The sequence below is a fragment of the Pomacea canaliculata genome, linkage group LG4, assembly GCF_003073045.1.
Source record: "Pomacea canaliculata isolate SZHN2017 linkage group LG4, ASM307304v1, whole genome shotgun sequence".
Taxonomy (NCBI): Eukaryota; Metazoa; Mollusca; class Gastropoda; order Architaenioglossa; family Ampullariidae; genus Pomacea; species Pomacea canaliculata.
In genome coordinates this window covers 2,372,596-2,598,856 of record NC_037593.1, presented here as the reverse complement: position 1 = coordinate 2,598,856, position 226,261 = coordinate 2,372,596, and the positions used below count along the sequence as shown (strand labels likewise).

The 226,261-nt window shown below is 40.5% G+C and overlaps 15 protein-coding genes and 5 long non-coding RNA genes across 43 annotated transcripts; 6 read left to right on the top strand and 14 right to left on the bottom strand.

Annotated features, from left to right (window-relative positions):
- Positions 1-8,023: 8,023 nt before the first annotated feature.
- LOC112563194 (serine-aspartate repeat-containing protein F-like) lies at positions 8,024-39,458 on the bottom strand. Of its 10 annotated transcripts, none has more exons than XM_025236989.1 (15): positions 39,241-39,458; positions 33,027-33,153; positions 32,507-32,608; positions 29,016-29,767; positions 19,909-20,058; positions 18,434-18,769; positions 18,003-18,053; positions 17,466-17,616; positions 16,650-16,849; positions 14,982-15,825; positions 14,090-14,260; positions 13,100-13,302; positions 12,334-12,433; positions 12,129-12,203; positions 8,024-11,573 (listed from the first exon to the last, which is right to left on the bottom strand). In XM_025236989.1, the coding sequence occupies exons 4-15, from the start codon at positions 29,508-29,510 to the stop codon at positions 11,539-11,541; spliced, it is 2,811 nt and encodes a 936-aa protein (XP_025092774.1). In that variant the 5' UTR covers positions 29,511-29,767; positions 32,507-32,608; positions 33,027-33,153; positions 39,241-39,458; the 3' UTR covers positions 8,024-11,538. The 10 variants fall into 10 exon arrangements, with proteins under 10 accessions (XP_025092774.1, XP_025092766.1, XP_025092768.1 ...); XM_025236981.1 differs by having other exon boundaries at positions 19,897-20,058; positions 39,241-39,454; XM_025236983.1 differs by lacking the exon at positions 39,241-39,458 and adding an exon at positions 33,455-33,553 and having other exon boundaries at positions 19,897-20,058.
- LOC112563199 lies at positions 24,580-31,382 on the top strand. Its single transcript, XR_003098979.1, has 3 exons — positions 24,580-26,724; positions 26,998-27,900; positions 30,204-31,382. It is a non-coding gene; the product is annotated as an uncharacterized LOC112563199 (long non-coding RNA).
- Positions 39,459-44,647: 5,189 nt separating the features above from the next.
- On the top strand, positions 44,648-52,685 carry LOC112563195 (FACT complex subunit SSRP1-like). The gene is made up of 16 exons (XM_025236992.1): positions 44,648-44,783; positions 45,178-45,363; positions 45,897-46,002; positions 46,125-46,318; positions 47,471-47,565; positions 47,708-47,843; positions 48,132-48,235; positions 48,674-48,802; positions 48,970-49,191; positions 49,405-49,477; positions 49,929-50,061; positions 50,397-50,442; positions 50,890-51,070; positions 51,435-51,626; positions 51,882-52,115; positions 52,337-52,685. The coding sequence occupies exons 1-16, from the start codon at positions 44,730-44,732 to the stop codon at positions 52,424-52,426; spliced, it is 2,175 nt and encodes a 724-aa protein (XP_025092777.1). The 5' UTR covers positions 44,648-44,729; the 3' UTR covers positions 52,427-52,685.
- LOC112563197 (dimethylaniline monooxygenase [N-oxide-forming] 5-like) lies at positions 52,427-60,712 on the bottom strand. Its single transcript, XM_025236993.1, has 8 exons — positions 60,422-60,712; positions 60,036-60,249; positions 57,658-58,246; positions 56,753-56,808; positions 56,434-56,621; positions 55,930-56,282; positions 55,253-55,356; positions 52,427-54,839 (listed from the first exon to the last, which is right to left on the bottom strand). Exons 2-8 carry the CDS (start codon positions 60,240-60,242, stop codon positions 54,330-54,332), a joined length of 2,007 nt encoding a protein of 668 aa, XP_025092778.1. The 5' UTR covers positions 60,243-60,249; positions 60,422-60,712; the 3' UTR covers positions 52,427-54,329.
- A 3,082-nt stretch (positions 60,713-63,794) lies between these two features.
- Positions 63,795-66,858, bottom strand: LOC112561514. The gene is made up of 4 exons (XM_025234061.1): positions 66,787-66,858; positions 66,106-66,281; positions 65,490-65,729; positions 63,795-65,288 (listed from the first exon to the last, which is right to left on the bottom strand). The coding sequence occupies exons 2-4, from the start codon at positions 66,164-66,166 to the stop codon at positions 64,933-64,935; spliced, it is 657 nt and encodes a 218-aa protein (XP_025089846.1). The 5' UTR covers positions 66,167-66,281; positions 66,787-66,858; the 3' UTR covers positions 63,795-64,932.
- A 5,079-nt stretch (positions 66,859-71,937) lies between these two features.
- On the bottom strand, positions 71,938-75,466 carry LOC112561517. Of its 2 annotated transcripts, XM_025234067.1 has the most exons (5): positions 75,309-75,349; positions 74,875-74,953; positions 74,654-74,753; positions 74,333-74,569; positions 71,938-73,947 (listed from the first exon to the last, which is right to left on the bottom strand). In XM_025234067.1, the coding sequence occupies exons 3-5, from the start codon at positions 74,712-74,714 to the stop codon at positions 73,592-73,594; spliced, it is 654 nt and encodes a 217-aa protein (XP_025089852.1). In that variant the 5' UTR covers positions 74,715-74,753; positions 74,875-74,953; positions 75,309-75,349; the 3' UTR covers positions 71,938-73,591. The 2 variants fall into 2 exon arrangements, with proteins under 2 accessions (XP_025089852.1, XP_025089851.1); XM_025234066.1 differs by lacking the exon at positions 74,875-74,953 and having other exon boundaries at positions 75,309-75,466.
- Positions 75,467-77,672: 2,206 nt separating this feature from the next.
- LOC112561516 lies at positions 77,673-79,951 on the bottom strand. Its single transcript, XM_025234065.1, has 4 exons — positions 79,794-79,951; positions 79,074-79,173; positions 78,684-78,920; positions 77,673-78,210 (listed from the first exon to the last, which is right to left on the bottom strand). The coding sequence occupies exons 2-4, from the start codon at positions 79,132-79,134 to the stop codon at positions 77,855-77,857; spliced, it is 654 nt and encodes a 217-aa protein (XP_025089850.1). The 5' UTR covers positions 79,135-79,173; positions 79,794-79,951; the 3' UTR covers positions 77,673-77,854.
- Positions 79,952-82,504: 2,553 nt separating this feature from the next.
- On the bottom strand, positions 82,505-87,425 carry LOC112561515. 2 transcript variants are annotated; one of them, XM_025234064.1, is made up of 6 exons: positions 87,089-87,425; positions 85,811-86,070; positions 84,591-84,893; positions 84,171-84,282; positions 83,602-83,841; positions 82,505-83,334 (listed from the first exon to the last, which is right to left on the bottom strand). In XM_025234064.1, exons 4-6 carry the CDS (start codon positions 84,229-84,231, stop codon positions 82,979-82,981), a joined length of 657 nt encoding a protein of 218 aa, XP_025089849.1. In that variant the 5' UTR covers positions 84,232-84,282; positions 84,591-84,893; positions 85,811-86,070; positions 87,089-87,425; the 3' UTR covers positions 82,505-82,978. The 2 variants fall into 2 exon arrangements, with proteins under 2 accessions (XP_025089849.1, XP_025089847.1); XM_025234062.1 differs by having other exon boundaries at positions 84,171-84,288; positions 87,089-87,420.
- Positions 87,426-88,399: 974 nt separating this feature from the next.
- On the top strand, positions 88,400-90,870 carry LOC112561513. Of its 2 annotated transcripts, XM_025234060.1 has the most exons (5): positions 88,400-88,650; positions 88,796-88,883; positions 89,192-89,278; positions 89,785-90,027; positions 90,325-90,870. In XM_025234060.1, exons 3-5 carry the CDS (start codon positions 89,215-89,217, stop codon positions 90,705-90,707), a joined length of 690 nt encoding a protein of 229 aa, XP_025089845.1. In that variant the 5' UTR covers positions 88,400-88,650; positions 88,796-88,883; positions 89,192-89,214; the 3' UTR covers positions 90,708-90,870. The 2 variants fall into 2 exon arrangements, with proteins under 2 accessions (XP_025089845.1, XP_025089844.1); XM_025234059.1 differs by lacking the exon at positions 88,796-88,883 and having other exon boundaries at positions 88,404-88,650.
- A 1,461-nt stretch (positions 90,871-92,331) lies between these two features.
- LOC112561511 (DNA polymerase delta subunit 4-like) lies at positions 92,332-96,093 on the bottom strand. Its single transcript, XM_025234058.1, has 4 exons — positions 95,644-96,093; positions 94,896-94,997; positions 94,605-94,716; positions 92,332-93,897 (listed from the first exon to the last, which is right to left on the bottom strand). Exons 1-4 carry the CDS (start codon positions 95,732-95,734, stop codon positions 93,873-93,875), a joined length of 330 nt encoding a protein of 109 aa, XP_025089843.1. The 5' UTR covers positions 95,735-96,093; the 3' UTR covers positions 92,332-93,872.
- Positions 96,094-97,745: 1,652 nt separating this feature from the next.
- LOC112561719 (sulfotransferase 1C3-like) lies at positions 97,746-102,150 on the bottom strand. 2 transcript variants are annotated; one of them, XM_025234349.1, is made up of 7 exons: positions 101,995-102,150; positions 100,206-100,396; positions 99,830-99,980; positions 99,536-99,708; positions 99,045-99,148; positions 98,547-98,730; positions 97,746-98,179 (listed from the first exon to the last, which is right to left on the bottom strand). In XM_025234349.1, exons 2-7 carry the CDS (start codon positions 100,381-100,383, stop codon positions 98,070-98,072), a joined length of 900 nt encoding a protein of 299 aa, XP_025090134.1. In that variant the 5' UTR covers positions 100,384-100,396; positions 101,995-102,150; the 3' UTR covers positions 97,746-98,069. The 2 variants fall into 2 exon arrangements, with proteins under 2 accessions (XP_025090134.1, XP_025090133.1); XM_025234348.1 differs by lacking the exon at positions 101,995-102,150 and adding an exon at positions 101,027-101,183.
- Positions 102,151-109,864: 7,714 nt separating this feature from the next.
- On the bottom strand, positions 109,865-130,826 carry LOC112561725. Of its 4 annotated transcripts, none has more exons than XR_003098712.1 (4): positions 130,147-130,161; positions 128,227-128,246; positions 112,570-112,802; positions 109,865-110,668 (listed from the first exon to the last, which is right to left on the bottom strand). It is a non-coding gene; the product is annotated as an uncharacterized LOC112561725 (long non-coding RNA). The 4 variants fall into 4 exon arrangements; XR_003098711.1 differs by lacking the exons at positions 128,227-128,246; positions 130,147-130,161 and adding exons at positions 113,744-113,983; positions 114,630-114,644; XR_003098714.1 differs by lacking the exons at positions 128,227-128,246; positions 130,147-130,161 and adding an exon at positions 130,190-130,826.
- On the top strand, positions 128,555-131,611 carry LOC112561724. The gene is made up of 2 exons (XR_003098710.1): positions 128,555-128,717; positions 130,888-131,611. It is a non-coding gene; the product is annotated as an uncharacterized LOC112561724 (long non-coding RNA).
- A 143-nt stretch (positions 131,612-131,754) lies between these two features.
- LOC112561722 (sulfotransferase family cytosolic 1B member 1-like) lies at positions 131,755-137,314 on the bottom strand. The gene is made up of 6 exons (XM_025234356.1): positions 136,035-137,314; positions 135,454-135,647; positions 134,825-134,975; positions 134,266-134,438; positions 133,785-133,888; positions 131,755-133,335 (listed from the first exon to the last, which is right to left on the bottom strand). The coding sequence occupies exons 2-6, from the start codon at positions 135,632-135,634 to the stop codon at positions 133,144-133,146; spliced, it is 801 nt and encodes a 266-aa protein (XP_025090141.1). The 5' UTR covers positions 135,635-135,647; positions 136,035-137,314; the 3' UTR covers positions 131,755-133,143.
- Positions 137,315-144,434: 7,120 nt separating this feature from the next.
- LOC112561718 (sulfotransferase 1C3-like) lies at positions 144,435-150,296 on the bottom strand. Of its 6 annotated transcripts, XR_003098709.1 has the most exons (8): positions 149,446-149,840; positions 148,856-149,006; positions 148,521-148,693; positions 148,036-148,139; positions 147,492-147,675; positions 146,191-146,936; positions 145,772-145,840; positions 144,435-144,709 (listed from the first exon to the last, which is right to left on the bottom strand). XR_003098709.1 is itself a non-coding variant. In XM_025234346.1 (7 exons), the coding sequence occupies exons 2-7, from the start codon at positions 149,624-149,626 to the stop codon at positions 146,827-146,829; spliced, it is 903 nt and encodes a 300-aa protein (XP_025090131.1). In that variant the 5' UTR covers positions 149,627-149,632; positions 150,178-150,296; the 3' UTR covers positions 144,435-146,826. The 6 variants fall into 6 exon arrangements, 2 of the variants coding, with proteins under 2 accessions (XP_025090131.1, XP_025090130.1); XR_003098706.1 differs by having other exon boundaries at positions 145,724-146,936; XR_003098707.1 differs by having other exon boundaries at positions 144,435-145,840.
- A 1,272-nt stretch (positions 150,297-151,568) lies between these two features.
- Positions 151,569-155,897, bottom strand: LOC112561721 (sulfotransferase 1C3-like). 2 transcript variants are annotated; one of them, XM_025234355.1, is made up of 7 exons: positions 155,721-155,897; positions 153,966-154,171; positions 153,600-153,750; positions 153,292-153,464; positions 152,967-153,070; positions 152,446-152,629; positions 151,569-152,054 (listed from the first exon to the last, which is right to left on the bottom strand). In XM_025234355.1, exons 2-7 carry the CDS (start codon positions 154,141-154,143, stop codon positions 151,945-151,947), a joined length of 900 nt encoding a protein of 299 aa, XP_025090140.1. In that variant the 5' UTR covers positions 154,144-154,171; positions 155,721-155,897; the 3' UTR covers positions 151,569-151,944. The 2 variants fall into 2 exon arrangements, with proteins under 2 accessions (XP_025090140.1, XP_025090139.1); XM_025234354.1 differs by having other exon boundaries at positions 153,966-154,156; positions 155,721-155,896.
- Positions 155,898-157,153: 1,256 nt separating this feature from the next.
- LOC112561720 (sulfotransferase 1C3-like) lies at positions 157,154-162,507 on the bottom strand. Of its 2 annotated transcripts, none has more exons than XM_025234353.1 (7): positions 162,383-162,507; positions 160,015-160,205; positions 159,370-159,520; positions 158,765-158,937; positions 158,289-158,392; positions 157,781-157,964; positions 157,154-157,424 (listed from the first exon to the last, which is right to left on the bottom strand). In XM_025234353.1, exons 2-7 carry the CDS (start codon positions 160,190-160,192, stop codon positions 157,315-157,317), a joined length of 900 nt encoding a protein of 299 aa, XP_025090138.1. In that variant the 5' UTR covers positions 160,193-160,205; positions 162,383-162,507; the 3' UTR covers positions 157,154-157,314. The 2 variants fall into 2 exon arrangements, with proteins under 2 accessions (XP_025090138.1, XP_025090135.1); XM_025234350.1 differs by lacking the exon at positions 162,383-162,507 and adding an exon at positions 161,543-161,697.
- Positions 162,508-169,130: 6,623 nt separating this feature from the next.
- LOC112561726 lies at positions 169,131-171,964 on the top strand. Its single transcript, XR_003098715.1, has 2 exons — positions 169,131-169,533; positions 171,356-171,964. It is a non-coding gene; the product is annotated as an uncharacterized LOC112561726 (long non-coding RNA).
- A 2,376-nt stretch (positions 171,965-174,340) lies between these two features.
- LOC112561717 (sulfotransferase family cytosolic 1B member 1-like) lies at positions 174,341-178,724 on the top strand. The gene is made up of 7 exons (XM_025234344.1): positions 174,341-174,761; positions 175,153-175,346; positions 175,838-175,988; positions 176,937-177,109; positions 177,487-177,590; positions 177,915-178,098; positions 178,458-178,724. Exons 2-7 carry the CDS (start codon positions 175,166-175,168, stop codon positions 178,565-178,567), a joined length of 903 nt encoding a protein of 300 aa, XP_025090129.1. The 5' UTR covers positions 174,341-174,761; positions 175,153-175,165; the 3' UTR covers positions 178,568-178,724.
- A 3,051-nt stretch (positions 178,725-181,775) lies between these two features.
- On the bottom strand, positions 181,776-182,994 carry LOC112561727. Its single transcript, XR_003098716.1, has 2 exons — positions 182,856-182,994; positions 181,776-182,672 (listed from the first exon to the last, which is right to left on the bottom strand). It is a non-coding gene; the product is annotated as an uncharacterized LOC112561727 (long non-coding RNA).
- Positions 182,995-226,261: the final 43,267 nt, after the last annotated feature.

Below are 226,261 nucleotides of genomic sequence, written 5' to 3'. Positions count from 1 at the left end.
GCTCTTACAATGACAGTGAATATCATATAAATAATTATTATTGTTGTTGTTTATATTTGCCCCCAGTGGAGCATAATAATAATTATTACTGACAAAAATATTTCACATATGTGTGTGTTTCTGCTTTGCTCGATTACATGAAGATTGATAGTTGAGCACTTTGTCATTGTAGCAATTAAAGTGACTCTCCAAACAATATATATGTAATAGATTACTCGATCGTATGTGACTTTTTTTATTAACTGGGCATATGGATCATATTTTCGGCATGTATTGACGTATGATTTGACAAGCTGGGACTTGTACTTGGCTGTTCCCTGTCAGATAAAGACTAGAACTAGTCAGTCTTCAAGGGATCGACGTTGTCCCACAGAAGAGCTTTTGATCCTTGGCAAAGATAGCGAGCCTCTTGAACCCACTTTTTGAAACGTTTTGACCTCAAACCAGCAACCTCTCTTCTGCATAAAGAATGGGCCAACCGATGTGAGTCCTATAATTCTCCCCAGATCACTTTCTCGTCCGGGAATACTTCTATGTAAAAGAATTTGTTTACTGTGTATCGAACACTGGATCATTTGACTTGTTTTGGTTTTTTTCCCGTACCCGTATTTTCGAAATAATGTTTCCAAGTCGACCCTTCAGGATGCCATAAATGAGCAGAATGTTTAAGACAAACGGACCTCAAAGTCCTGCCAAAGAGCAATGGAAAATGTGCAGACGGGAAGACCGGACGCGGTTGTTTATAGACCTCCTCCCATATCCCTCTCATGAAGAGAGACAGCTGCTGTGAGTGAGACGCCGAATCATGGCAACAGAGTGACCAGTATATCAGTCCGGAAGGAATGAGGTTTTTGCAACGTCCAACAACTGGATCCAGTATTTCCCTGCACTCCTTGTTTACCATAATATAAATCATACCATATGTTTTCCATACCTTGTTGAATTGCGGTACTCCAAAACATCTATCATTCAGCTGTTCAAGTTGCCTTTTAATTCTTTATTTATTTATTTTTTCATGCCTGCTGAACAAGGCAGTCTTGTTGTAGCAGTACAGTAAGTTGGCGATAAAGGGGCTGAGTAAGGCTGGTGAGAGAATAGAAAGCAATAACTTCAATGCTAGTGGAATTATCTGTCCTTTTTGTTAATGTTTCTTTGTTTCGTTAAGTATCAGAATGAATCCTCTCTCTCTCTTTTTTTATATCTTCGGAACGTTTATGAACAGTAGTGGGGTCAAATAAAAGCAACAGGAAGCAGACGGGTGTAGGTATGTCTCAGAGAGACAGCTACACGTCCACAGCAGCCGGCCGGTGCGATGCTCTCAGCTTCACAAACACAAATAACCGGTTTCACCGCTGCTACCCCTGTATCGCGTGCCAACAGTTGCCTAAACAAAGTTGTAATGGAAGCAAGGTTCAGGTCAAACTGACCCAGCACCGAAATCAAATCTCGTTCGCTGCGCGCCCACACGAGAACAGTTCTCGACCCGACTTTCTGTCTGGAGCTACCATGCACACAGAGATGGATCTCATGTTTTATCCCACTTACCAGCCAACAACTCACTTACCAGCGAATAACTCACTTACCAGAGAATAACTCACTTACCAGCCGTTAAACGATTTTTCGGCTTTCCCGTCGAAATCATCTGCCAATAAGTCGGCCTTATTGCCTGGTAAATAATGGGCTTTGCGCGATCAGAGAGATTATTCTTATAGGTGGTCTGAACTTTAATTACCCTGATATCGACGTGGATCAAACCTTGAACCCAGAACACAGGAAGCTTCTAATTCACCGTTTTATTTTTAATTATTATCTGTTAAGATTCTGTAGTTCTGCTGGTATTAGCATATATACAAGCTGCAGGAGCGCAGATTTCTGTGCCTGCCATTTGATGTCTACCAAAGAGTGTTTTTAGTGATGGATGATGATGATGATGATGATGATGATGATGATGACGATTGTAATAATTATTATTATTTTGTAGAAGAAAACGGGCAATAAAACAGCACTTGGATTTGACCTTTCATGTCAGTCTGCATTCAGCTTTGGCCTCAACATTCAACGGGAAGGCCGGCATTTATTGCGGTAAAGCAAAATAATTTATTATTTGAGTCATCAGTAACATCTTATACATATACAATAAACACGAAAACAAAGAAGCTCATTTAATTAGTACAACATAAATCCAAGCATATAGTCTAAGGTGAATATAAGAATCCCTGCAAAATTTGGTGAGGGTCAGACTGCTGGAGAGGTGACTGAGATCTGACAGTTACATAACATTTCAACAAACTGTTGGGACGCTAATATTATAAACTGTTTGAGATGGAGAGTTATATCATTCATACATCGCCTGTGATGTTCAGTTAAACGGGTATCAGTGGTCTGACATTCCTGCAGTTTGAAATGTTCATTTGACTGGTCTGACATTCATGCAGTGTGTTCAGTGAGCAAACTGTCAAACAGGCTATGCAGGTTTGGCATTTATACCTTGTTTGGGATGATGAGTCAGCAGACTGTTGAAGCACTGTGCAGGTGTGCTCTATATACAGCATTCCAGGTGTTCAGACCGCTGCGTTTAATCCTAGTTGGCGCATGCAAAGGCCTCCAGCTGAACAAAACTATCGAGACTTTGTGACACAAAACGAGGTCAAGGCGAAGACAGGTGAGATAAGATAACGTTTTCGGTAAAAAAAAAAAAAAGTAATGGGAACTGAACGGGAAACTGCAGACTGTCGTGGTTTTATCTGATAAAGCCTTACAGACTAAACTGCTTCTCGTTCTATGTTGCCAGCAATCCTCGTATCAACATGTGTCAAAATCCTACATTCATGTTATTCAAGTCCAACAGTCAAAGGTCAACGTACACTTATCGTCTTTCATTTAGCAGCGGGTTCGGGTATAGATGGGAAAGCGGTTTGTAAAACAACACTACCCGTATTATCTTGAGTTAACACGAATCTGATCACGTGACATCACACTTCTACCGGTTGCTCTAGTCGCTCGTCCATGCTCGCGTTAATTACAAGGCGAACTCACGCTTAGGGATACTTGGCTTGATACCTGAGGAACACAATTAATGAACTTAACTTAGTCCATAGATTCTCAACCTTTGTCGCGTCTGTACCCACAAAGGGTGAAAGTATGCAGTGTTGTCCATAGGAATGGGAATCCCATGGGAATCCCATGGGAAACGTCCCATGGGATGGGATGGGATGGGACAGCACACATTTGTATTTCCCATGGTAGTCGATACTTGATATTGGAAAATAAATTTACTGTTATTTCATTCATCAAGGATTTAAATCTTTCCTCTGAATCATCTATTGTATGTGAAGTAGCAGGAATTATAGAACAAAAGCCGAAAAGTGGTTTTCAGTGTTGTCCATAGGATTGTTAATACCATGGGAATCCCATGGGAAACATCCCGTGGGATGGGCATAAATTGCCATGGGATGGGATGGGACAGGATAGAAAAATATGTCCCATGGACAACCCTGAAAGTATGTCCGCGGGTACCGCGCGCTCGCATCAGATCGCGCTTAAAAGTACTTAGTTTCATTTAAAAACAATATTTATGTCACTGTGTACCATTGCTTATAAAAAAAAGTACCCCTAGGGGTATGTGTACCACCGGTTGAGAACTGCCGACCTAGTCGACCTAGCTGTCGGAAATGGGTACCTGGTCCATAGAAGGTTGATGAAGGTAAAGCAGCGATCGAGGGAGAGGTGATGGGCGCTGCTCCCACTAAAATGTTGTCACCTAGAAAAGTGGGATCTCTGAAACTTCAGATCCACCAACCGACCGAAAAAAAAAAAAAGGAAGGCGACGACCTTTACCTTACTTCCATGACCCTGCCCCAGGATAGCTTAGCTGCTAACGCCTTATCAGCCCAGTCGACCTCTCCGACTGTTGGTCCCACCCAGCTGCAAGTGCCACGTGTCAGACAGGAGACGTTGGACCACTGTTCTTTTTCTTTATCAAGCTCCAGTGTCTAGAATGTTTAATTTACCACCATCACTTTGCACAAGAACTGCCTTTGATGCTTTCTGGAAAAACTTTCAATAGTTTTCCCCTTCTTCTACTCCTTGTGTGTGTGTGCTCGAGAAAGTCCCATTCTGTGTTGTGGGTGTGGGCACGTTTGTGCGTGAGATACTGTCAAGCTAACTGAACATGGCAGAGTCGTTGCACTTGCTGCCTGTAGAGAAATGCGATGCAGAAATTATTAATATTATTTAAGCGCGTGGTGATGATAATTTAATATACATCAAACTTTTCATCCTCCCACCCATCATGATAGGCACTGGAACAAGAAATTGCTACACGCTGTGAATATCTGCATCATCGATACACTTTGACATTCTCTAGAACACCACGACCTGGCATTACTGGACTGCTGGCAGATGAATTTTCTTTTTCTAGTTAACTAATAAAACGAGGCAGGTGTGTACAAAGCTTCCGGTTTAGTCACATTCATTAAGGCTCGCCGAGACTAACAGCGGAGAACTTCGCAAGGATAAGAGTTGGTCTCGGCAGACAGACAGCAGTCCACCTGTACACGTCCGTGATTACACTCTACCCAAAACCACGAAACTGTTGAGTTTGAAACCAAAATGTTGTGACAAAATCTGCGGCATCGTGAGGACAAAACCGTCATTCTCTGAAATGTGCGTTTATATATGTGACGACTCACGCGGTGTTTGACATGTCATTCAGTGGTGCTGTTTTCATGAAACCGTCTCACCTCTCTAAACATGAGTTGTGTGGATTTCCCACGCACACGAAGTAAAACAAAAAGTTTTTTTTATCAGCAGTTCCCAAGAAATCCACTTGACTGCCACAAATATAGTTTCAAAGTCCATAAATTGTATTGAATATGTACTTATAAAACATCTAATTTCTGAGGTAATATGGACACATATATATATATTACACTGGGGTCATGAACTTGCATTTCCCACGGTTATAATCCAAATACTTACGAAATACTTCAGAAAGCTGACAAGAGGAGATAATAGTGAAGACAGGAAAGATATCTTGATAATGGACCGAGAGCAAGTTCACTATAAAATACGGACTTCACACGCCTACGAAAACGTAGGGATGCAGGACCCAGTTTCTTCATTTGCTGCTATGGGGATTTAAAAGCCACGTGTTCTGAAACGGAAATACTTCGAATGAAACTTGTTAGGGCGGAATAAGATTTGAAAAAATACAACAAAAGCGGCTTTGACTCGTATTTGTGTCGAGTGTATCCCAGTTTCTCAACAGAACGCGGTGACCGCTGTTCTACTGATAAGGTTACAGCTACCTCGGTGACCTACCGACAGAGAGATGAGAAAGAGTATATTCTAACATTAGGCAAACTAGGCAGTTGTGTATGGTGCAGGTAAAGGGGCACGGTCTGCGTTTTACTTTTTAAAGTGAGGACCTTGTGTACATGACTAGTCGTGAGACTTGTAAATCACAGCTGCTTCAAGTCGGCTGTTAATTTTACGCTTGTAAAGGTACTGTCATTAAATCATGCTGACAGTCTTTATGGCGGACATGCCGATCCATTCACCCTACTGTTGGGTTCAGACACACGTTCCTACGAAAACGGCTACAATAATTCACACAAAACAGTAATAAATAATATCCTAAAATGTAAAATGTTTTATTGTTAGATATGTCTCAGGCACTATAAGATATGAGATTGATATAAACAGTGAGCACAGACTTAAGTAGATCATATAAGTCTGTGGTAGTGAAACTGACAGATGGAGGAGGGACTTCAAAGCTGTTTGACATAAAAAATGAAAACTTAGGTGTCTGTCGTCGTCATCTCTCACCTTTTCCAGGTATAGGGCAGAAACTCGCTATATTCACGCTCCAAAATAAGTCTTATACTCTGCGATCCATTTCTTCTTGTTTTCTGATAATAAATCTGCTTGAAAGAGGTACAAGAAGTGCACAGTTCGAAAAATCCGAGGGAGGAGATGATCGAGTGGCCGCTTATAGGAAGCTGCAGCTCGCTTTGGGCGGCGGGGTCAAACTCCATGCTGACATTGGTCCTTCGAATCAGTTGTTGTTTTTTTTTTTGGGGGGGGGGGGTACACGGCGGCCTCCCCCTCCCCCCACTGGAGATGGCCCAAGATTTTTCATTGAAAGCGAAGAGCGTTGTAAGAAAAAATATAATTCAGCTCAATTATATACACCTAGATATTTGCTACCATGCATTTATATATGTAAATATTGAATTAACGATAACCCAGCTTCGCTGCCATTTCTCAATAAAAGAGTGGTGTCCCTTGACCTGACAGTCAAGCGGGAACAAGTTCTCCGCTTTTTTAGTTTCCTCTTGGATTTGTTGTACTTTTGGTGCTTGTGTACCGATCTGCACTTTTTTCTGACGTCTTCGGCATTGCATTGTACTGTTTAATTGCCTGTGGCTTTTTATTTCTTCCTCTGCTAATATCAACTCTCTACAGTCTTTCGTCGCTAAGGTCATCACATTTTTTCATGTTGACAACTCTGGGGTTGACCTTACATCAGTGCCAGTCACGCGTTTCAACGTTGAAACGTTCCTTTGCTTATTATCTAGATAATTTCCTGTTTGATTGACATGTTTGATTATTGATACATTCTGCTCCAGTCCAATGACTGTATATCTGTCTCGTTGATATCTTCGTCTGTGAACTTCATCCGGCAGAGAAGCCACCTGGCATTTCCCATTAACTTTACAGAGCCACAGGAATTTTGTCTGGTGTTTGTAATGTAGGAGGAGCCCGGCTTTGACTGGAATGCCGCGCGCTATAAAAGCTCACACTATTATTATTTTTAAATGAGAATTTCGTGTATCTCGGCATACGTGATACCACTGAAGATTGTCGGGGTTTGATTTGTCAGCACAAAATGCAGAAGTAGAAGGCTTCCCAGGCCTAGATGAATCCCAAAGAACTCCTTTATTGTCCAGATTATTAAGATATTGTACCACGTCAGCAGTGTCACAGAATTTTATTGACCGTGCCAGTTCTGTAGCCAGAACAAATAAGTTTCTCTAAGTGGAAATTAAAAATTATCTGCAAGAAATATTTCTTGGGTTGGTCAACATAAATTATCCATCAAGCATCTGGCAGCTTCACTAAATCAGAAAGAATAAGACTGTTGAATATGGCTCAAACGTTGCCTGGGTACACACAATTCACCTGATACCCATTGAGCTATGCAAACAACTTTCATCGCAGCAAAGTGTGCAGTGCATCTACCGCAATATCATATATTTGACTGTCTGGACAGTGTTTATTTCTTCAATTTATCCTGTGTCCCGACAGTTCCAATAAAACCTGCTCCGTTCTGTTTTCACTTCTGTTTGAACAGCCATCCTATTACAAAATCTCGCAGCTTTCATACTTAGCATACTGCAAATAAACTCAAGAGGAGTTGATTTAACTTGCATTTACATCAAATGTTATTGGATTTTAGGTGATGTGTATAAAGCTGAAAGTGTAAAACTGCCATGAGAGATTTATGCACTGAAAAGAATATGTTTATGAGTGTGTGATGGGTACATGTACACTTGATTGGTTAATGATAATGAAAAAATATGTAATTAACATAATAATGCTATTATAGAGTTATATTATTGTATAGTCTTGTAAACAGCAACGTGTCAAGTTTAATTCATAAAACTATCTCACATTCACATGCAGCAACACATTTGTACATTCCCCTTCTGCAACAAACCACACACAGAATTACACAATTGTCAGCTTGGCAACTTTCTCAGCCACTCTGAGAAAGCATTCTATACTCTATCGGCTGCTTAACAAAAACTGGCCAAAGCTTTTCATGTTGATGTAAGGGTTGACAAGCAGCCTCTCACTTAATGAACTTAATCCAGAAGCATCATTCCTATGGGCGCAGTTATATTTCTGGGAGTTAAAATGTTGTGCAAGCTTTGGATGAAAAATGTATGAGCCACCTCTATCCTTGCAGTCCCTACATCTTTGACTCATTCTCTGACACACACGTACACACATCCCCAAGTAGTCAAGCAAATATTTATTTTCAATAACCCTGCTGGCCAAATAGTGATATTAATCTCACCTACATATTCAAACATGAAATCATGCATAGAAAATGCTTTAATTCTGAGAGCAGCAGCAGTGACATTTGAATGAAGTTACTCCATTCAGCAAGATGCTTGATGTTCAGCCAGCATTAACAATGTCGCATCTGCTGCACGTGTTAACAGTTCGTAAGTACTTCAGCCTGTCAGCAAACTACTTCCTCAACTATTTTCTTGCCTTATCTTATTGCCAATACCAACATTAAGATGCTACATCCCCTCTTATGTTTCCAGACAAATGAAACAAGAAATTGTACAAATGCACTTTTTTTTTTAAAGGAAGGCCGTGAGCCAGTATTTTTGCAGCTAAGGATATCCCAGAGGTCATATTTGATAAAACTGATTTAGTTAACTTCATGTTATGGTCCACAAATATGATGGAATAATTTGGTAATGACAAAATTAGCAATCACCACCATGCAGATCATTGCTGATGATCAGTGAAACAGTTGAACAAATATTACTTCCTATTTTCTCACAGACTGTTGATAACCAGAACATCAGTGGGTTAGGTGTGCAGCATGTCACTACAGACACTAGGTACTAAAGGCAGCAGTCAGTTGAATGCTTTGAATTAGCCATTCAGTGAGTGCCTGATGAATTAGGCACCTGGTCACAGATTTCACGTGTATGAGCTGGGATGTTAATGAGGTTGAATGGATGAAAAAGACATATTACAAAGTTGACCTAATCAAGGTATTGCAATAAAACTAGGTCATAATAGGTACATCAAGTTTTACAAAGGTGAAACTTTCCATTTATATTTGCAGCAGCAATTGTCTTTATAAAAAATATATTCATACAGCAAAATATGTAATAAATAGTATATAACTGGAATAGGGATCAGACCATTAATAACAGTTTGAGACGAAGCCTGATACTGTAATAAATATCTGAGCTGCAGAAAAATGTGAGCAATGCAGAAATAATCATACTATAATGAGACACATGATATAAACACAGCATCATAATACTTCTACAACATCTGTAGTATTTCATATAATTTGCAACTGTCTGCAAGAAAGGAATTTTTTAATGATGTAAATTTGTTATGATACAGGATCATAATTATGATGTCTTAATATGCATGAAGACCTGCTGCAGGAATACCAAGATGGTGAATGGAAAAAGTGAAAACCTGAGTTCTAGATATGTTAGAGGTAAAAGATACTATATGTAGAATAAAAAGGTTGACATACCATGAAAAATACTTTAATTTTTAGTTACCAAAGTCTGCAATAATAAGGTACTGTTGTTAAAAACCGACGACAATAAACATGAAATCTACTATTTAAGCCACAAAGAACTACTGAGAGAGCATAAAGACATGACTGAATTAGCCTGCAAACTTTAGCTTCCTGTATTTTACAGCAGATTAGCAAAGAAGTGTACCGACATGTTGCGCATACATCCCATTTTCACATGGAATGGTGACATAGGACCATTTCTGAAACAGTTGTCACTTTAAAGTGCGCACATGGCATGTCAAAATGCTAGCACTACACAAAACCTCTCTCATACCATGAACCTCAGTCTGAGAAGGCAAACTGCTATGTTCACACACATAGTGTATGCTGCATACTCATCATATCAACATAATACTAACATATTGCACAAAGCAAATTTTACTGACTTCTTTTAAAGTGTGCTGCAAGCAGATTTTACATTAACCTGCAAAAAGAGTCTAACATCTTGAATGATGCTCAGACTGAGCGATAACTACTAACTAAAACGATAAAGCATTTTGTTGAATTTGAGAGACAAAGACAACAGTTAAGTGAACAGTGAATGATACAACCAATGAAGATGTGAATTAAGAAGACTGACATATGAGGCAAACACACCGGGCATCCCAGTATGATGTGAAAATTCAACTCTTGAATCACATGTTGGAAATGTTCATGCAACACGTTAATGACATGAGACACCAGTAACATGTTAATGATGCTAGATAGCGGTAACATGTTAATGACACTAGACAGCAGCAACATGTTAATGACACTAGATAGCAGTAACATGCTAAATGATGCTAGATATACCAGCAATACCTTAATGACACTAGATAACAGAAACAGTCAAGTTAATGACGAAAGGCATACTAAGAACAGCTGTATAAAACTCCTCAGTCTCTCCAACATATTCTACATAGCACAAGTGTCCTCCTTGGAACTTGGAAGACTAAAATGCAAAAAGAAAATCTTAAAAAGCAAGAAACGGATTATATGAGTCTGAATGATAAATAAGAGTCCAATCATGACACCAAAATTAATATATTTTACATAGCTAATGCAAAAGCATCATCAAACCAATTTACTGGTGCTTGTTGAAAAACAAATCTTTGGCTGTTGAAAAATTCGCCTATCATACAGACTCTAAAATAGACATGTACACACCTGCACATGTATCGGTTTGCAAAATGCCTGCTGTTTACAAACCATGCAGTTTTCAGTGGTCCACTGAAAATATCCACAAACAAATTAATTAAAGACGAGGAATGATTAAGTATGTATGAATGCATAGATTTAAAAACGTGTACATGTATTCATGTTTGCTCCCATGCATGCACACACATACACACTCCTTGTTTGGTGCAGTTAAATTCATCTGTAACCAACTGAGAGACTAAAGAATGTCTGCATAGACAGGTAGCTTTAACCATAAGAAAGAATTTTAAAAGTTTGTCTCATAGCTGAAGGGCACACTTGTAAGAAGACTGTCACATTAACAAAAACTATAAAAGGAAAAAGAAGAAGAATAACGATGATTGTCATAGCAGTTACCTCAGACTGCATGGTTTTTTTTTTGATCTGTCAGTCTGGACATCTTTGCATTTTTATATTGGTAGAGCCAGTGTGCTAATAAAAGGAACTGGACTTCAGCAAATCACAAAAGTCTTTGGCCTTGGAGGTTTCATGGTGTAGGTCAGAATGGGATTATCACCTTTAATTTAGCAAGTTAAATGGGCATTATGTTTTGACAATATTTAAGCAATAAGCTTATTAAATAGCCCATGATTTACGTGATAAAGAGAAAACAGACTAACACACCAACTGGTCAAGTTACCAGTCTAAACATTTAAGATCCAGCCTGCAACGCAATCCACCATTACAAACAATATTTTAAAAAGATGTAATATTTTATGTTTCAATCAAGATGGATTGCTACTTTCATGATGACCAATAATGATGATCAGCCTGGGTAAATTAACAGACGTGTTTCATGTCATCCAGGATGCATTTTTCCTTTCATGTTAAACTTTATCACCAGTTTGAGCACATTTAATGGAGTCTGAAAGTTATTGCTGATGCCTGGTTAGCAAGCTAATTCGGCTTAGTAAGCAGGTGTCACACCAGAGGTATGATCTGATCCCACAATCCTCTCTGTCTTGGGGACAAACAGCTACTCACTGTGTTTCCAGGTTGCCCAAATATTACTGCTGTGGCTCTGCGTCCAGCAGGCCGGATTCTTAAAAAGAACAGAGAGCTTTCTTAAAAAAGCAATCATGATTTTCAGTTCACTAACAATCACATTTTAATACAATCCTTTTAGCTAGTAAAGAACAAAGCATCTGAATCATAAAAGGCTGTCAGACATGACATTAATCTTGAACTTGATTTATAAAAGTCTTTCATTGTCAAAAAAGTAGACTGCACCTGGATGTTCTCTCCTTTTCTCTGTTAAATGTGTAAATTTGATATTTTTTAAAAAAAAGTTTGAGCTGATGGCTGATTCAAGAAAGGCATATAAAAAAGAAAACTTGTTGGTCTTCTTTTCCTAAGTTGAAAACCAGTTGTTTTCTATTTCTAGTACAGCCTGTGACTAACTGAATTTATGATGTACCACCATCCTGTAATAGCTTGGTCAAAGCTGACGTATATGAGGATTACCTGCTGAGTTATTGTAAGAGTTTGGAAAAATATTAAAATATTAAAATATATCAAAATATTAAATCTTAACTATTTTGTTTATTACTCTATGATGGCAAACAAAGGTAAAGCACACAAAGAAATTTCAACATACTTAATAATCTGGCTCGCCTCTCCTCAGCTTGTTTGGCCCATTCTGGTTCTACATTTCCACTGCTCCCATCACCCTCTGTAGCAAAGATGAAGACAGGCAATGGATTTTCAGCACCAGTTATGTTAGCCTTACTATCATATCACCATCCATTCACACAAAACGAGTTACAGACTGGATGAATTCTGTTTAAGTTGAAGACACTGACCTTTAATGCTGGGTCCAGACCGCTTCTTGAGCTGCAGCTGTTGTCTCCACTGAGGTATTTCTGGCTGGGATTCTGATGGTGGAGATGCTCCAGGAAAAGTCTGTAGCCAAAGCAGTTTATGACCAAAGATTAAGGTCAGTCTTTCTCCCTGACTGAGATATTCTGTCTACATTCAATGTAAGGAATGGACTAAGGATAGTAAGTGGTCTGATATTTAAAAGTTAGCGAAATGCAAAGGTAAAGAGTCCCACACGACATAAGGAAGATAGAGCCCAGCTCTCTCCTTTTGCTGCCTTTACCTCCCCTGATAAAACAGATACCTATTTCTGCTAAGTATCTGCTAGATGGATTGGGGGAAGTAATCTAGCCACAGGCCCAAGCGGGTCACAAACATTCTGCTCCACAGTTAAGCACACTTACCACCAGGTTATGGAGCCTTCCTTAAAAGGAAAAATACAACAACTAAAAAAATTCAGCTGTGATTGAATTGCAAGGGTTGATAAAACACCACTGATCTCCAGGTTTTGTTGATCCAGGCTGTCAAAAATTATATTTTCTGTAAAGGCTTACCACAGGGAAATGAGGATGTAATCCATGCATTGAAAAGTAGGCAACAGGGTCATCTCCTACAAATGGACTGGAGAAAAAAAAAAAAATTTTAAGTGAAAAAAAAGAAAAGGATATAAGAAAGCTCGTAGGGTGAAACTAAGAAGTGTGGATGGGACACCCATGTGTGAAATACTAGGAAAGGTTAACAAGCATTTACCGTAGCTCCCCGTTGTTTCTTTTTCTCTGCCAGCTCAAGTTTCCATTTTGGTGTTTCATATGCTCTCATGAGTTGTTTGCTAGGTATATTTGCTGTTACGTCTCCCCTGCTGGAAACTGCCACACCTGTTCCAAATGCTCCTGAGGTGGGTTTCTTCTGCTGTTGTACAGTCTTCATCCAACTTGGTACATACTGATTTCTCCCTGTCATGACAATAATAATATTCAGAGAATTTATTCAGCAGTGTATCCCCCAACCAAAGACAGGCACACTGCACTGTAAGTAACAAATATAAATACACTACACTGATTTAATACTTTTAACAAGTGAAAGTGGCTACATCACATCTCTCTCTTCCTCACTTATTCTCTTTCTGTCACACACACAGCAAGCACATAATACAAACCATCACCTAAAACCCACAGTACAGTAGTTAATGAATTAAGCTAGTTTAAGCTAGATGTATTTTGAAACAGGTAAGTTTTTTGCCTTGTTTTAAATTTCGGACAGAATTAAAGTGATGCAGATTAGATGGATGTGAATTTAACTGTCAAGGGACAGTATTTAAAAAGGCCCACTCACTGAAGCACTTAGTGCATTTCTTTAGGATGCCCTGCATGTGATGGTCAGAGAAAGAGCAGTGCTATCTAAGGGGTGCTTTCGTGAAAAAAACGAAGGTTTTCAAACAAAAAGTTACAGAATTTTAATGATAGTTTGAACTTAGCACACACTCAAAAAATACACTGACTAGCATACATATTTCTTCAATTAGTGGGAGAATATTTTCAGTGTCCTTTTTTTTTTTTTTAAAGACTATACTTGATTTCAAGGGTTTGCAATTGCACACATTGCCATAAATGTTTGGGCAAGATGCTTTATTTTTTATTTCGAAGAAGTCAACATTACATACAGTATAGCATGTTTCTAACTAAATCTTAGAAAGGTAGAAGAAAATCTGGTTTTACAAAGGAAAATAAAAAAGTGTGTTACTGGTAGATATGACAGGGGAGTCACTGGTCGGGCCTGACATTTGAGGAGTAGTTTTGGGTTCCTCCTTGTTATCCACATTTGTTATTGCACATTTCTTGCTCTTTTTCAGTGCATCTCTCGGTAATGGAAACAAGTTGTCATCCTCACCATTTCTTCCATTTTCATGTCTGTCTGAAAAAGAAATTTTTCATGGTCATAAAAAGGTCAGAATCAACGTACAATAGCTACGTCCTTGGAAATGGAGAAATAGTAAAAAATTTTAATGAAGGTCCAGGGAAACACACCACAGATAAGTATGTGTCATTTTCACAATGATGCTCTGCTGCAAAGGGAAGGCAACCTTTGGCTAAGCAAGACAAGGCAAATTTAAGAAAGAAGGAACTTTGAATGGATATACAGTCGGACCTCGATAAGTAGAACTGAAAGGGACTTGAAAAAACATTCGACTTACGGAGTTTTCAAGTTAGGGAAAATGGCGTAATAGGCGCAGGTATTTGGCTGGGAACTAACAATTAATTCAATATAGGGAGATTTTAAGGCTTTTATTTTTTAAACAAGGGAAGCACATTATTTGCATATATCTTGGTATATTCTCTTCTTTCTTTCCCTCCTCTTTTTTTCCCGTTTGGTTCTGAGAAAATCAGTGGCTCCATCAATCAACTTTAGTCATCATGACCTTTGACATGATAGTATCAAGCAGTAAATACCCCAGATGTACCTCAGTTGTTGATCAGCTGACAAATTAAGATGTTAACAGAGGAAAGGTTATATTCACATTTCTCATTTCTTTCACAAAAAAACCCTACCTATATGGCAAATTATACGGTCTATTGAGAGCAATCAAACAAGAGCATCTGCTTTTGAAAGATTATTATCCACTTATTTGCCTCACCTGTTTCAATCTTTTTTTCTATACCCAGTTTGCTTTTCTCTGTTACTGCTTTTAGCCAGCTGGGCTTCTCTGGTTCTTGTTCCTGCATCATCTTGTTGCTGAGTTCTTCCTGTGAGATTTGGAGTTCAGAGCTACTGCTGTCATTTCCAGTCTCATTTCTGTGCTTGGCAGTGTTTACAAACTTAGACAGACCTGAATAATCACCACTTCCTTCCTGGCGCACCTTCATTTCTGCCAGCCACAAGGGTTTCTTCACCGTTGGTACTACAAACGGGCTAGAGGTAATCAGCCCAGTCTCCACAATCTTATTGTCTGCATCCAAAACTGTGTTGGAACTGCAACGTGGACGAAAGGCTATTGGTGTATATGCACTGCTTGTAATACTTCCTTTACGTGGAGGGGTGCTTACCTCCGGAGCCATGTCCACAGAACTTGTGCTGTCTCCTCTGCTGAGCCTGTAACTGCTGTCCATGGAGCTGGTGCTGTTGGTGCGACCAAGTTTTGCATCAAAACCCAAGCTCCCTACACTTTCCAGATGGGTGGTCTCTCCACCAGTGATGGAGCTCGCACCATCTATCCTTCTGTGATCACAACTGTCTATTTTTTTGGATGCCACCGAAGTCAGATGACCATTGGATGTTGCATTACTTGCTGTCTGTCCCACCCCATCGCAAGGAGTCACACCAACACCACCTGACTCAGAGCTGGAATATCGGGAGGAAACATGAAGATTCTGTGAATCTTTCTGGACCTTGGTTGTTTGCTTTGGCAAGGTGGCTGGAGGATGAAATTTTCCATGCAAATCCGTGTCCTCATCCGACTTTCTCTTTTCCTGGTTAAACAGCTAAAAAAGTAAGAAAAAAGGTATCAATCTCTGAGTTTATTGTCTACTGTTTCTGCAGGTGTAGTTTATTTCAAGTCATTGAGAATCAAATCATAGTCAAAGCATAAGCATGGCTAAACAGTGTCTTTCATTTTTTTGTAATAACCTTCATCCAGAGCACTAAACACAACTTCATCTGCTTACTACATGGTTGAGCAGGAAATTGTTTTTTTTAAATTAATAGGTTTAATTTTTTTAAAGATACTATCTGCCAAAATCAGAGCAAAAACATATTATTGTTCATGAGATACAAGCCTTTGATTATCTGAGTATTCAAGTAGGTTTTGGAAAGAGGCCAAAACCTAATTACCTGCAACATCATCAAACTAGGCTCACTGATTGGACATTGTCTCATTAGCATGTCTCCAGGATTCAGTACATAATGAGAATCTAAGTCAACCCATACTTGAATTTCTCTCTCAAAGTCACAATTTATTTACTTAAATGACAGGACTATCTTAGCTGTTCACTAACTGTGAGCATAATGTTATGTTTGACTCAGGATAGCCTTTAAATAGCAACAGGACATAATGATATATATGCTGAAAGTTTTAGAGGGACCCTGATTATATTTAAGTTTTTTTAAAAAAACTAGTGACTGATGATACTTCAAAAGAGGCTGGTGACACATGAAAAACATATGGTTCTATTTTAATATCATATGTATCTAGTTTTATCTCCAGTCCTCAATATTTTCAAGAAGAATCTGAGTAAGGAAGACTCTTCAGCTGCACCTGCTGTGATCATAATTGTGGAATGGACAGCATAACAAGTGGAGGGGTTACCTTGGACTTGCTCAGGTCTTGAAGGCCAGGCATTATCAGCGTAGGCTTGATCAGAAATCCTGACAATCTGAACTTGCTTGTTTCCAGCTGTGTGTCTGCTGCTGGTGATGATGTAGTCTGTGCATCATCGCCTGGTGTCTGCTGATCACCAAACACTTCATCCACACCAGAGCCTGATTCTGTGCTATGAGAGGCAGATTCTGGAAAAAATCCCATCCACGTACTCAAACAATAGCTGAGGTGATCGGTGCTAATGTGAGTACTAATATATAATGTGGAAAAGATATGTGGCAGGTGGTAAAAGCAGGAAACAGGATGTACCATGCATGCATATTAGTTTACACATAAATTAGTTTTTAAACATGCATTATTTTTTTGTGGCTCTATGCTCTACTGGGAGTGAATTAATTGGAAGAAGAAGAAGAATGCATTATTTTAGATATAAAAATTAGTTTATACACCTATGTTATTTTTTTACACACATACATTACTTTATAAACACACATCAGTTTGTACACATTAGTTTACACACACACATATTACTTTATAAACACACATATTAGTTTATACACAATCATATATGCATGCATGTTAGTTCTTACATACTGATGCATTTTAGTTTATATGCACATATGCATGCATATCACATACATTCTTGTGTTTATTAGTTTATACACACACAACATATTTGCAGTCACATAGAAACACAAACATACATATGCTGACATATGCAAACTTGTACCTGTACTGAAACACCCATGAATGCCTGCATATACACACATATACACCCTCTTTCTGTCATAGACACCTGCCTACCTTCTGTGTCTTTGGAAATAGCTTCTGGAGAATCAGTTGCAGTTTTGATGAAGCTGCCTCTTGAGGGTCTTTTCCTTCTGGCTATAGATCCCTTTTTGCTGAGGGTCCTCTTCTGCTTGCTGTGGTCAAGATTCAGGTGAGAAGAATCAAGCTGTTCATCAAAAAGGGACAAAAAAGTAAAAAAAAATATTTACTTCTATAAGTATATTCCAGTCAAACACATTATATGGAGCCCTTAATAATGAAGCAAACACAGTATGGAACAATCTTAATCAGGCAAAAGAAATTTTACAATGTTAAGATATATTCTGAAGTACCACAGGTAGGTTTAACTTGTAAAAATGAGTCTGATCAGTTCACCAATTTCAAAGTCAGATATATATATATTCTACTTTTTGATTTAATTAAAGATGGAAAAAAATCACAAAAATTTTTTTTCAGGAAAGTGACCTCTTGGATTACCTGAGAATATACTGTTAGATTGGAGCTATTTTCTATTCTTAAAGAAAATTACAATTTGCACAGATCTGCTCTCACCTCAAGCACAGCAAAATCCATATCAGTATCATTTGCAGATTTTTCGTTTTCCTGCATAAGCAGACATTAGTGGTAAATATTAGCAATAACAAACAATGCTAAAGTGAACAACAATGACTCAACAATACAAAATTACTTCAGTTCTGTCTCTGTTAAATGAAGCTTTCATAACAGACACCATGCAGTGAAGAAAAAAAAATCACATTTTCAAAGATTAGCTTTCTTTCAAGAGTTTTGTCTTTAAGGGTCTGTCAAAATCCTTCCAACTGCATTAGAAATCATGACAAGACTGTGCATATGCAATAAAGTCAATGTAGGTGACAACCATTACCACTAACACCATTACTGAGCAACGTATTATTAAACAAAAGGGCAAACATTGCAGATTCAAGAATGTTAATCATGACTGACACCAAAAAGCTCAATTGCACCTTATCTGGCTCGGAGATGCTGCTGCCGGGCTGTAAGTTTGTTTCGTGATCCTCTCTCTTGTTTCTTAGCAACACTTTCTCACTATCTGCGTCTTTCTGACTTACAGTCTCTTCAAAGTCTGCTAAATCAACTGTAATATCTGGAGAGGCCTCCTTTTGTGAAAGTAGCCTCCCTTTACCATCTCTGTCTGCATCAAGCAGATCATTCAATGTGGTGTTTGAATCATCCATGGTGTTCTCAGATGCATCACTGGTGTTTACTGGCATCTTGTCAAATGTGTCATCTACAAATTCATCCAGATCCTCATCAGTGGATGGCCTGCTACTGACTGGAGACTGCAATTTCAAAATTTAGATAACAAGACATGCTGGGAGTACTCAGCATTCAGAAAATACTCTCTAAAACTGAAGATAGAGGCTTTCATTTATTTAACTGAAGCTAAAGAGACAATGATTTGTTATGTTTGTAATGAAGTGTTTTTATGAATGTATTCACTCAATGTATCACTGTATGGACTCAGGAGGTTATTAGAACAAGCCAGCATTATTTTCTGTACAGTGAAGAACATGTGAAAATGAATCCTGATCACTCAATGCTCCATGAAATTTACTGGTATTGCTCAGCTGAGATTAACATGTAGGTTTCTACTCAGGGAACCACTTGTCTGGTATTTCTCAGGCAATGACTGTAGCATCTAGACCAGTGTTTTACCAGTCTCTAAATCAAGGAAGCTAGTTGAAAGCTAAATGGCTTTCCAAAACAGTCTGAAGTCCTTTCCGATATTGCATGTGGCAAAGTATGTCAGTTTTATATCTACAGCCCACTATTCATGAAATAACGCACACAGTAGTAATCCTAAATGAAATGCCAAATTTTAGTTTTTGTTATTTAATTATATAAAAAAATGATAGGATGTGACTTAAAATAAAAGGAGATAAAACAATGATATGAAATGCAACATGGGATTAGAATGAAGTCCTAAATTCCCTGCACCCTCATAAGCCCTCAAACACGGAAACAAAAGAAAACCATTCGTAAACTAAAGCTGAGGATTATGGAAACCTATAACTGCTGCAAAGGTTAGGGAATTGAGAACACATCTAAAAATAAATATCACTAGCCTGGTCTCTGAGAATATATCTGCTTTTAAAAGAATGTACATTTTTCTATGAATTTTCCAGTTGATGCATTAAAAAGAATTTTTTTTCTGCCAAAAGCCCTCATGCCAAAAAAAAAAAAAATGATGGAGCAACTAAGTGGTTTTATTTAATAGCTTAAATTATTGGTGATAATTTTACAGCTTTTGTTATATGATCTACACTATAAATCATCATCTACCATCCATCCTGATAAATAATTTATGGGATATTGTCACCCAGTCCACAATTTTTACACTAATGAATATTAAGAGCCATTAACAACAAAAAATGGTATGCTATAAGCCATTGCCAATTAATCTTACTGTTAATTTCACCATATTTTCCATGTCTCCTGGCAAATCCCAAATATCTGGGGACAGTGGAGACTGGTTTGTTTTCTCTGAGTCTTCAGTTGTTCTTGAGTCTACAGTCCACTCATTGCAAGAGAGAAGCACCAAATCTTCTGAAGACACTGTCTTGTTCAGCTGTTAAAAAAAAAAGGAACATTTAAAATCTGAAGCTTCAGTGAGTAAAAGTAAGTTGAATAAACACCGTCATAGATTCCTATCTCAAAATCTCACCTGTCAAATGCTGGTAGGAGGGTAAGTTCATTAACTTCAATTCCTTGAATATATGCTTAGAACTACAACAAATATTTTACAATTCTGTTATATGCAGCACTATGACTTTTAGACTAGTGTGTTGGGGAAGGAACATTGCAAAGTAGTACAGACACAAATTAAACAAGAACACTAAAAAAAAATCAGAACAGGAGTTTATAGTAGAAACAGAATGATATAGAGACAATGTATGACAAACTTTTGCTCAACAAACTGACTATAATTTTAGCCCACTATTCACACCCACTCCAAAAGGAATTAGACATTAAAAGCCATAAACAAAAGTGGTAAGTTTAGATTTCCTAGAACTAGAACCAGACATTATTTGCATTCATTTATTCTGGCTGCAATTTAGATATAGGACCAACTCATACACAGAATACAAATACACGCATGAATGTAGATGGCCATACTGCTTGCTCCCATTCATGAGTGTCTGATTTTTTGGTTTACTTTTTGATGTCATACTTGTTGATTGTGGCCATATGATGCATACAGATTTGTATTGCTGTGAGAGAGCCTAAGAACGCTAGTATAAATTATTACAAATGAAGAACTCGAACTGCAAGGTGTTTTTATGTATTTTTTAATAGTTGGTGATTATTTGATGTAAAGAGATGTTCTAATGTTTCTGTCAGCAAACAAAATAACTTCCTGAAAAGGATTAGTAAATACGTATTGTATTGCTTTCCAGTGTGTGACCCAGTCTAGTCTCATTCCTGTTTCCTCTCTATCAGTTTGCAGTGTCAACAAGAACTAACATGTTTGTGCATTTTTTGGAATTGTGCGGCAGTTAAGATTACTTCTAAACATACACTAATTTGGGATTTGTGCAGGTGCTTACTGTCTGGGTCACTCAAAGTCTACACATATTGGTGAAAGGTGTTTGTTTGGAACGGAGGCCTCTAGCATTTTTTGGTAACTCTGCATGGCCTCTTACTTTTATCATCATGCTTTCCCAGTTGATAAAAGTTGGGTGGGACAATTAAATATGTGAACAGTGCAAACAGTGTTTCAGTGCATGTTAATATTGTTTTCTTTATTCTCATGCAGGATGATGAATGGGTGGGAAATGCTGAAGCAGGGTCACAACAGAGACATCTTTCAGCCTGTGCTGTGTACAAGGGTCAGCAGTGAAATATTTGTTGCTATACAAAAAACCTCCACAAAACATTCTGAGCATATAATGTAAATTATGCCAGCTGCCGGCTCAAGTGTTGGTGTTTGCAAGCAACAGAAGTAATGATGATCCTGCTCCTCTGCCACTCCTGCCCACAACAAGGCAGGAGAGTTACCAGAGATGCCTTGCTACTTGCTCTCTTCCCTAGTGTATGCATGTTTTATGCGCATATGCTTCATGTGCATTGTGCTATATACATTTTATATGTGCATGTTTTACACGTGCAGACTATATGCATGTTTTATGTATATGTATTTCCACATTTTCTATTGCTTGATTTATTTCTGATTGTGCCTATGTTTCCATGTTTTATGTGCATGTTTATGGGTGTACAAGTGCATATGTCCTGTTTATGTGTCCCTATCCTACAAGTGTGTGTTCAGACATGTGCTTATAGACCAAGCTTTTATAAAAATGTGTTAACTGTCCCAGAACAAGTTGCAGTGTAGCATCATTATGGGAAGTGAAGAAGCCGCCAAAAATTCAAGCCTTTCATATCTCTTATCTCTTGTCCTATCAACTGTATGTCATTTACTGGCTCCTGACAGTTCAACTAATTATACTAATTATACACCCATTCCGAAAGGTCTAGTACATCACACCCTGACAGTTCAACTAATTATACATTCATTTTAAAAGGTCTAGTACATCATATGCAATTTTTTTAACCTTTGCTGTGCAGCACACTTTCGGTAAAAAGCATTAAACCAGTGCAAAAAGAAGAGTTGTTTAATTTATGTTTTAATACCTACAAAAGCATTATTGTCAAAACTGTGATGCATTTTATATTTCCTAAAGTAACAAAGAGCTTTTTGCCTTAAACTATCAATACCAGAAAGCACTGATAATTCTAGTTAACATCAAAGCCTTTTTTTTGCAAAAACTAACAGATGTTTGCTCAGCATTGTTAATATGAACTAGATTATGCTACATATGCTATTTTAAGTACAGTCTGCTATGTACTTTTGTGGATGGGTGCGGGGTGCTGGTGGAGGATTGGAGTGTGTTTCATGATGTGTGGATGGAAAAGGTGGAGGGAACCGACTTTACTAGCATATCTGATAAAAGCATCAGGTCTTTAACAGAGACCCCTAGTACCCTGACTGTGAAAGCTGCAGTTTGAATATGTTCAGCACCGGCCAATATGAGAATATGGATATTGGCTGCACTGTTTTGAGCAGTAGTAAAAGTAGACCCCTAAGTGCTTCAGTGATCAATAATGCATTAATGAGACCTAACATTTGCTTGGTACTGGTAGCAAAGGTACATGTACCCTCTCCCGTTCTCCCCTTTTCGTCTCCAGAGGGAAATTACAGCAGAGCTTTGTTTCATGTACCTCTATACACCTCCCTATTATACACACGTATATACAAAAAGTATGCATACATATTATTTGCCCCCCTTCCCCACACATGCACCAGATCCTCCACACACAAACAGCAAACACAAAAATTCTCTCATCTCCCTCCCCCTGCCTTATGTGTGCACACATTCACACAATCTCTTTCACACACACACGTGCAAGTGTACATATAGTCTCTTTCTCTAACTCCAGCGTAGGTGTGCCCTTACATGTACACACACATACTCTCTCATTCACATACACATGCACACATGAATGTATGCAGGGACACAATGCAATCAGCCCTGTTTACACAGAAATAAGTTGCATAATTATGCATAAAGCCCCCTACAAAAATCACAACACAGGCTGGGGAATGAGGGTGAGTAGTTTTTTTTTTTAACGATGTCTTTCAAATCCTGCTTGTCCAAATAAAAAGATGATTCCATGAAGTAATCGTTGCATACGTACCCACACCAGGCATCAACTGATGATTTATCGAAGATGAGAACCACTAACTTTGCGATAAAGGTTAACCCTCGAGTGATCGTTTAACAAGGGTCATACACATACACGGGTGCAAAAGCAGTTCCATGTCGCACTTCGCTCAGCTTGTTGTTAATGTCTTTAAAATCCAAGTGTTGCTCCATTTTCGTTCCAGGCCAGAAGAACGTACACGTCCTCTTCCCCTTGCTGTTAGTCTCTTTTTTTACAAAAATTTTATTGTTGCTCTCGCAGACTGGCACAGCAGCCCCGCTAAATCGGCGCTAACACTGGTTACAACCCTCGCCGACTCTGCTCTTGTTAGATTCTTAGCTTGACTCACATTTTCTTCCACCATCAATAAACATGCTTTTGAAGTTTTGGAGAAAATACTGTCAAAAACTAAAATGTAACTTTTTCCTTTAGTCACACCCCAGATTATCCTTCTTTCAGTGTCCGGAGGGTGAAATACACAAGGCGCGTGCTGCTGAGGATGCGGGCGAGGAAGGTTATCGTGAAACTGACACGGTGACTACGTCGTCGTTGGATGTCAAAGAGACGGCGGGAACCAGGCACGGAAGAGACCAGCAGGGTCTGGCTATACAGACCTAACTGGCACAACAGCTTTTTTTCGGGCGTAATTAATCACGTGCTAATTGAGGCTACTTTTGGCGCAGTGGTGTTGCTCCTGTTACATGGTTGTGGGTGGAGGAACGTGCGATGTACACCACCGCTTTGTCGAACGCGCGAGTTTGCATGCGTGTGTGTGTATGGATGGATGAAAGCACGTGCATGTTTACGTGTGTGTGTGTTAGAGAGGAAGAAAGAAAAAAGAATCAGAGGCAATGTGAATCTGAAACTTTCTGCAAGGCGAAAACACACACACACATCTCTGTATGAAAGATCGACTTCCTTTCACCCCCGCCACCCTCCTGACCTTTCCCCTCACTCCGTTTCCTACACACCCATCTGCAGACCTCTTAGACTCAGCACCGCCGTCCTGACACAGTTTCTTGCATACGTCTGATGAGTTGTGGAGGCTGGGAGGGTAGGGGGTTGCGAGTGAACAAATTCCTCTCGTCTGCACGCAGTCGCAAGAGCTGAAAATCAGACGCTCCACTCACCCTACTCGGCGACCATGGCAGTTTGAAGTGTGCGGCACGAAGCCCTGGCGGCCGACACTCGGGGGCCATACGGAGTCGAAGTTAATGCAGGCTGTATGTACACTGTCTGTTGACAGCAGCTACAAGAGCAACGAATCTCACTCTCGTCCAATAATGTCATCGACCTTCGGCCCCAATGCATCTACGGGCTACCGCAGCGATGTTATTGCGTTTATACACTCTCTAATGGAAAGTGCAGCTCTGTCACTTTGAAAGAGAATAACATGGTGAGGGCGGGGGTATCCCTAGGAGAGTGAAAGAGAAACAGAAAGACAGGAGACACGAGAGAGATAGGAGACAAGAGAAATGAAGAGAGGGTGGGGGGATGAATTTATTCTTGCTAAAGGATCTGCACATTTCGAAACCTGGATGTAACCTTCAGACATGTTCAGAATCTTTGTACCGCGGTGACCTGGATGACCAATCTCTCTCATCCTCGGTAGGAGACGTCATATGGCGGCATCCGTGGCGCTGATGAGGGTCTGGCTTACGACAAACGGATATGGTCCCTGGTCTTAGCACGAGCTACCGCAAAGGTAGCTATGGACCGAAAATCCGAAAATAAAGTGGGATCAACCCGACACACAGATAGTCCCTAGCATCCAGCTATCGCGCCATTGGATGAGGACACACTGGAGCTATCGCATTTCTTAGCCAAGCTCAGTAAAGAACTGAAAACAGGAAAGGAAGAGGCTAAAGGTGAGATAAACAAAGCAAGTTAAATAAAAGTTGCGGAAACAGCAAATCTGAGACAATACCTCATGTAATTTCGTTCTATTACCATGCAGTAGACTGTTATCAACAACGTTGGTGACAATGACCGAGCAGTCCGAGCTAACTGGCGCTGAACAATGAATGAACATGATCTGTTAAGGGCGTTATTTCGACACTCCCCGATTCTCTTCCTCCCCCTTTTCTTTGGCGGGCCAGTGAACCATGACTGTGGCCGAGGTTGTCTGGATGCGCGTGACAGGAAAGAGGAGCGGGCGGTGGGTTGGGGAAAGTGAGGGGCTGCTGACCTGTCGCCTTTTGTCATACAAACTTCGGCAGGTGGACGGAAATGAAAGCACGTGACCAAGAAAGAATCGCATCACCAAACACCGCATCACCTGTCCCTTGACCCTCTCCATCTTCGGGTTATAGCTTCGCCGAAATGTGCTAACAGTTTTTTTTTCCGGTGAAGAATTTCTCTTAACTCTTGGTCAGAAGGCTAACAGATTTAAATTGTAACTACTCCTTTTGCTCGTATTAGTCGAACCGTGTGAAACAGCGTTAACAGGAATCTTGTAGGAAGTTACAGGGATTTCTAGCCATGCGTCTTTGTCCACAAACTTAGCACATTAAGGCCTAGTTACAACAGCATGAGCAATTAATTTTTTAACAAGTACGAAAATTCGTAGCAAAATCAGTCTTGGATGTCACGGCACTTGTTTAAACCAAAGATCATGCGATCCAAGATTGTACACTCCTTCAAAACTCGCCTGGATTCAATGACGTCTTGTCCGTTGTAATCGCCCGTTATTTTCACTTTCCAGGGGTGAACTATGCTGACACTCATGCCCAAATGGGATCTTAATTCGACAAACCTTTCTGCCGGTTTAAATGATTATCCAACCCGCTATACACTGAACTGATATATCTCCTTAGTAAGCATAGTATAGCAACTTGACTGAGCCGACACTGCCAACAGACATAGGGCAAAGTGCAAACCTGTTTCCATACTCGTCGAATGTTACCACACCAACCTCGGCACTGTCAAAACAAAACAAACAACCCCCCCCCCAAAAAAAACAAAACAACAACAACCCAAAACAAAACAAAACATAAAAACAACGACGTAGTAACTAGAACAAGAGAGAGGAAAACAAACTTTTGGTTGGTCAGGGCAAAACAAAGTCGACGGGGAGGGAAGGGGAGCCAAAGACTGGGTCGACTTATGCCGACGTCCATGGTGTGTAAGTCTGAGAATTGTGGACCAAACTCGAGAACACCTTGCACTGCGGGTCGTACGTGACAAAGTCTGGCGTGGAGAAGCCAGTCAAGCCGTCAGCCCTATTGAATCTGTTGACTTCACAAGTGTTTACATTCTCATCCCTCCTAGGTGTCCTTTGTACGAGGCGGGGCCAAGAAAAGAAAGTGGTTGGGTGGAGCAAGGTCACAATATTTCAAGGTGTACCGGTGAATGTTAACATAAAGTAAACTGATAATTTCGTAATCCAACAGACGTATTTCTAAATCTTTCTTTTTTCAGTCCTATACTGAATCTGATGTTACTGGATAAACAGATATTGTGCTGGAGTCGAAAACTCCGGTACAGGACTGTAAATGCACGCGAAACCCAAAAGGAAATCAAGAATTCACAGGTAAACTCGATCTCTACTTATTGCCTGTAAGTTTTCATGTAGGACATGACACATATATAATAACAAAATGGGACGAAAAGTAAGGTTTAGAAAGTGAATGAGCTAACCTTGTCCTGAGAACGAATCAGCTAATTCTTTGCAAAACGTTTATCAGTAAACACGATGCATTGGTGCGATGTGCTTATACCTACCCATTAAAACTGATTTGATAACAGTTGACACAGTGACGTGGCTGTGGTGCTAAATATTCGATTGATGTCACCGTTATTTCAGATGGCTAGCTACAAACTTACAGCTCCACGTAACACATGTTACTAGTGTCCACCTGTTTAGCAGAGCTCTTTACACTTACCTGACTACGGTGACATTTTCTCGTAATCCACCTGAATGGCAATCCGGCAGCGAGACATACGAGGGCCTGGCACACTGGCTGACATTCCCTGTATAGTGTAGGTGTGAGTACATCTGGGACCCTCACCTCACCAGGAACCCAATCTCCACTTGGGCCTGGCACATAGTAGCGATCCCCCCGCTCTGCTCTGCCTCCCCTCCTAAGGTCTCACTGCTTGGTCCTATTCAAAGTCAGCTGGTGGAAAACAACGAAGGTAAGGCCGTCCTCCACCCCCAAGCGCCCTGCTATCCTTTTCTCAGTTTACCAAAAGTGAAATGGCAATACTAGGAAGAAATTAAGGTGTAGAAGAATCGCCACTGCTACCCCTGCACTTGACTGAGTAGTTCTTGTATTTCTCACATTATGCTTCCCAACGCGCATGCATGAGTGCGGACACCCGCATTCAAGAGGACAGCTAGGCAACATTCCATTAGCAGCATTGATTATATCATCAAAATCGTGACAGAAAATACATGTCAAAGGAGATCAATAAATCCTCAAACAGGAACTGACAAGTTTTAACAGCTTATAGTTGGCGTACATTCGGATACAGAAAAAAAAATTTAACCCTAAAATCCAAACCGCCGCTTTAATGCAAACCGATACACATTCATAACCACCGTCACAGAATAAGGCGACACTAGGTCAGGTATTTTTGTGAGCACTTGAAGTGAGTATTTTTTGGTGGCGAAAATGTGTCTCTCAGTGACATGCAGGCCAGACGAAAAGAAGGGACAGGTGTCTGGTGTACCCGGGCACGGCGCTGTGAAGGAGGCCCGGTCTTGGTCAGTGAATTTTTTTCCTTCTTCTTTTCTTTTTCAGGAAATGTTGACAGAGCGTTCCTCAGTTTGGGGATTTTTTTCCCTAAGGTATACTACAGGTTTGATCCTTTACCGCCGCTTTTCCTCATTTAGTAACAACTCACGAGTAAGCAACTTTATATGTTAAGTAGTGACGTAGATCCTTGTACATTTGTCCTAATGTTTGCAGTCTGTTATGTTACTGAATGAAAGTAGATATTGCCAATCGAATTGAAAAACATATTATTATAAACTGGGAAAATAATTTATGATTACAAGGGGCCCGGAGAGGTCGTCTGCTGTGGTGACATGATGGTACTTGAACAAATTCACGGCCCAATATTCCTGCACAGAAACTAGGTCTGCACACTTAATACTATAGATTTTTGACTGGTTTGCTTCAGCACACATACTAGACCTTCCGGATCACTGGCAACTTTACTTGTTGTATAGGTTCCAAGATTTCATATTTTCATGAGTTAAGGGCTTTATTCCTAATTATTTATGCTAGGGATCAAATGCAGCACGGCCTGGACTTTGTGCCATTTGTAGTATCTCCCCTGTTCACCAGTATTTGTAGTATTTTGTACCATTTTTGCTGTGTCATCCATGTGGAATATTATGTCACAAATCATAAGAGCTCTCATCAGCTGAAGTTCTTGAAGTAAGTATTGTTGGTTCACTCTCACCATTCTCAACTCATGAATGCACATGTACATGCCCCATTCTCTCTCTCTCCCACACACACAAAACCGTACTGAGCACTGGAGGGCCTGGTAAGAAGCATGTGATAAAGAATTTCCCATTACATGTACCGACAGACAAGACATAAGCACAAACTATCATGATGCACTGACTTCATCCACTCACAGAATTTCTTAATAAAACAATCAATTACTAATAAGCTTATCCTTCCATGATAAAATCTTAGGCTCCCTCAAAAATGTAACTGTATAAAAGAATTTAACTGCTTAAAAACAGGAAAATAAATATTCCTTTCTTGGTATATGCAGTATGTGTTCTTTCATACTGAAATGTTACTCGAGTAGCATTTTTTTAAGAATCAAGTGTAAAAGAAGTATGGAAATGAAACAAGTTACCTGTACATCACTGGTAGAAATCTCAGGTGTATCTAAAAAATCTTGGAAACGGTCACGGACCCTTGCATGAGGCAGTAAGGTAGTGTTGAGATCTGCCTTGCTATCAGCAGTGTGTTCCATTGTGTCAGATATCTCAGTGGAGATGGGGTTTGAACTGATGAAGGTGATGCATTCTGCAATGCCAGATGTCTCATTAGCAATGGCATTCGAGATTCTCTCAGTGTTCATCTCTTCGGTGTCAGCACAGCTTGATGTTTCTATGCCTAATAGGTCCTCATTTTCAATAGAAAATGAAGTCATCGAAAGTGTTGAAGAGTCCCTGTCACCAAAGTCTTCGAAAATGTCCAGCATATCTTCTCGAGTTGACAACAATGTCTCAATGCCATTGGTTGTTGTGACGGTGTCATTTGTTTCCATGGTGACAGATGGTACTGTGCCATTTAGAGTATCGATATCATACTCAGAAGAATTGCAAAAAGGTTCAAAAGAATCCATGCTTTGAATGAAGAAGATTGTGTATGGCTGTAAATATATCGCAAAATTTTAATATGAAGATTGTGGTGGAAGATTACAAGCAATAAAAAGGCCAGAGTTAATGGACTAGATGGAGTAGCATATTAGATGGTCACAATGTTTCTAGAGGACTCCAGACAAAGTTTGGAATGTCTCAATGGCTGCACTGCCTGGAAGATGACCTCAATGCTAGCTGGTGCCCAAGATGGACCTCCGCACTCTGAACTTTAGCTGTATAACTGAAATCACACAAAAATAATGAAGTAAGAGCTAGCTCCATAATAGTGAAATCATTCTTCCTTACTTCTTCCTCTTTTCTCTATGTGTTTGTGCATTCTTGAAAGTGAATACATAATTGTTTGAATACATAGATGTGTTTCTCAAAGTTAACAATAGCAATCATATATTATTTTAAATATAATAATAGTTCTTGAGAAAGAAAACTATAAGAGCTAGGGTAAAGCACATGGACCTGATAACAGGTCTAAGAGTTTACATATATCATGCTTTAGGTGCCTCATCTTCTACACATTAATCACATTTTCTCATCTGTTTAATTTCAATCCCCCTCCTAATAAAAACTAAAAATGAACTGCTTAAGAGCCCACACAAAGCTAATGCCCCACCATCACCTATTTTGCACCTTTGTATTAAGAATGTTATTGTTGTTTGCAGCATGTTTCAGACCATCACAATCCAATGAAATGGCAGAAAACTGTTTCATTCAGAACGCTGGAATGAATCAAGCTGACATACTCCAGATTACAAGTAACTGACTCCGTCATGTGGTGCCACATGTGACTGACTGCCTAACAGAGGTGTGTCAATGGATTAACTGCCCCACAAAGTACACATATCAAGTAGCTTCCTCCCAAAGTACATGTCAAGTAAGTGACTGATTCACAAAGAAATTGTCAAATAACTGTCCCATAGTGCCAGAAATGTTTCATCTAGATTATAATTCAACTAAGTAGAGCCCACTCAATAGTCAAGCTATAAAACTGACAACTGGTATAAACACTGTTTGCTTGCAAGAGTAGCAGGGTAAATATACAACCACTAGGAGATCACTGTACTTGTACTTGCTCCTTCTATTGATCTTAAGTTCCTTAGCAAACTATAGTAAAACAAATTTTTTAAAAAGTTAACACAGACCCAGCTGTAGATTTTCCCCTCAGATATTTATAGCTAAGGGCTTATTACTTTGGGAAAGTGTGATACTGGTCAAAGTCCAAATAAAAGAAATAAATAAGAGTGAGATAAAACAGATCAATATCATCACTTGCAAACATCCTTATTGTTGATAAGTATATATATATTTGCTTTCTGGATAGACCAAGTACAGAAGAGGCAAAATCTTTTTTCTTAAAAAATTCCCAAATCATTTGCTAAGCATAAATGCATGTGATTTAACATCTAAGGGCGTACATACACCAGGTAACTTGTAACAATGCCTTTTGGACCACTTTATTTGAAGCCTGCTCTTATTACCTGCCATGGTTCTCCTGGATGTAAAGACTGAGGTCTTGCTTCATAGAAAGTGAAAGTGAGCATAATATAGTACGTAAGTGAAAATAGAATAGGTTCTTGTGTGCTGGAAATAACTGACCGATTCTGAGATAGACTTTTACCTACAATCACGCTTCACACGCACTTAGACACTGATCGAGTGTGACGCCAATTGACCACCACTGTCACCTGACCTGTATGTTTTGAAACCTGAATTTCGTGACAGTCTTGGACTTAAACTGTCGAGGCGGAGATCGTCCCACAGAGGGGCGTATCCATGCGGTTATCAGTTAGAACTGTCGGTTGCATCAAACAATGCAAAGCTTCGATCGAGCAGTTAAGAAAAAAAAAAAAAACCAGCAAGATTTTTGAAAATAATATCAAACAAGAAACATTTTCAATGCAAGCTGAGGTCTAGACACATGAAAAGGTCTCAGTCTTACGGTTTGCTCATCACAGGTGACGAAGGTGAAGGTGACGTGGGGAAGACCTGTAAAACACCAACAACGACAATGCTCGACGACAGGTGGCATGTGTCGGCGTCGCCATATCTTGGCTTCTGTCGACGTCACTTTCATGACGAAGACAGACACCCAACCACTGCGTTCACGTACGCACGCACACACGCACTGCCATATGCCGCGCCTGCGTTCGGGGCACCTGGCCTCCTCAGGTCACGTGACAAGCCCAAATCGATACCTGGCCGGTGAGGTGGGAGGAGACGAGCAGCAGACGCGAGAAACGGGGCGTGACCTTTGTGACGCAGGCAGTAAACAACGAGGGGTTGCCTCGGTGCATGCGATCAAGGTGTAGCGTGAAGCTGACGCCAAACAGTGGGACGTGCGCAAATTATGGCGGGGGATGGGGCAGGGGAGAGAGAGACTGTCAGAGGGGGGAGAGGAACGGTCAACTGACACACTCAAATTTCTAAACAGCGCCATTTAGACAGCGTAAACATACTGATTGCAGCTGCAGCTGTGACCTCAGCTTGGAGGCACAGCGCTGACAATGTGTTTGTGTGTAGTGGGTAGAGAGTGGTAGGAAGGAAAAAGGGTCGTGAACTGTCAACATAGATGTCTGCAACAAAGCTGACATCGCCTAGGTGACAAAAGACGAGGCCTATATAGTCGCGTCTATCAAGAGTACCGACCATCTGTTACAGTACGCTTGCTGTTTAATACTGGCCACAGCTTTAAACTACATCAGCCCTTTAAAAAAGCATTAGCATTACGACAGACTGACATCTCTCTAGCATTTCCTACAAGAGAAATTCGCGCGCACACACACACGAGTTTTGTCACTTTGATATCTGCTCCTGTTGCCTACCATGATTTCATGTGCATCATCTGGACACTCACCGGGACTTTTAAGATTTGAAAGATGACACTGGTAAGATCTCTATCCCCCATCTACCTCACTACCTGTAAAAGCCAGGAAGAACAGTTTCGCAGCAGTTACAAATATCTTACATCATTGTTCCTAATAGGCAGCTACAGCATTGCCAGATCCTCCATCTCGAAGGAAACTCGAGGCAACAGCCAAAGGCTGGAAGCAGCCGCTGGTAATCAAAGCTAAATGACAGTGAGATCACAGGTAAATGGTAATCGCCTAACATAATCATCGATTACAGGTAAAATACATTATATGTAGAGTTAACGGTACAAGTTACAAACTGTTTTTATAACTAGTTTTAAAACTAGACGTGGGAGAAGGTTAAAATCACATCATTTACACCCACTGCATCGAGTGTGCATTTACACCATCGTCTAATGGTTTATCAGTGAACATGCCGATCAAACGATCAGATGTAGTTATATCCCTGATCAGCTTATCTATTACACTGGACACTCCCATCACGCATCGCCTCATCTCCCGCCAGTCTGCTCTAGCGCAAGGACGAACAAACGAGCAAAACAAAAAACAAATTTTCGCAAAAGTAGGTGATTAATGTTGTCAAATAATGGCAGAGAAATGATCTAAACAACATACCGGAATGTACACGCATTAAGTATGTGTATGACGGCCTCCGGTGCTGGATTCTGCGCATTGTTGCAGTCCTCGCCGAGGGAAGAATCCAAGTTGCCATAATGCCGTGTGTAAATATCTCTTTTTGGCCCTTGCACAGGGAGAAATTGATGTTGTTAATTACATATAGAACTCCATGTGCGTCTGTTTTAAAACAAGGCCGAACTTTGATGGTTGCGATGACAGCCTTCAAAGGAGGATGCGGCCTTGGAAGTAATCCGACACTTGCGCCGCCTACCCACGGCGATCACACTTTCCCTCTACACAAATGAGCGCTTGTCCAACATAACTCTAATGCATGTATTTAAGAATATATATTTTTACATAAATTTCCGTGCTTGTGTTACTTCGTGTGGTGTGTCATCATAACAAGCTCTTAATAAGTACCTCACCTTGTGCAATCCACTTTGCAATCCTGGCGGGGTGAGTGGAGACGATGAAATTCGAGCGAACGCCGCGCATGCAAGCTGAACTGTTTTAGACGATCGTGCCTTCAGTCATTAAATGATGTGTAGGAAATTAGCAAGATTACTTCCTGGTAACTGAAACCCTCAGATGTAAGGGTCTGGGTGTCCCAGAGGCAAAGCCAGTCCTGTGAGTCTTTGATCTAGCCATCTCGTCATGTCGGAAGCTGTGACTTCCTTCTTAATGTCAACATACATATGGCGTCTTTGCCCGTTATGTTTACATCGGTAGAGAACGGAACTAACTCGACTGTTACATTTACACGGTAACGTGCTATAGTCCTTTGTCTCTGTAGATAATGTAACAAACTCACTTCTTTTGCTTATAATGGGACACCCCTCGCCCGTTATAATGTGTCTTCGACAGCTATTACGTCATCGCCCGTTATGTGTGTGATATGACGCCCTCGTGTATTGTGTTTATATTGTAACGTCCTGTCTTGCTATTACACCATTGCCCGTTATGTTTGTAGATGGCGATCTCACCCGCAGTAGTTGAAGACAACGTTACGTCCGTTAATTGAGCACATAACGTGGCGTCCCGTTGTTTTTGGTGCATCTAGTTGTACATCACCAATGATCTCTTGCTAGATAAACATGCCGTTAATAGATGTAACAGAAAGTTAATTACAGGTGATACGTGTCTCGCAGATAATATAACCAGATGGTTGGTTGCAGGGCCGCCGAGAGCCAGCATGGGCCTCGGTAGACGATCTTTGCGGGCCCCGTGTAATTGTAATCGTCAATTATTTTACCAGTATACAATAACATGTTTACAGTTCGATTGGAAATATCTACATTTCATTCAGGGTTAGTAAGATTGCAAACATCATGACTAATGCACTAGGACAGTGGTTCTTAACCGGGGTTCGATCGAACCCTAGGGGTTCGATGAGTCGGTCTCAGGGGTTCGGCGGAGCCTCCGCCATGGAGGTCAAGACACACCCGCAATTCGTGATGACACTAAAGAAGGGTTCGGTGAATGTGCATATGAAGCTTGTGGGTTCGGCACCTCAAAAAAGGTTAAGAACCACTGCACTAGGATCTGTATCACCACTTGAGCATATAAAATTGTTTACACGTGTGGTTAGTAAATGGAAAAGTGACATTGAAGGATCAAAGTTGTAGTACCCCGCTCCATAGGTTAAAAAAAAATCTCCAGAGTGAGGACTTAACCCTAACCCTGACGTCAACCTTCCTATCCTTTAAAAGAAAAAAGAAGGGAACAAATCCACTGACCAAGGCCGGACCCCCTTCACAGCTGCGGGCCCGGATACACCATAAATACAAGCCCAGACCTACCTATCCTCCTTTATGTCAGCATTACGTTTGTAATATGGAAAAAAATGAAGCACTAATGGGTCGAAGAATGGGTTAGCTATCAATACCTAAAAAACTTCCACTAATGTGGAGATATCTGGGACAGGTGATCGACTCCATACACTTTTACACAATTTGGCTCTTACATGACTTTCCATTGCGTTCTGGTTGGATTTTATTAGCACTGCCTAACGTCTGATTTAACTTTCAAAATTACAGTATTGCTTAGCGCAGTTTGATTGGATCGTTAGTCTCAGCCATTTATTCTCTCTCTATATAAAGAAACTATTTTTTTTTTAGAAAATATTTACCTTTCAATGCATTCTTTGCGCATTTCCTTTGCATTGTTTTCGAGGATCACTTGAAGTAATCTTTGCTTTTTTCTCTGATCCATGTCACGAAGGTCGGCATTTTTCTTCCTTTCACGAAGAAGTGCTTGATGCGATTTTTGCTCTTCTGATCTTTAATTTTCACGGTTTTTTTTTTTTTTAATTTGGAAGTTTCATTGGCAGATTTACAGTACTATCATCTGCCGTTTGTGAAAAATTCGTTTCCAGATGAAACACAAAGAGCGCATGCCAAGAAAGACCGAGTTGAAGTGCAGTATGTATCCATGTATAGGTAAAAATCTATTATTAAATTTGCGCTCAGTTGAAAAGTTCACACCGAAATTATGGGCAAGCCCGTAAAGGAAGTGTCAACTGCCTCCTACCTATCGTCATAAATAGATGGTTAATGACTCTTTTACGAAACGTGTAAATCTCGTCTATCTAGTGTTGCTAGCTTTTACTTTGTCTGCTTGTGTCGTAGTGCCAATTTTTCAATTCCCTCTCACTCGACCAGCTGATTTTTCCTGCTTGTAGTCCTGGGGCCGTCTGCAGGGTCCGATAGAGCCTTTCGTGCTGACAGCTGTCGCAGCGATGAGCTGGTATGCAGGGACACTCCAACTGGCTTCATTAATCATCCGCAGTATGTCGTTTGAGCTTATGAATAGATACATCAGGAAACAAGCTGCACAGATTTGTATGGATAAAGACTGCTGATTAAATCTCCACGAAACAACAAATTGTCCTGCACCAAACTTAGGATGTTACCACGTGTCCGAATGTCTGAAACCAAAGCTATCTTCTACAGCACCAACACAAATGCGTGTATGTACTCATAAACCATACTTTTACAAAAAAGTTCTTGCAAGGGTAATGTGGGGCAATTAAAAATGATTTTGGTTGTTAAGTCGTGGATCAGGTTACAATTATAAACATAGGCACTATATTCTTATCTGTCGTCTGCAGGAACAAATCATTTTTCAATGACTTGTTCTAATGCTTCAAAAAGTTTGGTTTGGTTTTGTCGAACCAGACCTTCATATCACCCTTGACACGCAAGCTGATGAAAAACATGCAGTATAAATGTAATTTTTAAAAAACCAATCGAGGTTGAAGGTGATGACAGCTGGAAGCTCGATCGTTGATGGGGACTGTAGATGGCAGGAAGTGTGAGAAAATGTCGTCCATCGTCAGTGTGAAAAGCTTGGCATTGGGGTTTAGCCAGCAAAGATCTGACAGGGCGATGAAAGACTGGCAGGCTGACTCATGTTGGACGGGAACTTTTACAAGGGACATAATTCCGTCGTTGACGAAACTTTGGCAAGACAACTGACAGTTCCCCATCAATAACAGCCTCGTAATCAGTTTTGTGCGAACTGCTTTGAGTGCGATCCTATTTTTAGCATTTGATCGCACGATTTCGGTTATGACAACACAAAACGATGATATCATACTCTAGATTCAGATCGTCCCGTAAATGGTTTCTTCCTTGGTTTTTCTTTTGGATCAGCCGTAGGGGAGCAATCTGATGAAGCGCAGCTGAGGTGAACTCACACCGTCGGGTCCGGTAATCTACTCGATTTAGAATGTCCCCTAGTGAACAGCCCGTTCACTCCACGTTTGTCGCACGGCCTTTCCTCTTTTTACCAACGCATCGGCGACCCTCAGCGTAGCCTTAAAGTACCACCTTTCGGACGACATGACCGAATAATTTCATATTTTCACGCTTAACATTCGTGATCAGTGGCTCCTGTGGACCTATTAGTCCTCTGACTAGGTTGCGGGTGGATTCGTTTGTCATTTGCTCCCTGTAGAAGATCCAGAGGAGCTTCCTGAAGCACTTTATTTCGAACGCAGAGATCCGCTGTTGTTCTATTAAAAGCATATACATCTTGCAGCCGTACAGTATGACCGGGAGAGATATAGAGTCTAAAAACGAAAAAAAAACCCCAACAAAACAACAACAACAACAACAACCCCCCAAAAAAACACCCAACAAAAACAAAACAAAAAAAACAAAAAACAAAAAAAACAAAAACAAAAAAAAACCAAAAGACAAAACAAAACAAAAAACGGACGCTTTTACTATCCCAAATTTTGTTCAGTCTCCTCATCGCCGCTGTTGCCACCATGATTCTTCGAAAAACATCCTCCGCACTGTTACCGTCACTGGTAATGGTCGCGCCCAAATATTTGAAGGACTGATACCATAGTACACAATATTAGGTGACGGGTTAACTAAAGACATAGCTACTTGTGAAGATGAAAGGGATCTTGGAGTAATATTTAACAGATCATTGATCTCTGATCATCATATCCAGAATGCCAATAATATTCTTAAACTACTCACCACTACACACCTGAAAACATACCTGCTTGCAGACGATTTTTTCCTAGTTCACTACTAAAACGAGGCTGGTGTATACAAAACTTCCGGTTTAGTCACATTCATTGTTTAGGTTCGCCGAGAGTAACAACGGAGAACTTCGCCTTCGCATGAGGCTAAGCGTTGGTCTCGAAGACAGACAGCAGTCTACCTATACAGTCCGTGATCAAACGGAGAAAACTAATTTAAGAAAATATTTTAAGTAGTCATTGGAAAAACTTAGTTTAGTGCTCGTATTCATGGGTTAGACAATTTACCATGGGTAAAATTGCCTTAATTCATCAGGGTTAAGTTAATCAGACAGACACTTTCCAGAGAAATAAGCGTTAACTGGGAAGGTGAAGCTAGACAACAAAAATGTTGATTTGCTTTTATTCGGAAACAAAGTGACCCATGGGGAAAACAAACTGAAGGCGCGATTGATCTAAACCAGTCTCGGAAGAAAATTAAACCAAAGGAAAACATGACGACTGAGAAACTTAGTTTCGGTTTTATAGCGTATGTAGCCTCAGAACATAAAATCGGCAAAAACACCACTTACTAAACAATTATTAAACATTACACAGATATAATGATACTTGCCCAATTTATTTACATGGTCTCGAAAAAATCGTCTTCGTTGATTTGATCAACGCAATCTCATTTCACCAGACAAGATCTATTTATCAGCAGAGGCCCCAACGGATAAACTATCCACTGAGAGGGCGGTTTGTATCTGTCTAGCCAGCGGCCATGAACACAGGGTTTCAGCCACTACTTAGGTAGCAATCGGTAACTTGGATAGGGTAACAATCTGGCTAAACACAGATCTCGTCTCATCAACTCCATCGTTTATCTGTTGCTCTTTTTCTCAAAGAAATAAAGATTATGGATGAGAGAGAAGAGCTAAGAACACTTCAAGTGCTCTTCGAGAAAAATGACGAGGAAACGCATGAATAATAAATTGAAAGGTAAATAATTTATTTTTGCTGAAAAAAGCCAATCAAAACGCGCTGAGCAATAGTTCAGTACTGTTGCTTTTTTGAGAATTGAGAGTACCTAAACGAAGTTGCGTAGTTCTAATAAAAAAAAACAAAAAAACAAAAAAAACAAAACAAAAAAAAAACAAAATAAAAAAAAACAAAAAACAAAACCCTTTCAATAAAAACCTTTCAGAACGGTTTACACATATCTTACGAAAGTCATGTAACAATTAAACTGTTTATTGGTTACAGCTGCTGATGTGGTGACGATGATGACGAGGAAGGGTATATGGAAGTGATGACGGCGCGAAATTTATATTGTATGACTATCAACTCACTATATTAGAAGAAAAGCATCGAATAAGAAGATAATGATAATGATTTGTGTATCCCCAAATCTACAAACATAGGGAGCTTGGGCAAATGATGAAACATAGCAGTCAAAAAAAAAAAAAAAAAAACCAGTTGTATAAAATCTATAAAGTAATTAACCGTGAATTAAAAGTCACCCTGAAAAAAACTCGAGCATGTACTGACGTCCGTAGTCATTCGATTTATCCCCTCTGCCTTTACACACATAGTTAAAAAACTTTATTGTGGGTGACAACTTCTCGCAGACACTTAAGCTGACAAGTGACGGACGCCGTTGTACTAGACATACAGCAATCGATGGTGTGACGCAGCGATCAAAAGCATTCAATCATCTTCACAAGTACTCACACACGAGCTTCTTCTCCGATGAAACCCTCTCGCCTGCGCTAGCCAGCCATCCGCACATCGATTCTTGGTGGCCGATCAACCGCCTCCATTCTTCCCACGGGTTGTTGTCGTCTGCGTTGATCGTGGGCAACAACTCTATGACAAGCTGTCCCCGCCCTGCTAGTAGCGGCCCTTGGCAAGCCAGCGAGACAGGGCTGGAAATGTAGGGCAAAGACAATGTATCCACTCGCCTATGGAGAGAAAGAAAAAAAAAGGAAGGCGAGAGCGGTTAAGAGCATTTGAACACGACAGCGAGCAAACCTTGCAACTGCGTCTCAGATCCTTGTGCACAAAATAAGACAACATACCAGTAGCAAAGCTCTGTCTCACCACTCTCAGTTTTTCCTGGGTCTGGGTGGCTTTGCGGCAATGACAATATGAGGGAAGGAGGGATAATAGAGGATGGGGTTGGGAACACTACTATCAGCACTCCATCAGCACCATAAATTGCAAAAACAACAACCAGCCGACGGTGACAAAGCACTCTCTAGCCTGGGAACAACGAAATCAGGGCTACATAATAACTGAAGGGAGGAAGGAGGTGGAGAACTACCCCGACAGCAGACAATCGAGAAGATAGCAGATAATTAGGAACTACCCCAAAAGCAATCAATGCCAGGAAAATTTGGGTCTTGTAGTGACCCTCCACATAACATTTAAAAATATTTGTTTTCCTACTGTGAATTCATAGATAAAGTGTAAGGGGATGAGTCCCACTGCCGATAGCTATGGTGAACTGTGAAAGGTTCACAGTATCTAACACATGGTATGGGGAAGACAAAGCACTACCCTCTTCCGCTGCCTATCTTCCTTCGCAAACCGCCTAGCCAAGCAGGGGGAAGCTACCCCAGTAACAGACCCTAATTTCCCCAACACACACCCACCAACACACACATATATCCTTTGTTTTTTCTCCCACCAGTACCTTTCATTGACTTGACCTTCTACAATAACCTTTTAACGGGTATTTCCATATAATACTGAACTCCTGATGATTCTTGTTGAGTTTTCTTTCTGTTTTCATTTACTTTCTTGTTCCTGGATACTCATTTGATTAAAAAAAATCAAAATTGTGACATCAAACACCGCAGGAACAAAACTGACAAAACTATGCTGCATCATATACTGCACCATATTATCCATATACACTCACTGCACCATATATAGCATCACTGCGGCAGGGAGATGAGTGAGACACTGGAGGTGTATTTCTAGCTCGCTTGACACATTGTAGGATGCATGTGCATGTAATGTGTACATGGTGCAGACCTTCGCGCACATGCAGATAGAAAGGAATATGCATCAGGGATAACAGCGTGTCTCCCTTGCAGCTCTCATGTTTGCATTAGCCTTTATGTATGCGAGTGTGTCACATGCAAATATAACGCTTGCAAGTAACTAACTAAGACAAATGAACCAAGTCAATGACAGTGCCAACTCAGTTTCATTATGCACTCATCTGAAATGGTTTTGTCCGTCAACAAGGATTCGGAAAACGTAGTGTTGTCCCAGAAATGTACACATTGGATAGGGTTTTGTGAAATTAGAACTTTCCACTCAAGATATTACACGAGACTGTAAAATGTGTTTTACATGTAACACATATATATAATACTATACAAATATTTCGAACAGTATTTCCTGGCGAGATACAATATTTAGTCAGAAACTGTATCAAAACGTTCAGGTCATCGTACGTTGAGTGTTGTTTCAGGATCTGCTGACTGCATTCTATACACGCAGATGCACAAACCTGTTTTCTTCATCTGGATTTTCTGGTAACTCATAAAATGGGCAGTCATGCATTTCTTGTTGTAAACAATCTGTGTAAAGTAAGGAGCCTGCTAGGTCACCATGGGTGCAGGAGGGGAGACAGCAGTCGGCAGGCACTACACGTACGTACATAACGGGCCTAAATGAGAGCATTCCGTGCATGGAAAGATAAATTCTAGATATTAATATTCATCAGGACGGCCTTCTGACATTTCTCAGCCTGTTTTTGTCTCATTAAAACAAAAATTTGTTAGATGAAGCTGTAACCATAGACTAAAATTGTGCTTGCGGTCTACAGTGACTGCTTTACTTTTGGTATATCATGAGTCGATAATGTCGGCACCATTAGTAGACCCAGATCCGATTATAGAGAAGGAACAATACTGCATTAGCTATTTGCCAACCACCGAAGGGTTTGGTGAATAATTCTGTCAAAACAATACACAGCAAGGTATGTATACATCACTGGTGTGTATTTGAATTTGTGACAAATGCTGCTTCACATATTTAAGGATCACTGTCATTTTGGCTAAAAAAATTTTCTTTGATATAGTCTGAACTGAAGACATTTCTAATGGGTCTGGCCAAAGAGCTCGGATCAGGCAGAGTTAGTCAGATGAAAACTGGGCAAATCAGGAAGTCATAGTTAATCAGCTTACAGAGGAACACGAGGAAGGACAACATCGGAGGAATAATGTTTCAGGTGCTTACTAAACTGAGTCCTTCCTATTGCAGTTCCTGTTTGCGACTGCAAAAATATGTCATAAACACGCAGACCCCATGCGCGACATGTTGTGATGGTGAGATACGTCAGTCACAGACGGTCGGTTAAAATGTACTGTACAGCTTTAATACAATATAATTTATATGTACTATACAGTGTTAATGCAGTACATTTGTATTTATCCCAGAGGGCAGTTCGGAAGAATTAAAAAAAAAACCACACACACATCACAACATCAACAATCAGCAAATGTCATCGCACATTCATACCCTTCACATACAGTCTCAGTTCATACCTCCATACACATTTTTAAAACCTCCACATAATCCCAATCTATTTACATGCGCCAGTGTTCCGAAGCTGTACGACCCAAACAGCAAAGGACATCTTCAACTTGTTGATCCTACACATACTCACAAAGAATCGGCTGGCCCGATGGGAGTTGACGGAGCTCTCGACAGGAAAAGTCTGTCATCAAACAACAACAACAACAACAACAACAACAACAACAACAACAACAACAACAACAACAACAACAACAACAACACAACAACACATGCATGCATGTAACAGACTAACATCCAGACAAACACAGCTGACAAACCGATGGACAGGTAGGCAAACTTACACACAGGCAAGCAAAGAAGTAGGGAAGAGATGGAGTTAACAACCTACACTTTCGAAATGCTGATTTTTTTGGCCATTAAAAGTGGTCTCGACACACAGAGTGGTATAGACAAAGGGAGAGAATGATGTATTAAGCAGGTGGATCCAGCTTCCCGTTGTGCAGACAGACGGTGGGCCGATGGGCTGTTAGAGCACGAACTTGTATTACTGGACTGCTGGCAGACGATTTTTTCCCCAGTAAACTATTAAAACGAGGCATGCTACTACAAAGCTTCCGGTTTAGTCACATTCATTGCTTAGGCTCGCCGAGACAAACAGCGGAGAACTTCACAAGAAGCTAGGCATTGGTCTTGGCAGACAAACAGCAATCCACCTATACACATCCATGGTTAGAGCGGGTGTCCTATTGTATGCTGTCCGGACAGCAAAATGGGGTTTCGGCTGTTAAACGGGCGTGGCACGCTGGCAGAATCACGAGTAAAGTTGCTCCAGATTGTTCACCTGTGAGGCGATCTCGCCGTCTATCTGCTCCGCAAGCTGATGACTAACATTCCAGGGCCAACTTGTATGCGGCACAAATTTTCCCCAGCAAATGTTTTCTCTTCCTGGCCTGTTCCCTTTTTCCGCTTTATTGTAAGTTGCAATGATCGTGGCTGCCTCACCCAGTGTCTGATTTGTTACCTCAGAGGAGGTACATTATACACTTAAATTGTTTGACCAACCACGAATACTCAGAAACTATATCTGAGTGTCGAAGAGAACATTCAGCAAAAAAACATATTGTGTCCCTGTCTGTTTTCTTATACCGAGGATTGCATATCTTTCGTCTTTGAATTCAGATCATGCTGGCAACTCTGTTTTTAGCCTTTGGCCACTTCCTGTTTGATCGACAAATCCAGGTGTGATTAAGAAAGCCCCACTCCCCACTAATATAATATTTCTCGTACGGTCGTACCTCTTCGTCATAAAATATCACCGGAATATGTTTTTGTGAAAATTTTTGCTTTCTTTCCAGTGATTTTCGCTGAGCTTTCGTGTTGCCCTTTAAAACACTCCTCTTCATCTCGATCCTTCTTATCTTCCCCAACCCTACATCTAAAAAGCTATCGTGGCATATTATGATAAAAACAGCCAATTTTCTCTTTGTCGTCAGCAACGTGCAGCGCCGTTGTTATTGTATATTTTACGACCAAAGCCCGAAATTGGCCAATGTGGAAAGTGTCCCCCCAAAACGGGAAATAATGTTGCTGTAAATTGATCAGCCCAGCCAATGTCCCATCTTTTCTTGATTTGGGGGTTTGGAGGGCCAATTTGCAAAATGGCATGGGGCGATTGGACAAAATCGGAATAAAATTTCATTAACAGATTTTGGTAGGTCTGTATAATTTCATACTTTATATTGAGTATTAATTATAAATCATCAAACTAAGTTTTTACATTTAAGCTTATAATAGTAAATTATCGATCTTGGTCATCACAACAAGATGAACTTTTGTCATTTCGCATTACACAACAGCTTTTTAAATGTGTTTGCTTCACTGCAGTGATTTGTTGCGTTTTTAATAACACAATATTATTGTATTGAGCGTAGCCTTGGCTGCCGGTCAGTGATTGAGAAGAGCTATAGGCGACGGTTTGTAGGAATTAGTTTTTTTCCGTGCCTATACGGATTCCAGATCGAGTCAGTGAGCAGTTTATCACGCCGCGACCTTCGTATCAACATATCTGGTATAAGGATATATGAGCGCATCAAACTTTGGCCAGGGCTTTTCCCTCTCTTTGCGAAATGACCGGCCATTTCGGGAACTAGCCAAACTTCGGGCTTTGGCCGTGACATATATATATCTCTCTCGTATTTCTGTCTAATGAATGCGCTTACTTCTTCTCCATTTCGCAGATTTATCAATAATAGAAGGAGCACAGAAAAAAGGGTCATCGCAAATGTATTGATGAATACTAACCAATTGACAGTTTGTTTAAAAGTGATTTAAATATCGTGCAGGAATTTAGAATCATTTTATACGCAGCTCTTTTTCGCGCCACAATTACTCGCGCGTTTCTTCTGGGCCTCGTAAGGAGTGCAACAAATCACTTTCTTAAATCAGCATTTTTAATTTGAGGCTCCCTCATATGTATAATATTATTTTTAAAAAGCTCAAGTTTTATCTTTTGCAATGTTAATTAACTAACTAATATTAAATTTTTCTAATTAAATATTTATCAATGAAATGCCTATTTTGACAGACGTTTACGGTACCGGATATCCTTTCGAGACTAAAGCGAAGCACTACTCTGGAGGTTTCCTGTTCAGTTTTGCGAAGGCAAGATGAGTGACTTTCAGGAATACCCAGATGTACTGCAAGAAGTCCGCGGTGCCTTGGTAAGACGACTTTTTATGGAACTTAAAGAAGACAAGCAGTAATTTTTTTCTCTCACAGTGACACATGTGCTTTTATAGTAGTAGTTTTACTCGTAGCAGTAGCCATTCGTGACGGCGTAATATACCCTATCATTTACTTCGGCCATCAGGGGTTGTAGTCTTGAGAGGAATGGTATGATACATGCTTCGTGCTGTTATAAAGTATAATGTACATTTTTTTCAGATAAGATATGTCTATATAATGGTACACTATAATTGTGTATGTTAAGCCGTCTCCAAAAAAAAAAAAGAATAGAAGGTGAGGTTTGTCTCATTTTCATAATATTATTGTACGATGATAAATATGAGCACTAATATCTTTATATAATAAGGGTTTTATTTCTGCTGGCCACAGAACCCTGGAAGACTAAAACTGCAAAGGAACAGTGTCATCTTTAAAAACAACAAGACTGGTAAAGTGGATCAGTTTCAGAGTTCAGATGTCGACAAAGCCCAGTGGCTGAAACGTGCAAGAGGCAACTGCCTTAAACTTGTCCTTAATAATGGCGGTGTTCACCGATATGATGGATTCAAGGAGACTGTAAGCATATTAAGATTGTAAGCCTTTTGTTTTTGATGTAATCTACGATTAAGAAAGAACAGCACAAATGCTTAACTGGAGGTGCTTGAGTGAGAATTATGGAAATCAGATGTTTTGGTATGATCCCATGATCTGATAGAACAGAGAGGAGTTAAGCTAATCAAATTTAACAAAAGATAATGGGGCATGGATTTTTGTGCCAATAATGAACACTAATGTACAGGGTTACATGGAAATTTTTGCTTTTTTAATGCTGGTTAAATATCCTGATGCTTTCTAAAGTACCGTGACTCTTATCCAGTTGGAGTTGAAAATGATATCTAGTGTGACCCTAATGCAGGTAGTATCTGTGAAGTCAATTGGAAATTGTTTTCTTTGGCACAAGTGCACTGTCCTATATGTATTACTGCCATGTGAACAAAAGTAGCACTTGTAGTAGGCAACAAATGTTGATGCACTTTTTTTTCAAAGCCAGATATTTTATTGTGACCTCATAGTATGTTGGTGTCTTCATTTTCTTTACTTTGTTTCAGGATTATGACAGGCTGAATAAGTTTCTGTCAGACTTTTATGAACTAGAACTGGAGAAGGTGGACATGTCTTTAAAGGGATGGAACTGGGGTCTTGTCAAGTTTGAAGGTAACTTTTCGTTAAATGGTTATTTGGAGCAGGCTTTTGTAAATTACCCTGGTAGGTAGCTGTCATGTGGGAAGCATGAGTAAAAGGTAAAAGGCAACATTGTTTTACTTTTTTCTTTGCAGGGAACGCTTTAAACTTTGAAGTAGACCAGCATGTGGCATTTGAGGTGCCTCTAACCAATGTGTCACATTCCACGACCAGCAAGAATGAGGTAACTCTAGAATTTCACCAGAATGATGATGCAGCTGTCCACCTGACTGAGTTACGCTTCCATGTTCCCTCAGATCCGAGCAACCCTGACAACGATCCTGTACAAGTAAGATTTTTTTTTTGGCATCTTGCTTATGCAAATAGTTTCTGCTAGAAAATCTTTCAAAGCAAATAGTTTCTGCTAGAAAATCTTTCATTCAGGTTCATGTTCTATGGCAACATCCAACCAGCATTTAGCAGTTTCTCAATACTGTGAACAAATCAGAAAAGGGGATTGAGCATTTATGCATGGTTTAGCTGATAGCATTCTTTCACTGTGAGTATTTATGTTAGCTTTATTGGCATGGATAAAGAGCAATTGAAATAAAAAAGAAGCAATATTTTTTTTATTTGTTGCTTTATTTATTTTTTGATGATTTGGCAATCATTCTATAGTGAAATTTAAAGGCAGTAGGCAAAACATTGCTCACCACATTTCTCTGTTTCTACAAGGATTTGTTGCTGTTATAAAAACTTGCAACAAATTTTTGTGGCTATTTTATTAACATGTATCTTGCATTAGTGCTAATTTTCACACTCATAAGGTTCTTTCCACCAGCTGTTATTTCGTAATCAATTTCTGATGCCATTGTGCATCTTTTTTGTTACTTTTCACCAAGCCTGGCAAAGATATTTGAGCTTACACTGCAAGTGATTGTTTTGCTCGTCACAATAATGCCTGTATGCCTTAACTGCAATTTACACCCACAGTGTAATATTAGGATCTAGCTGATGTCAACCATATTACATTGAGTTTGGTGCCAGCACCAAGTTTTTTCTTTCTGTTGCTTACAATCACAATTTTCATTCTGAGTTTTACATTTGGGAAAGCAGATAATACTAACTTTTTGATGCCAATTTAAATATTTACTCTTGCAACAGATTATAACACAATAGTGATCTTTTCAACCTCTTCATATTTGTATGTCTCGCTAAAGGCATGTTAACTCCAAATCCTTTTTATCAGTATATTTTTTTTCTTATGTCTCCTTTGTTCTCTGCAAATAGTGAAAAATCCATTGTCTTGAAAAAGTAGGTATATCAGGTTTATCTACTTGGGTCTAGTTATCTACTACCTTCACTGTAATATGTATTTGAAATTAATTTTGTTTTCATTGAAAGGTGTTCACTTGATTAGAAGTTTGCTTAAAACACGAAGAAACTACAGTCCTCTGCTGTGCATGATTTGTTTTTAGCATTATTTATAAACATGTTTCAGGAATTCTACAGGAAGGTTATGAACAATGCAGATATTATTCAAGCTGTTGGTGATGCTATTTGCACTTTGAGTGAAGTTCAGTGTCTTACACCCAGGTGAGAACCTTACACTTACCAAGCATGTAGGCACAGAAAGTTAACTTGCTTGTGTGAAATGGTCTGTTTTTATGTGTAACATTTTAGACCTCATGTTACGAAGATTGTGTATTTTAAATTTACAAATGTCTTTGTGTTTCAGAGGAAGATACGACATCAAACTCTATCCCACATTTCTACAACTTCATGGAAAAACCTTTGACTACAAGATTCCTTACACCACCATTCTGCGTCTCTTTCTCCTGCCGCACAAAGATGGCCGTCAGACATTTTTTGTGGTTAGTTTCTCTTGGATGGTTGTGTAGCTGCCTGCATAACAGATACTGAGTACTATTTAATATTTGTTTAGGGTTAACTGAAAAATAAAGTTTTCACATCCTTGTAAAATGACCTCAAGTAAAAAGAGAAAGTATAGGATTGTGTATCATGCTTTTTATCACACTCAGAAGAAATGTGATGCCTCATTATTTTCTTTGCTGATTAAGGCCGAGACTTGAATAAAAATTTTGGATTGGTGCAAATTATGAATTGCACAACACAATGAAAGATTTGTTTATCTGTTAAAGGTCAGTTTAGACCCTCCTATCAAACAAGGGCAGACGCGCTATCATTTTCTCATTCTGCTTTTTAACAAAGAAGATGAGATGACCATTGAAATGGGGCTGTCTGAGTAAGTTTCTCATTTGCAGGTGTCAGTTACTTATCATTTTCCTGTGCAATTGCTTAGAACTTTGTAAGACTAGAGATTTTTTTTTTTAAGAGCCTATTAAATGAAAATTTAGAACCGGTTAGTTTTGAAGTTGGTTGTAGAATGTTTAAAATTCAATGGTTCTGGAGCTCAGCATTGTGCGCTGTAAAGCCCAATAAAATGGCTGCAAAAGAATTCTGTTACTATCATTTACATCTTATGCTGGCAGATTTTTGGAGAAGTTTTTCATAACATCTAATAGAACAATAATTCTAGGCACACTTTCAGGTATACTGTGGTGTGGATATGTTCTTTTAATAATCTTTAAAGAAAACAATTTTAATGTTTGGATATTTTATTGCTTGACAAGTGATGCACGGCTTTTCTGATCCCACATTTGCTAAATTTTATGTTTTGAAGGGAGGACTTAGCTAAAAAATATGACGATAAGCTGCAGAAGGAGATGAGTGGTCCTGAGTATGAGCTTGTCAGTCGTGTCTTCAAAGTCATCACGGGTCGAAAGATTACTGTGCCAGGATCGTTTACAGGGTGAGTTTCCCTTTTTCCCCCTTTCTTAAGTTTTACATGTTGCTGGTTTTGCTTTGATTTTTTTTGTCTCTTCATCTCAAAATTTTAACTTGGTCTTTTAGGCCTCTCAGCCACCAGGTGTTCTCTTCCCAGAATTTCCGTAATTTCCTTATTCTTTTCTTTTCCAGGCATTCTGGTACTCAGGCAATCGGCTGTTCATATAAAGCAGCAACAGGTTTGCTATATCCACTGGAGAGAGGCTTCATTTTTGTTCACAAGCCTCCTATACACATTCGGTTTGATGAAGTGTCATCGGTCAACTTTGGTCGCAGTGCTGGAAATACCAGATCCTTTGACTTTGATGTGGAAACAAAGTCTGGCAATGTTTACAACTTCGTAGGCATAGAAAAGTAAGCAATTGTGGATGAGTGCAAAAATGTGTAATATTTTGTCCACCCATTACATTACATACGTTAAAAGTTGTGAAAAATCTTTGCCAGAAAAAAAGATTTAAAGGATTAGAGTGCTAATTTTTTTTAAATTTTGGGAAAGGGTACTACAGCAGCCACTAGAAATATAAATAAGCAAAGGTGATATTCAGAACATTTACATATTTTTTTCAGGGATGAGTATGGCAAACTGTATGACTTTGTTTCAAACAAAAAGCTCCGAGTGAAAAATATTGGAGGAAGCATTGTGAGTAATTTATTTTGTTACGCTTCTTTTCATACACTAATTTTATTTTAATGTCAGAGTTTAACACAGACATTGAAGTGGTTAGTGGTGCAGTGACTAAAGCACTTGATACCATGACAGTGAGAATCAGTTGGTGTGGGTTAGTATCTCATTTCTGAATGTAACACCATTTGACTGGGCTGACAGTTAATGGTTTTCTTTGGATGCTGAGGTTTCTTCCACTCTTTGTGTGTCTGTGAGAGAGATATTTTTCAGATATTTCAAATCCTGAAACTTCTTCATCCATGGATTTTGGAGTTCAAGATAGTGTTGGAATAACAAGTTTAATCAGGAACACTTAATCTGGATTAACAACTTCCCATCCCAACCTCCAAAAATGAAAAAATTCATTTTGACTCTTTGCATGACATTAGGACTTGAGAATGCTGTGTTATATTTTTGTGTTGTGCAGGACAAACAGGCTGTAGCTTATGAAGAAATGTCAGGCAGTGATGAAGAGGCTGGTGATCATGATGCTTACCTGGAACACATGAAGGCTGAAGGCAAACAGAGAGATGAAGAAGATGATGATGATGACAGCTCAGGTATTTCAAAAAGAAATATTATTTTTAATGTGACACTGATGTTCTTTAGTGTGTAGAACATGCTAATATGAAATGCTGCTTTTACTAATAGTCTGGTTTCAAGTGTTTAAGTCTTACATTGGTGGACAACTTTAAAGTATATTGAATATTTGAGAACTCTACTAAACATGTTGATTTGTAGCTTTTATGGGGAAAGTTGTACCATTTATTTTCCTGCCAGTAGATTTGAAATGCAGACAATTTAAAGAGTACTTTCCTTGAAATAGAAACATTTGGAAAGAATGTATATAGAAGTAGGCAAATAAAGGTGTAAAAGAGAAAGTGTGTTTTTGCAGATGAGTCCTTCAATCCTGGTGACAGTGGCAGTGAGGTTGCCGAAGAGTGAGTAAACTATATTTTTTTCCCTTGAATTCATCAGTACATGTTTAGATGCATTTTATCATCTAAAGTGCAGAACTAGAATATGTAGATGTTCAAATTAGCAACTCTTTGCATATTTAGCGGTTGTCCTGTGGCATCATGGTTAAGCACTTGTCATCTGTACAGAAAGGCTGAGATGTTTGGAGTTTAGGCTTTGTCTTGGGTCTGCTGTTTACGTGACTGGCTGCTTTGCTTGGCTACTGGCATGATCGTAAAACTCCAGTTTTGCCCACACCCAGCCCACCTCAAAAAGACACTGTGAAGCTTGCAGCTGTGAAATCAAGCCCTCATTTGTGAATTTAAAAGCTAGCCATGTTATGTATATCAAGAAGTTAAAGCAATGTCCATTGGTCCATAAAATTATCCTCATAAATTTAATCTTTATGTGAATGTGGACTTCTTGTTTAGGTATGACAGTAATCCTCCAACAACATCATCGGATGACTCTGACTCTGACTATTCTGGGGAGTCAGGGTCTGGAGAGGTAGACTCAGAGGCAGAAGATAGGAGAGCTGAAAGAGAAGAACGTGAACGCAAAAAGAAGGAGAAGAAAGAAAAGGAAAAGAAAAACAAGTCGGCAAAGACTGTGGTCAGTTGCCCAGACTTCATTTTTATCTTTTTGTTGGGAATTTTTCCTTTTTTTTATTTTTTAGATTTACAATGGTTTCTCTAATGTTTCTCCCCTCTATTTGTATTTTATTTGGAGATATTTTTCAAAGTAAAGGAACTCACCTCCTTTTTAAGTGCAGATAAAATAGTGGTGTAATGTAACGTTTGTCACAAACTACTTGTTTTATATGCATTTGAATGTGCTTGTGCTTTAGAGCCAAATTTTTCGAAGAGCAAAGAATTATGCAAGTAGAATTGTAAAAAATTGAGCATGGTGTTGGGCATCAGTCTCGGTCTTTTTAGTATGATGCATTTTAAGAAATATTCACATTAATATTTTGCAGCCTGAAGGACCCCAGAAACGCAGGACCAAAAAGGGAGGTAAAGATCCCAATATGCCCAAGAGGCCACAGTCAGCATACTTCATATGGCTGAATGAGAATCGTGACAGAATCAAGAAGGAAAATCCAGGCATATCAATTACAGAGGTTTCAAAGATAGCTGGAGAGCTTTGGAAAGAACTAAGTGACAAATCGGTGAGCAGTTTCTCTCTGTCTCCTCTTTCCCCTTTTCCTTTAGGTTAAAACTGTCGACTTCATGTCTATTGCAGATAACATAATTTGCCTCAATTGTTGAACATTTTATAGGCTTTTAGTGCAATAAAATTTACTCTGTACATTTTTTTGTGTTTTATTCAGTGGAGTTATTCTAATTAATACAGACTTAAAACTTAGATATAATTTCCCTGGGAAGGATTGGGTCAAAGCACCTTGCCTGTTTGTTCCATGTAGGAATGGGAGCAGAAAGCTAAGAAAGCAAAGGCAGAATATGAGGAGGCCATGGCTGAGTACAGACAGAATGCTGGCGGCGATCCCAGCACTGCCAAGTCCAAAAGTCCCAAGAAAGCTCCAGCTCGAAAATCAGATGGTGGCAGCGGCGTAGGTGATTTCAAATCAAAGGAGTTCATTTCCTCAGAAGAATCCAGTTCCGATTCAGACAAGCCTTTGAAAAAGAAGACCAAGAAGGTAAAATTTGTTGCTTGTATATAAAGAAGTAGGGGAGACATTAAGTCTTGCAGATAATTGTTAATTTTTTCTTTTTATTTAGCTAGAACCTGTTATTGTCAGCAAAGTGTATCTGGGTTGTTGCAACATTTTAAAAAAGCTGTAAGTGTTGATGTCATTGTTGTGTTTATTTTTAAAATTTCTTATAGGTACGAGCTCATCTTCTCTCTTTGTTTTGTCAGGAGGCAGAAGAAGAGAAGGCAGCCTCATCAGCATTATCCAGTGAGGAGGAAGAGGAAGAAGCCTCAGAAGGAGGTTCTGATGCAGATTAGGGAGGTGTAGGGCTTACTATCAGGGAACACTACTTACAGTTCAACAACTGTTTAGAGAGATCTCCAAACACTGCAAACATTTCAATGACTGTGTAGAGAGATCTTCCCAAGACTAAGCTTATTGTACAGTGACTGTGTGGAATGATTTGGGACAACTTACATGCGGTTGTTGCAATTTTTGTGCAACTTACATGTTGTACAGTGGAGAAGAAGCAGGTAAGATGTGGCAGTCTTCAAAAATTAAAAGACGTTGCTGGTTGTGCTGCCTTTCACTTTTTTTTTGGATCATGCAAATGCTGAAGACAACCCAGCAGTCTCCAAGATTCTAACTTAGTAACCAGTTTTCTGGCTGTGCAGACTGCAGGAGAGAATTTTAAGTGCATCGGGAATAGCGCAAAAGAGCGTTCTGTGATTGTTGCTGTCTCGATGAAAGTATGAAGACTGACAACAAAGACATTCTGTTAATTTATTGTTGATGGTTGAAATTTCTGTATTTAATCCGGTCGGTATGCTTCTGAAAACCGGAGAAAAGTCGCTGTTAGCTTCCCCATGTCAATAGGTCGGACAAGATGTTGAGGTGCCTGTGGGCTCCTCATTTACGCCACACCTATCAGGAATATTAAAAACGTTTAACTTGGTAACGCGCAAGTCTTTGGGGAGGCTGGTGGTGGGAGATAAAATGTTTATTCCTCATGGTTTGGAGAGGCCTTTCTACACTTGATAGTGCTGAGGAAGAACACGGCGTATACTGATTTATCAAATTACCTATGTATTTGTCGCATGCATGGGTTCACTTTGTAATGCAATTCCTACACGGACGCCGGCTCTCACCAGAGCAACACACACACACACGTGCATACGCGTTCTTTCAACACACAACGATCGCCTGAGGCTGTCCACATCATGTTATAAAGTTGCTCAGGATTTTATGAAATAGAACACAGATAAGTATATTCATACAAAAATGTCTCAACACAGTTCTTTAGGGAAGATGGTGAAAACCATCTAAGATAATCGTATTACCATATGTTAACTTATCTATTATTTACTTATCAATGTCTCAGTTCATAGTTTACAATAGTTCCCAGTGTTCTAGTCGTCGATGTATCAGTTCCTAACCACGTGTCAGTACTGACTCACCAACACCTCCCTAAGCTTTCAGTACCTCTTCAAAATATCAGTTGCTTGTAACCATACAGTTCGGCGTCTGACTAGCGCAGTGTTATGAATAGTTATTCCGGGCTGAGTACTTTTCCAACCTCGTTCCCGCCGAAAATTCTACGGCTGAACAGTGTTCACCTAATACTCCGTATCACAGTTAACCCTTTTCCCCCTGAAATTCTCATTCATTCTCAATTGCATATCTACTTTTGCACTTCATAAGTAGCGAAGGGGTTAAACTAACCTAAAAACAGGCAAGGACTGGTCCGTGACAAACGGGAGGGACCATGAAGAAGCTGGAGCAAAACTTCCGTCTCCACTCCCACCCAGCGCCATTATTCTCACAGAGTATACACTCCCACCCACCCACAAAGATGAAGCCAGATATATTTTATTCACCCAAAAAAAAAAAAAAAAAAATTAGCTTTTTTATTCGTCCGACGTACATGTTTTATGCTGGAGTAGGCAACGCGACACAAGGGAGACAAGAATTTGGCTTTAAGTAGAATGTAAAATCTTCGATTGTTTCCCCTTATTCTCACATCCCGTTTGTCGCTGATGGATGCACATCTTTTGGATTATATCTGGGCGTAGTTAACGCTTTTATATTTACAACCTGATGATATGTGCATACACTTTTGACCTATCTAGAATGAAACCACCAGCGAAATTTAACTCTGTTGGAATTTTGAGGAAAGTTGCAGGTCACAGACTCTGAGTTCATGACATCACCTGACGAGTTTCAGTTTGATGCCATCCACCACAGCGACGCGACAACGCAGAGAGAAAGCAGCAGGAGAGATGCTGGTAGTCGGGACATCTTCAGCAGATCGCAGAGCCACCCCGCGGCAAACTTCAAAGGCGAAGATTCCGAAACCAAGTGGGGACGTAGTTTAGGAGAGCCACTCTCCTTGGCGGTTGTCATGACGTTATTAACGTCATCATGCGGAGGGACGGCCTCACCCCGTCGCCTTTTGCTGCTGCTGTGAAGCTGGTTGCTGTTGTCGCTACTGGAATCGTCACTTCGAGCTTGAACTTGTGGGTGGCGGCGAAAGGTGCGGGTCATGGTGCCCTTGATGAAGCTCGCAGCGTGCTGCCAGGTGTGCGGACCTTGCAGGCGGTACTGCGCCGGCAGGCAAGGACCCAGGTAGCACTTGATGGCCAGTTCTGGGTCAGTGAAGAACAAGCATCCTATGTTGGGCTTGACTCCTAGGTGCAATGCTACCTGGTCCATGTAGTCGATCCAGAAGGTCTGGAGACGAAGTGGGGAAAACTTTATGACTGCAACCGATGTAGTGCATAACGTTGATTCTCTCCCGTCCCCACCCATCCCGGATATCCTGAGCTAGTACAGGTGTGAGGCAGTGAAAACGAAAGAGACTGGAATAAAAAGGATTAAAAATAGAAAAGAGAACAGACGAAAGAAAAAGGAGATCGAATGAACGAAAGAAAAAGCAAGACACCACCCAGTTGATTAATCCATTCTTCCTGCCTTAACACTTCACAATCACATACCCACTTCAGACGCACACACTCTCCAAACACACTTGCAGAGTGGAACCACTCCTTTTATTCGACCATCACGGTTTGTGCAAAGGCTGGCGCTCTGAAGGGCACTGACATTTGACATCGCTTCGAGCTACTTCCGCTTTGTGACCACCTCACCTGTAAGGTGTGTCTGCGCGACTGGTAGTACTTGGTGTCCATGTCCTTCTGCTTCTTCGCTACGTCTTCCTCCATTTTTTCTCTGGGTGGCAGTTGGACTCGACCTGCCAGATGCTCACAAGATAGATCACAATGCATATCTGCATGATGACTAACTTTGAAAGAAACCGGTTCAATTTGGTTGAGCTTAGTAATTAAACTAGATTAATTAAACCTTTGTTGGTGACCTTTATGATATGCGTTAGCTTTCAAACTTCAAATGTGTGTAAAGAAATGGTCAACTAACTGGAAAACGATTTTGTATGAAATGTCCCCAACCCATGCGTTGTCTAAATCGAAAATTTTTTAAAAGAATTATTTCTTGAAGGTTTCGGTTAAAGGAGCTTGTGATACAAAAGAAATACTGTCACTAATGAGGATGTAAGTAATGCATTTCCCCTGTAAATATCGTAACAGTTCAACAATCGAAAACAAAGTACACAACTATAAAAATACACAAAGTGCACACACATTGCACCCAAGCAAAACACAGATAAAAAAAAATATCAAAATACTATTGCTAAGTATATTTATGTGGCACACCTTCGGTTCTTCGACAGTTTTCGAATCACGTGGGTCAAAATCTCTCTCTCTCTCTCTCGCACACACACGCGTACGCACCTGCCACACCGGCTTACCGAGCATCACACGGACGAACCAGCGGCTCTGTATCTCAGAGATGGGCATCACTGCCCCGATCGCCTGCACCAAGCCGATGACAGCCAGCGTTGGGTGTGGAAGATGAGGAGGAAAGACATACAGGTACAGGTCCACCTGGTTCTGCTCTATTCGGATCACTTCCGGGTCGATAAAATCTAACCGGTAGTCGTATCCGGTGGCCATAATAATAGCATCGACCACTTCCGTCGTGCCGTCTTGGAACTGAACAGATTGAGGATGGATCTGAGCCACGTCGGGACGAACCTGCACTCTCCCATTCATCAGGTGAAATGGAATCTCGTCGTTAATGGTCGGGTGTGCACCCAGCAATCTGTCAGAAAGTTCATTTAATAATTAAAAAACTTGAAGCAGTGAAAAGTTTCCGAAATTTCAAACTTTTCTAGAGCAAAGAAAAAAATATAAACATGAGCAGACAAACAGACAAACGCACAAGTGGTTAAAGTGTGTATCTGGACACCCACCCGTGTCTGGGCTTCAGGCCCAGAAGTTGATGGTCCATGCGCAGGTTGGCTTGTTTCTCCACGCACCACTCCAAGAACCTGGCGGGTAGGCTGAAGACGGCCCGACTGTTGGCCAGCATGTCGGCGGGTATTCCCCACAAGGCAGTGCGCGGGACGATCCAGGAGCCCCTACGAGTGCTCAAGAACACCTTGTGTGAACAGAAAAGTAAATGCAGGTGAAATCCTTTCAACCTGGGTGCCGACAACCGTTTGGCCAATGGAGAGATAATGTCGAAAGAGGCAGCACACCAGAAACACTGCTCACGCACAATCTCGTTACCTTTTGGGCAGTTTTGGCCAGGTCAGAGGCAATGTCGACTGCAGAGTTGCCAATTCCTAAGACACAGACACAAAAGATAGTTTCAGCATATTATCCCGAACATTTCTATTACCGCCATAAACTTTGACATAAAGACAAGACAAATAATTTGCTTGCTTGACCATTATTTTGCACTTTATGTAAGTCTAGAACGCGGTCCGACTAACTGATCCACAGAGGCACAAATGAAGGACAATACGGTGAGGGTTGACTGTACTGGGTTCAGATCTCGTCTCGGACACGCTGTTCTTTCTCTGCATGTGGCGTCTGTACAGGGCTGGCTGTCTTGCCGTGCAAAAGATCTTCACTTCAAAAAGACTCAAAAACTGCAAACTTCAAATGCAGAAGAGCATTATTTGTTTATATTTGTGGAGGGACTTTTATAATGACCTGAACCTACTATTTTGAGAATGAGTGCACTCAGGATGATCTTTATCAATAACAGGAGACATAACACGGGAAGAAATGGTATACGTGAGACTTTCTTGTACTGACTTCTTCTTCTTCTTCTTCGTCGTTCACTCAACATGCGAGTGTCAGTGCGTTGTGCTGCCGTTAAGCGCCCGATGGCCCAGCACATCCGTCTTCGGCGTCAGTTTTCTTTTCCGAGTGTCTTTCTCGTAGAGAGACTTGCCGTCCAAGGCTAACGACCATCCTCTTGCCGGGTGCAACATTTTAGTCTGGCCTCTACCCTGACAGACCTGTTCGGCTTGGTTGGACCTGCCAGGAGCACAAGGCTCCCGCCGACATAGCTCTGTGGGTCGACGAGGCACACAAGCCACCACACCACTACAAGGTAAGTTGCACCAATTGGTGGTGGCTTGTACTGACTGAAACCATTCTCTAAAGTAACCGAGTTCACTCACCAACAACGAGCACCCGTTGACCCTGGAAGTGCTCGGGGACCTTGTACTCCTGAGAGTGCAAGATACGACCCCGGAAGACTTCTGCGCCGGGAAAAGAAGGCAAATAAGGAACAGTATGATGCCCCGTGCATATCATGACCCCATCGAAGTCCTCTATCATCACTCGGCAAAACCGTGGTAACGAAAAGTCCTCGTCCTTAATTCCTACTAGTCTCCCTGTTAGTCCCGGACGCTCCTCCCTCTGGTCGTTCCCTTTATTTTCTCTTTCTCGCTCGCCTGAGACATCGCTGGCCTCGAGATCATCGCGACCTGATTCTGTGTCGTGACCCTCGACCTTCTGGACCTTCTGGACATTGCGGCATTTCATGACGCAGTCACTGCTTTCATGCTGGATGTATGTCACAGTCCACCGACCCGACACCACGTGGTCGTCGCTCTTTCGCACGTGCCGCACCTCGGTATTGAAGCGGATGTGACGCAGGAGGTCAAAGCGCTCCGCGTACAAACGGAAGTAAAGGAGCATCTTGTCGTGGGTTAGGAACTGCGGCAGATCGTCCGGCACGGGGAAGTCGCTGAACGCTAGCATCTCCTGCAACACGTGCGTGAGTCAGATGACCAACAACAACAAAATGTCAGCATACACACAGAAAAAAAAAGGCAAACATTGAACACTTAGTGAACATTAATCTTGACGATATCTGAATAAATTTTCAAAACTAAATGTAAAAATTAAGTTTTAGTATATTTTCGTAATTTATTTAAATTTAGTATTGACACACGTTCAACGACATTTTCTACTTTGTGATCACGTTATTTTAGCTCGTCACAGCTCGGCAGCAACACGTCACAGCTCTAGTTTCGCCCGTCACAGCTCTGCTCCACTGCCTCACAGCTCGGCAGCAACACGTCACAGCTCTAGTCTAGCGCGTCACAGCTCTGGAGCCCGAATGAGGCTATTACATTTAAACCAGTGACTTATTTTAATATTTATTTGTCGTTTGGCAGTGCCGTGTGCAAACCAAAAGCTCAGGGCGTGCGTACGCGCGTGACGTACATGAAAGTGGACTTTGTGACATTTCTACGGACTTCGGGATTCAGCTTTACTGACATGGATCAGCTTTATTCTTTCAACTTTATTGACATGGCTACGAGCCGGTTTGAATCGAGGTGTGAGGAGAAACAGTCGTGTTTACAGTTGCCGGCATCGTCGAAGTAACGATTTTGCACCGTGAGCAGCGAGAACAAAGCGAGATGATGAAAGCAAAGCATGGCCGAGCCCGCTGAGTGCGTGTAGGAGATGAACAGTCTGCCTGCATCTGTCTCGTCCACCTCTGAAAACATCTGTCGGCTGCTGTTATCGTCCTCACCTGTCCTCACCAATGCGGGGAGGTGGACAGGAGGGGTGGAGCAGTTTTTGAAAATAGAAGTTTTTGTTTATTTAACCTTTAGATATATAGTATAGTGGTCGAGTGACGAACGTGTGCATAAGCAGCAGACTGTTAACGAGCTCAGCCAGAACCCAATGTAACAATTGTAATTGTAGTTTAAAACAGTGATGTACCAGCGCTTCTTTGTGGCTGAATGTACTTATTAGTACTTATATGATATATGAACTGACATGTCTTCATGCTAAAAAATAGTTCTCTTTCTTTGATGAAGTGTATGCGTGTGCACAATTAAAAAAAATATATATATAGGTAGTCTGACAAACACATCTTGCAAGAGTAAAAAAGTTCACACTTGTAAGACTTGCCTCCAAGTGTTATTGTTATTGTCTGATGATGCAACACCCAACCTTCTCGCTCCTGTTCTCCAAGCCTGGTAATGCTCGAGCTGACTCTGCAAGCGGAGTGAGTCTTGTGTGTTTCCACTGATTGTCATACCCACAATGCAATATTAGTGTCTACTTGACTGACTGTGGGTTATTTATCTCAAATCACGATGCAAAAGGTCGACCGCAGACTGCTGCGAGAATACGAGAGAATCTCCCATCGCAACGTATATAACGGCAATAGTGCTCTAATAATAAATGATGATGAAGTTTGTAATTAATATAAAGCCTCCAGATACACATACAGTTCAGAAATATAAACACGATATATTAACTTACATCACAACGACCTCCAAATTAAACACAGTTTGATGAACATTTGCTCGCGAAAAATTGTTTTAAAAATGTCTGACAGCTGTTACTGTCGTTGTGACGCCACCAAACAGTAGTACACGAGACCTGAGGCATGAACTCACGTGTATATATATATATCCTGAGATGTTTGTGCCATTAATCTAGGATTAGGATGCCTAAAAGGTCGATACTAGGTTTAACGAAAGGTGAGTGTGCCAAGCAAGCCAGCAGTACAAGTTCAGAACTGACTCACCTTGCAGGTGTTGATGACGAGGCTGCGGTAGATGCCGGCCGTGTTAGAAGGTGAAGGGTCATCTGAGTAACGCCACAAACCCCCGATGTCCAAAGTCTTCTCGAAACAAACTGGGATTTGACTCTCTTCCAGGCAGGCCTTGATCGCCGTCAGACCACTGCAGCCCGCGCCTATGACAAGAATTTTCTTCGCCGGATTGGAAGCCATCTTCAGTCTGAAGAAGAAGCGAACTGAATTTTAAAACGTTACAAGAAGATTCCCACAAGATTCCCCTCCCCACGAAATGCTCTCATAAATACTCTTTGTTCTCAGCAAGACGTTTTTGTGGATTAAAATGATGTGATCAACGATGAATGAGATGTGAGAGAAAAAGAAAGTTATCCAACCTCGTTTTCAAAATAGTTTTTCCGGCAAGGACACTGCAAAATGGAGTCAGTCCAGTCGGCTTTTATCCTTAGTTTGAAGAAAATATTTAGAGCGCTGCTGTCGAGGACACCTGAAAGGCGCTGTAGGTGTCAGGTGAACCTTGTCCAGGATCCAGAAACACTGTGGTCGGTGTGAGGGTGCAGAAAGTCTGGGGACAGACTGAGATGTATCTGTCACGTGACCACAGAGGGGAGGGAAGTGGGGAGTGAAGTGTGCAGATTGATCACCAGCTTTGCGGAAGGAGGACAAAGAGCTTTATCCCCCTTCCCTCTGACCGCTTGGGTGGCTTGAAACACAGACGTAGTTTGACCTATGACCTCTGACACTCGCTGACCCATCCGGCATTTGTACTCTTGCGTACTGAGCTGCGATTGGTCAAAGCTAGTCTCCATCCACTGCACACGAGTGGTAAAACAAACATTGGAGTTGAATGATTGACCTCAATCTTGACGGCGCAACACGGCCGTTAAAAGTACAGTTATTTAATAAATGTAGCTATGGCATCATTGCGCTGCTTCCTGGTGGCAAGCTCCTACAAATATTTATCTCTAGCGGCCTGTGTGACCAAATCTTATTTAAAGATAATACCCTTTGTCGGTATATATAAATAGGGGAGGTAAAGTTTGTGTGTAAAAGTTTTAACGTTTGTGATTATGTACCGTTTGGCATGGTCGGTATGGCTCTACAGGTGTGAATGGAAATGTATTGTCCATAATTTGTTAAAAAAGCCAGAGTTAGTCTCCTGTCGTTGGGTGTTATAAACCCATCTTGTTTGCTGCCAGATCTTCCAACAACACCTCTCAGGATTCAGGTGCACATTCGTCACAACTGGGGGGAAGTTCCGCTGCGTCACACCGGTATCGAACCGGGTTCAAACGAAGGCTATCACACACAAGGCTATCACCTCGCTGATAATTTATCTAAAGAGGGATACGATGTGTGCTTCTTAGTAATAGCGAAGAAAACACTGAGCTTTTTATGAATAAGATCCACTTTACAGATTACTGCAACAATATGCCCAACTATTATCCATGGATGGCACGCGCGAGAACTCTTTATCTGCTTCTATAATCTCGGAATTTATTATCAGCGCCGAAGTCGTGAGTGCCTCCTGCTTGTTGCTGCCGCGGCGGTGATGGAGATAGCGATGATGAAATGTAGGCGGTGGTTGCAGTCACTGGTGTCGAAGCACCTGCATATTTGCGGACGAGCCCACTGTTGAATGATTGTCTCCCTTGCCGACCAGTCAGCTATGTTAACATGATTTACTTGTCTCCCCTGCTGACGAGTCCTGTCGCTTGCCAGGCGCGGCTTTGCTGGGTGATGGGCCTTTGAGAGACATTAGTCTGTTGCTGCTACCACTGATTATTCTCAAAGCAGTCTTGCTTTTGTGTCAGATGGTGAACGTCCTTCTTTTTATGTTGCTATGCAACCAGTTGGGAGAGGATGTTAGAGTGGAGGGAAGGGGTGGGCAGCTAGGCAAGGGTTACCGTATGATACTGCTACTGATGATAGCATTTACATAGCGCATCTCCCTACCAGTAGCAAGCTAAGTGCTCGTTGACATATACAAATGGTGGGTTTATTAAGTTTTGTGAAAAATAGTATTATGCTGGAAAGAAGATCACTGTAGAACCTAGCTATAACTGTTTAGGAGTTACATTCACATCTACACTAAAGTGGGTCAAATGTACTGATAATATCTGGAAAGGCATTAAAAGTTTTTGCAGGAGTCAAGAAAATGTATTTTAGATTAAATAACCTTCTAACGGATATAATCTTTATAAAATATTTGATACAAAAGTATAACTTATTCTAATGTATGGAGCTGAGATTTGGGGATGGAACCAATACAATGATATTGAGAAAGTTCACAAAAACTGTAAACTTATTTTAAATGTTGAAAGTGATGTTAAAAAGAATATAGCCTGGGGTGAATGTGGAAGGTTTCCTCTTGTATCTGACTCGTTTATAAGAATTATTCAATACCTGCTGTTACCTGAACTCAGGTACCAAAATAATGTTATAATATATTATATCTATATCTAGATATTATATCTACATGATAAGCCAGGTAGATGAAACTGGACCTATCAGAATTTTACTATGTAGTAATGGGGCTTTGGCTATGTATGGGAATGTCAGACAGGTGATAATTTTCCCATGTCAATCTGCAGGTGCTTGAACTTGGCTTTGTCACAGAATATCATTAGCAGACCCCTGAAATCCCAGGAGGCTTTGCGAGAATTTTCTGGAGGCTTGTCTACCCACTGGAAGCCGTTAGCAGGAGTTACAGATCCTTGCATACATTAAAAGTTACTAACAAACAGCAGCGCGTTTGGTGTAAACATTTTGCATATCCTTACTTTCATATTGAGCTGTCACTGATAGGATTAGTTGGCAGCTAGATATTGTTGAGATGTGGACTGTTAGCAGAACGTGGTGGGTGCAGGGTGAGGCTGATGTAGTAGCACCAGCACCAGCATCACCACCATCACCACCACCAGCACCACCACCAGGGATTTGTACAGCACGAACAAGAAAACGAAAAATAAAATTACTGAGGAATCCCTCCCCGACCCCCCTTCTCGCCAGGTATGCATAGCCACACGAGTACATCCGGGTATACCGCATGACATGCCTGATGGAAGTGGTCGACCGGATCAGACAACCCACAACGACTGTCAAGTGCCCCTCCCCCCACATTATGACTAGCAAAGATGTACCTTAGTGACCTCCCTTGAGTCACTTAATTGCCCCTGCCAGCTATTTCTCTTTTTACGAGGCGCCATCAAACACTGAAGTTAACCGCTGTTCTGGTGACCGCATCGCCCTCACAAAGAAGATATTTCCAACGAGTGTTGCCGATGTCAAAATGTTTAGGCATCCCCTACCCCCCTCTCTCTGCTCCAGACATCATCCTACATTGGTGTCCTGACAGTGCTGCTAGTGTCAACAACCAGTAGGTGGTGTCTCGGCAAGGCTTTGAGTACAAATTGTTTGTCAGTAAACAAGTGTAGTAAAAAGCAACGGATAATGTTTGTAAAAGTGACCTGATGGCCTGGATTTTCTCTGTCAGTGCTTTTTATAAGTGAGTGCAAGAAAACAGCTGACTACTGGTGTACCCGAAAATCCTCACAGTTGTTTACCAGACCTAGTGTCAGACCTGTCACTCGTGCATTCTGTGTCTCTGCCCGTAAACACACACCCAGCTTTAATATCATTTGTGTAGATACTTGTTCATATACTTATAGTGTAAGAAGTATTTCGTTTAAACATTTCTACCATTTCATATTTAGAAACAGAAATCGTCATTACAAAGACATGGATTGATAAAAAGAGCATTTAATTTTATACAAAGTAAATAATGAATTTACAATAAAGTGTAGAGAGTGACATTTCATCAACAGTATATTTCTGTTATACTTTTAGTTTAATAATACTTTCTTAGATATAAGTACTTTTATTGCTTTACTTGAGTTGTCAGGTAAAATAAAAATAAAAACTTATTCTTAAAAATGCAAATAAAATTATCTGCTGTACATCAGCGTAGAAAACGTGTGCTAGCATGATCGAATCCTATGACATAATATAAATATATTTATAGATATATATGTATATGCATAAATGCTAAAGCAATTTTGTAGAGTTTGTGAAGATTTTACCTCCCGCCCTGATTTTTCAGTAACAATTTAAAACTACTAACCATATCTTGGAAAGTCATGTCAAACAAGTACAGATTGGAGGGTCAAACTGTATTAACATGCTATTATTAAATAAGGGAAAAGGCTTTCGGCAAGAAATAAATGAAATTATGAAGCAATAAACCTGTAAAGATCGCAAGTATTTTCTAGTAGCTGACATAGCAAAGCAACAATTCAAACACATTCTTCTAACAGATATGCGTGTTGCGTGAAGATATACAAGAAAAATAACAACTCACTTCCCTAGAAAAATCCTCGTACTTACCATGTATCCCACCGGCTGATTATTATTTGTACATAATTACAAATTATATGACACTTTTCATGCCATCATGGACATATATCTCTGCTACACTACTTATAGACAAATTTTCATGTTAATATCTAGAAAAAAATCAAAGCACAAATTCTTTTTAACTATCAACATCAAAAAGAACAGATAGTGTGAACTCTCGTGTTGACGGAGGTACAAAAGCTTTATGGTCTGTTGTGTTTTCAGTTTATTGGTTAGTAAAGGTCAAAGACTTGCAAAATAAATAAATAAAAATGAAGGAAAGAAAAAAATAACTAAATAAGAAATTTATTGTAAGTTTCTTGCTGACTAAACATTTTATCGGGGTTCAGGGTGTCAAATAACTGGCCAATGCCTGACACCCGACAAAGTCGCGAGAGGCTAAGAACTGGTCTCCCCAAACTACCAACAGTCCAGAGATGTAGGTCTGTGATTGCATTGCATTCCAACCTGTAGTATCTTAGAATTGCTGAACTTAAACAGGAACCCAGCCAATGGACACCTTGCAGAGACCGACACCATTGCGATTTGGCCTGCCCGTGACCACCCGGTTGAGGGCCACGTAGATGTCATAGTTCACTGGCCCCGTGGCGTCGGCTTGGCCGTTGAGGGCAAACATCTTGAAAGAGTTTACGAGCAGGTAGTCGTGGCCGTTGTCAGCAGCAGCCAGCTCGTCCATGATGTCCACCTTGACTTGCTGGGTGATGAAGTTGTCTCGCTTGCATAACAGTCCGTAGCTCACACCTGGTCCGATGTCTTTGCCGTAGAAGAAGATGGTGCGACCGATACTGTGTACCTCGGCATCGTTGGACTGATCAATGTAGTCCCCAGCTGGAATAATAATAATAATAATAATAATAATAATAATAATAATAATAATAATAATAATAATAATAATAATAATAATAATAATAATAATAATAATAATAATAGGATACAATTGTCTACGTGTATTCCGTTTCTCTGCCCGTTAACACACACAGTTTTCTCTCTCTCTCTGATAGATGAGGAAGAGGGGAGATAACGACTCACCATAGCCATCATTACTGATGGAGTCACCGATGTTGAAAGTGAAGCCCGAAGGGTCGGTATCAAAAGTCATGTTAATCTGCACGTGTCTGCGCGTGCTGTTGTCAAAGGTTATCTTCAGTAGACCTCTCAGGTCACATGCGGAGTTGCAAGGATTTTCCGGGGGGATGACCATCCACTGGAAGCCGTTGGCAGGAGTTACAGACCCTTGCACACTTCCTGACCGCAGGTCAACTGACATTTCTGTAATGATGATAATAACAATACTAATAATGTTAATGCTAATACAACAACTCGTAAGCATAAGTTTTTGACTGAAACATTTTGCTGTATAAGTACATTTATAGCGAACAACTGATGTGAAAGAGGATGTAGCTATTGGCTTGTAGGAACCAATGGATTCCTTTGGCACATCAGCCACATTGCATCCTCGTGTCAGTGCTGTCACTTGTCGGATCACGTGACATGAGTCCGTTAGAAATGTAAGGTAGTACACAGCACTCATAACTGCTTAAGCTTCAGCTTAACACAAATATAATGAGGAAAAGCAATAATGTGTAATGCTGTAATGCTGTAATGCTGTAATGTAGGAGAAGAAGAGGCACAGACTGTGACTTACGCTGGCCGGCGATGACAGTCACACCCCACAGCCACACAACCAACATCGCCAGGGACTTCATCTCTCACTTCTACCACCGTCTGCACACACGGATGCGACTGCTGGTGCTGCTGGTGCTGGTGACAATGGACAGACGCACTCGCTGGTAGGATACACAAGGTCTTCTTGGTTTGTGTCTATGCCAGGTGAAAGCAAAATGAAATGTTCTGTGCACACGCGCATCAAAACAAAAAATGTTTATTACATGTTTATTGTTAGCTCGAGATGTGTGTTCGTACACATTTACCTTCTCTGACAAAGTCTTAAAAGACTAGTTAAGCTCAAACACAAAATTAGCATAACAACTTCTGGCATGTTAACGGATAAGATCAATACCCTTACTTTGTCAATCTTTACCTAAATTTTCTAAGAAAAGGACAAATGAACTGTATCAGCTTTTAATAACTGATATTATTGAAGGCCACAGAAAATACTAATTAGGTCTTCTTCAATTAACGTTAGTTGACAACGAATCCGACTACAAAATCTCGATTGTCGGGGCCTGTTAAGATGATACCTATAGATGAAAATGAAAGGTGTGTGTGTGTGTGTGGAACAATTTAGAAATAAATTAATGTTTTGATTATGGAGTTTTTAAACAGGAAATGTCATTAAGGATTCACTCACCTTCTAAATATTTACCTGTGTGCGGAGTCCCCGAGCTTTCCCGAGGAATCTGCGTCTTGACTGGTGTCGGAGTTGCCTGTGACTGAGGTGAAAGCCAGGGCTTCTCCTCTTTATACACAAACTTCCTTCTCACGGAAAGTGGAAATAAACATGCGCAGTTTCAAACAAAAGTAGACATGGTTGGGCGCTTGTTTACTTTACCCAAGAGTGAGAAGTATTCTAAAGGTGTTGTGGTTGACAATCGACGATTTTTTTTTTTAAATTGTTGACCGTGGGTGTCGCGGTGCTTTCCCGGCGTCAACACACGCACGAATAAACGAACGAACGAACCAACCAACCAACAAACAAACACACACATAGGCTTGAAAAGAAGCACTTTGTAATCTTTATTGGAAGTTTATACTCAAGAAATGCAGATGACAACATGTGTCTGTAGGTGCTGTCTTAACTGGAGAACCACGTGACGGTGAGGCTGCACAGGCCGGTACCCTGGCGATCTTGTCTAGCCGTGATCACACGGTTCATACCAAGATAAACATCTTTGTTGACTGGACCTTCCAAGTCCGGCTGACCATTGAGAGCGAACAGCTTGGGAGTGTTCATCAGCAAAAAACTGTTGCCGCTGTCAGCAGATGCAAATTCGTCGGCAATGTCCATGATGACGCTGGTGGTGAGGAAGTTTGGCCGTGAGTACAGGAGACCGAAACTAATGTCTGGTGATCGGTCCCTTCCGTAAAAGTAGATGGTTTTGCCGATGGAGTGGACCTCTGCGTCGTTGGCCTGAGTCCCGTCGTCACCGGCTGCCACAGAAAGAGCATTAGAAATGAGGTCGTAAGAGAGGAGGATAGAGACCGAAAGAGAGAAAGAAGGAAAGAAAGAAAGAAAAAAAAGACAAACTCACCGAAGCCATCATTGGTCTCCGAGTCCCCAATGTGAAACGTAGCGCCAGTGGGGTTATTGGTCAAGGTCATTTGAATATGCGCGCGCACTCGCTGAGGGCCGAAGGTGAGCTTGAGGACGCCCCTGCCATTGCACTGAGTGTTGAAAGGGAGAAGAGAGGGCCGAGCGATCCACTGGAAGCCGTTAGCGGGGGTCACTGACCCCGTCACCACTCCAGTCCTCAAGTTCACGCTCACCTCTGTGAACACAAAAAAGAATGAACGCGTGTGTATGTGTGTATGTATGTGTAAGTGTGTGTGTATGTGTATGTATATTATGTGTGTATGTATCTGTGTATTTGTGTGTTTGTGTATATGTGTTCATATGTATGTGTTCATATGTGTGTGTATGAGTATGCTATGCAAGTGTATGTATGCAGACAGAAAGGGAGGTAACTTACGCTGTCCAAAGGTGAGGGCGAACCCACACACACATAGCATGAACCCTGCCAGTGAAATCTTTTCCGCCTGGTAACAGTCAACACCTGTGAACTGCTTCTGAAGAAAGAAGAAAATGACAGACTTGTTGACCTCGTAATTATATTTCAGTATTTATTATTTCATCAGATCTTATCATCTATAAGACATCAATCGAACATTCTCTATTCACGATCACGTGACGGCATTTCTTGCTCGGTGTACAGGGACACAAGCCTGTGACTGATGTATAAGAGGCTGTCAAAGGTTTGGTGGTGCGCGAGATTTGTTGCTGTTGTTGTTGTTGTTGTTGTTGTAATGAGTGAGCAAACCTTAGTGCCAGATACGGTTTTCCCAAGTCCCGTGGATAAAAGCCACAGCAATAACCACAGAGTTCAGCGACTTTTATGAGTGTCTGAAGTGTCTATAACTGACGTCTGCTACGAGAACAAGCAATTTGACCAAATAAAGGACTTGTACAGCTACTTGAGGGTCACAATCACGGGTCACGTGATCTGCAAACTACTTGCGCGGCCATGGCAAAATGAAAGATGGCAGGAAAAAAATCTTTGTTATCTTAATCTTGAGTGAGTGCTTCATTTGAAGTTAGGTTTCTTTTTTTTACGACACTAGATCTTTATTAGTAATATTGCTTAAAATATGAATTTAAGTACCAAGTGACAAGTGAACATCAAAAGCAACAGGAAGTCAAGGGAGGCTACTTTTCAGCGGACACAACCCATTATTTTTCACTGATGTAGCTAGAAGATGATATGAAGAAACTACAATTTCTCACAGAAAATACCAAAACAACCTATGCAGAAACCTTGACAACTAAAGCGCAAGTTAATACTTTGAGAAATTAAACCCCGGGTATCTATTACTCACTTTGTCTGCCAGACTCTTGAAGGTGGTGTTGTCCAGTAAACTGCCGCCTTGTGTACAGTTGTCTCCAGGTAATGCGACATCATACACCTACCCCTTTTTATAGCATCTTTTTCTTTGTGGTCCTGGAGGGGTGTGGCAATGTGGGATGCACCCAGACCAATCCTGTGGATCCAGGCAGGTCCGGTGCGACAGAAGCAGCCAATCAAATGGAAGCAAAGCATGGCCAAGCTTGCTGAGGGCGTGAAGGAGATGAACAGTCTGCTTGCATCTGTCTCTTCCACCTCTGAAAACATCTGTCGGTTGCTATTATCTTCCTCACCAATGAGATGTGGAGCAGTTTTTGAAAATAGAAGTTTTTGTTTATTTAACCTTTAGATATATAGTATAATGGTAGAGTGTATACTACTACTGAGCTCAGCCCTAACCCCAAAATAACAATTGTAATTGTAGTTTTAATTAAACAGTGATTTACCAGCATTTCTTTGTGGCTGCATAATATATTTTAGTGCTTAAATGATATATAGACTGACAATTCTTCATGCTAAAAAAAGTGTTCTCTCTCTCTCTCTCTCTGAGATGCAGTTTGTATGCGTGCGTAATTAAAAAAATCATATTTTATGTGTAGATAGATGGTCTGGCAAACACATCACAGTGAAATTTCATGGCATTAGACCAAACTATATTCTGTACATTTTTGTTACTTCTGCAAGGATTTGTTCATGTAATAAGACTAATGTTCAGTGCAACAAGCATTTTCCCAAAGAAAAGGTTCAAAGATCTATGACAATATATCAGATGATGACGATGAACTGAACTGCTTTCAAAAAGGAGTGATTTAAGCTTTAATAGACATTTCTTAAAATAAATAAAATCCATACAATTAAATATAAATGGTTCCAGGTTAGATGTTATCGAGCTTATGGTATTAACTACAACTTTTAAAAAAAGATGGACATTTTAATAACTTTTACTTTTGTAACTAAGAAAAAGAAAGCACCAAACACATGTTTGAAATATAATTATGTTCATGAATTTTAGAAGATATTAGAATAGAGAATGATGAAAACTATAAACATATAAATGATTTTGAATTTACTACAACACATTTAATATTGGACAGAGTGAAAATACCCTCACAGATAAATTAATGGTTTAGGGTAAATAATAATCATAATAATCATAGGAAAGTTTGATATAATTATATAAATCCAGAATTAGTACAAACACTTTATATATACATGTTTATGTACAAGAATTTTATATAATAATATGAGGTCTGCAAAAAAGTAATCACATGATTGTAGGTCACTGACCCTAAAATTCAGAATATAATGAGAAAAAAAAAAAAGAAAGGTACAAGCACATTATATACATTGTAAAGTGGCATAAAAATTTAAAGGGTTATAAGCAGAAGGGAACTACAAGAGAAACTGCATTTAAATTTCAGTAAGAATTTCTAAAGGCAGGAAATTTCTGGAAATACTGATTTCAAAACTAATCCCAATATGTGGGAACTGTAAAGATGTCTATGAACGGTCGTGCTAATTCCTTTCTACAGTGTTAACCAGCTGATTAAAGGACTAGACACTGCATAAACACCACCACCCCTTGAAAGAGCTGTTGCCCCGTGGATGACAATGTGTGTGAGGTGACATAAGCTAACATAGAATTTTTATCGTGAAACTCTACTTTTCAGAGAAACTACTAGAGAAGAATATATTTGCAACTGATTCCTGGTGCTGATCAACAGCAGCAAATAATTCGAGGTCTAGTCTTTTGAATCAACGTTGTGATTTATTATGTCACCCAAGTCAGCAATTGTATACAAATATTAGGTTTCGTGTCCACAGTCGCTGTCCCGGGTACACCATCCCTCCCCGATCCCCCTCTCGCCAGACAGCATAAAGGTCGACAACCATAGGATGAGTACATCCGGGTATACCACATGAGATGACTGATGGAAGTGGTCGAATGGATCAGATAACAAGCAACGACTGTCAAGTGCCCCTCCCTCCTACATCATGACTAGCAAAGATGTACCTTAGTCACCTCCCTTGAGTCACTTAATTGCCCTTGCCAGCTATTTCTCTTTTTATGATGCGCCATCAAACACAACTCTTCCAATGATTGCTGCCGATGTCAAAATGTTTAAGTATCCCCTACCATCCCACTCTCTCTGCTCCAGACAGCATCCTACATTGGTGTCATTACAGTGCTGCTAGTGTCAACAACCAGTAGGTGGTATCTCTCAAGGCTTTGAGTACAAATTGTTTGTCAGTAAACAAGTGTAGTTAAAAGATAATGTTCGCAGAAGTGACCTGAAGGCCTGGATTTTCTCTGTCAGTGCTTTTTATAGATGAGTGCAAGAAAACAGCTGACTACTGGTGTACTGGAAAATCCTCACAATTATTTACCAGACCTAGTGATAACGGAATGCCATTTCCTATTTAATAAAGCTAATTGTAATTTAACTTATAATTCAGTTTGAAAAAGATGTCAGCCTTTTAACAATATTTGCTGCAAGTATTTTTGGTTAGGCAAACATTCAAACAAACATACACATACACACAGCATCATGAGACATGGATGGCTGCCACCTGCCGGCTGTAAATCTCAAACCTCCATGTAACTACTTGTGTATCTCAGATGATATTGTGTACTGCTGACCTGGTGCTGTGCTCAGTGATGAAGTAGTGAGCAGTTAGTGAACATGTTGAAAGCATGTGAATGACACCAGGTGGCAGCAGCACTCAAGACTCTTCATGCTCAGTTTACAGTTTGTTGTACCTGGCTGACCATGGTCTGCACTAAGTAATTTTCATAAACATTCTGCTCTGCTCTCAACATTGAACACAAACTACTACACTGCACACTGTGACATAAGGCAAGTGTTGGCCTTATTCCGAAAATGTAAAAGTCCGTAAAAGTTTTAGTTCAGTTTTAATTAAATATACTTGGGCGGGAGCCTACATAAAAATGTCTCTTGTGCGTGGTCTGACTGCAGAGTTTATTGAATGCCACCACTCATAATACCCACAAACCAATAACACCACACACAAGCTTTAATGTCACTTGTATAGATACTTGTTCATAAACGTATAATGTAAGAATTATTTCCTGTTAAACATTTCTACCATTTCATATTTAGAAACAGAAGCCGTCATTACAAAGACATGGATTAATAAAAAGAGCATTTAATTTTATACAGAGTAAATAATGAATTTACAATAAAATGTAGTGAGTGACATTTCAGCAACAATATATTACCCTTATACTTTCTTTGATAGAAGTACTATCTACTACTTTTATTGTTTTACTTTGGTTACTAGATACATTTAATGTTAAAGACCTATTCTTAGAAGAAGAAGTAAAATTATCTGCTGAACATCAGCGCACAAAACCTGTCCATGCATGATCTAGTCCTATGACATATATATATATATATGTAAATACCAATGCAATTTTGTAGAGTTTGTGAAGATTTTACATCTAACCCTAATTTTTCAGTAACAATTTAAAACTACTAACCATATCTTGGAAAGTCATGTCTAACAAGTACAGATTGATGAAAACCAATCGTGGTGCCGAGGGTCAAACTGTATTAACATGCTAGTACATGTATTAAATGAGTGAACTGGCTTTCGGCAAGAAATAAATAAAACTACGGAGCAATACATCTGTACGATGATACTTTAGCAAGTATTTTCTAGTAGCTGACATAACAAAACAACAATTCAAACACATTCTTCTAACAGATATGCGTGTTGCATGAAGATATACAAGAACCATAACAACGCACTTCCCTACAAAAATCCTCGTACTTATCATGTATCCCACAAGCTGATTATTATTTGTACATAATTACAAATTATATGACACTTTTCATGCCATCATGGACATACATCTCTGCTACACTACTTATGGACAAATTTTCATGTTAATATCTAGAAAAGGTCAAAACAAGAATTCCATTTTAACTATCAACTTTAAAAAGAACAGATGATGCGAACTCTCGTATTGACGGAGGTACAAAAGCTTTATGGTCTGTTGTCTTTTCTGTTTATTGGTTAGTCGAGGTCGAAGCCTTTTGCAAAATAAATAAATAAAAATGAAGGAAAATAAATCACTAAACAGCAAATTTATTGTAAGTCTTTTGTTGATTAAACATTTTATCGGGGTACCGGGTGTCAAATATCTACAATGCCTGACACCCTACAGGTCGCAAGCAGGAGATGTCACTGAGGATTCACTCACCTTCTAAATATTTGCCTGTGTGTGGAGTCTCCGAGCTTTCCCGAGGAATTTGTCTTGACTGGTGTCGGAGTTGCCTGTGACTGAGCTGAAAGCCAGGGCTTCTCCTCTTTATACACAAACTTACTTCTCACGGAAAATGGAAATAAACATGCGCAGTTTCAAACAAAAGTATTTTTTTTTATTAGAAAATTATACTCAATAAAGGCAGATGATAACAAAGAAAGCAAATATTAAGCAAATAGATGTACTGAAGCGAAAAAAGAGAAGAATGAATTGAAGAAAAAAACAACAACAAACAAACAGGTGTGTCTGTAGCTGCTGTCTTAACTGGAGAACCACGTGACGGTGATGCTGCACAGGCCGGTACCCTGGCGACTTTGTCTACCCGTGATCACTTGGTTCATAGCCACATAAACATCTTTGTTAACTGGACCTTCGAAGTCCGGCTGACCATTGAGAGCGAACAGCTTTGGAGAGTCGATCAGCAAATTACTGTTTCCGTTGTCAGCAGCTGCCCACTCGTCTTTGATGTCCATGATGACGTTGGTGGTGAGGAAGTTTGCTCGTGAGTACAGGAGACCGTAGCTAACGCCTGGGGATCGGTCCCTTCCGTAAAAGTAGATGGTTTTGTCGATGGAATGGACCTCTGCGTCGTTGGCCTGAGTCCCATAGTCACCGGCTACCATAGAGCAAGAAGAATAATATTAGAGAAGAGGTCACTGGGCCTGAGGGGTCGTTGTCGCAACATACTGGCACGATGCACTACCTCTAGGTTGTGTGAGTGAACCATGTTGTCCAGGTGCACTGACAGAAGGAACTAGAGGAACACGCTCTTGTCAACAACAGGCCAGAGTAAATGTCTATTCACGAGATGAAAATCATTAAATAAAGGAAAACGAATATATACTCAGCTCTACTTATATTCTGTATATCCATAATACGGGCTAATTTTGGTCAGATGGAGAGAAGAAATAAACCCTACCCATAAGGAATGACATTGACAAGCACACACGCTCGCAAATAAGCGAAAGAGAGACAGAAAAGAGACAGAACGAGAAACTCACCGTAGCCATCATTGGTCGCCGAGTCCCCAATGTGAAACGTAGCGCCCCTAGGGTTATTGGTCAAGGTCATTTGAATATGCGCGCGCACTCGCTGAGGGTTGAAGGTGAGTTTGAGGACGCCCCTGCCATTGCACTGAGTGTTGCCAGGGAAACCAGAGGGCCGAGCGATCCACTGGAAGCCGTTATCGGAGGTCACTGACCCTGTCACCGCTCCAGTCCTCAAGTTCACGCTCACCTCTGTGTACACAAAACAGAGTATGTATGTATGTATTGCATGTAGGTAGGTGTGTATGTATGTAGGGAGAAAGGGAGGTAACTTACGCTGTCCAAAGGTGAGGGCGAACCCACACACACATAGCATGAACCCTGTCAGTGACATCATTCTTTCCGCTTGGTAACAGTGAACACCTGTGAACTGCGTCTGAAGAAAGAATAAAATCACAGACTTGTTGATCTCATAATTATATTTCAGAATTTATTATTTCATCAGACTTCTGTGAGTATCTGAAGTCTCTATAACTGACGTCTGCTACCAGACTTACTTCTTACAGTTAGTTGAGGGTCACAATCACGGGTCACGTGATCTGCAAACTACTTGTGAGGCCATGGCAAAATGAAAGACTGCATGAAAAAAAAAATCTTCGTTATCTTAATCTTAACTGAGTGCTTAATTTCAGTTTAGGTTTTTTTATGACACCAGATCTTTATTAGTTGAATTTTTTAATCTGGACTTTGAGAATAAAGCGGCAAGTGAACGTCAAAGGCAACAAGTCAAGGGAGGCTACTTTTCAACGGACATAACTTGCGGTCTGAGTTAGAGAAGACAGCCCATTATTTTTCATTAATGTAGCTTGAAGATGACATGAAGAAAATACAATTCCTTACAGAAAATACCAAAAAATCCCTGCAGAATTCTTGACAACTAAAGGAGAAGTTAATACTTTGCAAAATTAAACCCCGGGTATTTATTACTCACTTTGTCTGCCAGACTCGTGAAGGTGGTCTTGTCCAGTAAACTGCCGCCTTGTGTACAGTTGCCTCCAGATAATGCGAGATAATAACTACCTCTTTTTATAGCATCTTTTTCTTGCTATTCTCGGATGAGTCTCCAGACCACTCTTGTGGATCCAGGCAGGTCCGGGTTCGACAGAATCATCCAATCAAATTGCGCGGATCTAATTGGATGCCCGAGACTCTGACAAGGAAGAAAGGCAATGGGTGAGGAATGTTAATGTTATCACTTACGACACTATTTACACAGTCTATAATTTATCACAACACAGTGTAAGCTGTTCTTGTCCTTGACCGACAAACTTGTGAAAACAGATAAACAGGAAGGACTGCAGGCTCTGTATGTGCGATCTGTAAAAGAGTTCAAGAAATCGCTGGGAGAGAGAGAAGACTTCAGCTTCCAGAGAAGGAAGAAACGCTGTTCATCCTTCTTCACGACAGCTTGAGTGTTCGGATCCCAGCGAAGTCTTCTATCGAAGATTGTGCCCAGGTACTTAATTTCCCCCTTGATAAAGTGCCCTTGACAAGTTCTCATTGCTGCCTGTCAACCAAATAGTGAATGACCCATGACACCAGATGATGGTCAAGGATAAACTCGTCAAGGAGTCTTCTAGCTAGGATATGTGGCTGAATAGTGTTGAGCAAGTGTTAAAGATCAGCTGAAGGGCTCTAAAGCCTTAATATTCATCTCAGGCAATGACAGTGCTGCTCTACCTCATGCTCGTAATGCTCGTTTCCAGACATCACTTCTCTGTGAAAGTTACAAATGTTCTCAGTTCTCTTCCTCCAGCGGCCTTAATATCGTTGGTCATGAAAGTATTGGAGAGAAATAAAAAAACAATGATTCTAAAAGCCACCAACAAATGGTTTGACCCCTTGCAGTTTGCATAACAGTCCAAATGAAGTGTTAATTATGCTAAGATGTTCATCCTCCATACTCTGATCTTAGTCCCTGCCAAGATGTTACCTGTACCAACCTGAGACTGTTTTAGTCCCTGGCCTGATGGATAGTAGTGCGGATCTTTCTATGAACCTGTTTCTTGTCATGGGCAGAAACCGTAACAAACAGATTTTTTATATTCAGAACTGCTTTAAAGCCCTTGGTCACCAAGGTTTGTTATTAGGGTAAAGAACAAACTCACACAGGTCTAATTTATTACTTATTATGCCATATCTAAGTTCAATACTTAATTTTATATGTATTCTTCAATCTTCAAAAAGGTATTACAGGAGGTATATTTTTTCATTTGCATACATAAGTATAATGTTTGGCTAACAAGATAATTAAGCTTGTCACTAATAAAGCTTCATTATTGTTCATGGAAACATGAGGTCGATGCTTTAAATGATCGGCACTAGACCAGCCTCCACAGAGGACGGTGGCCGTGCACAGGTACCACTGTATTATCAAAGTATCTCATCTTTGAATTTCGTAAAAAGTTATTTAACTTATCATTGTGCTATGCCCTTTATTCTTGTTTGACATCAGAGCATAATTACTGAAGTCTTAAGCCACACAGTTATTTAGCAGCTCTAGTTATTATTCCTAAACTTGGTTTTTTTTTTTTTTTTAAAAGATATTTCTTTTATTTTTTTCTCTTTTATTTTGCTTTTTGTATTTAGTTACATGTGTGTGTGTGTGGTTGTGTATGTGGACATGAACGCACACACGAATAAATGCACTTCTCTGACTTTTTTTTCGGATAGGAATGTCCCCTTCCCAGTCTACCAGTCTATGGCACTTGGCTGTTGTAATGAGTTTATTATAATTTAATACACAGCCAGCGCATTTTTCACACAAGAACCACACTTCACTATCAGTGATGTATGTGTCTCCGGTATGTGTCTCTCCCGATGCATTCTTTGCATTTTAACAGAACTTTAAGTTTGTTGTTGACTAAACATTTTATCGGGGTTCAGGGTGTCAAATATCTACAATGCCTGACACCCTACAGGTCGCAAGCAGGAGATGTCGCTGAGGATTCACTCACCTTCTAAATATTTGCCAGTGTGTCTCCGAGCTTTCCCGAGGAATCTGCGTCTTGACTGGTGTCGGAGCCTGTGACTGATGTCAAAAGTAAGGGCTTCTCCTCTTTATACACAAACTTCTTTCTCGAGGAAAATGGAAATAAACATGCGCAGTTTTAAACAGAAGTAGACATGGTTGTGCGCTTGTTTACTTTAACCAAGAGTGAGAAGTACTGTAAAAGTGTTGTGGTTCGCAATCGACGATTTATTTATTTTTTATTTTTTGTAACTTGTTGGTGTCGCGGTGCTTTCACGGCGTCAACGCACAGACGCACGAACGAACGAACACGTAGACTTGAAAGGAATCACTTTGTAAGCTTTATTGGAAAATTATACTCAAGAAAGGCAGACGATAAAAAAAAGAAAGCAAATATTAAGCAAGTAGATGTACTGAAATGAAAAAAAGAGAAGAATGAACTGAAGAGAGAGAGAGAGAGAAAAAAACAAACAAACAAACAAACACGTGTGTCTGTCGGTGCTGTCTTAGCTGGAGAACCACGTGATGATCATCTTGCACAGGCCGGTACCCAGGCGATCTTGTCTACCCGTGATCACTTGGTTCATAGCCACATAAACATCTTTGTTGACTGGACCTTCGAAGTCCGACTGACCATTGAGAGCGAACAGCCTTGGAGAGTTGATCAGCAAAAAACTGTTGCCGCTGTCAGCAGATGCCAACTCGTCTTTGATGTCCACGATGACGTTGGTGGTGAGGAAGTTTGCTCGTGAGTACAGGAGACCGTAGCTAACGCCTGGTGATTGGTCCCTTCCGTAAAAGTAGATGGTTTTGTCGATGGAGTGGACCTCTGCGTCGTTGGCCTGAGTCCCGTAGTCACCGGCTGCCACAGAAAGAGGTCATTGCATTAGAAATGAGGTCACTGTGCCTAAGGGGTCATTGTCGCAACATACTGGGACGAAGCACTACCTCTAGGTTGTGTGAGTGAACCATGTTGTCCAGGTGCACTGACAGAAGGAACTAGAGGAAGACAGTCTTGTCAACTCCAGGCCAAAGTAAATTTATATTCACGGAATCAAAATCGAATAAACTTTACAGTTTATATTTTTTTTACACTTTTTGTTCAGATAAACAAATTGTTGATTGTTGAGTAAAATATTTAATGTTATAATTTGTATATCTATAATACAGACTAATGTTGGTCAGATGGCGAGAAGAAACAAAGCCTCCTCAGTAGGAATGACGCTGACAAGCACTTACACACGCTCGAAAATAGGCGTAAGAGAGACAGAGAGAAGAGTGAAAGAAAGAGGGAAAGAAAGAGAGAAAGAAATAGAGAAAGAACGAGAAACTCACCGTAGCCATCATTGGTCGCCGAGTCCCCAATGTGAAACGTAGCGCCCGTGGGGTTATTGGTCAAGGTCATCTGAATATGCGCGCGCACTCGCTGAGGGCCGAAGGTGAGCTTGAGGACGCCCCTGCCATTGCACTGAGTGTTGCCAGGGACAACAGGGGGCTGAGAGATCCACTGGAAGCCGTTAGCGGCGGTCACGGACCCCGTCACCACTCCAGTCTTCAAGTTCACGCTCACCTCTGTGAACACAAAAAACGAATGTATGTGTATGTATGTATTTGTAAGTGTGTATGTGTGTGTTTATGTGAGTGTATATGTATGTATGTGTCTCTGTGTGTGTATGAGTATGCTATGCAAGTGTATGTATGCAGACAGAAAGGGAGGTAACTTACGCTGTCCAAAGGTGAGGGCGAACCCACACACACATAGCATGAACCCTGCCTGTGACATCATTCTTTGCACCTGGTAACAGTCAACACCTGTGAACTGCCTCTGAAGAAAGAAGAAAATCACAGACTTGTTGATCTCGTAATTATATTTCAGAATTTATTATTTCATCAGACTTCTGCGACTTCTGTGTGTCTGAAGTCATTATAACTGAAGTGTGCTACGAGAAAAAGCGTACTCCTTACAGTTAGTTGAGGGTCACAATCACGGGTCACGTGATCTGCAAACTACTTGCGCGGCCATGGCAAAATGAAAGGCGGCAGGAAAAAAAGTCTTCGTTATCTTAATCTTGACTGAATGCTTCATTCAGTTTATATTTTTTTACGACACCAGATAGGTATCAGTAATATTAGTAATATTATATATTAAATCTGAATTTTGAGAACCAAGTGACAAGTGAACATCAAAAGCAACAGGAAGTCAAGGGAGGCTACTGTTCAGCGGACATAACTCGCGGTCAGAGTTCGAGAAGACAACCCATTATTTTTCATTGATATAGCTTGAAGACGACACAAAGAAACTACAATTTCTCATAGAAAATACCAAAACAACCACTGACGAAAAGTTGACAACTAAAACGCAAGTTAATACTTTGAGAAAATAAACCCAGTCCTTAAAAAAAATTAAACCCAGAAATTAAGAAATTAAACCCAGTCATTACTCACTTTGTCTGCCAGACTCTTGAAGGTGGTCTTGTCCAGTAAACTGCCGCCTTGTGTACAGTTGTCTGCAGGTAATGCGACATCATACACCTACACCTTTTTATAGATTCTTTTTCGTTGTATTTTCGGAGGGGTGTGGCAATGTGGGATGCACCCCAGACCACTCCTGTGGATCCAGGCAGGTCCGGGTGTGACAGAAACATCCAATCAAATTCCGTGGATCTGCTTGACTGCCCGAGACTGACAATGAAGAAAGGTAATGGGTGGGGAATGTTAATGTTAACATCCGCGACACTATTTCCACAGTCTATCATAATATTTATCTGTGACATTTTCTGTAGGTGATGGCTCACTGATAATGTATTTTCTTACTCATGCATGAAGCTTCTCCCCCGTAAAGTGTGTTCAGTTACCAGTATGTAAAACCACTTTAGTGACCTAAAAGTCGGAAATATTAAAATCAAATCCTGCAGCGATTATTTTGACAATATTCTTTATGTTAGTGATTTCGTTTCTTATTTTCAGTCTAGAAATTCTTGCCCATAGGACGAGTAAGTATTGTTTAACAATTGTCTGTGTTTGACTAAACTGTAAAACTGTAACATACTACTTCCAAGCTTGCATTACTGCATAAGTGCTTATCAGAGAATAAAAATATTTCTTTCAGAGTTCCCGAAAAGAGTAGAGGGAGAGGTAGTAAAAAAAATATTTAAAAAAATGGGGAAATAGAGAGGTAAGAGGAGATAGAACTAGTGAAGACATCCCAGCTTCCACTACTTGTGCCCATAGTAACAGTTCAATGTATGGCTTACATACGATACGATACGATAAGCTAAGCTAAGCTAAGATAAGATAAGCTAAGCTAAGCTAAGATAAGATCAGAAGTGTCTGCCTGTTATACAAAGTCTAAAGACCTCTGTCCCACTGACTGGAGCAGGTGGATACAACACAATGTAAGCTGTTCTTGTCCTTCACTTACAAACTTATAAAAACAGATAAACAAGAAAGACTGCAGGCTCTGTATGTGCGATCGGTAAAACATTTGAAGAAATCGCTGGGAGACAGAAAGGGACTTCAGCTTCCAGAGAAGGAAGAAAAGCTGTTCATCCTTCTTCACGACAGCTTGAGTGTTCGGATCCCAGCGAAGTCTTCTATCGAAGATTGTGCCCAGGTACTTAAAAGTAGGGACAATTTCCACCTCCTTACCATGGATGCCATGGGGGTTAATGGAGAAGTACGACAGAGACAAACTCTTTGATCTTACTTACATTTAGTTCTAAGAGATTGTCATCACTCCAGGGAATAAATTCCTCCAAAGCTACACCACGGGTATCTACTGGACCGTTAAGAGGAGAGAGCAGTGCAGTGTCATCAGAGAATTTTATGAGATATCTCCCCTCATGGTTACTGCGGCAGCTGTTGGTATACATAATAAATAGAAGTGGGATAAAACAGCCCTGGGGTGAGCCGGTGCACATTGTGATAAAGTGCCATTGTACTCATTGCTGCCTGTCAACCAAAAAGTGAATGATCCATGACACCAGATGATGGTCAAAGATAAACTCGTCAAGGAGTCTTCTAGCTCGGAAATGTGGCTGAATGGTGTTGAAAGTAAGTGAGAAGTCAGCAACCAACAGTGGAGCAAGGGCTTGTGGATTCTCCAGGTTTTTGAACAAAGTATGGAGGATGAACAGCTTAGCCTCATTAACTCTTCATTTGGACTGTTATGCAAACTGCAAGGGGTCAAACCATTTGTTGGTGGCTTTCAGAATCAATGATTTTTATTTCTCTCCAATACTTTCATGACCAACGATATTAAGGCCGCTGGATGAAGAGAACTGAGAACATCTGTAACTTTCACAGAGAAGTGATGTCTGGAAACGAGCATTACGAGCAAGAGGTAGAGCAGCGCTGCCAATGCCTGAGATGAATATTTTGGCTTGTAGAGCCCTTCAGCTGCCTTTTGTAATGAGTTCATTATAATTAACTACACAATCAGCACATTTTTCACACTTCACTATCAGTGATGTAGCTGACAGTCGAACTTCCGGTATTATATCCCAAAGCCTTCTTTGCATTTCAACAGAAGCATTAGAAAGAAAAAGGAGAAACAGTCGTAGAGGAAGTCTGTAGCCATTGGTCCAACGGGCAGCCAGTCAAGACGAGTGTCAGGGTCATTAGCAACAGGATGTACATATCGTGGGAAAAAACTGTTTGTTTGTGAGGCAGTACACAAATAATAAAATATTTACTGCGTGACAACCTTGTGAATATTTATTAACATGTATCCTGCTACTGAGCTAATTTTAACTCTCTATCCACTAAATGTCATTTCGTAATCAATGGTTGATGTTGCAACACGCATCTTGTCCACTATTTTATTTATTATTGATGTGTACTGCGCATGCGCTGAATAACTGAGGAGTTAGCCTTTTTGAGAAGACCAGTTGATACAGGTTATCAGGCTAGTTTAAGGTGCTTTCACACTGTTGTGAACATGGCCTGTGTGTCCTGCAGGGGGCAGCAGAGTTGTGAACACATGTACTTGATGAATTACTCAGGACATCAGACATCTGTTTACAGGGCTGGCTGCCTTTGTAGTGATGTAGCCTTAGTTGATGGGGTGATACACGTGTACCTCGTGTATATATATACATAAATGATTGATCGACTCCATGGCGGACTTATTTCTCCACAAACAGAATACGACAGTAGTAATTTCAAAACTTTTTTTATTTTTACGAATAGACATTTAAACAACCGTACAACTTAGAAAACAAAAGTTAAATTCATTCATTCAATAAAAGTAACTTCACGCACTTACAGATTTACAAAGAAGCAATAGTAGTATTCACTATTCAGCTGTACTCAAGTGCTGGTCTGATTAAGTATGGAAGGTTTTTGGCGAAGACTAAATGAAAAACCGGGGCAATGCATTTGTGTCGATGACCTTTAGCAAGTATTCTCTAGCAGTTGACATGATAAAGTAACAAGTCTATTCAACTCTTTTCCCAAACAGATTTACAAGCAAAGCAACAACTCTCTTCCCTAGAGCACCCCCAGAACCCCGGGTGTGTATCCGACTGTCTCATTGTTACTTATACACCTCTAGTGTAGAAATACTGTAAATTCTTTTGTTTGCATTGCATTCTAAGTGATATCCAAGCGACATCTCACAGCTTTTGAACTTAGGTAGAAGCCCAGCCAATGGACACCTTGCAGAGACCATTGCCATAGCGATCTGGCCTCCCCGTGACCACCCGGTTGAGGGCCAGGTAGATGTCATCGTTCACTGGCCCCGTGGCGTCGGCTTGGCCGTTGAGGGCAAACATCTTGAAAGAGTTTACGAGCAGGTAGTCGTGGCCGTTGTGAGCAGCAGCCAGCTCGTCCATGATGTCCACCTTGACTTGTTGTGTGATGAAGTTGTCTCGCTGGTATAACAGTCCATAGCTGAGATATGGTCTGATCTCCTTGCCGTAGAAGAGGATGGTGCGACCGAGACTGTGAACCTCGGCATCGTTAGACTGATCAGCGTAGTCGCCAGCTGGTGGGTAAAAAATAAGTTATTTATTGTTAGAATAAACAACTGTTGCAATGGGCTTTTCCCTTTGTGTTAGACAGGGTGAGAAAATACAATAATACAGGGGACACATAACACCTGAAGCAGACAGCAAGAGTAAAATTAGCATACAACAAAAGTTATTAAAACTGTCTTTCAGATATGGAAAATCGTTCGTGTAATAGGATTTTCACACACGCACACACGCACAAAGACGAAAATGAGAAAGAGAAGGGCAACAGCAAGACTCACCATAGCCATCGTTACTAATGGAGTCACCGATGTTGAAAGTGAAGCCCGAAGGGTCGGTATCAAAAGTCATGTTAATCTGCAAGTGTTTGCGCGTGCTGTTGTCAAAGGTTATCTTCAGTAGACCTCTCAGGTCACATTCATCGTTACAAGGATTTTCTGGAGGCTTGTTTACCCACTGGAAGCCTTCAGAGGACGTTACTGACCCTTGCACACTTCCTGACCGCAGGTCAACTGACATTTCTATAATAATAATAATAATAATAATAATAATAATAATAATAATAATAATAATAATAATAATAATAATAATAATAATACAAGAGCTGGTTACCTGTGAATAAACATAGGTGAGTATGCTAATATACATAAATTTCATGTTTGCTGTTATAGAGAAAAAATAAAAATAAAAAGTATTTGCCGCTATTTGAGTTGGTCCGCCATGGCACAGGTACAGGATTGCAAATGAGGTCCAGTATTTAATTTACCTTTGGAACTTGAGGAAAAAGCACACAATCTCTAATACTGTAATGTGAGAAAGACATTCCTGTCAGGCACAGACTGGGACTTACTCTGGCCGGCGATGACAGTCGCACCCCACAGCCACAGAACCAACATCGCCAGGGACTTCATCTCTCACTTCCGCCACCGTCTGGACACACGTGCTGCACCCTGATCTCCAAACTGTTGCTGGTCACAAAGTAAACACCAGCTAACGGGTACGATCTAGAAAACACTTTTCATGGTTTGAATATAATGACAAATCAAAGAAAATTAAATGTTCGGTACACAATCAAGACACGGGTACACCGTCTCCAGACTGAAGATTGTAAAGGTTGCTTGCAGATATATCTCATGATATCTGACTAGACTATAATGGCGTGTGCTGCTCGGGAGCTAAAGCATTTGATGCCAAGTGAAAAACATGTATTTAGTTATACAACAATCTAAAATGCAGTTCTATGTTTTTGTTTGTTGGTGTGTACACTCACCTTCTCAAGATTTGCCGATGCTTCGTCTCTAAACCGTTTCGATGAGTCCGTGTCTCCACTGGTGTCAGAGCTGGTCTCTGGGATGAACTGAAATGTCAAGATCATCCCACTTTTATACCATCTGGACCAGACACCTCAACAACAGAAAGATGCCCACGGTTGGTCAGTGGGTGGATCACGTGTCTTGGGGCAGTAGTGAGAGAAATGTACTTGCCATAAACTGTGTTTGACAGTCGATGATTTCACTTTCTGAGAACCTGGATATTGTGGGTGTCGTGGTGCACAGCCGTTTGTTGCCCTCACCTGCCGCTCAACCCGGACAAACACCCAATCAAAAGAAACTTAAAAAGCATAGTATGATCTAATTTTTTTTAAATGCGAAATAACTATTTCTAGAGGAAAGTTATAAAAGTAAACAGTAAAAACTCGGAAAATAGAATGGATAAACACCGATCCCTTGCCCATTCCAGTCATGTCAGGCCCCACTCGACTTCTTTTTCCTCGCGTTTTCTTTCCCTTCTTTACAGATGAAATTCAAAACAAACATCATAAGGACAGCTCAGCAACAGGCCAAAGCAAGAATGACAAAGGTAAACAGGGATCTCACAGGTTCTTCCAACAACTGGATGTATTGCATTCAAAAGGAGCGTTTGTTGTCCACCCAACGGTAAGCAGGTGATCGAGGTTAGGAACAAAGGAAGTATCGGGAACAAGGTCAAGGTTCCATAAAATAAATAACTTGAGAAGGTTAATGTACTTGCGAGGTCAACAATGTCTAAGTCTCCTTCTACCACTTGAAAACTTGGTAAACACTTCATCCTGTCATCGTGAGTTGTGCTTGTGACATTGATGATCTATATCCGCCTCCCTCTCCCTCTCTCACAAAGTAGAACAGGACACTCTCAGACTCAATAATATAGTAAACAATAATAATAAATATTTATCAGAAATACAGACGACAAGCAAGTTAGTGAACGTAGATAAGTCCTCGAGCAACAGTTAAGAGGGGAAGACAATAACTAAGACATGAGACAAACAAGGAGATCGAAAATATGAAAATCAGGAATCATCGGGTGAACCCTAAAACTCAGTTTACATTTCACAGTGGCCAGATCGCATGACATACTCATGGAAGCAGACACACACAAGAACAAATGTGAAAGAACAGCAGCATGCAAGGAAAGTTTGAGCGATGAAAGAGAGCATCACTCACAACTCACCAGTAACCTGAAACTTCAGCACTGAATCCTGCTGTTGGTCCAAATGTGCAGATGAACTGACTAGCAGGATATAGGAAGCTTCTTGGATTAACAATATGTCAAATTCAGTTCGGTGCACAGTCAAGATACGTGTAGATTAAGCTCTAACTGCCTTATCATCTCTTTATCTCATTAGACATCGTCGCTGATGACTCACTTCCCTTGAGGTGATGTTCGTGAAGAACACTGCTATTCTCCTCCCAAACACCAGGTGCAAACACCTGCAAACGAAAGAACAGAGGTCGAGGACTAAAACCTGTAACTGTATATGCTTTAAAGTTAAGAAGACATTTTGGTTGTGATTTTGGTCCACAGGGCCTAGAGCTGGGAATTTGGAATCTTTGTGTTTTAAAAGTTGTTTACTTGTAAGTGAGATTTATCATTATCTATGTTATGAGGATGTAGTAGCATGTTTAGTTCTGACCACATGCAGTAAAAGTTTAACAACGAAACTAAAAGAAGTATTGTCAGTATTACACCAGGACTACTTTCAATACAATTAGGGGAAACCCACTGGCAGATAGTTGTTGTCTGTGGAATGAAGGAACACGTTCCAGTGCCTGTGTGTATTGATACAGTGAGCTGAGCCCTGACACAAGAAGTGGAGAAAATGAGGCTCAAGAAGAGACCAAGGAGACACCAAAGAGACAATAAAACAACAAACATGATGCATAAACACCATTGCCCTCCATTTCACACTGTGGGGCTGGCTTAAGGTTACGAGCATCAAGACCTGTATCAAAAACTAGTTTTTGGAACAACATCAAGGGCCAGAAACAGTATTTTGTTTATTTCCAAGCAATATTGATGTCTCAGGAATTTTTTCTGAGACAACACACAAGCTCACTCAACACACACACACAAACATGCACATATACATACACATCCACAGGAACATTCAACACGCGCTCAGTCTCTCGCATACAAACATAGATACTCATTTCTATCTCTTTCTCACAAAAACACAAACAAGAAACTCACTCAACACACACCCAGTCTCAAACACAGAGACTCTTCTCACTTTCTCACACACACTCACACTCTGCCTTGTCATCCTCACCAACCTGTAGTTGAACCGGGAAGGGACCAACACAATGGAATATCCAGTCCAGACTAAGGACAGACAATACAGAGATTATAACACGTGGGGGAAAATGGCGCAAGTAAACACCAAAGCGACGAGAACACATTAAACGAATTTTTAAAGACTCGAATTTCATCCCCACTGTACAAACTCACTGAGGGTTACGAACTCAGACAAGCATGGACACGAACATGGACACTTCGTCTGTCAGTCCCTCCAGGAACAGGCGCTGACGACCAGTTAAGACTCTCCTCCCTCCATGTTTTCAAGGGACGCCGTTGCTATCCTCCCATAGATTGGCGGGAAAGTCAATGGCAGAAATCCAGTCTGGCAAAGCCAGGTACCCCGGGTAATATGATCAAAGTATAAAGACTATAATTATTGTAGAACCCAAGCTTGCCTCTCAAGCTATGAACACTGCTGTTGTCTTATCACTTCTGCTACTGTCTGTATCTCTAAATCTCTGCCAGATGCGATTCTTTAAATGCATACTAGTTGGTGTTCAAACATCTGAACTAACCCTGGAAATACTGAGTGATTGAGCATGCCCACCTACTGTCTAACAAACCCATCACAAGAAAGACAACCCGTCACTACTCTCTAATCACGATTCACGCCCTTGCACTCTAAAGTGTCCTCCTGTCACTATCTATTAGTCTTTGCAACATCTGTGCCACTCCAGCTAAACTTATTCTGTCTCCTTTTCTCTCTTCCCTAGAACAAGGCGAGCAAACTATCTACCTTATGAAGTAAGATACTAACACGAAAACATTTTGCTATTTCCTTTCATTCTTACAACTAACAATAAAATACTAAAATACTCGCCGCTTATCAAGATTTTAGTCGAGAGCAATTCAGCGATGTCTATAGCTTTCTTGTGTTTTGCGAGAGCATAGCCACTGGATATTCGTTGTCTGATGTTTGTCCGCCACTCGCACTCTCAGTCGTCGTCAGTCGGTGAACTGGTCGTCATGGTGTCATCTGTGTTTGCACCTGCACAGGTGTGAATCTGCCTAACGGTCATATACCAGACTTAATACACAGTTTTTAGTTCATCTGGAAATTTAGAGAAAACAATATCGATATAAGCTGCAGAAAAGTGTGGGTAGAATTCAACGTTTGACAAATTAACCAGAGCGCATGCGCAAAGGAAAACTTCCTTGGCTGATGATCTCTGCGGCAGCGATGGGACATGGTGGGTAACGGGACCTGTGTGAGCAGTCTAGTAGATGTTGTGGACACATACAGAGAGAGAGAGAGGAGGGATGGAGAGCCTCCGGTACACTGTACACTCCAACTGGCGACATCTGCAACATTGAGAAGGACCATCACCTTTCACCAGCAAATCAACTGTCTACAAGAGACTGACAGAGTGATGGCACCTGCCACGAGAACCGTTGAAGTTCACGACCTTTCACTGGCGTCATCGGTCACAGCAGTGCAAAGGAAGACCTCGTCGATTTTTCGCCCAACGGCCCTGGCATCTACATCAAGCAGCATTTTTTTCTGTCCCGAAAGAAGCTAGTGTACAGTTTCTTACATCGACAAAACTCAGCCCCCAGCCCCCAGCCCCCACTCCACACACACACACAGAGGTCGTCCACAGGCACGCAGACTGGTCACTTTGTCACAGACTTTGCCAAAGTCCGGCTTCATTAGGTAACAACGACCCTGTACAAAGTTTTCCCCCAAAGGGCAGGTGAATTCTCTGTGAAAGGTAAGCACTACATGTCTTATATCTCCCTAGTGGCTTTGATACCTTTTGTTTGTTTTCGGTTTGTCGGTTTGATATAAAAACATTATTATTGGTAATCAAGACATCCAGCCTTCCGCAAGAAAATCTTTTTGCTCTCTGTGGGCAGGGTGGTGGCGAGAGGATTATGGAAATGGATCAGACTGAAAATTTTAGGGGAAGCTGTTAATTTATTTTACTTTAAAAATACAGTGAAGGTAGAATTTTACACCTCAATGTTTGTGCGATCTTAGTTTTAATTATTATCAACTATTATCAGCATTATTTTTATTTAATTATTATTAATAATTATTAATAACTTGAATGAACCTCTCACATGAAGAAAATAATCACAAAAGACCCTCAGTAGTTTTCTAGACAAACACATCTTCCACCTCTGCTGTTATAATTTCTTTTTATATCAGTAAACATCGTTGCACACTATGTAAATAATTTTTGACATATTACTAAACATCATTTCACACCATGGTGATGGTTTCTTAGTGTCACATACCTCTGGTCATAGGTAAACCGAGGAAAGAAGGGGAAATGACATCTTCAATTGTTGCCGCGGTCCTGCTTTTCCTTGGCTATCTTGTGATGAACAGTCAAAGTAAGTCAAACAAACTATTCTTTGAGGGCTCCTGAACAACTGAACGCTTGTTCCTCGGTCACATCCTTCAGGCATCTGGCTTCAGGTCTTGATGAATAAAGATTTTATCAGGAATAAGGTGTTAGGATGCTCCGTGAATAAAAATGGTTGTTTTTGCTGTTAAAATATAAAATATTTCCATCGCTTTTTTAAAGCGTATTTAACTACACCAAGCCTCCACAAACATATTTGTAAAGGTTTTGTATTCGCAGGTTTTAAATAAAAATAAAAGTCGACCTTTTTATTGTTTCGTCAGAAAAATAATTTTTGACAGTTTGCAGAGGAATTTACAAGTCGACTAAACATTTTTAGTGGAAGATAACACGTTGACAAAAAGGAAAAAAACCAACAAACCAGTAGAAAGAAAGAACGAATTATAAGCACAAAAGAGGTTAGCAAATCTAGATGAATGAATAAACAGTAAGATAGAGAATAGATAGACTCTGACTCTGTTTCCTTCTCCCCAGCGTTGCTAATAGACCTGCAGACAGGTAACATCACAGGTGTGGTGTCCAATGAGACTGGCATGGAGTGGATCAGAAAGCCCCTCAGCACCTCCTGCATCCGACACAAGTGCAACCTCCGCGGGGTCATCAAGCTGACCCTGAACAACAGCACGCGCAGCATGGTCAAGATCGACATGAAGCTGGCTATGTACGCTCGCGGCTGGACTTTCCACATCGGCGACTCCATCTCCAACAAGGGTTTTGGTAAGGACCTCTTTGCTTGTCAACCCCTTCAAACGCCCTCGTCTGCCGTCGATTTGATGTTTGGCGACTGTCTCTTTAGGTAAACTTGAGATTTCAGATCTTTTGCTGCGAGAAAAAGACTTCATCTCGTGGGTTCAACATTTTCTACCCGGGGTATTTAGGGAGTAATGTAGACTTCTACGTTCCAACGAGCCCTGTCTTGAGTGGGTGGGTATGGGTAGGGGAATGCGAAGAGGTGAGTTAGCACTGATTAACACTTTCTTAATCCTCTTATAATTATAGCTTCAATTTCTTCAGGTGGCGACGACAGCGACCAGTCCAACGACGCCGAACTGCACACCGTCAACGACACCTTCTACATCTATGCGAAGGAAGACAAGGACAAGTTGGAGGAGGGCATGGATGAAGATAGTGATGAGACCCACGAGCGGCTGCACATGGAACCCAAGTATGTGAAATCTGATGTCATCGTTAAAATCAGCGACGAATTTGTCTCCATCGACAACAACCACAAGCTGGTCCTCTTGCAGTCTCCCAAGCTGTTCGCCTTGAAGGGTCAGCCCGACTTCCAGGGGCTGGTCAACTATGACGTGTACTTGGGCTTGAACAAGGCGGTGGGCAGGGCTGACCGAGTCGGGGAGGGGCTGTGTAAGGTCAACATCACCTTTCTCTCCCAATAATTTTGGCGGTTGCAGTGATGCATCATTGAGTCAGGAAAACACAGCAAAACGTGTTCACACGACACCCAGAAGTTGAAAATTTGTCTAGAGACTCGGGATTTCTATACAAGATAGTAAGAACCATTCAGGAATAAAGCTTTGAAGGAATGTTAATTACAATGAAGGAAGGATCTTAGTTATTTTATGCATGAAAGGATACATGACATGTTTTGACATAAATGGTTCATTGATGTATGTAGTTTCACTTTATGAATGTTGACTGCAAGCATTTTGTGTCTCCTCTTTTCTGTTATGCCTTCCGTATTAAAAATATGATATCAAGCTTAAAAAAAAAAAGGAATTAGCAACATCAACAAGAACAAAGCAAAAGATAGAACTTCTCTAGAACATTTAAATAAGAAAAGATAATTAGCAACAATTAATTACTTAAACTTATTGCAGAATGTAGACAATTATTGAAGCTTGCTGTGCAAAAAACCTCATTGTAAAAATGAAACAACAGTAACAACTATCCGCACACGTTTAAAACAGTTGACCGAGAAAGAGAGAGAAGATTGATATCGAGTTAAACTTAATTTCTATTGACTTTTTTAAAAACACAGAACCAACAGGTTTTATTGTAGGTTTCAATCTAAAGGTGACTAGGATTGAAAAATGTCTGACACATCGCCGAGGGATTTTCTTTTTTTTTTTAAAGCGAGGACCTGCTGGAAACAGCTGACAACTCAATCCTCATCGCCTATCGATGTGTACCTCAGCAGGGAGACATTAAAACCTGTTGTTTGTTGTGTGGGACAGTAAGACAGAAAGACATAACAAAACATTGAAAGCAAAAAGAGAAAAGAGAGAGGGAGACAAAAGGGTAAAAAAATGGAGGAAAACGAGAGAATGCTATCTGGCCCTGTGGCTTGAACTTTCCCGTCGTTCAAGTAAACAAGTCTTAGAACTTGGAAAGTCCATTATTAACATAGTGTTTAAATATTTGATTGTTCCTAAATAATTAGTAAATAACAGCATTAAAAGATTCTGCACTATGAAAACAACCAAAACACATACTATAACAACCACTATGGAACAAGTACTTCATAAAATGATGTGTGGGAGTGGAGACTCCATAAAGTGGATGGTTTGATGGGTGTGTCAAAGCACAGTTGAGTGGGTGTATTGATATATATTTGTGTGGAGTCATGCATGTGAAAAACACACCATGCGCAAACCAGTGACAACATTGCCAGGCAGGAACGTGACTTGAACCCTCAGGGGAACAGGAGAGTTGCGAGACCGAAACAGACTTGGAAAAGAGCAGTAGAGAGTGAGGCAAAGGACATCGAAACCACATGGGCCCTACTGAGGGGGCTGCCCTATACCAGATCCGCTGGCGAGGTGTTGTTGCGGCCCTATGCTCCTCAAAGGAGCAACAAGGAATAAACTAACTACAACTATGCATGTGAAAGAAGCGAAAAGCCAGAGAGAAAAGTCAAACAGGTCAAACAATTGATGATGATGATGCACTCACTCCCAACACATACCAAGTCTTCCCTAGTACAGATGTACAAGATGCAGTATAAGAAAGCTAATGCTGATATTCTGGCACACTTGGTGCTGTTAAACTTCAACACAAAACATTTATTAGAAATTTTATTAAAACCAACACAGCTTGCCTTTAAACATTTTATTAGGAAAGCAAAACGCTCTAAAAACATTTGTAGTAAAACCACTCCAATTTATAATTTAGAGAGATTTTTCATTTCATAAAACATTATGCTTTGTATTTAAAACAGTGTTTCTCAAGTGTGGTGTTTAAAATATAACAAGTATGCAAAAATAATCATGCAAATCACAAGTTTTCCCTGATTATTATGAGAGGTGCAACTTTATGGATTTAAAGTTGCGTATTTTGTCCCAGACTTAAAATTGAGCATGTTTCTCAAAAATCTTGCAATAGCCTGGTTCTAGACTGTCCAGATACTAGAATATGTACAAATGAGATATGTAAGATACTAGAATATGAACACATAAGATGCATACAAGTGGCCAACTACATTTCATGTGATTTTTCTCTTTCGCTATCATCACTTGTTACTTGCTTTGTCTGTTGACAATTATCGTCAGGACTATCTCATTATACATGTGTAAAGAAACTGCATCTTTAGATTAGTATTCCAATGAGACAAGGAAAAATTACAAACAATAGAAAACATATTGAAGTGTATGAATGAGACAAAACTTCACAAAAATATTACATGTCATAAGTATAGCTACAAAGCCATCAATGGTTTTGGTATTCATTCAACCAGAAAACATCAAAAGTTAAATCAAAAAGGAAACTTTGTACCTAAGAATAGACTTCAAATAGTAATATTTAAAATTATATTAAATGATACATAGAAGATGGGAGATTTTCCCACCAGAGGCACCCAAATTGCACACTCAAATATAATAATAAATAAGGATTGGAGTGTAAAGATTTAACAAATAAAGTGTAAAGTGTCAACATTCTGTGACATATGTGAAATTATATATTAATTTTTAAAAAGCTCAAGTATTTAACCTGATCTGGATTTAACCTGCGTTTTATAAAAGCAGCACACTTAGAAAAAATAACATTAAAACCTTTGGATCTTAATAACATTTATGATATCAATATATAATTAAAAATGTAATTGATATTTTAGTTTGAATAAAACTAAAAATTAACTGATTTGTAAGTTCTGGATATGTTTCAGTCATGGACATTAAGAATGTTAATATTCCCTTCCCCCCACCTACACATCCCAAAAAATGAAAACAGTTTACATGCATCTATTATTCTAAAGGAATAAACGTGCACTTTATGGTAAAAATATTTTTAAAAAACCAACAGAGAAAATGTCTAAGAAACGTTATATAGCTCCCTTTTTTGATGCATGTATAATACAGGTGAAATGTATTGTAATGATATGTATTTTTCTTCTTATTCCATTTTCACCCCCAATGGAGAATCGGGCCGCAACTACACCATGCCATTGGATCTGGTTCTGGGCGTCCCTTTCCAGTTGGGATCATGTCACGTTACAGCTTAATTTGCCATTCATATGTTAATTTTTTTTCTTGCAAGAAAACCTTTCTAGAAAGAACATTTTCTGAAAGTGATTCTGCTCAGGTAGGAAGATTTGACACAGTGGCTCAAATGTTGTAGTCCTTCCACAAACTGGAAAATGATGAGAGAGAGCAGTTTATAATTTAGTTCTAATGCAGAAGGTCAAGCATTAAACAATAAGATCCTGAATTCCACTATTTCACATGATTTACAGAGAACTAAAAAAAGACTTATCAGTACCAGCCTTTATAATAAACTGTAAGAAGACCCAAAATAATGAGCTCCAATCTTCAAAAGACTTAAAATGATGATGGCAGAACCTAGGACTTTCTATAAACTGTGCAATAGGTTTAAATGACATTATGTTAGCAAGTATTGAACAAAAAGATGCCATTGCCAGCAGTCAGAGTGACGATAATAGTGTTTATAATATAGTGTTTTGTATTAAGGTATCCTGTATTATTGTTTCATTTTTATTTATTGAGGACATATTATTCATTTTTCAGTGAAATTAATAGGTATTTTAAAAGCATAACAATACATATAATAAATGCAAGTAAACAAAACTCTACTAAACTAAGTATCATTATGTTGATTTTACAGTTTTCCATAATAGAACCTTCTCCCTCCCAAACAAGAATTCAGGGGGAGTAAATACCTGTTCTAAAATAACAAAAGATTGTCTGCCCTTACTATGCAGACATCAGGTTTTTGATTTTGGAAATGTCCTAAATATCTTTTTCTTCACTGAGCCCACACATTTATTCTCTCTGTTTAATTAAGAATGTGATTAGTAAATAACAAATTCTAAAACAGACCTTTGTAAATATGTGTCATTATCTGGATGCCTTAGCAGAATGTCCAGAACCTCTTGTGGGGGACTAAGCCCATGTTTCTCAGCTCTTTCCCACCGTTCCTTTCTGGTAATTCCTGTAAGAAAATTTTTTACAATTATATTTCCAGTCAAAAAGGCAAGATAACATCATTAAAAACAAAACAAAACCTTTCCTACAGGGACATCATTTCTAACAATGGTCTTTGTTGCAGGTTTTATTTTCAATTTGTTAACTGAAAATTTAAGTGTGAATAATAATAATAATGATGGCTACCTATACAAGGTCCAAACTCTAAACGGAGATCAAACTGTTTGAGCACTTCCAAATCTGGATCTTTGTGCTGCTGTTCTTCTGTGCTGGTGCTAGGTATTGGGTCTGGAAGAAAAAATGTAATAGAAAAAATATAAAATATTTTGAAAACATTAATAAATGCTCACCAAATATCAAATAATAGCCTCCGTTGCCATCTTAGCAACTGAACTCCCTGAACTGCTTTCAACACCAATTACCAAACTACATGAAGGAAAATTAGACGAGGCCTCTAGAGATACTTCCCAATTCTAGGACCCTTGTATCTGTTTTCAACACCACGTGTACATATTTAAATTCCACTCTCCTTTAATATATTACATTATGTTTATTACTACTCATCCTTTAAAAGTACTTAATTACTTAAATTTATTAGCTTTTTCTTTCCCCGTAATGGGCGAGGGCTAAATAGAAAAAATTGTTTTTGCTTAGTTTACCTCTTGTTAGTAAAAAAATTGTCATTGTCAAAGTGCAGAAACAATTCAAAAGGCCACCTCTATCGTCAGTTTTGTCTAATATTTCGTTTTAAAATACTTAATAACAATGAAAAGTTTACCTAGAACATTTCTTTTAAAAGAAATTACAAAAATCACTTGAATTCTCATAGAGGACAAAGATGTTTTCCCCTGTCAGCAAATATATATCGTTGTGTGTGTGTGAGAGAGAGAGAGTGAGAAAGCGAGCTTAAACTACAATTATAAATTATTTTTACCCTTTCGACTGGATGTAGAAGTTGAAGCCGAGATGAAGTTGTTATGGCGCTTTTTCACTTCCTTAAAGCTATCTGTAATTCGAACTGCCATGTCTGCCCCGTAATTTCATAACACGGTGAAAGGACGTTAGCTGTAGATCACAGCGTCCTCACGCAAGCTAAGCGAAGCCGGGAATCTCCGAACCATGTCATCACCAAAGACAAGTCTATTTGTGACATCTGACAGCTGCGTGTTGAGACATGTCCATCGATCCCTGACTCAGCATTCTTGCGCCGTATGTTACATGACCTACATTGTGTTTACTTATGTTTAATCTTTGAAATGTAAGAAGACAAGTGTCTAATTGTCTAAAATATAGAATATAGAAATATAGAAATCATTTGTAACACATCGCTTTTTCTCTCACACCACGAACTATAAATACACGTCCATGGTGACACTGAAACTAACTAAAGCTAGACAACTGATCCGAATAAGAACAGAAGCTAATTGAGAATATGTGCTGTTTACCGCCAACATCTTGCAGACAATTATTACCTGCGCAGCGTACGACGGTTGCTATCAATCAATATACTCACAAGCACAGATCGATGGACTCAGAAAATGCTTGAACGAAGAGAGGGGAAGGAGAACCACGAGAGTGCTTATATCGTTCCCGCGCATATTGCTGAATAATTGAAATAACAGCTTTGATTGCTCATTGTACCACCATGCAGTGCCATCTGCTCGAGACGGACCGAGTTAGACTTTTGTTAACGAGTAAGGAGACTTTTGGAAACCAATAAAAGCAGTATATATATATATAGTTTATTATTTCTAAGCATGTACTTTTAAATAATATAGACTATTGTGAAAATGGTCTACTGTAGCTCTGCCGAAATTCATCCATTCTTGCTGTTCTGTGTTTTTCTTGTGTTGAGCCCAGTGTTCTGTTATTTTATCTAAACAATGCTATGTACCTTAAGCAAATACCCCAGTATAATTTCATCAACCGCCTTACCCCGACCTAATTTTTTAGTAAAATTTTGTACGATATATAGAATGCCACCATTTAAATGGATTAATGTCGCAATTATATTTATGTCCCTTCTTTTCTTGTACGTACGTGTGTCTTTCAGAATTATAATCATGTACGTATGTGTGTAGTAAACAAGACGAGCTTTTGTATATAGTCTATCATGGCTAGAAAAGGCAAGATACTTGTTACTTGCAAATCTGAGTACATTCTTAAGATGTGAGTGGAGGAGATCTGCATGATGTGTCTTTGAACTAGTTAATTGTTGCACGATGAAAATGATGAATAAAGTGGACAACAACTCCACTTTCATGGTTGGCTGGCAAAGGTCTTCCATCCAGAGGTGACTCCACACTCTGAGATAAGGGAACCGGAGACCCCCCCCCCCGACCGTGACACCTTGAGATGTTTTTTACAGATGTGGAAGAGGGAGGATAAAGAAAAACTTCGACGCCGAGCATCCAGAAACGAGATCTGAACCCTGAGCTTCCCACTGTAGAGGTGGCAAACGAGGGTTTTAACCACTACACCGCCGGCCGTCTTTGCTCGACCCGTTAAATTGTGTGCATTCGTCCCGTTCATTTGCAGGTCCTACAAAACTATATACTGTTTTTAACATACTGAAGTTTACTGGTGTCACACTTAAAAATTCAGTCTGCTATCATCACTATTATCAGACAGGGCTGTGTGGCTGTTTTCTTGTTATATGTATCTATTTTTAAACAATAAATATTAATAATAAAAGATAATTCCCCTGTTAAGGTAGTCAGTTTCCGATTCCATGACTTATTGCTCTTGTTGTTTATGTTATGTGTAATAATGTGTAGCAACACCAAAAAATTAATGCTTTCAATCACACGATCTCTGGTTTCATCTCCGCTTGTATAGATGACTATGGAATCCTCTGTTTAGACACGATGAACCACTTACAGCTTACTGTCAATATAGTCACAAGATTTTTGAGGCATTTTCCTTACTTGTTAACATGCATTGTCAACCCTCCCACAAACTACCAACAACAATGTTTATAACTGACCTTTATAAACTCAATTAAAACCATGCATAGAGAAATCAAAGTTCAAACGATCAATGTTAGAAAATGTTTTTATTCCTGGACTTTGTTCTACAGAAAATTAAAACTTTCCTAAAAAAGTCAACCTTCCAGTCCTTTGCGCGGAGACACCGATGCGATGAACACAGGTGACGATGTTTACAGCCTGGACAGGTCTACATCCATGTTTACATGAAGTGTTCCAACATCTTCAGTCAGGCTACACACCATTCATGGCTGATAAAGCTGCAGCTGTCCTTCGTTACGAACACAGTTCATAAGACAAAGGATCACTTCACTGCGGCTGGCTGCGTGTTCTGAGGCTGCTGTAGAGAAGCTGCGGTGGAGCGGGATGCGAATCACACGTATCTGAAGGTCAGCTGACTGCCAGCCATACGTTTCTCGTACAGCGCGTCGAAAGCCTCGTTCTGGGCCACAGTGAACCAGTTCTTCCAGTCCCCGACCTCGCCTGGCACGAAAAACCAACAAACAATTTCATCATTCCAAATTCTACATTTCTAACGAACTGATAACTGTGACATGATCACGTGATCCAGTAACATAGCTAGCGCAAGATATCAGCTACCTTAGCTATCTTTCGGACATGTGCTATGTCTGACATGAACATTGTTGATCGAGTTCTATCCATAAATGAGCGCATTTTCTTTGAACATAATTTTTAAAAATTAAAAAAATGTTTACTGTAAAATACGATATACATAAAAAATACACAGATCCCCGTTGCATGTGCACGCTACAAAGGTAGAAATCTGTGGGCCTCGAGTCCACTTCTTGAATTCAGCCATAAACATTATTGGTTCATCATCACTAAGCACCTTTCCTGTAGAAGCCTGGTGCATTTTCCTTCCATATTTTCCCCTTCATTTCACTCGGCATCTGCGCATCTTTGACCGCCTTCATGTTAGTGAACTTGCAAGCTTCCGCGATGCGCTCACACAGTTCTCTGCCCCTGTTGAGACCCAGGAACTTGTCCAACTTCTCTATCTGCCCCACGGGGTCCTTCAACCGAACCATGCAACTTACATAGCTTTTCAGAAAGAATTACTAGAACACTTATACTTTAAATTTTAATCAATTCATTTAATACTTCTCAGAGAAGTAAAATAGTTTTGTAGAGTATAAATTATTGTTCTTAGATATAAAGAAACCTATATGTAATGTATGTTGCAAGATCCTATTTGTGGATTTCTTCATCAGAGGTATGTTGACTTAAGTAAACAAAGGGTTTCGCGTGTGAACCCTGACGACTATACACAATCAGAAGATACTGCAAGTTGCTAGTATACAACAGAAGTTAACCCTTAGACTCTCACCAGCTTGAGGTCTTCAAACGACGAGATGATGAAGTTGAGTTCTTTGTCAGCTGACAACTTCGCCTCCCAGTCCAGCACGTAGTCGAACCAGTCCCCGTAATAGTCTGCAAGAATGCGAAATAAAACGCGAAAGACAATTAACTAATTATACAATCAAGATGATAATTCAAATAACCCAGTATTTGTTTTATAATAACAAGTATCAAAGCAGCATTAAACCAACTTGCAACAGTCAGTGGCGGCGACCCACAATTTTATGGCCGACATAAAACAGCAATTTCTCTTTCCTTTCTGAAAGTTCTACTTGTATTCTTTATCTGATAATTAGCTTCCCCCGCACAACAAGCTTTAGAAATAATTTTAGAATGTGACCCCAGAGGGTCAATTTAATGTCGCTAGACTCAAAGCTACGACTTGGAGTTCTTTCTCTTACATAAAGCATGTACAGTAAACAAAGATCGGTCAGCAAGTGAGTGATGAGTAGTACTCACATCCCATGTCCATCATGGTTTCGAAATATTGGTTCCAGCTGGCATCATAGGCGAGAACTCCAGTGTGGCCATGCACATGGTTGTAAAAGGAAACCCACGTGTCCTTAGGGTTACGGGTCAAGTACACGACCTTGACTTTCTTCTCCCACACTTGTAGAGGAAGATGATGGTAGCTGAGCAACAGGAAACAGGTTTGGACTTAAGTTACAAAATTACAGAGTGACTTATGGTATTTGGGAGTTCTATACATGTATTTGTAGAAAATTAAAATGGGTAACACTCGAGTAGACTTACCGGAAATGAGTAAAAAGTACACGGGGATGGTCAGGGGGCAGTAACTCGTCCTTAGGAGAAAAGTCCAGGAACTCTTTAGCTTCCGGTTTACGGACGAACTCCGGCGATCCGGCGAGTAACATGTGCAAGATCTCGTGGTGCCAGTGAGATCCTGCGAGACGCAAACAGGAACGTGATAAAGTGTGACGTCACTGGAGTTCACGAACTTTGCACTCACTCGATTTTCGTTCTAACTTCTGGCTTTCTTAGTCTCTCTTGAAGTACGTGGTCTGTCGAGTTCAGTGAAATGTCAGTAGACTGCCGGCTTTCAGTAAAATCTTTCTTCTGTTCGTTCAAAGATTAATCTGTGGTGAAGACAGGAGAAGGCGACACCTACCTGTCTTGGGAAAACCCGTCAGGATGACGTCATCTGGTCGGAGTTCCAGGTGACGCAGTTCTTTGATGTGTTGCCGGTAATCTTTGATCATAGGGAAGGGAGGAAACCAAATGTCGCCTCCATTTCCAAACCTCATGGCATTGCCGAACTTGTCCTTCAGCTCCAGGTAAGCAGGCATGTTTACTGTTTATCTGCAATATGGCGAACTCACTTCTCAGGCAGATGAGAATAAATATGCACAGAGCACGTGCGAACACATCTGACACTAAAAATAACTCAGTAACCTCATCTTTGTCCTCACCATGCCATGCAAGATTATCTGTTTAGGTTGTTACAGTGTTCGTATTTTAAGTACACATTGGGGTCATTCAGATACTACTGCCATTTCGCACTTATTTACTTCCTGAGTGTTTATAAGGTTAAAAGATTTAAATACACAGTTTGTAACTTCGCAGCTTCTTTTAGCTGGTACTGGAGTGCATCTGCACTTGATAGCAACGGGGCTCTCCCTCTTTCACACACACTCTCACACACTCTCTCGCCCTCTCTCTTTCTCACACACACACACATGGTCTTTCTCTCCAAACGACATTTAGAAAAGCCACAGACCGTCGACCTAGCGGTTAGACTGACCCACATCCACCTGATGGTGGAGCATATTGGTACATAGCTCTCTAATACATGATGTCTGCTGCTTGCATAAATGTTTCTTCTCATCTCTCTTTCTGGTTGCCTGCATGTCAAGGGGCAAGCACCTTTATAGACTGCCACCACACATTTGAACACGTACAGCCTTAATGTACCTTGTAAACAAAACTCACTTTTTGTGGGAGCCTCCTGCAGCAAAAGACATCTAGCGGTTGGTCCGGGGTGCGGGCACACAGTGAGTGGACTACCCTGTACCCTCCCACTTCCCGATGTGTGCTGACCTCATTCACAGGGCAACACGTGCTCTCCCCCATCCCCCATCCCTTCCAACTTCCCCTCCAGCCTCGCCCAGATGAATGGGCCACTGAGCTACATTCATAGTTATATTCTTCCTAAGGACATGCAGTGCTAACTCCGAGCTCTTAACCTTGTTTGTTCCCCGATATGACAGCAGACTGCAGGAACCAACACAGCTCTCCAGACGGTTGACAGTCGGATGGTAAATAAATATCTGTATACACACTGTTGTACACTCTGTACACAGTATACACACTGTTGTACACTCAGTATACACACTGTTGTACACTCAGTATACACACTGTTGTACACTCTGTACACTGTATACACACTGTTGTACACTCTGTACACAGCACACACGGCACGGGAAGGTGTTATCTTTTAAAAAGTTATCGGGGTTAGAACTGATTTCTCTCTTCGTCTGTCACCTCTTGTCAGTCCGTGCGGACAAAGCTCAGTAGGGTCGAGAGAAATGCCCTTCCACACATTAGTGCATGGAGATAATTGTCAGAATGTAGGTCACACGTGAGTTACATATCTTGTCTCGTATTTTTTCCACATCATATTTTTCCTACAGCTTTAACCTTTTCTTTTTTGCCATGTCATGAAATGTCCTGCTGACACGGCATTAAACAGCCAAGCAGCCAGCGAACCAGCCAAACCACCCCTCTCTCAACTAATGTTTTTCATACCACTTTGCAGAGCAAACTATCATGGAATATTATCTGGTAAAATACATATGCATAGTACCATAGCTAGCTATACCTAGTTTGTGTCACATCAGTCGAAAGGTCAATGTCTGTCACTTTAGATGAAGGAAATAACGACAATAACAACGACTCACTTTGCTGTTGGCAGCCGATGGACAGATGTACCCCTCTACCTTCACTTCGTGTACCCGTGAACAGACCAGCAGCTTGCCCCCAAGTCCTGTGTAAACTTGGTTATCTGGACCACCTACCCTGTCCTCATGACTGGCAAAAGTAGAGAGTCGCTTGTATTTGTACTCCACCCGAGTCTCCCTTCATGCAATAGTTTGGACAAGTTGAATCATCATTGGGGGATCTTTGTAAGGCAATGACAGGGCAATTGCTCTTTTCTTCCCTTGCAAATATTAGTAAGCACTTTTTAAAAGTCTCCCAGGTGTTTGCTTTTTTACCACCTCAATACTTTCCATCCTAGTTACATAAAAGTGTTTTTGTTTTTACTGTTTACCTACTTTCCTAAAGGGTACATGGCATTCCGATTATATCTTGTGTCGATGTTTCATGAAGAAATATTGAATGTGTTGTAGCCGGTTTATTACTAAGATGAAAGAAAGCCCAACAACAACAACAGGGCAGGTCTGTTGTAAGTATAGTACAGTTGGCAGCAGTGTATACTAAGTGTAACTGATGATGAATTAATGGCGGACAAGTAACATACCTTCTAACAAAAACATCAACTATGAAAGTCACAAAAATGAAATATTTGGCCAGAAAAGTCCCCTTTTCTGAGCACCAATACTAAAAATGATTTATTTTTTGGATTGCATGACATTTTAAAAGGAGTCTTCATTGACTAATTTCTCCCATGATATTTACTCTGCCTCGCAATTATCCGCTCGTTAAAACAATGAAGTACAGAAGCAAGAGGACCGTTCAGTGGACAGAAGAATGTCGGTCACTGGCTGGCGGCCAGGGTTCCTACATCCCTGGAATTCCTGTTTGTCAAGGTTTGACAGACTTCCTTCAGCACTATAGGACATTCTGTCATGTGAGTCACTAATGAATGTGAGCTTGCTCCAGAGATTAATAGTCACGATTATTATTTTTGTCTCACCGACTGAACTGCAGCCGACAGCAGACGACAAGACCGGCAACGATTATATCAGATTGTCACTTATATAAAAATATGCCTGAGATAATAAAGATAACATATGTCTATCTTATTTTGAAGTCGAACTGTATTTCAGTCCTAAGCATTTTCTTGCCCAGGGGTGGCATTACGCATGTGTGAACTATTCACCTGCACCGGGCCGCCATAACCCAGAGGCCGCCACACCAATATATATATATTAAATATGAAACAGAAAACTAAAATAATGACACAGCTGACGGCAATGTGGCCGAAAATCATCCCGTTTCTTGTTAGTAAGTTTGCTGTATTTACTAATGTTGCTAGAGTCGGAGCAGTAAGCTGTATGTACAGGACTGTGTATACAACATATGTAGTATTATATATTAAAATATTATGGGCCGCCACTTGCTTTGATTGACATTGGCGGGCAAAAGGGGCCACCGATTTTTTTTTCTGCCCAGGACCGCCCCTGCCTTGTGTATAAAAATAAATAAAACTGTTAGTATGATTTATATTTGAAGTGTGCATAATTCGTATAATACATCATATTTTAAATTGTATGCAAGCTTATTATTAGCAACATCATACAAACTACACCACCCTGTTAAGACACCCAGCTAATGGGGTCACTCTACTGCAGATGTTCTCCTTTTCTTTATCTCTCAACGTTCTACTTTTTGACCTGAGTCCTTCTCCCTCAACGTTCTACTTTTTCACACGAGCAGTCCTTCTCTCTCAACATTCTACTTTCTGACCGCCTTTGTCTTCAAAAGGTGTGGAGCCTGTAAAAAACCAATCGAGGTGAAGGATGTGTTCGTTTGTATCCGTGTCTGGAGAATCTGTATCACATGAAGGTTAAACTTACTCTCGTTCTCTTCATCTCTCTCATTTTCATTGACATCGCATCAAAGTTCTTACTACTTTAACCCTTTGTTGTCTTAATAACGCCTGCTGTTGTGACACAGTATTTACTGACTGACATTCAATCAACCAATAAGCAATCACACATTTCTCACACACAAATACTGGAAACGACTGGAAAATCTACTTTGTAAGAAATCACGCTTTCTCATTAGCCATGAATGATTAGTGTCAGTCTGTCAGTCAGCCTGTCTGTCTGTCATTCGTCGGTCGGTCAGTCAGTCCATTTACTGCGAAGTCCAATCTGGTTGACAGCCAAACCTTCTGTCTGCACTTAGCTGTACCCACGACAAGGTGACAGATGTTTCAGGCCTGTGCAAACATCTATCTCTAGGTCAGCTGCACTACATTCCACTCACGGCTTTCAGAGGTTAAAATATTTCTACATCCGCTGACGATTCCCCCACATTACTCCACCCCACTTCACCCCGGCACATCGCACTCGCCCTCTGCTGCAATATTGCCAAAGCACAGTAGTCGTCTTCTTAACAGTTTTTTTCCCTCGAACTTTAAGGCCATGTTTGTTGTTTCTATGAGGAAGCCTGATGTAATACTGTGGTAGATGTTAAATCCACACTCTCTCATGCTGTGAGCGTGTCTCGCGATGCTTAGTGTAAACAAGTAGATGCTTAGTGTAAACAAGTGCAGTCTTTCAAAGGTGAGGTCACATAAGGAACACTGGTGGTGTTTGTAGTTGAGTATTTCTATAACGAGACTTCGAGAGACGGTTATTCACCCAGATGTTTGAAAATGGTATCTCACACTGAGTTACTCCCAAACATCAGAGGCCAGATATACAATGTAAAATATATATTGTGCTGCCCAGGAGGTTAGTGCGATGGGTGGAAGGTCTTCTCCAACCTGTTGCTGGAAATTTTCTGCAATAGAAGACATGCGAACCTAATTTATCAGGGGAGGTAAAGAGTAAAGAACTTGCTTAGACCTTGATACGATAAACCACTTTACGTTTCTGTCATTATGGTCACTGGGCCGTGACACTCTGTACCGGTTTTTACCCATACACCCTCTACACACACACCCTCTACACACACACACCCTCTACACACATACTCTACACACACACCCTCTACACACACGTCATACCTTCTACACACACACCGATAGAAGTTTACAAAAGCTAAATGTTTGTCACCTTTGAATAAATTTAGTCTTTTCATACGATACACTTTTACGACAAAGTTGATCTTTTAGCCTATTTCAGTAAGGAACAATGCATTTAGATAAAAGAAATACAGTGGAACCTCGGTTAGCGAACGCCTCGGATAGCGAATTTTTCGGTTAACGAACAAAAATTTCGCTAAAAATTTGTCTCGGATAGCGAACAAAATTTCGGATAACGAACAAAAATTTCGTTAAAAATTTGTCTCGGATAGCGAACAAAATTTCGGATAACGAACAGCCACGTGAACCACACGTGACCGACCAGCATGTCATCATTCGCGCTCGAGACAGTTACGATCAGTCGTTCCTTACCTGTGCGCATCCTTCTTATTTAGTGATTGTTGTGCTTTATTTTAATAAGATAATCCTCAATCATGGCTCCAAAGAAGATTAAGAGCAATTAATAGTAGTGAGGTAATGACAAGGACGCGGCCAACAAATGAATTGAAAAAGGAAATGATTTCAAAGTATGAAGGTGGCATGCGTCTGTCGGATATGTGATGTCGTATTACCGAAGAGTTTTACAAAAAAAGGCAGAAGAAGCAGACACTGGACAAGTTTTTTCCTTTAACCTCAAAGCTACAGAAAAGGGAAGTCTCCCCCGATTTTATAATGTCACGTGTGCTCATGGAGGGGGAATCCAAGCAGTAATTCCACTCCTTCCTCCCCACACCTGCTTCCACCCACGCCGTCAAAACGGCAAGTTTTCTGATGTTTAAATGCTTTCGTTAATGTTTTTATGTTTATTTAACTCCATTTATATCGCATTATAGCTGTTCTCATTAAAACAAATACCTATTATAGCCTGTAACTTTCAAATAGCGAGTCAACAGGGGCTGGGAACCAATTAAATCTATTTCCTTTATTTCTTATGGAAAAAATTGTTTCGGATAACGAACATTTCGGTTAACGAACAGCTTTCCAGAACGGATTAAGTTCGTTAACCGAGGTTCCACTGTATTCTCATTGTTGTCCGCAAAGTTGTTTCCCTTATCTCCGCAATATCCGTAAGAGTGACGCCCCTTGTGTTGTAGCCTACTTCCTAAATCTAGCCATTGGATTCAGCTTCGCTCAATCACTGACTGGAAAACTCACTGTCGTCACCCAACCCTAGACATGTTGAGCCTTTACAGTGCACACACCTTCAGGTTACAAGGCTACTGACTGATAAAAGAATTACTAACATCATACAAGACATACATCATCTATTCAGGATCATTTTTTTCGCCATTCGATCTCTCAGCACCATTTCGGCAATGAAGCCAGACAATTTTAATTCCTTTAGACTACAAAATGTTTTCAGCCAGGCGTTCTGGGGTCACATCTGTTCGCTGCAGACCAGGTCAGATGAAAGGCAAAGGAAGAAGAGGACGACTTCGATTGATGGTGGAGGGGAGGTAAACATTGCAGAACCGCCGACAGCAGCGGTTATGTCCCTTTCTTCTCTTACAGAGTATATACCATGTGGCACTGCGTCAAAATTGTCACAGAGATTTTTTTTAGGGTCCGGGGTAACTCATAATAAGTAAAACATACATACTAATGTTGCAGAACAACACGTGTACTCAGATACACAAAAACTAACAGTTTGCGCCGTTTGTACAGAAGAATAATAACTGCTAAAGTGTTTAACCACCTTTGTACAAAAAAATAAATAAATAAATAAAAAAAATTAATAAATAAAGGTGTGGATTTGCATGTTGCCTAAAATCCGTAAACATCGACTCACACTTCTTTATTTATAAGATTCGTAACTATTTTGAAAAATTTAAAATCTTTAGTTTAACCTGTAACCGGCAAAGAGATCGGCTGACAGCATAAGCTTGGCTCCTGTCTTTTGCTCTAACGCATGGATGTCATGAATTGTGTAATGAATTAGTGTAATCAATGAGACTGTTTAAAATATCATTTCAGTGACTACCTAACGTTTATATGGATGTTCTAAAAAATTGCTCTCACATCTCCAACATGTTTGACACCATGTGTACAGCTACAATATGTCAGCCACACACACTTGTACACACGCTTCATGTACACTGTACACGTGTCACTTTAATGGTGTCCATGACAACATCTGATGTCACTGAAAACAGGCGAAAACACAAGTGACAATATCAGACGCCAGTCACTGGTATCTGTAGGTCAGCTGACTGCCGGCCATACGTTTCTCGTACAGCGCGTCGAAAGCCTCGTTCTGGGCCACAGTGACCCAGTTCCTCCAGTCCCCGACCTCGCCTATAACAGAAAAAGTCATTCTTGCAGGCATAGGTCCTTCTATTTCTGAAAGTTTTCAAAGAAAAATATCTTTATATAAATTCCGAAACGCCAATATAAATGCGGTTATCACGCATGCGCACGCCAAGTGGGCGGACCTGTAGCCTCGCCTCAAGTATTGAGAATAATTAAACATTCGCAATGCGTTTTTCTGACAAACTAATGTCTGCGCACTATGTTGTTATGTTCCTTAACTGTACTGTGTGTGTGTCTGTGTGTGTGTGTTTTAAGGTTTATAGCGTTTGAAGTGTGTAGCTGGTCATGAACTGAACCGGGTCTTCTAGTCCCCGATCTCGCCTGACTGAACAAAATTAATATTATCACTTCAATATTTTTTTAAAGTCAGCCCCATCAACTCTATTTCTCAAACAAGGAATACTCAGCAAGGCGACAGTTACTCGTGCTTTTAGCGGTTTATTAGGTAATTAGGGCTTACTGGTAATTGACATTACGTCAGAGTAATGAGAGGTGAGTGCAATGTGTTTGAGTAAACACTCACAACTACTGTCTACGTAAATAATGAATCTGTTTCTGTTTGTCAGTTTGTCAGTCAGTTGAACGGCGAGCCACTCACGTCATCAATTCTGTCTGAAGTCAGTGAATGTTGACATGACTGTCATGACACACAGGTATGTAGGTAGCAGCAGACGCAGGAACTTATTTTAAACGTGTCCACCCAGACAGTCTTAACAACAACAACAACAACAACAACAACAACAACAACAACAACAACAACAACAACAACAACAACAACAACAACGTCATCAACATAATGTAACGGCTCGCAGGCTTGTGTGAGACTCACTCACCGAGTGCACTTTAAGAGGAGAGAGCGAGGGCGTCGCGACATTTTCCGAGGAAGTAAAACCGACATTGTGTGTAGTGTGTGTGGAGGCTGTAGGGTGGAGGGAGCTTGACAAGGTGTTTGATATGTAACAACCTATGTTGATATGTTGATATGAAACAACCAGTCCTGTCTACTTTACCACACATAACACACACATAATATCTGGTGAGATCCTGTATTACAGCGGCCTTGACACGATGAACTGTATTGTCAGACACTTCAGTTCACCCTGGGGTCACACAAGGTGATATCGTGTGACAAAACAAGACCTAGTGACCACCAAACACAACTTGTCAACACAAACACGTGATCACGTAGACCTGACTACAAGAAGGTGCACGCGCCTCGGGGTCATGAACGTGAGGAATTCATTCGTTTACTTATTCATCCACTGACTGCCAGCATTTCACGAGCGTCTGCCGATACTAGTCGTTGAGGGCAACATCTGGATTTGCCTGCTTGGGATTCCTTCCTGTGACAAAGACACTAAAATGTAACAAACGCATCTTAATTTGTAAAATACTAACAGTTAAACTTCATCCAGCGACCTCTTTGTCCTTCCTGTGGTCTTGTCTTTCACGGCTTCCATTATGTGTGTATTATGTATGGTCAAGTAGACAGGTCGGCAGGTACGAGAATATATTACCTGTCCCTCTCAATACTCACAGAAAGGACTAAGACTGTTCCACTGATTAGACAAATGAGTTTTATTTTTACAAATATCACACAGATACATCTTGTCCATTCATACAGGTCATTTCGTTGTTGTCGGCATGCCGCTCAACTAGCTGAGTGACGAACAGAAACATTTATTATTTACGTAGACAGTAGTTGTATGTGTTTACTCAAACACATTGCACTCACCTCTCATTAGTCTGAAGTAATGTCAATTACCAGTAAGCACTAATTACCTAATAAACCGCTAAAAGCACGAGAAACTGTCACTTTGCTGAGTATTCCTTGTTTGTTTTCGAGGGAGGAAGAGAGTCTGTTTGTATATATATATATGCAAGTACGTGAGAGAGAGGGGAGTGAGCAAGTGTGTGTGAGAGAGAGGGACTATTTGCGTGTGTGACTTGTCGAGTTGCTTGTTGCATTCTTGCCTCTAATTGTAATTGCTATATTTTCTTCTTGTTGTCAATTTTATTTTAAAATATAGTTATATAGATATTAGATGCAATTCTTGTTGTTCGTTGTCTCTTCTTCTCTTCTGTTGTTATTGTTGTTGTTATTATTTTGTTTTACAATTTACGTGGCACTAGGGTATATGCAGAAGTGTTCGCATGTGCGGTAACAACGTTTGCGGAATATATGTTGAATTCTTGAGTTAAATGCAATTTTTGTTTATCAAAAGGTATGAAACTTTCACATGGCATCATCTCAGTTTATTTTCCCTAGCCTTGCATGGTGCACACGATGCATACTGGGATGTGGCAAAGTTGATAGAGTTGAGATTTAAAAAATATTGAAGTGATAATATTAATTTTGTTCTGTCAGGTGAGATCGGGGACTAGAAGAACCGGTTCAGTTCATGACCAGCTACAAACTTCAAACGCTATAAAGCTTAAAACACACACAGACACACACACATACACACACACATACACACACAGAGTACAGCTAAGGAACATAACAACATAGTGCGCAGACATTAGTTTGTCAGAAAAACGCATTCCCAATGTTTAATTATTCTCAATACTTGAAGCGAGGCTACAGGTCCGCCCACTTGGCGTGCGCATGCGTGATAACCGCATTTTTATTGGCGTTTCGGAATTTTTATAAACATATTTATCTTTGACAACATTGAGAAATACAAGGACCTATGCCTGGAAGAATCATTTTTTTCTGTTGCAGGCGAGGTCGGAGACTGGAGGAACTGGGTCAATGTGGCCCAGAACGAGGCTCTTTGCCGGTTACAGGTTAAACTAAAGATTTAAAGTTTTCAGAATAGTACATGTGTCTCTTGTTATCAGCCTCACAGCAGCCAAACACAAAGTTTGTCCCTCGTCTGCTGTTGTCTGTGGACTGACAGTGCAGCCAGTACTTGAACTACAGGAAGGTTTATCATCAGAAGACAGGCTGATACTAAACTACAAGCACTAGGTGAGAGTTGTGTCAGCTCTGGTTAGAGTTTGTCTGTACAGGAGACAAAGCTTTAGTACAAGTCTCTTCAAGTCATCTGTCAGGCCGCATGTTTGTAGGAGCAAAAGAAGGAGAAGACAAGTTTGTAGTAAGTGATGATTGTAGCTTGTCTTTGTAGCGGTGAGTGGTTAGGCAGAAGCAGTGATGTGGGTCGTCCATCGTTGAGCAGCTTACATGACAGGGTGTGGCTCATCGGGTGCAAGACGTCTACCAAAGCCACCGCCACCGCCTAACCCACTGTGACCTACCAAACGAGTCGTAGTTTGATCAGAGGCTCTCTTGTGAGGCTTGTGTAGAACTTCTTCTTCTATTGCTAAAACACAGAGAAATGAGATATTGTATTACTGGTCCGCGACATTCCTGCCTCCCGAACATAAAACCTGTTACACGGTATTTTTTATATCTCAGCTGCCTTCAGTTTTAAGTTTTCCACAAAATCAAATACAGTGATACCTCGGTTCTCGAACATAATTCGTTCCGGGAGGACGGTCGAGAACCAAATTGTTCGAGAACCGAAGCAATGAAACCCAAAGGAAATAATGGAAACTGGATTAATTCGTTCCAAGCCCCAGAAAATGCCTATTTACTGGCCTAATTTGTATATAATATGTAGAAAAACATGAGTCTCAACAAGAAATAAGAAATAAAAGTGTATTTATTAAAACAAACAAACAAAAAAAACAAAACAAAATGTACTGTACAGTACAATAAATTGTGTTTCATTTACTGTACCTGTACCAAACTTTATGGCAGGAGGGAATGAATGTGGAGGGAGGAGGGAAGGGTTATTGTCACTGATGACGCAAGCAAGGCGCGCTGGGCCGAATGAACGCCATTCGGCTCAACTCGGCTCATCTCGGACGTTCGGATGTTCGAGTTCCAAATATTTGTTCGAATTCCAAGACAAAATTTTCTCGAATTTCCTGGTCGAATACCGATTTGGTCGAAAGTCAAGGCGTTCGAGAACCGAGGTATCACTGTAGTGAAATTGTCTCCTTTTCTAACGATTTCTCACAGTTTTCGTCTTTTTGCCCTTGTCCTCTGGATCAAAGTTCAGCATCTGTTATTCGAATACTTTGAAAGTCATCCTTTCCTCTGTTTGGTTTGTGACTCCGTGTTTTCAGATTATTATAAGAGAATTAAGGACTGCAAGGGCTTGCTGAATTTATAGGAGTATGGGTTGGGAACATTAGATGGGAAAGGGTTAACTGTGACACAAACTGTTTTTTGCACTTTGTTCAGCAGCAGATGTTTTGCGGGAACGAGGTTGATCATTTACACAGGTCGGGAATAGGGAAGAAAGAAGACGGGCCTGAGTCACAACATGTATGTACTGAAATGATATGGGGACAGGCTTGTCTAATGCCATGCAAATTGTTTCGTCTTTCGTGTGTGTAAGTGTGTGTTTAAGTGTTAGTATATGTGTTTGGTCGTTCGTCTAAACTTTAACGGAAAACATTTGTTATTTCTTGCTATCTTTATGTGCGCAATCTCGCAAGCAAATCACAGTGAAATTGTAAGGCAATAGGCTAACCATCGCTCTTCTGTTTGTAAAACGATTCGTTCCTTATTACTCATTGAGGAGCATAAGGCGGCATCAACACCTCGCCAGCGGACCCGGTATAGGGCTGCCCGATTCAGATGGATCCCTCTTCCTTTGCCTCGCTCTTTACTGTTCTTTCCTAAGTCTGCTTCGGTCTCCCAACTGTCCTCTTCCCCTGAGGGTTCCAGTCACGTGCCTGCCTGGCAATGGTGTCAGCTGGTTAGTGCAGGGTGTGTCCTGTCCAGTCGCATTTGTGCTTTTTGATGTCTTGGCTAGTGGCATTCTGGTTGTTTCTCTTCCAAAGGCTGCTGTTGGAGATCTTTTTGTGCCATCTCATTCCCGGGATATGGTGTAGGCATCGGTTTGTAAAGGTCTGGAACTTGTTCTTGATGGTGTTTGTCACTCTCCAGTTTTCACAACCATACAGTAGGACTGCCTTCACATTGGAGTTGAAGATGCGGGTTTTACTGTTGAAGGACAATGCTAGGGAGTTCCACATTGTCCGTAGGCTGTTCGAAGCATGCCTGACCTTGTTGATGCGGCTTTCTAATGATGTAAATATTTGGAATTTGGAACTGGCCTATACTATATGATTTTCATTTTTGTCTTTTTTCTAAATTGGTCATAAGTAATGACTTGTGTTTATTATATATCGGGATAAAATAACTTACCATCAGGCTCTGCATCACAAGAACTCATCTCTACACACAGGATGAGTAGAGCTGCTGCCAGGATCATCAGCTGACGCATGGTGACAAGTGTTTAGAGTTGCAATAAGGCTACAGGCTGAGACGATTGGCGGATAGCTTATGTCATAAACATCGTCCTCAGTCCTGTTATAGCCAGTCTTTAGCACGCCCCCTGGCAACGGCCAGTTGAGGTTGTTTTTGTTGTCCTTGTTCACCTTCAGAAAAGTTTTTAGTTTTTGCAGAAACAGATCACACATAATACAAGGGGTGGAGTCTATAATGTGTCAGTAACTTCCTTTTACGGTATTCTGACCTGTCCTTGGTGTGATCGACATGTGTAGAAATATCAGTGTTATTATATGTCTAATATTAAGCAGAGAGTGAACAGAAATCATAAGTATCTAACAACAATTTTATTTATCAGTGCACCCAACAGTATGACAAGTAATAAAAGGTTCAGTGTAAGGACAACAATGAACCAGTCAGCAATCGTCCAGAATGGATGTCCAAGGTAGGAGGTGTTTGTAAAGCGACAAGTCCAGAGTTCACCTCAGCGACCTCATGCAGCAAACACATAACTTCCGTTTCATTGTTTGTTTTGTCACTTTAGTTAAAAATATCCTTTCCACTGAACTTTGATAAAAGTATTCTGTTGGTCTCAAATGTGTAAAATCATCAATTCACAGTTTTAATTCGTTACAAATATTAAGTAAAAAACAAGGGAATACACCTGACAAATGTTTCTTTAAACACTAATATACGATTGTTGAATCACCTGACATTACTACCTATCATCAGATAAATGTATGAAAGTTAAAGATGACGACAAAGAAAAAACAACTTATTCTAAGGATTGACACAACATTAGTAAAACGCGCCACACTCGAGAAACCACACATACAAACATTCCCTAACTCACACACAAATATCCCCTACATCACACACAAGCATTCCCTCACTCACAGTCACATGCTCACTCCCATCTCTCCCACGTACTTACATGTATATATATATGTACAAAAAGACTCTCATCCTCCCTCAATAACAAAAACGGAATACAGTCCAATCTCGCTACTATGCCACTCTCGGTATTAAACCCTTTTGCTCGGTCCCGACAAAATTCAATGCAAAATAAAATTACTATGCCACCACTTACTCTCGCTACTAGTCCAACTGGCGGGTCGTTCACGATGGAGGAGATTGCGAAGGAGATGCTGTGCAGTGAGGAGCCGGTGGAAAACGAAGAGGACGAGATCGAGGAAGCCCAGCGCGCTTGGAGCAGCGTCCGGAAGTTCGTACAACAGAGAAGTGGGACCGGTGCGTGCCATCGACTAGACCTGTGGTTGTCAAAGTGTGGTCCGCGGTGGTCCGTGGACATAGGTCAGGTGGTCCGCGGCTGCAGTCGTCGTAAGTCAGCAAAGTGATGTTTTCAGTGATGAATTTCTCGCATTAATATTTTAATTACAAAGAGCGATGTAATTTTATGTCAACTTATTACTATACTACTGTCACAAAAGGACATTTAGTTCTGAATTGTAATGAAACAAATTCGGCAATTAAATTTGAAATTCATAGTACAAAGTGATTTTTAGGCCGTGGTGGTCCGCCATATCTTTTACTTAAGTCAAGTGGTCCGCGGTCCGAAATACTTTGAGAATTACTGGACTAGACAACGAGATGTATGTTACGAGATCCGCCGAAGCAACAGGCGCCAGCCGACGATTCTTGAGAGCTTTGGAGTGACGAATAACTTGAGCAAATAAAGCCGTTTGTACGAACCCTCGCTACTATGCCACCTACCGGGACCGAGTAAAAGTGGCATAGTAGCGAGATTTGACTGTATTCAGCAAGGCGACAGTTACTCGTAGTTTTAGCGGTTTATTAGGTAATGAGGGCTTACTGGTAATTGACATTAATTCAGACTAATGAGAGGTGAGTGCAATGTGTTTGAGTAAACACTTACAACTACTGTCTAAGTAAATAATGAATCTGTTTCTGTTTGTCAGTCGGTTCGTCAGTCAGTTGAACGGCGAGCAACTCACATCATCAATTCTGTCTGAAGTCAGTGAATGTTGACATCACTGTCATAACTGTCATGACTCACAGGTATGTAGATAGCAGCAGAGTCAGGAACTTATTTTACACGTGTCCACCCAGACCGTCTTAACAACAACAACAACAACAATAACAAGACATGTAGGTATGGACAAGATGTACCTGTGAGACAGTTTAAAAATAAAGCTCATTAGTCTAATCAGTGAACAGTCTTAGGAAGCTCGTCTTCCGCCTTTCTACAAAGGCTCAACATGTTTGAGGTGTTTGTATGAGTTACCGTGAGTTACACATAATGAAACGACTCGCAGGCTTGTGTGAGACTCACTCACCGAGTGCACTTTAAGAGGAGAGAGCGAGGGCGTCGCGAGTTTTTCCGAGAAAATAAAACCGACATTGTGTGTAGTGTGTGTGGAGGCTGTAGGGTGGAGGGAGCATGAAAAAAAAATTGTTTGATATGTAACAACCAATGTTAAGGTGACCAGACGTCCCGCTTTTGACCTCGTGTCCCGCCTGAATATCGAGCGGGCTTCCCAATGTCCCGCTTTCTGGAAGTCCATCAAATGTCCCGGTTGTCTTTAAAAATCTGAATACCGTACACTGATACGCCCCCCCTTCCCTACTTTTTTCGGCTTTTTTTGTCGGTGACGACACCATCTTCTGCACGTGTCCCGCTTTCGCTCCCGAAACGTCTGGTCACCTTAACCAATGTTGATATGTTGATAATAACAACCAATCCTTTACCATACATAACACACACGTAATGTCTGTTAGAACCTGTACTACAGCGGCCTTGACACCATGAACTGTATTGTCAGAGACTTCAGTTCACTCGGGGGTCACACAAGGTGATATCGTGTGACAAAACAAGACCTCGTGACCACCAAACACAACTTGTCAACACAGACACGTGAACACGTAGACCTGACTACAAGAAGGTGCACGCGCCTCGGGGTCATGGACGTGAGGAATTCATTCGTTTACTTCTTGTCTAAAGATGTTGACACTTTGTGAAAAGGCGGAAGACTAGCTGTCCCAGGCCTGACGAGAGGGGGTGACAGGGGGGTCTGGTGTACCCGGGCCCGCGGCTGTCAAGGGGGCCCGGCCTTGGTCAGTGGATTTTTTTTCTTCTTCTCCTTTTCTTTTTCTTTTAAAGAAAGGTCTAAGGACAGAACACCCAAGCATTACACATGCAGAAGTTGAGTTTTAAGTCTGTAGAATACAATTTCGGGGTGCTGGGGCCTGTCGTGAGAAGTGTAGTCAGCGGGTATCATATTCTCGCTGGACAAGCCAAGAGGTGACGGGCGCTGGACATTAAAGATTTTATCGTGTGTGAACCGCCCTGAAGAACGTTGGTGCCATGAGATTGCTGGCTACAGGTGCCACTACGGGGAAGGGTGGGGTGGAGGAGGGGGCGGGCCCTGCAAGCAAATCGGAATTAACAGTGGAGATCAGGCCCCGTATGCATGAAAATCGACTGAGGATAATTCCAAGTAGCTGCTAGTCCCGGAAAGCTACTCGGGACCTACTCCCGAATACGGTCTCTCCGAGTTCCGCATGCACGAAGCGCTACTCGCCCTCAACTAGCTCTCCGCCACTGGCTGCGGGAAAACCCGGTGGCTGTCAGTGGAGGTGAAGGAGGCTAACTACTTCCTATCGTCACCTCGTTCTTTCCTTACATCGAACTGTTGTCTCTGAGGTCCCACCTACTTAATTAGCAAGTCATTGTCTAAATGTTAGGTATTTGACCCTATTGTAGTCGAGTCAAGTGACTCAGAGTGTGAGGCAGCGATCTCTCACCTTGTGTGTTTGCACTAGCGGAGACAAAAAAAGTAAGAAAATAAACAAAGGGGCTGGTGAAAAGGATTTGTCAGAGAGTAGACGGGTTTGCGATGACAACTACCAAAGGGAGTTGTATCTTGTGACTACATTACATGTGCAAAAGTTTAAAATGTTCAAGAAATAAACATATGGGCAAGGCAAGGCATTCCGACATTGCTTGTAGAGATCTCCCTCAAGCATCGTGTTTTATTTGGTAATCACAGTCACAGTCATAACCTAAAAAAAAAATTCATGAGGAGTCAACATGCAAAAGGTGGATACCTGCATGTGGGTTGGCACTAGAACTGCCCTGAGTGACAAATGAATTAAAGAGCCTTGAGCCTTGAAATGTAAATATTGACAATATATATATAGCATGTGTTCAGTCTAAGGTTGTGTTTAATTCGTTACATTATTACACAGATAATCAAGATGATGTATAATTTAACAGTTGAAAGCAAGTGACTGTTTAGTATGCACACATCGATAGAGGAGTTCATTGCATTTACAAAGTGTCTACACACATGCTAAACACACAGAGTGGCATTTAGAGAGGGCAACATTGTAGTTTATGTTGAAAACTGCTTTAAACATTGGCTGAACATGGTGATTCTAACACACAAAATATAATGCCATTGACCAATGACAAGCATTATTAATAATAGAGGTTAACTTTAAGTCTGCTAAGTTACAAAGCAAGTGCTCAGTTACAAAACAAAGTGGTTCATCGTAAAAGAATGCATGACTTGATACAAAAAATTCCTAGTTTCCTACATCTATTCTAGGACCATACCCTTCACACTCACACACCTTTCACTTAGTATTCAGCAGTTGAAATGATAAGGGAAATGATTTTTTTTTAATATATTTTTATTGCTTTTGCACTTTTGGAATAGCATCGGGTTTGCCTGCAGAGACATTTTCAGATATTGAGTAAATGACAATTTCCTGACAAGTTACTAATTGCAACAAAAACCCAAATTCCTCTGCTCCACACAGATGACCTTATAACTAACATGGGCAATAGTGTTCAAACTCTTCCTATCATGGACAGACAAGCACAGCATTTGTCATGTATAACCAGTGCTTGTATTTGTGGGGATTTGATTTTATAACCTTTTATTTTAAGAATTCTTGAAGACATATTTTTGTGTAATCTAGCACTGCTTGGTTCATTCCTTACATCTTCACCCATGCACTTAGTTCATGTTTTTCAGTGTCATCAGTTTGTGAAGCTTATGATTTAAGAATCTTTATTTTTTTCACCCTTTCAAGGGTATTGAGATATTCAAAATATACATATATTCACACGCATTGCTATATATTTTATATGCAATATCCCTCACACACACACACACATTCACTGGTCAGTTTGTAACAGTTAATACATTAAAAGCTAATTTTTTGCCTCACTCACTTGTTCTTTCCTTCTTCTAGCAATCTAGCCCTATAATGCAAATTGCATCACTGCATGTGTAATCAAATAAATCAAAGTACACATGTAAACAAGCAAAAAGTTTTGGAGGGAATTTTTCTGCCCCTCCATTTCATTCTTACCTAAACACAGATATATACACATACATTCTTACTTATATCTGCATACATATATAAAATCCCCCCTTACACACATACTCACTGATGCTTATATCTACACAAGCCACATGCACACACACACATATATATATATAAACCTCCCCCGACACACACACCTACTCATATCAGTATATAATGCACACACATTTGCTTAAGCATACATGTGTAACCTCCACCCACCCACACAGCCTTATATCTGCTTATATACATAGATGTAAACCCCCCTCAAGCACATACACTCATCTCTGCTTTTATATATATACATGTAACCTCCCTAACACACATACTCATATCTGCACATATATATTTATCTAATACCTCCTGACACACACACCTACTTACTCATACGTGCATATATATATATTTAAAAATAATCCTCCTACACACAGTCTCATATCTGCTTATGAATATATACGTAAACATCCACACGCACACATCTGCTTATATATATTACCCCCAACACACACACATACTCATGTCTGCCTATATACATGCCTACATATGTATATAATTCACAGACACATTTATCTGTATATGCATAAAATATCCCCCAACACACTCCCCCTACTCACTCATATTAGCATATATAAATATAATCCCCCTCCACTCATACACACTTGTATCTGCTTATGTATGCAGGTTTAGCCTCACCCCATACAGCCTCATATCTGCTTAGATATATATATACCACCCACACACACCTATACTCACTCATATCTGCATATACATAATCCAACTACACACACACAAACAGCCTCATATTTGCTTATTTATAACCCCAGCACACACAATCTTATATCTGCTTTTATATATATATATCTGCATATATAAAATACCCCCTGACACACACCCCCCTACGCACTCATATTTGCATATATATATATAATCCCGCCCTCCCTCATATATATATATACCTCCCAACACACACATCTCTGCTTATTATATATAAATCTCCCCACATACATATATTTGCTTATAGATATACCACCCACATCCACACACGCATATACTCATATTTACTGATATATATGTAAACCTCCCCCCTCCACACACTTATTCTCTTAATTCTTCTAGATTACTGTCCTAACTTAGCTCATCTAATAAGGGTCTGTTTATTTGTTGATTAGAGTTGAATAGATAATGAAATTACAAAGTATGTAGAGCCTTTCATTTCTAGGGTTTCATTTTGTCTACATGTTTCTTGTATACATGTACTGCACTGTAGGTTTGTTTTGCAATCCTTCATGTGTGGTGCATTCAGCAAACATTTACAAGCGCCTTACAAATTCAAGTATTAATATTATGTATAAGTTTACTTTATTTTCCATTGGAGTTTGAAATCAAGTTGCTGTCGATAAATCCAACTACTTTTGAAAATTCACAGGCCCGATCTGTCTGCATGTCTTTGTCTTTTCCGCACAACCTTGATCCGGCAATGAAATTTTGTTAGGTGCTCGCCGATGCAAACTATCGGTGATTCTCGCCACAGTACGAATAACAGTCGATTTGTCTACATCAGTGAATTCTCCACACACTTCTTGAAAGTTTGATGTGGCAAAATATCGTCAGTCATGAGCACTTGTAGCAAACACGTTAGTGTGCCTTGCCGACTGGTGACAGCGATCTCGCATGCCACTTCAGCGGTCAGCGCTAGAATGTTCTCTTGTCTAAAATAAAGTTTGCAAAACAGTTTTTAATTCACCCAACACTTCAAACGGGTGCGATCTGTCACCAAACACCCGATTTCGTCTGGACAATCAACGTTGTTGCTAGTAAACACAGTGAAAGCCGCCATTTTTCCGCCCGAATAGCGAGTTACACAGCCCCGGGGCCGCCGATAACTTTATACGCGAGAAGCCAGACCGGACAGCTTCTCCGGGCTCTCGTGCATACGAATTTTTCGCTCCTATCCACCCGGATGAGCGTTATTACCGATTAGACCCCTTCTCCGGTCTACATGCATACGGGGCCCCGTATGCATATAGCCCGGAGAAGGGGTCTAATCGGTAATAGAGCTCATCCGGGCGGAAAAATGGCGGCCTTCACTGTGTTTACTAGCAACAACGTCGATTGTCCAGACGAAATCGTGTGTTTGGTGACAGATCGCAACCGTTTGAAGTGTTGCATGAATTAAAAACTGTATTGCAAACTTCATTTTAGTCGAGAGAACATTCTAGCGCTGACCGCTGAAGTGGCATAAGAGATCGCTGTCACCAGTCGGCAAGGTACACTAACATCGTCACTACAAATGCTCATGACTGACGATATTTTGCCATATTAAACTATCAAGAAGTGTGTGGAGAATTCACTGATGTAGACAAATCGACTGTTATTAGTACTGTGGCGAGAGTCACCGATGGTTTGCATCGGCGAGCACCTAACGGAATTTCATTACCGGATCAAGGTTGTGCTGAAAAGACAAAGATATGCAGACACATCGGGCTTGTGAATTTTCAAAAGTAGTTGGATTTATCAACAGCAACTTGATTTCGGACTCCACTGGAAAATAAAGTAAACTTATACATAATATTAATACTTGAATTTGTAAGGCGCTTGTAAATGTTTGCTGAATGCACCACACATGAAGTATTGCAAAACAAACCTACAGTACAAAACATGTAAACAAGAAACATGTAGACAAAATGAATCCCTAGAAATGAAAGGCTCTACATACTTTGTAATTTCATTATCTATTCAACTCTACAAAAATTTGCTGACCAATGTAGAAATAATTTATCACTTTAATTTACTCACAATCTCAATGTCTAAAAGTTCCATTCTTTACTGACATCAACAAATAAACAGACCCTTATTAGATGAGCTAAGTTTGTTTACTTAGGACGGTAAACTAGAAGAAATAAGAGAATATGTATGTGTGTGTGGAGGTGGGAGGTTTACATATATATACATAAGTAAATATGAGTATATGCGTGTGTGGATGTGGGTAGTATATCTATAAGCAAATATATGTATGTGGGGAGATTGACATCTATAAGCAGAGATGTGTGTGTTGGTGGGTATTAAATATATATGGATATGAGTGTGTTGGGTGGTGGTGGGAGTACATGTGTATATAAGAAGATACAAGTGTGCATGAGGGAGGGGGATTTTATATAAACATGCAAATATGAGTGAGTAAGGGTGTGTGTCAGGGGGTATTTTATATATGCAGATATATGTGGGGGGGATTACATATATATATATAAAAGCGGATATAAGACTGTGTGTACCGGGGGTGGGGGAGGTTATAAATAAGCAAATATGAGGCTGTTTGTGTGTGTGTAGTTGGATTATATATATATGAGTGAGTAGGTGTGTGTTGGTGGTATATACATATAAGCAGATATGAGGCTGTGTGGGGTGGTGGGGGGTTAAATTTGTATTCATAAGCAGATACAAGTGTGCATGAGTGGAGAGGAATTATATTTATATATGCAAATATGAGTGAGTAGGGGGAGTGTGTCGGGGGATATTTTATGCATATGCAGATGGGGGGATATATATATATAAGCAGATGTGTGCATGTGTATGTTTGTGTATATATACATAAGCAGATATGAGACTGTGTGTAGGAGGATTATTTTTAAATATATATATATATGCACATATGAGTAAGTAGGTGTGTGTATATGTCAGGAGCAGATATGAGTATGTGTGTAAGGTAGGTTACATATATATATAAAGGCAGAGATGAGAGTATGTGCATGGGGGGGTTACATATTTGTATATAAGCAGATATATGGCTGTGTGTGGATGGGTGGGGGTTACACATGTGTGCATAAGCAGATGTGTGTGAGTGTGTGAGGGGAGATTTTATATATATATACTGATATGAGTAGGTGTGTGTGTCGGGGGGGGGGGGGAGTTTATATATATATATGTGTGCATGTGGCTTGTGTAAGCATCAATAAGCATCTATGAGTATGTGTGTAAGGGGGGATTTTATATATGTATGCAGATATAAGTAAGAATGTATGTGTATATATATGTGTTAGGTAAGGATGACAGAGGGCCAGAAACATCCCCTCCAAAACGTTTTGTTTGTTTACATGTGTTTATATACTTTGATTTATTTGATTACACATGCAGTGATGCGATTTGCATTAAAGGGCTAGAAGAAGGAAAGAACAAGTGAGTGAGGCAAAAAATTAGCTTTTAATGTATTAACTGTTACAAACTGACCAGTGAATGTGTGTGTGTGTGTGAGGGAGATTGCATATGTCTGTATTAAATGTCATGTCTGTATGGGTATGTGAGCAAAGACAAATTTCTGTCCTCCTGGGCAGACAATAAAGTCTGTTTTGATTTTGATTTGATTTGATATAAGATATATAGTAATGCGTGTGAATGTATGTATATTTTGAATATCTCAATACCCTTGAAAGGGGGAAAAAAAATTAAGATTCTGGAAGCATAAGCTTCACAAACTGATGACACTCTGAAAAACATGAACTAAGTGCATTGGTGAAGATCGATGTAAGGAATGAACCAAGTAGTGCTACATTACACAAAATATTTCTTCAAGAATTCTTAAAGTAGTTATAAAATGAAATCCCCACAAATACAAGCACTGGTTAAACATGACAAATGCTGTGCTTGTCTGCCCATGATAGGAACAGCTTGAACAAAATTGCCCATGTTAGTTATAAGATCATTGGTGTCAAGCAGAAGAATTTGGGTTTTTGTTGCTATTAGTAAATTGTCAGGAAATTGGCATTTGAACATGTCGCTGCAGGAGAACTTGTATTAAATTCAGGCAAACCTAATGCTATTCCAAAAGTGCAGAAGCAATAAATATATATGTACACAAAATCATTTCCTTTATCATTTCAACTGATGAATACTAAGTGAAAGGTGTGTGAGTGTGAAGGGTATGGTCCTAGAATAGATGTAGGAAACTAGGAATTTTTTGTATCAAGCCATTCATTCTTTTATGATGTACCACTTTGTTTTGTAACTGAGCACTTGCTTTGTAACTTAGCAGACTTAAAGTTAACCTCTGGTATTTCTAATGCTTGTCACTGGTCAATGACATTATATTTTGTGTGTTGGAATCACCATGTTCAGCCAATGTATAAAGCAGTTTTCAACATAAACTACAATGTTGCCCTCTCTAAATGCCACTCTGTGTGTTTAGCATGTGTGTAGACACTTTGTAAATGCAATGAACTCCTCCATCGATGTGTGCATACTAAACAGTCACTTGCTTTCAACTGTTAAATTATACATCATCTGGGTTATCAGTGTAATAATGTAATTAAACACAACCTTTGACTGAACACAGGCTATATATTGTCAATATTTACATTTCAAGGCTCAAGGCTCTTCATTTGTCTTTGCATTCTGGGCACTTCTAATGCCAACCCACATGCAGGTATTCACCTTTTGCATGTTGACGCCTCATGAATTTTTTTAGGCTGTGACTGTGACTACCAAATAAAACAGGATGCTTGATGGAGATCGATCTCTACAAGCAATGTCGGAACGCTGAAGTTAGCCTTGCCCACATGTTTATTTCTTAAACATTTTAAACTTTTGCACATGTAATGTAGTCACAAGATACAACTCCCTTTGGTGGTTGACATCGCATACCCGTCTGCTCTCTGACAAATCCTTTCGCCAGCCCCTTTGTTTATTTCCGTACTTTCTTTGTCTTCGCTAGTAACCACGCAAACACCATGGTGAGAGATCGCTGCCTCACACTCACAGTTACTTGACTCGACTACAATAGGGTCAAATACCTAACATTTAGACAATGACTTGCTAATTAAGTAGGTGGGACCTCAGAGACGACAGCTCGATGTAAGGAAAGAACGAGGTGACGATAGGAAGTAGTTAGCCTCCTTCACCTCCACTGACGGCCATCGGGTTTTCCCCGCAGCCAGTGGCGGAGAGCTAGTTGAGGGCGAGTAGCGCTTCGTGCATGCGGAACTCGGAGAGACCGTAATCGGGAGTAGGTCCCGAGTAGCTTTCCGGGACTAGCAGCTAATTGGAGTTATCCTCAGTCGATTTTCATGCATACGGGGCCAGGTATGTTACTGATGTGTGGCCACTCTGTGAACCGACATGGTGGGGCCCGCCCCTGGCGCTGCAGCCTGTAAGCGAGAGACATCAAGGCTGCTTTTTTTCGTAGTTACTAAGCAACACTGAGACTTTTTTTAACAGTATCTCTATCACCAAACAAACAACTACATTAGTCTACACAGTAGATCCTTGATACAATGAGACTATTTTATCCTGTAATACTATCGCAGCCAGCAAAATAGAACACATTATTGCAAAACATTTTAAAAACTGCCGTCCCGCAAATACGAGGCTTATAAATTGATCACGGTGGTGTCGCGGGAAGTTTGGAGCTGGAGGAGGATGATAAAGAGGAGGCTAGCATGAGAAAGGTAATTTAAGTGTAGAGACAGTGTTCGCACGGTGGGTGGATGGCCCGGATAGAGGTAGGGAGGAGAGTTATGTCACCGGAAAGGGGAGGACTCTGACTACTGTAACTAAAGGTGTGGGACGATCGCACGACCTCCGGCGATGTACCAGCATCGCCCTGTAACAACACATCGGCCTCCGACCTTCTTTTGCTCTTTGCCGACAAAGCCCCCGGTAAAAAGGAGATACTATCTACCCACCATCCGTCCCCCAAAGCCACCTCGGAATCTTTCTTATTGTGCGCTAGTTGTCTTCAAGGAAGCTGTCATATATGATGCTGTATACAGTCAAATCTCCCTACTATGCCACTTACCGGGACCGAGCAAAAGTGGCATAGTAGCGAGGGTTGGTAAAAACGGCTTTATTTGCTCAAGTTACTTGTCAGTCCTATGCTCTCAAGAATCGTCGGCTGGCGCTCGCTGTCTCTTCTCATTCTCCCCCTCACCTCTTCATCCTCCACCCCTCCCAACCACATCCGCGCACCTGCATCCTGTCGCTAGTCGACCCCCTCCAGCTCTCCCTCTGTCACGTGGCTGTCACCCGGCCAGCGACCACCCGACCCCCACATTGCCAGCCTCCACCCTACCTGTGTGCGTGCTATGTTCCATCCCCCCTAACTGCCATGTCGCACACTACCTGTTACGAAATTGAGTATTCTTAGTTTGACGGGGCCTTGGCGGAAGTGGCGATGTCAAGGTCAGGGCGTACTGCGTCTTAATTTTTTATATATTTTTAAATATTTTTTTTAATTTTGTATTTTTAGCATTTTAGAAGGGATCTATAAAAAGCTGGGGTAGACCTAGGTGGTCGTTATTCGATTTTTCTGAGTTTTTAGTAGTACTCTGTGTTAGTAGCCTGTGTGGCAGTCCGCTGATTATGTGGTTATAACGTTGAGTTGTTGAACATTGAAATAATACTGAGAAATATAATCAAATATTACAGTGTGAGCCGCTGTATACGTGTTCTATCCTCTGTTCAACGGATGACTGAAGTGACTATGTACAGGAAAGTGTGACACCGCAGATTTTTAGATCTTTAAACAGCCAAGTTACTGCTACAGTCGTAACACTACCATACAGTATAATAATCGAGTTTATTGGCAAATAGCATTTGACAAGGCAGGAACATCAGTGTCAATGAGAGTGACTAACGTCTCAAAAGGACTGACAATAATGAAGTTTGTGAGAAAAGCTCATAAAGTTTGTAGTCAGCAGGTAAAATGACAATATTAGTACAGTATAACTTTGTTCTAGGAACTATTACGATTCAGCTAAAATATGCTAAACATTTCTATTTTTCTGTCATTTTTACAAAACCTTCTAATCTCCTTAAATATTAAAAGTATTAACACTTACTAGCTAACTAGTCTTTAAAACAGTTGCTTTGTCTTCTAAAACTGAGCAGGTATTTTAACGGCTAGTGACTGATGGGAGTTGAAGTCGACCGAATTTATGCTTCGTAAAAAGTTGGATGAATTCAAAATTTCTGCTTTAAAGAGTCTGAAGGCGACAGTTCAGATATGTGTTTACGTGTAACAGCATGCGTGTGTGTGTAGTTATTGTGTGTGTGTGCGCGCGCGCGCGTGCGGTTTTGCTAAAGGAATAATATAGGAAGGGACTTTCGATAGGTGCTGCGTGTTTGTTATGTAAGTTGATAAAAATGATAACTGATGTGCTCTGCTGTTCGTCGCAGCAAACACTTTTTTAATGAGGTTATTAACGACACTCGATGAAGACTTGTTTAGGCATTTACTTCTTCGGTTCTTCCTCTTTCCATGTAGAAGTATAAATCACTTACACAGAGAACATTTCCTTGCACGTCAGTGAGCTTAGTACAAACTCGCAGCACTTAGAACAAAAGGCTATGTGATACCTCTAGCAGTTGTTCTAATCTGTCGAGGTTTTGACATCGCTGCTGACGTAACAGTCCTTACTAAAGGGGGGGGGGTCTGTGGAGCGGGGGTGCTACAAGTCTGATCCTTTAACATCATTTGTCCTCATTTACTAACCACTCGCATGTAAACAACTTTATGTTCAAGTAGTGATGTAGATCCTAGTGCACTTGTCCTGATGTTTGCAGTCTATATTTCGTTACTGAAGGAAGTGTAGATATTGAGATTCGAATTGTAAACATACATTATATACTGGGAAAATAATTGACGATTACAAGTACAAGGGGCCCGGAGAGGTCGTCTGTCCCGGGGCCCAGGCTGGCTCTCGGCGGCCCTGCTGAGAGGGGGTAAACTAGACAGGATTGGTTGTTACACATCAAACAATTTTTTTGAAGCTCCCTCCAACCTACATCCTCCACACACACACACTAGATACAGTGTTGGTTTTACTTTCTCGGAAAATCTCCCTCTCACCTCTTAAAGTTCACTCGTGAGTGAGTCTCACACAAGCCTGCGAGTCGTTTCATTATGTGTAACTCACTGTAACTCATACAAACACCTCAAACATGTTGAGCCTTTGTAGAAAGGCGGAAGACTAGCTTCCTGAGACTGTTCCACTGATTAGACTAATGAGCTTTATTTTAAAACTGTCTCACATGTACATCTTGTCCATACATACAGGTGTTGTTGTTGTTGTTGTTGTTGTTGTTACGACGGTCTGGGTAGACACGTGTAAAATAAGTTCATGACTCTAGTACTAACTACATACCTGTGTGTCATGACAGTCATGTCAACATTCACTGACTGCAGACAGAATTGATTACCTTAGTTACACGCCGACTGTCCCCTTGCTGTGTACAGTGTTCCCTCGCTACTTCGCGGTTTGTTTGAGTGAAGTATCGATCGATGCTTCCGCGCTGGGAATTATCGTTCTACAAAATACCATAGATACTTCAACAGGAAAAAGAGGAAATATTTAGCTATATTAGTATTTCTATCAAAATATCATGGTAATGTTGTAGATAGTCAGACGAAAGAAATAATTGTGTAACAGAAATCCATTGCTATACGTAAGCGACGAGCCATGATAGCTATCTCCCATCTCGCAGCCAGTTCGCATCAGTTTTTTGGGTTTCTCTGAGTACAGTAATATTTTTTTACACTTAAGTGTTATTGTACTGTATTAATACCATGATTAATATATTACTTTACACTAACATGATATTGTTTTACATCTATATATTATTATTGCATGTCCCTAATTCGCGGAAATTCGTTTATCGCGGCTGATCATAGCACCTATCCCCCGCGATAAACGAGGAAACACTGTATTCATTTTTTGTTATTGAGGGAAAATGAGAGTCTGTTTGTATCTATATATATATACATGCAACTACGGGAGAGAGAGGGGAGTGAGCGAGTGTGTGAGTTAAGCAATGTTTGTGTGTGTGGTTTCTCGAGTGTGGAGCGTTTTACTAATGTTGTGTTAATCCTTAGAATAAGTTGTTTTTTTCTTTGTCGTCACCTGTAACTTTCACACATCTATCTGATGATAGGTGGTAATGTCAGGTGATTTAACAATCTTCTATTAGTGTTTAAAGAAACTTCTATCAAGCGTATTCTCTTGTTTCTTGATTAATATTTGTAACGAATTATCAAAGGTAAGTGTAAAGGGTACTTGTGTCAAAAGTGACAAACAATGAAGCTGAACTCTTGTTATGTGTTTGCTGCATGAGGTCGCTGAGGTGAACTCTGGACTTGTCGCTTTACAAACACCTCCTACCTTGGACCTGCTTTCTGGACGATTGCTGACTGGTTCATTGTTGTCCTTACACTGAACCTTTCATTACTTGTCATACTGTTGGGTGCACTGAAAAATAAAATTTTTTTTAGATACTTTCGATTTCTGTTCACTCTCTGCTTAATACAAGACATAATACACTGATATTTCTAGACATGTCGATCACACCAAGGACAGGTGAGAATACCGTAAAAGGAAGTTACTGACACATTATGGACTCCACCCCCTGTTAGTTGAGGCCGAGAGGCCAGTGGGAGAAATGTTGTGTGTAGTCTGATTCTGTAAAAAAATAGAAGCTTTTCTGAAGGTGAACAAGGACAACAAAAACAACCTCACGTGGCTGTAGCCAATGGGCGTGCTAAAGACTGGCTATAACAGGACTGAGGACGATGTGTATGACAGAAGATATCCGCCAATCGTCTCAGCCTGTAGCCTTATTACAACTCTAAACACTTGTCACCATGCGTCAGCTGATGATCCTGGCAGCAGCTCTACTCATCCTGTGTGTAGAGATGAGTTCTTGTGATGCAGAGCCTGATGGTAAGTTGTTTTATCCCAATGTATGATAAACACAAGTCAGTATTTATGTCCAATTTAGAAAAAAGACAAAAATAAGAATAGTATAGCGCATTTTCCCATATGGAGGCCAGTTCCTAATTTGAATTGTTGACATCATTAAAAAGCAACACCAACAATGCCAGGCTTGCCTTCAACAGCCTTCGGACCATCTGGAACTCCCGAGCATTGTCCTTCAGCAGTAAGACCCACATCTTCAACACCAATGTGAATTCAGTCCTACTGTATGGTTGTGAAACCTTAAGAGTGACAAACACCATCAACAACAAGCTGCAGACCTTTACCAACCGATGCCTAATTCATATTCTGGAAAGAAGATGGCCTGAAAAGTTCTCCAACAGCAGCCTTTGGAAGAGAACCAAACAGAATGCCACTAGCCAAGACCTCACAAAGCGCAAATGGGGCTGGACAGGACACACCCTGTGCAAACCAGCTGACACCATTGCCAGGCAGGCACGTGACTGGAAACCCCAGGGGAAGTGGAGATTTGGGAGACCGAAAAAGACTTGGAAAAGAACAGTAGAGAGCGAGGCAAAGGATGTGGGAACCACCTGGACCCACCTGAGGGGCTGCCCTATACCGGGTCCGCTGGTGAAGTTGTGTTGCGGCCCTATGCTCCTGCATTAGTAACAAGGACTAAACTATTACACAATTAATGCTGTTTTGGTACAGGAAGGAATTGTTGTAGAAACAGAAACGTGCACAGTGATGGTTAGCCTATTGCCTTGAAATTTCACACTGACATGCTTGCGTGATTCCACATAGAGAGAGCAAGAAATAACAAATACTTTGCGTTTAACATTTTTTGTGTGAAACACACTGAAATAATCCTTGTATTTATTAAAAGTACATATACTTATATAATTTAGTTATAGTTGTGATGGTCAGTAAACACGCTGCTCACATTACTGTGCATGTTTGGTTGAAATAAGGGGAAACGCCGCCCCACCCTTCTGTCTCGTGCTCCTCACTCGGGGAGACAAGTGTTGATGGTAGCAGGCGACCACCAGCCCACAGGTAACGGTGACAGTCAGACACAGGCAGACCGGCATGCTTCGCTTTCATCGGTTTACTTTGTTTCCTCTACTCATTATCTACACTTACTAAACAGCAGGAAACCGTGAAAGTGGCTAAGGACTTCTCTTTGATGTCAATGGCTCTTTCTCCATGTCACGACGCCGCCGGTGCCTATAGTTTCTCGCTCTCTCCAACTCACCAGCGGGTCGGACAATTGCGAGTTCTTTCACTCAGAAAAAAAAGATTCGCCTGTTCGATCGAGTCTGCCCTTGTTTACTAAACAAAAACTCAAAAGAAAAAATCCTGACTAAAAAAAAAATACAGTCACTAACACGCTGGTTTCTTCTTTGACTATCACACTCAATCTTTTACTCACTCGCGAGGCACATTGTCTTGGCAAAGGCTCTCTTCCAACTCACTCCGTCTTCTATCCGCTCTTTTAACCTCCTTCTTCTTCCAAAAAAAATGTCCTCTCACGTCCTTCTGCTTCTATATCCCCTCTCAACGATCCTCTCTCTTACCTCACTATTTCTTTTGACGTCACTCTACGTCATTTTTCACGTTCCATTTAGACAACGTACATCATTCGCACGCTTTCATCTACACACGCGCCCAGTCCTAGCACTCTGACTAGATCCATGACACTCCATGTTAATGAAGGTGAAATGGTGAAGCTCGTACAGACGCACACAGTGAGAGCAGACTACGGTCCAAACCTCACATAATATTTATATTTACACTTATCTCCCGACTAGAGCTCCCCAGTAAGAAACCTGCTAAATGCTGATTGGATGTTGCTATAGGTAACCGACTTTGTCAAAATAAACTCACTGAGTGTCACAGCACGGGTGGCTTGACATTTTGATGTTTATAGCCGATGGGACGGAATCCAAAGAATTAAAATGCCAGATGCTGAACTTTGATCCAGAGGACAAGGGCAAAAAACACGAAAACTGAGAATTGGTAAGAAAATGAGACAATTCCACTATGGGATTTTGTGGAAAACTTTAAACTGAAAGGAGTTGAGATATAAACATTAATGTGCAAGAATATTTAAGTTCGGGAGGCAGGAATGTCACGGACCAGTAATACAATATCTCATTTCTCTGTGTTTTAGCAATACAAGAAGAACAAGTTCTACACAAGCCTCACAAGAGAGCCTCTTATACCACTACCACTCGTTTCGGCGTTGCTTTGATCGGTTTGATTGGTAGACGTCTTGCACCCGATGAGCCACACCCCGTCATGTAAGCTGCTCAACGATGGACGACCCACATCACTGCTTCTGCCTAACCACTCACCGCTACAAAGACAAGCTACAATCATCACTTACTACAAACTTGTCTACTCCTTCTTTTGCTCCTACAAACATGCGGCCTGGCAGATGACTTGAAGAGACTTGTACTAAAGCTTTGTCTCCTGTAAAGACAAACTATAACCAGAGCTGACACAACTCTCACCTAGTGCTTGTAGTTTAGTATCAGCCTGTCTTCTGATGATAAACCTTCCTGTAGTTCAAGTACTGGCTGCACTGTCAGTCCACAGGTAACAGCAGACGAGGGACAAACTTTGTGTTTGGCTGCTGTGAGGCTGATAACAAGAGACACATGTACTGGCATTGACACTCACCATAATAATGGAAATAATATTCGTAAAAACAGACAAAATTCATGCAATAAAAATATTCTGAGGGAGGGAGGGTGAAACTGGTTTGCAAGATAAGTATAGTAAATATAGTTGTCCCCGCCCCCCCCCCTTATCTATTGATAGTTTGCAAAAATAATTCTAGCTGAAATCATACTGTAGTTTTGTCTACTTTGAAAATAAAGTCTTAGATGCACTTCCAGTATTATTATCATGATTTTGGCTGTTGATAATTGTGGAGCCAGCAAGTGATGTCGTCTTCTGTTCCACATCTTTGTTCATCTTCGTTGTCTTCATCTCGTTCTTTCTCAGTGCTGACTGTTACAGTGTTCATCCGGCAAGTCACAACTTTCTCATTTCATCTTACCTTCAGTCTTGAAGCACACCCATCTCGGCATTTTATTCCGTTTGTTTTGAATGAAAGTGTCGGACACGCGAGCTAGCTTTTCCTTTGCGAGGTCAAAGGTTGTCTGCTTGGCAACCATGTGCGGCAATTGGCGCATGCGTACAACAAGTCAGTGCGAAAAGCAATGTTCGAATAAAATAGTTGATCCCGAGGCCTTCCCTTCTCTACATGTCGCGCATCGGCGTACACCTCATTGTTGTAAGCACAGTAGTAAGTCTGAGGTTGTGACTGTGGGTGAATAAAAGAATCTATAAGGGAGAAAACTACTGCATCCTTTAGGAATTGTTCTACTATGGATTACTTCCCTCTGACAGTTGAAAGTAGGCGAAGGTTCAGTTGATCAAGCGCCATGTTAAAGTCGGTTGCCGGTTACTCGATTCAACATCGATTTGTACTCAAAAGAACAAACAATAAGAGGAAAACAGTAAGTAATATTTATATTTTAAGTATATTTCAAGAAAATATTTATTTGTTTGGTACTTTTTGTTTAAACAGATATTGTGTAAATATTTTTTTTCTTCATTTCTTTCTACATAGATCTGTGAATTCTTTTTCTCATACAGTTACAACCTTTCAATGTTCTTACTACTTTAACCCTTTGTTGTCTTAATAACGCCTGAGGTGGTGACACAGTATTTACTGACTGACATTCAATCAAGCAATCACACATTTCTCACACAGAAATAGTGAAAACAACTGGAAAATCTAATTTTTTTTAAAAATCACGCTTTCTCATTAGCAATGAACAAAAAGAATTACATCTAATATCTATATAACTATATTTTAAAATAAAATTGACAACAAGAAGAAAATAGAGCAATTACAAATAGAAGCAAGAATGCAACAAGCAGTTAAAAGAAACATATAATACAAATAAAGAGGTTGAACAAGAAAGCAGAAAAATCGCTTGAGAACAAAGCAACTTAATTTGTTATAAAATGTTGATTTCTCAATTCTGAAATAAAGACCTGTGTTCTGTCCACGTGGTGTCTTTGTGTGGTGGATATTCACTTCCCCTGGTGTCACCAGAGTATACTCGCCCATGAACATATAATTCTAGCATTGCATTTACCTACGTCTGTCAGTTATTAGAATTAAAGTCAATACACTTTGCTGTTATTATAATAAACGATTGTCACAATCTCCAATATAGTTGTGTAAAATTCTAATGACTACCCGTTACCATATTAACTTGCCAACAACTTTGGGGTGAACCTCATGATTGACTTGTGTTCGCCTTTAAGAGAGAGGCGTGCACAGTTATCTGCCCATGATTATTAGTTGTTTACATGTCACTCGTGACGGCGCTGTCGTATTTTCATACTACCTACCTTTCCTGTAGAAGTCTGGCGCGTTGTCATTCCATAATTTTCTTTCCATCTCACTTGGCGTTTGTGCATCTTTGACCGCCTTCATGTTAGAGAACTTGCAAGCTTCCGCGATGCGCTCACACAGTTCTCTGCCCCTGTTGAGACCCAGGAACTTGTCCAGCTTCTGTATCTGTCCCACGGGGTCCTGCAACCAATCAATCAGTTAACTACAACATTACAATCAGGAACATAACATTCAATAATTCAAAGTTTAGATTTTATTTGGTCATTCATTACCAACCCCAGCAGCCTCTATCCTTGTACAATACATTCCCTGTTATACATTATACATTATTCACTATACATTATACATAAACATTATACATTCTAATAGTAGAAATGGCCGAAAAGTAATGTTTAAATTGAATGATAAGTGTACTTTCTGAAGACTTCTTCTGAGATATTTGTGCTAAAATTACTCGTAAATATCGTGTGGACCTCAAGCCTTCTGTATACTAAAGTAGACAACCCCAAAAGGCCCCTCACCAGCTTGAAGTCTTCAAACGAAGTGTGGACCATGAAGACTGTATACAATCAGGAGAAGGTAACTACGAGTTGATACAAGACGATTGAAGTTAACCCTCAGACTCTCACCAGCTTGAGGTCTTCAAAGGGAGAGATGATGTAGTTGAGTTCTTTGTCAGCTGACAGCTTAGCCTCCCAGTCCAACACGTAGTCAAACCAGTCGCCGTACCAGACTGTGCAGGAAAGCCAACAGTTAATAAGTGGAAAGCGATGTAAACTCACAAAGTGGAAGTTAAATACATTCAAAATTAATAATATAAATTATTCAAGGAATTGAATGAGATAAATAGTCACGTAGCAGATTACTGCGAGTAATCCGGACATTTTAATCCCCAGAATAATGTTTCTAGACTTATGGTCATTTCTTCACGTGAGCCAACTTTGTCATGTCGGAATTTTAGTGATTCCTTTGTCGTGGGTCGTGAGTGGTACCTTCGTCAACGATCTTTACTGGTACCTTCGTCATGTCCAATCTTTAGAGATAGTTTTGTCATGTCGGATCTGTAAGCGGTACAAAGATAAATACTAGCGACTGATGAGCAGCACTCACATCCCATGTCCATCATGACTTCAAAGAACTGATTCCAGGGACCATCGTAGTTGCAGAGACCCGAGTGTCCATGCAGGTGGTTGTAGAGAGACACCCACGTGTCCTTAGGGTTACGGGTCAAGTACACAACCTTGACTTTCTTCTCCCACACTTGTAGAGGAAGATGATGGTAGCTGGGCAACAGAGAAACTTTCTTTAAGACCTTAGAACAAAATTTAATTTTATACATACTCTTACAGTAGCAACATGTAGAGAGAAATACAAGGTTTTTACCACTGGTTGTTTTGACATGTTCTTTAGTGTCTTACCAAATAGTACAGATATCTCGTCTAAACCTTGGTACTGGCTTTCATTAGGGAACCGTGTTTAATAAGACAGATTACAACAAACAAGACATTTGAGTGCTGTAAATTCTGTGCACGAAAAGAACATCCAATAATGGTTGTGGTGTGACCGGCAGAGTTTCCCAGTCAAAGACGTAAAAAAGAACGACACGTGGTGTCAAAGACAGGAACTACGGGGTAAGAGCAATAGAACTGAAACAGTTAAGTAAAATTACCGGAAATGAGTGGCAAGTATTCGTGGATTATCAGGGGGCAATAACTCTTTCTTTGTTGAAAAGTCCAAGAACTCTCTGTTCTCGGCTTTGGTGACGAACTCCGGTGATCCTGCCCGCAGCATGTGCAAGATCTCGTGGTGCCAGTGAAATCCTGCGAGATTGACACAGACATTACAGTAAAATGTGTCAGTACTACCGATAAGTACCTGGGTGCTGTATGCGATAACCTGTCTTTATTGAGTTGTGAGTTATTTTGATTTAATAAAAATAGTCATCTGCCTTCCAGTCGTGAGTTAAAACAGTTATCAGTTGACACCTCGTTAAAAGTCATAATAATCATAACAGAAGTTTATTTATAGAGTGACTATCTCACCATGAATAGTCTAATAAATTCATTTACTACCATTCAAGTCATAGTTTCTCTCTCACACACCCATTGTGGAGGAAACCAGAGTTTTAGGAGAAAAACCATTGACGGTTATCTGTGTAAGCAGGTGTCACAAACAGGTAACTCGAAGCCAGAATACCAACACACGACACCCGATTCTGACTGTCGTGTTTAGTAACTCTGCCACCAGCCACCCGAGATGATATTTGTACAGCGAACATGTGACAAGAACACACTTCACCTGTTTTGGGGAAACCCGTTACGAGGATGTCATCTGGACGGAGCTCCACCTGACGGATGTCTTTGACGTGTTGTCGATAATCTTGTGCGAAGGGAAAGGGAGGGTACCAGATATCTCCTCCATTTGCAAACCTCAGATCATTGCCAAAATTGTCCTTCAGCTCCAGGTAAGCTGCAGGCATGACGTATGTCTACCTGCAGAGAGAAAAGTAGTCCCGGAGGCCGGCGAACCATCACAGAGAACGTGCGAACTCACATGAATATTTTCTGAGTATTGCTACACCAGCTTTTCATTCATCGAAGTAATGTCACTTTAAAACGGCTTCTCTTCTAAGACTGTTTGAAACTACAGCCACCGCAATCTTTAGTATCTTGTTACTCTTATTATCTTCAATAGCATCACCCAAGCCGGCCGACAGCTAATCTGTCAGTGAACTTTGTAGGTTATCAACCCCAGTGTATAGCTCCTGCCACCTTAGAGACACTTGTCATGACAAATCCTTGACAGTCTGCAGTAAGCGGCAGATCGACAACATGGAGTCCACACTAACAAACACTCTCACAAACAACACTCTCACTTACCTCCAGCCAGCAACAACAACAACAAACATGTGTTATGGGGTGGGCCTGGTGTACGAGTGCACGGATGTCTCTGTGTTGTCACCAACATCAACATCTACTCAGTGTGAGCTCGCTCGTGCCGTCATACGTTGTCACGGACCAGTCCGTGCCTCCAGTGTGTGTTTTTTTTTTTTGTTGGAGCGTGTGACAGTGCTCGGTTGAGGTGTAATTCCCGTGCCTCACGTGGCTCACGTGGCTAGGAGTGAGTAGTGTTCACCGCGCGTTCTGGCGGGTGAACTGTTTTTGAGCATTCCCAACGCCACCGCCTAGACGGTCGGTTGTACTGAATGTCTGGATTATAGAACCGGGGAATCTGAGAATTTAAGTTCCTTGCCTAGACAAGGTAACAGATTAAATATTTGTTAAAGTTTAAATATAAGTAGAATTTCTAAATTAATCACGTGGTGACTTAATTTCTAACAGTAAAGATATTTTTGTAACGTTATGGAATTATCTGATAGATGTAAGTTGTAAATTCATTAGATTAAATAAACCCCCGAGTTACAGGAACTTCGAGAGGGGACCCACTAAAGTGGACAAGGTTTTCAAGAGAAGACCCTAACAGCGGCAAGGTCCAAGAGCCTTCCTATGCCTACTCCATTTTGAGTCTGACGTCCAGAGCGGAGTGCAGTCCGTCGACGTCTTGGAGTGATATTCCGGGACCCAGTGTTCGGAATTCGTAGCAGCTTGGAGTGTGTTTATCGTGATATTCCGGGACCCAGTGTTCGGAATTCGTAGCAGCTTGGAGTGTTTATTGTGATATTCCGGGACCCAGTGTTCGGAATACGTAGCAGCGTGGAGTGTGTATTTCTGGTGTGGCATTGTGTGAGCGCCAGATACGGATATCCTGGAGGAATACGTAGCAGCTTGGAGTGTGTATTAGTGTGTTGCGGGAGTGTGTCGGTGTACCTGCACGCTCACCGTGGACGGACTGAGTGTTCCTGACGCCGAGATACGTCGGACATTTTGATGCTTACTGAAGTGACTCTGGCAGACGGTAACGTAAGTGTATTCATATTCTTTATCAGGGAGACCCTTTGTACTCTGGACCAGGTTCCAGATTGGTGCTCCGACCTCCATTATCGGACTGATTAGTTACCAATGTATTATAGATGTGTTGACGAGTGAGAGGTAGAGTTGTGTATTTTATGTTTGTGTGTATATTAAACAGACGTCCCAACCTGGAAGTGATCTCGTGTCGTTTTTCGTAAAGAATGCGCAAGTCCGACGTAAGGTCGTGACATACTTACTCAGCCACCTACTCACCAAGTGAAAGGGTCAGAGGTCGAGAAGCAGCACGCCCCTAGCGACAAGCTCAGTGACTATCACCTGGCAGACGACATTGGGGTCAAAGGACTTGAGAGGTGCAACATTTTTCTAATTATAGAGAGACATGAGAGTGGTACATCTTGTCAAGGTCTCAGCAAGTTGAGGATCTGGAACTTCCGCCAGTTGACTGCGCATGCCAGTGACGGTCTTCAGGCTAAATACCGGTTTATTTACTTTATACTATATTTCATTTACTTTATTTACTTCATACTTCTACTTTCTTTCTCATTTTACTTAATTTTAATTATCAAGTATCATCGCACTCACTAGACCCCGGTTTTCAAACTTTTCCGATAACTAACCGATAATCGGTTCGCTACGAAGGTACAGAGCCGCGCGAAGATAATTCACTACGAAGCACCGAGAAAATGTTCACCGGTGTTTTAAAAAAAATTCTATGTGGTAAACTACAAGAAAGACAAATATATGTGATACACCGTTTAAAAGAGCATTTTCAAAACATTTGTTTGGTGTTAATTTCAAGAATTATAGTTTCTAATTTCTTGTAGTAAGCTCACATCAAAGATAGTAACGGTGTGGGGCAGATTTCACAAGTCGGGCCTCAGATGTAAAGTAAGAAATTAAGAAATAATTTTTTTTTTACATAATACATACAAACATAAAGTACCGAACAAGATAATTTTTTAATAGAATATGCATTAGAATTTAAATATTACTTACTGTTTTCTCCTCATTTTCTGTTGTTTATGTACAAATCTACGTAAATCGAGTGACCCTCAACGAATGTCAAGATGGCGCTCAAGTAAACAAACCTTCGTGTGGTTATAAGACTGTTTAAGACGAAAAAAGTACCTGATAGGTTGATTTTTTTCAGTCTCTAAAGGGAAGCAACCGAAAGAGGAACGTATTCTAGAGGTTCCTGTGTTTTCTCCCTTATATTTTCGTTCATTTACGCACAATTCAATTCAATTCAATGGAACTTTATTATCTCACTAGGAGAAATTATATGACGTGGTATGACAACTGGCAATAGAGGTTTTTGGTTCTAGGAACAGGACAAATGATGGATTTTTCCAGATATTCGGTACAGTACTCACTTGTACAGACCAAGAGAACAACTGAGTAATAACACCAGACAGCTGAGTCGCACAGTTTTTCAACACTCTTCCACAAATACCATCAGGGCCACATGCGTTCCTCACATTCACCAGTCTAAAAAGGGATAAAACAGCGTTTTCCTTAATCACAAAGTCATCCAATTCGCTCCCATGCTGCTCCTCCCCTACTCTTTCCTCTAGTGCAGAAATCACATTAAATAACTCCTCCCCACCATCATCCCTCTCAAAGCGACAATAAAATGCATTCAGTTTGTTTGCATAATCTACTCAGTAGGCAGGAATAAGACGTACAGCGTTGTGATCGGACTGACCGATTTGAGGGAGCTGGATGGATTTGAATGCATTGGAATGTTGCCGTAGCAACGATCGGGGTCACCATCAAGACGGGTATTACAAGTTACATATTGTTTGAAAGCAGGCAGAGCAGATCGTACAACCCCAGTTATTAAAATCACCAAGTACAAAGTTAGGAGCATCTGGGCGAAGTGACTGTAGCGATCGGACAACTTCGGCGATCTCCGTGGCGGCGCGTGACAATGTCGCTGTCGGGTGCCCATACACAACAGTGATACACACCAGTCCAAACTCACGTGGCAGATACTTGGGCGTGAGAAATATGTCGATTGAGCGTCTGGATATCAGTCGCCATGTTGACCCGGTGTGCCAGCAACAACACCAACTCTGAATGCACAGAAAACAACTGCCACCACCACCAAACCGTCCAGCAGCAAGACAGCACGCATCCTGAATCTTTCATAAAACTTCCAAAACGAAAAACAGTCCCTCCAACAGGGCTGAAACAGGTGAACAAACGTAAAAACTATGCCAGCTGAACACACGCGTCTGAGTCGCCCCGTGTGAAGCGCCCCTTTTGTGACGTATACGGTGGTTATTAATTATAGGAAGTATGGACGGATGGACTGAAAGGGTAAGAATTGCCAATAACCTGGTGTTGGATATACACAGGTCAGAAGCACAGAATGAAGTGGCACAGGTTACAAATTTAAACAGTACACTGGTTACAGAAGTCCGCCGCATTCATGTTACGTCACGCCGTTTGATCGGATTCTTGGATCCGACGCAGAGCACAAGATCTAAACTTTTGACTTCATCTGTCATGTTTAGTCCACAAATGATGACTACATATGTTTATACCTACTTGTATACTCAAGGAATGATGGAGAATGAAGAAAGCACAGCAGACAGTTTGTTGAGCTGACACGTGATTGTACTGACTGCAGTTTGCTTCTCCGGCATGCGATGTGATGTCACAGGAGTAAAACATATTACAGAATTCATAAATTCGTCTTTGTATGTATTTCTTTCTCTAATTCCATTCATCTTTTGGTGCTAAGCCTCTTCTCTTAGACAACTGCTTTTGCAGAAGTAACTTGTGTTGAGACAAAGGTGCTTTGAGGTTTTAGAGAAACAAGAAAAGTCTTTCACAAAAAGTCGAACTGACGAAATGACAAACCTTCGTTGTCTACACTGGCTTCCCATCCATTGTGGCCTCCAGTACCAACTGTCCGTGCTGTGTTTTAATTTCTTGGCTGACACCTACACTGATTATTTCTCTCAACTGCTCTTTCCTTACATCCCAGCTACACAACTCTGCTCCTCGTCTCATGATCGTCTTCTTTCTCTTCCTGTCATCACAACATCACATGGCCACAGGATGTTTAGTTATTGTGCAGAGTAACAATGGAACTCTCTCCCTGTCCGTACCCGCCACCTACCCCACTACTGAATCCTTTAATCGTGAACTGAACACACACCTCTTCCGTTAACACGACTCATAACAACCTATCCCATAATGCTCTTACTTTGTCACACCTTTCCTTTTGTAATATCATATTACTCTCAGCTCTTGTTCTTGTTATTTGGTTTATCTTTGTGTTTTCTGTATTTGATTTTACACTTCGTTAGTACAATTGTTTATTCTTTTATAATTCACATTTTATTTGTTTGTGTTCCTGTTCCTTGTATGCTGTCCATGTCTCGTTATTGTTCTTATGCGCTAAGAGCATGGTCCTCAGGAGTGTCAGTATGTGCTTTACACATTTAGCAATGATTATTTTTTTTATGTTTGACTTTTGAAACGAACGTCAGCTGTATGCGTTTCAGTGGAAAGTAGGGGTTGAGGTGTAAATAATGACAGTAAAGGGAAGACAGACAGACTTCTAACCACCACACGACTTACATGTCTTTCCTTTCTTTCCTTCTCTCTCTCAAGTTTTGCATCACCACCTCTCAAAACTGAGAGTGATATCTATGACTAACTTGTCAGATTATGTCTGCATAATGACAAGAGACAATAGACAGTAGACAGTAGACAATAGACAATAGAATTACAGACACACACACTGACAAACGCACACGTCAGTAAAGTACAAACACCATTTCTGCATAGAAGTCGAAGTTTATTTTTAAAAGCTTTAGCGAAAGACACAAGACTCCACCCCCTGTTTGTTGAGGCCGAGAGGCCAGTGGAAGAAATGTTGTGTGTAGTCTGTTTCTGACAGAAGTAGTCGATTTTCTGAAGGTAAACAAGGACAACAAAAACAACCGTTGCCAGGGGGCGTGCTAAAGACTGGCTATAAAAGGACTGAGGACGATGTGTATGACAGAAGGTATCAGCCAATCGTCTCAGCCTGTAGCCTTATTGCAACTCTAAACACTTGTCACCATGCGTCAGCTGATGATCCTGGCAGCAGCTCTACTCATCCTGTGTGTAGAGATGAGTTCTTGTGATGCAGAGCCTGATGGTAAGTTATTTTATCCGAGTGTATGATAAACACAAGTCAGTATTTATGCCCAATTTACAAAAAAAAAAAAAAGAGAAATATATAGCGCATACTCCCATACGGAGGACAGTTCCTAATTTAAATTGTTGGCATCATCAAAAAGCTGCATCAACAAGACCAGGCATGCTTTCAACAGCCTACGGACCATCTGGAACTCCCGAGCATTGTCCTTCAGTAGTAAGACCCACATCTTCAACTCCAATGTGAAATCAGTCCTACTGTATGGTTGTGAAACCTGGAGAGTGACAAGTGATTCTGTGTGTGGTTTCTCGAGTGAGGAGCGTTTTACTACTGCGTCGATCCTTAGAATAAGGACGTGCAAACCACCAGGAACCAACTGAGGGGTTTCCCTACACCTAAGCCTGCTAAATGTTGATTGGATGTTGCTATAGGTAACCGACGTTGACAAAATAAACTGACTGAGTGTCACAGCACGGGTGGATTCACAACCGATATTTATAGCCAATGGGACGGCATCCAAAGAATTAGAATAGCAGATGCTGAACTTTGATCAAGAGGACAAACACAAAAAGACGAAAACCGTGAAAGTTCGCAAGAAAAGGAGACACTTGCACTATTTGATTTTGTGGAAAACTTAAAACCTAAATCAGTTGAGATAAAAAAAAATTACTGCGCAAGAATATTTAAGCACGGGAAGCAGGAATGTCACAGACCAGTAATACAATATCTCATTTCTCTGTGTTTTAGCAATACAAGATATTGTACACAAGCCTCACAAGAGAGCCTCTGATCGCACTCAGACTCGTTTCGGTGGCGGTGGGATTCCTTGGGTAGACGTCTTGCACCCGATGAGTCACACCCTGTCATGTGAGCTGCTCAACGTTGAAAATTTAAAATCTTTAATTTAATCTGTAACCGGCAAAGAGATCGGCTGACAGCATAAGTTTGTCTTCTGTCTTTTGCTCTAACGCATGGATGTAATGAATTGTGTAATGAATTAGTGTAATCAATGAGACTGTTTAAAATATCATTTCAGTGACTACCCAAAGTCTACATGGATGTTTTAGAAAATTGCTCTCACATCTCCAACATGTTTGACATCATGTGTACAGCTACAATATGTCAGCCACACACTTGTACACACGCTTCATGTTCACTGGTACACGTGTCATTTTACTGGTGTCCATGACAACATCTGATGTCACTGACAACAGACGAAAACACAAGTGACAATATCAGACACCAGTCACTGGTATCTGTAGGTCAGCTGACTGCCGGCCATACGTTTCTCATACAGCGCGTCGAAAGCCTCGTTCTGGGCCACAGTGACCCAGTTCTTCCAGTCCCCGACCTCGCCTACAACAGAAAAAAATAATTTTTTCCAGGCATAGGTCCTTCTATTTCTCAATGTTGTCAAAGAAAAATATGTTTATAGAAATTCCGAAACGCTAATAAAAATGCGGTTATCACGCATGCGCACGCCAAATGGGCGGACCTGTAGCCTCGCTTCAACTACTGACAATAATTAAACATTCGCAATGCGTTTTTCTGACAAACTAATGTCTGCGCACTATGTTGTTATGTTCCTTAACTGTACTGTGTGTGTGTCTGTGTGTGTGTGTGTTTAAGGTTTATAGCGTTTGAAGTGTGTCGCTGGTTATTAACTGAACCGGGTCTTCTAGTCCCCGATCTCGCCTGACTGAACAAAATTAATATTATCACTTCAATATTTTTAACGTCGGCCCCATCAACTCTATTTCTCAAACAAGGAATACTCAGCAAGGCGACAGTTACTCGTACTTTTAGCGGTTTATTAGGTAATTAGAGCTTACTGGTAATTGACATTACGTCAGAGTAATGAGAGGTGAGTGCAATGTGTTTGAGTAAACACTCACAACTACTGTCTACGTAAATAATGAATATGTTTCTGTTTGTCAGTGTGTTCGTCAGTGAGTTAGTTCAACGGCGAGCCACTCACGTCATCCATTCTGTCTGAAGTCAGTGAATGTTGACATGACTGTCATGACACACAGGTATGTAGATAGCAGCAGAGTCAGGAACTTATTTTACACGTGTCCGCCCAGACAGTCTTAACAACAACAACAACAACAACAACAACAACAACAACAACAACAACAACAACAACAACAAAAAAACAACAACAACAACAGCAACAGCAGCAACAGCAACAGCAACAACACATCGTCATCATCATCATCATCATCAACATAATATAACGACTCGCAGGCTTGTGTGAGACTCACTCCCCGAGTGAACTTTAAGAGGAGAGAGCGAGGGCGTCGCGACATTTTCCGAGAAAATAAAACCGACATTGTGTCTAGCCTGTGTGGAGGCTGTAGGGTGGAGGGAGCTTGAAAAACAAGTCGTTTGATATGTAACAACCAATCCTGTCTAGCTTACCATACATAACACACACATAATGTCTGGTGAGAACCTGTATTACAGCGGCCTTGACACGATGAACTGTATTGTCAGAGACTTCAGTTCACTCACACAAGGTGATATCGTGTGACAAAACAAGACCTCGTGACCACCAAACACAACTTGTCAACACAGACACGTGAACACGTAGACCTGACTACAAGACGGTGCACGCGCCTCAGGGTCATGGACTCGAGGAATTCATTCGTTTACTTCTTGTCTAAAGTTGTTGACCCTTTGTGAAAAGGCGGAAGACTAGCTTCTTAAGGCTGTCCACTAATTAGACTAATGAGGTTTGTTTTTAAAACTATCTCACAGGTACATCTGGTCCATACATACAGATAATTTTGTTGTTGTTGTTGTTGTTCTTGTTGTTGTTGTTTACTTACTTAAGAACCGACTGACGAACAGAAACAGATTCATTATTTACGTAGACAGTACTTGTAAGTGTTTACTCAAAGACATTGCACTCACTTCTTATTAGTCTGAAGTAAAGACAATTACCACTAAGCCCTCATTACCTATTACAAAGCCACTAAAAGCAAGTGTAACTGTCGCCTTGCTGAGTATTTCTTGTTTGTTATTGAGGGAGGAAGAGAGTCTGTTTGTACATATACATACATACAAGTACGTGAGAGAAAGGGGATAAGATAAGATAAAACTTTATTTGTCCTAGAGGGCAATTCTGGTGCAACTCGAACAAAAAAAAATGCAATTCATACACAATTGCACGCACAAAACTATTCATGTCTCATTCACAACAATCAAATGTCGCACGGCTGAAACAACAAAAGACAGCCGCAGTCTGTTTGTCCTGCATGCAGACACACAACATCGGCGGCCGGACGGGAGTCTGACAAGTTCTGTCGACAGAGCATGCCTGTCATCACCAAGAATGGCAGACACCTTCAGAAGAGTCCGTCTATTGTACAGAGTCTGAAGATAACTCTGAGTTGATCAGATGACTTTGGAGCAGGTGGACACCACACGATGTAGGCTGCTCTTGTCCTTCACCGACAAACTGTTGTAGAAACAAATAAACGAGGACAGTATGCTATGTGCGATCTGTAGAAAAGCTGAAGAAATTGGTGGGAGACAGAGAAGACTTCAGCTTACGGAGAAGGAAGAGAAGCTGTTGAGCCTTATATTTTAAGTATATTTCAAGAAAATATATGTTTTTTATATCTTTTCTACATAACTCAAACTTATTGAATTCTTTTTTTTATCCAGTTACAACCTTTCAAAGCTCTTACTACTTTAACCCTTTGTTGCCTTAATAACGCCTGCTGTGGTGACACAGTATTTACTGACTGACATTCAATCAAGCAATAAGCAATCACACATTTCTCACACACAAATACTGGAAACGACTGAAAATTCTACTTTTTAAGAAATCACGCTTTCTCATTAGCCATGAATGATTGGTGTCAGTCTGTCAGTCAGCCTGTCTGTCTGTCATTCGTCGGTCGGTCAGTCAGTCCATTTACTGCGAAGTCCAATCTGGTTGACAGCCAAACCTTCTGTCTGCACTTAGCTGTACCCACGACAAGGTGACAGATGTTTCAGGCCTGTGCAAACATCTATCTCTAGGTCAGCTGCACTACATTCCACTCACGGCTTTCAGAGGTTAAAATATTTCTACATCCGCTGACTATTCCCCCACATTACTCCACCCCACTTCACCCCGGCACATCGCACTCGCCCTGTGGTGCAGTTGTCGTCTTCTTCGCAGTTTCTTCCCTTGAATTTTAAGCTCAATGTTTGTTGTGTTTATGAGGAAGCCTGTAGTAATACTGTGGTAGATGTTACAGCATCCACACTCTCTCATGCTGTGAGCGTGTCTTGCGATGTTTAGTGTAAACAATTTGCTGTTTAGTGTAAACAAGTGGATGTTTAGTATAAACAAGTAAGTGTTTAGTGTAAACAAGTGCAGTCTTTCAAAGGTGAGGTCACGATACTGACTGTGGCTGATGGTGTTTGTATTTCAATAACGAGAGACGGTTATTCACACAGATTTTTGAAAATGGTATCTTACACTGATTTTTACTAAAACATCAGAGGCCAGATATACAATGTAAATTACATATTGTGCTGCCCCTGGAGGTTAGTGCGATGGGCGGAAGGTCTTCTCAGACCTGTTGCTGGAAATTTTCTGCAATAGAAGACATGCGAACCTAATTTATCAGGGGAGGTAAAGAGTAAAGGACTTGCTTAGACCTTTGATACGATAAACCACTTTACGTTTCTGTCATTATTGTCACTGGGCCATGACACTCTATACCGGCTTTTACACACACACACCCTCTATACACACCAACCCTCTATACAACACCCTCTACACACACCGATAAAAGTTTACAAAAACTCAATGTTTGTCACCTTTGAACAAAGTCTTTTCATACGACACTGACACATTTTTACGACAATCTTGATCTTTTAGCCTATTTCAGTAAGCAGGAATGCGTTTAAATAATAATAATAAAAAAAATTCTCATTGCCTACCACAAAGTTTTCTCCCTTCTCCCTGCGATATCCGTAAGAGTGTCTTGTAGCTTACTTCCTACATCCTCTGGATTCAGCTTCGCTCAGTCACTGACTGGAAAACTCCCTGTCATCACCCAACCCTACACATGTTGAGCCTTTTCAGAGCACACACCTTCAGGTTACAAGGCTACTGACTGATAAAAGGATTATTTACATTTTACATCTATTCACGGTCATTATTTTCGCCATTCCATCTGTCAGAACCATTTCGGCTATGAACCCAGACAATTTTAATTCCTTTAGACTACAAAATGTTTTATCCCGGCGATCTGGGATCACATTTGTTCGCTGCAGACCAGGTCAGATGAAAGGGAAAGGAAGAAGAGGGCGACTCCGATTGATGGTGGAGGGGAGGTAAACATAGAGAACTGCAGACAGCTGTGGTTTTGTCCCTTTCTTCTCTTACACGGTATATACCCTGTGGCACTGCGTCAATATTGTCACAGAGATATTTTGAGGTCCGGGGTGACACACAATAAGTAACACATACAGAAAAATGTTCCAGAACAAAACGTGTACTCAGATGGTGTCCATGACAACATCTGATGTCACTGGAAACAGGCTTGGCACATAAGTGACAATATCAGACACTCGTCACTGGTATCTGTAGGTCAGCTGACTGCCGGCAATACGTTTCTCGTACATCTCGTCGAAAGCCTCGTTCTGGGCCACAGTGAACCAGTTCTTCCAGTCCCCGACCTCGCCTACAACAGAAAAAAAATTCTTCCAGACATAGGGCTTGTCATTTCTCAATGTATTCAAAGAAAAATATGTTTATATAAATCCCGAAACGCCAATAAACAAAGAACTTTGAGAACAAAGCAACTGTAACCCTGTCCAAACAACTTGTTTAATTTGTTATAAAATGCGGATTTCTGCATTCTGAAATAAAGACCTGTGTTCTGTCCACGTGGTGTCTTTGTATGGTAGATATTCGCTTTCCCTGGTGTCATCAGAGTATACTCGCCCCATTAGCGTATAATTCTAGCATTGCATTTACCTACGTCTGTCAGTTATTATAATTCAAGTCAATGCACTTTGCTGTTATTACAATAAACGATTGTCAGAGTTTTCAATGTTGTTGTGTGAAAATCTAATGACTGTCCGTTATCATATTAACTTGCCAACAACTTTGGGATGAACTTCATGATTGACTTGGGTTCGCCTTTAAGAGTGAGGCGTGCACAGTTATCTGCCCATGATTATTAGTTGTTTACATGTCACTCGTGACGGCGCTGTCGTGTTTTCATACAACCTACCTTTCCTGTAGAAGCCTGGTGCGTTTTGCTTCCATATTTTTCTTTCCATCTCACTCGGCGTTTGCGCATCTTTGACCGCCTTCATGTTAGAGAACTTGCAAGCCTCCGCGATGCGCTCACACAGTTCTCTGCCCCTGTTGAGACCCAGGAACTTGTCCAGGTTCTGTATCTGTCCCACGGGGTCCTTCAACCAATCAATCAGTTAACTACAACATCATAATCAGGAACATAACATTCAATAATTCAAATTTTAAGTTTTATTTGGTCATTCATTACCAACCCCTGCAGCCTCGATCCTTGTACAATACACTCCCTATTATACATTATACATTATACATTATACATTATACATTATACATTATACATTATACATTATACATTATACATTCTAATAGTAGAAATGGCCGAAAAATTATGTAGAAGTTGAATGCTAAGTGTACTTTCTGAAGACTTCTTCTGAGATATTTGTGCTAAAATTACTTGTAAATATCGTGTGGACCTCAAGCCTTCTGTATACTAAAGTAGACCCCACAAGGCCCCTCACCAGCTTGAGATCCTCAAATGATGAGATGATGTAGTTGAGTTCTTTGTCAGCTGCCAGCCTAGCCTCCCAGTCCAGCACGTAGTCAAACCAGTCCCCGTAGTAGACTGCATCATAGCAACATAGACAATTTATATAGCACCATATAGTCTACAGGCGGACTCGTGAGAATTTACAAAGAGCACACGAGAAATGAAGTTAATGGATTTTAAGCTTCAGTGCCTATAGCTTTTACATATTGGAAGGGAATAACGTTTACCTGAGCTTAATAATATAAATTCTCTCGCTATCACCTGTTCAGGTATTGACACAGTGCGGGAAGCTTCCCTAGCTATTTGTTGATCATAGAAAGAAGCTAAATCCCTGTTTGACACCAAGTATCTTAAGACAGATGTGGACAAGAACCTGTCACAGCACTGAGCTGTAAGGATGAGTCATAAAGTGGCAGACACAGAGAAAAGTACAAACGGCTCATGAGCAGTACTCACATCCCGTGTCCATCATGACTTCCAAAAAGTGGTTCCATGTGCCATCGTAGTTGGAGAACCCCGCGCTACCATGGAAATGGTTGTAAAATGAGACCCACGTGTCCTTGGGGCTTCGGGTCAAGTATACAACCTTGACCTTTTTCTCCCACACTTGCAGAGGAAGATGATTATAGCTAGGCAATATATAGAAGGTATGGACAGATTTGAACGAGTTGAATCGAGTGATTTCATATCTTTGTGATTCCTACAGTTGCAGCAACAAACCACGGACATTAGATGAAATCGAAGGTAAAAAAACAAACAAGCAAAAAAAAAAAAAAAACAGCCAAACTTACCGGAAGTGAGTAAATAGCACACGTGGTCGATCAGAGGGCAGTAACTCCTTCTCAGGAAAGAAGTCTAGAAATTCTTTGTACTCGAGTTTCAAAATGTACTCCGCCGATCCGGCCAAAAGCATGTGCAAAATCTCGTGGTGCCAGTGAGATCCTGCGAGACAAAGATGTATGTTCTACTCGTGTGAGTACGGTTAAATGTAAACTGAACAAACTATGAGTAACATGTGAACAAAAACAATTCCTTTCACACCTTTATTGAATTTCTTGATGGTGTGTGTGTGTGTGTGCGCTAGACATTGCGTTAGGTCTGTAAACTATTTCATAATGTAAACAGGTCCTTTACAACTGTAAATGAAGAGAAGTGTCCACGAGAGGAATAGATGAAACTAGTTTCTCGACTGTAGTGATCTTTGCCTTACGTTCCACGACGCAGCCCCGCTACAGTTTGGTAATTTTGCAATAACGAGTGGTTGTTAGTTCGAGTTAATGGAAACACCAAATACCTGTTTGCAAGTAGAGTCTAGCCAGACATCATCAGGTCATCTGGTGAAAGAAGGGAACAGGTATAACTGAGACAAGGACACACCTACCTGTCTTAGGAAACCCCTCCATGAGAACATCATCTGGACGGAGCTCCAAGTGACGAACCTCTGTGATGTGTTGACGATGATCTTGGATTAAGGGGAAAGGAGGATACCAGTTATCTCCTCCAATTCCAAACCTCATGACATTGCCGAACTTGTCCTTCAGCTCTAGGTGAGCTCCAGACATGATTTACTAGCAAAAAGAAATGTAAATAGATATCTGGCAGACCAGACTCAACACACATACAACATGCAACTGCACTGGTGAGACGCTCGCAGGAGAGTGACTCCCCTTTGCTAGATAAACCTTTGCTGTCATCAAAGCCATTTCAGTTACATTTGTTCCTATTGTTTTAGTCCGTGGTTAAATTATTCATACATATTTAAAACTTGAGCTAGAAATAGAGTAGGGCGAGGTTTGGATGAGAGTTTTCTGATTTCAAGGTGTATGTCGTGACGTGCATAGCAATATGTCACGTGGGTCGTGAGCCTTCATAATGTGAAGCTGTTCCTCATTTCACTCTTGTGGTCCGTGGAATACTCGGTGACTAATTACAGACAACCGACACAGAATTTCTTACAAAATAGGACAGAAATTCTCGGGCACGGAGCAGGTCAAATGACAAGGTACACTGTATGCATATAATATAAAATATGAATATAAATATAAATAATTTATCTAATATATAAATATAAATACAACTCCTAGATTTCTGTCATAGTCCACATCATAAATACCTTGAAAGCAAACTGTTATTCTTTCTGTTCCCTCCTGTTATAAGGCCGTGAAACCCACGGACATGTAGAGGTGGACTGCCTTCTGTCTGCCGAGACCAACGCTTAGTTTCTCGTCGAACAATTGCCAAATCTCGCTGTTTCTCGTCAAACAATTGCTACATCTCGCTGTTTTTCGTCGACGCGTTCAAATCTCGGGGTTTCTCGTAATGATTTTCGCGAATTTCTGAGGTTTTTTGTCTTGTCTCTGTGCACAGTACACCGAGATATTTGTTATATTTACAAACATCGAACATACTTTATGCATTCTCAGAGAAGAAAGGTTTAAAATAAATTTTTAATGTCTTAATAATTTCCAAACTAATTTATCATTTAAATAGTGGTTTTTATAATTCTTATCATTGAGGTGGCATTGATAGCCTGGTGGTTAGTTTACTTGACTGTTAATATAAACATGTTATTCGACACTTATGGCTGCGGTGGGTGTGACAGTTGCTGACGGTGCTGATTGATGGACAGGTCATGACCTCGTGTGGTCTACATCTTCTGAGCTGTCTATCCCTGACCTTAATTCCAAGGATAGCAAATATTAAAAAGTGTATCTGTTACACGTATGTTACAGAAGTATGAGTCTTTCTTTCTTTAGTAAAAGAATAAAGAATAAAAGACTTAATAACATTTGGGCAATAATTTTAATACCAAGGTGAAGGACACCCAAATATTGAAACTAATTTGTCACGAGAACAAACTGTGATTTCTGTGGTTATTGTATCTGTATCACAAAAATGTTACATTGCAAGACTCGTACAGTTTACATTGTGTCCCATCAACAAGTTTAAGCATTTTCGGAAAATGAGGATGATTGGAATTGTGTTTTGTGTTCTCTATACATAGTTCAAACTATAGCTTTACCCACGTATAGACAAAGCTATGGATAAATCCCTTCATCCGTGTTTTTTTTTATAATTTAGACAAGAACAAATGTGTATATTTGTTTCTTATTTTTGTACCTCAGTCGATATAGTCGTGTGGTTTATGTAGTTCAGGGCCGGATGAGAAAGGAATTTTCGTGTTAATGTTAATGATTGCAAGCTTTTCGAAGCACACTGACCTCTAACACAGGGCAACCCGTTCCCTCATCCCCATCCCCTTGTACACCCACAGAGCTCCTCCCCTCTCCTCCAATTCCCGCTAAAGGGGTCAGGCCACAGAGCAACATTCATACCCTTTTGTTCCACACCTAACCGTTCACTGTTCACATGTCACAAGCCTTTGGCGGCCTTTATCTTGCTTCTGTCACTCTCAAACTTCGCACTATCGTCACAATGGTCATCACTACCAGAGTTCACTGACTTGTATTAACTCAATTAAAACCAAGAAACAGAGAAAAGAACTTGATGATCAAAATTACATTTTTTTTTATTCCAGGACTTGTTCAACTGAAAATAAAAGCTCTGTACAAAGAAAAATGTCAGCCATGACGAAACATGTTTTTTTCAGTCCTTTGCTTGTAGGCACCTTGGTGATGAGCAGGCGACTGTCGACAACCTGGACAGTTCTACAGTTGTAGACATGAAATGTTCTCACATTTTCTGTGATGTTGAAGACAGTTGATGATGAGAACACGTGACATCACTTCACTGATGAGAACACGTGACATCACTTCACTGATGAGAACATGTGACATCACTTGACTGATGAGAACACGTGACATCACTGTAGCCTCGTTGTGAGGCCGCTGTAGACAGACTGTGGTTGAGTGGAGGCCAGTCACTGGTATCTGTAGGTCAGCTGACTGCCGGCCATACGTTTCTCGTACAGCGCGTCGAAAGCCTCGTTCTGGGCCACAGTGAACCAGTTCTTCCAGTCCCCGACCTCGCCTACAACGGGAAAAATATTCATTGGATTTTTTTCTTTTGCGTCAATTTCCTTAACTCTGCTAAACATTACAGAAACCTTTATGAGCAAGTCACAGCTGTCTGTCAATCTGTCTATTTATTAGAATAAACAAATTACAGCTGTCTTACATTTCGTTTGAGCATGCTCAAGGCCAACATGAGCATTCTTGATCAAATTCACACATTTCCTTTTAACTTCAATTAATCCTACAAACAAAAAATTTCCAGCAAAATGACTAATATTAAATTCTTCAATACAAAATCCACAAATCCCTGTTGAACACCTGTACCCACTACACAGGTAGAAATGTGTGGGTCTGGAGTCTAGTATTTGCTTTAAAACAAACATCGTTTGGTCATCATTACTAAGCACCTTTCCTGTAGAAGCCTGGCGCGTTTTCCTTCCACAATCTTGCTTTCAGTTCACTCGGCATCTGCGCTTCTTTGACCACCTTTATGTTAGAGAACTTGCAAGCCTCCGCGATGCGCTCACACAGTTCTCTGCCCCTGTTGAATCCCAGGAACTTGTCCAACTTCTCTATCTGCCCCACGGGGTCCTTCAACCAAACCATGCAACTTACTTCGCTTTAAGAAAGAATTACAAAATCACGTATACTTTAAATTTTAACTAATTCAATTAATACCTTTCAAAGCAGAAACTTATGTTTGTATAGTATATTGTTTTTAAATACTAAAAAGCTGTGAAATGACACAATAAATCATTGTTGAAGAGTTTGTGATGTATGAGATCCTATTTGTTAATTAAGAAACATTATTAGAGGTATGTTGAGTTAGCAAAGTATTTCACATGTGGACCATGAAGACTGTATACAATCAGGAGAAGGTAACTACGAGTTGCTAAAAGACGATTGCAGTTAACCCTCAGACTCTCACCAGCTTGAGGTCTTCAAATGACGAGATGATGAAATTGAGTTTTTTGTCAGCTGACAACTTAGCCTCCCAGTCCAGCACGAAGTCAAACCAGTCGCCGTACCAGACTGTGCAGGAAAGGGAGATAATAAGCGGAAATCTAGCGCTGTGACCACTCTAACCACTCTAACCACTCTAACCACTCTAACTCTTGCGTAGCAGACAATTCAAATAAATTGTCTATAACATAAGAGATGAAATGTAATATCGCCATAGACGGAAATATAGGAGTTCTTTCTCTTGCAGTAAGCAAAGATCGGTAAGCAAGTGAATGATGAGTAGGACTCACATCCCATGTCCATCATGAGTTCGAAAAACTGGTTCCAAGTGCCATCATAGCCGAGGATTCCTCTGTGACCATGAGCGTGATTGTACATGGAAACCCACGTGTCCTTAGGGTTACGGGTCAAGTGCACAATCTTGACTTTCTTCTCCCACACTTGTAGAGGAAGATGATGGTAGCTGAGCAACAGGAAACAGGTTTTGTCTGAAGTTGCAAAATTTAAGAGTGACTTGTGGTATTTGGAAGTTTAAAATTTGTAGAAAATTAAAACAGAGGACAAAAACTTGGAATGACTGTTAGCCGAGTAGACTCACCGTAAATGAGTGAAAAGTACACGAGGACGGTCTGCAGGCAGTAATTCGTTCTGAGGAGAAAAGTCCAGGAACTCTTCAGCATATGATTTGTGGACAAACTCCGGCGAACCGGCAAGAAGCATGTGCAAGATCTCGCGGTGCCAGTGGTAGCCTGCGAGACGCAACCAACAACTTGGTAAAGGGAGACGTGAGTGAGCGATGGGCACAATGGAGGAAGAAATGAGAGGGAAGTATGAAGGTGGGTGTGTGTCTCTCAGTACTGTGTCGACTTCATGGAACTGTCAACACATTGCCGTCTTTGAGTCAACTCATTCCGCTATTCGTGCAAAGATAAGTTGTGGCACAGACATGAGGGGCGACACCTACCTGACTTGGGAAAACCCGTCAGGATGACGTCATCGTAATGGAGTTCCAGGTTACGCAGGTCTTTGATGTGTTGCCGGAAATCCTTGATCGTAGAGAAGGGAGGAAGCCAAATGTCGCCTCCATGACCAAACCAAATGTCATTGCCGAACTTGTCTTTCAGCTCCAGGTAAGCAGACATGTTTACTCTTTATCTGCAAAATGACAGACTACTTTCTAAATATGCATAAAGCATGCGCAAACATCCGACACTAAATTAATTGTCACTTCATCTTCGCTCTCATCCATGCCATATAGGCTTTAGTATGTTCTTTTCTCATTATTACAGTTGGCAAACTCTTTCCTTGCTTTGTATTTGTCAAACTGAATTTTAAGTTTAAGAATTGCAATAAGTTTTCAAATAAAAAATTAATTTGTGAATTTGCTGGTTACAAAAGTGCTAAAATAAAAATTTATTGAGATGCAGTATATTAGTTATTACAGTAAAATGTATATTGTCTGGCAAGGATCTCTGTGGTTCTCTCGGCAAGTTCTGGGCATTCCAACTTGGGCGAGTTGCTGTGAGGTAGTCCTGTGACAATTCTCTCACTTTCTAACAAGGTGTACAATTTTGGTATTGAGTTTAGTACATCAATATGTAAGCAGTATTTTCTATTTTTTAAGTAGCGTGATTTGTTTTATGACTGGATATCCAATGCCGGCCATTGCTGTAGTTAGTCGCTGCTTCACTTTAACGTTTCATTCCAACGTGTGACAGTAGATGATCTAAAAATAGCCAGTGTCATTAACTAGGAGAGAATATAATGTCTAATTTGATTAACGAACCTGGCGACCTTTGATACCAAGGTACACTAAAATCGAATGTGAACAATTTGAATAGCGATTTGTGCACACGGGTATCACTTAGAAAATACTGCCTTCCGGCTCTTGTTTACTACTTGCGTGTGGCACAAAGGGTTAAAAGAAAAAACTCCTCTCTACACGTAGTTGGCGGTCGTGTGAAGGTGTCCTAATATTGTAGTGTCGTACAGCATCGCGATATGCTAAAATGAATAAAAAAACAAGGGAAAAAACTCTTGGTAATCCATGATTTCGTGTAGCATGGATTACTTCCCCTTAACCGCTGAAAACGTCAACCAGTCAGGTACTATGTCATGTGTGAAAGTAGTCAAGTTCTAGTCGACCAGGTGTCCTTTTACATTAGTTGGGTGTTACTCAATTCGACATGGATATGTTCTCAAACAAATGCGAATTACAAGAAAATAGTAAGTAATATATAAAGCATAATGTTTATTCTAATAAAGTATATGTGTTTTGGCACTATATGTCTGCAGATAAGGTAGAAATAATTTTTAGAGAACTTTCGCACTATTGACCCACTTTCCCGGTTTTCTCTCTGTCCCGTACAGCTACAAACTTTCATTTTGATTTAGTAGACGAAAACAAAACCTCTAATTCTTAAAAGTCACACCACGCAAATGTTGAAAAATGCTTTTTAAAACGGTGTAAACAGTTGGTTGTCTTTATTAGAGATTATTGGTTGTAAATATTCAAAAACATCCGATTGCAGTGAAAGAGGCTGACAGCCTCTGTAGTTGGTTCTTAGAGTACATCTGCACCCGTCAACATCGGCTCCCTTTCTCATATACACAGTCACACACACACACTCTAAAACACTCTAATACACACACGCACGCACACATTTGAACACTGAATTATTTACAATGATCGACAATGTATCTTATAACCGAAACTCACTGTTTGTCGGAGCTGCCAACAGCAAGCAGGTCGAGCTGGCTCAGCGACACACTTACTGACCTACAGCACACACCACAGTTTGTGTCTGCTGACGTCATTCATAGGGCGACACGTGATCTCCCTCGTCACACTCTCCTCTCCAGCCTCCCCAGGATAATTACCCGCTACCTTATACCTGCGATCAACAAGCGAATGGCGCACTTTGCTGGCGGATAATTAATTAACGGATGGGTTTTGGAGGCTGACATTTTGTTTGTTTACTCGCCGATTGAACTTTAGCCGCCAGCAGACGACAAAACCAACGACGATTAGTCCACAGTTGTGGTTCTTATCATATCATCACTGATGTCAAAGCTGTACTTAAGATAATAGAGATAACAGGAAGGACATCAACGTTTTTGTTAGTTTGAAGTCTAAGCGTGTTTCAGTCCTAAATATTTGTTTGTGCAATAAATAAAAATAAATAAAGAGAGAAACATTTTATATTTTAATTTTGGTTATGTACTCCATATCCTATTTTAAAATATATGTAAAATTATTATTAGTATCATCATATGAAGTATCTAACCCTTAAAAACATACAGTAAATATTGTCAATCTTCTGCAGATTTTTCCCTTTTCCTCATCTCCCAAATTTTGACTTTTTCATCTGAGTCCTTCTCTCTCTTTCTCTCAACATTGTGGTATTCTCGTTTCTGTCTCAAGGAAGGAGGAGTGCACCATATCTTCTTCTTCTTCTTCGTCGATCACTCAAATGGACACGCCTGCCTCCTGCACAAATGATGCTGTGCGCCGCAGGTCCTCCAGGCTGCCGTGTAGCTTCCTCAATACTGGCGTCTCATCAGTCCAAATGCGGTGCCTGAGTTCTTCGTGCATGGGACATTCTTGCAGTAGATGTGCTGTTGTCTGACTGCCTGTCTGGCACGGGCACTGGTCTGTCTGGCCGATTCGGAGCTTGGTGTAAAGGTGGTAATTGAGACGGTTGTGGCCTGTCCTCAGCCTGAAAATAATGACCTGCTCAGCTCTTGTAAGCAGGTAGTATGGGTCGTTTCGGTTGAAACGTGGGTGCTGCTGCAGCCACTTGTTGTGCTGTTTGGCCTTGATGATGGATTTGACTTCGCTGTAGGTGGTGGACCTGTCTTGCTGCTCTTTTTTGGATCCTTCCTTGGCAAGAGTGTGCACCATATAACCCCCCAAAAAATAATCTAGGTCTAGGACATGTTCGTTTCTAACTTCGTCTGGAGAACTTTTATCTCGCTCTCCTCTCTTCTCTCATTCCTGTTACGGTCGCCTTGTAATCACTGTTCTTATCTAGTTAACCCTTTCTCTCTGTAATAACGCCTTTGACACGGTGCTGACTGACTGTCCACAGTTAATAAACAGGCAATCGCTCGAGCACACACAGAAATACTGGAAACGAATGAAAAATGATGTAGAATTTACATTTTATTTTTTAAAGAAACACGCGACATATGGGATAAAGGCTGGCTGGCTGGCTGGCTGGCTGGCTGCTGGCTGGCTGGCTGGCACTAAAAAAAAATAGCTTAATTTGATTCGAAGTCAAACCAGGTGACAGCCATATAATAGACACTCGTCACTGGTATCTGTAGGTCAGCTGACTGCCGGCCATACGTTTCTCGTACAGCGCGTCGAAAGCCTCGTTCTGGGCCACAGTGAACCAGTTCTTCCAGTCCCCGACCTCGCCTACAACGGAAAAACAAAAAAGTCATTCCTCAAGGCATAGGTCTTATTTATGAATGTTTTCAAAGCGATATTAGTATATATTTCAATGTTTTCAAAGCGATTTATATATATTTTTATATAGATATATTCCGAAACGTTAAGGTGTATTAGGAGGTCAATGGGCGTGCTTGTACCTCTCTCCAAGTAATGAGAATGTTTACAAATGTACACTGCATTTTCGACAAAATAATGACACCAGACTATGTTGTTGACTGGCTTCTTGACATTTGAAATGTTTAGCTTTGGAAAGAGCGATGGGTGGATGCGTGTATGATCGTGCGGTGCTCTTTAATCTCAGTCATCTTGATACTCAGCACCTTTCCTGTAGAAGCCTGGCGCGTTTTCTTTCCAAATCTTTGCTTTCATCTCACTCGGCATCTGCGCATCCTTGACCACCTTCATGTTAGTGAACTTGCAAGCTTCCGCGATGCGCTCACACAGTTCTCTGCCCCTGTTGAATCCCAAGAACTTGTCCAGCTTCTCTATTTGTCCTACAGGGTCCTAAAAGCATATTCATCTGCTCAGGTCACTAGAAAGGACAAACACTAGAATTTCTCCCTAACTTCATAATCATTTCGTACCACCACGGCCAGTCAAAGTTCAACGTACATTATGTCGTCTTTGCAGCGTTTGAATTCTAGAAGAAAAGTCTGTAAAATTTTGAACCTTTGAAGTGAAGTAATTTACGAAATTCTTATGTAAAACTCTTTAATTAAAATTTTCAAAATTTGTTAAAATATCTTTATATATCTTATTGTTGATGTAAAAGGAAAGAATTACTAAAAGTTTCTGTCAAACGACAAGAGTTAACCCTCAGACTCTCACCAGCGTGAGGTCTTCAAAGGGAGAGATGATGTAGTCGAGTTCTTTGTCAGCTGACAGCTTAGCCTCCCAGTCCAACACGTAGTCAAACCAGTCGCCGTACCAGACTGTGCAGGAAAGCCAACAGTTAATAAGTGGAAAGCGATGTAAACTCACAAAGTGGAAGTTAAATACATTCAAAATTAATAATATAAATTATTAAAAGAATTGCATGAGATAAATAGTCACGAAGCAGATTACTGCGAGTAATCCGGACATTTTGATCACCAGAATAATGTTTCTAGACTTATGGTCATTTCTTCACGTGGGACAACTTTGTCATGTCGGAATGTTAGTGATTCCTTTGTCGTGGGTCGTGAGCGGTTCCTTTGTCATGGATTTTTGCCGGTACCTTTGTCATGTCCAATCTTTAGAGATAGTTTTGTCATGTCGGATGTGGGAACAAAGATAAATACTAGCGACTGTTGAGCAGCACTCACATCCCATGTCCATCATGACTTCAAAGAACTGATTCAAGGGACCATCGTAGGTGCAGATACCCGTGTGTTCATGCGCGTGGTTGTAGAAAGACACCCACGTGTCCTTAGGGTTTCGGGTCAAGTACACGACCTTGACTTTCTTCTCCCACACTTGTAGAGGAAGATGATGGTAGCTGGGCAACAGAGAAACTTTCTGACAGACCTTGCAACGTGCTTTAGTGTCATACCTACTCTTACAGTAGCAACAACTAGAGAGAAATACAAGGTTTTTTACCACTGTTGTTTTGACATGGTCTTTAGTGTCTTACCAAATAGTACAGATATCTCGTCTAAACCTTGGTACTGGCTTTCATTAGGGAACCGTGTTTAATAAGAAAGATTACAACAAACAAGACATTTGAGTGCTGTAAATTCTGTGCACGAAAAGAACATCCAATAATGGTTGTGGTGCGACAGGCAGAGTTTCCCAGTCAAAGACGTAAAAAAGAACGACACGTGGTGTCAAAGACAGGAACTACGTGGTGTGAAAGACAGGAACTACGTGGTGTGAAAGATAGGAACTACGTGGTAAGAGCAATAGAAAGGAAACAGTTAAGTAAAATTACCGGAAATGAGTGGTAAGTATTCGTGGATTATCAGGGGGCAATAACTCTTTCTTTGTTGAAAAGTCCAAGAACTCTCTGGTCTCGGGTTTGGTGACGAACTCCGGTGATCCGTCCCGCAGCATGTGCAAGATCTCGTGGTGCCAGTGAAATCCTGCGAGATGGACACAGACATTACAGTAAAATGTGTCAGTACTACCGATAAGTACCCTGGGTGCTGTATGTGATAACCTATCTTTATTGAGTTGTGAGTTATTTTGATTTAATAAAAAGAGTCATCTGCCTTCCAGTCCTGAGTTAAAGCAGTTATCAGTCTACACCTCGTCAAAAGTAATAATAATCATAACAGAAGTTTATTTATACAGTGCCTAATCCCACCAAGAAGGCGTTTATCAGTGAGCCTCAAATAGTCTAACAAATTCATTTACTACCATTCAAGTCATAGTTTCTCTCTCACACACCCATTGTGGAGGAAACCAGAGTACTAGGAGAAACAAATTGACGGTTATCTGTGTAAGCAGGTGTCACAAACAGGTAACTCGAAGCCAGAATACCAACCCGCGACACCCGATTCTGACTCCGCGTCTCCGCCACCAGCCACCCGAGATGATATTTGTTCAGTGAACATGTGACAAGAACACACTTCACCTGTTTTGGGGAAACCCGTTATGAGGATGTCATCTGGACGGAGCTCCACCTGACGGATGTCTTTGACGTGTTGTCGATAATCTTGTGCGAAGGGAAAGGGAGGGTACCAGATATCTCCTCCATTTCCAAACCTCAGATCATTGCCAAACTTGTCTTTCAGCTCCAGGTATGCAGACATGTTTACTGTTTATCTGCAATATGGCGAACTCACTTCTCAGGCAGATGAGAATAAATATGCACAGAACACGTGCGAACACATCTGACACTAAAAATAACTGTCAGTACACTGTACACCTCATCTTTGTTCTCAACATGCCATGCAAGATTAACTGTTTAGGTTGTTACAGTGCTCGTATTTTAAAACCAAAGCCTCAAACAATCGAAGCATCTGTTGCTGAAGCACACACCCTCGTCATGCCGAACACGAGACAAAATGCCTACGATGACGCTGTCATGTTTATATCTACAGCTTATAAACTAGTTCGGCGTATTTGTGGAAAAAATTTAAGATTTAACAAAAATTAGTGAATGATGCTGATAAGCAGGTTCGCTAAATAGACCGAAATTTACGGTATAAGAAAATGATTTAGAAGCGGTATATTAATTATACTGGTCAATGCTGCTCTGGTCGTGTCGTAGCCTTGTAAGCATCCCCACCCTTTCCAACAAACTACAATTTTGTTATTGCATTTAGAACATCACTATATACACACACATAGTATTTCTTGTTTGTATTTCAAATAGTGTGATTTGTTTTATGACTGGATATTGAAAGTTGGTCATAGCCGTTACTCCACTTTCGGTTTCGTTCCCTCGCGTGAGAGTAAATAATCTAAAAATAGGAAATTTCATCATCTAGGGGCGAGAAGAAGACCTCATTTGATGGATGAACCTCGCGACTTTTGATAAAAAAAGTGCGCTAAAATCGGATGTGAAAAGTTTGGATAAGGATTTGTTTTGAACACAAAGTACACATTGGACTGGCATTGGGGTCATTCAGATACTACTGCCATTTGGCACTTATTTACTTTCTGAGTGTTTATAAGGTTAAAAGATTTAAATACACAGTTTGTAACTTGGCAGCTTCTTTTAGCTGGTACTGGAGTGCATCTGCACTTGTTAGCAACGGGGCTCTCCCTCTTTCTCACACTCTCTCTCACACACATACTCTGTCACTCACACACACTCTCGCTCTCTCTCTCTCTCACACACATTTCTTTCTCTCCATAAGACATTTAGAAAAGCCGCTGACCGTCGTGACCCTGACCTAGCGGTTAGACTGACCCACATCCACCTGATGGTGGAGTATATTGGTACACAGCTCTCTGATACATGATGTCTGCTGCTTGCATAAATGTTTCTGTCTTTGTGTGTGCGTGTGTGTCTGCCAGCCTTCCTCTGTCACTGCATTCCTATATCTCATCTCTCTTTCTGGTTGCTGCATGATGTAAAGGGTAAGCCTGCTTCTAGACTGTCACCACACATTTTTACACATACAGCCTTAATGTACCTTGTAAACAAAACTCACTCTTTGTGGGAACTTCCTGCAGCAAACAACATCTAGCGGTTGGTCCGGGGTGCGGGCACACAGTGAGTGGACTACCCTGTACCCTGTACCCTCCCACTTCCCGATGTGTGCTGACCTCATTCACAGGGCAACACGTGCTCTCCCACCTCCCCCATCCCCCATCCCTTCCAACTTCCCCTCCAGCCTCGAACAGATGAATGGGCCATTGAGCTACATTCATATTTATATTCTTCCTAAGGACATGTAGTGCTATCTAGGAGCTCTTAACCTTGTTTGCTCCCCGATATGACAGCAGACTGCAGGAACCAACAGAACTCTCCAGACGGTTGATTGTCGGATCGGAAATAAATATCTGTATACACACTGTTGTACACTCTATTACTCTGTACACACACTGCACGGGAAGGTGTTATCTTTTACAAAAGTTATCGGGGTTAGAATTGATTTCTCTCTTCGTCTGTCTGTTCTTATGCCCTTCCACATATTAGTGCATGGAGATAATTGTCAGAATGTAGGCCACACGTGAGTTACATATCTTGTCTCGTATTTTTTCCACATCATATTTTCCCTACAGCTTCAACCTTTTTTTTGCGATGTCATGAAGAGTCCTGCTGACACGGCATTAAACAGCCAAGCAGCCAGCGAACCAGTCAAACCATCCATCTCTCAAGTAATGTTTTCCATACTACTTCAGGCAGAGCATGCTATCATGGAATATTATGTGGAAAATTACATACGCTTAGTACCATAGCTAGCTACACCTAGTTTATACCACACTAGTCGAAAGGTCGTTGTCTGTCACTTTAGATGAAGGAAATAACGACAATAACAACGACTCACTTTGCTGTTGGCAGCCGATGGACAGATGTACCCCTCTACCTTCACTTCGCGGTACCCGTGAACAGACCAGCAGCTTGCCCCCAAGTCCTGTGTAAACTTGGTTATCTACACCACCTACCCTGTCCTCATGACTGGCAAATGTAGAGAGTCGCTTGTATTTATACTCCACCCGAGTCTCCCTTCATGCAATAGTCTGGACAAGTTGAACCATCATTGGGGGATCTTTGTAAGGCAATGACAGGGCAATTGCTCTTTTCTTCCCTTGCAAATATTAGTAAGCACTTTTTAAAAGTCTCCCAGGTGTTTGCTTTTTTACCACCTCAATAAGTTCCATCCTAGTTACATAAAAGTGTTTTTGTTTTTACTGTTTACCTACTTTCCTAAAGGGTACATGGCATTCCGATGATATCTTGTGTCGATGTTTCATGAAGAAATATTGAATGTGTTGTAGCCGGTTCATTACTAAGATGAAACAAAGCCCAACAACAACAACAGGGCAGGTCTGTTGTAAGTATAGTGCAGTTAGCAGCAGTGTATACTAAGTGTAACTGATGATGAATTAACGGCGGTCAAGTAACATACTTTCTAACAAAAACATCAACTATGAAAGTCACAAAAATGAAATATTTGGCCAGAAAAGTCCCCTTTTCTGAGCACCAATACTAAAAATGATTTATTTTTCAAAAGGAGTCTTCATTTACTAATTTCTCCCATGATATTTACTCTGCCTCGCAATTATCCGCTCGTTAAAACAATGAAGTACAGAAGCAAGAGGACTGTTCAGTGGACAGAAGAATGTCGGTCACTGGCTGGCGGCCAGGGTTCCTACATCCCTGGAATTCCTGTTTGTCAAGGTTTGACAGACTTCCTTCAGCACTACAGGACATTCTGCCATGTGAGTCACTAATGAATGTGAGCTTGCTCCAGAGATTAATGGTCACGATTATTGTTTTTGTCTCACCGACTGAACTGCAGCCGTCATCAGACGACAAGACCGGCAACGATTTGTCCACAGTTTTGGCTGTTATCAGATTGTCACTTCTATAAAAATATGCTTGAGATAATAAAGATAACACGACATGTCTATGTTATTTTGAAGTCGAACTGTATTTCAGTCCTAAGCATTTCGTTGCCCAGGGGTGGACTTACCCACGTGTAAACTATTCACCATCACCGGGCCGCCATAACCCAGGGGCCGCCACATATATATATATTAAATATAAAACATAAAACTAAAATAATGACACAGCTGACGGCAATGTAGCCGAGAATCATCCTGTTTCTTGTTAGTAAGTTGGCTGTACTTACTAATGTTGCTAGAGTCGGAGCAGTAAGCTGTATGTACAGGACTGTGTATACAACATATGTAGTATTATAACGGTCTGCAGTCATGACAATATCATGGGCCGCCACTTGCTTTGATTGACATTGGCGGGGAAGTGGGCCACCGATTCCTTTTCTGCCCAGGACCGCCCCTGCCTTGTGTATAAAAATAAATAAAACTTTTAGTATGATTTATATTTTAAATGTGCATAATTCGTATAATACTTCATATTTTAAATTGTATGCAAGCTTATTATTATCAGCATCATACAAAGTACACCACCCTGACACCCAGCAAATGGGGGCACTCTACTGCAGCTGTTCTCCTTTTCTTTATCTCTCAACGTTCTACTTTTTGACCCGAGTCCTTCTCCCTCAACGTTCTACTTTTTCCCAAGAGCACTTCTTCTCTCAGCATTCTACTTTCTGACCTGAGTTCTTCTCTCTCAACATTCTACTTTCTGACCGTCTTTGTCTTCAAAAGGTGTGGAGCCTGTAAAAAAAACTAATCGAGGTGAAGGATGTGTTCGTTTATATCCGTGTCTGGAGAATCTTTATCACATGAAGGTTAAACTTACTGTCATTCTCCTCATCTCTCTCATTTTTATTGAAATTGCATTAATGGTCTTACTACTTTAACCCTTTCTTGTCTTAATAACGCATTCGATGGGGACACAGTATTTACTGACTGACATTCAATCAAGCAATAAGCAATCACACATTTCTCACACACAAATACTGGAAATGACTGGAAAATCTACTTTATAAAAAATCACGCTTTCTCATTAGCCATGAATGATTGGTGTCAGTCTGTCAGTCAGCCTGTCTGTCATTCGTCGGTCGGTCAGTCAGTCTATTTGCTGCGAAGTCCAATCAAGTTGACAGCCAAACCTTCTGTCTGCACTTAGCTGTACCCACGACAAGGTGACAGAAGTTTCAGGTCTGTGCAAACATCTATCTCTAGGTCAGCTGCACTACATTGCACTCACGGCTTTCAAATGCTAAAATATTTCTACATCCACTACCCGACTCCACCCCACTCCACCCCGGCACATCGCACTCGCCCTGTGCTGCAATAATGTCAAAGTACAGTAGTCGTCTTCTGGGCAGTTCTTTCCCTCGAATTTTAAGCTCAATGTTTGTTGTTTTTATGAGGAAGCCTGGAGTAATACTGTGGTAGATGTTACATCATCGGCACTCTCTCATGCTGTGTGCGCGTGTCTCGCGATGGTTAGTGTAAACAAGTGGATGTTTAGTGTAAACAAGTGGATGTTTAGTGTAAACAAGTGGGTGTTTAGTGTAAACAAGTGGATGTTTAGTGTAAACAAGTGGGTGTTTAGTGTAAACAAGTGGATGTTTAGTGTAAACAAGTGGACGTTTAGTGTAAACAAGTGGGTGTTTAGTGTAAACAAGTGGGTGTTTAGTGTAAACAAGTGCAGTCTTTCAAAGGTGAGGTCACGATACTGACTGTGGCTGGTGGTGTTTGTAGGCGACTATTTCAATAACAAAAGATGGTTATTCACCCAGATTTTATAAAATGTTATCTCACACTGAGTTTCCCCAAAACATCAGAGGCCAGATATACAATGTAAAATATATATTGTGCTGCCCCAGGAGGTTAGTGCGATGGGCTGAAGGTCTTCTCCGGTCTGTTGCTGGAAATTTTCTGGAATAGAAGACATGCGAACCTAATTTATCAGGGGAGGTAAAAAAGGACTTGCATAGACCTTGATACGATAAACCACTTTACGTTTCTGTCATTTTGGTCACTGGGCCGTGACACTCTATACCGGCTTTTACACACACACACTCTCTACACACACACCCTCTACACACACCCTCTACACACACACCCTCTACACACACACTCTCTACAAACATACCTTCTACACACACAACCTCTACACACACATCCTCTATACACACACCTTCTACATACAAACCCCCTCTACACACACACACTCTCTACAAACATACCTTCTACACACACAACCTCTATACACACACCTCTACATACACCCTCTACACACACACACGGATACAAGTAACAAAAACTAAATGTTTGTCCCTAGTGAATAATTTTAGTCTTTTAATACGACACTGACGCATTTTTACGACAAAGTTGATATTTTACCCTATTTCAGTAAGGAGCAATGTATTCAGATAAAAGAAATATTCTCATTGTTGCCCGCAAAGTTGTCTCCCTTATCTCCGCAAAATCCGTAAGAGTGACGCCCCTTGTACTGTAGCCGACTGCCCACTTCAGGCCTCTGGATTCAGCTTCGCTCAATCACTGACTAGAAAACTCACTGTCATCACCCAACCCTAGACTTGTTGAGCCTTTACAGTGCACACACCTTCAGGTTACAAGGCAACTGACTGATAAAAGGATTATTTACATTTTACATCTATTCACGATGATTATTTTCGTCATTCGATCTGTTAGCACCATTTCGGCCATGAAGCCAAGCAATTGTAATTTATTTAGACTACAAAATGTTTTCAGCCCGGCGTTCTGGGGTCCTTTTTGTTCGCTGCAGACCAGGTCAGATGAAAGGCAAAGGAAGAAGAGGACGACTCCGATTGATGGTGGAGGGGAAGTAATCATTGCAGAACCCCCGACAGCTGCGGTTTTGTCCCTTTCTTCTCTCACACAGGGTATATAGTACACTATACCCTGTGGCATTGCGATGAAATTTTCACAGAAATTTTTTTTTACGGTCCGGCTTAACACAATAAGTAAAACATACAAATGTTCCAGAACAAATCGTGTTCTCAGATACACAATAACTAACAGTTTGCGGTATTTGTAAAGAAGAGGAATAACTGCTAAAGTGTTTAACCACATTTGACAAAAACAGTGTGGATTTGTATGTTAATTGCTGAAATCTGTAAATATCGACAGATACTTCTTTATTTATAAGATTTGTAACTATTTTGAAAACGTTAAATCTCTAATTCAATCTGTAATCCGGCAAAGATTATTATTAATGCATTTTTCTGACAAACTAATGTCTGCGCACTATGTTGTTTTGTTCCTTAACTGTACTTTGTGTGTGCGTGCGTGCGTGCGTGCGTGTGTGTGTCGTCACCTGTAACTTTCATACATCTATATGATGACAGGTAGTAATGTCAGGTATGTAGATAGCAGCAGAGTCATGACTTTATTTTACACGTGTCAACTCAGACCGTCTTAACAACAACAACAGCAGCAGCAGCAGCAACAACAATAACAGCAACAACATCACCTGTATGTATGGACAAGATGTACCTATGAGACAGTTTTAAAAATAAAGTTCATTAGTCTAATCTTAGGAAGCTAGTCTTCCACCTTTCCTCAAAAGCTCAACATGTTCAGACATCCAAACCACCAGGTGTCGCGCTACAGTGAGTTACACTTAATTACACGACTTGCAGGTTTGCACCAGACTCACCGAGTGACTTAGATGTGAGTGCGAGGGCGTCGCGACATTTTCCGACAAAATAAAAGCGACTGGGGATCAGACCATGGCTTCTACTCAGAGTGGAGGCTGTAGGATGGAGGGAGCTTGAAAAACAAGTTATTCTATATGTAACAACCAATCCTTTCTGTGGGGATTGAGAGGGACAGGTAACACGTGGTCGTACCTGCCTACCTGTCTAGTTTACCATACATAATACACACATAATGGAAGCGGAATAAGAGCGTAGTGGGACAAAACTAGTTCTTGAGAAAGAGAGTACACCAGTACCTGGATAAAAGTATTCAAACAATCATACCTCACAAAATCTTCAAACAAAAGCATCAGATGTTGTGGAAAACAAATTCAACAAACAGAACTAAGGGATCGTTCCATAAGAGGAATTCTTACATTTTCTTACAGCATTACTTCTCATTCTGTACTAATTCCCAAACTTAAAGGTAGACAATACTTTCAAATGTAAATATTCTGTTGATATCCATGTAGCATGTAGAACAGATTCCAGGGTTAGTCTGCCTCTATTTTAGTGCACCACATGTATTATATAACATCCCTGTTCCTCAGGCAATCTCTCAGTTTGTGATCTCTTCAAGCACAAGACGATCCAACACACACCTTGTCTCCTACAAAGTCAACTACCCGGTACTTTGATAATGAGCTGAGTCAATGCACAAACAGATATACAATTCAAACTAAGCACACGTAACCTAATATACCAAGAAACACCAGGAAAATGTCAGAAGGTAGGGAATAAAATGCATCAAGGAGGTGAGTAAATCAGGTAGGAGGGTTCACCCAAGGAAGCCGGTGAAAGACAAGACCACAGGAAGGACAAAGAGACCGCTGGATGAAGTTTAATTGTTAGTATTTTACAAATAAAGATGCGTTTGTTACAGTTTGGTGTGTTTGCCACAAAGAAGGAATCCAAAGCAGGCAAATCCAGATGTTGTCCCCAACGACAAGTGTCGGCAGACGCTCGTCAAATAATGGCAGTCAGTGGATGAATAAATAAATGAATTGCCCACGTCCATGACCCCGAGGCGCGTGCACCTTCCTGTAGTCAGGTCTACGTGATCACGTGTCTGTGTTGACAAGTTGTGTTTGGTGGTCACTAGGTCTTGTTTTGTCACACAATATCACCTTGTGTGACCGCCGAGTGAACTGAAGTGTCTGGCAATACAGTTCATCGTGTCAAGGCCGCCCTAGTACAGGTTCTCACCACACTTTATGTATGTGTTATGTATGATACGCTAGAGAGGTAGGCAGGTACGAGACTGTGTTATCTGTCCCTCTCAATAACCACAGAAAGGATTGGTTGTTACATATAGAGGAACTTGTTTTTCAAGCTCCCTCCACCCTACAGCCTCGACTCAGACTACATACAGTGTCGGCTTTATTTTGTAGGAAAATGTCCCGAGTGAGGGAATGTTTGTGTGAGTGGTTTCTCGAGTGTGGCCAATTTTACTAATGTTTTGTCAATCCTTAGAAGAAGTTTTTTTTTTCTTTGTCGACACCTTTAACTTTCATACATCTATCTGATGACAGGTAGTAATGTCAGATGATCTAATAATCTTATATTAGTGTTTAAGGAAACATTTATCAAGTGTGTTCCCTTGTTTTTTAATTAATATTTGTAAGTAATTAAAATTGTGAGCTGATGATTTTCACACATTTGAGACCAACAGAGTACTTTTATCAAGCTAAGAGGTAAGGGTACTTGTGTCAAAAGTGACAAACAAACAATGAAGCTGAACTCTTGTTATGTGTTTGCTGCATGAGGTCGCGGAGGTGAACTCTGGACTTTACAAACACCTCCTACCTTGGACCTGCATTCTGGACGATTGCTGACTGGTTCATTGCTTCCTTACACTGAACCTTTCATTACTTGTCATACTGTTGGGTGCACTGAAAAATAAAAGTTTTGTTAGATACTTTTTGTTCACTCTCTACTTTATATAAGACTTATAATGACACCCATATTTGTAGACATGTCCATCACACCAAGGACAGGTCAGAGGAAAAGGAAGTTACTGACAGATTATGGACTCCACCCTCTGTTAGTTGAGGCCGAGAGGCCAGTGGGAGAAATGTTGTGTGTGATTTGTTTCTGTAAAACGTAGAAGCTTTTCTGAAGGTGAACAAGGACAACAAAAGCAACCTCACCCGGCAGTTGCCAGGAGGCGTGCTAAAGACTGGCTATAAAAGGACTGAAGACGATGTTTCTGACAGAAGCTATCCGCCAATCGTCTCAGCCTGTAGCCTTATTGCAACTCTAAACACTTGTCACCATGCGTCAGCTGATGATCCTGGCAGCAGCTCTACTCATCCTGTGTGTAGAGATGAGTTCTTGTGATGCAGAGCCTGATGGTAAGTTATTTTATCCCAATGTATGATAAACACAAGTCATTATTTATGCCCGATTTAGAAAAAAGACAAAAATAAGAATAGTATAGCTCATTTCCCCATACGGAGGCCAGTTCCAAATTTATATATTGTGTTAAACACACTGAAATAATCGCTGTATTTATTAAAAGCACATATAATTATTTAATTAGGTTATAGTTGTGATGCTCATATTACTGTGTATGTTTGGTGTAAATAAGGGGAAACGCCGCCCCACCCTTCTGTCTCGCGCTCCTCACTCGAGGAGACAGGTGTTGATGGTAGCAGCCGACCACCAGCCCACAGGTAACGGTGACAGTCAGACACAGGCAGACCGGCATGCTTTGCTTTCATCGGTTTACTTTGTTTCCTCTACTCATTATCTACACTTACTAACGAGCAGGACACCGTGAAAGTGGCTAAGAACTTCTCTTTGATGTCAATGGCTCTTTCTCCATGTTAATGAAGGTGAAATGGTGAAGCTCGTACAGACGCCCACAGTGAGAGCAGACTACAGTCCAAACCTCACATAATATTTATGTGTCACAGCACAGGTAGGTTGACAACACTCGCACCAGACGACTGTCCGTCCTGTCAACAAACAACAGAACATTTGCCTGAGGCTGTACACATCATGTTTATTTCGTTAGTTTGTTATGGCTCAGGACTCTACACACTACCACACAAATATTTACTTGTAAACAACTCGCCTCAACACAGTGTTCTAAAGGCGACGATAATCTAAAGGACACATGCAATGTTCACATCCGGGGCACTCGCCACGATCAGTCTCAGCATACTCACAATTAAAAGCATGAAGATACATACTCCTCGCACTCTCTCCTACTGTTTGTCAACAAGGTTCAGTTCTCATGTTCCGGTTCAGTGACGTGTCTTATAACCGCTGTAGCAATCGTTGTGTTCGTTACTCACAGTTCATCGTCCTTCTATCTTAGAGCTGTTGCCCTCCACATGTCCAGCCAACTACATTGCACAAACACAAATACACACACGCAGGTCGTACACACTGGCCGTGACGTCAGGCGGTTTCTGTAGTCACACCAGTGACGTCACTTTGCTAACGGTGCTACTAACCAAGTGCTGCTGGGTACTGAACCAAAGAGGATTAAAGAATGGTCCTGGCAGAGGATTCTTCCATATCCAGAAGGGCTCCAGTTCCTTTAGCCTTACAATTAAAAGCTTATCTACACGAGGTGAACCCACAAGGGGTCAGCACCGCGTCCCATCCAGTGTTGATGACCACCACCCTGCTCTACCCTGAAATCTCAATTCGGGACATTTACAGGTCGTGACTCTGGCATGTTTTATTTCTTCCTTATTCCGAGCCTGAGTAGATGTTCAACCTCGTTCCCGCCAAACATCTGCTGCTGAACCACGTTCTCAAAACAGTTCGTGTCACAGTTAACCCTTTCCCATCTAATGTTCTCACCCATTCTCCCATACATTCAGCAAGCACCTGCAGTCTGCAAGTCGCAAAGGTTAAAATAATCCGAAAAACATGGAGTCACGAAGTGAGCTGGGTAAAGCCCAGAAAGGACCGATATTTATAGCTAATTAGATGGCATCCAATGTATTAGAATACAAGATGCTGAACTTTGATCCAGAGGACAAGGGCAGAAAGACGAAAACTATGAAGAATCGTAAGAAAAGGAGACAAGTGCACTATTTGATTTTGTGGAAAACTTAAACTTAAAGCAGTTGAGATATAAACATTACTCCGTAAGAATATTTATGTTCGGGAGGCACGAATGTCGAGGATACAATATCTCATTTCTCTGTCTTTTAGCAATACAAGATGAAGTTCTACACAAGCTTCACAAGAGAGCCTCTGATGGCACTAAGACTCGTTTTGGCGGTAGTATTAAACCTGGCTATGGCGTTGCCAGTGGTAGACGTCTTGCACCCGATGAGCCACACCCTGTCATGTAAGCTGCTCAACGATGGACGACACACATCACTGCTTCTGCCTAACCACTCACCGCTACAAAGACAAGCTACAATCATCACTTACTACAAACTTGTCTTCTCCTTCTTTTGCTCCTACAAACATGCGGCCTGGCAGATGACTTGAAGAGACTTCTACTAAAGCTTTGTCTCCTGTACAGACAAACTATAACCACAGCTGACACAACTCTCACCTAGTGCTTGTAGTTTAGTATCAGCCTGTCTTCTGATGATAAACCTTCCTGTAGTTCAAGTCCTGGCTGCACTGTCAGTCCACAGACAACAGCAGACGAGAGACAAACTTTGTGTTTGGCTGCTGTGAGGCTGATAACAAGAGACACATGTACTGGCATTGACACTCACTATAATAATGGACAACAATGGCAACATACAACCTTCTTTCTTTCTTCTTTCGCTAAAGCTTTTAAAAATAAACTCAGACTTCTATACACAAATGGTGTTTGTACTTTGCTGACGTTTGCGTTTGTCAGTGTGTGTAAGTGTAATTTCTATTGTCTATTGTCTTTATGCAGTCATTATCTGACAACTCATTCATAGATATCACTCTCAGTTTTGAGAGGTGCTGATGCAAAACTTGAGAGAAAGAAGGAAAGAAAGAAAAGACATGTAAGTCGAGTGGTGGGTAGAAGTCTGTCTGTCTTCCCTTTACTGTCATTATATCCACCTCAACCCCTACTTTCCTCTGAAACACACACAGCCGACATTTGAAAAGTCAAACTTAAAAAAAAATAATTATTGCTAAATTTTTAAAACCCATACTCACACTCCTAAGGAGCATGCTCTTAAGAACACAAAGGAAACACGGACAGCATACAACGGACAGTAAAAAACAAACAAGCAAAGAACATATGAACGATAAAAGAATAAACAACCGTACTAAACGAAGATATAATCAAAGACAGAAAACACAAAGAGGAACCAAATAACAAGAACAAGAGCTGAGAGTAACATGATATTACAAAAGGAAGGGTGTGACAAAGGACGAGCATTATGGGATAGGTTGTTAGGAGTCATGTTGACGGAAGAGGTGAGTTTTCAGTGCACGTGTAAAGGATTCAGTAGTGGGGTAGGTGGCGGGTATGGAGAGTAAGAAGACGATCATGAGACGAGGAGCGGAGTTGTGTAGCTGGGATGAAAGGGAAGAGCAGTTGAGAGAAATAATCAGGGCAGGTGTCACAAAGAAATTAAAACACAGCACGGACAGTTGGTACTGGAGGCCACAACGGATGGGAAACCTGTATAGACAACGAAGGTTTGTCATTTCGTCAGTTCGACTTTTTGTGAAAGAATTTTCTTGTTTCTCTAAAACCTCAAAGCACCTTTGTCTTAACACAACTTACTTCTGCAAAAGCAGTTGTCTAAGACAAGAGGCTTAGCACCAAAAGATTAAGGGAATTACAGAAAGAAATACATACAAAGACGAATTTATGAATTCTGTAATATGTTTTACTCCTGTGACATCACATCGCATGCCGGAGAAGCAAACTGCAGTCAGTACAATCATGTGTCAGCTCAACAAACTGTCTGCTGTGCTTTCTTCACTCTCCATCATTCCTTGAGTGTACAAGTGGGTATAAACATATGTAGTTATAATTTCTGTACTAAACATGACAGATGATGTCAAAAGTTTCAGCAAAGAGATAACAGAAGCCACCACTGAGGTGGGAAAGTGAAGCCGCGCCCTCCTCGGGTCACGCGAGGATGTCCGGTGATCCATGGTGCGCTGCACTCAGCTGTCACACTTCTCTAACTAAAGGTTTTCAATTGTTGTCTTTTCTGAAACATAAACAGCCTTTGCTTTCTTTAGTAGATGTAACTGGCTTGAGGGTGACTCCTCTCTTTTTGATATTTGTCCCTTTATCTGCGCGAGGTTTTGTGTCTAATGTTCATCAGTTCATCAGTTTATCTTTTCATCTGTTATTTTCTACGTTTCTGGATGGATGTCTGTGTCTGCCCCACTTTCCATCTTTTCGCCATTTTATCTCTACCCTCACATCTGCGCCGTCTTGTCATTACTAGATGTGAGATGTTTACTAATGCAATGTTTGTACTAGCCAATAGTGATACACAGTCCTGCTAGTGACATTGCTGGACTCTGGCATTATTTTTATTATCTCGGTAGACCGCATCAATATTGTCCATCATCACAAAGTATGGAGGGCTCGACAGCAATTTAAGAGCTTTCAGTGTAACTCCTATAAACAATGAAAAGGAAATCGTGGCAATATTTTGATGGCCGAAGACACATGACATGATGAGAGATGAAAGGGGGAATAAGTAGTATGGTATAAAGAACATTGAAAAACGGTATGTAATGATTTGTTTTTCATTTTTGGGACAGAAGAAGGGAGGTGTTGTATTCATTGGAGATTTCTTTGCTTAACATTTGTGACCTAAGTATAGCTGGTTATAGAAACCTTAACTGTGCCTGTTGATCCATTACAATTCACTGGATAACACAACACCTTACAGTACAATCACGTGTCCTGCTCCATAAAGCCTTCTAGACGAGTGTTTGAAATCCTCCTACTCACAAGAAAATACTTGCCGAGGTTAGCAAGACTGGACAAAGTAGGTGATCCCCATTTCTACTTGAACTCACCAATGACCTAGTGCCCCGCTTTGCAAACTGCGACACGAGTACCACGACTGGTGTGTGACAGTACAACTCTTAGTACCCGAGCACCTTAAGTCCTAGACAGGTCTACATATAAGTAGGGGTACTCGTCTGGAAAAGTTTTAAAACCGGGGTCTAGTGAGTGCGATGATAGTTGATAATGGTCAGTAAAATGAGAAAGAAAGTAGAAGTATGAAGTAAATAAAGTAAAGTAAATAAAATATAGTATAAAGCAAATAAACCGGTATTTAGCCTGAAGACCGTCACTGGCATGCGCAGTCAAGTTCCTCCACTGGCTGAGACCTTGACAAGATGAACCACTCTCATGTCTCTCTATATTTAGAAAAATGTTGCAGCCCTCAAGTCCTTTGACCCCAATGTTGGCTGCCAGGTGATAGTCACTGAGCTTGCCGCTAGGGGCGTGCTGCTTCTCGACCTCTGACCCTCTCCACTGGCCGAGTAGGTGGAGGCTGCGTACGTGTGACGGGACGAGCGAACTCACACTGAGTAAATGTTGATGTTGGTGACAACACAAAGAGACATCCGTGCACTCGTACACCAGGTCGACCCTATAACACATGTTTGTTGTTGTTGTTGTTGCTGGCTGCAGGTAAGTGAGAGTGTTGTTTGTGAGAGTGTTTGTTAGTGTGGACTCCAGGTTGTTGATCTGCCGACTACTGCAGACTGTCAAGGATTTGTCATGACAAGTGTCTCTAAGGTGGCAGTAGCTACACATTGGGGTTGATAACCTACAAAGTTCACTGACAGATTAGCTGTCGGCCGGCTTGGGTGATGCTATTGAAGATAATAAGAGTAATAAGATACTAAAGATCGCGGTTGCTGTAATTTCAAGCAATCTTAGAAGAGAAGCCGTTTAAAAGTGACATTACTTCGATGAATGAAAAGCTGGTGTAGCAATACTGAGAAAAATATTCATGCTAGCGTGTGTGAGTTGGCACGTTCTGGTTCGCCTTCCTCCGGGACTACTTTTCTCTCTGCAGGTAGAGATACGTCATGCCTGCAGCTTACCTGGAGCTGAAGGACAAGTTTGGCAATGATCTGAGGTTTGGAAATGGAGGAGATATCTGGTACCCTCCCTTTCCCTTAGTACAAGATTATCGACAACACGTCAAAGACATCCGTCAGGTGGAGCTCCGTCCAGATGACATCCTCGTAACGGGTTTCCCCAAAACAGGTGAAGTGTGTTCTTGTCACATGTTGGCTGTACAAATATCATCTCGGGTGGCTGGTGGCGGAGTTACTAAACACGACAGTCAGAATCGGGTGTCGTGGGTTGGTATTCTGGCTTCGAGTTACCTGTTTGTGACACCTGCTTACACAGATAACCGTCAATGGTTTTTCTCCTAAAACTCTGGTTTCCTCCACAATGGGTGAAAGAGAAACTATGACTTGAATGGTAGTAAATGAAATTATTAGACTATTTGAGGCTCACTGATAAACGCATTCATCTTGAGATAGTCACTCTATAAATAAACTTCTGTTATGATTATTATGACTTTTGACGAGATGTCGAGTGATAACTGCTTTAACTCACGACTGGAAGGCAGATGACTCTTTTTATTAAATCAAAATAACTCACAACTCAATAAAGATAGGTTATCGCACCCAGGGTACTTATCGGTAGTACTGATACATTTTGCTGCAATGTCTGTGTCCATCTCGCAGGAACTCACTGGCACAACGAGATCTTGCACATGCTGCGGGACGGATCACCGGAGTTCGTCACCAAACCCGAGACCAGAGAGTCCTTGGACTATTCAACAAAGAAAGAGTTATTGCCCCCTGATAATCCACGAATACTTGCCACTCATTTCCGGTAATTTTACTTAACTGTTTCAGTTCTATTGCTCTTACTCCGTAGTTCCTGTCTTTCACACCACGTGTCGCTCTTTTTACGTCTTTGACTGGGAAACTCTGCCTGTCGCATCACAACCGTTATTGGATGTTCTTTTCGTGCACAGAATTTACAGCACTCAAATGTCCTGTTTGTTGTAATCTGTCTTATTAAACACGGTTCCCTAATGAAAGCTAGAACTAATGTTTAGTTAAGATACCTGTATTATTGTTAGGAACAGGTAGGCAGGGATTATTGCCCTTACCAGTGTGCGAGTGTGTTTGCTGCGTCGTGGTTTCGCGTCAGAACCCGACGTCATATTATGACGCAATTTTAGATTGTACGTCGAGAGAAAAAATTTTGGAAGACAGCAGACGGCTGAGAGAAGGGACTAGAGGCGGACGCAGTGTGCGGAGTGTTCGCGTTGGAACTTGTGTGTTGTTCCCAAAAGATTTTATTCGTGAACATCAGCCAGGTGTGCCGAGACTGAACTTTAATTTCTGGACCGGGAAAGGAAGGATTTTACCAGGAATTTTTTTTTTTTCTCAGACAATTACTCCAGGCAGTGCGGTGTGAGTAACTAGGACTTTAGACTCTATTCAAAAAAACAATCGTCCAATTTGATTTACAGGCCGCCGCGTGAAAGGTATTCCAACTGTATATAGTTCGCACTTACGTGTGTGTGTTTAATGCTATATGAGTTTTTAAAAAATTTCATTGCCCACGTCAAATCTATGTGATTTATAATTGAAAGAACACGTGTGGGGACGTGTGTATACAGTGAGTGCGAGTGGTGTGAAATTGTGAATTGAAAGCGTCTCTGACACAGTGGTAAAAACCTTGCATTTCTCTCTACTTGTTGCTACTGTAAGAGTAGGTATGACACTAAAGCACGTTGCAAGGTCTGTAAGAAAGTTCTCTGTTGCCCAGCTACCATCATCTTCCTCTACAAGTGTGGGAGAAGAAAGTCAAGGTCGTGTACTTGACCCGAAACCCTAAGGACACGTGGGTTTCCCTTTACAACCACGCGCATGGACACTCGGGTCTCTGCAACTACAATGGTCCCTGGAATCAGTTCTTTGAAGTCATGATGGACATGGGATGTGAGTGCTGCTCATCAGTCGCTAGTATTTATCTTTGTTCCGCTTACACATCCGACATGACAAAACTATCTCTAAAGATTGGACATGACGAAGGTACCGGCAAAAATCCATGACAAAGGAACTGCTCACGACCCACGACAAAGGAATCACTAAAATCCTGACATGACAAAGTTGGCCCACGTGAAGAAATGACCATAAGTCTAGAAACATTATTCTGGTGATTAAAATGTCCGGATTACTCGCAGTAATCTGCTACGTGACTATTTATCTCATGCAATTCCTTGAATAATTTACATTATTAATTTTGAATGTATTTAACTTCCACTTTGTGAGTTTACATCGCTTTCCACTTATTAACTGTTGGCTTTCCTGCACAGTCTGGTACGGCGACTGGTTTGACTACGTGTTGGACTGGGAGGCGAAGTTGTCAGCTGACAAAGAACTCGACTACATCATCTCTCCCTTTGAAGACCTCACGCTGGTGAGAGTCTGAGGGTTAACTTTTGTCGTTTGACAGAAACTTTTAGTATTTCTTTCCTTTTACATCAACACTAAGATCTGTAAAGCAATTTTAAGAAATTTTTAAAATTTTAATTAAAGAGTTTTACATAAGAATTTCGTAAATTACTTCACTTCAAAGGTTCAAAATTTTACAGACTTTTCTTCTAGAATTCAAACGCTGCAAAGACGACATAATGTACGTTGAACTTTTACTGGCCGTGGTGGTACGAAATGATTATGAAGTTAGGGAGAAATTCTAGTGTTTGTCCTTTATAGTGACCTGAGCAGATGAATATGCTTTTAGGACCCTGTAGGACAAATAGAGAAGCTGGACCAGTTCTTGGGATTCAACAGGGGCAGAGAACTGTGTGAGCGCATCGCGGAAGCTTGCAAGTTCACTAACATGAAGGTGGTCAAGGATGCGCAGATGCCGAGTGAAATGAAAGCAAAGATTTGGAAAGAAAACGCGCCAGGCTTCTACAGGAAAGGTGCTGAGTATCAAGATGACTGAGGTTAAAGAGCACCGCACGATCATACACGCATCCACCCATCGCTCTCTCCAAAGCTAAACATTTCAAGGGTCAAGAAGCCAGTCAACAACATAGTCTGGTGTCATTATTTTGTCGAAAATGCAGTGTACATTTGTAAGCATTCTCATTACTTGGAGCGAGGTACATGCACGATCTTTTGACATCCGAATACACCTTAACGTTTCGTAATATACCTATATAAAACTATATATATATATCGCTTTGAAAACATTGAAATATATACTCATATCGCTTTGAAAACATTCAGAAATAGGACTTATGCCTGGAGGAATGACTTGTTCGTTTTTCCGTTGTAGGCGAGGTCGGGGACTGGAGGAACTGGTTCACTGTGGCCCAGAACGAGGCTTTCGACGAGCTGTACGAGAAACGTATGGCCGGCAGTCAGCTGACTTACAGATACGTGTGATTAGTGTCTAGTATATGGCTGTCACCTGGTTTGACTTCGAATCAAATTAAGCTTTTTTTTTTTTAGTCACAGACAGACAGACAGACAGCAGTCCGCCAGCATTTATCCCATATGTCGCGTGTTTCTTTAAAAAATAAATTGTAAATTCTACGTCATTTTTCATTCGTTTCCAGTATTTCTGTGTGTGCTCGAGCGATTGCCTGTTTATTAACTGTATGATTGTGAACGGTCAGTCAGCACTGTGTCAGCACCAAAGGCGTTATTACAGAGAGAAAGGGTTAACTAGATAAGAACAGTGACTGCAAGGCGACTGTAACAGGAATGAGAGAAGAGAGGAGAGCGAGATAAAAGTTTTCCAGACACAGTTAGAAGCAAACATGTCCTAGACCTAGATTATTTTTTAGGGGGTTACATGGTGCACTCCTCCTCCCTTGAGACAGAAACGAGAATACCACAAAGTTGAGAGAAAGAGAGAGAAGGACTCAGATGAAAAAGTCAAACTTTGGGAGATGAGTGAACATCTGCAGTGACACTATTTACTGTATGTTTTTAATTAAGATTTGTTGCTCAAAGACGTAGACACAAAAACATCTAAACACAATGATGGTTTCAGTAAACGAATTAGACTTTAAATAAAATGTTAAGCACACATATATATATAATTTTTGGTCAGATAGATCATCAGATAGATGTATGAAAGTTACAGGTGACGACAAAAAACCCCAACTTATTAGGTAATTAGGGCTTACTGGCAATTGATATTAATTCAGACTAACGAGAGGTGAGTGCAATGTGTTTGAGTAAACACTCACAACCACTGTCTACGTAAATAATGAATCTGTTTCTGTTTGTCAGTCGGTTTGTCAGTCAGTTAGTTGAAGGTGTGCCACTCACGTCATCAATTCTGTCTGAAGTCAGTTCGTATGTAGGTATGTAGATAGCAGCAGAGTCAGGAACTTATTTTACACGTGTTCGATCATGCCATCTAAACAACAACAACAACAACAACAACAACAACAACAACAACAACAACAACAACAAAAGCACTTGTCTGTACGGACAAGATGTACCTGTGAGACAGTTTAAAAATAAAGCTCATTAGTCTAATCAGTTGAACAGTCTTAGGAATCTTTTCTTCCGCCTTTCTGCAAAGGTTCAACATGTTTGAGGTGTTTGTATGAGTTACCGTGAGTTACACATAATGAAACAACTCGCAGGCTTGTGTGAGACTCACTCACCGAGTGCACTTTAAGAGGTGAGGGCGAGGGCGTCGCAACTTTTTTCGAGAAAATAAAACCGACATTGTGTCTCGTCAGTGTGGAGGCTGAAGAGTGGAGGGAGCTTGACAAACAAGTTGTTTGATATGTAACAACCAATCCTGTCTAGTTTACCATACATAATACACACATATTGTTTGGTGAGAACCTGTACTACAGCGGCCTTGACACGATGAACTGTCTTGTCAGTACACTCGGGGGTCACACAAGGTGATATCGTGTGACAAAACAAGACCTAGTGACGACCTCACACAACTTGTCAACACAGACACGTGATCACGTAGACCTGACTACAGGAAGGTGCACGCGACTCGGGGTCATGAACGTGAGGAATTCATTCGTTTACTTATTCATCCACTGACTGCCAACAATTGACGAGCGTCTGCCGATACTTGTCGTTGTGGACAACATCTGGATTTGCCTGCTTGGGATTCCTTCCTGTGACAAACACACTAAAATGTAACAAACGCATCTTCATTTGTAAAATACTATCAGTTAAACTTCATCCAACGGCCTCTTTGTCCTTCCTGTGGTCTTGTCTTTCACCGGCTTCCTTGACTTAACCCTCCTACCTGATCAACTCACCTCCTTGATGCATTTTTGTCGCTACCTTCTGATATTTTCCTGCTGTTTCTTGGTATATTAGTCACGTGTGCTTAGTTTCAATTGTATATCTGTTTCTGCATTGACTCGACTCACAAACTGAGAGATTGCCTGAGTAACAGGGATGTTGCATAATGCATGCGGTGCACAAAAATAGAGACAGACTAACCCTGGAATCTGTTCTATATGCTACATGTATACAAACAGAATACTTACTTTGGAAATTATTGTCTACCTTTCAGTTTGGTAATTAGTACAGGATGAGAAGTAATGCCCAAGGAAGAAGTCCTCTTATGGAACGATCCCCTAGTTCTGTTTACTGATTATGTTTTCCACAACATCTGCTGCTTTTTGTCTTAAGATTTTGTGAGATGTGATGGTTTGAATACTTTGTCCAAGTACTAGTGTACTCCCTTTCTCAAGAACTCGTTTCGTCCCACTACGTTTCCATTCCGCTTCCATTATGTGTGTATTATGTATGGTGAACTAGACAGGTAGGCAGGTACGACCACGTGTTACCTGTCCCTCTCAATACCCACAGAAAGGATTGGTTGTTACATATAGAATAACTTGTTTTTCAAGCTCCCTCCATCCTACAGCCTCCACTCCGAGTAGAAGCCATGGTCTGATCCCCAGTCGCTTTTATTTTGTCGCGAAATGTCGCGATCCCTCGCACTCACATCTAAGTCACTCGGTGAGTCTGGTACAAACCTGCAAGTTGTGTAATTAAGTGTAACTCGCTGTAGCGCGACACCTGGTGGTTTGGATGTCTGAACACGTTGAGCTTTTGAGGAAAGGTGGAAGACTTTCTTCTTAAGATTGTCCACTGATTAGACTAATGAGCTTTATTTTTAAAACTGTCTCACAGGTACATCTTTTCCATACATAAAAGTGATTGTTGTTGTTGTTGTTGTTGTTGCTGTTGCTGCTGTTGTTGTTGTTGTTGTTGTTAAGACTGTCTGGATGGACACGTGTCAAATAAGTTCCTGACTCTACTGCTATCTGCATACCTGTGTCATGACATTCACTGACTTCAGACAGAATTGATGACGTGAGTGGCTCGCCGTTCAACTAACCGACTGACAAACAGAAACAGATTCATTATTTACGTACACCGTAGTTATGAGTGTTTACTCAAACACATTGCACTCACCTTAATTACCTAATAAACTGCTAAAAGTACTAGGAACTAACGCCTTGCTGAGTATACATTTTTTGTTATTGAGGGAGGATGAGAGTCTGTTTGTACATATATATATATGTCACAAATCACGTCACACACTGACGTCACGCGCGTTCACACAACACAAAACACAGCGATCTGCCAATGGGCTTCTCGTGTACTTTACTAAAAGAAAATAAAGCCCTTACTTATCCTCTCTCTCGGGGAAAGCGGGTCATAGGTCTGGTAGACCCGAAAACAAATTAAACAAAACCACAAAGCATAAACATACACTAGCTATCCAATACACATGACATTCGGCACACTGTCCTCTCTCAACGGTGGTAGTCCACCGTGCCTGTCCAATTCCCGCGGTGTTATAACAATACAAAGCGCCACTCTGGAAGTAAGTCTCGAGCGCACATAGTTTCTCAGATATTGTATATAAAGATTAAACACTTACAGTTACTGGTTTACTCACGTCTCTTCCGCGACATAAAAGTCCGATCTCTGGGGCACGAACGCTCCTTCACTGTCCACGGCGAACGTACAGACTCACTTACACACACAACACCTATTCCAATAGAATCCCAGTGCTCCCTCGCAGTCCACGGCGAGCGTACAGGTTGACTCACACATGAAAACACATATTCCCACGGAATCTCCGTAGCCAGCTCACACTAGGCTAATACACTTGAGAACACATACTCCACGACGCTGGGGTCGCGGACAGCTACCACTTGCACTGTAAAACCTTCCACGTCTCAGCGGCTTCTTTGGGACAACACACTCCCAATGGATCTTTCACCAGCGCTCACTGCCAGTGGATCCCTCCTAGGTTCTCTCAGGAGTTTCTCAGAAGCTCTCTCCGGAGTTCCTCGACTAGGCAAACATTCTCTCCCTAAGTTCTCGCAGAAGTTCTCTCTCTCTTCCACGTAGGTTCTTCTCCATAAGTTTCTTAGAAGCCCTCTCAGAAGTTCTTGACTAGGCAAGCCCTTCGCTCCATAAGTTCCAGGTCACCATAAGTTCCTGGTCTCCATAAGTTCTCTCTCTCCATAAGTTCCTGTAACTCGGTGATTAATTAATTAACTGCATTTACAACTTACACTACTTTATACAGTTTCACAACGTCAAGTGATAATATATTACTTCTAGAAAATCAAGTCACATTTATAGACAGTTTAAAAACACGTTTCTTTACACCATCAATCAAAATTCACAACTTCTGCAACAATTAATCTGTTACCTTGACTAGGCAAGGAACTTAAACCAATCATTCCCGGTCCCTGTAACCACACGTACAGCAAGACCATCCGACTTGGCGGTTTCGTTGGGAATGCTCATACACTGTTCTCTAAGCCTAAGCTTGGGGTGAACTTTACTCGCTACTTCAAATCAAATCAAATCAAAACAGACTTTATTGTCTGCCCAGGAGGACAGAAATTTGTCTTTGCTCACATACCCATACAGACATTTAACAAACAGTTAGGAGTAAAAGTGAGGAGTAAAATAGTGTTGATTGCACCAGTCCATCAAGGCAGTGTATGTTTATCCTAACAACAAACCTTGGGTGACCAAGGGCCTAAAAGCACTGCTGAACAAAAAGAAACATTTGTTCATCACGGGCAGAAGCCCACGACAGAAGATTAGTACATAGAGAGGACCATGATGCTATCCGTTGGGTGGGCAGAGGCTCTACGAGCATACTAGTTAGTCCGCTTTCAGTAGTTTGCCGGTGGACCAACGAGTGTCGACGAGATTGAAACAGAGGTCGAGTTAGCTCTCGCCATAAACCCGATGTGTCAGAATGCGGCTCGTGGTGACATCTTGAGCTCGCTGGAGGGACCTGTGCCCGGTTTGCACGAGGATTTCATTTTAACACGGGCACGTTCACACTCTCCCAAAAAGACACACACACACACACAGGAGGCACGGACTGGTCCGTGACATACCTCCCTCCTCTAAATAAAAAAAATGTTACAAACATTTTTTTCTAAGTTATTATAATAACATTCATTTAGACTCAAGTTAAACACAATGTGTCTCGCATAGAAAAATCAAGCTTTCGCTTTCCTTTTACATACATAAGTCTGTTCTTATTACCACAAGTACAATCATTATCCACATTCACATATTATTTACATTTCTTATCATGAAGATAAATAAAGTACCTCTTTCGAGACAAATACAATACAATTAATCAGCTGGACAGGTCGCAAACTGACCATGACCATAACTCTCTAAAAAAAAAAACAAACACAGGAGGCACGGACTGATCCGTGACAATATACATGCAAGTACATGAGAAAAAAGGAATTTTTGTTTGTGAGTTGGGGAATGTTTGAGTGTAAGTTAGGGAATGATTGTGTGTGTGGTTTCTCGAGTGTGGCGCGTTTTACCACATGGAGCCATCTGAAGGGCTGCCCTATACCATGTCCGTTGGCGAGGTGTTGTTGCGGCCCTATGCTCTTCCAGGAGTAACAGGGACTAAACTATTACACAATTAATGCTGTTTTGGTAGAAAGAGCAAGAAATAACAAATACTTTCCGTTAAAGTTTAGACGAACAACCTTCTACACATAAACACTTACACAAATACTTACACACACGAAAGACTGGACACATTGCATGGCATCAAATAATCCTGTCTCAAAATCATTTCAGTACATAAAATTTATTGTGAGATACACACTGAAATAATCGTTGTATTTATTAAAAGCACATATACTTATTTAATTAGGTTATAGTTGTGATGGTCAGTACACACGCTGCTCATATTACTGTGAATGTTTGGTTGCAATGATTTGAAAGGCCGCCCCACCCTTCTGTCTCGTGCTCCTCACTCGGTTGATTAAATTTTACATCGCTCCCGCTGCTGCTGAACCGGGTTTACAAAACAGTTTGTGTCACAGTTAACCCTTTCCCATTTAATGTTCTCACTCATTCTCCCATAAATTAAACATACACTTGCAGTCTATAGTCCCATGAAAAACACGGAGTCACGAACAGACCAGAGTAAGATCCAGAGAAGACCGATACTTATAGCCAATGGAACCGCATCCAAAGAATTAAAATACCAGATGCTGAACTTTGATTACGAGGACAAGGGCAGAAAGATGAAAACTACGAAGAATCGTAAGAAAAGGAGACAATTGCATTATTTGATTTTGTAGAAAACTTAAGACTTAAAGCAGTTGAGATATAAAAGTTACCGTGTATGAATGTTTAAGTTCGGGAGGCAGGAATGTCACGGACCAGTAATACAATATCTCATTTCTCTGTGTTTTAGCAATACAAGAAGAACAAATTCTACACAAGCCTCACAAGAGAGCCTCTGATCGCACTAAGACGCTTTCCGGCGGTGGCTTTGGCGGTGGCTTTGGTAGACGTCTTGCACCCGATGAGCCACACCCTGTCATGTAAGCTGCTAAACGATGGACGACACACATCACTGCTTCTGCCTAACCACTCACCGCTACAAAGACAAGCTACAATCATCACTTACTACAAACTTGTCTACTCCTTCTTTGCTCCTACAAACATGCGGCCTGGCAGATGACTTGAAGAGACTTCTACTACAGCTTTGTCTCCTGTACAGACAAACTATAACCAGAGCTGACACAACTCTCACCTAGTGCTTGTAGTTTAGTCTGTCTGTCTTCTGATGATAAACCTTCCTGTAGTTCAAGTCCTGGCTGCACTGTCAGTCCACAGGTAACAGCAGACGAGAGACAAACTTTGTGTTTGGCTGCTGTGAGGCTGATAACAAGAGACACATGTACTGGCATTGACACTCACCATAATACTGGAAATAATATAGTAAAAACAGACAAAATGAATGCAATAAAAATATTCTGAGGGAGGGAGGGTGGGTGAAACTGATTTGGAAGATAAGTATAGTAAATATAGTTGTCCCCACCCCACATATATATATAATTTACAAAAGTATTTTTAGCTGAAAACATACTGTATTTTTGTATACTTTGAAAATAAAGCCTTTGATGCACATCCAATATTATTATCATTCTTTTGGCTGTTGATAATTTTGGAGCCAGCAAATGGTTTTGTCTTCTATTCCACATCTTTGTTCACCTTCGTTGTCTTCAGAACATGTCATAACTTTCTCATTTCATCTTACTATCAGTCTCGAAGCACACACATCTCGGCATTTCTTATTTTTATTCCGTTTGTTTTGACTGAAAGTGTCGGCCACGAGAGCTAGCGTTTCTTTCGCGAGGTCGAGGTCAAGGTTTGTCAGCCTGGTAACCACGTGAAGCAGTTGGCGCATGCGCACAACAAGTCAGTGTGAAAAGCCATGTGCGAATAAAATAGTCGACCCCGAGGCCTTCGCTTATCTACATGTCGCGCACCGGCGTACACCTCATTGTTGAAGTCTGAGGTTGTCATTGGGTGAATAACTGAATCTATAAGGGAGAAAACTAGTGCATTCTTCAGTAAGTGTTCTATTATAGATTACTTCCCTCTAACAGCTTAAAGGTGGAAAAGGTTCAGTGTAACAAGCGCCATGTTAAAGTCGGTTGCCGGTTACTCAGTTCAACATCGATTTGTACTCAAAACAACTAAAAATAAGATAAGAGGAAAACAGTAAGTAATATTGATATTTTAAGTATATTTCAAGAAAATATATATTTGTTTGTACTTTCTGTTTGCATATATTGTGTAAAACATTCTTCTTCATTTTTTTCTAAATAATTTCAGATTCGTGAATTCTTTTTTGTTATAGAGTTACAACCTTTCAATTGATTTTACTGCAAGAAAAAAGCTATTTTTGTTAATTAACACCAGTTAAAAAAATTTTCAAAATGCTCTTTATAATGGAGTATCACAGATAGTTTACTTTATTGTAGGTTAATACATATAATTTTTTATAACTACCGGTCAACATTTTATTCGCCGGCAAGGTTCTTTGTATCAGACAGTTACAATCTGTTATTTGATTTTACTCAAAGAAAACCAATCCTACAATTTTTAAATTTTACACCACGTAAATATTTTTAAATAGTCTTTAAAACAATAAATAAAGAAAGACATTATAGACTCGTTGTCAAGCTTGTTATAGTTGACGGCTACAGACAGCAGACACCCATGGCACACAGAGAGAAAATAAAAACAGAGAAAACTGCACTACAGACACTTGGTGACACCTACCATGGTAGACGATGCAGTTTGTGTACATTGTATGTGTTGTGAAACTGGCTGATGATGGACGAGCATCAGTGACGTATGAACAAGTCTCTAGTAGAAGGTTCTAGTCTCTAGTGTGTAGCATCAGTGACGTATGAACAAGTCTCTAGTAGAAGGTTCTAGTCTCTAGTGTGTAGCATCAGTGACGTATGAACAAGTCTCTAGTAGAAGGTTCTAGTCTCTAGTGTGTAGCATCAGTGACGTATGAACAAGTCTCTAGTAGAAGGTTCTAGTCTCTAGTGTGTAGCATCAGTGACGTATGAACAAGTCTCTAGTAGAAGGTTCTAGTCTCTAGTGTGTACACCGGGTGTACAGACGTCAGCTGTTGACGCACGTTGCACGTGTTGTACAAGTCACTTTCCTGACGTCAAATACCAAACACGTGTTGCTGTGTGACAAGCAGCACACCTCCCTGTCTCCACAAGAAATGTCCGTCAGTCTCAATGTTGATCTGCTCTGTTTACTTGAAATGTTTTGTACTTCACATATTTATTTACTCCACGATCTTTATTTGCTTAATTTATTTAATGAATGGATGCTTGTTTGTCGTAGATGTTTACTGATGACGTAATATTCCTTATTACCATTCAGCTCAGCTATTAACCACGACTTTAATAATTAGTGACGTCACACATAGCAACTCGTAGCGAACGACGTCAGTTGTCGGTCCGAAGACGTTGTTATGGAAACAAGATTAGAAATCATGACGTCATTGCTACGTCAGCCTAGACTGTTGTAACACGTTCAAGGTACATCTAGTTCTTTCTGGATCTTTCTACTTACTGTGTGTAGTGTATAGACACATCGTGTGTCACACTGAGAGTCACACCAGTAATAATAATAATGGCAGTTATAATGTGCAGCAGCATGACGAGATCGATCACACTCTGTGCGCAGACCAGTAATGATAACTGACAGATAACAGCCAGTAGACAACGAACGAACGAACGAACGAACGAATTCTTTATTGAATAAACGTTTTGGTTTGTTTCATAGGGGTTAGAAAATTACAGAAGAAAAAAACAGACAGCGCCAGCAATATTTCTATTAAATTACTAATCCTAAGGAGTAGAACAGTTTGTAGTAAGTTGTTATAGCTTGTCCTCGTAGCGGTGAGTGGTTAGGCAGGAGCAGGTGATGTGGGTCGTCCACAGTTGAGCGGTTCACATGACGAGGTGTGGTTCATCGGGTGCAAGACGTCTACCTAAGATAGCCCCACCATCAAGACCAGTGTCACTACCAAACCTGGTGCTGTTAGAGGCTGTCTTGTGAAGCTTGTGTAGACGGATTTTAGTTTACTTTGCTAAAACACAAAGAATTGAGATATGTATTACTGGAGGTAAAGTAACTTTTTATGAGAAAAATGGAGAGTAAGGGTTTAAAGATCGGGAAGTAGGTCAAAAGGTAGAAATTAATTATTTACTCAATATATACAAAGTTCCAAACAATCATTTTATTACAATACACATAAGAATAAGAATTTAAATATATCACTATTTATTTGTCTTTTGGGGTTGTTGGAGTACAACTCCATTTAAAAATCTGGAAGCCCAGATTTTCTTCCCTTATCCATGTATTGACGACTAGCGGGTGGACATGCGCACTCTTTCCAGAACTAAAAGTAACTTCAGTTTGGAGTCTCGGCTCAATGTAGATCAAATAATTATTCCGAAACAAAATAAAAAATAAACGCACACAAATGGCCGAATACAAATTTATACGAAGCACAAAATAGTTGTCCAAACTTCGATGGCAGGCACACACACTAGTTTAAAAATTACTATGAAATAATTCAACCACAGTCTTTTATGAAAGTCCTATATCCGGGTGTAAGATACCAACATTGGCAATACCATGACATAAGCAGTTACAACAATACAAATGAGGGCAGTAACTGTAGCAATGGACCTAGTTACTGGACTAAAACTAAACATTCACCCACATCAGACTGGAAAATGTCATAAATAGATTGGGACCAGACCTTCCCCCTGTCCCAGTTTTAAGACTGAAAGTCTTACTGTTTATTTCCCGTGTATTACTCGGCTGCCGTGCGGGTGGCGGTCCTCCTACCCGTGTCCGCGCCTGACTAGAATGAGTAGATGAGTAGATGCACTCGTGCCAATAGCTACGTTCCCTTGTAAAGTTTTGTGAAGAGTGTGTTATGAATGTATGCGTGTGTAAACATCTACATGTAAAACTGGCTCGCGACACTCATCTACCTTTGTTATACAAAAAGGTCCGACCAACAGTGAACGCATTCAATGTCTGACACGAAAGAAATGGAACGGTGAAAGAAAGGAAAGATAAAAATAAAAAACACGATGTCTAAAGCCTATTGCCTATGAACTATTCGCCTTCCTGGCTCTGGCACTTAGCTGACTCGAAAGTCTGCCGATCAGGTCGTCCGATTGTTGTTGTTAGGAACAGAGTTTAATATTCATACACAGATATGCAGTGGCATAGGTCCTATCCTTCAAGCCCTCGGTTCATTTCTACCCTTTGGCAGTTGAGGTGCTAGCAAGATTCAAGATTCTTTTATTCTGTCGCCCTCCAGGGGGTATTGAGAAGTTAGGAAATATCAATACATATACATTCACATTCTTATCATTAAATATAGGGTGTCTCTCATTCACATATATTCAAAATCATCCACTCATTCTTTCCTTTTTCCAATCACTTCGTGTAAACTTGGATATTGTAAATATTAGGTTAAAGCATCTGGACATATCAGAACATAGGGTAACCACTCTCTTGTTCTCCCTCACTCTCTTTCACAGGTGTTCTGTATTCTTAGTAATATCTTTACAAATTGAGATAGTCTACTGAGGGTCTTTTTATTTTTTGAGGCTAATAAAGATTGGAATTTGTAAGCATTTTGGGTTACGAGTATAGTAGCTTGGTAAGTATTTTTTGCGCTGGGTATCAAATTTGTTACAATTAAAAAGGTAATGGAATTCATCCCCTTATTTTGAGGACCATTTTATAAAATCTTAGCTGTAGTTTACCACAAATGTCACTAATTCCTGATGCCCATATTTCACAACCATAGGTAAGTACTGGAAGCAGGGCCGTGCTTAGGGGCAGGCGGACGAGGCATCTGCCTAGGGCCCCGCGCTTCAAGGGGCCCCGCGATTTTGATTGATATAGTAACTAGGCATATGGAAGTGTAGTCAGCCGTATCACATTCTCGATGGACGCTCTTGGAGACAGAAGGCTGCTGGACACCGAGGATTTATCGCGCATGAACGTTCGTGCATTGAGCTATTGCTGGATTTATGTGAGGGCCCCGCACATGCCCTTTGCCTCGGGCCCCGCGGGGGCTAAGAACGGGCCTGACTGGAAGAACAATTCTGTCAAACATGTCAAGTTGAATATCTAGTGGTAGCTGTGACTTTTTACATTTTTTCAGTAAAGCAAACATGGCTCTTGAGGCTCTGTCATATAGGTCTTTTTGTGCTACTAGAAATTTGTTATTGTAGTTTAGTTTCAGGCCAAGATAGGAGTAATAATCTACTATTTCAAGTTTCTCACCGTTATAAACAAATGTTGGTTTCTTTCTTATTTTACCTCTACAGAAAATAACTATTTTTGTTTAGTCTGAGTTAATTGTCAGGTTCCACTTGTCACAGTATTTTTTCATGCTGTCTAAAGCATTCTGTAGATTTTCTGGTGTTTCAGATAAAATGACAGTATCATCTGCATATAGGAGTATGAATAATTTAAGGAGCACATCAGTTTCTTGGGGGGTGAGGTTATTTGGTGTCAGTTTGGCTAGTTCTGGGAGACCACTAACAGAGTCTGCTAAGAGATGAGTTTTCAGATCATTAAGATGAATTGCAAATAATAGAGGAGATAGGTTCTCCCCTTGTCTGACACCATGACTACTTTTAAAAAACTCTGACTGGTTTCCATTAATCTTAACACAGGATTTTGCCTTTTTGTATATATCCTTGATTATGTTCACGAATCTTCCCTTGGCTCCAAGATCTAGCAATTTTTCCCACAAGTAAGTTCTATCTATCTTGTCGAATGCTTTCTGGTAATTTATAAACGCGCAGAAAACTCGTTTTTTTCTACTTAGTAAAATTTCGAGGATGCTTTGCATGGTGAATAGGTGGTCAAGGGTGGATAACCCCTGCCGAAAGCCTGCTTGTTCCTGCCCTATGAGATCATTTTCCTCTAGGTAATGTTTTAAGCGTACATTAAGGACACTTGTGAATAGCTTACCAAAACAGCTAAGAATTGTAATGCCACGGTAGTTATTTGGATCACTTTGTTTTCCTTTGTTTTTAAAAACTGGTGTTATAATACCTGTTGCCCATTCTGTGGGGGCATGACCTGTTGCTAATATGAGGTTAAAGAGGGCTGTGAATAGGGTCAGAGTCTTTGGTTGAGAAAATTTTAAAAATTCATTTATTATATTGTCATTTCCACAAGCTTTATTTCCTTTTAGCTTTTTTAGGCAATTAGCAACCTCACTCTCTGTTACTTCACTGTTGAGATAGTTATTGCTAGTTTCAGTGGTATTCACAAGTAGGTCAGTTTCAGGTGTGTAATTGCCAGGATTGTTTATCTCCATGAAGTGCTGTAAAAATTCATTACAGGTTGGGGTTTCCTTCTTTATTTTATCACTGTTATTCTTGTTCAGAATGTTCCAGAAAACCTTTGGGTCCTTACTTCTTAAGTGTCTGATTTTCCTAAACCATTTTTGCTGGTAGAGTTTAAACTGCTTTCTTATTTCTCTCTTGTAATCATGTCCAGCTCTATTCATGCGTGATTGGGATTCTGGGCTGTTACATGTCTTCGCTTGGCGCCGTGCTTTAAAGAATTCGCGTCTTTTCATGCGACAGCTGGGGTTAAACCATGGTTTGGTTTTAGGTTTTTGACTAGGGGCTTGGTGTTTCTTTGGGTTGCTGGTATAAGGGAGTAGGCCACATCTACTAGCACTATCCAACATAATATTACATACCTCTTGGGTTAGTGCATCAATCTTGTGTAAGTCTACTTCATGATTTCTTTGTAACAGCTCGTTGACTTCATTTGTTAAGTGGCTAATCTTGTTAGAATCTAGGGAACTAATAAAGTCATCTTTCATTCTGCTTTTCCATTTGGGTTTCTTTAGTGTTGTGTCCTTCTTTACTTTATCATCATTTAGTAATGGGAGTACTTTGGGTTGAAGGTTTTGTTTGGGAGGTAGTTTGAGGTGGAGTTCTAGTGGACAGTGAATATCAGAATATAACTCATTAAATTCTAGGACATTAAAGTCTTCAATTATATTAAAGAGTTCTCTAGACAATATGAAGTAATCTACTATGCTTGAGTTTTTACAGGTAAGCTTTCCTGTGTTTTTGTCGGGACATGCTCTTCCATTGACAATTGCAAGGTTTAGGTTTCTGCATAATTCAATTAGTTTTTTACCATTGTTATTAGTACATTTGTCTTGGGAGACACGTTTTGGTAGATCATAATAGTTATTGAGACTACAATCAGGGTTCAGTGGTTCATCACTCAGGTTTTCTGAGATTTGCCCAGTTCTAGCATTTAGGTCTCCCATTATACATATATGTTCTGTTTTAAGAGCAAGAAGGGTCTCCTCGAGTTCACTAAGTGCATCTAAATTTATATAGCGTGACCCTTCAGGTGGCATGTACATGCCCACAAACATAATATCCTCTCCTATGGCTTCCTTTTTTACTTTTAGAAATAAGGCATCCTGGTGTATCTTGTGATCAACAAAAGAGTAATAATGCACACTATCGTTATCTATATTATTTTTTCCAGCTTGCTCTTCAAAAATAGTTACATATTGAGCGAGCGGTTCCCTTACTAGCATAAGAACACCTCCCGATCTTCTTACGCATTTGCTTCGGTTCTTGTAGAAAGACACATAGCCATCAATGTGGATCGAATCAGTGTTGTCTAACTTGCTTTCACACAGGCAACAAATATCGTATGACTTAATCAAGTCTTCTAGGTCTGGGAAAGTTAACTTCGAGGTAACGCCACATACATTCAGGGTAAGGCAGGACAAAAGATTTACTGAGTCTACAGGTTTCTTAGGGTAGGTACTTACTACCGTAGGCCCACGACGGCATGGAATGTCATAACGTGCATATGCCGGTCGCAAATGTTCAGTACATTGTTGGCTCGCTAGTTGGAAAGACACAGAGTTATCCCCCCCTGGGCTGGCCTAGGCCTGATGATCGGTCGTAAGGGTTTCATCTTCAGGTTCAAGGAAGATACTCGCTGCTGGTGACTCGGACAGGTACTCCAATCCAAGAGAGGCGTAGTCAATAGCCTTCACCCCAAGCTTGAAGAGGTCATCTGGGGTCTCGATCGCTATTGGTTTTGGATGATCTGCAGGGGGAAGTCCAGGAGGAGATTTCTTGGTGCACATTATTTTGCCACCATGTGGGGAAGTTCGCGCATGCGTACAACAAGTCAGTGCGAAAAGCCATGTGCAAATAAAATATTCGACCCCGAAGCCTTCGCTTGTCTACATGTCGCGCACCGGCGTACACCTCATTGTTGTAACCACAGTAGTAAGTCTTAGGTTTTGACTGTGGGTAAATAAATGAATCTATAAGGGAGAAAACTGCTGTACACTTTAGTAAGTTTTCAATTATAGATTACTTCCCTCTAACAGGAGGCGATGGTGGCCGGTTACTCGATTCAACATCGATTTGTACTCAAAACATCTAAAAATAAAAGGAAAACAGTAAGTAATATTTATTTTTTAGTATATTTCAAGAAAAAAATTGGTTTGGTACTTTTTGTTTGTGTAAATATTTTTTCTTTATTTCTTTCTACATAATTCTAGATTTGTGAAATCTTTTTCTCATTCAATTACAACCTTTCAATTGATTTTACAAAAAGAAATAAAGCTATTTTTGTTAATTCACACCACGGAATTGTTTTGAAAATGCTCTTTATAATGGAATATCACAGATAGTTTACTTTATTGTGGGTTAATATATTACTAAAAAATAATAATAATAATAATAATATAATAATAATAATAATAATAATAATAATAATAATAATAATAATAATAAAACTACCGGTCAAAATACTAAATAATAAAACTACCGGTCAAAATTTTATTCGACGGCAAGGTTCTTTGTATCATACAGTTACAATCTGTCATTTGATTTTACTCAAAGAAAACCAATCCAACATTTTTTAAATTTTTCACGACGTAAATATTTGGTCTTTAAAATTGTCTTTAAAAGAATCAATAAAGAAAGACATTCTAGACCCATGGTAATAAGACAAAAACTAAAGAGAACATTAAAACTGCATTATACTCACCATGTTATGACTAGGATAGTAGACAGGCTACAGACAGCAGACACCCATGGCACACAGAGAGAAAATAAAACCAGAGAAAACTGCACTACAGACACTTGGTGACACCTACCATAGTAGACGATGCAGTTTGTGTACATTGTATGTGTTGTGAAACTGGCTGATGATGGACGAGCATCAGTGACGTATGAACAAGTCGCTAGTAGAAGGTTCTAGTCTCTAGTGTGTAGCATCAGTGACGTATGAACAAGTCTCTAGTAGAAGGTTCTAGTCTCTAGTGTGTAGCATCAGTGACGTATGAACAAGTCTCTAGTAGAAGTTTCTAGTCTCTAGTGCAGACCTGGGCAAAGGCCGGCCCGCGGGCCGGATCCGGCCCGCCTCCTGTCTTTGACCGGCCCGCCCGCTGTCCCGCCCGCCAGTATATATACTATACATACAGTATTAGGTAAAACTGAGTTAACTGCATTAGTCCGGCCCTCTAAAACCATCCCAATTTCTCATGCGGCCCCTTGGGAAAATTAATTGCCCACCCCTGCTCTAGTGTGTACACCGGGTGTACAGACGTCAGCTGTTGACGCACGTTGCACGTGTTGTACAAGTCACTTTCCTGACGTCAAATACCAAACACGTGTTGCTGTGTGACGAGCAGCACACCTCCCTGTCTCCACAAGAAATGTCCGTCAGTCTCAATGTTGATCTGCTCTGTTTACTTGAAATGTTTTGTACTTTACATCATTATTTACTCCACGATCTTTATTTGTTTAATTTAATGAATGGATGCTTGTTTGTCGTAGATGTTTACTGATGACGTAATATTCCTTATTACCATTCAGCTCAGCTATTAACCACGACTTTAATAATTAGTGACGTCACACATAGCAACTCGTAGCGAACGACGTCAGTTGTCGGTCCGAAGACGTTGTTATGGAAACAAGATTAGAAATCATGACGTCATTGCTACGTCAGCCTAGACTGTTGTAACACGTTCAAGGTACATCTAGTTCTTTCTGGATCCTTCTACTTACTGTGTGTAGTGTATAGACACATCGCGTGTCACAGTGAGGGTCACACCAGTAATAATAGTAATGGCAGTTATAATGTGCAGCAGCATGACGAGGTAGATTGCACTCAGTACGCAGACCAACAATAATAAATGACAGATAGACAGTGAGGTACTATAGTCACACTGAACAATACAAAGATGAGGTACAAGAGTAGAAGGTAAAGCAATGATGAAGGTATGTAGCGATGTAGATACTATAAGCAGTGTTAGATGGAGTCGCTACATGATGGTTAGCATGACAGACGGTATTGCCAGAGATAGTAATTCACGGATAGTACTTTGTGAACAGATGTGTTCACAGATGTGTTCACAGATGTTTAACAGTGATTTCACTCAGGCTGTGTGTTGTGATTGTGAGCAAAAGAAACATTTCTGTTTTGGACGGTCTTGTACAGAGAATAAGATTTGATGACTTTGTAAACACCAGCCGTGGGTTGGGAGGTGGAAGAAAGTAAAGGAGTTGAGGTGGATTGAATGAAGGTCAAGGAAAGTGGTTGATAATTTTACTTATCAAGGCACCCGGCTTCTTCCGTTGAGTAAATACTTTATTTATTGAAAAAAAAGCATATAGAAACAACCAAAATAATGAGACCAACACTAATGACAGAAAGACATATCTATGTAGCAACACAAGGAGTAGAAAAGTTTGTAGTAAGTTATTGTAGCTTGTCCATGTAGCGGTGAGTGGTTAGGCAGGAGCAGATGATGTGGGTCGTCCACAGCTGAGCGGTTCACGTGACGAGGTGTGGTTCATCAGGTGCAAGACGTCTACCCAAGCGAGCCCCACCATCAAGACCAGTGCTGCTACCAGACCTGGTGCCATTAGAGGCTCTCTTGTGAAGCTTGTGTAGACGGATTTTAGTTTACTTTGCTAAAGCACAAAGAATTGAGATATGTGTTACTGGAGGTAAATTGACTTTTTTTGAGAAAAATAGAGAGTAAGAGTTTAAAGATCGGGAAGTAGCTCAAAAGGAAGAAATTAATTTTTTACTCAATATATACAAAGTTCCAAACAATCATTTTATTAGAAGACACATTAGAATTTAAATATATCACTATTTATTTGTCTTTTTGGGTTCTTGGAGTACAACTCCATTTAAAAATCTGGAAGCCCAGATTTTCTTCCCTTATCCATGTATTGACGACTAGCGGGTGGACATGCGCACTCTTTCTAGAACTAAAAGTAACTTCAGTTTGGCTTCTCGGCTCAATGTAGAACAAATAATTATTCCGAAAAAAATAACAAAGAAACGCACACAAATGCCCGAATACAAATTTATACGAAGCACATAACAGTTGTCCAAACTTCGATGGCAGGCACACACACACTATTTTAAAGATTACTATGAAATAATTCAACCACAGTATTAGTTATGAAAGTCCTATATCCGGGTGGAAGATACTAACATGGGCAATACCATGACATAAGCAGTTACAACAATACAAATGAGGCAGTAACTGTAGCAATGGACCTAGTTACTGGACTACAACTAAACATTCACCCACTTCAGACTGGACAATGCCAAAAATAGATTGGGACCAGACCTTCCCCCTGTCCCAGTTCTAAGACTGAAAGTCTTACTGTTTATTTCCCGGGTATTACGCGGCTGCCGTGCCGGTGGCGGTCCTCCGACCCGTGTCCGCGCATGACTAGAATGAGTAGATGAGTAGATGCACTCGTGCCAATCGCTACGGTCCCTTGTAAAGTTTTGTGAAGAGTGTGTTATGAATGTATTTGTGTATAAACATCGACATGTAAAACTGGCTCGCGTCACTCGTCTACCTTTGTTATACAAATAGGTCCGACCAACAGTGAACGCATTCAATGTCTAACACGAAAGAAATGGAACGGTGAAAGAAAGGAAAGATAAAAATAAAAAGCACGTCTTCAGCCTATTCGCCTTCCTGGCTTCTTGCACGTAGCTGACTCAAAAGTCTGCCGATCAGGTCGTCCGATTCTTGTTGTTAGGAACAGAGTTTAATATTCATACACAGATATGCAGTGGCACAGGTCCTGCCTTCTAGCCCTCGGGTCATTTCTACCCTTTGGCAGTTGAGGTGCTAGCGTGCGTTCTTCACGAGATGCCATTGTGTTCAAGGTCTGTCCTCACCCATACAGACACTACACTCCCCTTCAGCAGAAAAGGCGATGACTCAGCTCCACCCTTTTGGAGGTCAAGTCAAATCAAATCAAATCAGACTTTATTGTCTGTCAAGGAGACCCAAGAGAGAATTTTTTCTTTTGCTCACAAAGACAGGCATACACACTCATACAGACATTTAACACACTTGTAGCAGTAAAGATACATTATCATGGTAGTTAGATCTCCGTCACATGGTCAATGAAAGTCTATTTTAGGAGATTTCACTCACTGTCACCTAACATCGGTTCTTCAGACCTACGACCAGTATCTGACATGTCCTACTCCCTCCCCACGGACTTTAGCTTATCCCCTCGCTTCCCACTCTCGTCGTTAGGGTAGTTGCTAGGATACACATCCTAACCCGCCATTTTTGTCTTACGTCAACATCAATGACAATGAATGACGTAAAACAATTCATATTGAGATGGCGTCATCAGTCGCGTGACTGCTCTCCCCTGGGATCAAAGCTCAGTCCTGTGGCGTGAGTCAAAACGTTATAAAAATGTTTGCAGAAAACGTTTTTAAAACGTTTATTATGCCCATCAAAGTAATGTTTTAAAAACGTTTTCTGCAAACATTTTTATAACATTTTTGAAATGTCTTTAAAATGTTTTATAAACATTTTTCTGTAAAACATTCTAAAAACATTTAATAAATATGAGTATGTAAACCTTTTTAAAAAACATTTTAAAAATGTTTTTAAAACCTAATTTAAATGTTTCACATTTCTCACATATTTTCTGCAGTTTCACTTCAAACATGGCAAAAAGGACATACAGAGAAGATTTTCATTTGTTTTAATTAAAACATATTTCTTGTCATTGGGTATAAACCCAGGAGACATTGACATTATACAAAATGGGGACCATTTGTGATAAAAATGAATAAATGATACTCAAAAAAGAGAAAAAGAATATGAATTAATTAAACACTGACAAGTCAAGCCATGGGATTTTTTTCTTAAATTAATACTTTTAAATATTTCAATTTCAAATACTTGAAGGTGAGGTGGTGCAGCACTGTGCTCCGTGTGCAGAGTGCCAAGGAATAATTGAACTAAAACTAAAACAGAGAAACTCAAGTCAGTGTTGTTGTTCCTGATCTCAGCTGCAGTGTTTTCAATGCATAAGTGTGGAACCTCTTCCAAAGTAGGATAGAAGAAAGAAAGGTGAGCTTGGTATTAGTGAAATGTGGTCCACTACATCCTAGGGGTCCGCACTGACCAGGCCCCATCCACCAACCCGCCTTTCCGCTGTCTATCTTCCGCTCCCTCCGCCCTCTACCTCCCTGCTGGTTAGCTGAGGTCGCTGCAAATGCGCCCCGGGATAATGTGGTTTTCCTGTCATACATGAACTGAGAAACTAGCGTGGTTGTCAGTCTACAAGCAGAGAAAAGGTATCCTGCTAATATGATATTTTTCCCTAAAATTATTCATCTTAGAAAAAAAACAACAACAGCAGGCCAGTTTTTCGCCCCTCCCCCCCCCCTCGGTCGCTGCGCCCTAGTCAGTTCGTCTAGTAGGTAGAACCGGGCCTAGGTGTGGTGAGAACCTGTAGTAGAGCGGCCTTCACACGATGAACTGTATTGTCAGAGACTTCAGTGCACTCGGGGTCACACAAGGTGATATCGTGTGACAAAACAAGACCTAGTGACGACCTCACACAACTTGTCAACACAGAAAGGTGAACACGTAGACCTGACTACAAGAAGGTGCACGCGCCTCGGGGTCATGAACTTGAGGAATTCATTCGTTTACTTATTCATCCACTGACTGCCAACAATTAACGAACGTCTGCAGAAACAGGTCGTTGGGGGCAACATCTGCTTTTGATTTCTTCCTCTGACAAACAGACTAAAAGTTAATAAATGCATCTTCATTTGTAAAATACTAGCACTTCAACTTCTCCATCCATTGACCTCTTTGTCCTGCGTCACTTCCTGTGGTCTTTGTCTTTCACCGGCTTCCTTGGGTGAACCCTTCTACCTCCTCCTACTCGCCTCCTTGATACATTTTATTCCCTATCTATCTATTCCTCTTTGTGCATCAGGTTCACATAAGGCCTCAACCAGAGTCCGCCACCGATGTCGATCGGCTGAAACACGCTCTAGGTGACCCCATGTCCAGCCCTTTCCTTTCATCTCCCTTTCCACTGTTCTTCTCCAAGTTTCCTTTGGGCGGCCTCGTTTTCTCCGGCCGTCTGGAGTCCATTGTAGGGCGACTGTGGAGAGGTCTGCTGTCTGCTGGCGGAGCACGTGTCCAATCCATCGCCAACGCCTTCGTTGAACCTGCGTGGTGATGGACTCGGTTTCACTTCTTCGGTGGAGTTCTTCGTTGGTGATGGTGTTTGGCCAAAAGATGTTAAGTATGCGCCTGAGGCATCTGTTTTGGAAGACGTCAAGCTTGTTACTGATGGTTTTGGTCATCTTCCCTTTATTCCCTACCTTCTGACATTTTTCTGGCGTTTCTTGGTATAGTAGGTCACGTGTGCATAGTTTGAATTGTATATCTGTTTGTGCATTGACTCGGCTCATTATCAAAGTACCGGAAGTTGACTTTGTAGGAGACAAGGTGTGTGTTGGATCGTCTTTTGCTTGAAGAGATCACAAACTGAGAGATTGCCTGAGGAACAGGAATGTTGCATAATACATGTGGTGCACGAAAATAGAGGCAGACTAACCCTGGAATCTGTACTACATGCTACGTGGATATCAACAGAATATTTACTTTGGAAAGTATTGTCTACCTTTAAGTTTGGGAATTAGTACAGGATGAGAAGTAATGCTGTAAGAAAATGTAAGAAGTCCTCTTATGGAACGATCCACTAGTTCTGTTTAGTGATTTTGTTTTGCACAACATCTGATGCGTTTGTTTTAAGATTTTGTGACCTATGATGGATTGACTATTTTTGTCCACGTACTAGTGTACTCCCTTTCTCATGAACTAGTTTTGTCCCACTGCACTCCCACGCCGCTTCTCGGAAAATGTCACGACACCTTGACCTTCACCTCTTTGAGTGCACGTGGTGAGTGGGTCTCATAGAAACCTGAGTCGTTACATTGCGTGTAACTCATTGGAGTGTAACTGGTGGTTGGTGTCTGAACATGTTGAGCCTTTGAGGAAAGGCGGAAGACTAGCTTCCTGAGACTAATTAGACTAATGAGCTTTATTTCTCACAGGTACATCTTGTCCATACCTACAGGTGATTTTGTTGTTATTGTTGCTGTTGTTGTTGTTGTTGTTAAGACGGTCTGGGCGGACACGTGTAAAATAAGTTCCTGGCTCTGCTGCTATCAGCATACCTGTGTGTTATGACAGTCATGACAGTAATGTCAACATTCACTGACTTCAGACAGCATTTATAACATGTGGCACGCCGCTCAACTAACTGACTGACGAACTGACTGACAAATAGAAACAGATTCATTATTTACGTAGACAGTAGTTATGAGTGTTTACTCAAACACACTGCACTCACCTCTCATTAGTCTCAATTAATGTCAATTACCTGTAAGCCCTGATTACATAATAAACCACTAAAAGTACATGGAACCTCGGTTAACGAACATAATCCGTTCTGGAAAGTTGTTCGTCGTCCGAAGAAATTTTTCCCATAAGAAATAAAGGAAATATATTTAATTGGTTCCCAGCTACTGTTGACTCGCTAATATTTGAAAGTTACAGGCTAGATAAGTATTTGTTTAATGAGAACAGTTATAATGCAATATAAATGGAATTAAATAAACATAGAAACATTAACGAAAGCATTTAAACATCAGAAAACTTGCCGTTTTGACGGCGTGGGTGGAGGCAGATGAGGGGAGGAATGGGTGGAATTACAGCTTTGATTTCCCTCCATGAGCACGTGACATTGTATAATCAGCGGTGACTTCCCTTTTCTGTAGCTTTGAGAATAAATGAAAAAACTTGTCCAGTGTCTGTTGCTTCTGACTTTTTTCGTAAAACTAAAATAAACGGTAATACGACATCACATATCATTGAACATGTTTAGGCTCCTGTCGTCTATCGCACTGTTAGAGAAAGACTTTTCTACAGACTTTTCTTTGGAGCCATGATTGAGGATTATCTTATTAAAATAAAGCACAACAATCACTAAATAAGAAGGATGCGCACAGATAAGGAACGACTGATCGTAACTGTGTCTCGAGCGCGAATGATGACATGCTGGTCGGTCACGTGGTTGTTCGTTACCCGAAATTTTATTCGCTATCCGAGACAAATTTTTAACGAAATTTTTGTTCGTTATCCGAACTGTTTGCTATCTGAGGCGTTCGCTAACCGAGGTTTCACTGTACTAGTAACTGTTGCCTTGCTGAGTATTACTTTTTGTTATTGAAAGTAGACGAGAGTCTGTTTGTACATATATATATACATGCAAGTACGTGAGAGAGAGGGAGTGAGAAAGTGTGTGAGTTAGGGAATGTTTAATTGTGTGTGAGTTGGGGAATGTTTGTGTGTGAGATAGGGAATGTTTGCGTGTGAGTTAGGGAATGTTTGTCTGTGAGTTAGGGAATGTTTGTGTGTAAGTAAGGGAATGTTTGTGTGTGAGTTAGGGAATGTTTGTGTGTAAGTTAGGGAATGTTTGTCTGTGAGTTATGGAATGTTTGTGTGTAAGTAAGGGAATGTTTGTGTGTGAGTTATGGAATGTTTGTGTGTAAGTGAGGGAATGTTTTGTGTGTGAGTTAGGGAATGTTTGTGTGTTAGGGAATGTTTGTGTGTGAGTTAGGGAATGTTTGTGTGTGAGTTGGGGAATGTTTGTGTGTGAGTTATGGAATGTTTGTGTGTAAGTTAGGGAATGTTTTGTGTGTGAGTTAGGGAATGTTTGTGTGTTAGGGAATGTTTGTGTGTGAGTTAGGGAATGTTTGTGTGTGAGTTGGGGAATGTTTGTGTGTAAGTTAGGGAATGTTTGTCTGTGAGTTATGGAATGTTTGTGTGTAAGTAAGGGAATGTTTGTCTGTGAGTTATGGAATGTTTGTGTGTAAATTAGTGAATGTTTTGTGTGAGAGTTAGGGAATGTTTGTGTGTGAGTTAGGGAATGTTTTTGTGGTTGTGTTAGGGAATGTTTGTGTGTGAGTTAGGGAATGTTTGTGTGTGTTAGGGAATGTTTGTGTGTGTGAGTTAGGGAATGTTTGCGTGTGTGTTAGGGAATGTTTATGTGTGAGTTGGGGAATGTTTGTGTGTGTTAGGGAATGTTTGTGTGTGAGTTAGGGAATATTTGTATGTGAGTCGGGGAATGTTTGTGTGTGAGTTGGGGAATGTTTGTGTGTGAGTTAGGGAATGTTTGTGTGTGAGTTAGTGAATGTTTGTGTGTGAGTTGGGGAATGTTTGTGGGAGTGGTTTCTCGAGTGTTGCGCGTTTTACTGATGTTGTTTAAATCTTTAGAATAAGTTGTTTTTTCTTTGTCGCCAGCTGTAACTTTCATACATCTGTCTGATGACAGGTAGTGATGTCAGATGATTTAACAATCTTATATTAGTGTCTAAAGAAACGGCTATCAAGTGTATTCCTTTGTTTTTTAATTAATATTTCTAACGAATTAAAATTGTAAGCTGATGATTTTCACACATTTGAGACCAACAGAGTACTTTTATCAAAGTTAAGTGTAAAGGTTACTTTTGTCAAAAGTGACAAAACAAATAATGAAGCTGAACTCTTGTTATGTGTTTGCTGAATGAGGTCGCTGAGGTGAACTCTGAACTTTACAAACACCTCCTACCTTAGACCTGCATTTTGGACGATTTTTGTTGGGTGAACTTAAAAATAAAATTTTTGTTAGATACTTATAATTTCTGCTCACTCTTTGCTTAATATAAGACTTATAATAATACTGATATTTGTAGACATGTCGATCACACCAAGGACAGGTCAGGATACCGTAAAAGGAAGTTACTGACATATTGTGGACTCCACCTTCTGTTAGTTGAGGCCGAGAGGCCAGTGAGAGAAATGTTGTGTGTAGTCTGTTTCTGTGAAACGTAGAAGCTTTTCTGAAGGTAAACAAGGACAACAAAACCAAACAAAAACGAACAAAAGCCGTTGCCAGGGGGCGTGCTACAGACTGGCTATAAAAGGACTGGAGACGATGTGTATGACAGAAGCTATCCGCCAATCGTCTCAGCCTGTAGCCTTATTGCAACTCTAAACACTTGTCACCATGCGTCAGCTGATGATCCTGGCAGCAGCTCTACTCATCCTGTGTGTAGAGATGAGTTCTTGTGATGCAGAGCCTAATGGTAAGTTATTTTATCCCAATTTATGATATACACAAGTCATTATTTATGCCCGATTTAGAAAAAAAGACAAAACTGAGAATCATATAGCGCATTTCCCCATACGGAGGTCAGTTCCAAATTGTAATTGTTCGCTTCATTAAAAAGCTACATCAACAATGCCAGGCATGCTTTCAACAGCCTACTGACCATCTGGAGCTTCCGAGCATTGTCCTTCAGCAGTAAGACCCACATCTTCAACTAAAATGTGAACTCAGTCGTACTGCATGGTTCTGAAACCTGGTGAGTGACAAACACCATCAACAATAAACTGCAGACCTTTACCAACCGATGCCTACGCCATATTCAGGGAATAAGATGACCTCAAAAGTTCTCAAACAGGAGCGTGTGAAGAGAACCACTCAAAATTCCACTAGCCAAGACGTCTGGGGCTATCTAAGCAGCTGCCCTATACCGGGTCCGTTGGCGAGTTGATGTTGAAGCCCTATGCTCGTCGAGTATATCCAAGGACCAAACTATTACACAATTAATGCTGTTTTGGTACAGGAACCAATCGTTGTAGAAATAGAAATGTGCAGACTGATGGTTAGTCTATTGCCTTGAAATTACACTGTGATATGATTGCGAGATTCCGAATAGAAAGAGAGAGAAATAAAAAATACTTTGCGTTATAAAATTTATTGTGTGAAACACACTGAAATAATCGTTGTATTTATTAAAAGCACATATATTTATTTAATTAGGTTATAGTTGTGATGGTCAATAAACATTCTGGTCATGTTACTAAGAATGTTTATTTGAAATAAGTGGAAACGCCGCCCCACCCTTCTGTCTCGTGCTCCTCACTCGAGGAGACAACTGTTGATGGTAGCAGCCGACCACCAGCCCACAGGTAACTGTGGCAGTCAGACACAGGCAGACCGGCATGCTTCGCTTTCATCGGTTTACTTTGTTTCCTCTACTCATTATCTACAATTACTAAACCGTGAAAGTGGCTGAGGACTTCTCTTTGATGTCAATGACTCTTTCTCCATGTTAATGAAGGTGAAAAGGTGAAGCTCGTACAGACGCCCACAGTGAGAGCAGACTACAGTCCAAACCTCACATAATATTTATATTTTACACTTATCACCCGACTAGCGCTTCGCAGTAAGAAACCTGCTAAATGTTGATTGGATGTTGCTATAGGTAACCGACGTTGACAAAATACTCACTGAGTGGCACAGCAGGGGTGGCAAGACAACCGTTATTTATAGCCAATGGGAGGGCATCGAAAGAATTAGAATACCAGATGGTTAACTTTGATCCAGAAGACAAGGGCAAAAAGACGAAAAGGAGATAATTGCACTATTTGATTTTGTAGAAAATTTAAAGCTGAAAGCAATTGAGATATAAAAATTACTGCGCAAGAATATTTAAGTTCGGGAGGCAATAATGTCACGGACCAGTAATACAATATCTCATTTCTCTGTGTTTTAGCAAGAGAAGAAAAAATTCTACACAAGCCTTACAAGAGAGCCTCTGATCGCACTGAGACTCGTTTGGCAGGTGGCGGTGGTGGCGGTGGCGGTGGCTTTGGTAGACGTCTTGCACCCGATGAGCCACACCCCTTAATGTAAGCTGCTCAACGATGGACGACTCACATCACTGCTTCTGCCTAACCACTCACCGCTACAAAGACAAGCTACAATCATCACTTACTACAAACTTCTCTACTCCTTCTTTTGCTCCTACAAACATGCGGCCTGGCAGATGACTTGAAGAGACTTGTACTAAAGCTTTGTCTCCTGTACAGACAAACTCTAACCAGAGCTGACACAACTCTCACCTAGTGCTTGTAGTTTAGTATCAGCCTGTCTTCTGATGATAAACCTTCCTGTAGTTCAAGTACTGGCTGCACTGTCAGTCCACAGGTAACAGCAGACGAGAGACAAACTTTGTGTTTGGCTGCTGTGAGGCTGATAACAAGAGACACATGTACTGGCATTGACACTCACTATAATAATGGAAATAATATAGTAAAAACAGACAAAATGCATGCAATGAAAATATTCTGAGGGAGGGAGGGAGGGCGAAACTGAATTGCAAGATAAGTTTAGTAAATATAGTTGTCCCCCCCCCTCACACACACACACACACATATATATATATATGTACTTTACAAAAGTAATTCTACCTGTAAACATACTGTATTTTTGCCTACTTTAAAAATAAAGCCGTTGATGCACGTACAATATTATTGTTATTCCCTTCGCTGTTGATAATTTTGTAGTCAGCAAGTGATGTCGTCTTCTGTTCGACATCTTTGTTCATCTTCGTTGTCTTCAACTCGTTCTTTCTCAGTGTAACTGTTACAGTGTTCATGAGGCAAGTCACAACTTTCTCATTTCATCTTACCATCAGTCTTGAAGCACACCCATCTCGGCATTTCTTATTTTTATTCCGTTTGTTTTGAATGAAAGTGTCGACCACGAGAGTTAGCGTTTCTTTCGCGATGTTGAGGTCAAGGTTTGTCAGCCTGGTAACCACGTGGGGCAGTTCGCGCATGCGTACAACAAGTCAGTTCGAAAAGCCATGTGCGAATAAAATAGTCGACCCCGAGGTCTTCGCTTCTCTCCATGTCGCGCACCGGCGTACACCTGATTGTTGTAACCACAGTAGTAAGCCTGAGGTTGTCACTGGGTGAATAAATGAATCTATAAGGGAGAAAACTACTGCATCCTTCAGTAAGTGTTCTATTGCAGATTACTTCCCTCTAACAGCTGAAAGGCGGCGCAGGTTCAGTGGATCAAGCGCCATGTTAAAGTCGGTTGCCTGTTACTCGATTCAACATTGATTTGTACCCAAGACAACTACAAATAAGAGGAAAACAATAAGTAATATTGATATTTTAAGTATAGTTCAAGAAAATATATATTTGTTTGTACTTTTTTTTTGCATATATCGTGTAAATACTTTTTCTTCATTTCTTTCCACATAATTCCAGATTTGTGAATTCTTTTTCTTATAGAGTTACAACCTTTCAGTTTATTTTACTGCAAGAAAAAAGCTATTTTTGTTAATTTACACCAATTAAAAAAGTGTTCAAAATGCTCTTTAAAATGGAGTATCACAGATAGTTTACTTTATTGAGGGTTAATATATATAATTTTTTAAACCTACCTGTCAAAATTTTATTTGCCGGAAGGTTGTTTATAGCATACAGTTACAATATGTCATTTGATTTTACTCAAAGAACACCAATCCTACATTTTTTAAATTTTACACCACCTAAATATTTTTAAATGGTCTTGAAAACGGAGTATCAATAACGAAAGACATTATAGACAGGGTAGTAAGAGAAAAAAATTAAAGAGAACATTAAAACTGCATTATACTCACCATGTTATGACTAGGATCGTGGACAGGATACAGACAGCAGACACCCATGGCACACAGAGAAAAAATAAAACCAGAGAAAACTGCACTACAGACACTTGGTGACACCTACCATGGTAGACGATGCAGTTTGTGTACATTGTATGTGTTGTGAAACTGGCTGATGATGGACGAGCATCAGTGCTGTATGAACAAGTCTCTAGTAGAAGGTTCTAGTCTCTAGTGTGTAGCATCAGTGACGTATGAACAAGTCTCTAGTAGAAGGTTCTAGTCTCTAGTGTGTAGCATCAGTGCTGTATGAACAAGTCTGTAGTAGAAGGTTCTAGTCTCCAGTGTGTACACCGGGTGTACAGACGTCAGCTGTTGACGCACGTTGCACGTGTTGTACAAGTCACTTTCCTGATGTCAAATACCAAACACGTGTTGCTGTGTGACGAGCAGCACACCTCCCTGTCTCCACATGAAATTCAATTTAATTCAATTCAACTTTATTATTTCAACAAGGAGAAATTGCGAGACGTAGTGAAACAACCGGCTAATAATAAAAACTTAATTCTAATCAAAACAATAAACTATCGTCTCACACAAACACCTACGATATATATAACTAACCCAACTAAAAAACAAAAACAAAAAAACAAAAAAAACACATCGCTAAAAAATAATTACAAAATCACACACCCACATCCACACACTCACACATCCTTACAACACTTGTTCAGTAAGACAACAGACGTATTTATAAAACTATTCCTGGCATGGACAGTGGACGCTCTTGGAACATTAACGTCTCTTGGACGGAAGAAGATTATAGTACTGAGCTAACACATGTGTATATCTTTCACAATCACTCTCTCTTTCCATTCTACTCATCTTTCATACAACTCACTCAGACACTCCTGCTTCTCCCCAATCACCCCCCACTCACACTTACAACTCTATCTAACACATTCCTATTACTAGCTCTCAATCCTCCATACCAACATAAAAATCCAAATGTCAACACAGACTCAAGAAAACATCTATAAAAAGAACATAAAACCTTTTTGTTCACATTCAGGGAACGGAGTTTTTGTAAACAGTACAATCTAGATTGACATTTCTTGTGAATAACCTCTGTGTTGGTGTTAAAAGTGAGTTTGTCGTCGATCACAGTTCCTAGATATTTGTACTGATCAACCCGTTCAACCTTGGCACCATCAATGTATAGGTCAGGGATAACAGTGCTCTTGCGTCTGAAATCAATCACCAGCTCTTTTGTTTTGTTTACATTTAGATCAAGATAGTTTTCTTTGCACCATTTATTAAATTTACCTACTGCATCAACATAGGCAGAGTGTGAGTTTGAGAGGTCTAGGAGAGCAGTGTCATCAGAGTATTTAATCAAGAGAGATGAATCAGTGCCACGACAGTCATTGGTATAGAGGGTGAAGATTACAGGCGAGAGACATGTACCCTGAGGGCTCCTAACAGATGTATTTCTGGAAGAGGAGAATGCATGCTGGAAACAGACTGTCTGGGAACTTTTTACCAAAAAGTTAACAATCCATAGGATGAGTTTGGGGCTTACATCAAGTTTAAGAAGTTTCAGAGCTAACATGTTTTGCTGTATAGTATTAAATGCAGAAGAAAAATCACTAAAAAGAATGTGTACATAGGAGTCAGACCTGTCTAAGGGAGAGTATGCATTGTGCAGAAGAGTGAGTGTGGCATTGTCAGTGGATCTGTAGCAACGGACCTAGTTACTGGACTAAAACTAAACATTCACCCACTTCAGACTGGACAATACCGAAAATGGATTGGGACCAGACCTTCCCCCTGTCCCAGTTGTAAGACTGAAAGTCTTACTGTTTAGTTCCCGGGTATTACGCGGCTGCCGTGCGGGTGGCGGTCCTCCTACTCGTGTCCGCGCATGACTAGAATGAGTAGATGAGTAGATGCACTCGTGCCAATCGCTACGGTCCCTTGTAAAGTTTTGTGAAGAGTGTGTTATGAATGTATGCGTGTATAAACATCTACATGTCACGAAAGAAATGGAACGGTGAAAGAAAGGAAAGATAAAAATAAAAAACACGATGTCTAAAGCCTATTGCCTATGAACTATTCGCCTTCCTGGCTTCTGGCACGTAGCTGACTCAAAAGCCTGCCGATCAGGTCGTCCGATTCAGAGTTAATTTAATATTCATACGCAGATATGCAGTGGCACAGGTCCTGCCCTTGAATCCCTCGGTTCATTTCTACCCTTTGGCAGTTGAGGTGCTAGCGTGCGTTATACACGAGATGCCATTGTGTTCAAGGTCTGTCCTCACCCATACAGACACTACACTCCCCTTCAGCTGCCAATCGCAACGGTCCCTTGTAACGTTTTGTGAAGAGTGTGTTATGATTGTATTCGTGTATAAAAATCTACATGTTAAACAGGCTCGCGTCACTCGTCTACCTTTGTTTTTTTTTAAAATTTTGTTGTTGTTTTTTTTTCAATAGCACAACATATGACATTTATCACATTGATTACTACATTCATTCAGTATAGAAGGGGTTGAAAAGAGTAAAGAGGAAAGATGAGGAGGAGAAATGAAAGAGAACATCCCATCTTCCATTAACTGCCCTTATACTAATAATTTTTTATATGGTTTCCAAATAACTTCAAATAGGTCTAATTTATTACTTAAAATACTATGGTATCTTTCTATATTATATCTGTATTTTACAATCAATAAAAAGACATGTATAGAGGGTATATCGTTTTTCCATTTGCATACATAAATGTAATATTTTGCTAACAAGATAATTAGGTCTAATACTTTGTCCGTACAAATGTTGTCCTGTACACCAAATAAAATAAGTTTTTCAGAAAAATTAAAATTTTTTAGTGTTGTACATTTACTAATCATGACTGAATGTAAATCTCTCCAGAAAACACTAACAAGTTGACATTGCCATAACAGATGACTTATTGTCTCTTCATCCTTAAGGCATATAGCACATTTGGGGGAATCAACAATCTTTCTTATAAAGAGAAACCTGTTAGTTGGCAAAATTCTATGGAGAATTCTTATGATGTTGTCTTATGACATTTGTTAAATACAAGTTTCCATAGTATGTTTTCAAAGGTAGAGTTCCACTTCTCAATTCCACTAGGCAGGGAGCCAGAATTTCCAAGCATTAATTGTACCGATTTATTTCCTTTACAAATTATCTCCCATACCTTTTCTTTTCTTTCCTCAGTTCCTTCAATGTTTTTGATATGTAATTTATTTTGAAACTCTTTAATTGCATTTAGATCTCCTGTGAACTGTAGAAAGTTAGTGGTCAAGTTGGGGAATTTTAGCTGAAACTCCTGGTATGTGAGATAGTCATCATTTTCTTGAAGTAAATGTCTAACTTTGTAGATATCTTCTCGTATCCAATCACTAAAGTAAATTGTGTTGTTGCCTATAACAATATTTATGTTGTAGAAGAGACATTCTGCATTAAATTCGTCAATAGTTGCGGGTGTACATTTTACATGTAATCTTTTAAAATGTTTCAAAACATCATGCCAAAAAGGGTTGTGTATTATAATAATTAATGCATTCAAAAATTCACTACCTAAAGAATGTAGTTTATCAAGTTCAGGATACAAGTATAGTGTAGATTCCTTTAATACTGCCATTGCAGATGTAATAAATAATAAGTAATAAATATTAACCATTTCCAGACCACCTTTTATGGTTGACATACCCATTTCTTACTTATTTTAGCCTGCTTTCCAGTCCATAGAAAATTAAAAAATAACTTTTCAATATCTTTCAAAAATATGTCCTCAGGGTCAGGTAGGTTATGGAATAGGTAAGTTAATTTTGACATGGCTAAGGTTTTTAAAACTCTTATTTTTCAAATGGGGTAAGCTGACGCTTGCTCCATGAGCAAAGTAATATTTTTGTTTCAATTAGTTTATCATCATTGTTAAGCTTACAATACGGTCCACGTCCAAGGAGAAAGTGATACCTAAATATTTAAAAATTCCTGGATCCCAACAGAAATTCAAATCACGCAGAAACCTTATACCGCAGGTTTTTTTACTGCCTATCCATATAGCTTGGGTTTTCTCATAATTCACTTTTAGACCTGACATCCTTGCAAAGACAGTGAGAATTTTAACACTTTCTGTAAACGATTTTTCACTTCCATCCAGACACAATGCTGTATCATCTGCAAATTGTGATAATAAAAGTTGCTTATCTTGCACTTTCACACCTCTCACATGTTCATTTTCACGCAACATAATAGATAATATCTCTGCACATAGTAAAAACAAATAAGGCGACAAGGGGTCGCCTTGTCTCACACCTCTATATATATGGAACCATGAAGAGTATATACCATTTACCAAGACACATGAGGATATGTCTGAATAGAATGTGTGTATCCATTTTCTCAAATCAGGTCAAAAATGTAAGAAGTTCAGTACTTTATGAATGAATGTCCAAGATATACTATCGAACGCTTTCTCTAAGTCCACCAACAGTAGTACACCAGGTATTTTTTTACAATTAGTGTACACAAGAAGGTCATATATCAGACGTATATTGTCCCCAATGTTTCTACCTTTTATGAAACCTTTTTGATCAGTATGAATTATTTTAGGCAATACCTTTTTTATTCTATTTGCAATACATGAGGATGCAATTTTATCAGTAACATTAAGTAAAGAGATTGGTCTCCAGTTTTTTATGTATTGTTTCGGTTTCCCTTCTTTTGGAATACAGGATATAATACCCTGCCTTTGAGTTATGGATAAACAACCTTTTAGATAGCCGTGGGTAATTAAACGTACCATGAAGATTCCAATATTTTTAAAGAAGAACTTAAAAAATTCACATGTAAATCATTCACTACCAGGGATTTTATTATTCTTCATTAACCGTAGTGCTGTATGTGGTTCCGCATAGGTGATAGGACCTTCCAGTGAATTAGTTTCTTCCTTATTCAATTTTACTGCATTTTCGTCTACCTTTGTTATACAAGAAGGTCCGACCAACAGTTAACACGAAAGAAATGGAACGGTGAAAGAAAGGAAAGATAAAAATAAAAAACACGATGTCTAAAGCCTATTGCCTATGAACTATTGCGCCTTCCTGGCTTCTCGTACGTAGCTGACTCAAAAGCCTGCCGATCAGGTCGTCCGATTCTTGTTGTTAGGAACAGAGTTAGTTTAAAATGCAGACACACAGATATGCAGTGTCACAGGTCCTGCCCTTTTAGCCCTCGGTTCATTTCTACCCTTTGGCAGTTGAGGTGCTAGCGTGCGTTCTACACGAGATGCCATTGTGTTCAAGGTCTGTCCTCACCCATACAGACACTACACTCCCCTTCAGCAGAAATGGCGATGACTCAGCTCCACCCTTTTGGAGGTCAAATCAACTCAAATCAGACTTTATTGTCTGTCAAGGAGACCCAAGACAGAAATTTGTCTTTTGCTCACAAAGGCAGACATACACACTCATACAGACATTTAACACACAGGTAGCAGTAAAGATACATTATCATGGTAGTTGTATCTCCGTCAAATAGTCAATGAAATTTCAATACTTTATATTTCTATGTATATATTAAACAAAATGCGTTGGCATTGCAGATTGCAACAAAATGTCTGAACTGCATTTTCTTCATCCTCCTAGTACTAGTTTCTATGGCAACAACACGTACTGTAATACGGTTATTCATCGTGAAAGGATGTGTACTCGCAACCTTGAGCTTCTCACGATTTCGCTTCGCCCATTTTACCAAACGAGAGAATTCTTCAGTTGTTTTTCACCCTTGTGTATATTCATCCCAGACCAGATGTCTCCAATTCGTTACAGTGCATCGCTCGCGTCCTAACCCGCCATCTTTGTCTTACGTCAACATCAACGACAATGAATGACGTAAAACAATTGACAATGAGATGGCGTCATCAGTCGCGTGACTGCTCTCCCCTGGGATCACAGCTCAGTCCTGTGGCCTGAGTCAACAAACAACAAGAAACAGAAAACAACATTCGCTTTGAATCACGAATCGTTCCATCCGTCCTGTCAGTCTGTAGGTGTGTATCTGCTCCACGACGTGTCTCCGTAGCTTTGCCCATCACAAGGCTGCGAGTCTCTTGTCGCCTTCCTCACCTGTGCTCCAGCATCAGTCCCCGCCTTCCCCGTCCCTTCTGCAAGTCGTGACCTTGACAAGCGCACATGCCCTTTGACCCTACCCTACTGGCCACAGGCTGGTCAGCGCGAAAACTAACTTCCGGTTTCAATTAACCACATAAAAATCTGAATATAAATCTCTCCATAGAACGTGCATCGACTTGACTGTTAGATAAAACAAAAATCGTGTTAGCGTTTTCTGGCCTGTACCTACCCGGGTGTTGGTGCACTGATCACAGGTTAGTGGTTACCATGGGAATAACAGCTGCAATGGCGAAGTCTTCTACTACCTGAGACACAGCAAAGGTTCTGAGATTTTGTAACTACATTTAAAAAAGTGAATAAAGTAAAAGATAATTGAGGAAATTGTTTTCAAATTTTCACCAACCCTAGTGACATAGTTATACAAACAAAAGCATGTAAAATAATACAGTTCAAATGTTTACATTATTAATTTGTTGTACCAAAGAACTCTGACGATCTCTAAGAGACATTTCCCTAATGTCGCTTGTTCTCTTTGTCTGGTCATAGAACCGGCCTCCCTATGTGGAAAAGTACTTCAAAAATCTTATTATTATGGCTTTTTTTCTAACATGGACATAAATAAGGATGTCTGTTTATCAGTCTGCTGGTCATTATTATAACGTTCAAAGAGATTTGAAACTAATAATAGTATTAGCGTGTTGTACAGGAAAATAAAAGTAACTTACCATCAGGCTCTGCATCACAAGAACTCATCTCTACACACAGGATGAGTAGAGCTGCTGTCAGGATCATCAGCTGACTCATGGCTACAGGCTTAGACGATTGGTTGATATGATCTCTCAGAAATATTATTTATTATTTTCAATTTATAGTCACTCCTCAACACGACATTATCTTGGTGACATGTCTGGCAAATGTTTTGGACTTGATATGGTCTGAACGTTTGGTGATTGTTGGTGTTTGTGTTGGTGGTGTGGTGTGGTGTGGTGAGAACCTGCACTAGAGCGGCCTTGACACGATGAACTGTATTGTCTTGGTGTTGTTGGTGGTGTTGGTGGTGTGGTGTAGTGATGTGTATTGAAAACCTGTACGAGAGCGGCCTTGACACGATGAACTGTATTGTCTTCAGTGCACTCGAGGATCACACAAGGTGATATCGTGTGACAAAACAAGACCTAGTGACGACCTCACACAACTTGTCAACACAGAAAGGTGAACACGTAGACCTGACTACAAGAAGGTGCACGCGCCTCGGGGTCATGAACTTGAGGAATTCATTCGTTTACTTATTCATCCACTGACTGCCAACAAGTGACGTGCGTCAGCCGATACTGTTCGTTGGGTGCAACATCTGCTTTTGATTCCTTCCTCTGACAAACAGACTAAAATTTAATAAATGCATCTTCATTTATAAATACTAACAGGTGAACTTCTCCATCCAGCGACCTCTTTGTCCTGCGTCACTTCCTGTGGTCTTTGTCTTTCACCGGCTTCCTTGGGTGAACCCTCCTACCTGATTTACTCACCTTCTTGATGCATTTTATTCCATACCTTCTGATATGAGAATTTTCCTCGCGTTTCTTGGTATATTAGGTCACGTGTGCATAGTTGGAACTGTATATCTATTTGTGCATTTACTCGCCTCATTATCAAAGTACCGGAAGTTGACTTTGTAGGAGACAAGGTGTGTGTTGGATCGTCTTGTGCTTGAAGAGATTAGAAACTGAGAGATTGCCTGAGGAACAGAGATGTTGCATAATACATGTGGTGCAAGAAAATAGAGACAGACTAACCCTGGAATCTGTACTACATGCTACGTGGATATCAACAGAATATTTACTTTGGAAATTATTGTCTACCTTTATGTTTGGGAATTAGTACAGAATGAGAAGTAATGCTGTAAGATGATGTAAGAAGTCCTCTTATGGAACGATCCCCTCGTTCTGTTTAGTGATTTTAGTTTAGTTTAGTTTTCGACAAAATCTGATGCTTTTGTTTTAAGATTTTGTGAGCTATGACGGATTGACTATTTTTGTCTACCTACTAGTGTACTCCCTTTCTCATGAACTAGTTTTGTCCCACTGCACTCCCACGCCGCTTCTCGGAAAATGTCACGACACCTTGACCTTCACCTCTTTGAGTGCACGTGGTGAGTGGGTCTCATAGAAACCTGAGTCGTTACATTGCGTGTAACTCATTGGAGTGTAACTGGTGGTTGGTGTCTGAACATGTTGAGCCTTTGAGGAAAGGCGGTAGACTAGGTTTACTGTTTCACTCATTAGACTAATGAGCTTTATTTCTGAAACTGTCTCACAGGTACATCTTGTCCATACATACAGGTGATTTGTTGTTGTTGTTGTTGTTGTTGTTGTTGTTGTTGTTGTTGTTGTTGTTAAGACGGTCTGGGCGGACACGTGTAAAATAAGTTCCTGGCTCTGCTGCTATCTACATACCTGTGTGTCATGACAGTCATGACAGTCATGTCAACATTCACTGACTTCAGACAACATTTATAACATGTGACACGCCGCTCAACTAACTGACTGACGAACCGACTGACAAATAGAAACAGATTCATTATTTACGTAGACAGTGGTTGTGAGTGTTTACTCAAACACATTGCACTCACCTCTCATTAGTCTCAATTAATGTCAATTACCAGTAAGCCCTGATTACATAATAAACCACTAAAAGTACATGGAACCTCGGTTAACGAACATAATCCGTTCTGGAAAGTTGTTCGTCGTCCGAAGAAATTTTTCCCATAAGAAATAAAGGAAATATATTTAATTGGTTCCCAGCTACTGCTGACTCGCTAATATTTGAAAGTTACAGGCTAGATAAGTATTTGTTTAATGAGAACAGTTATAATGCAATATAAATGGAATTGAATAAACATAGAAACATTAACGAAAGCATTTAAACATCAGAAAACTTGTCGTTTTGACGGCGTGGGTGGAGGCAGATGAGGGGAGGAATGGGTGGAATTACAGCTTTGATTTCCCTCCATGAGCACGTGACATTGTATAATCAGCGGTGACTTCCCTTTTCTGTAGCTTTGAGAATAAATGAAAAAACTTGTCCAGTGTCTGTTGCTTCTGACTTTTTTTTTGTAAAACTAAAATAAACGGTAATACGACATCACATATCATTGAACATGTTTAGGCTCCTGTTGTCTATCGTACTGTTAGAGAAAGACTTTTCTACAGACTTTTCTTTGGAGCCATGATTGAGGATTGTCTTATTAAAATAAAGCACATAAATCACTAAATAAGAAGGATGCGCACAGATAAGGAACGACCGATCGTAACTGTGTCTCGAGCGCGAGTGATGACATGCTGGTCGGTCACGTGGTTGTTCGTTATCCGAAATTTTGTTCGCTATCCGAACTGTTCGCTATCTGAGGCGTTCGCTAACCGAGGTTTCACTGTACTAGTAACTGTAGCCTTGCTGAGTATTCTTTTTTGTTATTGAAAGTAGACGAGAGTCTGTTTGTACATAAATATACACGCAAGTACGTGAGAGAGAGAGAGGAGTGAGAAAGTGTGTGAGTTAGGGAATGTTTAATTGTGTGTGAGTTGGGGAATGTTTGTGTGAGTGATTTCTCGAGTGTGGTGCGTTTTACTAATGTTGTGTAAATCTTTAGAGTAAGTTGTTTTTTCTTTGTCGCCAGCTGTAACTTTCATACATCTGTCTGATGACAGGTAGTGATGTCAGAGGATTTAGCAATCTTATATTAGTGTTTAAAGAAACGGCTATCAAGTGTATTCCTTTTTTTTTAATTAATATTTCTAACGAATTAAAACTATAAGCTGATGATTTTCACACATTTGAGACCAACAGAGTACTTTTATCAAAGTTAAGTGGAAAGGTTACTTTTGTCAAATGAGATAAAACAAACAATGAAGCTGAACTCTTGTTATGTGTTTGCTGAATGAGGTCGCTGAGGTGAACTCTGAACTTTACACACACCTCCTACCTTGGACCTGCATTTTGGACGATTGGTGTTGGGTGAACTTAAAAATAAAATTTTTGTTAGATACTTATAATTTCTGTTCACTCTTTGCTTAATATAAGACTTATAATAACACTGATATTTCTAGTCATGTCGATCACACCAAGGACAGGTCAGAATACCGTAAAAGGAAGTTACTGACATATTGTGGACTCCACCCTCTGTTAGTTGAGGCCGAGAGGCCAGTGGGAGAAATGTTGTGTGTAGTCTGTTTCTGTGAAACGTAGAAGCTTTTCTGAAGGTAAACAAGGACAACAAAACCAAACAAAAACAAACAAAAGCCGTTGCCAGGGGGCGTGCTATAGACTGGCTATAAAAGGACTGAAGACGATGTTTCTGACAGAAGCTATCCGCCAATCGTCTCAGCCTGTAGCCTTATTGCAACTCTAAACACCTTGTCACCATGCGTCAGCTGATGATCCTGGCAGCTGCTCTACTCATCCTGTGTGTAGAGATGAGTTCTTGTGATGCAGAGCCTGATGGTAAGTTATTATATCCCAATTTATGATATACACAAGTCATTATTTATGCCCGATTTAGAAAAATAGACAAAAATGAGAATCATAAAGCGCATTTCCCCATACGGAGGCCAGTTCCAAATTATAATTGTTGGCATCATTAAAAGGCCGCATGGACAATGCCAGGCATGCTTTCAACAGCCTACGGACCATCTGCAACTCCCGAGCATTGTCCTTCAGCAGTAAGACCGGCATCTTCAACACCGATGTGAAGTCAGTCCTACTGTATGGTTCTGATACCTGGAGAGTGACAAACACCATCAACAACAAGCTCCAGACCTTTACCACCTGCTATCTACGCCATGTTCTGGGAATAAGATGGCCTGAAAAGATGTCCAAGAGCAGCCTGTGAAGAGAACCAACCAGAATGCTACTAGCCATCACAAAGGTCAAATGAGGCTGGACAGGACACACCCTGCGCAAACCAGCTGACACCTGATGGGGCTGCCCTATACCGTATCCGCTGGAGAAGTGGTGTTGCGGCCCTATGCTCCTCCAGAAGTAACAAGGATTAACTGTTACACAGTTAATGCTGTTTTGGTACAGGAACTAATCGTTATAGAAACAGAATTGTGCAGAGTGATGGTTAGAAGATTGCATTAAAATTTCACTGTGATATGCTTGCGAGATTCCACATATAGAGAGAGAGCAAGAAATAACAAATACTTTCCGTTAAAGTTTAGACGAACGACCTTCTACACACAAACACTTACACAAACACTTACACAAATACTTACACACACGAAAGACAGAACACATTGCATGGCATTAGAAAAGCCTGTCTCCATATCATTTCAGTTTATAAAATTTATTGTGCAAATCACACTCAAACAATCGTTGTATTTATTAAAAGCACATATACTTATTTAATTAGGTTATAGTTGTGATGGTCAGTACACACGCTGCTCATGTTACTGTTAATGTTTGGTTTAAATAAGGGGAAACGCCGCCCCACCCTTCTGTCTCGCGCTCCTCACTCGGGGAGACAACTGTTGATGGTAGCAGCCGACCACCAGCCCACTGGTAACAGTGGCAGTCAGACACAGGCAGACCGGCATGCTTCGCTTTTATCGGTTTACTTTGTTTCCTCTACTTATTATCTAAACTTACTAAAGTTCCTAAGGACTTCTCTTTGATGTCAATGACTCTTTCTCCATGTTAATGAAGGTGAAATGGTGAAGCTCGTACAGACGCCCACAGTGAGAGCAGACTACAGTCCAAACCTCACATAATATTTATATTTTACACTTATCACCCGACTAGCGCTCCGCAGTAAGAAACCTGCTAAATGTTGATTGGATGTTGCTATAGGTAACCGACGTTGACAAAATATTCACTGAGTGTCACAACACGGGTGGCAAGACAACCGTTATTTATAGCCAACGGGATGGCATCGAAAGAATTAGAATACCAGATGCTGAACTTTGATCCAGATAGAGGACAAGGGCAAAAAGACGAAAACTATAAGAAATCGTAAGGAAAGGAGACAATTGCACTATTTGATTTTGTAAAAAACTTAAAGCTGAAAGCAGTTGAGATATAAAAATTACTGCGCAAGAATATTTAAGTTCCGGATGCAGGAATGTCACGGACCAGTAATACAATATCTCATTTCTCTCTGTTCTAGCAATAGAAGAAAAAATTCTACACAAGCCTCACAAGAGAGCCTCTGGTCACACGGGGACTCGTTTCGGCGGTGGCTATAGCTCTGGTGGCTTTGGCGCTGGCAGTGGTAGACGTCTTGCACCCGATGAGCCACACCCCGTCATGTAAGCTGCTCAACGATGGACGACCCACATCACTGCTTCTGCCTAACCACTCACCGCTACAAAGACAAGCTACAATCATCACTTACTACAAACTTGTCTACTCCTTCTTTTGCTCCTACAAACATGCGGCCTGGCAGATGACTTGAAGAGACTTCTACTAAAGCTTTGTCTCCTGTACAGACAAACTCTAACCAGAGCTGACACAACTCTCACCTAGTGCTTGTAGTGTAGTATCAGCCTGTCTTCTGATGATAAACCTTCCTGTAGTTCAAGTACTGGCTGCACTGTCAGTCCACAGGTAACAGCAGACGAGGGACAAACTTTGGTGTTTGGCTGCTGTGAGGCTGATAACAAGAGACACATGTACTGGCATTGACACTCACTATAATAATGGAAATAATGTAGTAAAAACAGACAACATGCAGGCAATAAAAATATTCTGAGGGAGGGAGGGTGAAACTGGTTTGCAAGATAAGTATAGTAAATATAGTTGTCCCCCCCCCCACACACACACACATAGATATATAATTTATAAAGTAATTCTACCTGTAAACATACTGTATTTTTGCCTACTTTAAAAATAAAGCCGTTGATGCACGTACAATATTACTGTTATTCCCTTCGCTGTTGATAATTTTGTAGCCTGCAAATGGTGTCGTCTTCTGTTCGACATCTTTGTTCATCTTCGTTGTCTTCAGCTCGTTCTTTCTCAGTGTAACTGTTACATTGTTCATCAGGGCAAGTCACAACGTTCTCATTTCATCTTACCATCAGTCTTGAAGCACACCCATCTCGGCATTTCTTATTTTTATTCCGTTTGTTTTGAATGAAAGTGTCGGCCACGAGAGCTAGCGTTTCTTTCGCGATGTTGAGGTCAAGGTTTGTCAGCCTGGTAACCACGTGGGGCAGTTCGCGCATGCGTACAACAAGTCAGTTCGAAAAGCCATGTGCGAATAAATTAGTCAACCCCGAGGTCTTCGCTTCTCTACATGTCGCGCACCGGCGTACACCTGATTGTTGTAACCACAGTAGTAAGCCTGAGGTTGTGACTGTGGGTGAATAAATGAATCTATAAGGGAGAAAACTACTGTATCCTTCAGTAAGTGTTCTATTATAAATTACTTCCCTCTAACAGCTGAAAGGCGGCGCAGGTTCAGTGGATCAAGCGCCATGTTAAAGTCGGTTGCCGGTTACTCGATGTAACATCGATTTGTACTCAAGACAACTAAAAATAAGAGGAAGACAGTAAGTAATATTGATATTTTAAGTATAGTTCAAGAAAATATATATTTGTTTGTACTTTTTTTGCATATATCGTGTAAATACTTTTTCTTCATTTCTTTCCACATAATTCCAGATTTGTGAATTCTTTTTCTTATAGAGTTACAACCTTTCATTTTATTTTACTGCAAGAAAAAAAACTATTTTTGTTAACTTACACCAATTAAAAAAGTGTTCAAAATGCTCTTTATAATGGAGTATCACAGATAGTTTACTTTATTGAGGGTTAATATATATAATTTTTTAAACCTACTGGTCAAAATTTTATTCGCCGGCAAGGTTGTTTATAGCATACAGTTACAATCTGTCATTTGATTTTACTCAAAGAAAACCAATCCTACATTTGTTAAATTTTACACCTCGTAAATATTTTTAAATGGTCTTGAAAACGGAGTATCAATAACGAAAGATATTATAGACAGGGTAGTAAGAGAAAAAAATTAAAGAGAACATTAAAACTGCATTATACTCACCATGTTATGACTAGGATCGTAGACAGGCTACAGACAGCAGACACCCATGGCACACAGAGAGAAAATAAAACCAGAGAAAACTGCACTACAGACACTTGGTGACACCTACCATGGTAGACGATGCAGTTTGTGTACATTGTATGTGTTGTGAAACTGGCTGATGATGGACGAGCATCAGTGCTGTATGAACAAGTCTCTAGTAGAAGGTTCTAGTCTCTAGTGTGTAGCATCAGTGCTGTATGAACAAGTCTCTAGTAGAAGGTTCTAGTCTCTAGTGTGTAGCATCAGTGCTGTATGAACAAGTCTCTAGTAGAAGGTTCTAGTCTCCAGTGTGTACACCGGGTGTACAGACGTCAGCTGTTGACGCACGTTGCACGTGTTGTACAAGTCACTTTCCTGATGTCAAATACCAAACACGTGTTGCTGTGTGACGAGCAGCACACCTCCCTGTCTCCACATGAAATTCAATTTAATTCAATTCAACTTTATTATTTCAACAAGGAGAAATTGCGAGACGTAGTGAAACAACCGGCTAATAATAAAAACTTAATTCCAATCAAAACAATAAACTATCGTCTCACACAAACACCTACAATATATATAACTAACCCAACTAAAAAAAAAAAACAAAACAAAAAAAAAACCAACACATCGCTAAACAACAATTACAAAATCACACACCCACACCCACACACTCACACATCCTTACAACACTTGTTCAGTAAGACAACAGACGTATTTATAAAACTATTCCTGGCACTGGCAGTGGACTCTCTTGGAACATTAAAACGTCTCTTGGACGGAAGAAGATTATAATACTGTGCTAACACATGTGTATATCTTTCACAATCACTCTCTCTTTCCGTACTACTCGTCTTTCATACAGCTTACTCAGACACTCCTGCTTCTCCCCAATCACCCTCCCACTCACACTCACAACTCTAACATTCCTATTACTAGCTCTCAATCCTCCATACCAACATAAAAATCCAAATGTCAACATAGACTAAAGAAAACATCTATAAAAAGCACTTAAAACCTTTTTGTTGACATTCAGGGAATGGAGTTTTTGTAAACAGTGCAATCTAGATTGACATTTCTTGTGAATAACCTCTGTGTTGGTGTTAAAAGTGAGTTTGTCGTCGATCACAGTTCCTAGATATTTGTACTGATCAACCCGTTCAACCTTGGCACCATCAATGTATAGGTCAGGGATAACAGTGCTCTTGCGTGTGAAATCAATCACCAGCTCTTTTGTTTTCTTTACATTTAGATCAAGATAGTTTTCTTTGCACCATTTATTAAATTTATCTACTGCATCAACATAGGCAGAGTGTGAGTTTGAGAGGTCTAGGAGAGCAGTATCATCAGAGTATTTAATCAAGAGAGATGAATCTGTGCCACGACAGTCATTGGTATAGAGGGTGAAGATTACAGGCGAGAGACATGTACCCTGAGGGCTCCCAACAGATGTATTTCTGGAAGAGGAGAATGCATGCTGGAAACAGACTGTTTGGGAACGTTTTACCAAAAAGTTAACAATCCAGAGAATGAGTTTAGGGCTGACATCAAGTTTAAGAAGTTTCAGAGCTAACAGATGGGGCTGTATAGTATTAAATGCAGAAAAAAACTCAATAAAAAGAATGTGTACATAGGAGCCAGACCTGTCTAAGTGAGAGTATGCATTGTGCAGAAGAGTGAGTGTGGCATTGTCAGTGGATCTGTAGCAACGGACCTAGTTACTGGACTAAAACTAAACATTCACCCACTTCAGACTGGAGAATACCGAAAATGGATTGGGACCAGACCTTCACCCTGTCCCAGTTCTAAGACTGAAAGTCTTACTGTTTATTTCCCGTGTATTACGCGGCTGCCGTGTGGGTGGTGGTCCTCCTACTCGTGTCCGCGCATGTTTTGAATGTATGCGTGTATAAACATCTACATGTCACGAAAGAAATGGAACGGTGAAAGAAAGGAAAGATAAAAATAAAAAACACGATGTCTAAAGCCTATTGCCTATGAACTATTCGCCTTCCTGGCTACTGGCACGTAGCTGACTCAAAAGCCTGCCGATCAGGTCGTCCGATTCAGAGTTAATTTAATATTCATACGCAGATATGCAGTGGCACAGGTCCTGCCCTTCAAGCCCTCGGTTCATTTCTACCCTTTGGCAGTTGAGGTGCTAGCGTGCGTTCTACTCGAGATGCCATTGTGTTCAAGGTCTGTCCTCACCCATACAGACACTACACTCCCCTTCAGCTGCCAATCGCTACGGTCCCTTGTAACGTTTTGTGAAGAGTGTGTTATGAATGCATTCGTGTATAAACATCTACATGTCAAACAGGCTCGCGTCACTCGTCTACCTTTGGTTTAGGTTATTTTTTTATTTATTTATTTTTTTTTTCCAATAGCACAACATATGACATATATCACATTGATTACTACATTCATTCAGTATAGAAGGGGTTGAAAAGAGTAAAGAGGAAAGATGAGGAGGAGAAATGAAAGAAAACATCCCAGCTTCGATTAACTGCACTTATACTAATAATTTTTGATATGGTTTTATGGTAAATAACTTCAAATAGGTCTAGATTATTACTTAAAATACTATGATATCTTTCTATTATATATCTGTATTTTACAATCAATAAAAAGACATGTATAGAGGGTATATCGTTTTTTCCATTTGCATACATCAATGTAATATTTTGCTTAACAAGATAATTAGGTCTAACACTTTGTCCGTACAAATGTTGTCCTGTACACCAAATAAAATAAGTTTTTCAGAAAAATTAAAATTTCTTAGTGTTGTACATTTACTAATCATGACTAAATGTAAATCTCTCCAGAAAACACTAACAAGTTGACATTGCCATAACAGATGACTTATTGTCTCTTCATCGTTAAGGCATATAGCACATTTGGGGGAATCAACAATCTTTGTTATAAAGAGAAACCTGCTAGTTGGCAAAATTCTATGGAGAATACTTAACTGGAACCATTTTAGTTGGCTATCAGATGTTGTCTTATGACATTTGTTAAATACAAGTTTCCATGGTATGTTTTCAAAGGTAGAGTCCCATTTCACAATTCCACTAGGCAGGGAGTCAGAATTTCCAAACATTAATTGTACCGATTTATTTCCTTTACAAATTATCTCCCATACCTTTTCTTTTTTTTCCTCACTTCCTTCAATGTTTTTGATCTGTAATTTATTTTGAAACTGTTTAATTGCATTTAGAACTCCTGTGAACTGTAGAAAGTTAGTGGTCAAGTTGGGGAATTTTAGCTGAAACTCCTGGTATGTGAGATAGTCACCATTTTCTTGAAGTAAATGTCTAACTTTGTAGATATCTTCTCGTAGCCAATCACTAAAGTAAATTGTGTGGTTGCCTATAACAATATTTATGTTGTCGAAGAGACATTCTGCATTAAATTCGTCAATAGTTGCGGGTGTACATTTTACATGTAATCTTTTAAAATGTTTCAAAACATCATGCCAAAAAGGGTTGTGTATTATAATAATTAATGCATTCACAAATTCACTACCTAAAGAATGTAGTTTATCAAGTTCAGGATACAAGTATAGTGTAGATTCCTTTAATACTGCCATTGCAGATGTAATAAATAATAAGTAATAAATATTAACCCTTTCCAGACCACCTTTTATGTAAGGTTGACATACCCCTTTCTTACTTATTTTAGCCTGCTTTCCAGTCCATAGAAAATTAAAAAATAACTTTCTTTCAAAAATATGTCCTCAGGGTCAGGTAGGTTATGGAATAGGTAAGTTAATTTTGACATGGCTAAGGTTTTTAAAACTCTTATTTTTCAAATGGGTTAAGCTGACGCTTGCTCCATGAGCAAAGTAATATTTTTATTTCAATTAGTTTATCATCATAGTTTAAGCTTACAATACGGTCCACGTCCAAGGAGAAAGTGATACCTAAATATTTAAAAATTCCTGGATCCCAACAGAAATTCAAATCACGCAGAAACCTTATACCGCAGGTTTTTTTACTGCCTATCCATATAGCTTGGGTTTTCTCATAATTCGCTTTTAGACCTGACATCCTTGCAAAGACAGTGAGAATTTTAACACTTTCTGTAAACGATTTTTCACTTCCATCCAGACACAATGCTGTATCATCTGCAAATTGTGATAATAAAACTTCCTTATCTTGCACTTTCACACCTCTCACATTTTCATTTTCACGCAACATAATAGATATTATCTCTGCACATAGTAAAAACAAATAAGGCGACAAGGTGTCGCCTTGTCTCACACCTCTCTATATATGGAACCATGAAGAGTGTATACCATTTACCAAGACACATGAGGATATGTCTGAATAGAAAGTGTGTATCCATTTTCTCAAATCAGGTCAAACATGTAAGAAGTTCAGTACTTTATGAATGAATGTCCAAGATATACTATCGAACGCTTTCTCTAAGTCCACCAACAGTAGTAAACCAGATATTTTTGTACAATTAGTGTACACAAGAAGGTCATATATCAGACGTATATTGTCCCCAATGTTTCTACCTTTTATGAAACCTTTTTGATCAGTATGAATTATTTTAGGCAATACCTTTTTTATTCTATTTGCGATACATGAGGATGCAATTTTATAAGTAACATTAAGTAAAGAGATTGGTCTCCAGTTTTTTATGTATTGTTTCGGTTTCCCTTCTTTTGGAAAACAGGATATAATACCCTGCCTTTGAGTTATGGATAAACAACCTTTTAGATAGCCGTGGTTAATTGAACGTACCACGAAGATGCCAATATTTTTAAAGAAGAACTTAAAAAATTCAAATGTAAATCCATCACTACCAGGGCTTTTATTATTCTTCATTAACCGTAGTGCTGTATGTGCTTCCGCATAGGTGATAGGACCTTCCAGTGAATTTGTTTCTTCCTTATTCAATTTTACTGCATTTTCGTCTACCTTTGTTATACAAAAAGGTCCGACCAACAGTTAACACGAAAGAAATAAAACGGTGAAAGAAAGGAAAGATAAAAATAAAAAACACGATGTCTAAAGCCTATTGCCTATGAACTATTGCGCCTTCCTGGCTTCTGGCACGTAGCTGACT

Bases quoted from the DNA above. Each gene is read 5' to 3' on its own strand.
- LOC112561513 (XM_025234060.1), top strand. From the start codon at position 89,215: ATGACATCTTCAATTGTTGCCGCGGTCCTGCTTTTCCTTGGCTATCTT. The intron at 89,279-89,784 runs GTAAGTCAAACA...CCTTCTCCCCAG, and splicing joins TCTTGTGATGAACAGTCAAA to CGTTGCTAATAGACCTGCAG. The intron at 90,028-90,324 runs GTAAGGACCTCT...CAATTTCTTCAG, and splicing joins CATCTCCAACAAGGGTTTTG to GTGGCGACGACAGCGACCAG.
- LOC112561515 (XM_025234064.1), bottom strand. From the start codon at position 84,231: ATGAAGTCCCTGGCGATGTTGGTTCTGTGGCTGTGGGGTGCGACTGTC. The intron at 83,842-84,170 runs GTAAGTCCCAGT...TTATTATTATAG, and splicing joins GACTGTCATCGCCGGCCAGA to AAATGTCAGTTGACCTGCGG. The intron at 83,335-83,601 runs GTGAGTCTTGCT...TTTACCCACCAG, and splicing joins CATTAGTAACGATGGCTATG to CTGGCGACTACGCTGATCAG.
- LOC112563195 (XM_025236992.1), top strand. From the start codon at position 44,730: ATGAGTGACTTTCAGGAATACCCAGATGTACTGCAAGAAGTCCGCGGT. The intron at 46,319-47,470 runs GTAAGATTTTTT...AACATGTTTCAG, and splicing joins CTGACAACGATCCTGTACAA to GAATTCTACAGGAAGGTTAT. The intron at 48,803-48,969 runs GTGAGTTTCCCT...TTTCTTTTCCAG, and splicing joins GTGCCAGGATCGTTTACAGG to GCATTCTGGTACTCAGGCAA.
- LOC112561720 (XM_025234353.1), bottom strand. From the start codon at position 160,192: ATGTCTGCATACCTGGAGCTGAAAGACAAGTTTGGCAATGATCTGAGG. The intron at 158,938-159,369 runs GTAATTTTACTT...TCTGTTGCCCAG, and splicing joins ATACTTACCACTCATTTCCG to CTACCATCATCTTCCTCTAC. The intron at 158,393-158,764 runs GTGAGTGCTGCT...TTTCCTGCACAG, and splicing joins AGTCATGATGGACATGGGAT to TCTGGTACGGCGACTGGTTT.
- LOC112561514 (XM_025234061.1), bottom strand. From the start codon at position 66,166: ATGAAGTCCCTGGCGATGTTGGTTGTGTGGCTGTGGGGTGTGACTGTC. The intron at 65,730-66,105 runs GTAAGTCACAGT...TCATCATTACAG, and splicing joins GACTGTCATCGCCGGCCAGC to AAATGTCAGTTGACCTGCGG. The intron at 65,289-65,489 runs GTGAGTCGTTAT...TTATTATTCCAG, and splicing joins CATCAGTAATGATGGCTATG to CTGGGGACTACATTGATCAG.
- LOC112561511 (XM_025234058.1), bottom strand. From the start codon at position 95,734: ATGGCAGTTCGAATTACAGATAGCTTTAAGGAAGTGAAAAAGCGCCAT. The intron at 94,717-94,895 runs GTAGCCATCATT...ATTTTCTTACAG, and splicing joins AGAGTTTGGACCTTGTATAG to GAATTACCAGAAAGGAACGG. The intron at 93,898-94,604 runs GTCTGTTTTAGA...ATCATTTTCCAG, and splicing joins AATGACACATATTTACAAAG to TTTGTGGAAGGACTACAACA.
- LOC112563197 (XM_025236993.1), bottom strand. From the start codon at position 60,242: ATGGCTTCCAATCCGGCGAAGAAAATTCTTGTCATAGGCGCGGGCTGC. The intron at 56,809-57,657 runs GTGAGTGAACTC...TCTGTGTCTTAG, and splicing joins TCAACGGGTGCTCGTTGTTG to GAATTGGCAACTCTGCAGTC. The intron at 54,840-55,252 runs GTGAGGTGGTCA...CTTCGTCTCCAG, and splicing joins CGCGCAGACACACCTTACAG to ACCTTCTGGATCGACTACAT.
- LOC112561722 (XM_025234356.1), bottom strand. From the start codon at position 135,634: ATGCCTGCAGCTTACCTGGAGCTGAAGGACAATTTTGGCAATGATCTG. The intron at 134,439-134,824 runs GTAATTTTACTT...TCTGTTGCCCAG, and splicing joins ATACTTGCCACTCATTTCCG to CTACCATCATCTTCCTCTAC. The intron at 133,336-133,784 runs GTGAGAGTCTGA...GATTGGTTGCAG, and splicing joins CCTTTGAAGACCTCAAGCTG to GACCCCGTGGGACAGATACA.
- LOC112561517 (XM_025234066.1), bottom strand. From the start codon at position 74,714: ATGATGTCACTGACAGGGTTCATGCTATGTGTGTGTGGGTTCGCCCTC. The intron at 74,570-74,653 runs GTAAGTTACCTC...TTGTGTACACAG, and splicing joins CGCCCTCACCTTTGGACAGC to AGGTGAGCGTGAACTTGAGG. The intron at 73,948-74,332 runs GTGAGTTTCTCG...GCTCTATGGTAG, and splicing joins GGCGACCAATGATGGCTACG to CCGGTGACTATGGGACTCAG.
- LOC112561718 (XM_025234346.1), bottom strand. From the start codon at position 149,626: ATGTCTGGAGCTCACCTAGAGCTGAAGGACAAGTTCGGCAATGTCATG. The intron at 148,694-148,855 runs GTAAGTTTGGCT...TATATTGCCTAG, and splicing joins GTGCTATTTACTCACTTCCG to CTATAATCATCTTCCTCTGC. The intron at 148,140-148,520 runs GTGAGTACTGCT...GCTATGATGCAG, and splicing joins AGTCATGATGGACACGGGAT to TCTACTACGGGGACTGGTTT.
- LOC112561516 (XM_025234065.1), bottom strand. From the start codon at position 79,134: ATGATGTCACAGGCAGGGTTCATGCTATGTGTGTGTGGGTTCGCCCTC. The intron at 78,921-79,073 runs GTAAGTTACCTC...TTGTGTTCACAG, and splicing joins CGCCCTCACCTTTGGACAGC to AGGTGAGCGTGAACTTGAAG. The intron at 78,211-78,683 runs GTGAGTTTCTCG...TTTCTGTGGCAG, and splicing joins GGCGACCAATGATGGCTACG to CCGGTGACTACGGGACTCAG.
- LOC112561719 (XM_025234349.1), bottom strand. From the start codon at position 100,383: ATGCCTGCTTACCTGGAGCTGAAGGACAAGTTCGGCAATGCCATGAGG. The intron at 99,981-100,205 runs GTAGGTGTCGCC...TGCGTCTCGCAG, and splicing joins GACGGGTTTTCCCAAGACAG to GATCTCACTGGCACCACGAG. The intron at 99,149-99,535 runs GTGAGTACTACT...GCATTCTTGCAG, and splicing joins AACCATGATGGACATGGGAT to ACTATTACGGGGACTGGTTC.
- LOC112561717 (XM_025234344.1), top strand. From the start codon at position 175,166: ATGCCTGCAGCTTACCTGGAGCTGAAGGACAAGTTTGGCAATGATCTG. The intron at 177,110-177,486 runs GTGAGTGCTGCT...TTTCCTGCACAG, and splicing joins AGTCATGATGGACATGGGAT to TCTGGTACGGCGACTGGTTT. The intron at 177,591-177,914 runs GTGAGAGTCTGA...ATATGCTTTTAG, and splicing joins CCTTTGAAGACCTCACGCTG to GACCCTGTAGGACAAATAGA.
- LOC112563194 (XM_025236981.1), bottom strand. From the start codon at position 29,510: ATGGATTCTTTTGAACCTTTTTGCAATTCTTCTGAGTATGATATCGAT. The intron at 17,617-18,002 runs GTGAGAGCAGAT...TTTGATGAACAG, and splicing joins TGGATTTTGCTGTGCTTGAG to CTTGATTCTTCTCACCTGAA. The intron at 12,434-13,099 runs GTAAATGCTTGT...CTTTGGCTACAG, and splicing joins AGAAACAACGGGGAGCTACG to ACTTTTCCTGGAGCATCTCC.
- LOC112561721 (XM_025234355.1), bottom strand. From the start codon at position 154,143: ATGTCTGCTTACCTGGAGCTGAAAGACAAGTTCGGCAATGACATTTGG. The intron at 153,071-153,291 runs GTGAGTCCTACT...TTTCCTGCACAG, and splicing joins ACTCATGATGGACATGGGAT to TCTGGTACGGCGACTGGTTT. The intron at 152,055-152,445 runs GTGCTTAGTAAT...TTCCCGTTGTAG, and splicing joins GCCAGGCTTCTACAGGAAAG to GCGAGGTCGGGGACTGGAAG.